Here is a 288358-nt window from a genome sequence, read left to right on the forward strand (position 1 = left end):
CAATTTGGGATTGAGATAAATACCCCTTTTTAATTTTTGTGAATTCTTCGCACACAACTTGTAAAATGAATAGGTGGAGAGAGAAAACCCTGCAAGATTGAAATAATATTGTTTATGAACTTAATTAAAAGGTATTAGAGATTTCTCTTGCAGGATTTATGCACTCTGCATAGAAGTGTAATTCTAAATCTATGCAGGAAAATCTGACAAACTTGTTGGAATAAAAAGGAAGTCCCTTTACTAAATACTCAATTAATAATATATGTAAGACAGGAATGGGGAAACTGTGCCCCCCCATAGTGGCAGGGGCTGATGGGAGATGGAGCCCAATAACATCTGGAGGGCCACATATTCCCCATTCTGATCAAAAGTTATTTAGGCAGCTATCCTACAGAAACTATTCAGATACCTGAAGATCACAGAAAATGGTCTAAGTCTTACTGCATTGGCAGAGAGGAAGGGAATGATTCACTGTGATTAAAAGCTAGACCTGTCAATCAAATCAGAAAATACCCCAAACTATCTACTCCTCCCCGCTTAGTATTTCCATAGCCATATTGGTTTGAGATGAGAAATGTGAAAGGGGATATAATGAAAGCTATGCATTTAACTTAAGGGACATTTTCCCCTACCCTCAGCAACATGAAATACTACCCTAATACACCTCATTTATTTTGGGTACACACAGAGCTGAAGCACACTCGTACTATATGTTATGCATTCCTGTACACCCCACTGTTCATATAGATAAATTAAATGAACTCAACCAACCCAACAAAATCAAAACAGATTTTTGTACATAGATCACCTGTTTCTCATATCCTCCATTCATGCCAATGGGGGCTTCAGGATGAAATGTCATGCATTTAGCATCTGGAGACGCTTTGTGTTTTCCTAACACCATACACAGGATGAGCACTTTCCAATACAAAACTTGTTTGTAGAATAGAAGTAAAGAAAAGAATGTACAATTAGGCATTTCCCATTTCCCCGTCAACCTTGAGTGTTGATCAGATCTGTCAGTTGGTTCTGTTTGTGCAGTAATTAGAGGTAAGGCACAGAATTTGCAGCCAGCCTGTGAAAAGCAAAATATGCAGATGGGGCAGTGCATTGATTTCACTTTTTATTTATGCATTCCCAAGATCATATAGTCACATTTCCCCCCCCCCACACACACATATTGACAAGAGAGATATGTTGCCTTAAACCCACTTCAACAACCATGTACTACTTATAGTCAAGTGCTCATCACAGAATGGGGAAGGAAAGGATAGGTGTCACCCTTTTGAGTATGTTATTATGAGTGGAGCAGTTTTAATTTGCACTGGTGTGTGCCAAGGAATGATAGTTATCATATGCATTAATCTGGAGGGGAAAGGCATCAACTTGTGTATTTGGCATTTGATACAGGCCTGGTGATTGACATCTGTAGTCTGACATATTTCCTGTAGACTCTGCATCTGCACTTTCTTACTCATATGGGAAGGGGGGGAGATATATTTTGCATTACAAATCATTTGGGTTGAAAGCTTCAGAGTTATTTAACATTACTTCACATCATATTTCCATTAAGATGCAGCTGGTCCTTGTCAGTGTTCTCTATTCAGACATATGTAAGTACTAGAGCAACAAAGAGGAAAATAGCTTTTTATAAAAGTCATCTCTCTTTAAAGCAACTGTGTCAGTTCCTTGGGCCAGCTCTTTTCCTGGTGTAAGAACCATTCTTTTCCTATGGAGATTATTACAGGAATGAAATTGAACCACATCCTTTTCTACACACAGCCCAAAAAATATTTTACTGAAAATGCATAGTAACTGCACTCATAGGCTCACAGCAGTGAATCCAATTTATGACAAACTTACTGTAGGGTATAATTGAAATGAAGCATTATACTCCCCCATACTTTGCTTTATTATGGTGGTGCCTGTAATCTAGACTAATCACGATCGGGTGGGGTGGATATAATTCTTAGAGCTAGGGAGGCATTAACTGAAACAGTGCTGCCTCATTTCCATTTTCCTGAAAGGATAGTTGGCCTGAGTTCCCAGTTTCTGAAGCCATAATGAAAGAGAACACTTTCAGTCATTTAAGAGATAATGTATTACTTAGGATACATTCAGATATGGGGATTGTTATGTTAGCTTTCCTGGTTACAATGCTAGCTCTTCTATCCCATAATCTAACATTCCTTTTACATTGCATTACCGGTTGTGTTACAGAACTGGGCCTTTCAGAGCAATGTACCACCATGTCACACTAAATTTTCAATTGTGGGAAATAAGTGTATGCTGGAATACTCCCCTAAATGTTGCCACAATCTTCCAGGTTTAACAAAGTTGCATTTATTTATTTTTTACTGAAAGCAAATAACATGGAAATGAGCACTAAACTTGCACTAAATTCTGCTAGTTTTCCAGAAATGGCTTTTATGTTGTGTGAAAGATCACATAAAACATGGAAATTATCAGGTATGGAAATGTTGGGACAGCAGAATAAAGTGCTATCTGAATGCAGCCTGAGTGTACCCAAACGTCACAGTTAAATGTAACAAATTGTTAGTGTCTAATAGGTCTGCCACAGGGGTGGAGAACCTGTGGCCTTCCAGTTATTGCAGAACTGTAACTCCCATCTTCCTTAACCACTGGTCATGCTGGCTAGGGCTGATGAAAGTTAGGCAGTATCTGGAGGGCCATAGTTTCCACATCTCTGGCTTACCAGAACACATTCTACTGCCCCCTTTACACTCAACTGCTTGCCACCTTTTGTCCTTCCTGGTTGCTAATGTCCACATCGATTAGTTGTCAAGCTTTTTCTCACCAACTGCAGTATTTTACAGCTGTTATCACTGCAAATCACTATGCAGGTGCCATCCTACATGTTTATTTTCTCAGCAAATGAGATCAGAGTTCACTTTAAATTAGAAGACACTCAGATGGATACTGAAGAGGAAATTTGTAAAGCAGTGCCTGTTTCTGGGAAGCCTCCATTCATTTGCAGATTCAGTAAAGCATAATATTTGATTCAACAGCCTCTGTTCAGAGATTTCCCAATTTGGACTTAAATTTTAAACTAACCTTAATTGTTATTTTGCTTCTGGGTTGTATTTTATTGCTATATATATATAATAGTTTATAAATCTAACTGTAGGGGGATTTGCATGTCTTTTCCCCTATTCGTACCCAATTGTTGAAGCAGCCCAGGGAAGATCGGCAGTTTCTCCTTCCCAGCTTTACTTCAGGCGTTTGCTTCAGAGAGTGAGAGATGCCCAGAATCAGGTCTCCCTTTCCATACTGTGCAACCAACTGAGTACATTGCTTTTGTTATAATTTTTTGTAGAAGAAGAAGAAGAAGAGTTTGGATTTGATACTCCGCCTTTCACTCCCTTTAAGGAGTCTCCAAGCGGCTAACATTCTCCTTTCCCTTCCTCCCCCACAACAAACACTCTGTGAGGTGAGTGGGGCTGAGAGACTTCACAGAAGTGTGACTGGCCCAAGGTCACCCAGCAGCTGCATGTGGAGGAGCGGAGACTCGAACCCGGTTTCCCAGATTACGAGACTACCGCTCTTAACCACTACACCACACTGGTAGTTCAAACAACTTCACAAGTTTTGTGGAAATGGCAAACTTAATAAATTTACACTACTCCTATATTTACACTACTCCTATATTTATTGAATTTATATATCACCCTATATCTGGGGGTCTCAGGGTGGTTCACAAAATAAAATACCTAATAAAAATGAAACAACAACCCAATAGCCACCACCCCCAACACATTTTAAAAGGGCATAGGATGTAAATCGGATCAACCAAAGGCCTGTTTAAAAAGGAACATTTTTGCCTGGTGCCTAAAGGTGTATAATGAAGGCGCCAGGTGAACTTCCCTGGGGAGAGCATTCCACAGATGGAAAGCCACTACAGAGAATGGGAAGCCTTTCTCATGTAACCACCCTCTGGACCTCTCAAGGAGGGGGCACATGAAGAAGGGCCTCAGAAGATGATCTCAGGGTCCGGGTAGGTTCATATGGAAAGAGGCGGTCCTTGAGGTATTACGGTCCTGAGCATAAAGGATATAAAGAATAATTTTGTTTCTTCCAAATGAAAAAGAACCCAAACTCATACAAATTCGGTATTCTTCAAAAACCTTTTCCTCCTTTCCTACAACTTTGCTTCAAAAGCCACAACAAATTATTGGATATCCACTAAGCCATGGCACAAACACATTATTTGGATTCATGTAGTCCTATTGCGGGTTGGGACGCGGGTGGTGCTGTGGGTTAAAGCCTCAGTGCCTAGGACTTGCCGATCGAAAGGTCGGCGGTTCAAATCCCCGCGGCGGGGTGCGCTCCTGTCGCTCAGTCCCAGTGCCTGCCAACCTAGCAGTTCGAAAGCACCCCCGGGTGCAAGTAGATAAAAAGGGACTGCTTACCAGCGGGAAGGTAAACGGCATTCCGTGTGCTGCGCTGGCTCGCCAGATGCAGCTTGTCACGCTGGCCACGTGACCCGGAAGTGTCTGCAGACAGCGCTGGCTCCCGGCCTATAGAGAGAGATGAGCGCACAACCATAGAGTCTGGCAAGACTGGCCCGTACAGGCAGGGGTACCTTTACCTTTAGTCCTCTTGCAACTACTCCAGACTGTATTCTTCTAGCTTCCTACTCTTATTGATTATATTACTATTTTCTTCCTAGTGGATTTCAAACATATATACAGCTGATAGCTGAGAGTGCTAGTTTGGAGACTGGTGCACAAGACACTTGCCCTCCCCTCCAATTATACAGATTCTCTGGAGATTTTCAGTAAAATATTATTTCATTATCACTCAAATTACATCTTTACTTTTATTGAAAATAATCTTGTAGCAGGTGAGATTTTGATGTAAGCCAGCATTTTCTCAATGGACTGATGCTTACAGGCAAAGTTCAGTTTAAAGTACTGTACATTGGAAAATGTAAAATTCCATCTCTGTGGCGTGACATCAAGCAAGGGGATGTCATATTGCATATATTAGTAACAAAATTTTGAACAAAATAGTCCCATTTGTCTTGAAGGATCTTTGGCAAGTCTTTTTAAAAATGTATTTGTTCTCTGTGTATAGCATTTGTCGCCCACTTTTTGACAGATAATTTCAAGGTAGATCACAAGCTTACAAATTCAGTAAAAACCACAAATGATAAGAATAGTGGATAAAAACAGCAGATAATGCATTGAGCTAGCAAATAAAAGCTCAGATAAAAAAATCATGCCATTAAAAAAAATATCTAATGCCATTACAGTACAAAAAAAACAGAGTGGATGTCTCTGACAAGGATACCAAGAAAGTCATTAGGTAAGCATGTCTGGAAGGGAGTTTCACAATTTGGTCACTACCAAGACCTCTCTCTGATACCTGCTCATGTCACATCTAAGGATCAGAGCAACCAGAAAAAAGCCTTTGACAAATACCTTAATTGGCAGGCAGGTTCTTGTGGGAAAAGACAGCTGTGTAGACACCTCATTCCCAGGCCACTTAGGGCTTTCAAGGTCAAGACAAACTGGCACTTTGAATTGACTCAGGAAATAAATTGGCAGCCAGGTAAGATGTTTTCACACTGGTTTGCTATACCAGTTGCAGTTTTGGAAAACTTTTCAAAGGCAGCCCTATGTACATAACACCAGAGCAATATGTGCATTTGACTAGAGTAATATGACTAGAATATTAATTGTTCCCAGTTAATAATTGTGGCCCAATCATCTCTGGGCACAGCTGGCACACAATCCAAAGTTGGTAAAAGACAGTATGAGCTGCAGACTCATAGCTGCATGTCCAGTTGCAACACTGGGTTCTTGCTGAGATCCATATAAACAAGAGCCATAATAAGGAAGTTAAGCACTGGTCTTGCTAGCCAGGGATGTTGGGAGTTGTAGTCCAAAGACTACTGGAGACCCAAGGTTGGGAAACACTGGTCTAAAGGATCCTCTCAATATCAGTTTGGAAGCTGGGGATGCACTTTAGATCCCTATTTCTCTACTCCAGCCATGGCTGTGATACAATATTTCATATTAAGGCAAGAAATGAGTGCCTTCTCAATTACACGGAGAAAAGGTTCCCAGTGACATATGCAAAAACCCAGAACTAGACTTTGAATAAGCTGAACATCAAGTTGAGAAAGAGAAAAAACATGCAACTTCATGGTAAGTATCTACATTGGCTTCATATTAAGACTCAAACCTAGAGCAGAACTTAGAACTAGAGTTTCCCTTCCCACTATTCCACCAAATGATGAGCAAGCAAATCGCAAAATGTTCCACTAGAAGTCTTTCCAGTTCAAGCCTGATTTAAATGAATAGTGCTCTCCCATTTATCTCAATGGATCAGGAAAACCTCCAATAGATTATGCCATTTAACATTAAGTCAGACAATAATGCTGCCTTCCTTTATGAAGTTACTTACACTTGTGGATTTTTTTTACTGTTCATCTCGAAAAAAAGATGTTCGCTTACTCCTTTCTCCCCCACCTCACTCACTCTCTCTGTTTTAAATGCACATAGTAGTAGAAGCTCTTGCTCATATTTGCTGGTAAGTCAATCTTTCTTCCAGACATCAAGAGATGACCTCTTAAGACCTAAAGATTTATCAAGTCAGCAGTTTATTCCCTTAGGCCACTATCTCCAGCCTCTTCCTCTTCCAGTCACGTCTACTGAAGGACTTTGCAAGCCCCCATGAGGAAATGGACTAATCTACTTCTTTCTGAAGAACAAGAATGACACCTTTACTGACTGCACTTAGTCTGTGAGATCAAAAAGCTAATAAAGGGAGAAGACTTCATCTATTTGTGAGAGATTCTCAGTAATGTTAACATTATAATGGACACTGAGTTAGCATGCTGTCACCAGGTGAGAGAGTGTTGTTGTCTAACACCAGACATAAATGAAAATGAATTATTACTAGGGCATGATGTGCAAGACAGAAAGACAGACAGCAATACAAGGAATGGAATGTCATTAATTTTAACCTTAAAGATGTTTCTTAATTTAAATTTAAAAGTCAGAATGGTTTGATAAAAACACATCAACATTTTCAACTGTATCTTAAATATGTTTTATAGTTTTGCTGTTAACAAATGCATACCTCCCTTCCTCCTCACAATCCATCATATTATTATTGTGATTATTATTATTGTTATGTGTTTATTCATACCCCGTCTTCTTCCCTGACAGAGATCAAATGAAATCTGAAATAATAAATGTAATTATTTTTGTATAGATGACAGGTTTAAGAAAAAAAAGGTCTGTCTTTGCTTATTCCACTCCTACTTGGACTCTCTTCATCAGACCCTAGATGTGGATGTGTTTAACATTTCACTCACCGGGAAAAGGGACCCAGCTGTGTCCCACCTGGACCAGATACTTTTCCCCAGAAGTAAGTGCTGCATGAAGCAGAACACTTATAAAATCCACTGTCCTGTCAGACTTTAGGCAGGGTCTATGGAAATGCCTGCTGATGCCCCAGCCTGACAGGACAGATAAACAGCATGGTGGGAACTGCTCTGATGGTGTTTCCTGCTTGGCAGGGGGTTGGACTCGATGGCCCTTGTGGTCTCTTCCAACTCTATGATTCTAACTACACTGCCAAGGAAGAGAAAAATACTGGCTTGGGAGAAGCAGACACTACTAGTGGATATGTTAAAAGTTTTCCTAAGCTGAGCTTAGAAATGAACTTCAGGAGTTCTTTAAAGTGTACTCAAGCAAGACACAAGTTTTTAAAAATCCAGAATTCTTGTCCTGCTCAAGAGAAGAGTTCTCTAGTCATTGCCATCCAACCTGGACTTTCCAGTCAGTTCCCCACCACCCAACATACACTCTGCCTGTCCTTACCGGTCAGCATTGCAAAACTTAGATCACAAAAGGAGAAACTTCTTTACATAGTGCAAACTATGGAATTTGCTTCCAATTGATAACCATCAATTTGGATGGCTTTAAAAGAGAAATTAATGGAGCGTGCCCTGGTCCATGGGGTCACGAAGAGTCAGACTAAACGGCTAAACAACAACAAGGCTATCTACTGATGACTAGTATATTATGTTCTACCTCCCGTGTTGAAGGTGGTAAGCCTCTGAATATCATTTGATGAAATATACTTTATCTTAGCCTGAAGTTTGAGAAGCAGAGAAAAAATCTGCATGGAACTCACACATGGGGAGGGGGCTGTTGAATTCAGCTTCTCCTTGCAGGATTCCCACAGGCATCTTGTGAGAATAGGATGCTGGAGTCTATAGATGCATGCTCTTGATCCAACATAGCTTTGTATGTTCTTGATATCTAAAGCAAATATGGATGTCCTTGGAAGTCAAAATATGCACCAAAAAAACTTGGTATTGCTCAAACCAAGAGCAATGCTAGAGTTTGATGGACTCTAATGCACTGGGCTCAGATTGAGCCAATGCGCAACAGCGAAAAGAGGAAGCTCAATGCTGTGCACAGAGAATATATACAACCAAGGCTGTCAATCAAATTGGCAACATCAAACTCTCCCCAGCAACCAGAGGAGACCAATCACACCGTGGCCATCCAAACCAACTCGCCCAGCAACAGAGGGATGTCTGGTTAACCTGTGCTCTCCATGAAGAAGAGCACGCTTTGCGGGATTCCCACAGGTATCTTGTGAGAATAAGATGCTGGACTGTATAGATACATGCTCTTGAGCCAACATAGATTTGTATGTTCTTGATATCTAAAGCAAATATGGATGTCCTTGGAAGACAAAACATGCACCAAAAACCTTGGTATTGCTCAAACTAAAAACCCATGATTAATTTGTAGCTTATTCAAATAGTATTTTGAGCAGGAGAAATAAACATGTATTTTTGCATCCATTCTAGATAAGCTTCCCAAACCAAGTACTGAGTAAAAAGTTTGTCATAAATCTTTTATACGCTTTGTTACAAGTCACATATTTTAGCTTAACCATCTGACCTGGACATCTGTTATCTGCTCTTACATTCTGGACCTTGAAATCTTTCTCCTTTCTAATGGATCCCTGAGATGTGTTTTACAATGTACAAGGAGCATTAAAGTAAACAGCAGATGTTGCTTAGTATTGGGCTGCATGACTTCCATTGTCCAAGGCTGCAAATCTTCCTTTTATTCCTCACAGAACATAAGGATGTTTCTGTAATCTGATGTGTAAAGTAAGTAAACTATCTAAAGAGATGGCAAGGGCTTGCAGATGCCTGATAACAAAGCCATGCATCCATTTTTTTCTTTCACACAAAATCAAGTTACCTTTCCTTACGTTCTGCAGAACCATGAGCCTCAAAAAGCAGTGCACTTGCACTATGGGGAGCATTCAGGTAGCAGATTGGACAAGGACAACCTGTGTCATCTTCAGATTCATGCAAATATGCAAGAACACATCTTGTTCCAGCATAAATTTCTACAGGGACTAAAAGTAAAGGGCATGGCCATACTCATCATATGTTTGGAAATATGACTAGCAGCAGTCACAACTAAGAAGAGTGCTTGGGCCAATAAATCATTTATGGCACAAATCCCCATACACTAAAGTAAGACAGAACCTAAGCACAACTTTTGTGCGAGTTCTGAGAACCCAGGCAGTTTACACCTCCTATAAAGATCGCATTTTATCGTTTAATCCTTTTGTAAACCACTTTGAGGGGTTTTTTTAAAAAAAAATCAAGTGGTGTATAAATTTTATGAAATAAATAAATAAACAGAAAATATTAGGAAATTTATTTGACATGAAAATCAATTATATGTCACGTAGGAAACTCAGTGTACACTGAATATACACTGTGCCTTCCACGTAATATATTTTCCCCAATTGAGATGTGATGTATTTTCATGCTAAACAAATTTTTGATAGCTTTTCATGTACAGATGAAGACACCTTTGTTGGATGTACAAACATAAAGCCAGGTTCTCATCACACTTTATGCTCATCATTCTTGTCCTAGGTACAAGGTTTAAAATTTGATATGGTAATCAGAAAATTCAAGGTAATTTAAACTGAAGGGACATTCTTGTTCAAATGTGTAAACTCAATTTTGCAGCTATTGTGTGTTATGATATATGTAAGAGGTATAGGTTGGTTGCTCGAGAACAATCAGGCAATATGCTTCAATAGTCTGTTTTAAAGCTTTCTTATCAGTGATTAAAACCTTTGGAATGCAGAGCACCTCTATTCTGTGTCATGCTCATTCACTGGCAGAATCTGAGAGTGGGCAGTCCTTAAACCTTCCCCAGCACAGTAGTTTCTTGATGCCCAGTCTGCGCCTCCCCTCTCTGTGTGGAAGCCTTCTGCGCAAGGAAGGCATGGGTAACGGAGGACCTCTCTCCTCCCCGCTTTGCTCAGGCAAGGTGTCCTGGCACCGCCTCGCCGCCTCCGAGCCCTGCATCTCCTCTCCACTAGAGGTGTGGCTACTCTCCTCCACTGAGGAGGTGCTGCTCCCACGATCTTTGGGGGCTCTCTGTAATCCATCCGGCTTTTCCCCTTTGCCCCTGAGCCGATGGCAGTTCCCTGACAATACAGGTATGTATGAAGAATCTTTTGAAAATCAAACTTTGCTACAGAGAGCCAGTGTGGTGTAGTGGTTAGAGTATTGCAAGAGTACTGGGAAGACCCAGGTTCAAATCCTCTCTCAGATCTCTGCTTTTCAGCCCAACCTAACTAACAGGGTTGTTTTGAGTATGAAATAATAATAATAATAATAATAATAATAATAATAATAATAAATTTTATTTATACCCCGCCCTCCCCAGCCAAAGCTGGGCTCAGGGCGGCTAACAACAGTCAAAACAATCCAACATTCTAAAAACTTTTCACCATAAAATCAATCAAAACAAATTAATGGCAACCAGCAAGCAAGACCCTGTGCAGATTGCCAGAAGAGGGGGTCAGGCTGCGCCCTGACCAAAGGCCTGGTGGAACAGCTCTGTCTTACAGGCCCTGCGGAAAGATGTCAAGTCCTGCAGGGCCCTAGTCTCTTGTGACAGAGCGTTCCACCAGATTGGTGCCACAGCCGAGAAAGCTCTGGCTCTAGTTGAGGCCAGCCTAACCTCTCTGAGGCCTGGGACCTTCAGGATGTTTTTATTTGCAGACCGTAGGTTTCTCTGTGGGGCATACCAGGAGAGGCGGTCCCGTAGGTACGAGGGTCCTAGGCCGTATAGGGCTTTAAAGGTTAAAACCAGCACCTTAAACCTGATCCTGTACTCCACTGGGAGCCAGTGCAGCTGGTATAGTACCGGATGAATGTGATCTCGCAGTGACGACCCCATAAGGAGTCTCGCTGCGGCATTCTGCACCCGCTGGAGTTTCTGGGTCAGTCTCAAGGGCAGCCCCACATAGAGCGAGTTACAATAATCCAGTCTGGAGGTGACCGTCACATGGATCACAGTGGCTAGGTCAGGGCGAGAGAGATAAGGAGCCAACTGCTTAGCTTGGCAGAGATGAAAAAATGCCGCCTTTGTTATAGCTGTAATCTGCGCCTCCATAGAGAGGGAGGTATCGAAGATTACACCCAAACTCTTAACGGACGATGCTGGCACTAGTTGCACCCCCGCAAGAGATGGGAGTTGCCCCCTCAATCCCATATCGCCCTGTCACAGCCAGAGGACCTCTGTCTTCGAAGGATTTAACTTCAACCGGCTCCCACGTAACCATCCAGCCACAGCTTCCAGGCATCTGGTCAGTGTGTCTGGGGCCAAGTCAGGATGGCCATCCATCAACAGATAGAGTTGGGTGTCATCAGCATACTGATGGCAACCCAGCCCAAAACTTCGGACAAGCTGGGCGAGGGGGCGGATAAAGATGTTAAAAAGCATCGGAGAGAGAATCGCACCCTGAGGCACTCCACACACCAGGGAGTGGCGCGATGACAATTCCCCCCCAAGTGCCACCCTCTGTCCCCGACCAGAGAGAAACAAAATATACTTATCATGTGCTCTTTGAGGGAAAGGTGGGATATAATGCAATCAATAAATAAATGCTTAATAACCAATTAGAAATCCATACAGTATTATCCTCATTTAATTCAGTTTTACAGCCAGTACTTGCCCACTGCATGGATAGCAGTTTTTCTCATTAGGCATTATCTTTTGCACTTGCCATGCATATCACTCGGCACATTCTGAATGCCTTAAGAAGCCAGTTTTGAAAAGCACAAATAGCTTCCATAGTCAATTACTCTAGAAGAAATATCAGATATGTTTACTTATTCTTTGTCCATATTACAAGAAACTGGCATGGACAATTATTAAGATTTGTGTTTGTTAATTATCTCATTGACACTATTATATGATTAATTAATCTGTACACCTATTTGTTTTGTTGATGTTTGGTGGGAAAATTTGATTTTCCTGAATGCATTGCCATATTTTCAGTTGTACAGTTTTTATGAAGACATATGTCTTCATTTTCTGCCCTAATAATTAAAAAGCTATTAAAATGACCATCAGAACAGGAAGTCTCCCTGGGACACATTTATGCAAACTAGCATGTCAGAGCTGCCAAGTTTATTAAATTCTGGCAGGATCAGGATTCATGAAACATCACTTGTCTCAAAGGTCTAAGGGCTTCTGTTTTGCTCCTGTTGTAGCTTCAAATTAGATTTCACGACTTTAGGTAGCTGCTTCGTGTTGTACAATCTACATTTAGATTGCGGCTGAGTTGAAATCATTCCGAATGCAGCACACAGCACAGCCGGACTACTGAAATCTATTCCCCATGCCTCAAGAAAGAGGACAATTATTTTCTCATTCTGGTGTGAAGCAAATACATAGAAATATGGGGCAGAGGATTCTGTTTCTTAAATTATATTCACATGGTTTTTTGTGATCATATTTTTTTATTCATTAGCACACCAGACTGGAAAATGAATATATATGCTTCTCATTTCTTTCCTTTTGATTGCTAACAGACATTTTTTTTTGTAAAGCTAAATCTCTTTGCTTATGCTTTCTATCTAGCTTGGCAAACGCTCCTGGGGCATTTGCATCGGATAACAGATAAAACTTCAGAGCTTCTCTTCCCAATTCCAAATTGCCAGTAAAAATGTTCTGTTCCAAAATGATGTACTCGTGAAACAACAGAAACACAAAAAGCATTCTGGTCAGATGGGCAGTTTTCCTGAGAGGGGGCTTTCCATTGTTCTAACACTAATCTGTGACACACAAAAAATGCCTTGTCAGACTCTTATTGAATTTAAGAAGCTTTGGGTGAAGTTTATATCGATTTGGAATAAGGCAACTGACAACATTGCAATAAATTTTTACTACTTAGCACTGATCAATATGGATTTTTTTCAGCCTTTCTGTAGAAAATTGCTTTCTAGTGCTCCAGATCGGGTCAAGCTGCTAAGTTAATTATATATCATGTAACAGGTTGCACAGTTTATCTAGTTCTAACATCTAGCAGATGCAATTCTTAACACAGATGTCAGCATCCTATTTCCTTTCCATCCACACATAAATTGCATGTTTCAAATATAATTATTGGGGGAAAGTTCCGTGTCTCACTAACTGTGCATTGAGGATACTGTTTACAAAGATAAACCATCTATGTGAGAGGCCACAAAGGGAAGAACCTAAATCCGGGGAATGTTCACATCAGTACCTCTGAATGATTGCCATTTTCGGTCAGACCCTCATCTGCTTTGAATCCCTCAACCGCAGTCAGAATCTTAACCCTTGCGTTCAGTCAGTTATCCAACAGAACACACCAGATAAATGTCTATGTGAATGTTGCCAGCGTCTATTGTGAGAATATTGTCAAATATGACCAATGCCTACTGATACAACTGGAAATCATATTTTGCTTGAGAAATAGTGATTTTGACAAGTTCATAGCAGTTCCCTCAACACAAAGAAAGCTTTCCTCAATGTTGAATTAAAATCCAAACCTGAGGAGGTACTTAAGCCTTCCTGCTGCCAACCCTCCAACCCACTTACTTTTCTTCTGCTCCAGTGGTGATGGGAATATGAAGGAGGGGGTCTTTCCCTGCCTTCCCTTATCTGACACCTTGCATGCTACTATAGCATCAGAAAATGCCTTTCCACTGCTGTCAGAGCAGCAACAATGTCAAGTCAGCATGAGAGAGATGGAGAGGAAAGCTCCTGAGAAGACAGGTAAGGGGGGGTAGTCATCAATAAGAGGCAGTGAGAGATCACAGCCAACTAATCTTAGGCCACCAAAAAGGATGATGTATATCAAACTCTATTTTAAATGATTGTTTTCCCCTTTCCAAGGCCTAGGCCACTCCTAAATAAAATTTGGAATAGGTATAATTTATGACATCTTAATTTAAACACCCATAAGTTCTGTCAGCTTCCTATAATTATAATTGGTCTGTAATTTAGTAGATCCCCCCACTGACTAGTTGTTAAAATACAATAAAAAGATCATGTTTGTAATTGGTAGTCAAATAATAAATCCAAAAATTATTAAGTATATACAAATTGGCAAGTATTCTATGTCTACATTTTGCATGCAGGTTTTTAATTGGCCACTTTACAAATAATAGTCCTTTTTATCTAACTAGCTTATCACATTAATGTATTTAAATCCCATTAGCTATAAAGGAAATTATATATGTAAATCTTCCAAATACACAATAGAAAAACACCTACTCAATGATGGTTGTTAAAACAGCAAATATATGTCAAGGACTGAATCTCGGAATTAAAAATCAGATCATGATCAGCTGTGACAGAGGGATCCACTGTTACAGATGGAGACTGAGCTGCTGTACAAGGTGGAAGTAATGAACATGCAGAATCCACATCCTTGTCTAAGCCAAATATGAGTCTGAACCACAGAAAAATCAAAGCAGCAGAAATATCTATGATAAATCACTGACCCAGTAAACTCAAGACACCATAATATAATGACTGCTCCCATCCAGGAATAGCATATGATGCTTTCAGAAAATTAATATTTTAAATAATAATGTTTTAGGAAAGGGATATGCGTAATGCCTTGTGTTGATGACCAACTCAATGGGAAAACCCAAAAATCCATATTCATTTCTGACAACATCAGACAAATAAACAAAAATATGATTTCTTATTGACCTACAAAAATAGTTTGTATTAAGATTCCCTGGCCTATCCACTCCGTCTCTGGTTGGTATCCTGTTCTTATATGTTCTATGTTTTCGACACCACATGCCACAGAAATTATACCTTATTGCTTACTGACAAAAGTATTATATGCACTGCTGTGTGTCTCACCTTTGAATCTGACAATGGGTAGTAATTGACTGGGATGTCAACATCGAGAGATGTTTTAGAAGAGAACTGTTAAACTAAGTATATATAAAAACTCACACCCTCTGGTAAGGGAACATTGACAGGAACACAGGAATTGCCTCATTGGCATAGACAGGCAAGTCCCTCTAGTCCAGAATTCCTGATTCGCAAACAGCTAGTGATAATGGTGGAGGTTTGGTGAGCATGTGTCACATATAGCAACATACCGTAAGTACATCACAATAGCAATTACAAAATACTTTTCTCATAATCAGTACAGTAAGCTCTTGATGATACAAATTAATTTGTTTAGAGGTATGTGGTTTAGTGAACTGTGAGTTAGATTCATAGGTGTTCTTCAGAGAAAGACACTTCCTCCAGCACAGGAAGGCTTCTGTGAATGGAGAAATTGCCTTCTTTCCCATAAAGAAACCTGACCGGGATCAAACCTTATTACATTACAGAAAAAATAGCCTCTTAAAATTCTCCACCAGGAATGGTTACCAGGGCAGATCAGAGAGATTGCTCCTCTGGCTGTTCAATGCAGAAGTCACTGGCAGCAAGTGAGAGGGAAAGTGGGAGGCAGCAGGCAGGTCAGTATGGTGTGGGTGCAATGGCAGGAGCATCAGATTGGCTCCACTAGTGTGTGACTCCACCCACTGTCTTACCACTCCTCCTCTTGCTTACCAGCAGTGATCTCAATGTTGGGAAGCCAGTTGAGTAACACTGTCCCACCCAGGTCCACCCCACAGACTATGGTTGTCCACTCTATTTGTGGGCAGTGAAATAGGTGGCTAGCTTACTGAATAGACTTTATACAGTGATTTGCCATATATTCTGGAAAGGGGAGGATGGGGGGGGGGATTCATCAGAACAATTCTCAAAAAATTACCTTTCGGGGGGGGGGATTCAACTCAGTTAATACTGAATCTTGCTGGTGAACAATTGAAGAAATTAACTAAGAGAAGGGGACTGGGAGCACTAGGATTAAAACCAGCTGCTTCCTGAAGTAATGTTTAAATTAAATTAAACAATATTACTCTGTACCTTGTTAATGAGTGACAAAATGGAGAAGGGGCATTTCATTGAATATTCTCTAGAGGATCTGAAATTTCCCAGCAATTTAGGTGCAGTGAAAACAATGCTCAGGTTTTACCATAAAAAAACTTTTCTAACATGTTTTAGGTCAGCTCTACTTGTCTCTGGAATTGTAATGAAGGGTTGAATTAACTTTCATAACAATACCTTTAAGATTTTTTCATTGTCCACAACTGCCAAAGTGGGACTAAACTTTGAACAACAACAAAAAGAAATGTTTTGCCATCCTAGAGGCCTTTGCAAGGAAGAAATATGGATAGAAATATGAAGTGTTATCCAACAAATATGTCCCATCAGTGCAAGGATTTCCACCTGCACTATGAAACTCTCATACCTTCCTTTCTTACATGCTCCCTGAATCTCTTCAAGGGATTTCCCAAACCCTCCAGAGCAGATTGGAGAGGGTATGGGGCTTGTGCAGGAGGTAGGGCAGGTTACCTCAACCTCGGCCCTCCAGATGTTTTTGGTCTACAACTGCCATGATCCGTAGCTAGCTGGACCAGTGGTCAGGGATGATGGAAATTGTAGTCTCAAAATATCTGGAGGGCCGAGGTTGAGGAAGCCTGGGGTAGGGGGTGAGTTTCATTGCACAAGCATAGATTATTGCACTGATAGGACATTTTAGTTGGGTATTACCTTAAGTAAGTACTTTTTTTTAAAAAAAAAAAGCCAGTTGCATTACCCTGTGGGTGCTAAACAACTAACATGGGTAGTTTGAAATTTGAATGTGGCTCACATATTCCATTATCCTAAAATCAAATTTAGGATTTTGAGTGTTTCTTGAAAGCATCTGTTGCCTGCAAATGAAAGATGGAACATCATTTCCTGCTAGGAATCATGGAATCACTCATTTTCCACGGTCTGCAAAAATGGGGCATTTGGAAATACTGAGTAGGTTTTATATTAATCAGTAGGTAGTTCTGGAGGAGACGAGGATGGCTTAACAATATGTAGCATCTAGATTAAAGGAAGCATGAATGAGCAGGATTGAGAGTTATTCAACTTCACTATATCTGTGTACCCACTTAACTTTGTTCTGTACCACTCACAGAATGCATCTGAATTAATAATGAAAATACATTGTAGATGCCAATACTCTATGTTCCTTATTCAGCAATGTATTTGGCAATTCATTAATTAAGCCTGATGCATTAGGCTTTTCAGTAAAGGGCTATGTTTCTCAAAACACCTCATTGTTACTAAGCGTCTAAACTGTTGACAGACACCAATGGAATGGTACAATGCACTTCTTTCTTAGATATTAGTCTACTTTCTTCTCTCTTTTTTGAAATTTGACATATCAAGTATAGCATGCAATAGCATGCCTTCATTTTTCAACCAAGAGAATGCGTACAGCAGTTTTTTTATTCATAATTAATACGTGCACACAGATTCCCATTACGCTTCATGCATTGAACACATTCATGAGAACACCTTCTTGGTTTGTTAATAGACTAATTAAAAGTGCTCCAACCTAGTAGACAGGGAAATGTGTGGATAATCATAATGTGCATTTTGGTACACCTACCCATCCACAGTGAGATGCTAACTGAACTAGCTCCATGCATTATATGATGAAAATGAAATAAACATGCACAAGGATGGACAAATCTCTCAGTGTTGGTTTCTCTCCGTTTCTCTCTTTTTCCTCTCTGGAGTTCAGTTGTTTCCCATTTCCATATCAGTTTCTAAACCACTCTTTTAAAAAAGTTAGCATGAAAATTCATATACATTTTAAAGTGCACTTCCTCGACCATATACACTTTTGCAAGCAATTTCTCTGTATTTAATGCATTTTGGGGTGGTATTTTCACTATTACAGTCGTACCTTGGTTTTCGAACAGAATGCGTTCCAGAAGTCCATTCGACTTCTGAAACGTTCAGAAACCAAGGCGCAGCTTCCAATTGGCTGCAGGAGCATGCTGCAGCCAATCGAAAGCTGCAGAAGCCACACCGGTCGTTCGTCTTCCAAGGCAAAGTTCGCAGACCGGAACACCTACTGTATTGGCCTGAATATAAGCCTCACTTTCCCCCCAAATTCTGACCGTGAAAAGTTAAAGTGCAGCTTAAATTCATGACCTTACAAAAATTAACTTTTACGATATCGCTGCTGAAACAGACATATGGTAAAATGGAGCAGGTTTTTCCTGTGGAAAATTTCCTGAGGAATTTTAAGGAAGCGGCTTATATTCGGGTGTTGCCTTTTTTTCTCTCCCCCCCCCCCCCGAATTTTAAAGGTGCAGCTTATATTGAATTACAGTGGTGCCTCGCAAGAAGAAATTAATTCATTCTGCGAGTTTTTTCGTTCTACGAGTTTTTTTCGTCTTGCAAAGCACCAATGTATATTGACGGTTTCCCATAGGAATGCATTGGCGGATTAAAAAAAAAGGCGCAAGACGTTTCGTCTTGCGAAGCAAGCCCATAGGGAAATCCGTCTTGCGAAGCAACTCAGAAAACAAAAAACTCTTTCGTCTTGCGAATTTTTCGTCTTCCAAGGCATTCGTCTTGCGAGGTACCACTGTATATTGAATTATGAATTATAAAGGTGTGCCTTATATTCGGGCCTGTACTATACTTCTGGGTTTGCGGTGTTCAAGTTCCAAGTCATTTGTGAACTAAGCTGTTCAAAAACGAAGGTACAATTGCATACACATTTTTTTAGCACGCTTTCCTCTAAAATATGCTTTTTGGTTGGAGAACTACATCACAAAATTGAAAGAAGTGTGTGATTTGAAGGATAGTATATTGCTTTGGGAAGTGTGAATCTGGTAGGTTTGCCTTAAAATGTACACACAACTAGGATTCTTCCTGTGACTAGCTGCCAGTGACTACAAAAGGACCAGTAGCTTTTAGTTTGTACATGCACCACTTAAATTGGGTTTCTGTTTGTGGTCCACTGTAATTTTTCTCATGTATTTATGTAATTTGTCACATCTGCACATAGCAAGTACTGCAAATTACAACAAATGTCTTTCTGGAAATTGTTAAATAAACCATTTTAAATGTGCCATAATGAAAATAAAATATATTGTCTGCAATTTTACTGGGGATACATTATAGCTCTCTCTAATTAAGCCAAGACTTCATTATAGTGCTTCTCATTATCATTTGCAGTATTTTATTATAATTATCTATGTTAGGTATAAGGAATTAAATTAATGTTTTTAATAACACCTTTAACCTAAGCTGATGTACTTCTGCATGACAAACAGTGTAATAACCACACTCAAATGCACACTTTAATTGGCCGTTGCATTAATTCTTTTGTAGTAAAATTATTTCTAGAACAGATTTGCTTTTTGCTCTTCATGTACTGCAATTATATTCCTTGTATAGTTCACAAGTTATAGTAGCACAGTCTTCAATTACTATGCTGCAGTAATTTTCTTTCAAAGCATCACAGGCAGAAGATTTATTGTAGGGCATGTAAAAAAGTCTGATACTTCTGTGCAAGTGTTCATGGGAGCAATCTGCTCGGCTTAATCAGAACTTTACTTTGAAGCAAGACCTAACATATTACACCACAATTTGAGGAAAAGAATGGACCCATTGAAACAAAGAAGCTTGATTTATTGAAACCCACTGATTTCAATGGGTCCTTTCTGAGCATCATGATCTTTTTCTTAAATATTTACCAGCCTGGTGGATCAGGCTGGATCTTGATTTCAGTAAGGCTTTTCGCAAAGCCCCCCACAATGTTATTGCAGAGAAGCTGTTTAAAGGTGGCCTGCATGAGGTAAATGTTAGATGAATTTGTAGCTGGTTGACTGACGATACCCTGGGGGGAAAGTGACAAGGGTGATGCTGCAGGGTTCTGTCCTGGGCCCGTTGTTGTTCAACATCTGTATAAATGATTTGGATAAAGGAACTGAGGGGATGCTCTTCAAATTTGCAGATGAGACCAAACTGGGAGAGGCAGCTAATGCCGCAGAATCAGGATTTAACATGACCATAACAGATTTGAGAACTGGGCCAAAACTAACAAAATGAATTTCCATAGGGACAAAAGTAAAGTTCTGTACTTAGGCAGGAAGAACCAGCTGCACTAATATAAGATGGGGAATACCTAGCTTGCCAGTAGTAAATGTGAAAAGGTCCACAATCTTAACATGAGTCAACAGTGTGTGCAGCAGCAGCAGCAAAGAAAAAAAAAAAGAAAAAAAAAGGCTAATGCTCTTCTAAGACAACAGAAATCTTGTGTCCTAATCAAGGGAAGTAATAGTCCCACTCTATTTTGCCTTGGTCAGGCCACATCTGCAGAACTGTGTCCAGTTCAGGGCCCCACATTTTCAGAAGGATATTGACCAGCTACAATGTGTGCAGAGGATTATAATCACACAGCCCACCATCAGTAGAATAAAACTAACCTTTCTCACAACAGTTCAGGAGTTTATTCAGAAATTAGCTTTCATTATCAGGAATGGTTGAAGGAGTTGTGTATGTTGAACCTGGAAAGGGGGAGACTGAGAGGAGATCTGATAGCCATCTTCAAATATCTAAAGGGCTGACGAATGGAAGATGGAGCAAGCTTGTTTTCTGAGATTCTGACTAAGCATCAGGGAAAACTTTATGACAGTAAGAGCTGCTTGACAGTGGAACAGCATCCCTCAGAAGGTGGTGGATTCTCCATCAATGGAGATTTTTAACCAGAGGTTGGACAGCCATCTGTCATAGTTTCTTTAGATGAGATTCCTACATTGCAAGGGGTTAGACTAGATGACCCTTGGGATCCCATGCAACTCTAAAATTTTATGATTCTATGATTCTATTTGCAGGGCAATTTGCAGTTCCCCAACCCTGATTTATAACACATAGTTCTATGTAAAAACAGTGGTTGATGTAATACGAGGAAGACACGATAACTAGAATAGTCTTACTTACTTATTTAAATGGTGCAACTGTGTGTGGATTCATGAAGCTTGTAAATGACTGAAATAAACTGGACAAGTCACCACTTAAGTTATGCTTATGGAATCTTTGCTGAAAGATACCAGTGAGCCTTTTCCCAGCATGGTAAAGAGTTACTTTTTATTCTCCCCTTATAACCTGCAAAAATGATTGTGAATGGTAGCATTAACCTGTGCTTCAAAAGTTCTAGCGGTCTTGGTGCCTTTGGAATTAAAATGAGGATGTAGAGGAAGTCAAGGTCATTCATTCACATTGGGTCCAGTTATCTCAGCTCCCTGCATTGAAAGGTTTTCCGTTATTAGACACACACACACACAGAGAGAGAGAGAGAGAGAGAGAGAGAGAGAACAGCTAATGTTGATCAAACATTCATTATGTTTGCCTGGATCTTCTTGACAAATGAATCCTACTTAGAAATACTTTTAATATTTTATTTTATTTACGTATTTTATTTTTTATTTCTGCACATAAGTGACTTGTGTCTTCTTAGCTCTTTGGCTTGCAAAGTATTTGCAAAGGAATTTATGCAAAACTCTAATTTATTTATCATGCTTATTTTGCCTCCCCGCCCCCCAGGAAGCCCAGGATAGCAAACAACAAAACAGCAAATACAACACATTATTTTAAAAACATTTGACATTTAAAGTCATTTATGACATGGCCCTGCACACAAAAAGGAAATAATACATTCTGAGCATGGGGAGAGAAAAGGCCTAAATCTAGTTAGTTATTTATTAAGGTATTTCTTCAATGGCTGGCATCCTCACTGATGATTATTTACTCAGAAACATGAAAAGGGCTGCATTGTCAAAGTATTCCACTCAGTCACTTTACTAATTTTGTATGCTCTCTTGTTTCCCTGGCTAAAAGTAGCTGTCCAAGCAGTCACCTTAATAGTCTATGTGGAATTACCACAGAGCAGCCTGAATATTTAAATTTGTCCAGCATTCTCTCCAGGCATTTATGCCATAGCTCTCCATAGCCTCCATGTGTCAAGTCATTTAAGCAGATATTGGATGGTTTTGATCTCACAGTTTCCTGTGGGGCTTTATAACTTAATACTGGAATGTAATTATGGAATCCAACAAGCCTGGAACCATCCCCTTAACCTTGTCAGCCTAAGAAAATTGTGGGCACAGTGCTTTTAATGGCCTTTATCACCAATGAATTACTCTCTTGCTTGAGGGTTTTTGGGGAAAAGGCAGCTATCTTGACCTGTCTTGCTCCTCTTTTATTTCTGGACAACATGACTTCTTTTGATAGGCAGCAAAATGTAACTTGTTGGTGTCCAGTTAAATATGATCTGCTATTTCTAGGTTTAGGGGATGGGATGACACAACCATTGAGGGAGGCTTGGTGGATGTGTTCACAAAACTACTGACACAAATCTGTACTCATCATGCTTTTATTAATGCTTGTAGAATGTGCTCACAAGGCAGTATTGTAGTCAGTCAGGATTTTTAATTTAAAATGGATCTAGCCCTTTGCAAATTTAATGTCTATTTAACGCCATTGGAGGTTTTTAGCTCTGTCTTACTGAATATTATTTTCTTAACTTATGTTTTCGTATTTTCATATTCTCTTGCAATAGTTTTTCTCTGGGATTGGGCTGTGCCCTTAGTATGTTTTGCTGTGTATATTTGCAGCATCAGGCTAAAAATCTTCTAAAGTCATATATTCTTTATTTAGAACCATCTTTAGCATTTCTATCTGAGTTTAAAAAAAAACAAAAAACAAATATGCTGTTCTTCTGTTTATGAAAATAGCAGAATATATGACACAAATGACATCTGCATCCAGGCGTATCATTTCACAAGACACAGGATATATTTATGCATATACTATGAACCCTGGGTGAAGTCATCTCCACCTCCCACATCACAGCAGCTGGTGGTCTGTCACCTTACTGATGCCTACAGAACCCAGTCAGTGACCCCCAAAAGACAGACAAAGCAAGTTCAGGCAAGTGTAGAATGACATTGCATTTCTCCTTCTACCGATGAACATCTTTTTCAAAGGCAATTGAGTGTTGCCTTCCTGGAACTGAATATTTGCAGTAACTGCTGGGACAGAACTTTCACCAAGTGAGGCCTGCCAAAAATGTTGCACTGTAGAGTGCTTTCTGTTTAGGATTCCAGCCAGCTAGCCATGTGCTCCACCAGATTGCCTGAACATGCTCAGTTCCCATTAGGCCTTTGGGGTGAAGGTTTAGTCCTTGATCTTTTCCCTTCAAATTTCAGATTCTCCTCAGCATGATAACATTTTCCTATTCTTTTCACAACTCTGTTTTGGTTACAATTCTGTTGGCACTTCACATCTGAGGTCACTGTTAGAGGGAACAACAAGCAGCAGAGCCAACTAGGGTCTAGCGCAGATTATATTATATCAAGAGGAACCCTTGAGACCACAAACACTCAAAAATAATACCAAATGGTGTCCGAAGATGTCCTGTTTCCTCTGTGAGCTAACACCAGTTATTATGGAAAGTCTGTACTGCAGCCCTATTGATGACAGTACAAAATGGACCAGGTTTTAAGCCACTAGCTGAGTTGTGCTTAACAGGCAATCTTGGTGAAAACTTGAGAAGACCAGTTAGAGGGCTTTTCTTTTCTTTTTTTAGTGTGAGGAACCTTATACCAAATTAGATTGGACCTAATACATGGTTCTGCCCCTGACACATAATTAGGAGCTCTTGTATTTGGAAAATGTATCCATAATTAAATCAGCATGTCTATAACTTGTGTCTACATTAATTCTTTGCATTGGACAAATAGATCATCCATGTTGGAAAATGATAGACTATTCCTTTATCCTTATTTTTAATATACCTATAATCACTACATGTTCATCACATACATAAAAAGAAGTATGTATATCAACATATTCTGTTTCTTTCAGATCATATTTCAGTCTATTAGAGGCACACCACAGTTTCTCAAAGCAAAAATGGTGTTATTAGCAATAGTAATAGCATACTAGTAGTTTAAGGAATCTAATTTGCAACCATCATTATTTATGATAGAGCTTTCCTGTGGTCAAAAAAATGACTGATTGTGTTTCCTGAAGGAATACAGCCACTAAGGAAAACATAAATTCTCTTCTAGCAATTTCTGAGCAATTTATAAACTTTGTGATGTGGCGCAAATTTTTTAAAAGACAAAACTTACTATATATTTTAGGATTAAACTTCAGTGGCTTCAAAGCAAATCTAGTCTAAAAGCACCACTGAAAGATAAAAGTACTTCATGGTTGTATGCTTTAAGGCATTTTCCCATCAACCTACAGTACAATCCCCCAGAGTGCTTATGTGCGAATAACTGACAAAATTGCAGTATGCCTGGGGTTTATAAGCATAGTATAATCCAATATTTGTTCAATAGTAGGTCCACATGGTGTTCCAGACAGGCCATAATGATCCAACTGAACGTGCTGTAGGAAGGGATAGCTCACTCAGTAACAGATATAGCCTTAGAGAAATACAGAATAGTCAAGCATTCCTGGCTTACCTACACAGTTCAAAACTGCATCACCTTGGGGGGGAAATGTGAGTGTGATGAGGCTTTTAAGACCCATCTTTATCCCTCTCTGACCCCACCAGCACTGGAGTCCAGCAGTAGCAATGTTAGCATCATAATATCTTAGAGCATTATTCTCAGTATAAAAACTGCCCCCTATCCAGAGAGCCTCACATGCACCAGAGTGCTGCATGAGAGAAATATCCCATCCGAAAAGCTGGTGAGCACTTGTTGGTTTAGCTTACTGTTTCTTGGGAAACAAACACAATCACTTCTTTTCCTTCACAAAGCTAATCAGAGATGTCTAAGTACTTATGATTAATCATTTTACATGTGGGTGTTTCTATATACCATTTGCTGTAGGATACATGTGCTGTTACTGCCATGAAGCACCCATTCCCATGTGCAGGATCATACTGTAAAGCAGAATATATGCATGGAAGCAGGTTTCTAGGCTCTGGGTGAATACTCTTGCTGGAGTGAAGGAATCACACAGAAGAAAAAACAAAGATGACAGTTTATGTTCCTAAAGGATTGGGTGAGGCAAGGTGAAGCAAGCAAATACAATGATAATAGAATCATGGAACTGTCCATCATCTAGTCCAACCCCCTGCAATGCAAGGATCTCAACTAGATCATATGTCAGATGGCCATACAACCTATGCTTAAAAACCTCCAAGGAAGCTTCTGTCTGTCCACAGGGCCCTTACCTGCTCTCCAAGAATTCTCAAAGATTATACACAGAAGCTCTGAGATTACATCCACAAGCTTCCAGGTCTGCCGCGGGCAATGGCGGACAGCGGAGATCGCTAGCACTGAGCAGTGAGGAGATGGGAAGGCAGTGAGGGCAACACACCTTCTCTTTAAAAATCTGAGGGTTTTAGTTCAGGTTCTGGATGGTCCAGCGGTGTTAGTAGACATTCTCACAGAGTTGCATGTCGAGGTCCCCAAGCCACCCCCCAAATAACTCACAACGCACACTTAATTTTTGTTTAAGGTTTTTGGCATAATTTTGGCCATAACTTTATTTAAATACAAAACCGTGAGTGGTTGTTTAGGCATTGGTTAAGACTACCTGTCCCCCTGCCTGGGGACAGAACTGACTTCCGGACACCACCGAAAGACAGTGCAGGGGAAAGCAAGTCGGGGAGAAATGGAGCTGAGTCACAGACTCTCAATTCTCATCCGCATGCTCCCCGAAGGTTTGCCGGCCCTAGTCCCATTCCAGGGATTGGACGAAAAGATGGCAAGCCCCAGGATTCCTTTAACGGAATTCCCTTTCCGCAGCAACCATGGAGGGGCAGGCCCAGCCTATCCTAACCCCTCCTCCACCAATTTATAACCAATGCCTAACCACAACCTTACAAGTTGTGACGATTTGCTATGCAGTAGGCAAAAACCAAATGGCCCAGCCAATCAGCCAGATGGACAAAATTCCTACCAGGCCCCTGCTCAAAGGCAGACGACCCCATGACAGGCATAGCAAGGTCAATGCAACAACCCCTTACTCAAGGGCGGGTGGGCGGGTGATCTGTTGCACGCAGCAAAGAGAAAGCTCCAGGCTGTGTGCAGAGTATTTAAACATTTTACCCCCCCCCCCACCAAAATTGCAACATAACTTTTACCCCAGCAACCCAGTGAACCAATCACTGCCCCAGGCCATCCTTAGAGACCCTGCCTGGTAACAGAGGGGTGGTTCAGCAGACCCCACCGCAACACGTGCTCTCCATGAAGGAGAACACGCTTTCCCAAAGCTCCAGGGAGAACCAGGGAGGCTCCAAGATTGAGCACAGACACACGGCACGATTGAGACCCCACAGCAAGAAGCCTTGAGATCCGTCATTAAAGCGGCAACTTCCCTAAAATAAAAGGGTTTGGGACCAATCTGGAAAAGGTACAAGGACTTACATTTTTAAATTCCTGTTTATGATTTAATTGGATCCACACTAGGAAGGAAAAAGGTGGTGCCCCCGGACACGGGCACTCAACTGCATGGAAGGTAATCTGCAGAGGAAATAAAAGAACAAATAACTACTAATGTGTTTAAATATTTGCACACCAGTAAATGAACTGAGTTAAGGCCATGAATTGGAGATCTGGATGTGCTGTTTTTATTTTCACCTTTATGATTATTTCCAGTAAGTTTGCTTAGCTGCAAAAGCATTTAAATTAAACTTGAACTCTAGAAAGAAGGAGGGAAAGCAGAATCAGGTTCTTGTGAAGACTTTTTCTCTTTTTTCTCTCTCTTTTATTTTTCTTTTGTCTCTGGGAGTTAAAAGACGTAGACACTGAAAGAGTGGGCTTTATAGTTTTAATTTCCCTGAATTGCCTGGGATTAATTCTAAAAACCTTGAAAACAACTATTTTTATTGGGTCTAACAGTAAGCAAATAAAACTTTTGAAGCTTTCCTTTTTTCTTTTTTTCTTGTGGATGTATTTGGCTTATTTATCCTTTTTTTTAGACCTGTATGGGACTGAACTATATGGTTTTGTGGCTATTATTAAAGTGTGGATTAACTGGAGGGCAGATAATTTAAATTAAAAGAGTTTAAGGATGTACCAGGAATCTTAACAAAATGATTATAATATCATCATTTGAATGAAATATTTAAAAAGGAAATGAAGCAGGGGTTTGGGGAACAACTATCACACTTAGAGACCTGTTAAATTGTGGTGTTACAGTGATTTCTAAAATGTACAAGATGTTATTCGAATGGCAGACAAAGGATGAACAAGTGAAATCTTCATTATTCATAATATAGGAATGGAAGCATGGGAACAATTATGGAATATGGATATAAACATGTTATGGTTTAAGAGAAAATTATATGAAAAGGCTATATCAGGGGTCAGCAAACTTTTTCAGCAGGGGGTCGGTCCACTGTCCCTCAGACCTTGTGGGGGGCCGGACTATATTTTTGGGGAGGAAATGAATGAATTCATATGCCCCACAAATAATCCAGAGATGCATTTTAAATAAAAGTACACATTAAGGTAAAGGTAAAGGTACCCCTGCCCATACGGGCCAGTCTTGACAGACTCTAGGGTTGTGCGCCCATCTCACTCAAGAGGCCGGGGGCCAGCGCTGTCCGCAGACACTTCCGGGTCACGTGGCCAGCGTGACATCGCTGCTCTGGCGAGCCAGAGCCACACACGGAACGCTGTTTACCTTCCCGCTAGTAAGCGGTCCCTATTTATCTACTTGCACCCGGGAGTGCTTTCGAACTGCTAGGTTGGCAGGCGCTGGGACCGAACAGCGGGAGCGCACCCCGCCGCAGGGATTCGAACCGCCGACCTTTCGATCAGCAAGCCCTAGGTGCTGAGGCTTTTACCCACAGCGCCACCCGCGTCCCATAAAAGTACACATTATACTAATGTAAAAACACCAGGCAGGCCCCACAAATAACCCAGAGATGCATTTAAAATAAAAGAACACATTCTACTCATGTAAAAACACACTGATTCCTGGACCGTCTGCAGGCCGGATTTAGAAGGTGATTTGGTCGGATCCGGCCCCAGGGCCTTAGTCTGCCTACCCATGGGCTATATAAATGGTACATAACACCTAGTAGATAGGCAAAAATGTATAAACCAAAGTCAAATAAGTGCTAGAAATGTAAAGAAAAATAAGGCACCTTTTTCGCATGTGGTCTTGTAATAAGGCTAAAGTTTGACTCAAAGCAGGTTACAGTAAATGCATCATAACACAAACTAAAATGCTTAACTTCTGAATGAAACAACGGCACAAGATAAATGACCCTCTGACCTAGAGCCTTCCTAGTCATCTCATTCCCCAAAATGTGTACACGAGCTGGAACCCAACAAAACAAAAAGACCCATTAGTTGCAATTCTGAATTCTAATGCCGCAATGCTGTACATTTGTCTGTGGCAGCTGGCATTAAGGGATAAGACTCTCTAGGGTTCAGGTTTGGATAGTCTGTGGCAGTTTGTGAAGACCATGAGCCTCTACGAAAGGCTTTACTTGATACATGACCACACTGTTTGCCAGTATGTAGGAGTAATACAACCAATGCACATATTATTCAATTAAATATTTCACTTTTGTCAGATTTAGAATGCTTCATTCAGATTCAAGGGTCCTTTAAGGGATGCAAGAGACCCCAGTTTGTTTTGTAGTGTGAACAATTCTTGGAAATTGCATGGAGTTCTTCATTGCTTTCACTTTGTACCAGTTGTAATTTGTTAATGTTTTGTGATGGTTTAGTATGGGATGCTTGAGGATTTCACTTCTGTGAATTCGTGATATGACCTGACCTGATCCGCACATCCCACGCTCAAGTGTGGATCTGAAAGCAACTATCAATTAGATAGTTCACTCCTCTGAACATTGAGACACACTCCTTGACTCAAAAATATGTGTCAACATGCATTTAAAATGTGTATTATGAGAGGAAATAGTGTAACATTATGTATTCAAACACATCTTTTAAGTCACATTTCTGTGTGGATTATAGCTGGCTAATAAGTAAGGAAACAGATTTGAATGAGTGAACAGATGTGAAAGTGACCCAGATGGGATATAGACTGATCTGTCCATCCCAAGGTTAGACTCAGCACTTGCTCAACACAGAGTGTGTGGCCTTTTTGTGATTAGTTCATCTAGTGTGAATGGAAGAAAAAGAATGAATTTGTCTCCATGTATGCTATAGCAATTATCTCTGTCATCTTCAGTGACTCTCTATCTAAATGGAATCTAAATAGAGCAAGTGAACTATTCCACACAGCTGCCTCAATGTTAGCATGACTGTATTGACCTCAGCTACAGGCTGCAGGAAGGCATACAAGTCACATTTTTACTAGCTTCCTCACAATATAAAAAGATTTTCTTTTTCTCATAATAGAGAGGTCATTTATCCAGCTACTGCAACTATTATTGCATTTTCTGAGCATGAGTGAGGGGGGGAATAACTGTTAGCATTATTAAAAATACACCAAAAAGAGAAACAAAAATCAATATTGTATTTAAGGGAACACGCAGCAATATTTCAAGTAATTATTTTTCCTATAATGCAGCTGTCATCTGAAAAAATGTACATTTGTTAATTTATAATTCTCCTTTTGCCTTCTTACAAATTATGGTTTTTGCTTTTTTTTCTTTATTTTAATTATTTCAAATCAAATCTATTTTTATTTTTATTTTATTTTCCTACAAAATATAAAAAACATTTTTTGTTCCATCTCAAGCCTAAGGCCTATGTTACATACACACAGAAAGATAGAAGGGTTGGTTGGTTAAATTGCTGTAATGAATCCCCCCTCTCCCATACACTGGGTATCAAATAAATGAACACGGTAATACGAACACTTGCACAAAGGGGCGTAGCTGGCTCCTCCGATACCCTGTGCAGCGGGGGCTGGGTGACCCAACCATGGGGCAGAGCAACCCACCCACAGGGCCGCTGCCACGATCCTTGCTCAGGAGCTGCTGCCATGATCCTCGTGCGGGGCTGGGGGAGTACCTACCGCCCACCAGGGGTGCAACTGTACACTGCCGGGGTGCAAGCGCCCACGGTCAGGGGGTGAAAGTGCCGCCTGCCAGGCGTATTTGTGCAATCGCACATGGATTTTCGCAGTGATGATTGCGCTGATCGAGAAAATATGCCTGCCGGGGGCGTGCGAGCGCCACAATTGTGATCCACCCAGGGGGGTTGTCACCCTCCTTAGGCATGACACCACTCCCCACGCCTTATTCACTTTCACTTATTCACAGGTGGTGCCTTATTCACTTTCCCCTTTTGATCAATTTTTGCCTGCTCTCAAAAGTTGATGGGCAAAATTACACCTCAGTACATCACCACAGAATTTACTCAGATGTAAATTCCTAGGAGATGCAAGGTGAACCCATGGCTCTCCAAGTGCGGTTGGGTTACATCAGCCCCAGGCTAATCAGGAATCATCATGGGTGAAGCAGGTTGTAATCCAGCAACATCTGGAGGGTCATCACACCTGTTCTAGGACATATCACATACATATAAGGTAATTTACCCCAAAATTTCAGGCACTTGCCATTTATACTTTTCATTCTAGACACAAAATGATGAAGAGGGAAATCTGTGTTAAGGTGTTGAATAGAACCATTATCTCTTATTTTGTTTCAAATGACTACTTGATCTGAATGTTGTTGTTTTTAAACATCTTCTAGTCTGGAACATTATAGGAGAGCACCCCATGTGCTTGTTTTGGCTTATGCAGTCAAACCTATAAAAGGGGATTCTTACTGCTCTCTCTCACCAAGTAGGTGGTGGCTACAGTGTATTTTGGAAGAAGTTAAGGGAGTATGGCCTTAGTGGACAGGCTGGGATATTTACCTCAGTGACTTCTAGTGGCCAGAGGCCTGTCAGGGGTCCCTGAAACTTCACAACTCTATGGAAATGCAATGTTGCATCTCTTACTAGATCTTATGCTACACCCAAAACAGAAAGCTCACTGGACATACTTACATGGATCCTATAGCCTAGCCCCTGCATGATTTCTTCCATATATTCCCAGCAAATCTGGCTTCTGTGCTTTCCTGTGCTACTATAACAGCAGTCTTATAACAGCACTCTCTTTCATTCTCATGCTCTCTCTCACACCTCTTGTCACTTCTGGTGCTCCCTATTATAATTTTACATATATAATAACTCGCTCTCCATGACACATAGGATTAATTAATTGGACCCATTACTAATTAGAAAGGCTTGAATGTGGACTGATATAGGACTAAGATAATCCTTAAGGGCTCTTCACCCTCAAACTTCCTCCACCTTCTGAAGTAAGGTGAAAAGTAACCCAAGAAAATGTATTTTTCATGGGGCCCTGCTATAGAAGGCTCTCCCCAGGAATGTTGCCTGCTGTTGACCCTGATGCCTTTCTAGTTCAGATGAAGACCTTTTTAATTCACTCAGTCCTTTTAGCTTCAATTTGTAGAATTATTTTAATCTGCAGTTTTATTTGCTTAATCCGGGATTGTGCTGGTGCTCCTCATGTAATAATTTATTTTGATGTTTTAAGTGGGAACTGTTCTGAAAGCCTTTTGGTTAAAGATCAGAGAAACAAATTCACATTCGCATGGAACCAAGCCCTTTTTGGCAATTAGAAGCAATGGGTCCATAGGAGACCAAAGGCTTTATTTTTCTTAGAAAGTTCTGAAAAAATTATAAGAAGAATTGTTTGAAGAAATTCAGAAATGGAGAGATGAATATTTGATAGAGGAAAAAGAGCCTAAGCTCCAAAGCTAGAATGTGAATGGGACTGCGTAGCCAGGGACTGGATTATTGTTTGGAATAAACTAATTCATTTTTTGCTTTCCTTTTTTTTCTGTAGATACTTACTTTAAAGTACATAATTATCTGAGTTGTTCCTCTTGCTTTCCCCTTGGAAAGCAAGGGTTTTTTTCCCTATTCTATTAAGTTTCCCATTGGCTTTTGAACAATAATCCTGCAGGAAACCTGTGGTCAAGTAAACTGGAAGCACTGTGCTATTTTGAGACCCTGACATTCTCCCCCTTTCACGCTGCTACATTTTGAACCGAGATCCCATTGTTCTGTCCACAACAAGGGGTTGCTAGTGAGGAAAGCAGAGTTAAATCTAATACATTAAAAAACTGTATGTACACACACCCTTATTAGGGACCCCTGATACTCTTTTGAGAAAGGAACACAGAATCTCTAGAATCAGCTTCCATTTTGACATGTTTCAGCAAAGCTACTCTTTAAACATTTAGCAATGTATGTTACTCAAAGGTTTGTCAGCAAAGTCTGTTTAGTTAAAGTAATTAGTTAATGACATGTTTAAGTAAGGCTAAGCACTAAATCAATTTCAATGATGAGTAGCAATTATCATTATGTCCACATCAGCAATGCTTTAATGAACTCTTATTATTCTGTGCAGCTATACAACTTGTTCTTTGTCCAACACATTTTATTAAATCCTTGATTCAACCTTCTGATCCTCAATGTTATAAATCTTTGAGTAGTCTATGATAGAAGCTGAGCTAGAAAGTTAATTAGTGTAGACATTTAAAACACTGAATACAGTAGCTCAGCTCAGAATTAGAAAAAAATCAGAGATGAAGTTCTGAAAAAAAGATACCCTTTGTTTTACACTTCATTATATATATATAAAAAACCTAGATGGAGCTTTTATTCAATTTGAACATTCACTGGCAATGTTAAGATAGTAGCACTATTAGATTGAATAAATGTGGAGCTCAAAGAATTAAATACAGACTAAGCTGAAAGAACCAAGGTCAATTTAGAATTAATGTAAAAAGGCACCACAAAAGGAAGGAAAGTTGAAAACACCCGATTCAGCCAACTATTGTTTAGTCAGTTTTGCAATGAACTTTTTTGTGATACATAGATCATGTGTGCAAGTTAGAAAGATGGAAAAATTCACAGTATGATTTGCCTTGGATCCCCCACAACCATAGGGACAACCCTGGGTACAAAATATGATGGCTAACCCTCCGATCTCTATACAAGGTACTTGTATACAATCTGTGGCTCACATTATAACCTATGAAATCCTCCCCAAAATGGACGTATTTGATTTGTCTTCTTTCTAATGCGCCATCAACCATTAACATAGGGTGGCTAACATTTTGGAAATATTGAATATTGGCTAACTCTCTTGAGAACTGTATGCTAATGTTGGTCAAAATGGCCAGTGATCACTTCCACATGCCCAAGGTTCATGTGTAGCTTCACAGGTAATCTGGTCACACCACAAATAGCAATAGGTGTATGAGGGTTTTGGAAATTCAAAGATTTCAACTTTCCACTGACTGGAGCACCTTTATGGCCACATAGATAAGGCTCCCATTCCTAGTGCAGGCAGGCACAATTCTTTTACAGTGCCTTTGAATCTAGAACTTACATAAAGGTGACCTCTGGATATCATCTAAGACAAAGCAAATAATATTCCAAAACTACTTCTTTCTGCTTCAGTACAGAACAGATACAATATTCACACCTGCACTCAGAGACATTACTATCTGATCCAGAGTATATGCTGTGCACAGGTATGGGAATATCAAATTTGAAAGTAATCATAAAAGGAAACAATATTAAATTCTATGGCTTAAATACATAAGCCATAGTGGTTATTCATTTCACCTATAGCAAGACTTCAACTGAAGACATTTCTGAATTTATGTGTGAAAAGAACTTACACAACTTCATATTTCTTTATTAATTACTTATTTATTTGTTCTATCAGTATCTCCTAGAGCAGAAAGCAGTTGAATATGCGCAGAGCTCCCATGTGATCAAGACTTTCCCTTCACTTTTGTGTTCACTGTCCCTGGTACTGAAATAGATGGGGGAAAACCTTTGTTCACACTGTGCATGTATGCAACTGAGCTTTCAGTAACCTCTGGTTATTTACAGCATAATAACAAATTTAATGTACTGTCTGATGAGCTGCTCTCTCTATATATATTTAGAAGAGTCACAATGAAAAACACATAGGGAAAACAATACACAGAGGCTTGTAAGGCAAGGACTAGAAACATTTAGTATGGAACAGTGGAGTTTTCCCTTAAAACAAAGACAACAGATTTGCCTATGAGGTCCAAGAAACACACCTGGTCAATGTTGGCTGTGGTCAATATGGCAAAACAGAAACAATTTAATGGGAAAAGGGAACTCCCCCTTGCCCCTTTTTCCATCGAAAATATAAATTATATTTTTTTAAAAAAAGATTTAATGCATTGTGTTTCTAAGTATTAAAGCAATTTTAGATATTCCGGGGGGTGGGGTGGGGGAGAATTTCTGCATTTGACAAAAGAAACCTGCACAAACAATAGGCAAAAAGAAGACAGGGAAACCCAAACAGAGTGAGGTTGATTCAATGAATTTAAGCTATTCCCTCCCATTTTCCTTTCTAAATGTTTGTCTGTGATCAAATCCTCCACTATTATTGCATTACAGTCTCTCTTTACTCCTTTCCTTGCCAAAATGGCCCTAGGCTGTGGTCTCCCAGGTAGTTTTAATATCCTTTTGTAAGCCCTCCTTGAATGATTATGGTAAGTCTTGCTTGCAGCAGTTTTTGTTCCCCCTAGCATCTTTTCCACCTACCTCTCTGTGCTATTCTTTTGTTTTCAAACACTGCTTTATTCCTTTCCCTACAGCCTACCAGACGGTGGTAATATCCTTTTTTTAAAAAAAAGACAGCAGGAGTGGGTTGCTATTCCTCCATGTATTGTCAGTGATACAGTATGTTTTTCAAACCTTCCAGCATCAGTAATTTTGTGAAAAACTGTCAGGGCAAAACTGAAAACAAATAATAAGTGTAATCATTTCTGAGACAGCTTGGTGGCTGATATTCACAAGAACAATCTTCATGAATATAACCGATAATCCTGCTGTCCTACCAACCATGTCAACAAAACAGAGATAGATTCTTAAATTTCTGATCATCCAAACCTTCATTAGCTGTCAAAAGCCTAGTGAAAACAACAAACTGCATATGCATCAAAGTCATACGAGTATAACAGAATAGATGTGCTGGTTTTGTTTCCTTGATTTCAGTTGCATTAATTCATTTTTGTTGGGCAAAAAGAGAGAAAAGCACGTTTGTGCTTCCCTGCCTTCAAATCTATGGGTGGGTGTACCTAAATAGCTCAGGACTGCAATACCTCAAGGACCGCTACTCCCGATATAAACAGACCGGACTCTGTAATCATCATCTGAGGCCCTTCTTCACGTGCATCCTCCGTAAAAGGTCCAGAGAGTGGCAACACGAGAACCGGCCTTTTCTGCAGAAGCTCCCCATTTGTGGAATGCACTCCCCCAGGGAGTTTCATCTCGCACCTTCATAATGCATCTTTAGGCACCAGGCAAAAATGTTCCTCTTCATCCTTTGTGGGAGTGGGTTGATTTTTTTAAAAAAACTATTCATTTTGTGCTTTTATCCTGAATTTCTATCTTGTGAACTGCCCTGCAACCTGTGGGTGAAGGGCGGAAAATAATCATCATCATCTGTTCCTTTACCTTAAACTGGAAGCAAGGGCTATGTCTTAATGGCAGCCATTAGTACTCTAGATGCCAGATTCAACTATGATGAACACAGATACACCCAGAGATCTCTGGAGCAGTTGTTTTTTGAAAAAAATATCTTAGTGGGAGAAAAATGAAGAACAAATGAATATATCAATTCTGGTTTCAGTGTATAGCCTAGGCATTGGGGTGGGGAAATCTGTGGCCCTCCAGATGCCACTGAACTATAGCTATCACCATCCCTGACCATTGAACATGCTGGTTGGAACTAATGGGAGGCCAACAACATGGGGAGCCATGTTGCAATAAGCATATCTACAGGTAAAGACACATAACAGAATTTGCATTTGGATGTTGTCTACCAGTTAATGAAATGAGGGGTTCATGTGAAAATGCAAATGCATCTGCAAGCACTTGCCTATTACTGCTGACATAATTTGGAAAATGTTTAAGCTTTCCATGCAATGGTGCCCCATCCGTGGAATTTGTCCCCACCTGTCATCAATTCTTTTGTCCTTGTGATCCCAAAGTGTATGTGTTTGCCTTGACATATTCAGTGTTTTAGTGGGACACGGGTGGCGCTGTGATCTAAACTACTGAGCCTCTTGAGCAGTTCAAATCCACAGAATGGGGTGAGCTGTTGTCGCTTTGTCCCAGCTCCTGCCAACCTAGCAGTTCAAAAGCATACCAGTGTAAGTAGATAAATGGGTACTGCTTCAGCAGGAAGCTAAACAGCATTTCTGTGTGCTCTGGCTTCTGTCACAGTGTTCTGTTGAGCCAGAAGCAGTTTGGTCATGCTGGCCACATGACCCAGAAAGCTGTCTGATGACAAACGCCCTTGGCCTGAAAGGGCAGATGAGCACCACACCCCATAGTCAAATTTGACTGGACATCCAGGGGTCCTTTACCTTTTTACCTTTACCTTTTCCATTAACTGTGGTAGGGAGCCTGCTCTGTGATTTTACTTCTTATTTTGTATGATTTATGGCTGTTTTGTGTAATTTTATTTGATTTGTATCTTGAACCCTGACCTGGGATCCTAAAATGAAGGGCAGGCTAAATTGCTCATCATAATAAAGAAATATATAACGAGAGAAATAAACCTAGTAGCACTTATGTTAACTGAAAGAATAAAATATTTCTTTTTCCAATATAACGGAATCACTCATGAACTAAACATAAGAACTATATAATAAAGCCACAAAGCCAAGAGCACTTTAGCTAATTATAAACTATTCATACAGAAGAGTGACTTCCACTGCAGGTGAAAGACAGCCATCCTTGGAACAGAGCACAGTGGTGCACTTAACAATACTAAGCAGCATTCTGCAAGCGTTTTTGGCAAAGGAAGTTAAAAACACTTTATCCAATCAAAACATCAAAGGAGATTGGGGAACTGGAGCTCAGCCAGAGTACCAGAATGCTTTCCGCTTTGTGAAATTAATTTGGAATCTTAAAACACTACAGCCATTTACTACTCTTATGAATAGCGTATTTGCTTCTTCCAAATGCGCAGTTTTAAGTTTTGCAGTAAGATTCATGATAGCGTTTTATGTCTACTGCTGTGGTTTTATGACAAATCTGAGTTATAAGTTTGCCAACATGCCATGCCACAAAGTTCTGGTTGCAAAAGCAGTCACTAACATTTGAAAGATTATGTGCAAATTTAAGACTGCCTTTACTGAGGAGAAAGTTGACACTTTTAACCAATTGAAGAAGAAAAAAGATTGTTACAAATGTTGGTATGAAGTGCTCTAAATAAAAGATAGCTTTGACACTTAGACCAGACAGATTTAATAAAGACACATTTCACAACCACGTTTCAAGGGCAACTGTGGTTAAAATAAAGAGGCTTTCTTTTCTTTTCTTTTTTTACAATAACAGCTGTAAAGGAATACAATACTCAATTTTTATGAAAATAAAATAATTGTACATCATGTAAACACATTTCTTTGGGGGTATGTATTGTAATGGGAATATGGGTTTGTCTTTAAAGTCAAGGATCTAGAAGATAAAAGAGTTAATGTGAACATTATAATTGAATATAATTAGATTTAATAAAAGGGCTGTTTGGTAGAACTGTATTATTGGATTCAACTGAAAAGCTAAAAAATTTTTTATGTGATATCAATGTCATTTAGTAGTCTCTTTCTTTTCTTTTCTTCCTGAAATAGTAGTTCACACTGTTATCACCTCAAAATATAAGTGTTGGAATTCTGCTGATACTCCATGTTTTAAATTATGGCAGTAATATCTGTGGACAGCTGTATCCTGTGATCTAATCAGTTTTAATACAAAATTGACTATTATATAAATTTCTCTAAAACACACATAGAGTGAAACCTGACAATCTCACCCATTTATTCTGGAAGGAGACAGGCAGGGTGCATTAAGGAAGCAATTAAAGAAATGCTTCCTTCACCAGAGCCAAAGAATACGATGCTGTAAACTCAATAACTTTAATCAGGCCAAGAAGCAGGGCTGCCACTTTGTTTAAATAGAATACAATTCAATTAATCCAACAATATGTCAAGAATGTATAAATTTAAATGGCATGCACTATGTGGGGGAATTGTGCCCTTCAAGGAATAAAGCCATTGTTTAAGTTCCATTTCTTTTAAGTTTCTTATCTTATAGAAATTCAAAAAGGCTATTCCGTTCAACTTAACTGACTGGAGAGTTAGGAAAAAGTTGAACCACTTTTGAACATCACCAGTGATGTTGTGTTTAATTTTGAAGTGCAGGAGCTTATCATAATGGCTTCCAGACCCACATACCAATACAGTCCATAACTGCAGTCCCAAAAAGAGCTGGAAAAGGCATCAGCTGGCAAAGGTTGATTTGTGCAACAAGGCCCCAGCGCACCCCTAATAAAATAATAAAAACACATTGACACAGGATTTTAGTTTAAGGTTAATGGGCAAAATTTAGGCCACAACTTTATTGATTACAGCAATGTGAGTGGTATTGGCTTAGGCATTGGCAATAACTATATCTGACTCCTGCCCGCCTTGCAGGAAATCTAGAAGGGCAAACCACCAACAGAGGGAGCTCCATCAATGGCGGCCAACTGAAGCTCACCCGCAGGGTCCTGGCATAGCCCTAGCCCCACAAGCAGACTTTGGACAAAATTCAGACCCGCAGATTCCTTTAACAGAATACCCTTGTACCTGGAGGGGCAGGTGATGGCCACACCTCACCTCCCCCACATCTCACAAAGCCAATGCCTAACTGCCAAACCTTACAAAGTTGTGACAATTGCTAAGAGGTAGGTGAAAATGGACAGTGCCAATCTGCCAAATGGAAAAAATCCTACCTAGCCCCTGTTCCAAAACAGGCGACCAGCCGAAGTCCAGAGCAAGGCCAAAGCAGACACCTAAAACACTAGGGGGGGGGTGTTCGGCAGCGCGAAGCCAGGTAAAGCCCCAGCAATACGCCACTGGCTTTTAACGGCCCACACGATCACTCCACAACACTCTGATTGGCCAATATGCCGTGGCGCTACTGTGGGGCACCACGAGGCTTGAGCTCATCCCCACCCCACCCCATGGATGGGGGGGGGGCCTTGGGCCCATGCACAGCACAGACCCTCAATTAGGAGGATCCAACTTAGCAGTTAGCATGTTGGACTTCTCAGCTGAGGAGATATGGGTTCACATCTCTGATAATAATAATAATAATAATTTATTATTTGTACCCCGACAATCTGGCTGTAGCTGACTTTGTCAGCCTAGTCTATCTAACAAAAGGGCTATGTGCAAGGCCAGAGCTTTCCTTCAACCAGCAGCAGCTTACAATACTGGCAAGACTGCTCCCGAAGATTATGTCATTACTCCTGCTGTGAAAAATGTAACAGAGCTGTGTTTCCCTGAATTCCTGCTCCACTACACCACTTCAAGATGACCAAATTTACCCCAGATTGACAGACTATGTCAAGATGGCACAAAAACAAGAAGAGAAAGACCTGTGTACATTATTTTTCAAATAACATTAACATAAATTCATTCCACTGAATTTCAACATAATTGCAAGGTACAGCATAAATGACAGTTTTACATTAATGCCTGCAGATGTGATTTTTTAGTAACTCATTTGCAAATCAGAAAGAAAAGGCTTAGAGAGGGAAAAGCTGAAGTATTTTTCCCTGGTACTTTTAATTGAGTCAGATTAGATGGTAATGTAATAGGCTATTCCTGGACACCTTCTCTAATAAATCCCTTCTATTATAAACCACAGCGCTGTGAAAATTGCTGCACTCCTTTCTGAAAGAAAATAAGAGAAGAAAAACCACATGAACAGAGAGAGGTATCTTTATCCCACATACTTTCCAGAGTATATGAAAATCTTGGTTGCTCTTTCAACACTTTTATACTTATACACCACAATTCAGTTCCTTTTCAGACTCAGTATATCTTTCTTCACTTTCTGATATTTTGTATTATTTGGGTTTTATACTTGGACCCCAGTCTTCCTATAGAAAGCACACATGTACTTCTCACACCTCCTTATCTTCATCATACACTCCCACACAACCAACTTTGCCCTATACAATTTCTTCATTGTTGTATTACATTAGTCTACCAAGCTTCTTTTCCATTCCCTGCACTAGTCTTTTTATTCATGGATTACCCTAATATGAATATCCTTCAGCTCTGAATAAATTTCTCCTTTATGCCATAATCCTACATACAGCAGCAATGTGCCAGAGACTGTTCAAATATGGGATTCAATTGTGGTGGGACTTTCTCAACTGCATGACTTTTGGTGGCTTTTCAGAGAACTGCTTGGCTCTCCAACATTTTAAGCCATGGTCTTTCCCATCTCAGATTCTTTTAACTGGAGATGCCAGGAAATGAATTTGTGACCTGATTGAATCACTCACTCCTTGTTTCCACAACAGGGAAACCGGAAGCCTGGGTGATTTGTTGTTTTAAGCAAAGAAACATCATGCCAACCTCACCAGTTTGTGCTATTAAGTCTGGAAGACAGTACAATAACCTGCCTGGTCAAGAGTTATCTAGGACTGTCAAAAAGGAGGTAGGACAGAGGGAGAGGAAGTATCACATGTTACCTAGGCTGCCTCCTCCCCCTCCTGGGTAGAGGCAGATCCTCTGTGCAACAGATGGGCTTGTATCATTGACCGCAGAGAATATGTTGGCTCAACTTATTCTTTGGCTGTATCATCTCATACCCATGGCTCCTAATCTGTTTGGCGCTACTGCCAATGTGGTTCCCATTGTAGACCAGAACAGAGAGGGGGGCAGGGGCCAATTGGCATGGGCCTACAATTTTGAGGGGGCCTACTCACAGTTCCCTTGCTAGAGGCAAAGGGGAAGGGGCCCTTTGGTAAAGATTATTAAAATGGGACCTACATTTCCCATCTGGCCTGGGCCTATTACCAGCTATGCACAACTCTGGCTGCAGGATGGAGAGAGCAAGGGAACACAAGATGGAGGCAGAGATGGCACGAGCCTAATAATGAATAGGGCAGGAAGGGAGGAGGTGTCAAGGGGGGGCTACTACTGTGCTCCGCTTGCTTTCTCTCTTCCCCCTTAAACCTAGGCTTGCCATATATCAGGAAAATTCCTGACAGTCCTGGTATTCAGGTGCAAAAATGGTGTCAGGGAGGAATTTTGCCAAATCAGCAAAATGCCAGAGAAAACCCAGAAGTATGACAACGCGATGGGAAAGGCAGTGGAAACAGCTCCAAAATCTTAAATCAGTATGGGGTCTTATATGGCAACCCTATTTAAACCGGGACTACCCAGTTGTGTTTGCCTCCCAAACACAGAGGTCTTTCTTTCCCCCATGCCTTCCTGTCTGCATATTAAACCCTAAACTCTAATTACACATTAGTGCTAGCCCCTGAATTGCTTCGGGGCCCAGATCCAGGTCAGGTTGGCCCCAGTCAGATCAGGGCTAATTCCAAGTAATAGATTAGGCCCCGACTCAGATCTGGAGGCTGTGCACAGCCCTATTTCTTACATGAGGATTTCTTCCACACGCCCAACATATTTGGGAAATGCAGAAACAAGAGAATTTCATTTCCACTTCTCTACCTCCTATTTTTTTAAAAAACAACATCAGGGAGATAAAGAGGTGGAGAAAGGGTACATAACAATACGGGCAGTGAAATCAGTATGTGATCAGGATATTAGACTACTTTTTAGAGAAAGAAAAACAATTGTGAAGATAACCAACCCTGGACTTAAGTGTCTATGTGCATAATTGATTCCAGGTGCTTTTCCAGGCACACAAAATTATAACGTAAGTAAGGTAAGGAAACGTTTCACTGCACCATAACTTGAAATTGTTTCTCAATAGAATGGGAAGGTGTATTTTAGGGAGGATCTGTGTGTGCCTTAAATTCAGGTTTATGGGCCAATTTTCCATAGAAAACTATCATGTCTTTTATATGAAAGGTCAAATTTCTTCTCACAAACATTTTAAATTCTTTTCCCCCCTTCCAACAACAATACGCTTGCTATCATTATTTTGCCAGATTCCCATTCATTCATCTTGATGGATGCCAAGAGCTTTTGGAAGTCAGAAATCTCACTCTTATACTCTACATTTTAGCTTATTCCTAGACATCTAATAAATGCCAAGTTAATTCTGGCAGTTTGGGGCTACTATTTTTAATAAGCTCTATCACGTTAGTTGGCATGGAACTTGGTTATATACAAACACATTGTGTCTCCCTGCTATTTTCTATTTTTAGAAAATCTGTTATATTAAAGTAACTATAAATTTTAAAAACTGATTACCAAATATTTCAGGACTGGTTGAGTCTATTAAGTTACCTACTCTTAAATCTAATAAATGTTCTTAGATTTCCCAATGAATGATCTGCCATAAGAAAAGTCTCTCACGTTAGTGATCACCAGCAGTATTCATTTTTACCTAGCATTCATATTTGTATACCTGATATACTGAATTCTAAATGTCACCTCTGTGTATGGGAGACATGGGTCTCTGAAATCTGACATACTAACACAATAGCAAATTACTTATTAAGAAAGGAATCTGACCTTCTTACCCCATTGTAGCACACACGTACCTCAGCTTTTCCCTGTAAACTAGCCTTCCCCAACCTGGAGCAGTCCAGATATTTTGGACTAGAATTCCCATTGTCATGGGAGGCTTGATCATGATGGCTTGGACTTGGATGAGTTGTATTCCCAAACACCTAGAGGGCACCTGGTTGTGGAAGGCTTCTATAAACCCTAGTGTGAACACCAGACAATGCAAAACAACAATTTGCTAAGCGGTAACATTCCATAGTATGCATGCAATTCCATGATAAACTATCATTTGTCATCTGTATTGTCCTGCCAAGTAGTAAGGGTGTTCTTATTCTTGCTAGTCTTTTGCTTCACCTTCAGAAAAGTAGTGAGGTTTTTTTCACTGTTTGGCATGCAAGTAATTTTAATCACAACATAATAAGTTACTACTTAGCAAATTGTCACCCATATTCAATCTACAGCAGGTGACTACCACTAATGACAGATTCATGACTTGGAACATCCAATCTAATACCCCAAGAGAAAAATGCAAGTCAGCCTTCATACGGACTTTTGATAGGCCATGGCAAAGACTGTCAAATCAAGAAACAGCACATTTAGATACATGATGGGCTGCCATGTTTAGAAATCAAAGCCAGTGGATATGGGCCCTTAGGCACGTCAGTAAAGCAGATGAGGGCAAGGATGCAATCGGGGCTGTATGATAGAGGGAGGAAGCAGAACAAAAAGAAGAGCTTTGAGAAGAAGCAATAAGGTGGCTTGTCTAATTAGTATGGAGAGAGCTTGAGAATAACATATGTTCCCCATTCCATTCCTTAATTATTCTGTGAAACATTCTGTACTGTGTTCTATGCGTTCTGAATTCTAGTTTAATTAAGATGTTCTAATGTTAGTCCTGGAGTTCGGTCATGAGCTGCTAGACAGTGCCTTCCATTTCTTCAGTTCATTTGCATCTTTTCCCCTTCTGCATTACCAATGCAAATGTGTGCATTGATAAAACACCTGGGAGGAAAAGCAATCTCCATGTGTATAATTCCATCAAGATTATATTTTGTTCGATGTTCTACTGAAGTGCATGTCTGCTACTGCTCATTGGTGAAATGTCACACACATATCTTGATAAAGCCTTACGTGCAATTACCCAAGGATTGCTCATTGGCAGTATTTAATCAATGCACATATGCACATATTTAATTTAGGAGGGCTAAGGAAAGACATGAAGGGACAGAAAAAGCTGGTAAACTCTGCATGCAGTATGCCTTGTACAGGTGTGTATGTTTTGTTTAATGGAAGCTGCTCAGTGCAATGGCTTTATGAAATATGATAAGCGAATTTGGAAACTGCAAAACCTAGGGGGGGAAATTAGATGAGGAATATTTTAGAAGCATACATAGAGAAAAGACATTGACCTGTTAATTCCAAAATGTATCTATCCATCAGCCTAATGACAATCAATGCTTTATTCAATTGACAGAGATCACAAGTTGAAAAACAACTATGTCATGACACTCTAGTAGCTTTTATTTATCATACAATGGAGCTGCAACACAGAAGCAAGATTCAAAATATTCTTGACAGGTTGGTACACTGAGCTGAAACCAACAAGATGAAATTCAACAGAAATAAGTATAAAGTCCTCCATTAAGGTACAGTACCAACAATCAAAGGCACTGGATGGGAGATATCTGGCTTGACAGCAGGACATATGAAAAGGATGTAGGTGTCTTAGTTGATCATAAATTGAGCATGAGCCAGCAGTGCAATGCAGTTGCTAAAGAAGTCAATGCAATCTCAGAATGCATTAACAGGAACACAGTCTCCAGACCATCAGAAGTAAAAGTTCCAGTTTATTCTGCACTGGTCAGATTGCCTCTAGAGCAGAAGTTCCCAGTTGGTGGTCCATGAACCCCAGGAGTTCCTTGTAACCCACTCAGGGGATCCATGGCACCATTCACATAATCAAAACTACCATAGAAATATCAACAATTCTAAAAGTAGGTGGTCCATAGCTTTGCTTTTGCAAAACAGATGGTCTACAGTATTTAGAACCACTGTTCTAGAATATTGTGATGTATTCTAGGTACCACATTTTAACAAAGACACTGACCAACTGGAGGGGAACCAGGATTGTGAGATGTGTGGAAACCAAGTCCTGTAAGGCACATAGTTAGAAGAACTGGGCATGTTTTACCTGGAGAAGAGAGGTTAACGAAAGACAAGACAGTAGTCTTCACATATACTAAAAAGGTTGTCATGTAGAAGATGGAGCAGAAAAAATGTTTGGATAATTGAAAGGGTGCAGTTTTGAAGTAACCACAGGGAGAATTTGCCTAACAATAGAACTGATTGCTTCAGAAAGTGATGGGCCTTCCTTTCCTGGAGATATTCAAGCAGGGGCTAGTCCATCATTTGTCAAGGGTAGTGTAGTTGCATCCTGACTTGCAGAACCTGTATGGGACAGGGGCTGGACTAGATGACCTACAAGATCTTTTCCAACTCTATATTTTATTATTGGCCATAAATTTCACAACACATGGCCAATTACTCATACAAATGGGCAACGAGATTTACCAAAAATACAAGTCATACAGACCAGCTAAGTAAAGCAATGTAGGCTTCCAGTACAAATACCTATAGCTGTGGAATGACTGTCTTTCTCTATCTGTGAATCTCTCCAGTATTATTTTGATCCTAGCCACTACAGAGATTCACTGATGCTTAACACATAGCAATAAAATTTGAATGCATGTTTTACGCTTTTATTTATTCATTCATTTGTTTAAAATGAATTACTACATACAAAACTACAGTTTCATTATTATTGAAGGAGGGTTTCTCAAAAAAAAGTGGAACTGCAAACAATTACCATCCAGAGCATATATCATACATTTTGCATGTTATAAATTACAGGAGAAATAGCAGACTTACAGTAAAGAAGTAAATACCACGGAGCTGACTTCCTAGTAAATATATTTAGGATTGCAATCTCACAGGAATTAAATATCTGAATTTACTATTTCTCTATTTAGACAGCACTCATTTGCATAATTGGATGGGTACTTTTGTGCTTAGTTTGGTTGCCTGCAGGCTAGCTGGCTTATTATGAAGAAAGGTGCCACTAATTTGTTTATTAATTTCCAATTAAATTTTGTATTGTGTGCATGGTGATTCTCTACTGAGTTGTAAACTGAGTTGTTTTTTTGTCTAAGTTATGTTGTGTTCATAACAGCACTCGTGCAATTAGCAGAACTATTACCACTGCAGTAATTAGGATACTGTTCTGAAGATTGGTATAAAATAAAATTGATTTTGTTTAGATGTGAGTACAGTTGGGTATAATAATCCCATATTCTTCCCATGATACCCATCACTATACATTGCATATTCTGTAATAGTATTTTTCAAGTGTCTTTTATGACCATGCAAGGTAGAACATGGAGGGTGGGAGTAGAGAACACACAAATTCTTTAGAATGGAGAGGTTTGCACATATAGGATACAGAATACAGTATGTGCGTGTGTGTGCAGTGCCAGATTTAGGGAAATGAAGGTGGTTCCCCTGAACTGGGCGCAGAGCTGAGGGGGCACAAAATAACTACCACTGCTACTACAACAATAATAACAGCAGCAACTGCATTTATCTGGCTACCTACTGAGAAAATCCATAAAAGTAACTATACCCAAATAAATTATTGTGAAAATAAGAAATAATTTTTTTTGGGGGGGGCACCAAATTTTGTCTTCGTTCATGGGGTCAATTTACCAAAGTCTGCCCTTGATGTGGGTGTGAACTACTATTCCTTCCCCACACATTACTTATATTATGTACCCTCCAATATGCTGGGCAGTGAAAAAATTCACCTCATAACCAGAAATAATTAAAAATCAGGAATGGGAAACAAGCAGGAAAAAAGAAAAGGGATGATGAGAATAATTAATTATCACACACACACCTAAGAGTTGTGCCAAAAATGATTCTGGCAATGAAAGCCTTTGGATTTATGTCCATATGGAAGATATTAATGGACTCCTACCACACTCTGGAAGCAATTTCGGATTGATACTGATTAGTAATTTTTAATGTACTACAATTTCAAAATGTCATTCAGGGGAAGAAGAGATGTGTGATAAATTTATTCTGTGAACTGCCCAGAGACCTGCGGGTATAGGACAGTATATAAATAAAATAAAATAAAATAAAAGTTCTGATATGAATCCTCAGTAGGGCAAAAACAAGGGATACAAAACCTACTCTTCAGCCTGTATTAAAACAACATATATAATTTTGCAGCATCATTTCCTGGAATTATTGTAAAGCAGGGTTAGTTTTGGTGGATTTTTCCATTTTTTACATGAATTTTATATCAGTGCAACTCCTTTGATTTTAATAGAAAATGTGTTTTTTTAGCTTTTAGTTTAATGGAGAAATGGATTTTCTATTTACATAATGTAAAATAGCCCTTAAACGTCATTATGGTTAGATATGCAAACTATTGTTTTCAAAAACAGTTGTATCATTTGTATTATGAAGGTTTTGGGGGTCTATTATTTGGTTCAGCCCTCTTTTAATAATGACACTTCAAGAAGCTGTAATCTGGATCATTTCTGAATACCAGTTACCGGGAATCCCAAGTTGCTAGGAGAGTGCATTTGCTTTTGCAGATTTCCCACAGCCATTTGCTTGACCATTGGGAGAACAGTATGCCAAGAAAAAGATTCCCATTGGATATACCCATATACTGTCCACACATTGCCTATTTGGTGTTGAAAAGGAACTTCCACTCAAGAAAGACTGACCAGCTAATACACCATCTAATGAAATACACTTACTGTCTGGATGACAGCCATTGTAGTACAATTTAAAATATTATAATGTTGGCATTGTTGAAATTATATGTTATTATTTGTATTGTTGCATTATGTTTTGAAATGAATCAGTGGTACTAGAAGAAGAAGAAGAAGAGTTTGGATTTGATATCCCGCCTTTCACTCCCCTTCAGGAGTCTCAAAGCGGCTAACAATCTCCTTTCCCTTCCTCCCCCACAACAAACACTCTGTGAGGTGAGCGAGGCTGAGAGACTTCAAAGAAGTGTGACTGGCCCAAGGTCACCCAGCAGCTGCATGTGGAGGAGCGGAGACGCGAACCCGGTTCCCCAGATTACGAGACTACCGCTCTTAACCACTACACCACACTGGCTCTCTAGGACCTGGGAGACCAATAAAAGAGAGAGAGGAACAAACCAACAGCAGATGATCACAGCCTAAAATAGTCTTAAGGTAAAATGTTGCAATTTAAAAGGTCTGTGAGGAAACCTATTTGCCAGGTATCAAAACTACATTAAAGTAGGCACCAGGCAAGCCTTCCTGAGGAGGACATTCCACAAGTAAGGAGCCACTCCTGAAAGAAACAGGAGTTGCAATCCAATTATGCAAATGTGAAGCAGCCAGTCCCGTAAAATAAGCTTCAATTATGCCTCCTCTTCGTCTACTTTGGCAATCACTCGTAGCCGAGTAAGATTGTCTTCCATGAACACGGTCTGAACAGTGAGTCTGTAACTAGCTGTGGAAGCCAATTTTGGATCAACACGTCCTTCCACAGCGGGGAAATAGGTTTCCAGGCAGAGTGGATCACGGTGAGGGTTTGCCAAACATGCCTTCCTCTTAGCAAGTTTCTTCTTTTCTTCCTGAGTTTGAGCATCTTCAAAGTCCGTAACACCTTTGGTAAAGGCTGTTCTCCAACTGGGGCGCTCTCAGGACTGTTGTCAGGGATGATCCTCCACAGGGAGAATTGTCAGGGAGGCTTCAGGAAGGAGCTTCTGTTGCTTATTTAGACAAGATGACTGGTCAATTGCAACTTGTATTTTGCAGGCCAGGAACTCACACATGCAGCTCAACTTGCCAGACCAATCTGAAGAATCATGTATGTAGCACCCATTTTCTCATTCAGTTAGGAATATGCGCAAGGTGCTTTCTGGATCCTGCTTCTTTCTACATGTGACATCTACTTGTGTTGATAAAAATATATTTGGTTATGTCTGTAAGGTTGCAAGGAAAACTGGTGTGGCAAGACTCACAAAAACATTGTGTCCCACCAGAAGATGGGGCCAAGCATTCTGCATGAGTCACATTCTGACAGTTTTTGAGAAAGGGCCATCCATGAAACCAGCTTTAACCAGAATACGATTTCCCCTTGATAAGCCTCATCAGCCAACTAGATTGTGTTAGGACCATTTATAGCTCAGAGCCTGCAGCTTTAACAACAGCACACTGATTAATTGTTGATGTGAGTTACGCAACTACTTGAGGGTGGTTGTAAAGCTAATTGGGAAATTTAGAGTCATCATAATTTTCCATCAGATCATTGTAAAAATAGATAGGAATTTATATTACATTTAAATTAAGGTTAAGAAAAGAATAAACATTTTGCTACAATACACGCTGTCCAATAAGCTTCGTTATTCAGTAACTAGTAGGGAATTGGTAATTAGAAATTTATTCTGCACTGAAAACATGAGCAATACAACTAATCCAATAAGCTTTTTAAAAAAAGAGTCAGGAAAAGCGAATGGAAGAATTGTGTTCTCTGCTGCATTTTCCTATGCAAACAGCCTGTTGAAATCCAAACAATTGCCCCATTATTTATGATGAAGACACGTCTGCATTTATGAAGTAGATGAATATGCAGAACCAAAAGTGTGACCCAAGAAACGTGCCGTACGTTTCCTCCAGCTAATGAAGTGACAACAGTCTTCACCTTTCGTGCCCCAGGATATTTCAAAGTCTACCTACTGATACAGGAGGAATTAGCTGGTCATGCATGAGCAATGCTGCTTCTATTGATAGGCTTTCCATTGTACAGCTGGACAAAGTATAATTAGCATTACATAAAAGAGATATGTTGATACTTTAAAGTCACTGCCGCATCCAAGAACATTCCGCCACATGATGCGCTCCTATAAGCCTCCTTCTCATTTGGAGAAAGAATAGCTGTCGTCAAACCTATTGATCTTCTTTTCTTTAATGTAATGATTGCATCTGATTGCTTTAGGCTGAACTCTGAGCATATTGTGTTACTTAAAGCACTAGGAAAGGAACACACAAGGAATAATCTTAACCTTTTGTATAAGAATATTACATTTTCCCCATATGCCCATGGAATGATTCAATAAATGCTGCATGTTCCAAATTACATTTTGGCAATCCCTGTAAATGATAGAACTAAAAAAAAAAAAGACCTTTTATTTTAGATGAAAAAGGGTTTCTATTGTGACTTTCTGAGGAAATCTAGAGTCAATTTCCAGTTGTAAATGACTGCTTTTTACTGAAACTATGGCAGTTTAAAACAGATGAAGATCCAAGCTCATGTATGTGTGACTTTGCCCACTCCTGGAGCAAGATTGCAAATATGGGCAGTTTCAGAGAGGTACGTTTACTGCCAATCCCCCTGCCCCCATTTGCCATATTATCTTGGTTTGGCTATGAACACCTTTAATCTTATTTTGCCCAGGCAGGTGCATTATGTGACCCATGAGAGCAGCAAAATAAGCAGATTGTACAATGGTGATGGAATAAAATCAGGCCAAATCTTTATTGGCAGCAGCAGGAAGGGCAAGGGTTGGCACTGGGTCCAAGGATCAGTTCATCATTCCTCAAGCCCCATGTTGATGGAATGGATCTGCTGGGTTTGGATTGCTCCAAACCTGTATGACAAGAGTCAGCCAGTGTTGAACTTTGCCATGGTGCAAGCCAAGCAAGCAGGGTCGCACTGGGGGACCAGGGCACAGATTCCAACCAGGCAGATATCAAACCCAGGCTTGGGTTTGCTGTGGTCAATCCTCCCCTCAGGCACCTTCTGGGGACCCCTCTATACTATGTTGATCCTGACCAGTGCCATTTCCACCCTCATAAAACAATGTTCTTCTGCCTAACAAAGGAAAGCAATGATTTCACTGAGGGAAAGGCAGGAAAAAAAACCCAACCAAGTGCCAATCAGGTTTGGGGGGGGGTCATTTCTGGCCCTGTCAACCAATGACCCAAAAAGAAAACAAAAAAGAAAAAGAAGAAGAGAAAAAATTACAAGGACCTCCAATTTTCTGTCCATCCATAACATAAAAGAAAATATTCAATATATTCACTCTAAAATTACATCCAACTAACCTCCTTTCTATTGGGCAATATTTTCCCACTCTCCCAACCCAAATGTCTCAGATTAATTCATTTTCCTTTTTACACCTGAAGTCAAAAGGGGGTTCTCTAATTATTGTTATTAATAAATATCAGAAATAGTTTTTCTTTAAATAAACATATCAACTTTGTCTCCAAAAACTTCAACAATCATTCCTCCATGTTAAACAATAAATCCTTCCATCTTTGACCACACAAGGATTTCTCCACTGTCATCATATAGTAAAATAATATTCCACAATTCTTTTCTTATAATGTATTCATTGATATGTAACCAGTTCCACATCTTCTGTTCCTATTGCCTGCTTTTGGCAAAGCGTGTTCTCACTAAAGGAGAGCACGTGTTGCGGATGGGGCCAGACAAAGCACCCCTGGGTTACCAGGCAGGCTAGTTTCAAAGGGTTAGAACTTGATTGGTGATTGGTGTTACTGGGGTAAATTTGATGTTGCAAATTTAGGGGTGGGATCAGAGCTTATTTAAGCAAGGTGCACAGCATATTCCTTTCTCTTTCGCTGTGGGCACCGGATCACCCGCCCGCCCTCCCTTGATTGGGCTTGCGCTTTGACCTTGCTATGCCTGTCACGGGGTCGCCTGCATTGGTGCGGGGGCCTGGTAGGAATTTACCTTTTGGCTGATTAGTGTGTGCCAATTGGGTTTTGCCTACTGCGTAGCAAATCGTCACAACTTGTAAGGTTGGCGGTTAGGCATTGGTTAAAATTTGGTTGGTGGAGGGGTGTGGATTGGCTGTGCCTACCCCTCCAATGCTGCTGCTGCACGGGAATTCCGTTAAATGAATTCAGGGGCTTACCATCCCCCTCGTCCAAACCCTTGGTGCAGGGTGCGGGCCGCGTAAGCTCCTGGGAGCAGGCAGGGAGATACTGAGGGTCTGTGGCGCAGCTCCAGTTATCTCTGGGTCCTGTTCCTCCACACTGGCTCCCGCTGGAATCCGGGAGTCAGTGCTGTCCCCAAGGCAGGGGGGACAGCTAGTCATAACCAATGCCTTAGCAACCACTCACAATTTGTATGATAACAAAGTTGTGGCCAAAATTATGCCAAAAACCTTAAACAAAAATGATGTGTGAAGTGTGAGTTATTGGGTTAGGGTGTTTTGGGGGACCTCAGCACGCAATAGGATTTAAAAAGTGTTGCTGAGTTGTAGACTGTTTCCTTAAATAAAGAGTTAACTTCCCTGACAACGGACTCTTCCTCTTTGTGCTGACCTGCATCTGACTCCAGCCCTGACACACACACATGCTACTTGGACATTTATTCCCATTCCATTCAGAAAATCTTTTCTCTGGAGCAAAGGAAGCACACACCCTCCTTTTTAAAGTTTAAAACAAGCCCCAGCACTGGTTGAGGAAGGTGCCCACCAGGCCTGAGCACGCATGGATACCCCTACTGTGCCTTCTGTCCCCACACCAGAGTTTTCCATCTGAAAAAAACACTACACACATACAAAAACTGGCATGCATCAGGGTCAGGCCTGATGATCTAAGCTAAGATTTTAAAACTTACTCTAATTGCATGTAGTTTTGATTGACCTGTGTGGTAAGACTAGCAAACTGGAATAGTAATTAAAGCAACATAAATGACATCAACTGGGAGCCTGAACTGCCATACTAAATAATGTATGCCAACTTTTAATTTATAGTTAATGAACTAATCTCTCCCTTTCCACCCATTAATATTTCATGCAACTTTAATCAGAATTCAAGTACAAACAAAGCACTACATAAAACTATGCACTTATATCAAAGGTATATTTTGCCATTTCAAACATGTAAATCACTTATTTGCTATTACACACTAATTCAACTTAGACACATAAGGCTTTTCTACATCACTGTGCAAACAATGAGAACAACCAATTTTCCCAAGCCTTTAAGGACATTTATTGGATTCTCTCCACAGGGAGACAGGATAACTACAAGGGCGACTTCACGTTAAGGAAAATTATAGCCATTCAAGCTTATTCTCCCCCATTCCACAGACTTGGTGTTCATCTATGCATAAAGAATTTCTCTTTGTAGGCCCCTTCAGACATTTTGTATTTTCAATCAATAAACATGTGAGGGATGGCTGTTGAGACAAGCACATTAGCTTCAACCCTGCCCCACTTCTGGTCATCTTTACCAGTGCTCTTCTGTAGTCCTGTAGTTGTGGAGACTCTCCATGTTTTAGAACTCTGATTTTCCTGGACCCTAAAATATGCAGAGATCCTCAAAGCTACAGGAGGCACCCAACTTCAGTCACCACCCTCCAACTTGTGGATGATAATGTGGGAGAAGATAGTGATTCCTCTCACATATTTACTGAATGCTAGAGATGAGGCAGAAATTCAGTTTGGTTTTCACTTTCTGAAACAATACATGAAGCAAAAAGCAGCTATACTTTGAAATTTGCATTTCTTCAACATTTCCAATGCTGTTCTCCAACCAAAAAAATATGTACGAATATATATTCATTTTAGAAATGTGTTCCTTCAGGAATGAAAAAACAGCACCACATTCCATGAGGAGACTGTCTTCTGCCGCCAAGCATGCTATTGGCATTTATAAACATTTGATAGTAACAGTAGTAATAAGTATATAGAATGCGGCAAAGTACACAGGAGCTGGAGCCAAAGTTTCATCATTGTGTGCTACTCTTCCATTTTGAATATCACCCTAAATTATGGTGTGTTGGAAGAGGGTGCACATTTTCTCCCATATATTTCAAATTAAAGCCAAGGTGGTGGGGGGGAATGCTTTGTTTATCCATCTGTCCCTTGAATAGCTCTTACAGTTAATGGGATCTATTTGCTCTTCTGTTTTCAGCTAATTAACTTACTCTTTCCAAATTGTTTGTTCTTTTTCCCTAAAAACATGAATAACATTCTCTTTTCCAAAAGAAATACAAATACATAATACAAAGAGGGGTGATCTTGTTATAATGCCAGGTTAGATGCACATCTGGCAATTCTCTCTAATCAATTTACAGAGAACATAATGGTTCCAAGAACAATTAATTGATTGATGTTGCCTTCCTGATGAAATACCGTTTTGTTTCTTCCGTTGATGAGGTACAGAATAAGATGAAGATCCTGGTGAGAAGAACGCACACCAGTGTTTCAACCACATTGTCAAGTTCACATATTTAGTTGAAAGATTCATATAATGTCATTTAACAGAGCTTTCAGGGCCATTTACAAAAATAAAATACATACATTGAAAAGCCTGGGAATTTTAGAGCTGTTTCTCACACATTGCTTTCTCTACATGGATGTATTAAAAGACACAAAATGTGTATAATATCGGGAGCAAAGATTGGACATCTGCTTTACTGCATGCATAGATTTTGCTCACATTGGTATTTTGCCATATACAGTATGTGCAAGATGAATACGTGTGCCTTATCATGCACAGTGCATGCATATTTTCCACTTGTATACTCCTGCATGGTGGTTATACCTATTAAGGAAAGTGCATGTGTAAGGAAACTTTAGGGATTATATATTTAAAGAAAGTTTGGTTCTTAGAAAAAAAATAGTTATCCTTTTGTCCAACACTCCTTGAATATGAACATTCCAAAAGACACTGTCACAACATTAACATGTAACTATCAATGGCATTAAAACCATCAATGGTACTGTGCAATATTTTAAGTTGATGGTTTTAATTGTACTGTGTGCCACACTGAGGAAGAATAATAATTAAAAAGTCAAATAAAATAAATAAATAGAAGATGAAGTTGCATGATCAATATAGTACAGTTGTTCCTGTTCATATTCACGCACAATGGAAACAGAAATGCTTTCCCATTGAACAATCCATTTCCATTTGTCTCTGTTCAAGGTTGAAGTAACCATGTTGGTCTTTCCTATCCAGTTGTTGTCTGAACAAGAGAAAAGGCAAGGATCATTTAGAATCATGACTAACCTCCCCCCCACTCACGATTACACCAATCACACAATCCTGCTTGCATGGTTGCCATACATGTTTATAAGGTCAATTATTCCCAACAATTACTCACTAAAAATCGTCAACCAAGGCGATAAGAGAACCAACCAAGGCCATTCAGAACATTCTCGAAGAAAGGTAGAATATAACCATGGAAGGGATCCAAGAAGGTAAGAAATCCATCTCTGGACCTACTTTCCTACTCCACGAGAAAAAGCTTCTGCCCAAACAAAGTATGGTGTTTCTGAGAAACTATCTCAGTAATTAATTCTTCCTCGGCATGTGAATTCAGGCAGGCTCTTTATTCTCTTCAACATTCAAACAGTGTACTCAGGAAGGCTGACACAACCAAAATGATCCAGCTATCTTTATGTCTGAATGTTGTGTAGTGACACAGAAACAATTAGATTGGCAGAGACAGAGAGAACCCAACAAATCCCATGGTATCCTAGCTTGTACTTGTAACTAGATATAATTTTGTTAAATTTATTATAAATATTGTGGTGGAACATAGTGCTTCAAAATGTAAATTGCATAAGGATTTTTTAAAATCCAGAAACTTTCAATATCTCAAGTTAAATAAAGAAAAGTATACATTATGGTTTTAAAATATGTGTTAGGAGTTAATTAATCTTACCCTGGTGGTACATAAATCCAAAACCACACCACACAATAAATAAAATACATCCTGTGGTTAAACATCCAACATCAATGAAAACTGTGTTGATTTGCATAGAGCTAATAACCAAAAATTACATCCAATTCTCTTGCACAATATATGGGTCCCATTTGCCTGAACAAGTCATACAACCCTGCCTTCAACAATTACATGGTTCAGTAATGATTGCTACTCACAGTGCAATCCTATACTGTTCATCTGCTCAGGAATAACCTCAACTGGGATCTGGACAACAAGGGAGATTAGCCGTGCGGCTGCTTAACTCCACCAAGGCACGCCCCCTAGCCACCAGGATTGGCTGGCCGGGGTCCATGATGCAGCCAAGGGATCTCCACTGACATGGGGGCTAAGCCCAGCCCCCACTGGGTGCGAGAGGCCACATGGTCTGACCACAAAACCCCCCCATGAGGGAGTGGACTTGCAGCCTAAATAAGAATAAAGAGTACATTAGAGCTGGAATGAGAGAAATTCTCAAAGAAATTCTAACATACATTTCCTAATAATGTATCTTTTTAAAATTACATTCTCTGAAACCATTTTTTTCAACATTCCAAATTCCGGGTGCTATTGGGTTTTAGGACTGTGCTGTGCTATCTTTTGGGTGAATTGAACTGTTGTAGGAAATTTGTGTACATCACTACTGAAGTACATCCATTAATGCTCTCCTCTGTACCAAGGTAACATTTGGACATACCTATGAAAATCTAAAACTACAAGAAAGATTGCTGAAGGCAACTTCTTGCAAAGGGAATATGATTTTATCACAAATATATCAATCATGTCTTGTTTTGCATTTGGGAATATTTTTGTGATAGTTCACTTGAATGATGTGAAGGCACAACCAAATAGAATAAAAATTAAACCTTGCACACAATGTCACAAATGAAAATTGAATCACTGTAGACATCCATAATATAAAAGTGCATAAATATAGCAGTTCTTTGGTTCACCCTCATTTAGCAGTGAGACAAGGGATTTTTCACATAACCTGAAGCTATACATTAAGTCTTTCTTTCGTGAGAAACCAATGCATGCAGAAATGTGTAACAGGTCATAGAAAGAGATGCACCCACCACCATCTACCCATTTCAGCACTATAATATCAGTACTGTATATGTCACTTTAAATGCTAGAAGCCTGATAACAAAAATTTGCTTGGCTGATTCAAATCAATATATAAAACTCAAACTTCTTCATCTTTTTTCCTCCTCCTGGTCATATGCACCTCTTCATTTTGCCCACTCAGTAAAGGTTAAGCTGAAAGCTAAAATGGTTACATTTTTTGCAGTAAAAGTTGCACTTTCACCCTTTGCTTGTACTGTCATCATTGTTAACCTATGTATAGCACAGATTCAACTCAGGTAGGGCGTTTGAGGTTTTATAACAGTTCTATCTTCTCTGAGGATCCCAACAACAGCCTATTTCCCTTACATGCTCACTGTACTGTTAAGCAGGAAGTCTTCAACTGACCCATGGCTGATGTTCCATGCTGGTATGGGATATGATACTTCCTTCATTATTACGAGTTCTGAGAAGGAGCTGTCTAGAGGTATGCTAAACAGGCTTGGTATATCTTCAAAGCAAAGCCAACTTTGGGGGATTGAAAAAATAAAAAATGATGTCAGACAATGGTTGCTACTCTAAGTTGGGCCATCAAGGTAAAGTGTGTAATCACAGCATTTTGACATTGAACTAGTTTCACTTAGGGTGGGTGGATGCCATTGTCACTCTAGGTTACCTACCTCCCTAGTAAAGTGTCAGTGAAGAGTGATTTGCTTTTCAATGTCTTTCTTCGGGCATTGGAGGCCTGCATGAGACATCAAATGATGTTAAGATACTTTCTTAGGGTTTCTTTGGTGGTAAAAAAAGCAGGGGTATAGGACTCCTGGATGGTTAAGTCCAGTCAAAGGCAACTATGGGGTGAGGCGCTTATCTAGATTCAGGCCAAAGGAACCGGTGTTTGTTCACAGACAGCTTTCTGGGTCATGCGGCCAACAAGACTAAATAGCAGTGGTGGCAGCTGAGCAAGAATATTTTTGTGATAGTTCACTTGAATGATGTGAAGGCACAACCAAATAGAATCATGGAACTGTATAGTTAGAAGGACCCAAGAGCAGGACACAGTTCTCCAGGTCTGACCAAGGCAGAATCGAGTGAAACTATTACTTCCTTTGATATGGACACTATACAGTGGTACCTCGGGTTAAGTACTTAATTCGTTCCGGATGTTCTTAACCTGAAGCACCACTTTAGCTAAAGGGGCCTCCTGCTGCCGCCGCGCTGCTGGAGCACAATTTCTGTTCTCATCCTGAAGCAAAGTTCTTAACCTGAGGTACTATTTCTGGGTTAGCGGAGTCTGTAACCTGAAGCGTATGTAACCTGAAGCGTATGTAACCCAAGGTACCACTGTACTTCTGTTGATGCAACCTGGAAGTAGTATGATGTAGCTCACCAACTCCTGGATCAATCCAAATTTCATTCCCATCCCCCACCCCACCAGAAAATGGAGGGCTGAAATTTCACTACAAGTCTGTGATACCTTAGAACATTCAAACAAATGATCTCAACATACGTCCTCCCCCAAATCACCCTATAGTGCTTTACCACATCAGTCCCCATATCGGCTATTCATCTGAACCCACTCACAAGTGTTCATTGAGAAAAGGACATGCTGAATAAAATAGAAGGACAAACTGAACTAAATAAAAATAGCACAAAGGACAAAAATGCACAGATGGAGACAAGCCAAACAGATCTACTAGAGTACTTTATATTTCACCTTGGTTAATGGCCTCCTTGTAAATGACTTGAAAGTTTTGCTGCCTAATAGTATTAGAAAAATACTGTTGAAAAATACAAAGTAAATAAAATCTATATTTCTTTCAATAAAAATACAGGGTTATGTATACTCTATCCTAATAACATGATTTATTAAAACACTCTTGCATGTACTGCTCACATTTGGCATTTAGCTGTATCACTGTCCATTAGGGACAACAATACAATTTAAGGACATATTCAGATTCTCAAGGACAATTCTGAGATAATTTAAACAGCTTATATATGCTTTGTTGTATTACCAGGCATTGCTTTGTGTGAAAACAGCAACAACAAAGTGAAGAATGATTTGTACTTTTAAGACATCAAGATACACTTGCTGAAGAGACACAAACAACTTATAGGACTTTATAGGATTGTAAATGTTGACCAACTCTATATTATACTGGTTAGTAGTATAATGTTGTAGGTATTTCCACATAGCAGCTGAAGAGCTACTTATAAATGTATTGTTGCAATAATCACTAAACCATTAGGCCTAAACAGATTGGATTCTTGCTGAGACCAGAAGCAGAGCCATTACTACATGACAGTTATCATGACTTAGCCATATCAAGGTGATAAAATTTATAACCTTTGCAACATACACATGAAGATTCTACATGCAGATTGTGGCCAAACTTACCAAGCAGATGGCTAGACACTGAAATCTTCATATGGCATAACACTCCAAGATAAATGGTGCTGTTTACAAATCATTTTATTTATTTTAGCCTGTGACAATGACATGGCAACATTAGATGCTCTTCAGAAGACTCAATCTCTGGTAAAGAACTGCTATGGGACAAATCAGCAGGCAAAGGAAGAAACGGCAATGCTTAGAAAATATGTTGTGTGCAGAGCATAATGGAATACCTTCTGCAATCCCATGAGGGATTAGAGCTGCAATCCCATGAGGAAGCACACGGTCACATGGCACTTGGAAGTTTGCTCAGACCACCATAGCCCATGGTACTCTTCCCAGATCACATTTCCTCCATAACAGCATTCCCTCTCCCCCGTCACAACCCAAGTCAAATACTACTCTCCAGGCTTTGTAGGGGAACTACAATGAAGATCAAGTAGATGCCTAATAAGTGTTCTTCTGTGGATACTGGCTCTATTGCTGCCATGTTGAGGAGATGAAGGACACATTCCCCCACAATCAAGTGTTTGGAGGGTGAGGTGGAGATCGATGAACCAATGTTGAGGGTGTCTGGTGAATTCTATGCAGTAACCATAGGAGATGGAAAAGAGGACCCATTCATCCATTGTTGAGTGCTGTCAAGTATGTATGAATGCTTGTAGGCGACCCCCCCCCCCACTTGAACGCTGATGGAGTCATTGGTGGTTTTGAGTTTGGTGTGGGGGCTTGGAGGTGTTGAACTTGTCTCCCTGATGTCCCTTTGGAGGAAAAAGGAATCCCAGTTTGTTCCAGATTTGTTTTAGCCTGTATTTATTTGGGGTGCCTTCTGTCTGTAGAGACAAAAGGACTTATTTGTCTGATGCAGGGTATAAAACCTGTTCCTCCCACTGGGTGACAATAACTTTCCTTTTCTCTTTAAATTCAATAAGAATGTATTTGAGTGCTTTCCCCCCAAAGAGCATCAATCCTTAGAAAGACACTGTAGAGAAGTTGATTTTAGAAGCAGTCTTTGCTTCTCACTGTTTAAGCCATAAGGTTCAGCTTGCTATGACACCTGCAGCCATGGAGCATGCTGAAAACTTTGATGCGTCCTTCGTGGAGTCTACCATAAAAGCTGCCACACTACATATCTTGAGTAAGGTGTGGTAGATGCAGCAGGATCCTGTTCTGGAGTAGTGAAAAGATTCTTCACCTTTGCATGAGATCCTTTTAAATGTCAGAAAGAAAGAAGCTTCATGTGTGCATCTTATTTTATTTTTTACTTTATGCTGTCCAAGATTGTGAGAAATAGCATATGGAAAATGGGGGTATTATAGTGGTTTTTAGCAACGCATTGGTGCATAATAGCTTTTTATAACAGTATGTTCCATTATAAATATAAGATAAGGAGTGAAGTCACAACACTATCCCCACTTATCTAAGAATACATCCCATGGAACTCAGTTAGGTTGGCTTCTGAGTAGACATGTATGAGGTTGCACTAAAAGTACAGTTCATAATTAATAAAAAATAATAGCCCAAAATGCATCATTCGTTTTGAGAAATGTAAAAAAGCATTTTACTGTCAATTAAAATATTAAAATAACATCAGAGAACTGATGATAAAGCTTGCTAAGTTGGCTTTCTGGCTTTCTTGTCTATCACGGGACTATTTTTGGTAACCTAAGCAATGACTAAATTCATAATTTGTACCCATTAAATTAATTAGTGTATTCTAATTACCTGAGGGTTAGAAGGCTGCATTTGTCAGAGATGACAAAAGTAATGTGTCCCGAATTCCTTTTGTTTTAGCCTTATTTATATTCTAATCAAAAGCAAAAAAACCAAAATGTTAATAAATTATTACTCATCTAGGTATTTGGAGGTGATGTGAATGATAATATGAAGGAGAAATAAGTTTCAGTTGACAGAATAAACACAGTCACTCATCATAAAGACTTCAATGGAACTGTGCCAAATTTCATTAAGTGGAGAACAATCTTTAGGTCTATATGCAAACACGCAGCACACAGAGAAGAATGTTTTCAGAAAATGGCATGAAAGTGCTCTGCAGAACGGGTCTAAATCATATTAATAAATAGTGGTATGGAGGCGCATATTTCCTGAGGAGCACTTTGAAAATCAGTCTCCTGAGAATAAATGGATGGCAAAGACAATTGAATATAGATGAAGATGATGGATTTGAAGAGGGGAAAGAGCAGAGAATAAAAACACGTGTCATTTTGTGGGCAAGGTTGTAGATGCCATCCATAGATTGTTCCTAACAGAAAGAAAAAAGGCAAATATCTCAATTTACCAAGACAACTTTGACAAGATTTTAATAGACAAGCCTATGATGGAAATAACATATGAGGAATAAAAGGGGTAAGAGGCGATGGTGTAAGCATCATAAATTAAAAATATTAGTGCTTCCCAAATGAAATGTGGGAGTTGGAGTCAGCCAGGTGAAACATGAGGAATGCACACAGTACAAATATACTGACATGAAAGAGAATTCTAATTATTACATGGGAGCAGTAGTGCAAAGGGAAATGATTGACTAGTTATATTGTGTCTATTGGAAGCCTATAAACAGAAGTTTCATCTAAAGCTGAAGAACACAATTCTCAAGAATCAAAGCCTAGTTTTATTCACTTACACTGAACTGAATTATGCAAACTGAAGAACTGTATTAAACCCTTTAACTTACATGAGCATCTCTTGTGAATGAATATGAATATATATGAAAACATTAATCAGAGTAGTGAATGTCTGTTCTCTTGTTTCTTTTCAAGCTGTATGGCTCTAAAGTGAGTTGCATCTTTTACTGCCAGAGCTATTGTGCACTGGAATGCCTAAATATGAGATATCTGGCAACACAGTTCCATAATTATATACAAAAGTAGGGAACATCTATAATCCAGACACAAAACAAGTCATTGAAAGCAGATGGAAAAGTCAACATAAGGCAAAACAGCTGGATGAGTCGTTGCATATTCTGAGTAATTTCTTAAAATGTTTAAAGAATAAAGTGATAAGGAATAAAAATAAGCATCTTTTCCCTTAAGAAAAAGAAAAGCTCTCTCATATTATTATCAAAACATCCAGAAACTACTGTTGTGCTTCTAAACCAGTTTTTGAACGCTATGAGTTTAGAGGAGGTGAAAATTAATCCAGAGAAAGCATGGTAAGTAATCGCAGTGGTCTGAAAGGTGTGGTTCTCCCTGTGATAGACAGAGTGGTGAATCCCCTTTGTGATCAGGATAGGAACATAGGTTGTTTGCTGATCTCATTTGTTTCTGGGTGGATAAGTACTATTAGTGGCTAAGGCTACAAACTCACTCCGGCAGCACATAAACTAAAATTGGAATGATACAGAGAAGAATAGCACGGCTCCTGTACAAGGATGACACACAAATTCATGAAGAGTTCCATATTTTTATCCTACTTCTCCTGGGCTTTTGGCTAATTAAGCAATCTATGGCCTTTTTAAACAGTGGGTTTTGTTCATTACAATTGGTTTTGTTTGTTACTATGTTGTGTATTTTTGTCGGTAGCAGAAAAAATGATCCATTCTAATGTTTTTATCTGAGGTCTCATGGAAAAAGCAAAATATCTCACTGAATACATCCACATTTTAGAGGAAATTCTGCCTCAGTAAGGTAGGACTGAAACAAAAGATTAACATTTAATACGTTATGCTACTTCCAAATTTGTGGTCTTTATATTTGACTTTCATTTCTTACTTACCTATGAATGCACATTATATAACAGGAACAAAGCACATTCCAGATTTATGCTCACATATAAGGAAATAATGGTGTTTACATAGCTTTTTGTTTACTGTCCTTTGTGTAGTCATTTACATTCAGTTGATTTAGAGAGAATACTAAATTATTTACAGTGCTGGGTTCATAAAGAATCACAATAATCCTACATTGGGTCATGACTTCTCTAACTAATCAGTCTGATCATTGTTTTATGCTGTACAGCTCCATTATGAAAGGACAGTTCCTCTTAAGCTACATTACATTATGAATTCTATTGCATGATTAATTATACAGAGCATTTACAATGTTGGGGAAATTAATTACACTACATGTATTAAATACAATACAGAATTTGATGGCATCCCACTTAACAATTTAGAGGAAACTCACTCAAACTAGAGATGAGTATTCAGTACCTTTGACGAGAATTAGAAATAGTTTCAGATTACTCTGAACTCAGCTTTGATGAAATCAGGAGATACATTTCTTTTAATTTCCTTTGTTAGCTGGCTAAAATCAAAGCAGAAACCTTCTTTCAACTGCTGCTATATGTATGAAACTATCAGCACTCACTAGTTTATTTTCAGTATTTTTATACTGTCCTTTAATGATTTTTTTCAGGATAATTTACAATAAAATAATTATTGTCCCACATAAGGACAAATAGTTTATGTTACCATTTCTGCTCTCAGAAAAAGCTTAAACATTCTTCCATAAATGTTATAGAACTATACATACATGTTGAAATGTACATGTAACATTTACTTCATAAAAAGCTTCTTTTTTCCAATAAAAAAATTAAAAATGCCCGGTGTGAGACCCTAGCATAAGGGCAAAGGATTAAAGTCCCCTACTCTCCATGCTATGCTCCCATTTCACATCAGGGCCCCATACTGACATTTGGGAGCTGGGAAACCTTGCATTCATGGCAAGCTACAATGTCACATATAGTTTGGCCCTAACCTTATACATGAGGTCAGGAAACATAGATGTATGTCTACACTCTGGTTCTTGATGAAGCTTTGTAAGGGTTACTCACGGTCCCTATTTGTCTATGTAAAACCATCAGACTGACTGGGAGAAAGGTGGAATAACAGGGTTGGACAGTCACATGTTTCATTCACGTAGAGTGACTGTAGGACTTGTGGGGAAGCTGAGTACCCTGCTCAAGCTGGCACCTGTTATGTACTAAGCTTGGACCCTAGAACAATAGGCAGGTAGGATCCTAGAATGCAACAACTGATTGGCTTGCTGGACAAGACCAATCAGGCTCCAGGAGGAAGTTAATCAGCCTATTCAGCTGGTAGGATTGTAGAATGCAACAACTGATTGGCCTGCAGGAGAAGACCAGTCAGGCTTCAGGAGGGAATCAGAATCAGCAAATCAGACTGGACTCATTGTGTAAATAATGTATATAAAAGCCTGAGGTTTGCTGGGGGGGGGGGGGGAGGAGGAGGATTCAATCACTGTTTTACAAGCTGCAATAAAGAGCATGAAATCACTGCAGGACTCCACTATATTTCAGCACCTTTTTCTTCTCTTACAGCCCAGTACGTTTTGGACATCCCATAGAGAAAACACACTGAAATTAATAAACTTACGCTAGTCATGGCCATTAATCTCAATGTGTTCACTCTGAGTAGGATTAGCATTGGGTAAAACCCAATATTTCAAATCTTCCATTTTCACACAGCACACAACAGATATTTTGCCATGACTGAGCTTACCTGTATCACAGTTGCACTGTGTTTCTATAAAAGCAATCTGAAGGATTTCACTCTAACAGCCAAATTAGTTTATGTGTGATAACAAGGGGTAGAATGGCATGCTAAATGTAAGAAAATGTGTGATTTTTTAACACTATTCTGAGACAAATAGCTCATTTAATTTCACATAACTATAGATAATAAATCTGCAGAATTTGAACAAATGGGGCACAATCCAAATAGACTTAAACTGCTTTAAGCCCCATTGATTTCAGTGGGGAAATAAAACACACATTTAAATCTCTACTGTAATGAGATTTAAATTGTTTAACTTTGGCTGGATCATGCCCTTAGGTTTTTTCACAACTTTTAATCTAACAGGCTGCTTATGAATGAGCAATAAATTGGCAACTGTTATATTGGAGTAGCAGGGTATGTTTTACCCACTCTTGAGTTATTTTGTTTGGTTTAAAATTAAAACAGATTTCCTGCCATTGTATTCAGAAAGAAAGAGAATCACAGAGGTAGAAAGTAGGGACCCCAGGAGTTGAACAGGCCCAGAATATATTTAATTCTTTTTTACAGGCAGGTACTGGTATCTACTCCATGCTTATTTACAGTAGCTTATTTTTCACACTCATTATTTATTTTGTTGTTCCTGCTAGGGAACTGATATTTCTGCAGATGAAATTACATGTTTTTTTTCTTGAAAATGCTATCTTGTCCTGTGTGTCATTTTCCTACAGATTGGAATACCAGTCTATCACTGGAAATAAAAAGGCAGCCAATCAAGCATCTTATTGATCAGACGTACAGAGAGCAAATTGAAGTCCCACAGTGTGACACCAAACTCTTTCAAAGTTCTGACAACTCATTTTCATACGCCTTCATCCATCCTATGGTAATCTGACCTTCTCTTGGATTCATATTATCATCTCCACTGGCTCTCTAGCTGTGATGTTGCATTTCACTGTCTTCCTATTCCTTGGGGGCTCTTTCTTTTCTAATTATCACAATAAGCAGATTTGGCCTTCTTTCTCTCAGCTTGATCACTTTTTCATGCATGATACCATCTGCCTAATAGGCTTTTCTATCCAAGACTGTTATCATTGATTCTGCCATTACATCCCTAGAGATCTTAATCCATGTTTTCTCATCATTAAAGAAATCCTGTCTCATTTATAGCTTATTTGAGCAACAAGTTTTCCCCCAGTGTCACCAGAAATATATTTTCACATTGTACAATGGCTCATGTATGAAGTTACCATTGGATATTAACATTGAATACATTCACTCCTTGGCTAAAATACCTTGCTGTATTAGTGATTATCCCAGCCATAAACCAAAAGAAGGGAAATTCCTATACCCTTCATTTGGCAATGTAAGTAGAGGGGAATGTAACAGACTTGACACAAGTTCAACATTACAGAATTCGTTGGGGTTTTTTGTTTTGTTTTTGCCAATTTTATTCACCACAATTTGAAATTTTACTGCAATGATGCATGAAACATATGGAGCTATACCAAACAAGGTAACTGCAGTGGCTACAATTTTGTATAAAGCTCTAAACAGTAATATTTCACACAGAGAGAGACAATGACTTAGATCAAAACTAAATGAATTCCATTTTTATATTATGCTACAGTCCTATACACACCAAACCTGACAGTAAACTCCACTGACCTCACTAGGACTTGCTTCCGAGTGCGCATGTATAGGACTTCAATGGGAACTAAGTTCAACATTATTCTAGACTTTACCCACAGCCCATAAACTCACTTGGGTAAGTGAGTTTCTATCTCCTTCTGAAACTGCAGCTTTTGAAGTCCAAATAACAGATGTACTGCAAGACTGGGTCTTTCCCCCCTCCTTCACCACTATCCACCTTCATCTTTTAGGTGCTATTTCAGTACCTTTAAAAAGTTCAGGAAACTGATAGTTGTGGTTCACACAATGAATTCCACTGAATGATTCAGTTTGGCTTTTTCATTATTTCTTCCCGGTTCTCATTATGGTCACTCCAAAGAAGCAATAAAGCAAAGGTTGAGAACTTCAGGAATCACATTCCACTTTTGCAGCCAGATCCCTTGCTTTACAGAAGAACTGCAATTTAGATTCTCTGTTTCCATGATTACTACAATCAAGTACATATCCTGTATTTCTCTGGGCTAGCTGAAGGCAGGGTCAACTTCCAAATATGTGCATAACATATGCTGCTGCTGCTCCATTCCCCACAATGTTGTTTCAAGTAATATACACTTAATGTTAATGAGCTTAATACAAGTTAATGATGATGGTAAATTTAGAATGAAATCTATAGCTCTACAGTAGCTTCTCTTTTCCTAATGTGAAGACCAGTAAATCTTCATTAATTTTTTTTCTGCTAGCTACATTCACCATATTTATCCCCTTTGTCATTATCATTATTATCACTTCATTGGATATTTATATACCGTAGATTCCTCAGACAACCCACCAGGAATTCCATTATGCAGAAGCTGGAGTGCTTTGGTGTTCGCCCTCATGTTCTTTATTGGGGTAATGTCTGACTGAAGTGTATTTCACTAGCTCAATATCTATTATTTGTAAATTAGTTAAGGTGCCTGTGAGAAGCATAGCTTCACTTAGCCCTGACTTGGAAGGGGCTGTTAATCTTGAGGAAAGTTGTACCATGAACAAGACAGCCAGAAAATTATAGCTCAGCAATTTTCTAGCTTTGGAAGGCTGGTTGTTTTAATGGGCATGAAATTCATGGCCAAGCCAAACGTCTGGCTTGTAGCTGACTCAGTATTTTTAAAACCTCGATTCATTGAGGAAATGTCTTTGAGGGTGCCATTTCAGATGTGAAGGAGGGACAAGATTCACAGCAAGGTTCAGAGGCCCCAGGTTTAAATTACAGAGAGAAGGTGGATTTTTTAAAAGAGTGTTTGATGCAGTTACTTTTTATAATCAAGACAGGAACAAACAGTCATACACACACACATTGTCTCATACAGACACATACAGTTTGTGCCTTTGGTATGCATAAATAATAATCAGTCTCATGAAATAGTAATCACGCTGTGTGTTTGTATTTTTATCTTGTATTTTTATGTTGTGGACCGTCCTGAGATCTATGGATGAAGGGCAGTATGCAAACAACAACAACAACAACAGAGAATCAGAGCAGGCCAGAATTATGGGTGTTCCAGAAGAATAACTACATGTAGTCTGAAAGATTGTGCCGGGTCTTCCTCCTGACTGGCCTAAATGACACTCTTGAATGTCTGCTCTAAATATCCTAAAAAGACACTGAAATGTATAAGAGGGTGAAGTTGGAGCCAAGCAAAGCTGTAAAATGAAGAGATATAAAGTAATACACTTGCAAGGATTTTATTTATTTTTAAGATAATCAAAAGATCTTGTGGATGTGACAGGGCAGAATAATCAGACAGCAAGGAAATGAGAATTCATCACTGAGCATATGTGGGAAGTCCCAGCATTTAAAAAAATCACAAAGCCTGTGTTTCCATGGCAACTATTTAGCCTTCATTCATATCTTAATAAGCAGGAATCTATAAATCTTTATCTGATTCATAGTCAGCTGGGCACATTATTGTCCTGGATGACTTTTTTTTTTAAGAACATTTCCGCTACAAATATGACTTGTGCATTATGCATCATCCAACTGTTCTTATGTGGGAGTCTGTTGCTGCCCATTTAAGGAGTTGGGCTTTGGAGTTGTAGCATTAATTAACTCGACTGGCTCATCAGATTTTGAGCTGAGTTAAGCATTGTTACATTACAAGTCAAGAAGAGCTCTGCTGGGAAACTGTAGTTCTCCCCTTAATTTTGCCTCTAGCTGTGCTAATTTATGACTTATGTCATTCATTACAATTACATCGCATAGCAAGAATATTTTGCTTTGAAATCTTTCAAGGAAACGGATATGGCAAGTATACCGGATGCCTCAAAACTAATGCAGGCATTCAGCCCATGAGAACACCAAAAAGGCTGCTTCTTTCATATGGATTCAATGTTGGTCTTTTCACCAATCACTTACAACTAAGTATGTCTGTTTGCCCCATCCCCATCTTCATATCAACCCTTAAAGGTAAAGGTAAAGGTACCCCTGCCCGTATGGGCCAGTCGTGTCCGACTCTAGGGTTGTGCGCCCATCTCACTTAAGAGGCCGGGGGCCAGCGCTGTCCGGAGACACTTCCGGGTCACATGGCCAGTGTGACGAAGCTGCTCTGGCGAGCCAGCACCAGCGCAGCACATGGAAACGCCGTATACCTTCCCGCTATAAAGCGGTACCTATTTATCTACTTGCACTTAAGAGTGCTTTCGAACTGCTAGGTGGGCAGGAGCTGGGACCGAACGACGGGAGCTCACCCCGCCGCGGGGATTCGAACCGCCGACCATACGATCGGCAAGTCCTAGGCACTGAGGTTTTACCCACAGCGCAACCCTTACAGAATAATTGTCAGGGGACACTTGAGGGTGTTTCTTAAGTGAAATGAATTTCTATTTAATATCTGATCCACTATTTAGAAACTTAACCTCAGAATGTTCAGAAAAACTTAAATCTCTGCAGAAAGTATGTCTACAGAATTGATACTTGGATGTTAATTTGACTGGCACTGCTGTTTTTTAAACTGATGTATTGTAAAGTTTTGGACTTTCCATTTGTTTGAAGAACACTACATAAAAGATTTAATTAAATAAATAGTTCATTTTTACTATCAGTTTTTCAGGGCAAAGCTTAGGTTCTATGGTATGTGGAGCTTCAGGGTTTGTGGGGCTCCTGCTGCCATCACCTGGAGTACCACAAGTTCTGTACTGCTGGTCAAAACTGATAGGAAAATTTCTAAACTTGTATGATCTAAGGCCTAAATCCAGAAATCTTCTGTCCCTATATAGTCAATCATAGTAGTGCAACTCAGCTGCCACAATGTGCCATTGCCACCTCAGTGATGGTAGCTACACTGTCCATCAGATACAATTGTGTCTTAGTTTTATTAGTATATTGTCTTAAGAATAAACTGTTATGAGTGTATTTTAACATTTTAATTATGTCTGATAAGTGCAGTAAAGAAGAACTTCAAAACTTGCAGAGATCTGGAGATACCAGCTGTGCTACCTAATTTCTTCATAGAATGCTGCATATTATTATCCCTTTGATCTGATGAAGGTGTTCAACTACCACTAGTGTGTGATGAGCTTCATCACGCTAAAATGGTACATAGGCAGTGTTGCCATAGAAATGGAACGGCACCACAGAGAGAGCCATATAATCATGAGTGCATCTAGAATGTTGTCACACATAACTATGCATGAGAAAGTGGCATGCTGGGATTGCTTCTAAAATTATGCTGGGATTGCTTCTAAAATTGCTATCCATGATGTCTGGCAGTATATACAGTGGCTGTTTTCAAAAGCCAGTACAAAGAGGAAACAAAAGAAAATCTTCACAGAGAATAAGAAGAGAGGATGAGTGAGGGTTAGAGAAACAAATACACTGCAGGTAAATATAAAAAATTAACCAGAATAGACAAGTAATTAGGTGAATGAGCTCTGGAAGAAACTTGAAAGACAAGGAGGAATGATATGGGAATGAACTGAAATAAGATTTTGGTTAAGCAATGGAAGAAACTCAAGGACAGAAAATTTAGAGCAATGAAGAAAATAAAATGGTGTTGAAAACAAAGGAATTTTTTTAAAAAACACAGTGCCAAATAGGAAACAGAGAAAAAATATATGAAGGTACAATGGAAGAGTTATTAATAACCATGGAGGTATTCAAGAGATTAGATAGCTACCTATTCCAAGCGATGAATCCTCTTTTCCTCCATATGTTCATCAAAACAAATGTCTTATTTATTAAGCTGGGAAATTCAATCCTTATATATTAATTTTAACTGAAATTTCTGCATTGATTTACACGAGATGAGGCACTCACAAGTGTAGATGAAGTTTAAGTTTTCCTAGTATTCCTAAATGAGCAGTTCTCCTCATTACCTAGCATCTTTCTGAGAAAGCCACGGTAATGAATTTTGAGGCTTAGCTACATTCTTTGTGTACAGTATGTGAGAGAAGTCTCTTTTTATGACTTTGTCAGCATGAGGGAGTCCCAGCATTGAATGGGACTGGTTAAGTTGTCTCAGTGTTTCAGCTATTTAGATTGTACAAACATCTGCGGTACATATTCAAACTAGCAAATTTTATCTTAGAATCCAGGTTTTTAAATATTTATAATCTCCCATTCCCACTCCCTATAATGTAGCAGGACTGAAAATTCTGAATAGCAGAGGTGGAGTAAGCATCCAGTAATGTGCCTTTCAATGCATTTTAGCTTCTCTCAATCTTGAAGAAACAGATTCTCTCTTAAGATTTTTCAGATTGTTGGATATGCATGAAATAATGTGCTCCAGGCTATGATGGGGGATTTGCTCCCAGATAAACAGGTATTTGAGTTTTGAAAAGTAAAACCAGGGTTTTTTTTCTGACTGTACTCATGGGTACACAGCACAGGCACCTTTTTTCTAGAAGAAAAGCAAAACAGGCAGCAGGGTGAACAAGGAGGGCAAAACTTAAATTTTGGGACTGCTGAGTAGTTTGAGGCCACTCACAGACAGCAGAAGAAAAACATATTGTCATATGTTCATAAACAACTATAACTGAGGATAAGGGGGGAAATATTCCTACATGCTCAGGTGCACAGAAGAAGGTATTGTAAAAGAAGCTATTGTGAGCATTAGGAAGCTGCTTTCTGCTACATCAGCCCAACAAGCAATGGTTCCCCACTGTTTCAGAAACAGGATGGTATGGTACAATTTTGGTATGAGAGAGTTCAGTGCTCTGTTATGATGCTTGGTTGTCAGATGCCTGGGATGCAGCGCAGAAGAAACTTGGACAGGTGGGTTTGGTTAAAAAGGTTTTCCATCTCTGTTAGTGCATTACATTGCAAGTCTTTTTTCTTTTTCCCCCCGCAACAGCTAGGCCAAGAAGGCCTTTTGCTTATCTTTAACATGACAAGCATAACAGTGATAATGCCCAAGGTATGCGAAACCTTTGTCTGGTAGATCTCAGGTTCACAATCTCTTTCAGTATGGCACATTTCAGCAAAGCATTCAATTCAGTTCTTTGCCAAGGTGATTAATTGAGAATGTAGATGATAATGGATTCTATCCCCGTGCATTGGTTGTTGTTTTTTAGTCTTTCATTGACATCCTTAATGGAATGTAATTATAACATTCTCATGATGACAAACATATCAACAAAAATAAAATGCAGCCACTAATGGAAATGAAAAAAGTGCTTGCAGCATAAATTATGACATTTAACTTAATTGCAGTATTTAATTAGCATCCAAAAATATTACAAGATTGTTTTCATTAATAAGCTTCAGAACTGCTCAGCTGGGTACTAAGATTTGTTTATTTACTTATCTGTTAGACTGTTTCTTAGAAGGCACTGTCAGACTGGGTTTCCTGGATGAATGGGACACCTCATTCAAAAGGGCAACAAGGATCAGCCAGGTGGAAACAGGCAGAAAATATTGATTAGCACTCTTCAACCAGCTACAAATTCATCTAACAACAGCATCATCTAGTCCACATTTTACCAGTTTGCCAGGAAGGAGAAGAATGTGGGATCTTGTTGCAGGCCTTGCTGAAACCAAAATACAGTACACTAAATCTACAGCATTCCCTTGATCTGCATTCCCCTGATCTACCTAGTCAATACTCACAAAAGCAGATAAGGTTAGACTGGAATCACTTGCTCTTGAGAAACTCAAGCTCTCTTTGTGCTCACTGCCTTTTTATCTGTAAGTGCATATAAATGAATGGTCTGTTCTTCAACTTTTCCAGGCATCAAAAGCAAGTTGGTTGATTGATTGGTAGGTCTCTGGATTCTCCCCAACCTTTGTGAATATGAGGACTTTTGCCCACCTCTTGGTACCACGTCTTTGCCTTGGGCTGCAGCTCCTTCACTTCATCATTTGATCATTTTTGCCACATTGAGTACAGTTTTTCTTGTGGGACAAGACTGGGTCAAAGTAGGTTCTGACTTCTCTTCATCACCTGCCAACATTTCACTATCTTATGCTCTCAGTGGAGAGGAGCTATGCCTTCAACAACAGCCAAAAAGATCATTGTTTTGATGTTTTTACCATCTCTTCTATATTACTATACATCTCCCTTTTAAATGTGAACTTATCAGAAAGTTCTTTATGCAACTTTCCCAGTTTCTTTAAAAGTCTCCCATTTTCATTGAGCATTGCAATGACTTCCAATGAGCCTTCAAAATCTCATTTTTAGAAATCCACATCTATCCTGAAGTCCCTTCCCCTTGAGTATATTGGAGCAGCATGCCTTTATACTTGTTGAAATTAGCTTTCCCAAGGTCCAGGACGCAAGTCAGACCACATTCAGGTTTTTCTTTCCTCATTATCACAAATCCTATGAGAACATGGTCGCTTATTTATTATTATGATTATTATTAAAATAAAGTAGCCAATGTTTTCATTTTGTCAGCTAGTTCTTTCTTGATTTTTCTCCACCCTAAAATTATGAAAACCACCATACTCACAATCACACAACTTTGCCACCTGCAAATGGAGCAGCAAAATTAGGGAGGCCATTTTGGCTGAACATTAAAATGAAGGGTATCCAACCATTAATTCTGCTAGTAAGTGTGCTGCTAAGAAGTGGGCAAACACAGGAAACCGGATCTTCCTAGTGAGAGAAATCATTATCTCCACTTGCCCCCACAAGCCAAATTTGACAGATGGACAAGACCTCCCACCTCTCAATTATCTGATGTCACAATGCCATCAGATGACCTGTTTGTTTCCCCCCCTGCATGATTTGAAATCAAACTGAGCAGACAAAAGAGTGTGCTCAGGACTGAGGAAGCTCTAAGTGCTGCACTACCCAAGAATCAGCTGGTGGTTAGCACTGGGGAAGCCCTGTCCACAGCACTTTCCAAGCAGCAGAAATCCACTCATAGTTGATGCAAAGAACCTTTCATCCAAGTGCCAACATTACCAGCCCCACACCTACACAGGCATAGGTCAAGGGGGTGTGGCCAGGCCAAAGTGGGGTCATAGGCAAAATGGGGAAGTCCTGCAGGGCTAATTTAGGCCAGTGGGCTGGAGCTTCCTCACCCTCACCCTAGGGTCTGAGTGATTTAACTAAGAAATGGGACAAAAATTCTGCTGGGGGAAATGCAGGAAAAAAATGAGAGGATACTATAAAAATGAGAGATGTAAAATTTCCTTTCCAAATCATTTGAGAAAAGAGGCCAGAGCTGATTATTTCACAATGCAGATGCAATTTCAGAAAGCAAGCCCATTACTTAAAATACATCTTCACTTGTAGCATTTAATTGTGGGTGCTTGAAAATCAATTTGCCTATTCTAAAGGTGAATATTATTTAAAGTGTACATTACCCATAACTTCATGCAGGCAATCTAATGTTTAGAGGCTTGCTTGCTTGCCTGCCTGGATGGATGCCCTATTCTTCATTATGAAGCTACCCAGTGCAACTGTGATTTTCTCAGAGTGGTGGCTGTTTAAATGGCAGAAGAATTAAAATGATGTATAATCTATTCATTTTAATGGTTAGTTATCACTAGAAATGCTTGTGAGCTGAATGGGAATTGCTTCCTCCACCCCATACATCCACTTCAGCATAAATGGAAACATAACAGTTTTGATTTGTAAGAGGACTCCCTGATATTTATTTATTCCTCTGCCACTGTCTAATTCATAGCCCTGTTTCCCTCATATAATATAAGTAAATTGAGTAAAAGCTTGCCAGGCGACCCTTAGTTGTACTATTATAAATTATGTAAAGTATATAATAGCTCTGCAAAAGATAAAGGCAGATAACAGCTAATTATATAGGTGGAAACATTTAGAATAGTTTCCCATATTTGCAATTCCATTGTGTTCTGTCTTATAAAGTGGCAAACTCATGGAATGGATGGCAAAACAGTGGTATTTCGGCCTTTAATTGTGAGTGCTTGAAAATAATAATAATAATAATAATAATAATAATAATAATAATAATAATAAATTTATTTATATCCCGCCCTCCCCAGCCGAAGCCGGGCTCAGGGCGGCTAACAACAATAAAACAGTACAAACAACACTTTAAAATCAATCATTATAAAATTAATTAATTCAAGCCACTGGCAACCATTGGGCCAGAGCTCTGCGAAGATTGCCAATGGAGGGAGTCAGGCTGTGCCCTGGCCAAAGGCCTGGTGGAACAGTTCTGTCTTGCAGGCCCTGCGGAAAGATGTTAAGTCCCGCAGGGCCCTGGTCTCTTGTGACAGAGTGTTCCACCAGATCGGAGCCACGGCCGAAAAAGCCCTGGCTCTAGTTGAGGCCAGCCTAACTTCTCTGTGGCCTGGGACTTTCAAGATGTTTTTATTTGAAGACCGTAAGTTTCTTTGTGGGGCATACCAGGAGAGGCGGTCCCGTAGGTACGAGGGTCCTAGGCCGTATAGGGCTTTAAAGGTTAAAACCAGCACCTTAAACCTGATCCTGTACTCCACCGGGAGCCAGTGCAGCTGGTATAGCACCGGGTGAATGTGATCTCGCAGCGAAGACCCCGTAAGGAGTCTCGCTGCAGCATTCTGCACCCGCTGGAGTTTCTGGGTCAGTCTCAAGGGCAGCCCCACGTAGAGCGAGTTACAATAATCCAGTCTGGAGGTGACCGTCGCGTGGATCACAGTGGCTAGGTTAGGGCGAGAGAGGTAAGGAGCCAACTGTTTAGCTTGGCGGAGATGGAGAAATGCCGCCTTTGTTGTAGCTGCAATCTGCGCCTCCATGGAAAGGGAGGTGTCGAAGATTACACCCAAACTCTTAACGGACGGTGCTGGCACTAATTGCGCCCCCACAAGAGATGGGAGTTGCCCCCCCAATCCCATATCGTCCCGTCCCAGCCACAGGACCTCTGTCTTCGAAGGATTTAACTTCAACCGGCTCCCACGTAGCCATCCAGCCACAGCTTCCAGACATCTGGTCAGTGTGTCTGGGGCCGAGTCAGTATGGCCATCCATCAACAGATAAAGTTGGGTGTCATCAGCATACTGATGGCAACCCAGCCCAAAACTCCGGACAAGCTGGGCGAGGGGGCGCATAAAGATGTTGAAAAGCATCGGGGAGAGTATCGCACCCTGAGGTACTCCACACACCAAGGAGTGGCGCGGTGACAATTCCCCCCTAAGCGCCACCCTCTGTCCCCGACCAGAGAGAAACGAGCGCAGCCATTGAAGGGCTGTGCCCTGAATCCCCACGTCGGCAAGGCGGTTCAGAAGTTCGTGATCGACCATGTCAAAAGCTGCTGACAGATCTAGAAGAATCAGCAGCCCCGACCCACCTCGATCCAGCTGTCTACGAAGATCATCTGTTAGGGCAACCAGAGCCGTCTCGGTCCCATGACCAGCGCGGAAGCCGGACTGGAATGGGTCGAGAGCCGATGTTTCATCCAGAAACCCACCAAGCTGTTCAGCAACCGCTCTCTCAATCACCTTACCCAGGAACCGAAGATTCGAAACTGGGCGGTAATTGGATAGATCTAAAGGATCTAATGATGTTTTCTTTAAGAGCGGGCGCACCACTGCCTCCTTCAATTCTCCTGGGAATGTCCCCATGCCAAGGGACAAATTGATGATATCCCCCAGGAGGGCCCGCACCTCGTCTGGACACGCTCTAATCAGCCAAGACGGGCACCGGTCGAGAGGACAGGTGGTGGGCTTTCCAGCTCGGAGGAGTCTATCCACATCGGCTGGGGATATCCGGTTGAAGTGGTCCAATACTGGACCCGAGGACAGTCGAGGGGCCTCCAGTTCCTTTATTGTATCCAAATTGGCAGGGAGGTCATGGCGGAGCAACAAGACCTTCTCCGCAAAAAAGCTCGCAAATGCCTCACAGCTGTGTGTCAAATTGTTATTTAAATTTGGCTGTCCCTCAAGGGACGTTAAAGACCTGATTATCCTAAATAATTGCGCCGGGCGAGAGCTAGCGGATGCAATGGAGGCCGAGAAGTAAGACTTCTTAGCAGCCTTCACCGCCATCTCGTAGGTTTTCATAAAAGCCCTATAAGATGTTCTTGAGGCTCCGTCACGGGCACCCCGCCATACTCGTTCTAGCCGTCTGAGGTCCCGCTTCATTTTCCGGAGCTCCTCGGTAAACCAGGGAGCCCGGTTTCTGCGGAGTCGCAGAGGGCACTTAGGTGCGATCTCATCGATGGCTGCCCGGAGCTGGGTATTCCAGCCCTCAACAAGCTCAGTCAATGAGTCACCAGGGGGAGCAAGGTCCCGCAAGGCTTGGCGGAATCTATCAGGGTCCATCAGCCTCTGCGGGCAAGCCCAAATCGGCTCGCCACCTAAGCAGGGTGGGGGTGGAAAGTCAATCCTGGCTTTCAGAGCGTAGTGATCAGACCATGGTACCTTCATCAAAGGAGACATGATCACATCTATACCTACGCCAAAGATCAAATCCAGCGTGTGGCCTGCTTGATGTGTGGGGCCGAAACAAACTGGGAGAGCCCTAGTGTCGCCATGGAAGACACCAGGTCCAGAGCCTGTGAGGAGGGAGTGGCATCGGCATGGGTGTTGAAGTCCCTCAATACCAATAGGTTAGGGAACTCCAAGGCCCAGCCGGCCACCGCCTCCAATAGGCCTGACAGGGTGGCTACTGGTGCGCTAGGTGGCCGGTACACCAGCCAGACAGCCAAGCTCTCCTCGGAGCCCCACACTAGGCCAACACATTCAATGCCGGGGATCGATGGCGATGGTAGAGCCCTGAAAGGACAATCTTCCCGGATTAATAATGCCACCCCTCCCCCCCCCCGGCCCACAGTCCGCGACTGGTGGAGGACGGAGAAACCCGGGGGCGCCATCTCTCGCAAGGTAACTGTTGCCCCTTCGCGCACCCAGATCTCCGTCACACAAGCCAGGTCGACCCCCTGCGAGATAAAGAAATCTCGCAGGGTGGCGGTTTTGTTGCCTATAGACCTGGCATTGCACAACACCAGTGACGGAGGTGAATAATCCTTGCTCACCCTACCCTCGTCCCTCGGGATGAGGCGCAGATTGGAAGGGGTATGAGCATATCCATATCTCGATCCCCTTCGCCTATAATATCTGCCCCCACCGCCATACCTCCCTCGCCCCTCCACGGTAGGAATCCCAAGCCTCATAGTAGCCTCCATTGATGGCAATTTTAAAGATATACTTATCTTTAAGGTGAAAATTATTTAAAATGCGGCTTTTTCTCACTGGTAAGCTTGAAAAGTTTGAAACTAAGCTGTTGATGCAAATGCCGCAAACTGAATCCAGAGACCAGTGTACCTGCAACTGTGAGTGACCTAGCTTAAATCATCCTCCAAATGAAATCAATCTCACTGGTTGACTTCTAAAAGGCAGAGTAGAAGAAAAGTTGCCTTCTAAAAGACATCCAGAAAATTAGTTTCTCTGAGGCCATCATAAGAGACCTGGACAGGCTCTTGGCACTCAGTCTAAACGAATGTCTAAAGCAATTTTATCTTGTATAAACACTTCTGATCCGCAGTGTAGACAGGCTTGACTGGAAACACTTTCAATAGATAAGCAAGATTTTAAAACACATAAATAAAAGAAACAAAGAGTCATTCTGAAGCTAAATAGAATGGATGCATGAAAAAAAAGGTTGAAGTTACTTCTTTTAGAACAGAATAGGCAACATGCAATACCACAGGTTGCTTGCAGTTAGAGGCCCTTTATACTTTGAAAGTAGTATCTTAAGTTTAATGGAAGCAAAGCATAGCCATCGTGTCTAGTAGCCACTGATAGCCCTCTCTTCCATGAATTTATCCGGTCCTCTTTTAAAATCTATGGCCTTTTAAAGGGGAAGCGTTATTGTTTTTGTTTGTTATTATGGTATGTATTTTTGAATTTTTATATTGTAAACTGCCCAGTGATCTGAAGGGCGGTATGAACATTTAATCTAATAATGATGATAATGATAATGATAACTGAGCTATCTGAGGGGGGCGGGGTTTTAAATGGTTTCCATTGTCATTCCAACTTGATTCCAAACTTGACATTTTGCTCATTTGCATTTTTGCAGTGAAACTCAGTTTATCTCGGCTTTTGCAGTACGGGAACTCAATGCCCCCCAAATCAGCATTTTGTGCATGCATGCTTTCACAGTCATTTTAGCTAATGTAGTACATGAGATGCCAGGTTCTCCCACACTCCTCTAAAATGCACACCATTGCATCTTGTGTGTACCTATGTCTTGCTTATTTCTCCAAATCTGTCTTTGAGGAAAAGCACTCTGCACATGCCCAGTGGTCCTAAGCTGATTTCTTTTTAAAAACAACAACAGAATAACGTTGATTGCTACATGGAAAAGTTAACCCCACATTCTCAGAGTCTATCCTAACTTATTTTCTATTTGTCAAAATTCTTACTTAAAATGAGAGCACCACAAAATAGCTATTCAATTCAGGCTTACCATTTTGAACTTTTGAGAGGCAATTCTGGAATGGCTGCAATATATACAGGGGACTGCATGCATCTAAGCTAAATAAAGAGGTCACCTATAATTTTATCTTTACATTTGTCTAAAAGTACAAATTAAATATATATTTAATTTATTTTAATGCATTTTTATTTACCAATTACATGATAAATTGCTCGATTAAAAGAAGGAGAGAGATGTGAACGTAAAAGAAACAGCAGCTGATGAGCCCTAGGAAGTTGCCACAGGAGGTTGTGGTAGTTGATGGCTTTCAGAAGAACAAAGAGATTGTGTGGGACTTTTTTTAAAAAAATCAGTCTTTCTAAAAACCTGGACCTGAGCCATAAGAGTGCTTGGTCTGCAAATACCAGGTTTAAAAATCAATCCCCTGCTTCACAGGAAGCCAATGTACTTTTGCTCAAAATTAGAACAACATGAAAAAGTGTCTTGGAGTCATTAACCATCTGACTGCTTGTGCTTTTCTATCTTGTCCTTCTCTTCCTCATTGGGGGGTGCAGTTCAAAGCAGCCACCCAAAGGTTAACGCATTTTCAGTCGTGTATCTGTACTACATGAATGCACTTCAGGGTCAGTGATAGAAGATTCATGTATTACAATAGGCTATGCAAGCCGGAATTCTACTATTGCCTGCTTCAAAATTGAGAATGAGCCAAGACAAAGTAAAAAGCAATTGAAAAATACTGGTAATAAAATACCACCGTGGAGAAAAATAGACTTAGGAGAAAGATACTGCTCTGATCTAGATAAGGAGTGGAAATGAATAGAACTATCATTACAGAGAATAATTTTTAAATAGCCTCTTAAGAATGATTATATCCACTCTGCAGTATTCATGAAGCAGTTCTGCCAAAAATATATTTATGAAGCCTTTCTCTGTGATTATTCTATTCATGACTTGATATTCCTTTCTTTTTTTAAGGGATATGTAATTCAAAAGAGAGCATCTGGGTCTCTGTTCCACCTCTGAAATATTCTTTTAAAAATATATTGTATTAATTTTTGTGCTATTAAGTCACTGGGGTTACTTTTAAAAATGTTCAGCACTTCTCAAAAGGAGAATATTAAAAATATATTTTAAAGAGATATGGTTTGTCCACACAATTTAAGGACCATATATTTCTTTCAAAGAAAATACCACTGAATTTAAGCCCAAAATATTTTTTTAGAGCTGAGCCCCAATGGAACAGGGGGCGATCGATTTCTTTTAACATTATTTCAATGAAAGCTTGCTGCAGCCTAGTAGAATGTAGAACTAAAAGTTGTAAGAAGGGTAAAATCTTTATTAATGTAGTTGCTTCTTCAGTCCCAAGCAGCAGCAAAAGACAGATACTTTTAAAGAATTTCTGGTCCATTTGAGTGATACATACAAACATACATACATACAATGTTGTTGGCATCAGTCTGTCTCGAGAGACAATGGAGTGCACCTCTGGGGGTGAGGTCAAACAGCTGGAAAATCACAGCGCCTGCTGGAACACAAGTCCAGGAAGTATGTATGTAAGTCCTGGGCTGCCCACAGCAGACCTGTGTTCTGAAGGAAAGCAGTTCATCCAACTCATTCAGTACCATCTCCAGTGACTCAGTGAAAGAGAGAGTATTTGAATTGTAGCCTGGATGTCAATTAAATATATCTTCAACGTCTATCAGTGGGTGGTAAAAGAGACAAGGCCAAAGTATTCCAAGTCTCATGGAGAGGCCAGCGGGTTCACAGAGTAGCATATATTTAAGCTGTCGATTTTAAATCACCAGCTGCTGCTGCTGACATAGTCCACAAAGAAATCCAGCTTCCCAGGTTTACTCTGGACGTGAGCTCCTGCACCCTGCTGTTGTAACCCCAGTTCTTGATTGAACTAAACAGTGGACCTTCACTGACACCCTGAAGCAGTACACTTGACATCCCACTTTCTGTAGTTGTCATGAATGCAACTCTGGGATCAGAGGAGGAAAGCACAGAGACCAACGCAATGGTTTTCCTTAAAAATTAAAATTAAAAAATCACCTCCTCGAGCACTCTCAATCACACAACACATGCTCTGCGGGGATATAGTTAACAAAGATTAACTGATTCAAGGGCCAGTGTGGCAGCACAGAATGAGGGATGGGGTTGGGTGTGCTCACACCATGCCAAGGTCCAGCTATTTTGCCCATCTCCCTCTGGGTAACCGGTAGCAGCACATTAGAAGCCAGGAAAACAACACAGCCTCACCCGTGCCACCTCACCAGACACTACAGCATGTACCACACAGCTGATCCTATCACTGAGCGGCATGAGGCAACCCCCTCAGGCAGCTAATTGAGTACCATGAAAGAGCACTATTTCACTTTATCAACATATTTAAACTGCCAGGAAAGAGGAAAGGCACTTGTGGGGCTTTCTGCCTTAGATGTCAAAGTAGCATAGCTGGCTGTGGGTGCTGTATTTTGACTGCAGGGAGGGAGCAGGGGCATCATCTTGTGCTCTGCTTCAGAAAGCCAGAAGTCTTGGTCTGAAAGAGATCTGGGACTGGATCTCCCAATATTTGAAGCAGCTGTGGGCCGTAATGATTTGATTAGTGGGACGTGTGTGTGTGTGTGTGTGTGTGTAAGTATCAGATAAGCATTTCACCCTTTCACCAACTAAATTATTACTGAAGCACATCTCCCTATCAGAGGGAGTGATCTCCATATAATCACAAGTGGGGAAGTTAGGAGATAAGCCTCGTCTTCCCATCCTGTGTTCCGGTAATTTACTAAGGAAATTACCTTTTATTAACTAAGGAAAAACAAGGTGCAAATGTCTACTTTGGCCCTTTGCTATCCAGAAAGAATGTTACAAATATTTGGCATACAGACTGATGCATATTTAAAAGTAATTATTTTAATATTACTTTAGAAGTTGAAGCTTGCTAACAAGACCACGTATTACTATTCAGTCGGTGAATGGATTGTATTTCAAATTACTTTGAGGGAATACTATGTAGGCATAAAGATACTCCTGTATCCCACTTGCCCTCAGAAAGCTGCAGGTTAATCACTACTGATTTACTAAAGCAAAACTACCCCTCTGGAAATTGTTACCAAAGCAAATGCAATTTTATAGCATCTATCATGAATACTAAAGTGGAGCATGAAAAGATGCCAAGATCTCTTTTGAGACCATAGTAATAACTTAGGGGTGGGGAAAATAGTCTTAGGCTTTGGTCCTAAAGATATTTGCCTTCAACTAAGTTCATCAAAAGCAGTGGGATTTACCGTACTTTTGAAAAATCATGTTCAGAATCAAGCTATGTATAGTCAAGATTAGACAATGTACATTAATGATCCTTACAATCATGATAAAGAATGGCAAAAGGCTGGAATTTAATTCATAGTCACTTATATGTCAAACAGGGATTCTATTATATGTTTGCATTCATGTTTGACCTGATCTGTGGTATAATGGAACATATTGTGTTTGGGTTCATGTGGTGTCAATGTATGTATGTATAATTACAGCCTTTGTAAATATACACATTCCTGAACACTACAGTAGAGGAGCTCCTTGCCATGCTATCTGCCTAGTTAAATGTAGTTAACACTAGCATGAGGTGGAACCCACAACATGGGTTCTTTTTCCATATTTATTTGCTTATGAAAACATATTTATATACCACTGTATCATTAAAAAACCACAGCAGTTTACCACAATGCAAAAACATAAAACCAAATAATAAAATAATAAAAAGTAAAAAAAAAGTGATTCATTCATCTCCCAGTATTCTTTCTGCAGAAGATCCAGCTCCTAGTTCCATCTCCTACAAACTTCCTCATTTTTTACTAAGAATCCAGGAATCCAGGTTACAGTTTTGGGCTTGAGACTCCAGCATTCTTGAGTCTCTTTCTCCTTCACACACGCAGAAAATCAGATGACAAGCAGAAATTTTGTGGTTCAGGGAGACTGGGACAAAATGCAATTTTGTGTTCTTAGATTTTTTTTAATCTCAGGCAATTCTGTATAATTTGGTTAGCAAAAGTCATCATATATAAGAAGCTATTTAGTGCATCACAAGACATACAATAGATGGGGTGAATCTCAGAAGGGTAGCCAAAATGAACCCATTTCAGTGTGGCACATTGTTTAAGATTGCACCTTAAAGGTGAACAAATGAGTTGTGGCATGAACAGAGGAAGCTACCATAAACCAAGTCAGACCATTTAATTGGTCCATCTATCTCAGTATTGTCTATGCTTACTGGCGGCCGCTCTCCGGGGCTTTCAGACAGGAGCCTTTCCCAGTACCTGGGGAGAAGCTGGGGGTTGAAATTAGGACTTTTCACATTCAAAGCATGTGAGCTATGAGCCCTAAGAAGCAGGTTGTAGCTTTAGAAAAAGCTTGTGCCACTATACATTTGTTGCTCGATAAAGTGCCATGGGACTCTTTGTTAGTTTTGATATATACATACCCTAATGAGTCCTGACCTAATCTTTTGAGTTTGACATTGAAGAAGTTACTCTTGGGATCGTATGCTAATGTTACAATATTGGCAATGGCATGAGGACAGAATTAGTGCCCTTGAGCAGAGCTCCGACCCCATCCTTGACCCTGGCAGATGAGCAACAGCTGGGACATGGTCTGGTGGCTACCAAAGTATAACTGCCAACGTATAACTGGGCCATGCAAAGACTGTTAACCATGCTCTTTCATGGGGCAGTGGTTATGAAAACCCTTTCCAAGGTAATCAGTATTAAGAGTGGAATAAGTAGGACCCAGTGTTCCAGGGGCCTCTTAGCTCAGGGATGGAAACCTGTGGATATTGTTGAGCTACTACTACCATTATCCTCAACAGGTACAGGCTGGTCTGATGAGAGCTGGTGTCCAACAACACCTGGAGGGCTCTGGGTTCCCCAACTGCAGCATTAGCTGCTTCTTCCCGGGCTTCCAGGCACAGAAATGGGCTTAAGCTTCGATATCATGATTCACTGTTATTGTTGCTTTAGCCAGTGCCAATCTGGCTCAGTCACTGAGACTGCACTAAACTGGGTGGGTTTCATTAATTAAAAGTAGAGAATCAAATATAATGTTCCCCCTTGATGTTGATCATACTAGAAAGGTAAGCTAATGCACAGGAAAGGCAAAAAATAATAATGCAATGGTAACAGTGCTTGTTATAGAATATTAAATAATGTAATGGATATAAATGCATAATTGATAACTTGGAATAGATTCCCATCTCTGTTTATGTTAATTATTTCATTTGAGAGTTATGAAGTATGGAAATATTTATACAGTTTCCATGTTTTAAAAACCTATTTATGCATTTACTGTCGTATACTGTTAAATATACAAAGTCTTATTTTTTTTATACAGCCATTCACTGCTGAGGGGATCACGTTCTGACACCTTACTGTGATAGTAAGATTTCTAAAATATGGATGTGTTTCAGCATACAAATTTTCATTTTAATCCCTCTGCATATTTAGAGGAACAGCTGAAGTAAGGGTGACTAGCCTGGTGGAACTACTGAAAACATTGTTAGTGTCTTCCACTTCTAACTGAAGCAGGCTCTCAAGTAGTGAAAGGATAAGGCTACAATCCTAGACACTGTTAACAGGAAGGAAATCTCACTAAACTAAAGCCCTCTTGCTAGATTCACACCATGTGCTGGGTGTTGCCTTCCATGAGGTAGCCTGCTTCTACTCATGTAGGCTCCCCTACATGGTGAACCTGATTTTCTGGGTTAGCGTGCTTGTCCTCTCATGCATAAGATTAAAGTGGGTATGCTACAGGATGAACTTATGAACACATGTGAAATTGACCCAGACTGGAAATAGACTGAGCCATCAAGCCTTAGTGACAGGCCCTTTGTCCTATTAGGTTCATTTTTTCACACCTTTGGTTTACATCTCTCTGTGAAAATGGACTCATAGGTTGACAATCTATAAAATGGGACTAATAGCAGCCTCTCTCACACAAGAGTATTCTGAAGCTGAATGAAGGGTACTTTTGGCATTTTTGATGCTATATGCATTATTAATAAAATAATGTAAATAACAAATTGTCATTGTGTTTTCAGTTCAGTTATTCTGAGTATGAGAGGATCAGACAGTTACGCTTATTTATAATGCGTGAAGTTGAATATTTACATATTTAACCTATAACTAAAAATGTAGTATTTTTTGCTCCTATAATAAATCTGATAATTGAATTTTCAGTAGAATAACTGTAGCCTCTTGAGAACACTACATACAGCCAAAGGGCTTCTGATAAGAGCATTTAAATTGATTATCCATTAAACACTAGCTCAAATAGGTTATCTAACAAATATAATCAACACAGTCTCCTTTCTTTACAGATTTAACTACACTGGTTTTCAACTAGTCTTTATTTTCTTTCTAGAAATACTTTTCCACTCAAACTAATTTCCTACAAAATAAATGGACAGATTCTATTCCAGTATATTAAAAATAAATTACTACATTCACCACAAAGACACATATTCCCAAGCAGATCTGTGTAGATAATGGAGAATAAAACCAGCATTGCAACATAGATTTTTTTATTATGTTTTTCTTTAAATATGCTAACTAGGGATCAGTTTAATCCATCAGAACAAACACTTATATAATTCATGAGAACATAATAAACACATGAAGCAATGGGGCTACTGCTAAGTATGCATCTTTACCACTCAAAATTAACAAAGTGGGTGGCAATCTGGTATATAATATTCTTCCTCTTTTTCTACATTTTGAAGCACCATGTATATTTTTTGCCTTTCGTGGATCTCCCTTAAATTAAAATGCTCATCTAACATCAAGTGCAACCCATTTGCTAACTGTGCCAAGATATTATAGTACAGCAGGAAGTGCATTTCAAATGCAAGGGAATGCATTTAATTAACTCGGTCTAGATTGATGATGTAGCAAGCCACTGTTTGTTTCTGTTCTCACAATAGATCTCACGAAACCATCAGAGGGCCAGCTCCAGCTATTCGTCACCATTCACTGGCATCATCGTGGCAGAAGAGCTGAACAGAAGCAGACCCATATCAGGCTGTGCAGAGGAATGGGATGAAATATTAATCACTCCAGCTCTGCATGTTAAATGCAACTCAAAAAGTAAGTCCAAAAAAACTTCTTTTTTAAGTGTCTGTGCGAGTGAGACACTATAATAGCAATAGAGAGGGACGCTAAAGCAAAATGTTGCACAGCCTCCAACCACAATTTTTAAAGCCTGTCATAGACTAAACAGTATCATGGTCACAGCAGGATACACTAATATTAACAGTAACTACTCTCCTAAAGGGCAAAGGGAGCCGAACAGCAGTAGTGCAGAAGCAGTGTTTGAACAGAACCGTTTATCAACATTTCAAAAAGTGACTCAAAGCAGAAGGACCTGAACTGCGGTTAATTTGGAGTTATTAATCTTTCTGATGTGCACCTTGAAAAGCTTTGAGTGTAATATATGTCTTGAGCGGTTTACTGTCAAGTGTTTCTGCAGTCCAGCCCTCTGCATGTTTTCAGGCAAAAACTCCAGGAGGATCACAGAGTGTTAAGAACCAAATAAAAGCCAATCTCAACTCCTTGGTCTCTGGGGATGAAGAGTGGGGATGAAGCATACCTTGCTTGAATCCAGAACATTGTGGACCCCACAGTATTGCACAATATTATGTTCAAATAACATTGTTTTGCCTATTGTAAAGTTGGTTTGTTTTTTCATTAAAAGACATAAAAGAAGAAGGGAGGACAAGGCCTCATGAATATGAATTGACACATTTAAGGAGCACAGTTCATAGAGAGAAAGGGGGAAGTAAATCTGTTTGAAATCAATACCATCAACACTCTGTAACTTTAAAACTAATTATATGTTGCAATTATATTGATTATGGAACAATTATGGATCGCAGAATTTGCTAGACTAAAGCAAATCCAAAACAGCATCTTGGAAAAAAACACTAAGTGTCTTAAAATAAAATAATAAACCTGACAGCCAGTGAGCTCATTGTTTGGATTTGTTGCTACGTACTTGTAATGCATAGTTCAGGGGCAACCAATGTGGTGCATATTGTCAGGAGCCAAGCTGCCACCTTGATAACACAGCACGCAAGTTGTAATTAGCTTGAAGATTTATTGCAATACAAACACTCAGCCTCAGACACCTATCCATACGTCCGTGACTTATGAATCAGTTGACCCTTCTGAGGACTGATTCCGCATACAGCAGAATATCCGGAACCTATGCCCTTTCCATTTCCGGCTTTGTTTTCTATCTAAGACCTGTCCCATACATCTGCTCCTTGGATGACTTAACTCCCCTTCCAGTGTGGAACTGCTTTCCCTCCCGCATTCTGACATGGCCTGTGTCATTTGAGAGAGTCGTTTGCTCTCTAGCATACTCTCTGCATTCCTGTCACTTGAGAGAGTCGATTGCTGTCTAGCACACCCTCTGCATTCCTTTCATTCTCACAGGGAGTTGATAAACTACCGTTTGCAGCTGTCTGGGAAGAATGTGAGCCTCTCTCTTGTTGGCTGCTTCCCAACTCCTCTGGAGCTCTTATACCTTGGGCAGAAGTGTTCATGACACATATTGTTGGACTCCAGCTCCTATCAGCATCAGCCACCATGGATAATGGTCCTAAACCTCCACTGTCTTGCAGTTATACTCTTTTGTGAGAAAGTCTTTGGGAGTAAACCCCAAGCTAAAATATGTACCTGCTGCCTTGTGGGACTTCTTCGGGAGAAGAAAACGCTAAGCCCTACACAAATCTGGAGTGGAGTCCCTAAGATTGCTCGGTGGCATATTTATTTGTTCATTTATTTATTGTGCTTATTAAATTTGTGTACTGCCCTTCATCCATAGATAACAGGGCAGTTCACAACATCTTATATGCTTCCTTCCAGCAACTGCTGCAGCCAAGCGGGTGCAAGGGCTTGAGACCCATCAGCTACCCTTACCTGGTATAGCCAGCCAGCCAAAGCCGTTTCCTGGGGTGTGGCTGCTGTTACATGCTGACACCTTCTAGGAACCATTGGTGAGAGCTGAGTCCAGGGTGGGAACTAAAGGTGAACAAACTACCCAAGAAGGAGCATGATGGTTCCTCCGCCAGAGCTACTACGCCTACCCTAACACCTCCCACACACACTTCTGCAACTATATAAGCATATACAAAATGATAAGGAAGGGCACCTCTGACTCCTTCATCAACTGCATAGAGATTCCTGCATATCAGGGGTTGGACTAGATGACTCTCGAAATCCCTTTCAACACTACAATTCTATGATTCTTTTATATGGATACCTGAAACCTGTGGGAGCACATTTCTGTTTCAGAGAGTTCTTGATGTTGGCAGTAGGGTAGCAGCCTGAGTTCTTTCTCTCTTTCTCTCTCACTTTTAATTAACATCCCTGCCCCCCCCCCATCATCAACTCAAACTTTTGGATCAGCCCTAACTTTATACGTATAGGTATTGGGTTGTATCCAACACTATCATTCCACTTGCGCAACAGACTTCTTCTTGCACAATGGGAATCTCCCTTCATCTCCTCTCACCTGCGGCTTCCCCAGAGCAAATTTTGAGGTCACAAGAGGAATAAAAAGGTAGAAGCAGTACTGTTACACAAACAGAACCCCATGCTCCCAGTGTTAGATACGGCCCATTCATCACATCTTGAAATCAGCACAGTAAGTTAGGGGAGAAAGCAAGTCAATTCAAACTCCATGCCAAACAAAAAATAATCTCATTACAAGTTAATATATCATGTGTTTTCTTATTTTCTACAATATGGTGCTCCAAGCTAGATTTCAGAATTAATAGAACATTTTCAGAATAAAAGCAATGGCCAAATACCATCTGAGGCACGTGACTGCACTTCCTAGGAAGTTTCTGAGAACAAAGAAGTGCTTTCTTTCATCAGACTACAAATCCACATACAATAGTGGGCTGATTATGAAATTTCATTGCATCTCATGATAGATTGATCTCTGTGCCAAATACAGGAGGAAAAGCACTTACAGGAAAGGACAAGATATCACCTAGGATCAGTAAAAAAAAATCTTTACAATCCTCTGTATTTTTAAATTGAAACTCTTCTTTAAGTAGTGCAATGAGAGCCCCTTGACATTTAACCTCCACCCTAGCTGTCAGTATTAAAAACACTTTAATATATAAACCTGTTACTTGATGTTTGCACATGCCTGCCTTAGTTTTCTATTTGACATGCCGTTTACCACTATTTAACATTTTACTGCATTCCCATGTTGTTTTGTGTTTTAGGTTTTAATTGCTATGTAGAATAGCTGGGCAGTTAAGACAAGAATAAAGTACTGTATGCCATTGTGAAGTATAATTTCTTTAGCTGTTTGTTTGCCCAGCATTTCTGAAAACATAACACAGTTATACTTAGATGAAAAAGACAAAGCAGTGCCTTAATGTTTTACAGTATAGATTTATGCATATGACCAGTCACTCCAATATTCCTACAAAGACTAGATTATAGATTCCATAGCTCTTCAACTTCTCCTTCAGCTACTAGAGATAACGGTCCCTAGGCTGTGAACATTTGGATCAGCAATCATTTCTTATTTTCTCTTTAAAGTTTTCGTTCTCTTTATTTTCATGTTTAACCCTCATCCAACTTTGTAGAATAATACATTCCAGGTGCACTTTTCATTGTGCAGTTTACACATAGGTAGATCTACAGGGTAGTCCCTCTAGTACATTGTATGGGAAACAATTTGTGACAGTATCCCTAAATTGTAACCAGTACCAATTAGCATTTTCCTTCAGAAAAGAGCAATAAAGTGTTAGCAGGTTGGCACGCGGGGACATCATGTTATGTGAGGACATTTCACTAACCAAGGACAGTTTTCTTGTAGGTTTCTTGAGGTTAGAAACACACACACGGGGGGGGGGGAGATTAATGTTAGCAATCATTAGTTCTTAGTTGCCATGAGGTTTTTTCTATACATTTTAAAATCTTTTTAGAATATTTTATTTTAAAAGATAGTTTTTGTTGTTTGCAATTGAAAATTCAAAAATAGTTCATTAAAGGAACAGAAATGAGGGCATTTTCATGCAGTTTTTCAGAGACATTTGTTTTTTAACTTTTCTATAACTGTTCATCTGTGAGAATTTTATCAATTTTTATTGATTTTAGCATGTAACAAATATATTCACCTTTATACAATCTGAAAAACACCACACAGAATGTTTTTGGGGTATATTTTCTACCACAATGAAAAGTTCCAATGTAGAATGTAGAAACCAGACAATATTTGTGCCTGTGGTGACAGATGAAGTGTGCTTGGCAGTTTCTAGACACCCAGAGCCATAAAACACTTATTTAGAGAAGGTAAAATTTTGGGGGACAGGAATCATTTGCCCTTGCTCCTGCATATCGAGCAAACAACACCATTTTCTCTTAATAAAAACCATATACCCAAACACATTTCAGTGCATCAAAATTAAATATGTGTATAGAAATCTCAGGAATCCTTGTGTACACACACCACAATTATTTAAGCTGTATGTACACAAACCAGTCTGAATTGTGTAAGTAAACAGAGAGAATAATCCTCAAAGTAAAAAATGCAACATTATAATCACAATATCAACAAAGTTTTTGCTTCTGGCACCATTCATCGCATCAAATTACAAGCCTTGCCAATCTTACTTTTAAACAGATATGGTACATTCCAAATGGACAGTGCTAATACTGAGTTAGATAAAAGCTCTGTGTTGCCATAAGATAACATATGCCTGTGGGGCACTGCCCTATGAATCTTTATGACTTGACTAACTCAAGGAATGCATTCAATATAATTTTAGTATTACAGTCAATAGCGTCGGAATACCATTAAATATCAGATCACGATAAGAAAAAGATGAAATTCTTCAGCAGTTTTTAGCTAGGGATATACTGTATATATATATATATGTGTGTGTGTGTGTGTGTGTGTGTGTGTTTTCTCATTCTTTCTTTAACTTCATACTCTTACAGCTGTAGACTACTGTGATATCTGCTTTTAAAATGACATGATAAAAAAAGGAAACATATTTAGCAAAAAACTATAGCTGTATAGTCAGTAGGACCACTGGAAATGATATAAAATTAGTGTTTTCTCTTACTGTGCCAAATTCTCTCTTTCAAACCACCTTTCAGTTTGCTTATTCAGTTGTGTACATGTTGTGACAAAGTCATGGACATACTGCAACATATAACAGCAGCATATCTTGTTGAAAATTTAACATTTTGAATGCCCTATCTCAGTTGGTAGAGCATGAGGCTCTTAATCTCAGGGTCATGGATTCGAGCCCCATGTTGGGCAAAGGTTTCCTGCATTGCAGGGGGTTGGACTAGATGACCCTTGTGGTCCCTGATTCTGATGTCAAAATAATGTGGCTTGGAAAATAATACCACACGCACTGTGACATGCATGTGTATTTTTACATTTGTTAAGCATATCTCCTGTGGGTTTTTAACATACAAGAATTTTGTAAAATGTGAAGGTGAAATTGAAAAGGAATAAGGGCACCAGCTACAACAGTGAAGGACAACTACAATGTTATTGGTGGTTGTAGGCTACACACTAGAAGCAACATGAAACTCAATAGTGGCACTTGAACCAGGAACTGAGAAGCCAGGTATGTCTGGCACCAACCTTAGCCATAGAACTGAAGCACTTAAGCAGCTTTGTTTGAATGAAGTCAGTTTGCCTTCCAGTCAAGCAGTTGACTAGACTACTATATCCAAAATACATGAACAGATGTTGACTCCACTCTATCTTTGGCTAAGAGTTAGCATGTAAGCATTTATTGTGCATGGTTTTCATTCCGTAAACTGGAGTGAATTAGTATTGCAGCATGCAGGGACTGTACTGTAACCCTGTTTTGTGCACCAAAACTCCCTAGCCTTCCAACATGAATATTAGTTCTGGAAGGGGACCCTCTACTAGCTTTTGTTTAATTTTTGGCATCACTGTGGTGCACAGGGGGAGGGGAAGCTCCTCATTCATTATGATCCTAATCCTGCTCCTCTTCCTTTGCTTTTTAAAGAATGAAAATGTGCACATGCAATGTTTACATGCACACAATGTCTCATGTAGAAGAGGTGAACAAGTTTTGGTGACCAGCACAATTGCTGTAACCTCCGCCCGTTATAACCCTCTATTACATAACCATATGCACATCCCATGTTCTCTCATCATTCACTTACCGAGATGAAATGTATAAAAGCTACACTTACTATTGCACTTACCCACATAAAAGCAATCATGTGGCCTTTTTATCAGACTGTCAAAACATATCTGGGCTATAATTTGACACCTTGTTTCCTTCTTTTGTAATCTTAGAAAAATGAAAACTCTGCCCGAAGTAATTTTCAGGAGTACCAAGACAGGTAGAAGTACATAGAGATACTAAAGTTTATCTCAGTTCGTAAAATTTCTATTATTTACAATGATTACCCATTCATGGCACATTCAAAACTTCCATTATCAGCAAAGGGAATTTAGAAAAGAAGGTCAACCTATGAGGGTCTCAGCTGAAGTTTTAGCCAATGCAGCGTGATTGTACTGATTGGAAGCACTAAACCCTAATCTGTAGACTATGATTCACTGATTGCAAAATGTCATAGCACATAACAAATTATAGCTGTGCATTCCCAGGGATATATATATTGGCTATAAAACAGTGGAAGGCTGGGTTTTGGCATACAAGGACTTAGCCTGGAAGCAATTCTTCTTAATTCAGTTTTTTAATATGCACACAGCACATACTTTTCACAGGCACATCAAACCACTCTCATCAAAACTAATGAGCCTAAATTCGCTATTTCTTTCTTTTTTTAGAAAAAGGTAACATTCCTGAAGTACATAGCTTTGATATACATGTTACATACATTTTATTACGGTAATTACTCCTAATTTTCTCAGTTACATCAAAGTATTAATTCTGTTTAGCAGAGAAACATAAGCCAAGAGCCAAGGAAGTTAAACCTGGCTGTTTGAGCCTAGTTAGATTTGACAGGCTGAAATTTTGTGTCTGGCTATGCTGCTTCTATCCTTGTAACTTCCATAGAACCTATCTTGATTGAAGCCACATTATGTATATTTTTGAAAAATCTGGAAGTTCAAGCACCTGAATTATCAAGGAAGCTTGCCTTGCATGTTTTGGAGCCAAAATGAAGATAGTGCCCCAGTAGGATAGCAGTAAATTACACTGGAAAGCAGTGTAGTATAGGGAATTCTTAAAAGCTGGGAGCTTGTTATATTACTGCTAAAATTGCATGACCGTGAATTAGGACAATGGAGTCCAATATCCTGACTGATATTTATTTTTAACTTTTGTCACCATGAGCTTAAAAGCAACAAAAAAAGGTGGAGGTGCAAACTAAGCACTCTTAAACTATTTGACAACTGTGAATAAGGATTAATGCAATAAGCCTTTGGGGGAAAGATTTAGTTTATATTCTCTCTTCCCTGCTAGATGTCAGAAAATGTGGAGTTTTTCTTGCCTTTGCAGTGGGCACCAGACTTTCCAGCTATCCTAGGACACAGGCTATAGCTGAGCAGAAGATTCCCTTTTGATTTTCAGTTTTTTCTCTGCTCCATGTACTTGAATGGCCAAAAGTAATGCAAGCAGGCATTGGCTCTAATCCATTATCTACAACAATGTGGGAAAGTCCTAGCTGGGAAGGGAGGATATGCTTATTTAGCTCCCATGCATATGTCAAGGTGGGGGGGGGGGTGAGGGCAAAATTGTGAGACATTTGCACCAAAAATGTTGGTGCATTTTCAGGAGGATTCTTTAAAAAGTGCAAACTGATGTGTAAATGTGGAGAACTGAACTTGAGATGACCTAAATCAACAGTTTCTCCCATCCCTGCTTTTCATAGCTCATTCCTCTACCTCACCTGGTATCATTGCCGCGTTGAATAAGCCTCTTGATTCCGCATCATGTTATATGGAAAGAAATAATGGCAATGGTTGCTAATATTTATTGCTCAGCTGGGGTTTAATTTCTCTACCAGCACAGCTGCACACATGGCATTACTCCAATTACTCAGTCCTTTTACCACTGTGCCAGCGCAACTGCTCATATGCTCCAGCCATATTGCATGCAGGTCTTCAGGTGAGTAAAACCTTGACCCTTTCCCTCAGATATTTTGTATTTTCTCAATACTTGTGGGTCTTAATTTGCTTCCTTCTTTACAGCTTTTTTATGAACCCCATCTGGATAGTGTGATGGATCTTAGATGGAGTATAAATTCAGCTACCCACATGATATATTCCTGAATCCATGGCATGACATAGCTTTCTAACAGAAAAGCAACTTCAGCAAGGAAATTGAGTTCTCAGCAATATCTTGAAAATTAACATAGCAGATGCTTGACTTGAATAGTGCTTTTGTCTGAAAAACAGAAAGTGGGGCCACAAAAAATAGCTACATTTCCTGTTTATGTTTAGTTTAACCTTGGTAATGGCCCATTTCAAAGGTTGCATGAATACTTCAGCTATGTTGATAATAAAATAGAGCTTTGATTCTCCTCCCCCACCTTGCATTTAGATCAAACATATACCCATATTTTTCTGTAATTTACAGTGTAGTGTTGTCAAGGAAGAAAGTTATAACCCCAGGCATACCATATGTAGTTAGCAAGTTCCAAAAAGGGGAGGGGGGTAGCAGTCAACAAGGGATGGGAGGGAACACCAGATCTGTCTCCTAGACTCAAACTGCTCTCAGATGCATCTGCTTATCATTTTTATTGCAAAGGCAATGCAGTGCCAAAACAATATGGACTTATATATTAGTGTTCTTGCAAATTTCCCGTTCTGTTGTTTTCCACTGAACTGCAACTTATGACAGCTAAGCTTGCCAAAAGCAGTGTTTCTATATTGTATACCACCCTTCAGTCTTCTAAAACATATAGCCAATCTTTAGAAATATTTTGTCTTGAATGTATTATTTGGAGCTAATGTTCCTCAGGATTTTGCTTCCTACGGCATACAGTAATTACAGGATCCAATACATTTCTTTTCTACAACTGAACAGAACAAAGAGGAATTCTGCACATTTATACCAGAAGACAATACTCCCATCAGTTCACAGTTGCTTAGGTGTGGTATGTTATTCTCCCAAGTACAGTACATTTTAGTGTCCTTAGGAGAAACTAAGCCTTACAAACTTGCATCTAGTGTGTAGGGCATGGATTGGCAACCTTTTGGGGTCTGTAGATGCATTTGCAAACCAACTGCTGTAGGCACCGCATAACCGCTGCAACCACTTACACGAACATACGCTGCTCCTGCACACATACTCAAACATGCCCACATGCTCTCCCGTGTGCAAGCAGGTGGGGGGAGTGGACTGAAGATCCAGGGGCTTTTGCTGCAATAGAGGAATTCCACAAGCAGAAGGGAGAAAGAGGTGATTTTGACTGATCTTCCCCTTGTCTTCCCTTCCTTCAATCCTCTGGAGAATTTTTTTTGGAAAGTGCAAGGGATTGCGGGGGAATTAGTAAAAGTTGTCTCTCCCTCTTCTGTCTGTGTGCATGCAGGGAATGTTCCCACTAACAGGTTCCAAAGTCTGGATCCAATTCAATGTTCCCAGTTCACCAATGTATCTTCCAACTGCCACTGCTGTGGTTGGTAGCAGAAACTCACAGTCCACTCTTTAGCTATGCTCTCCTTCAACAACAAGCTTTAATGACAGAACTGCTTATTTCAAGGTTTTCTAACCATTCTCTCTCTCTATGTATATATATATATATAGAGAGAGAGAGAGAGAGAGAGACCCAGCCTGGAGCCACTTGGCAATGAATGGTGAGATATAAAATTACATAAAATAAGTGAATGCTCTGGGCATGCTGGGTGGTGCTAATGGGAGTTGGGCAATACCTGGATAGTATCTGGATACAGATGACATAGGTTAACAACACTACTCTCCAAAAACTTTTAGGGAACTAGTGACTGACAGTGTTTTATTATCTAATAAATGCACAGATGCTCTAGAAATAAATTCTTCACCCATATTGTATCAGTAATGATGAAATATTCCTGGTATCCTCAAATTTGTATTCTTATTATCAAGTTCAAGCTCAGGTGTTTTATAATTCTCTTGCACATTTCACATATAGCACACTTTATGATTTTAACTTAGCAACTATGTGAGGAAGATTAGGCTGAGAAGAGTTACAGGCAACTCCTCATGCCATCCCAGTTCTGTTTCTAATTGCACTTAGCAAAGTGAACTACACCCCACCCACACCCCAAATAGTCAATTATTTAAGTCAGTTATGAACCAAAAACTGTTGTGGTCACATACTCACTGAGAGCATGTTGGGCTTATCTCCTTCCCTAAGTCTTCCTCTGAGCCACACACACCCTCTCCTTTCCTCCAGCTCTCCTTTTTAAAGGATGACAGAGGTCTAGTGTAGCAGAGAGAGGTAAAGACAACTTATTTCACAGCAGGAAAGGTGATACATTCTTGCTATTTGCCAGTCTTTTGCATGCCATGGAGGGATAAAACCTCCAAATAAGGAGGAAAAAGTAGATTGCATTAGTTTATAGCAGTGGGGAACTAAGCAGCAGTGGCATTCTCATAGCAGCAGTATTTGCATTTGCTAGGGTGAGGGGGAGGCTCGGCACTACAATGATGAAGCCCAGAGAGCTTTAGACCCTAAAAAACAGATCACAGGTGTCAAAGGTCAGGGTAAAGAGCAGTAGCAGTTGGTAGGGTGGCAGAAGTGGGGCAGCATGGGCAGGGCACCCTTGTTCCCCTGGCTTCCCAACACCAAGCATCACTGCTGGTAAACAAGAAGGAGAGGGGGAGGTGTGTGGCAGCAAGATGTGGAACTAATACAACACCCATTGCCTTGGCCCTACTCAGTAACAGGCAGTGACGCTCAGCACTGGGCAGCAAGGTGATTAGTGCTGCCCTCCCTGTGCCTCCCTGCCAACTGCTACTGGTAAAGAGAAGTGTTTTCACCATGCATACAATGAGGGAGCCAGGTGCACCTCTACAGCGAGAGAATTCCATGACTTAGAGACTGTCACATAGAATCAGGGTGTTATGTAGCCAATGTGCCGCCTGGCAATATCTCTAGTGACAAGCAAAGCCAACTGAGAGTACAAATATTTGAGCATACTGATATAAGGGGTATTTTAAGCAAAATGTGTCAAGCTACTAAATTTTATCATAATAAATTATCTGCCAGCACCTGCTCCGGTTGTCTCCTCTTCTGTTTCTTGTACATGTAAGCAAAATGTATTACCTTACCTGGATTGATTGATGAATGGCTTTTATGTATTTTATATTTAAAGGTAAAGGTAAAGGTACCCCTGCCCGTACGGGCCAGTCTTGACAGACTCTAGGGTTGTGCGCCCATCTCACTCAAAGAGGCCAAGGGCCAGCACTGTCCGAAGACACTTCCGGGTCACGTGGCCAGCATGACATCGCTGCTCTGGCGAGCCAGAGCCGCACACGGAAACGCCGTTTACCTTCCCGCTAGTAAGCGGTCCCTATTTATCTACTTGCACCCAGGGGTGCTTTCGAACTGCTAGGTTGGCAGGCGCTGGGACCGAACAGCGGGAGCGCACCCCGCCGCGGGGATTCGAACCGCCAACCTTTTGATCGGCAAGCCCTAGGCGCTGAGGCTTTAAACCACAGCGCCACCCGCGTCCCATGTATTTTATATTTAGTGTAATGCTAATGTGTTTTTTATATATATTGTTCTGGGAGCCGCTGCAAAAGTATTTCAAAGTGGATTAGAAGTAAGCACATACACACACAGTATGGGGCCATCTCTCAGTGAAAGAGAACATTAAACAAATTTCTAGATTCAATCCATGGCATCTTCAAGGATCTCCTTTAAAAGGATCTCAGGTTGCAGAAATGATAATACGGGGTTACACAGACAAGGGCTCTAACCTGGTATAAGGCTGTTTCCTATAACTAAACAAGAGTCCCTCAACATCATTCCTGTGAGTTAATATACATGTAAGCATGTTAAGTGTGAAATGTAACTTAACAAATGAAACTGCTTTTCTCAGGACAAATTAATGTCCCTTCAAATTAAAGGTAGGTAGCCGTGTTGGTCTGCCATAGCCGAAACAAAATTAAAAAATTCCTTCCAGTAGCACCTTAGAGACCAACTAAGTTAGTTATTGGTATGAACTTTCGTGTGCATGCACACGAAAGTGCACACCAATAACTAACTACTGGAAGGAATTTTTTTATTTTCCTTCAAATTAAGTCCCTTTCCGGGGACCTAAAAAGCATTCTGAATTAATAGCTTCTGTTTTATCAAGATTTTCTTTGTTTGCATCTGACGTACACTATATTTATATTTATGAAAGAATGGAATCGTTGTGTGATCCATTGTTCAATCAGTGTTTTGTCCACAGTGATCCCTACCCAATGCAAGGCAGAAAAACATCACAAAAATCTATTTCCCATTTCTGCCAGGATTCTGGTGCCTAAAATTGCCACTTGAAAAATTGAACTTGAACTTCTACAATCAATTAATCAATGACAGAAAAGCTCCAAGGTCTGGAGTGTTAAAAATGATGGTGACAACAATCTCCATTTTCTCTTTATTAAGACAAATATTCTTAGAATTCCCCCCATATTATTCTAAATTGATAATGCAAGTGTGAGTGAAATGACATTTTAGTAGCTCCCCTTGTCCAATCTTTGGATCCTATTTAAATCTCATTCTGTCAGATGAGTATAATTTCTTTGCATTTCTAGTTGTCATCATCACGGTAGCATTCTGTATATTATCATTACAGCTGATCCATTTTCTTTGAAAAATAGCCAATTTTCAACTTATCTTGGGGAGACCATTATTATAAGCCTCACTGGCATCTAAGCAGGAGTTGAATTAGATTATTTGTGACTTGCATCAGAAAAATCTAGTTCCTGGATTCCATTGCTAATCACTTCCAATTTATCATAACTTGTAGATATAGCATAAAATGCTGGAAAATGTCTTGCTGCAAATACCCAATACTGCTGCATAAATAGATGGTTACAGTACAACACCTTTAATAACAAAACATTCAGGTCACCATTTCTACTGTTTGGATGCTTGTGCACTTGGATCTTTCCAAGGTATTTTTTCTGGTATGAGAGCCTGAAGTTGTGGGTGAGATTGCATTTTAGACTATATGAGGGGTATGGCTGAAGTGAAAATGATCAGTGTTTCTGGCTCCCCTCTCCTGATGCAATGGTCAAAGTGGAACAGTTAGAGTTCAAGCATGTATTTTCTTTTCCAGAGGCCATCTGGAACTCATAAATCATATCCTACATGAGATCTGTGATTTTTACCCATTTCAGATATTACATAAAAACAGTAAATTAGAAGTTTGAGTCACATCACTTCTAATGCAATTTTAAAGTTTCCTCTATATGCTAAAATCTACCAACTTTATGCAGAGAATCCCAGGATTTATAAGTGGGGGAAAGCATGCTCAATGCTGACCACTATCTGTAAAGAGAACACTTTATGCATGGGCTTTATCTAGCCCAGGAATTGTGTTTCTAATCCTGCAGCCCTTTGAAAGACATTTCTCCACTTTGGAATTCCTTGGGGTAATAAAAAGGTTGCATATCTAAAAGTCAGTTCATGTTTCCTATAGCTTTATCATAGCAGGAAGCAGTAATGCTAAATTTGAGATACTGTGTACTTCACTTGCCCAGGCAAGCACATTATGTGACCCATGAGAGCAGCAAAATAAGCAGACTGTACAACAGTGATGGGATAAGATCAGGCCAAATCTTTTTTGGCAGCAGCAGGCAGGGCAAGGGTTGGCATGGCTTTGGGTCCCAGGATCAGTTCATCATTCCACAATTGATGGAATGGATCCGCTGGGTTTGGATTGCTCCAAACCTGTATGACGGGAGTTGGCCAGTGTTGAACCTTGCTGTGGTAGATGCCAAGCAAGCAAGGTCTCACTGGGGGACGAGGGTGCAGATTCCAACCAGGCAGATACCAAACCCACACTTGGATTTGCCATGGTCAATCTTCCCCTCAGGCTCCTTATGGCCCCCCCTATACTATGCTGATCCTGACCAATGCCATTTCCACCCTCTTACATGCATTGTTCTGCCACCTAACAAAGGAATGTCATAATTTCACTGAGGGAAAGGCGGAAAAAATCCCAACCAAGTGCCAACCAGGTTGAGAGGGGGTTGGGAATCATTTCCGGCCCTGTCAACCAACGACCCAAAATTGCTCAGTGAAGGCTCTAACCCAAGGGTAGGCAGGTGGGAAGCTGTCAAAACAGAATGGCTGTGAGCTCCCAGGGAAGCAACTTTATATAGGCTTTCCCCTCCCCTCTTCAGCAAGGGCTCATGGGACAGCTTTTTCCCATGAGCCCATCACACAGAGAAGATTCTGAGCAAAACCTTGCCCAGTATTTTGCTGCAATCTATGGGCCACAGTGCCATGGGGCAAAAAGCATCCCGTGCTTATTGGGCACAGAACGGGGCTTAAAAGGAACATTGTGATACCAGGGCGGGGCCAGCACCAGAGTGCAGGAGGCCTTTGGCACAGTGCCACTGATAGGCCCACCACACAGCTATAGCTGCATTATTTTTTCTGCTGCTGTCTCCACAGTGGCAGCATCAGAACTGACTACCCTCCCTGGAAGTATTTTAGTAGTGGGCAGGTGGTGGTTACCTTTTTAAAAAATGGGAACCAACTCAGCTTCCATTCATGGTAACTGCCCATCATCTTAATTTACCAAAAGTACAATGCCCTGGTCTATATATCTATGAAGTGCTTAGCTTTTATCAAACTATCCACAGATCAATATCCCCAGGCAATGCATTTGGGGTAAATTAAGATGGAAAGTAAGGGGCGTGGGTGGTCTAAACCACAGAGCCTAGGGCTTGCCAATCAGAAGATCGGCAGTTCGAATCCCCGCAACAGGGTGAGCTCCCGTTGTTCGGTCCCAGCTCCTACCAACCTAGCAGTTCGAAAGCACGTCAAAGTGCGAGTAGATAAATAGGTACCGGTCTGGCAGGAAGGTAAACGGCGTTTCCGTGCGCTGCTATAGAGCAAGATGAGTGTCGCAACCCCAGAGTCATCCACGACTGGACCTAACGGTCAGGGGTCTCTTTACCTTTACCTTTTAAGATAGAAAGTAGCCACTGTGGATGGCAGCCAAGATTCTTTATGATTCTAAAGCATCACTGACACTGGTCTATTGCTAAAACAGCCATCTAGGAACCAGGCAAAGAAGAAAATATATTGGGGTATTCCTGATCTTGAAGCCCAATACAACACAGAGTCACGGATCTGTGCCTTCTGCAAGATTTGAGCTCTTCCTTTAAAATCCTATACCAGCTACTGTAAGCAACAGAAACCTCTCACCCATTCTTTGGTCCATGGTTCAGCAAAGCATAAGGCTGATCCATGAGATTGTTGAGGAGTAAAGAGAGTGGTTCCATTAGAACCTGTGAGCTACCCAACCATTGTACCCCTGTTTATTTCCTACAAGTTCCTATCTGATTAGTATTCTGTTTGCTAAATATAAACTTGAAAGGACATGATCCTAGCAAAAAATGATTAACTGGTTATCCATATATTTCCTGTAGCTACCTTGGAGGAAAAAATTTATTGTCTATGTGGAACCCAGTCCTATCTTACAGGAGGAACGCTGGAATGCAGGATTAGTGTGATGATCTTTACATTAAGTGTTAGGAGGTCAGGACAGTCATACAATCTATAGGATATGCTTCAGATAAAGAGTAGAGTAGGGTTAAGACAGTTCATAATGGGGATATCTTCTTATATCAAGTTATGCCAACTGCACTGGTGGCATGATTTACAGGAATGAACCATTTAAGAAATCCAGATTGACTCCTTCCGGGAGATTCTGGAGAGCCGCTGCCTATCTGCATAGAAACTTCTGAGCTACAATGGTCTATCTTTGTATAAATCAGTTTCCTAAGTAGATCTACCGTATTTTTCGCCCTATAGGACGCACCGTCCCATAAGGCGCACCTAGTTTTTTGGGGGGGAAATAAAGGGAAAAAACTATTCCCCCCCCCCCAGGCGCGGGGTTGGGGAAGCTCGAGCTTCCCTCGACTCCAGCCCCCAAACAGGCAGCTCTCTGCAAGCCGTGGGAGCCCAGCGCTGGCTCCCACTGCTTGCGGAGAGGTCCGCGAAGCCTGGACGCGCTGAGCTCAGCGCGCGCAGGCTTCAGCATGCAGGCAGCTCTCCGCAAGCAGCGGGAGCGCTCCCGCTGCTTGCGGAGAGGTCCGCGAAGCCTGCATTCGCCCCATAGGACGCACACACATTTCCCCTTCATTTTTGGAGGGGAAAAAGTGCGTCCTATAGGGCGAAAAATACGGTATCTTTTTGGTGTTATATGAAGAGTTTGGATTTGATATCCCGCTTTATCACTACCCAAAGGAGTCTCAAAGTGGCTAACATTCTCCTTTCCCTTCCTCCCCCACAACAAACACTCTGTGAGGTGAGTGGGGCTGAGAGACTTCAAAGAAGTGTGACTAGCCCAAGGTCACCCAGCAGCTGCATGTGGAGGAGCGGAGACGCGAACCTGGTTCCCCAGATTACGAATCTACCACTCTTAACCACTGCACCACACTGGCTGGCAAAGAAGATAAAAAGGTTGCAGACTGCTGGGTTCAAGAGCAGACTCAAAACATCCCTCCTGTTTGATGGGGAGCCACTGATGAGCATTCTTTGAATGCAGTTGTCCAACCAGCTATGAATCCACTGGGTGGTATTTTCATCTAACTTGTATTAACCAGTTGGACAACCAAAATACCATTAGGAATTTGGACAAACACTTTGCTGAAATCATATTAGAATCCCTTCAATTCACTAAGATGTGAACTGATTCTAACAAAGGGAAAGCATTGGCAGGATATATTTTTGGCAGAACTATGTGGGTCTACTAATCACTGGAAGAAAAATTGAAAAAAAAATAATTACACCATATACTGCAGACAATATAGCTATCTCAAATGCAAACAGATGCCCTGCCTCCCACACAGCCATCTTGCACCTATGATTTATTGGATCATTGTGAGAGAAAATCACATGTATTAGAACTAAAGTACCCCAACTCCCAAAAGGGGACAAGGTTTTTGCAACTATTATATTAAAACTCAAAACATCCAAAAGCCTAGTAACCTTGGGGAGAAGACAAGCAGCAGTGGCAGGACCTTCCTACTGGCAATAGGATACGAACTGTCTGTTTCAGAATTCCCAGCATGAAATTGATGCTGTGTGCATTATTTCTGTGCTTCTCCCTAGCAGAAATAATGTGCATAGCTGGTAGTTCCTGTTCCATACTAACTCATAAAGTGTATTTTTTTCCTCCCCAAGGATGGAAATGGAACTTGCAGGGCCCTTCTGGCCTCAATGCTGCTTGCAAACATTCACATAGGTATACTAGTTTTTGTAAGTGTTCATGTTTGAGTGCACACAACATCCCTAAATTGGGAGTTCTGAATCATCTGCTCTTGCTTAGCGGCAGTATCTTTATAAACCTCCCATTTTTGTTCTCTGAGCTTTATAAAGACAGTAGCATATGTGCAATTTGTGGCAGGGGGAGGACTGTTTGCTAAGTCTTCAGGAATGCTGATGCAATGGTGTGCACAATCACAACAAGGTTCCTTTTTGAGCTGTGCATCAGCAATGTGCACATGCACTTCTGTTGATCAGTAAGTTAGACAGGACAAAAAGACACAGGAGAACAGAAGGAATGGAAAGATTAGTTGCATTGATTTACATGGTTTGATTTTCCGAAGCATGGAGATGTCATGAAGCCAACTGCCATTGTGCAACTTCAGTCTGTTTACTGTGTGATATCAGATTGGCTGAATAAATCCATGTTATCTTATCTGCAGAACTTGCTGTCAGCCATGGAAGCTAAAAACAGATGTGCAGAAAAAGACAGAAAAGGCTGTAACATGAACTTTGGGGTTTTGGATTTTTTAATCAACTAGGTAACTTATTCTGCCAAAAAAAAAAGGGGGGGGGGAGAAAGCCTCATTAAACTTGGGGATGCTAATATTTTGTAATGGAGAATATGAATTTTCTTTGCACCAAGCTCTGTGAGGAAAGGTACCTGGCAATATAAATCCATGAAGCATTCTGTTTGCTTAAATAACAATGGAACTATTATCTTACCATCATTGCTGCTGCTGTGGATTTATCAAGTATTCATGATCCGTTCTGTGATATAGTGTAGTGACATTGTGTCCAGGGACAGGGGCAAATCCTGCATGTTGAGCAAGCCATACAAGCAGACAAATAAATACTATGTTGTTTTTAAAGAAAGCACCTGACATTTCTGCATGAGAAATAGTTTCTTAGGAAAGGTTATTTTAATTAGTTTTGCCTAATAAATGGTCTCTAGTCCCACAAGGAAAACCTTGTAATCCTGATAATAGCAAATACAGATTTAAAAAATGGATGTAGACTATCAAACAATAGATCATGAAAACATATCCTCAGAATGGCATCTGGAATCTGGGATTCAGGCCAGGAAGTAAAAGCATTCGGGTTATGAATTAATGCAGTTCCAAGATCAAAAGATCAAAGAGTTTCCTCAATCTACCATGCAGAAAACATTTGATTTATAATTGTTTGTCTTGTTTCTGACTTCCTAAAGGAAAAGATTGTTAGCCAGGAACCTCTTCAGAAGTTTTAGCAGCAGCCTTTGGGCTTCCAGATGAATTATTAAGACATTGTTACCATACGTGCATTAATTCCTGAACTTTCCAGGCTTTTCAGCTTTCGTATGCCCATTTTACATAAAGAAATTCTCTAGATAAGCCTGTTCCAGAATCTCCTATAAAAGGAGCCCTGCTGAATCTGACAAAAAGCCTATCTAGTTCAGCATCTTGTTTCTCAGAGTGACCAATCAGATGGAAGTGGGAAACTTGCAAGCAGGGTTGGGCACAATGGCCCTCTCCTGCTGTGGTTCCCCAGTGACTTGTACTCAGAGTCATGCTGCCTTGATACCTCAAGTAATATATATGCATCATGATGAGTAGCCACTGACTCATCATAGACACTCCTTTCAACACATAAAAACACCTTAATAGATAAGTACAATTCCTACAGATAATAAAGTTTCTGTTCCTATCTTTTGCCTGTTCAGTGAAGCAAACTCCAAAGGTGCTGTCTCATTTCTGCACAAACCTCTCAATTCATGTTCCTGGAATAAGAAAACTTCATTTGTAATGAAACGGGACAAAGAAATGGAGGAAGCAGAGAATCAGAAGATAATGACATTATTAAACCCTCTCTTTTTTCCATCGGGGACAAGATGCCTATCAAACTGAGGTAAATATGCATTATATTGACCAAAAATGTCCTCATAAATGTTGGAAGAGATGTGGCAACAAGGGAACATATCTACCTACTCAGTGGTATTACCCAAAGGCTGTATTATCTAACATGGTGCCCTCCAGATATTTTGGACCTTCTCTCCCATTGGCCATGCTGGCTTGGAATTTTTGAAGTTGTAGTCAAAACACCTGGAAGGTAGAAAGCTGGGGATGACTGCCCTAAGATCATCTGATTCAGGGCAGGGTTGCTTGGCCACATAAAGTCCATTATAACATGTGGGGAACAAACTGCTTAATCATGAGTAGGCTGATCAGTAATCAGCCTGAATGGACAGCAAGTGGGTAATGGTGGGACTGGTAAGGTGTTGCAAAAGCTCTTCTCTTCATGGAAATAAGAGATTTGAAGAAAAGAGGGGTTGCCTCTTGCCATAGGATAAAGAAACTGGCAGGGAGTGGTTGGCTGGGTAACTTATCCTCTCACTGCTACACTACTTCCTATGATGAGCAGGGCTTCTCTAATCTGACAGGGAAACAGAAAAGAAAGCAAGGAGTAGCAGCAGCCCTAAACTCTGAGGAATCTGGGTCCCCAGGATTATCTGTGACACAGAGTATATAATCCCCTTGAACCCGTTTGTAGTTCTGTTGGATTACTTAGAGAAAGAGAATATTTCTCTTAAATGAGATAAATACACATTTGTGTGTTTTTACTCACAATATTCATAAAATAAATATTTTATATGTACTTTAATGTGCTTTCTATGTGCTTTAAACTCTTTTTTTTTTTTTTTTACATTTTTAAACCAAGAAATGCATGACAACATTCAGAAAAGTGCAAAAAGCAAATGATGACTCTTTCTAATCTGCATAACAGTTCTGGAAGTACAAATTAGGTTGCTTCAATTAAAAATATAGGCTAATGGAATCCTAACTGGATTTCCCCCTTAAAGATACCTGTTCTGTGCACACAGATAAAGCATACCATTTATGTTATCCTAATTTATATTTCTAGCACCAGTAGGAAGCCACCTATGCTCCCCACCCTGTGATTTTTAACTTCCCTGTTGTTTACTGTCTCTGAGCCATTAAAAGATGCCTGCTCACAGACAAAGAATAAGAGTAAGCCCAGTAGCTGAGCTGCCTTTGGTTTCTTCCAGCTACCTTGGGGAGGCAAGTACAATTTGTTCCTTGCATAGGGCAGCCTGCTGTGACACACCCTGTGACACCCCTATGTCCTAAACATTTATCCAACCAATAAATGCTGCCTTTCCACAGCCACTGGCAAGAATCCAAATCTCTGCTTCACATGACCTGGAACAAACACTCATCGTTAACAGGCTATGCTGTGACAATCATTCCCTATGCTACAGCTGTTGCAGCCAGACTCGGTGTCACTGGAGCAGAGAAAAACTTCATGAAAAATAATATGGTTGTTGGTCACATACAACAGTAGGGATTCAGAGACTGAAAGGAACAAAATATCCTGTCAGCATAGCTGAAAGGGAGACTGAGTGCGATTTAAGCATATCTGTTCCCTTGTTGTTGTCCTCTCTTTTCTGCCCAAGAAATCATTGCACACAAATTATATTGAGATGTACTACGCACTTGCCTCCTACATAATCAACTGTCCATTCAACAGAACAAGTGATAGAAAGCCAAAGCTCACAAGGACATCACTGTCTCAGCTGCAGGGGTCCTAATAATCAATGGCGCCTGACTCTTCAGGAGACCGTCTGAGGCAGTTCTGCCCTCTGATGGAAGTAAGATAGAAGTAGTCAAACTCTTGGGGAGGGGGGATAATGGCATAGCTCAGTTTATCCTTTCCCTCAAGTTTTGGAATCATCAGGTTCATGTCTGTTATCCCCTTCTGCCTGCTCTTATCAAACTCATTGGTGTAGATCTGAGATTCATAGAATTATAGTATTGAAGAGTTGTAAGGTACCTCAAGAGTGATCTAGTCCACATCTAATCCTGCCCACAGCCATCCCTGAATGGGCTCAAACCACCAACCTTCTGGTTAACAAACAGACACAATGACCCATTCAATGTTTCCTTGAATATGAAGTCTTAAGGTGTTTCCCCTACAACAAAGCAAGGATTATTTCTCAACATTTTTGGACCACTGGGCACATTTGGATTTTTAGGAAGTTGTGTGGATGCCAGTCACAAAATGGCTGCCATACCCATATGGCATAACATAAAATGGATGCTATACCTGAAAGAGCAGAAAAAGAGAGAGATAGCCACAACAACGGTGTGAATGTGACAGCTAAATTGGCCACAACTGCACTCACTCACAGAGAAAAGCTCCTCTCTTCAGAATCCTAGCAACTCATAAAATGTGGGCATGTTTAATAGGGTGGGGGTCCAAACTAGAGAGCCAGTAAAAGCAGGAATATTTGCATAGGAGGTAGTGATGGGCATACTGGTATCTGTGGGTGCCATCTTGCTGAGCCCTAAGATAAAATAATCCTTCAAAAAGGCAAGAGAGAAGCAATTTTTCCTCGAAAATGTGGTGCTATACAAAAACCACATAAAAGAAACTGACTACCTGAATACAGTCATAAAACAAGGGCTTAGAATGGGATGCTCTAACTGCTGCCTCAGCTCCACCAAACTAACTGTGACAGTTCCCCAGCTTGTTCGGCAGATTCAGTCACTCAATGCCGTAAGGTGTCACTGTGAAAAAGATCTCATATCTTACATGCATTTCTGTCTTTTATTTATTAATATAAGAATGCTTTTCCAAATGACATAGAAAAAAATATATAAGATCAATAGCCTGTTTAGATCTCTCCCTTCCACTCCTTTTTATTTTATGTAAAAAGTGAGTGCTTCATTTTTGTAGTTCAGATATATTTTCTTTTTGATCTCCAGCGCCTGTCTTGGGGACAGCAATCGAATATTGTATACCCGTGGATCTACTACTATATTTAAATAAGCTGCTGTTTACAAGAAGGCAGTAAAACAGAAGGAAAACAATGTTAATAACTGTCCAAATATTAGGTTCTGTATTAAATCTCCAGTTATTAGAGCATGCGGTGGAAAGAGAGTCGTTTGAGTGCTGAGTGTTAAGCAGTTCATGGCATGCTATAAATTTCCTATGCGTGCATGTTATATAGCGCTGCACAAATCATACTTTGGAAGTCAGTTTCATTTGTGCCATGTCTGCTGTAATAGACCAAAAACAATTCAAGCATGCTTAGTTTCCATTTTCAGGGGGCTCAGGGATCATTCAGTCGAAGGAAGAGAAGCTTCTAATAGCATTTGAAATATAGCATTAAGAAACGTCACAAGCAACAGTTCAGCTAGCAGGGCAGTTTATAAAATTCCTGCTCCCTCAGCACTATGGAGGATTTCTTCTTTCTTTTTTCCTTCATTGCCTTAATTACATACTGAATGTTCCAAATATGCTATTTCAAGTACCAACCTGCCTTTAAAATATAGCCACAGAACAAACTACTTTATACCAGTTACTGAAACAATTAGCTTAACTTATGGTTACCAGATTTTTTTCAATGAATCCGGTGATACTTTTTTTTTTTGTTTTTTTTTGAAGCTGAATAGCAACAGGGAGTCAGTAGTGTAGATGGTGAGGCAAAAGGCCCTGAGCCCAAGCACACATGCATATTGTCTAAAGGTGCAAAGCCCTTCTTTAGCACTGTGTGAAACATAAATACACAGTTTTTAAAAAACGGGGCAACAGCGTGCCGCCTGCCCATGACTCCTGAACCTTCCCCAATCTCCTGCCCCCTTCCCCCTTTGTTTTGACAGATTGGGGGAGGCTCGGGAGTCATGGGCGGGTGGCTGTTGCCCAGGAGGGACACAAGGAATGCGGTTTCTCTGCCAGGCAAGGTGCAAAGCCCTTCTTTCGCACCCTGTGAAACATAAATGCGTAGAGTTTTCTAAAAAACTGAGCAACGGCTGCCCGCCTGAGCCTCCCGAGCCTCCCCAATCTGTCAAAACAAAGGGGGCAGGAAATCTGTAACACCGGACGTCCTCAGTTCCCCTTTGGCAGTGGCGGTGGCAGCAAGCAGCTCCTGAAGCCAGCCAGAGCCAATTGCGCTCCGGGCTGCTGAGGCTGCCGCTGCCACGTTTCCTGGGGACAGATTTGCAAATCTTGGGACTGTCCCCGGGAACCGGGGACGTCTGGTAGCCCTAGCTTAACTAGTTCTGTATTGTTTGTAATGGTTCACACTAACTCTCTATGGCCTTTATAGCCCTAACTAGAAGAACCCAGAGAGAACCTGGAACCTTCTGCATGCATAGAATCTGCACTAGCAGTGAGCTGAGTCCCCTCCCCTAAAAATGCTACCCTTCAGAATAAACAATTCAATGGGTTTTTATGAAGAAAATAACTTCCCAGCCTGTCTCACTCTCTCCGCTACTCCAATTACATTGTCTTTTTTTTTAGGCGAAAGTTCTTGTCATTCAAAAAAAGGGGGGAGGCAAAAAAAACTGCACAAAATAGCTTATCTGCTAAAATGAGATGTGGCAGTAATAATGTAAAGAAATGTCTCTGTAGAGGTTTTATTGCTTCGCCAATAATTAAATGCCTTCAGGCCATTAATGTATGGTTTTAATAAATTTAACTTTCACTTTTAAAAAGGATCAGTCTATAGTGCAGAAATTTCTTCTTGTTTGCACACTTTCTGTTGTGGGTGAACATATCAGACAACAGTGATTCTTCAAACAGCTCTTGTTTATTCACAGGCCAGAACAGAACTGAACTGAAGGGTTCAGCCAGCCTGCTTATATAGAGCTCCACTACAATGCAACAGTAACCACTTTCTGTAACTATCCAATCACTGAACGTCACTTTCAATCCCTTATTTGCATATGTGGACCTGAGTGAAACCTATCTACAGTATCCCCCTGCTGGCCCAGGGTGAGAACTTCAGTACACAACACTTTCATAATTGCATTATAGATTAAAAATACAGAGTGAATCAACAAAGATACCTTTGCACACTGAGGACACTGATAACACATTTATTTGATAAGAGACCAGTTGATGCTCTCTGAATGTTTAGGACATGGAGGTGTTTTTATATGGAACAACACTAACACCCAAGTCTGAATCCTCAGCATTTAACAGGGCAGAAAACTACATTTAGAAACATTTTGGTAATATATTTAAAATCAGAGTAGGATAAAACTCATTACCTGCTGCTGCAGTAAAAAAGAAAAAGAAAAATCTATTTTAAAAAAAGCTTTAAATACATTTAAGTCAGATTTCAATTTTTAAGTTTTAAACGGGAGGGGAAAATCTCTCAACATTTTCCACTATCCTTTGTAGCATCAATATATAATTTCACTATTAGAATTCCTATTAGAATCTTGTTGGTTTCTACAAGAGTCTGAACATTTGAGAACCCTAGTACTACCAAGAACCTTAGTATAATACTGTACTTTTTATATACCAAAAAGCTTCATTGCAGTATATCCGATATTATAATATTTCCTATAATAACAGCTGCAGCATTTTAAATGACACAAAAGGATTCTAACATTATGAATAAAAAGTGCACATTCCCCCACAGCTAAGAATATTGTAAAATACTAGGAACATCATAGTCACAGTTCAATAAAACTTGGTTTTAAAAATATGGGGACAACATAACAAGTACCCAGAGTCATAGTTACAACAGTAGCTCAGCTAATCCTTTAATTTGTAGGATTGTCTTGATGGTTTCATGATTAAACTTAAGTCTTGTAAATCTTAGTAGGCATTGGCTAGGGAACAAATTCACATGCAGTGCTATGGTTGCTGGTGGCGCTGTCAAGCATTTTCAAGGAGATCATGGAAATCAAATAATCACCCCCTGTCTTCAAAAGTTTTAAATAAATGTTTTCAATAAAAATAAACCTAAATAAGTAAGTTATACTGGCTGCATTAATAAGCTCTATGCCATTGAGTTTGGGTTGCTGTGCTGATGTTATTGCTTCCTTAACATAATGGTGAAGCTTTCGAACAGTGGTGTTTGCTTATCTCATAGAAAATGTTATCCAAGATAACAGCCAATTCATGACATCTGTATTTGTTTTCCAACTGTTTAGGGAAGCGATCTTCCTTGAACAGAGGTTTCCTGAAATGTCAGATACTTTTACTGTGCTATATAAATAACCATTTTAGAAAGTTTACCTGACCTGAACCTTTTTCCATTTGCTTACCTGGCCACAAAGCCAACTTCCTTGGTGCTATTGCCCTATTGATATTTAATTTTGCATGAAGCTGAACCTGCATTTTCAGGAGTTAAGTAGCTTGTATGCTTGAAGAGCAATCCCATTCAAAGTGAAAGTCCTGCTGGTAGCTTGTCCTGTAATCTTCTTCACTCAAAGGAAAAATTGTGAACTAACCAGCTGATTTACCTAATTTATCTCTAACTTACTCTGCTGGATTTAATGATATAAAATCCCTACATGTTTTACTTTACTCATGTGAAGTAATTCATCTCATAATTGACTGAACTCACAAGTCAGTGAATAAGACCAATCAGCTTTCAAGATTCATAAGTCTGTGCTGTTTGGATGATTAGTGAACAATTTGAGTGACATAGTTTTCAGCCACCGCATCCACATAAATGGTAATAAGGATCTACAGCTATATCTGGTATAGATATAGTATTCTAAAAATATGTATCTTCAAGAACATCAGGGTGCACTGCATGGGACCTGATTTAATATGGGAACGTGCACATTATCTGTATTCTAACACACAAGGTTCCTTCATGTGCTACAAAATTCTGTCTGAAAAAACCTATACCATTTATGAATTACTGTGCGGAATTTCATTATACAGCACACACACGTTTTCCAGTATACATGCACCTACCAGGATATTTAGAGGCACAGGGTGGGATTCATACAGCCATGTCACTTAATGATGTATTCTGGGAACAGGATAAATGTTCAAGTAAAAATGAATCCCATATAAAATACAGAACAAATGGAGGTCTAGATTTTATACGAAGTTTTAATTTCACAATAGATGGCATTTGAGAGCAATTACGTTGGACTACAACCTTTATGGATCATCCATATTGAAAATAAAGCAGAGGCACTCATTGGATCTCTTGTAGTGATTTCCAGGGGTTATTTGACTGTATTAGGGTTAACATCTGCCTAAACATGGTACGCAATGGCTGACAGATGACAGGTAGCAATTGTCCAAGCAAGGCTTTTGAATTGCATGTCTTCGAATATAAACTGCTCCGCTTGGTTGCATTGAGTGACAGTTCTCCATGTCTACAGGGCTGTGAAAAATTCTTCACTTCATAAGCATTTTGGAAAGTGATTTCTGACACATAAACTTTTGGCAGCAATTTTCAAGGGGGTCATCTAACATGACTGATATAGTAGTTAGTGTGATGCTGGCATAGCACATTTAACAGTTGCTGAACTCTGAATATAATACAGTGGGATCCTAATTGCAGCATCGTATGTGAGGAAAGGGGAGATGCTTGTGATGCTTGACACATCCTTTATCACGGTGACAAAGGAAGGGACACTGCAGCTGGTTATATCAGGATATGGTACGTTGCTATTGCATGGATTCCTTTTACACCTAAGATATTCACCGTGATTAACATGAGTGAAGTGAAGGGAGGGGAGAGGCTCATGACCCCAAGATACCTAACAATGATTATTCAAGTTATGACCTTACTTAGCCAAAACACTTGAGGGTATTCATGCCTCATATATGAACAAACTGATGCTTTCAGGCTTCCTTTGGGGTGGGGAGTGTAGTGTGCACATGGACTGCCCTGCCATGTGAGAGCAGATGCCACCAGTTCACACAACCCCGTTGTTTTTATTCTAGCTAGATAACCCTTCCCACAGCCCTACAAAGTTAGGAAATGTTGGGAAATGACATAAGTTTTTTAACATGTCAGATGTATTCTGCCATAAATGATTGATTACTTAATACTATCATGTGTTAATATACTCCAGTCTCATGCTTGCATTTTTATAACTTCATTTTATTTTAGTATCGGTGCTACCAAATTCTGCAGGCACCATCAATTCAATTTATTCACAATGTTTGACAAACTTTTATCCACTGTATAAAAAGAGTGTTTCCTTTTCAACTAAATTAAATATCATAGTCACGAACCTTTTCCCACTGTAGTTTACCATGTAAAATGTTTGCTTTAGGACCTTGCTCTGAAAAGTAATCTGTTTGCTTTATCTTAATCTCATGCCTTCTGAGTCCAGGAAAGTAGTAATTAAACACTGTCTGATAGTCTCTTGTGGGATATGGAATTAATAACACAATAGTCCATGCAACCATTTTCTATACTTGCCAGGACTGTTCATCCCCATTTTATTCAAAACATCTGGGATGGAGAGAGAAAATAAGGATATCATTCATTTCCTCATTTTTAAGAACATTTTGCTTGGAAACCAGTGAAGAAAATACATTTCCAGCTGAATCATCATCATCATCATTAGTGCTAGCTCTTATTTCAAATAGTTTTATTTCTTATTCACTGATGTTTTCATATTAGTATTTTTGGCAAACCAAAACAAAAATGCAGGGAGGTTGACAATTTTTACAATACTTAAGCAGGCTCTGTGGTGCCAAAATGTTTGCTGGAAGCAGGAATTGGGACCTCAGGATGCATGCCCTCTAGAAAACCAGTTCTTTCAGTGGTGAAGGGAAGGTCAACCTATCACCATTGCATCCGTGCTTGTAAAATTATGGTATACAAAATATATTAGCAAAACACTACTGAAGGGAAGTATGTGGAGATATTCCCCCTCCAAAGAACGATTCAACTTGGATGCCTGTTCCCGCCTCTCAGGATCCTCCAAAGGAATAAGTCGGTTTACCTCTTAAAAGGTTCTTCATCCAGTGGTTTCTAGGGACAGGCTCACCATGCATGCTCCCTCAAGAATGTTGGGTGAGGGCTTCCCTATCCAAGCAATAGTATTTCACACAGGAATGGACTCATCTGATTAAAGGAAAGAATGGGGAACATTCTAACCAAGTCATATCCTCAATCACCTTATTAGATTGAATCATGAGTACACTTCAAAATCTAAGAGCTGCATCGTTGCCTCCTCTATTCCTGCAAGCTGTGTTTTGGTCTTTTAGAACAATGTTAATCCAGCTGCCCAGAACCTTTGCTGCCATGTACTTTGAATGCATACAGTAAATTCCCCAGGAAATTACTGGACTTGATGGTTTTCTCCACAGGAAGAAAAAGTCAGCCCCTATGTATTTTATTGTTCATTTATATCTATCTCTTCCTCCCAAAGGAGCCCAGGGCAGCAACAAGCAATGAAACAATAAAAAGATCTTTAAAACATGTTAAAAACCATTTCGTTATAGCCAGGGCTTCTTTCCAGCCAGAACTCACAGGAACTCAATTTGGGAACTTCTCAGGTGGGTGCCACTGCCATTATAGGAGAATGGAGACATTTGTGGTGAGTTCTGGCACCTTTTTTCTAGAAAAATAGCAGTGAATACAGCATTCCTATTTACAATTCCAGTTTACAGTATGTATGTAAACACATACGTACATACAGTACTTAACTTTTGATGCAGTGTATGTCAGTTTATACTCATGCACCTAAGGACAAAATTACTATGAGAAGTGGCTATAATTCAAGGTAATTCAAATGTTCAATAAATTCATAAAAGAAATCCATAAAAGTTGGGGCTTATATGTTGGGAAGTACTTCTATGTCAAAATCTCTCTTTGCGCTTACAAAGCTGGCATGTCAGGAAGAAAGCTTATTTGGCATGCCTTTCACGTGACTGGTCACTTTTGTATGCAAAAGGAATTGTTAATGCAAAGACACTTTCGAACAGATGATTCTCCCTAGTACATGCCTGAAGTAGTAGAGTCCCCAGAGGCTTGTACTGCTGTGCCTACTCAATGCCTGAATCATCCCAGAGTGACTGCATCAGGCTACACAGAAGCACTAGTCTAGCTATCAAGGATTACTGCTCACAGTGACTAGCTGTTGACAGCCTCTCCCTATCACAAATGGAATTAGAATGCATGGCAACTGAAATTACTTCATTCTGCTAGGACTTGGTGGTTGTAGATCCCTGAACCAAATATATTGTCTATAGCCTGTGTTTTGTGATAAATGGGCATCTAGAGTGGTGAGGAAGGCCACTATAGTTATGATGCTGCCACGTGGGAGGAGAAGGGGTAAGGAGGGTTTTTTTGTTTTTTGTTTTGTTTTTGAGGTATAAAGCCCTGGCCTTCCCTGTCGCTACATTTCTCAATGAAGGCCCACTGTCAGGGAACTGCCATCGGCAGCACCGGAGGTGCCAAGGCTCTCTGAGGTAAAGGGAGACGTAACACCTGAAGAAGGAACCAGTAGGGGGCGAACAGGAATGTCAAGGGAAGGAGAGTCGGAGGAATGGCTCAGAGATGCTTCCAGTGAAAATAGTGGGGATGTCTCAGAACCTCCTATAGGGACACCCGTTCTTCGCCGGAAACTGTCACGTAGAGAGGCCAGAAGACGTGTTTCCGTTAAGGAGCTTTTATGTTGGAAACGTTTCCGAAAGCAACCACTTTCGGATTCTGCTAGCGACTGACGCAGCCATGCTGGAGGGGCTCCGTCACAGGCAGAGGTTTGAGAAGCTGTTCAAACTCTGAGGGATTGCAATTTACACACAAGCAGCTCTTCATCCCATCACAGCAATCCGAAAGTCATCGACAGCTAGCTTGTGCCAGGGAGAGGCATCATGAGCGAACCAGCAGGAACCGGAGGGGCAGCTGGAGGAGGTCCAAGCCTGGAGGAAAGGTATAGGACGTTGGAAATCCAGCTTGCCTTGCAGACGGCGAGGCTGGAAGAAAGGAGGGCTCAGGATGCAGAGAGGGGGAGGGAGAAAGCCACCCCACTCAACAGAAAGATGCCAGGATTGGTGCAGAAATTTGGGGGGGACCCCAGGAACTACCATGCCTTTAGGACAGAGATGCAATATGCTCTCAATCTGCAATTTGATGACTTCCCTGATGAGGAATCGCGAGTGGCTTTTGTAATTAGCCATCTCGAATCAGGGGCGAAGGACTGGGTTAGACCCTTGATGGCAGCAAATAATGAGATCCTAAAGGACGCGATGAAGTTTTTTCGTGCCATGGACCTGATGTTTTCCAGTGACATTGAGCAGGGAGGGGTGCGAAGGCAGTTAATGGCTTGCAAACAGGGAAACAGGACTGTCCGTGAGTACTGGACTGAGTTCACTATGTTGATTCATCGATTGGGGTGGGACTTGTCTTCTGAGCCCGTTCAAATGCTTTTCGAAGAAGGTCTGTCTTCGTCCTTGAAAGATGAACTTTCCCGGAACCCCAGAGCAGAGTCTATGGACCAGCTGACTAAAGCCGCGCTAGCCATAGGAGCGCGCCAGGAAGCGAGGGCTTTGGAGAAGCGGGAGGGGAAAGGAGAACGTTGGAGGGAGCTCCGCATTCCAGACATTCCAGAGCAGCCTTTCCCGCCGGCAGAGCCGATGGAAGTGGGAACAGCGCGTGCGCGCACAGTTTCAAACATCGGTGAAGGGCGGAAGAAGGAGGGAAAGGGCGGGAAGAAATGCTATCTCTGCCAACAGCCAGGACACTTTGCCAGAGTCTGTCCACGGAGAAAGGAATGGCAAGGCATGGCAGGAGCTGTTGGGGGAGAGGAGGAGGAAAGCACGGAGCAAGTAAAAGCCAACGCCTGGCTGCCTTCGGGGCACAGCAGCCAGGCTCAAAAGCAGTGAGAGTGCCCGCACCAGAACCTCCCAGACCTGCTCTAGTGATAGAGGTGTTGCTAGAGCTGCCAAACGGACACCCCCTACAGATCAAGGCCCTGCTGGATTCAGGCAGCTCCTGTAATTTCATGAGTAAGGAGTTCGCAGCTGAGCACCAGATACAAACCCTCCCCTTAAGTAAACCCCTGCAGGTAACTACGATTGACGGCAGAGAGCTGTTGGGAGGAGAAGTGAACCAACAGACAGTCCCTATGATAATGAGGGTGGCAAGGCACACCGAAAGGATAGCGTTTAATGTGGCCACCTTGGGAGGAGCTCCCATCATTTTGGGGATGAGCTGGCTGGCACTACACGATCCTCTAGTGGGCTGGCACCAGAGGGTGGTCTCCTTTGGGTCAGCGCATTGCCTGGAACACTGCAAGCAGGGGAAGGATCCAGGGGGAGCCAAGCTCACCTTAGCTGGGATGGAGGTAATGAAGCAAGGGGAGGTGCCTCCGCAATATGCAGATCTGAGCAACGTATTTAGCGAAAGGGAAGCGGACAAACTGCCGCCGCATAGACCCTTTGACTGTCAAATCAACCTACTCCCTGGGGCTCAACTCCCAGTGGGCAAGCTGTACGCCATGTCAGACAGGGAGATGCAGGAGCTGAGGGAGTTCATTGACAAAAACCTGAAGAGGGGTTTCATCAGAGAGTCCCGAGCGGTGGGGGGCAGCCCAGTGTTTTTTGTGGACAAAAAAAACACAGATAAGCCGAGACTTGTAGTGGATTTCAGGGCCCTAAACGCCGTGTCGGAACCCCTGGCCTTTCCTATGCCCCGAATTGATGACATTCTGACCAGGGTGAGGAAGGGGAAGATTTTTACAAAACTGGACCTGCGGGGGGCGTATAATCTGATACGAATAAGGAAGGGGGATGAATGGAAGACCACCATGTTCACCCCTTTGGGAGCATTTGAATACCTCGTAATGCCCTTCGGTCTCCAAGCCGGCTCCGCATGTTTTCAAAGTTTTATCAACCACGTCCTGGGGCCGTTGCTCTACAAGAATTGTGTGGCCTTTTTGGATGACGTGTTGGTGTATTCGGAAAATGAAGAGCAGCATGTGAGGGACGTGAGAGAAGTGTTGGGGCGGCTGCAAGCCAATCAGCTGTGGGTGAAGCTGGAGAAGTGCCAGTTTCATGCCAAGGAGGTGGAATTCCTGGGGTACCGCCTGTCAGACCAAGGATTGGCCATGGATCCAGGCAAGGTCCAGGCGGTGCTGGAATGGAAGACACCGAAAACCAAGAAGGATGTGCAAAGATTCCTGGGGTTTGGGAACTTTTATCGGAAGTTCATCAAGAATTTTGCACACTTGACGGCGCCCATCACCGACTGCCTCAGTAGCAAGAAGAAATTTGTTTGGACGGCGGAGGCGGAGAGAGCTTTTGAAGAATTGAAAAGGGCTTTCGCTTCGGAAGAACAACTTCTGCATGTGGACCTACAGAAGCCCATGAGAGTGGAGACAGACGCGTCAGACAGAGCGGTGGGGGCTGTGCTTCTTCAGCCGGGAAGAAATACGTCGGAGTGGAGACCGTGTGCCTTTTTCTCGAGGAAGCTGAATAAGTCCGAGCGGAACTACACGGTGTATGACAGGGAACTACTTGCCATTCACGAAGCGTTCCGGAGGTGGAGACATTTATTGATTGGGGCACAACACAAGGTGCAAGTGTGCACCGACCACAAGAATTTGGAGTATTGGAGAACAGCTCGAGTACTCAACCAACGACAAGTGAGATGGGCACAGGAATTTTCCAAATTCCACTTCGAGATTTGTTATGTACCAGGCCCAGAGAACGTCAGGGCGGACGCTCTCTCACGCAAACCAGAGTACTTGGAAGGGGAGGGGGCAAGCGAAGAAAGACATGTCATTCCTGAGGACCGCTGGGTGTGTGGGGCGGCGCTGGTGGGGAGACGAGAGCTGGTAGAAGAAACGGAAACTGACGAATATGCCCAAAATAAGCTCAGAGGCCTCAGGGGAGAGGGTGAGAGCCCGGAGGGTTTTGAAGAAAGAAATGGGGCATTGTATTACAAAGGGGCACTGTATATACCAGAAGGTGAATTGAGAGGGAGGGTACTCAAGCAGTTGCATGATAGTCCCACGGCGGGACATTTTGGACAACACAAGACCATGTGGATGGTCACCAGGGAGTTTTGGTGGCCCAAGGTGAGGGAAGATGTAAAGGAGTATGTAAGAGGGTGTGACCAATGCCAGAGGGCCAAGGGGGAAAGAAGGGCGCCGGCAGGGCTATTGGAACCACTACCCACGCCAGAACGGCCTTGGGAGGCGGTATCAATAGATTTTATGACGGATCTGCCCAAATCCAAAGGGAAGACGGCCATCATGGTAGTAGTGGACCTGTTAACTAAGATGTGCCACTTTGTAGCATGTTCACATGCAGTCACAGCGGAAGAAACAGCGAAGTTGTTTGTAGAACACATCTTCCGGCTGCATGGCGCCCCCTTGAGGGTTGTCTCGGACCGCGGGAAACAATTTACTTCCAGGTTCTGGAGGAAGCTCATGAGCTTGCTGCACGTGGAGGTCAATTTTTCGACGGCCCGGCATCCTGAAACCAACGGGCAGGCGGAAAGAGCAAATGGCATCCTCCAACAATATCTGAGGTGTTATGTCAATGACAGAGGGAATGATTGGGTCGAAAAGCTGGCGCTGGCAGAATTTGCCTACAACAATGCGGAGCATGTGTCCACAGGGATGAGCCCCTTTTTGGCCAATTACGGGTGTCACCCCAGGGCATTCCCGGGGGAGGGAGGCGAGAGATGGAGCGTCCCAGCGGCCGAACATTTTGTAGAAGAGATGGAAGCGATCCATCGTCAGCTTCAGCTCAACTTAGAAAGGGCCAAGGCTCAATATAAGAAGCAGGCAGACAAGAACAGGAGGGAAGGTGAAACCATAAGGGTGGGGGATCAGGTGTGGTTGTCCACCCAAGGGTTGCCGTTCAAAGGGGGTTGTAGGAAGTTAAGACCCAAGAGATTGGGACCCTTTGAGGTCATTCAGCAGGTCAACCCAGTGGCTTTCAAACTCCGGTTACCCAACCACATGAAATTGCATCCAGTGTTCCACAGGTCATTACTGTCACCGTACAAGGGGGGAGGTGAAGGGGAGCACACCAGGGGACCAGTCTTGGAAGAGAGGGAGAGCAGTAACCATGTAGCGGAAATCCTCGATTCCAGGTGGAAGGGCAATCAGGTGGAGTATTTAGTGGCGTGGGAAGGGGAACCGGAGTCAGAAAACACTTGGGTGACAGCAGAGGAGGTCAATGACGAGGTTTTAACAGAAACGTTCCACCAAAGATTCCCGAGGAAACCACAGCCGGCAGCAAGGTTTAGGAGGGAGTATTTCGGCACCACAGACGAGGAAGAGGAACTGGAAGGATTCGCGGAGTCGGAGTTGGAAGAAGGAACGGACTCAGACGACGAGGAGTACCGAGAGACTAGGAACCGCAACAAGTGGAGAAAGGTGTTCGAAACCTCAGACGATGAGGAAGGTTCATTCCGGGGTTTTACCCCCTCCCAAACTGTAGGGGAGGAGACGGGAGAGGGTGAAGGGGGCCCTGGAGGGGAGGTGGATGTCAGGGAACTGCCATCGGCAGCACCGGAGGTGCCAAGGCTCTCTGAGGTAAAGGGAGACGTAACACCTGAAGAAGGAACCAGTAGGGGGCGAACAGGAATGTCAAGGGAAGGAGAGTCGGAGGAATGGCTCAGAGATGCTTCCAGTGAAAATAGTGGGGATGTCTCAGAACCTCCTATAGGGACACCCGTTCTTCGCCGGAAACTGTCACGTAGAGAGGCCAGAAGACGTGTTTCCGTTAAGGAGCTTTTATGTTGGAAACGTTTCCGAAAGCAACCACTTTCGGATTCTGCTAGCGACTGACGCAGCCATGCTGGAGGGGCTCCGTCACAGGCAGAGGTTTGAGAAGCTGTTCAAACTCTGAGGGATTGCAATTTACACACAAGCAGCTCTTCATCCCATCACACCCACAAAGCACTACTTTTTCCATACCACATGAACCACTTGTCCTGCAGTTGTTGTAGGATGCATGTAGGTAATGGAGGTTTTTCTTTTGTTATCATCCACCACTAGTTTTTCATTCTTTGCCTTCCATGTATCAGTTTTCCCCTGCTGACTTAAAACCACAACATAGTTTTTTCCCCTCCTTTAACTGAACTTTGAAATGGCTGCAAGGCAGATCCATGTCTTATGCAAGCCCTAGTGAACTTCAGAGCAGACATCTGAGAGCTCAATCAATGAACAGTGCCGGAATGCAGACCTTGCTTGCATCAGCCTCCAGATACCATTCACTCCTTTTTGAACTCACAAAAGATCTGTTTATTGTCTGGCTGCCAGTTTATTGCTTTTCCTTTAAAAACTAGAGGTAGCTCTCAGCTATAGCTGAATTCAAACACCTTCTCAACAGACTTTGGCATACAGAGACACATACCTATGTGCATTACTTATGACTAGGGATGGTAAAGACTTTTCCAAAAACAATGAGATTTTTTCACTGAATTTCACCCAAAGTGATATTCAAAGGCAAATCTAGGGGATTTTTGTTGGCCAAAACTTCTGTGGAATTTCAAGACTTTCGAAATTCCTCCAGGAATATGAAGGGTAGTGGGTGCATTCTTAAGTTAATGCTAAATTTTATGTAAATAAGGCGGATAAAACTGCTTAGCTGATGGAATATTATTAGTTACCAGGCTATGTGAATGCGGCAGGGAGAAAGGACAAGAGGCTAAGTGGTTCCGGCCAGGTAGGTGTGAGTGATTAAAGATGTCAGAAGCAAAGGGTGCTTTATAGTGTATTCTTGAGAAAAGCGACTATGCAAAGTTCAAAACTTGAGTAGACAATATAATGCCCTCCAGATGTTCATCCTTGGCTAACATGGCCAAGGGTTAGGAATAATGGGAATTGTAGTCTATAGAATCTGGAAGGTGTCATGTTGACTGCCCCTGATTTTAAAACATTAATGAAGGGATGAAGCTTTAGAAAAACATACAGAAACAGTTGGCTAGGATGTCATTCTCTCTCAAAGACTATGAACTGCATATAAGGATAACTGACATACTTAGGCTGTATGGCAGAGTTATCACTACCCCAGGAGCATTGCTGACAATGAGCTGGGAAGCTAAAGTAGCCACTGAAAAACAGGATTTTAGTGACATCTCTGTGTATTTACTGACTTTTTTAATAAAAAAAGGTCCCAAACAGGTATATTATATGTTATATAATACATAAAATGATTACATTTTATGTATTATATAACATATAATATACCTGTTTACCTTCACATTTATGTAGTGAATGAAAGGTAGTCAAGGACAAGACCATCTTGTCCCTTTGAGGAAACAAGCATATGAGAGACATGCCTTCTGCACATGTTATTACAACAGATCCTTTGTTGTCAAACTAGGGTCGGATTAGTGCCAGAAAATCTAAATCCAAACCTAATTTCTGGCAGGGCCTATAGGATCAAATGTGCCTCCTTGGCATTGATCCTCTGTGTGAAACCCTCAAAAGGGCAGTGAATGACAGCCAAACTTATTATCAGCTCCAGCAAGTGAAGGTCACTGAGTGCAACATCTGCCTTGCTGGGACTTGCCTGCTTATTCATGCACAACTTTCCACTCATCCCGGGGTCACAAAAACTCACTGAAAGACCAAGTTGCCACTCAAACCGGCTGCTTCTACAGATATTGAAGCAAATTGTTTTTCTGCCCGTTTGCTTTGAATTTTGGCAAAGCATGCTGACTGCAGAGGTCATAGTCCACCCTGAGGACGTGATTATGTGCAAGTTATCAAGGACCAGAAGTGTGCACTGTGTGACTATTTCAGTAGTTCAGGCAGATTCATTTCGATGAGCAAAATGACTTGTAGAGTAGCTTTCCTATCAAACAATGTTTGCCCTGTACAGAATAAAAGAACCAGCTATTCAGCTGTTATAAATCACCTAAGCTCCACAGACAACTTTGGCTGATGATCTGAAGCTTATAGGCTTACAGAAACAAAGCTTTAAAAGTATAAGGTCACACAATCAAATCAGTAATTGCTACAGCAAATCATCCATGCCAGTACTAACCTATGGTTTCATTCCACTTCAAAATGTGGTATAAGCATTACTCATATCGTTAGTAACCATGAAGCTTTGCATAATGTAAGAAATTCAGTCAATATAATTACTAAAAGAAGTGTATGTGTTGGTTGACATACTACAGATCTAGAGGTTGAAAATGTGCCTTTTCAGCTCACTCATGCTACACAAAAAAATTATGCAGTGTTTCTGCAAAAGAATATGGAAAGAGGTAAACTTTTCCCTTGGGTGCCTGCATGAAATAACTGTGATGTTATCTAGTTTCATGCAACAGGCTTATGAACAAAACAAATTATTTTCAACTCCAGACATCCAGGAAGCATCACCAAATGATTGTGTTATCCTGCAAATAAATGAATTTTTGCAGTGTTCTGTAAAATCATCTCTATGCATGAGGTGTTGAAGTGCATTAATCTTTTTTTTCTTTTCTGTAGGTTCTTCCTATTAGTAGGACTGATGGAGTGTTTTGATAGCACTAATTGTCGATGTTCACAATACTGGTCAAACTCATATGTTAATCTTACAAAAGTTGAGTTTTGAAAAGTGAAATATTTGTCACTTTAAATTTCCTAGTTACGTAAATCCAAATTTGCCAGTGCATTTTCTTACTGTTAGCATTTATTTCCCATCTGTTTTCCCTTTTCCTCATATTTTGTGGTGCTATGCAGAGAGCAATAATTTCCTTGAGGAGTAAAATTGATGGCAAGTAAATATTAATTTGCAAATCTCTCTCTCTCTGCATTATATATTATATCGATAACTCAGCCTGTGCATCAGTAATCACAAGTTGGGTATATATCATAAGCTGGAAGGTAATATTTAACAGGCACGTTTATATCCCAATTCAGTGGGACTTTATCAAAATAATGTGTTTGCTTTTCTTATCAAATAAAATATTTCTGGCTGCCAAGGGATATCTCTGCAGCATCAGGTCCTGTAAGGTTTTGAAACTAAACACATACACAATGTATGTCTGTGCATATCTATTCAAAAATAGTCCTAGTGAGTTCAATAGGAATTACTCTCAAGGAATTGCACATAGGAATGTAGCCTATGTATATGAAATTTTAGTGACACAGCTAAAATTCTTTGACTTTATAGAGAATCATATGTAATTACTAACATACTAACTTAGATATCGAGTTGATATCTAGCCATTTTAAGCTTTCATAAAAATCCAAGGTGATGCAACAGCTGAAGGTGCATGCAGATGAAGATTACTTACGGCATGTTCTCTATAAAAAAAGTAACCTCCTTCATAAGCCTTTCACTGTTTGAAACTGTCTTTGCCTATATATATATGACAGATTTATTCTCCAACTGAGCTCTTCAATCTCTAACTGCAGCATGTTAGCAATCCTTTTCTGTTGCCATCAGTTTCCAGCTGTTACCATAAAAACATGAGTGTTCGTGTTGCCTCAAAATGTCCTTGAAGCATTTGCTTCCTCTCCATCTTGTGTTCAGCAGTACCCTCCTGTAACTCACTAGGTACCAAATGTTGTTGGCACCCTGGGATCATCCATCCTCAATATATGGCCAGCCCAGCATATCTTTTACTATGATGAGCATGATATCAGTTGTAGTTGGCTGGCTGTACTTCAAGGCATCATTATTAGAAGCTCTCCTGCCACTGCGTGAAGGATATCGGGCTCATGGGGTCAGAGAGGAAACTCGTGTAGGAGCTGAATATGACCTTGCTAGCAGGCTGAGCCCAACAGCTATACAGACTTTTAATCTAATTCAAAGCCTGTGCAGCACATTCTAGTCAAGCATGATTATAACTTAAAATATGCAACATTTTGTTTGCTTTTATGTTCTAAATACTTGATGGCTGAGAACAGGAGAAATTGTGCATCAGTACAGGTAGGTTGAATGCTCCTGTAACAAGTCCAACCCTACTATTGGGCATTGCAAATCTTCTGTCTCAGGCACTTAGATCTGAGTATCAAAAAGGGCAAAAACTATTAGATTTTGTCTGCTTTGGATTTTTTTTAAGAGAAGAGGCCAGTTCCACACACACACACACACACAAATCCCTAATTCAAACAGGAGTTTAAAGTCACATCTAGTTTGCACACCAGAGATGCTTTATGAGTCTAAGCAAGTTTGTCCTCATGTCATGGATGTGGAACATCCACACACTCATGGAACTGAATACAGCATCAGACAGATTGTCAGCCAATTGTCAGTTGTATTTAAGGAAATATTTGTCCAGAGTTTTCTTTGTCCGTAGCTTGTCTCTTTTTAGGCAACAGGAAATTGGGTGTTGCTCTTAATTAGTCCCTGATTCCCTCCAGGAAGCAACAACACACACAAGCTGCATCTAGAGATTCTACCATATTGTTACACTGCCAATGTAATTCCTTTGGACAATCCTATGTAGTTCCATAATTTTTTATTTCATGAGAAATATGTGCCCCTTCCAATGCTACACACTCATATTTTATTAAAAATGAAACTTAAAACAATACAAAGCCTAAATACACTATTAGGAAAAAGAACAAGCTACTTTCCACAGTTGTTATTGTTTTTTCCTCCAGCAGGCTTGTGTGAAGCACAAGTCCATGTCAAAACATGGGCATGATCAAGCCAATATTAAGCAATTTTAAATCCACTGGGCTCAGGAAAAGATAAATCAGTATGTGCTCAGCTTACTTGTTGAAATCAGCACCCCTTAACAAGACCCTCCTAAATATTTCTATGCAAAAATAACTACTATGTAGTTTACTGCACTGAATAGGTATGGAACCAGTGCTTTTTCTGGTGCTACTCAAGGCTACACAGTACCGGCACCTTCCCGCCCCCCAAAAAACATTAAATGTGTGGCACTTACTATAACAACTACATAATATCTTTAAAAAAAAAAGCAAACGCAAAAAAGAGAGCACTGCATAGAACTGAATCCAAAAAGTGTTCTCTTACTGACTTTCTGACTTCAAGATGGTCATTCAACTTTCTCTTTCTCAAATGTTTATCAACTGAACAATAACACCTTGTGTTTATTTAAATCGAAAAACCACAAATAATGATTTTAACATGTTTTGTTAATCTTATGCTACACAAAAAGTATCATTTTGATTTTCACATCCTTTCATTTCACAGCAGAACTGTGTTGATTAACATCGTATACAGTGGTACCTCGGGTTACAAACGTTTCAGGTTACGGACTCCACTAACCCAGAAATAGTACCTCAGGTTAAGAACTTTACCTCAGGATGAGAACAGAAATCACATGGCTGCACTGCGGTGGCAGTGGGAGGCCCCATTAGCTAAAGTGGTACCTCAGGTTAAGAACAGTTTCAGGTTAAGAACAGACCTCCAGAACGAATTAAGTTCTTAACCCGAGGTACCACTGTATAGAACAAATGAGATGTGTGCACTTGGTGTGAAAGTGCAAATAAATAAAGTGACTTATGGGCAGAGTCATCCCTAACTAACCATGTTTCTTATTTTTGTGCAGTTCATGAGGTTAAATAATGTATATTTTATTATTATTAATATGGATAACAACTTTTGAAGAAAATGAAAGGGACTTCACATTGTACAACCTGCTAATAATTACCAGTAATATAATTAAATTTGTGCTTAATGCTTATCTAAATGAGCTCATTACTCATTATAGAGATTTAAAATAATCTAGAGACTTCAAATATTCAACTTTCATTGTATTTCTGATATTGATCTAAGAGACTGTGTCTACTGCATTCATTACACTATGTCTACATAGTATTGCTTAGTAGATCACTTGTTTCAAAGCAATTATTATGCAAATACAAAGATTTTTTTTTTCTTGATGTGCCTTGGAGACAGAGGGGCTATTTTGGTTTAAATAATAATTCTGAAATCATTTATAGTACTAATCAATGCAAATGTGTAGAAAGTAAAATCTTGAGGTTTTTCCTTTACCTCAGAATTACACAATACATAGTAGCTAAACCACCATTACAAAAAATAATAATTGTCTTGTAACTGAGTAATATTACAATTGAAAAGTTCACTTTTAAGTGTCCTAGACATGGGTTAAAGTCACTGTTTCGATACACAGAATAATATGTGCCTGATCCACATATCAACAGGATATGTCAGAGAATGAGACTCTTAATCTTAGGGTTGTGGGTTCAAGCCCCACTTCGAGTGAAAGATTCCTGCATTGCAAGAGGTTGGACTAGATGATCCTTGCAGTCCCTTCCAACTCTACAATTCTATGATTCCATGGTATTTAGGGAAGACTTAAAACCAGAAAGAACAGCACAGAGCTGAAATAATGATGCCAAGACCATGCCTTTTGTCTTTTTGGAGATAGCAGAACTGTGCCATATCATGCCATGATCTTCAGAAATTGTGAAGCTGCAAACAATGCAAAGGAAAAGCTGGGTCCACAGATCACACCTTCCACAGGAGTCAGTTTGCAGCATATGTTCAAGTCATGCTCCACATAGCACCACATTTCACAAAACACACACATCTACCTAATATACCAAGTGAGAAGGATACAGTTATTCCCTGAACACACTTGTGAGTGTGTTTATTTTTCCAGACTCCACTACATGCCTCTGAAGGTGTGTGGACAATTGGAAGACAATGACAGTATCTGGAAAAAGATTAAGCTATTTTTAAAAATAAGTTGACCCAACAAACCTGCCTAAGCCACTAATACCAGTTCTTCAGTTTGTGGCTGGTGTAAATGTTTATTGAATGTTTTATTGAAATATTTTATTATTGTAACTTTGATGGTTGTGAACTGCTTTGGTATTCGGTGAATGAAAAGCAGTATACAAATGCTTTCATAATAATAATAATTCCGTTATAATAATAATAATACCCTCAAATAACACATTGCATCTCAGTTTTTGCACAACTGTGTTGCATAAATGACGTCTTTTTTTATTGAAGGCAGTCCATTTCTGAAAGCACAATCTTATCCTATTGAAGTTGAGGAATCTTGCCATGACCAGACACTATAAGACTGGAGCCAGTGTTTTGCAGGAGATACATAATCCATTGGGATGGAGGGAAATTGGCTGGCTTGATGAAGAAAGAGATTATAAATAGCAGCTTAGTTATCTGGGACAACAGGTAAAGGGAAATGCTGTTTATGTGTTACTTGTAGTTTTGTGGGTTTTTTCTTAAAATATTCAAAATGTAGGTATGCCTTGTTGAACCATTTCAGAACTGTATGGGAACGTTACAACTTTGCTTTTGTAAATATGATCACAAGGTGGCGGGGGCGAGGATGAAGGAAACATCTCATTTTGCTTGTGTTGCTAGTGGCTATTTGATTCTGATCTGTCAGGCATTAACAACCCCAGAAGATGAGCTCTATTCATTTGCAATTCAAAAATGTCGCAATAATGGCATCACTCTGTAAGAAATACAGTTTATTATAATAAACAATCTGTCCTACAATGCCTGTATGCTTTGATAGTTTGGGGGCTTTTGATGAATAAATTCTTGTGCTTGAGAAAAAATTCCAATTCTGATAAATCATTAATGATTTACAGGAATTTCTCAGCTGAATCTGTTTATAGAACCTCACACATTGCAGCTGCAGTGATAGAAAATCATATTTTCATTTAGTGTGTGAAATGAAAAACGTACTTTACCTAAAAGCATCTATGCTTTGGCATAGTTCACAGAAAAATATAGTCATGCAGATGAGGTGTTTATTAGGGTTAGATACATGAGAAAGCAAAAACATAATAGCTGCTTACTTATATATTTGGATTCATTTACTTAAATGTTTTCATTTACTGATATATAATTTACTTTTCATGACACATCCCCCCAAAATGTAAATTATATAAAGGCACATCATATTTCCTATCAGAAATACAGATTCAACAGCTGCAACCCTATATATGTCTATTCAGAATTAAAGGACCAGTGAAGTTCACTCCTGAGTAAGTGTGTAGAATTCCATGCTTCAGACTGCAAGTAAGTTTCACTGAACTTTATATACCCTTTGAGTAAATAAGTTCACTATTAGGATACAAGTCTGGACCAAATTAGACATGACATGAACTCCTGTGCTTCTTTCCCCAATAGTCTGGTGTTTGTGAATTGGTTTTACTGAAAATCAAGAGTGAAAAAGATGTGGGGTCAGGCAGAAGATTAGAATAGGGAGGGCGGTTTTTGAGTGGACTATGGTGGGAAGTACAAAGGTTAAGAAGCTTACATCCACCTGCCCTACTACCACTGGCAGTCTGCAGAGGCTGCTTTTGTTTTGTTTTGTTTAAAAAAAAAACCAGCAGGAGATGAAACTTCATTGCAATGCCTGGCTTGGTCTTTTGTCTTTTCCATTTCTACAGTAGACAGCACAACTTAGATTATGCACCTTGTATAGACGCAAACACAACCTGCTGAGGTTAATTGAAAATGCATAGAAAAGCTTCCTCTGCTTGCTAGCACTGTTGATGATGCTTCTAATGGCCAAGTTCTTATTATGCTACCTCTTCATATCTGACATGATCAGAATATACAGTACTTTGGCTATATACACATCAATCTGCTGGAATATTTTCACAGGCAGAATATGACTGAATGACTGTATATAAACACCTCATACAATAGATCAATCTCATGACATGACAAGGCCCTCAGACTGGTTCATGGCATATCCTCAAGCAACACATAGCACCATCTCCAATAAATGTACAATAATATATAACATTAACACGTTATTATTACAATTTAAAACTTTAAAATAATCAACGGCATTGAGAGGAGGGAGACAGAGCAGTTTTCACTAGTTTCTTGCACATTAAGGCTGCAATTCTAGTATAGAAACATACTGATATTCTAACAGAAAGTTGTAACATCCCGATTATCAGTATGTGAGAACCGGAAAGTGGCCAAACTTGTAATACTAATTCTTTAAAAGGGACCTTTGTGAGGAGGGGGAGTCTGAGAAATTGTATGCTTGACATCTTTTCCAGGTGGAAAGCATTATTAAATATAAAAGTACAAAGCTTGTAGAAAAATAAGTCTGCAAAGGTTAGAAAATAAACACCAGACTTTTAGAAGAGTTTGCTGAATCAGGCCAGTGGCCCATCTTGTCCAACACCCTGTTCTCTCATTGGCCAACCAGTTGCCTATGAGAAGCCCACAAGCAGGAACTGAGCACAACAGCAGTCTCCCTTCCTGCAGTTTCCAGCAACTGGTAGCTCATTTGGCAGAGCATGAGACTCTTAATCTCAGGGTCATGGGTTTGAGCTCTGAATGCTGAAACCTTTCCTCATGGGGAGTTGCTTCACCTCCATGATCATTTTGGTTGCCCTTATCTGAACTCCACAACATCATTTTTTGAGGTGAGGCAATGAGACCTGTACTCCAAGTATGGTTACATAATTGATTTATATACTAGTGTTATGATGTCGGCAATTAGAGGCAGATTTAAGGGAGCACAACCACTTTGGTTGCACTGGGTACAAAGCCTTGGGGGTGCCACACAGGGCACCACATCTATGATACGGAATGGAAGGCAAGAGGTGGGAGCCAGTTCAGAACCCTTGAGCATTATATTTATATAATTAAGATTTTTACTCTGACATGCATCACTTTATATTTGTTTACACCAAATTGTATTTGTTCTTGTAGCACCCATTCACTCCATTTAGAAAGACCCCTTCCTGTTACTTAATAAGTTACCAATCCACATGAGGACCTCTCCTCTTATCTCATGACTGTTAAGCTTACTCAGGGGAGCTGCTTTGTCAAAAGCTTTTTGCATTGTTCATGGTGATAAAAACAAAAATGGATTGCAAGGGATTGCTGCTAAAGGATCTTTCCAAATTGGGTGAATGGGCATTAAAATGGAAAATGCAGTTCCACATAAGTGGAGTTAAGTTATACATTTGGGATTTTAAAAACCCTTACTTAACATATAGAGTAAGGGGTCTGAACTGGAGATGACTGGCCACAAAAGAGGTCCTTAATAGTTGGCAGTTATACATGTCCTAGTTAAAATCAGAAGTTCACGTCAATGTAAAACTGCCTTTAAAGACAGTTGGTACAGAAAAGTTCTGTCTAGTTGCTTGTGGGGTCCAGTTGATAGAAAAAAACAACACATATTTTCTATCAGTTGTATTTGTTTACCAGGAAGATCCCAGGCGCAATTAAAATTGCTAGTGATTACCTTTGAAGCTCTAAACAGTTTAGGGCAAAGCTGTTTGAAGGCTGATCTGCACTTGTATGAGCCTAAAATTGGCTGTGCTCACAGGCCCACCGCCACTACAAATTACTAGAGGGTAATACTGCAGTTACTAGCTCAGCAGGAATCATATGATGTATGAGACCTGTAAGTTTCATCCTTCTGACATTGAGTCATTAGTCTGAACAATCTGAACAGCCAAATATGCCATTCCCCCATTTTGTGGGTTGCATCCAGATGGACAGCCTCAACATGAACAAGTTCTGAAGATGTTGATCTCACTGCTTGCATTTCTCCCCTTAAGATCCCACCCCCTGTTAATACAGTAGTCCTTTAAAGGACCGAAATGCAGAATTGCTAAATAGGAATAATCTTCATAATCCTAGAGTGGAGTATAATAGATCACTTTTCAGCTATCATTCTAACTGCATGTAGCCCATTTGTAAAAGATGGACAGTTCCTTGCAAAATAGGGCATGAATGCCAGAAATCAAAATCACTTGCTAATGTGTAATGCTCCAATCCTTTCTACATACAGAATTTCTTTTTCAGCGATGTATTATTAAGAGCAATTGATTTATGAATTGTGGGGATGCAGTTTTCTGCAACATGTAAGACACATCTTCCATTCTTTATTTAAAGTCATATTCACATGAAATAGGAAGCGCTGTTAGGAAACTTATAAAGATATAGAAAATAATTAGCAATCCTGGTAAGAATAAAATAAAGGGATAATTTAAGTTTGGGGGGGATATTCTCACTTTTTGTGGAGGTAAACAGCTCTCCATGGAATACATTATAAACTCCAGTATCATAGAGCTACCGAGACATCATTTTTCCTGCTTGAATGAAGATATAAGATGCATAATATATGTAATTTTGTCTCGAATAAACTGGTTCATAGAATTCCCTCCTCTGCATTTTCATTGCTTTCAGTTTTCCAAATTTGCAGTGTTGTCTCTTGTCAGTTTTTTATTCCTTATCATAAGCCCCATAACAAGGCTGAATGTCTAACCTTTCTTTCTTTTACTTACATCAAATGAACCACAGAGGATGCTTATTAAAGATTCTGGTCATTGCCCCACTGTGCAAAGGCTATCTCTCTGCTTTCTAATAAGGAGGAGGTTCAATTTTGGGTGGGGAGGGGGGGGCAGGCTCAGCTTCCCTGATAGATAGCTAATGCTTTTTTTAAATATTTCATTTTGTCAGTCCAGGTTTACTTTTATAAAATGAGAATAAAACTGTACACAGGAATTTTATTATTAATATTACACAGGTATAATGGAACAGGGGAAAGAACTTGCACTCCCTTCCTTCCACAACTGCTAGTCTGGACAGGCCATTCTTGCCAGAAGCTATCAAACAGACTGCTATGTCGCAGGCCCCCAACACAGGAGTGATTTCTGAGATGTCTAGGCAGATAATAAGGAAGGGGGACAAAGCGAGAATCTAGTCTGCCTTGCTCTTCCCCAAGTCTAATGCAGGTTGTGCTGCTCTGTCAGACTGTTGTAAATAAAAAATATGCCCTTTTCCCTTATGGGGTATCCAAGAGCCCATATAGAGTCCTTACATAGGTTCCCTATTGGTAGGAGAAAATAACACAGGCCAACCAGAGAATATTGAGAAGCAAAGCAGCTAGTAAGCTTGGTCTTTATTAATCTGTTGCAACAGGGTGCTCCGCTCACACGCAGGAGAGGAAGAGGACCCCCAAAAATGCTGTGCAAGGGCTTATAAAGACTTTTGAAATTCCCATCCTCTAGATCAAGACCACCCCCAGAAACATTATGCGTTCATCACAGAAGGGGTGTAACCTAAGACCACCCCTCAGATACATCCCAGAAAAGGCGGTCTGAAACAGAACATTTGCATGTTGTTTTTCTCCTGTCCCAGTTTATCTCCTGTCTGGCAAGTTACTTGATTGGATTGCCTGGGGAGCCTGGCCATTCTTTTGTAGTGGTAAAATACTTATTTCCTGGGCCAGGTCACAGGCTCACACCTTAATCATATCTTAAATGTGTCCTTAATACAGGATTTGTGAGGAAAGAGACAATGGGGAGACTTTTCTAGTTTGACCTTGCAGAGAAAGCATTTGGTCAGTTTAGGGATCAAAATGGTTCCAGGTTGGCCTTCCTGTGTTGATCTATGTATGTGCGGTTATGAACATTGCCATAAAATTCCTATCACAAGACCCACACATGTAGCATGATACCAAAATAAAAAATAATAAAGCAAATTTATAACAGACCACTTTGTAGCTTAGAGCCACTGAAGTAGTGCAAAAGCAAGGTGGTGGGTGGGAAAATACCACATCTAAAACTACTTCAGCAAACTCTGAAAAAATATTTACAATTTACACAGATTCACAGTTGTTCCATAAGTGACTGGGTCACATGCCAAGGAAAGCCTTCTTAAACAGAAATGTCTTCAGTAGGTGCCTAGACATTATGACACTGCCTAATTCTGGCATTGATTCTAGAGAACTGGCACTACAATGCTAGAATCCTGGTTTCTAGTATAAGCTAAGCACAGCATTGGAGCTTAAGGTATTCTGAGCCGTGCCCTATCTGAGGAGTGCAGTTGCCAGGCATGGATATATGGGCAAGCTCATCCCTGTAGATACCCTGGTCCCAGGTTGTTTAGGGTTTTAAATGCTAAAAGCAAAACTTGGAACTTCCTCAGTTCAGTGGACTGCTTAAGTTTGTTTTACTCTATTATCAACTCAGTGTACGTTATTTTTTAAAATACCGTATTTTTTGCTCTATAAGACTCACTTCTTCCCTTCTTAAAAGTAAGGGGAAATGTGTGTGCGTCTTATGGAGCGAATGCAGGTTGTGCAGCTATCCCAGGAACCAGAACAGCAAGAGGGATTGCTGCTTTCACTGCACAGTGATCCCTCTTGCTGTTCTGGCTTCTGAGATTCAGAATATTTTTTTGATTGATTTCCTCCTCCAAAAACTAGGTGCGTCTTATAGAGCGGAAAATACGGTAATAACCCTCAAAATATAAGCAATAATTTCAATCTAGTTAATCATGCTATTTTTCTTTTCTTTTCTTTTCTTTTTCTTTTTTTTGGCAATGGAGAAGGTTACATTCATGGAATAACTATATTTTAATTTTCTGTCAACGTTATTATCCCAAGACAGTGAAGCCATGTAATTAAATTAGCTGTGACTCTGCAACTCATTTTCAGATTTTTAAAAAAGCATATGGTACCTTTCATGGAACATTTAATAAGACTATTCATTAAAAAAAATGAATTAAGCATGTGTTGAATTAAGCATCTAGTACTACATTAGTCTATTTATTTATGATACAGGATGTCAAATTCCCAGTTATACCAAATAGCACAGAGAAAGGTAGTGTTAGGTGAACAAAGTGTTCAGTAGATCCAATTCCTTGATTTGCCCATTGAACAGCGGTTTGACTGATTCCACTTCTTTTCCGTACTTCTAAATACATTCCAGGAATCCAATGAGGTTTTAATGTGCCTATCATTTGACAATTTTTGAATTGTGAACTGAAAGGACAACAGAGATAAGTTAGTCTGTTCTGACTAGGGCCGGCATTGTACTCTTCAGAGTGGTTTGTGCAGGGCTGGGCGGATGTGAGGTTTGTGGGGCGAAGGAAATGGTTGATTATGTTATATAGGATTGTTTGCATCACACAGAAGACAGAGAGCCTCTCCGTCATAGGTTTAGTGTTTTGGGTCTTAGAAGTTTGTCTGCGGGTACTGCCGTTCAGGACAAAAATCTCTGGGGCTCAGTATTTATGGTAAGTTTGTGAAAGTCACGAGCCTCTATGAAAGGCTATGAATGAAGTGTGATCATATTGTTGCCAGTAGGTGGCAGTAATAGGGCCTTTCCTTGGCCTTGCTACTCCATTACATCCCAAAAAGTTTTAACCCTGCCATTGTGCATAATGCTTTGTAAAAAATAATAATAATAAAGAGAGAGCAGGACAGGGGACATCCCTTGGGAATTCCTTTTTAATTGTTTTTTAATTGTTTTCTATTTTAAAAGACGCACCCAGAAACAGGACAAAACCTGTCGGTTGACACTGCAAAAAGGACATAAAAAGGATCAAGACAGTTCCATGCACCCCGAAGCGCCAGACGGAACTACTGAAATGATCACGCTGCTTGTTCATCTTTTAAAATGGAAAGTCTAATCTACTTGTTACAGAGTCTCACCTGGCACCTACTTTAATATCTTTGTGGAGCCAGTGAATACTTTCCTTTTCTCCCCAGACATTTGATTGTGAGCATCTCTGCTATCTTTGTGGGTGTTCTGGCTGGCTAATTTCTTAGTGATTACAATCATTTGAATGTAGTTGAGAGGAGACTAGATTTCTGCCCGCTGCTTTTAGAATTAATCTGTTATCACTTTTAATGTTGTTGTTTTTCTTTTCTATATTCTGCATTGCGATGAATTTTTTATATCATTATTTAGAGCTGTTTCCAGTTAAAATCTTGAGGAGGAAAATGGCTGCCACACAAGTCAACTGGGTTAACAATTGTTCCCAACTAGAATGGCCCTGGGAACTAGCCTAGATCAGTGCTGCATTTAGGGCTGTACTGTATAAGTGTTTCTCCTGCTCAGGGCACCAAGCCAAGGGAGGGCAAAACTATTATGTAGTGCACTTGAGAGCATTTGCAGAAGTTAAGGGAGGTAAATTTTGTCCTTCCTCAGGGCTCTGTATTACGCAAGTCCACCCTTGTCCTATATCAGGGGTGTCCAACCAGTAGATCATGATCTGGTAGAGCGTGGGATCCGTATCATGTACAAAAAGTTACGGGGCGGAAGCTTTAAAACTCTGTGCAACTATCTCCAAAAAAATGCTCAACAACTCTGGGCAATCCATCTACCCCACGCATGCTCATCCTGCCTCCAATGACAATGGGTAGATCACAGTCACTTTTTTTATACTGGGAGTAGATGTCAGTCTCCTGGGAGTTGTAGAATCTGAAGAAGCGTGCATGCACACGAAAGCTCATACCAATAACAAACTTAGTTGGTCTCTAAGGTGCTACAAGGGGACGCGGGTGGTGCTGTGGGTTAAACCACTGAGCTTACGACTTGCTGATCAGAAGGTCGGTGGTTCGAATCCACAGGATGGGGTGAGCTCCTGTTCCTCAGTTCCTGCTCCTGCCCACCTAGCAGTTTGAAAGCGCGTCAAAGTGCAAGTAGATAAATTGGTACCGCTCCGGTGGGAAGGTAAACGGCATTTCCGTGGGCTGCTCTGGTTCGCCAGAAGCGACTTAGTCATGCTGGCCACATGACCTGGAAGCTGTACGCAGGATCCCTCGGCCAATAAAGCGAGATGAGCTCCGCAACCCCAGAGTCGGCCACGATGGTCAGGGGTCCCTTTACCTTTAAGGTGCTAGTGGAAGGAATTTTTTTTTTTATCTTGGGAGTTGGACATGCCTGTCCCACATCAGGACTCAGCATCATTCCCATGGACCATTCTGTTACAAATTAAAAGGGAATGATACCAAGCAGCTGTGGGCCACCTAAAAAAATTCTACCAAACTCAGTGGGACTTACTTCTGAGCAGGCATGTGCAGTATTATTAAACATTCAAAAGAATTTGAGCTGAAAACCCTTATTCTTCTTTCTTCTTTATTTATTTCTGTTTTTTGACAAAGGGATCTCTCCTCCCTCCACATTCTTGGGATTCTACAAACCAAGAGATGGATCATAAGGAAAAGATGCAATGTGGGTAGGGAGGGAGAATTTACTACTTATTACAACTGAAATTTGAGAGTAAATACTGAGAAGAGACACACCAATGTGTGAAAGGGGCTATTTGTGACTAAAAAGGGTTAAAACTCTGCATGTAGAATTTTCTTACATGCTTTAGTATATTCCAAGGTTTAATTTGTTTATTGCCCAATTTGTGTAAAAATAGGAGAAAATAAATAACATTATATTAGAAGGTACACAGCACATTTAATAATTTAGTATGTAAAGTGTGCAGGCACAGGAAATATAGTGCATTTGGTTAAAATCTGCTGTCTCTAGGTCAATGCAACCCACACAAGAGGATAGATTTTTGTCTTTGTCTTTTCCGCAGTCTTGGAGTTGTGCCTAATAAGAAAAACATGAGATTGTCCTTGCAGTTTCTGCAGGCTGTTTTTCAAAGGGTCAGTCAATGAAGCTGGCATGGCTTTGAAGGATTAAACCATCTGCAGATGCAGAGGAGTTTCTTTAGAGCATTAGTTCTTGTAATTTATTGAACAAAATGAGCCTGAGCTCTTAAGGGACGAGAGCTAGAGAGAAATTGTTAACAACTGAAGAGATATATGTACCAAGAAAATTTATATAGTCAGTTCAAATATTATTATTTATTAAATTAGTATACCCCCCTTCATCTGTAGATGTTAGGGTGGTCCAGGGCATAAAAAATACAAGATAAAAACACAAAATGCCTAATAAAACAATAACCAAAGCAAAACAAAACCATAACCCCCCAAACACATTTAAAACGATATATATCATGAAGTGTCAGGATGGTGTTTAGGGTGGAGTCTCAGGCCTTTACCCTACATACCTTTCGCTTCTCCACCCAAAACACTCACTTCACAATTTCTCACCCATTTCCATTCAGCATCTTTGCCCTTTAGCTCTCCCAGCCTTTTGTAGACTTTTAGCTTTAGCTAGTGTTGTACAGAAGCCATTGAGTTGATCCCCTGGCTTCCTCACTGCCAACATAGCTTCTCCATCATTCTGAGCCTAGAGAGGAACCAACTTGCTTCCGCACACCCAGTCCTGAACTGAACTTGCTCAAGTGAAGTAACAATTGGCTCTTGCCAGATATAGAAGTAGTGAACAATTTACTTGCTTCTCCAACATATTTGAGGGTAGCGCTATATCAGGAAATCCAAAGACTTATCCATAAGACAATTTCTTCTGTTGCCATGGTTCAAATAAAGGATGCTACAATAACACAAAACAGAGTAGCTATGGGAACAGGTCCATATGAAATGGTGCCTCCTTCTGGAATCACTGTGTACGTGGTTCACTCTTGCTGTTGTATGCTTATTTTCCCTCCCCAGTTAGGTAACCTATCAGGCAGCCTTTGATCAGAGTCTCCATCATTTTATGACCCAGGGCCCAGATTTTAGGTGTTTCATCACTGAAAGCAGGTTCAAAAAGCTGAAACAAATCTGTAGGCCATCGTTCAGGCAGTTGACACTACCCAAAAAACAAAAAAACCCAGAACACAAATAATTTTTTGGAAATTCAGAGTTCTATGGAAAAAAGCAACACCTTGAATAAGGGTCATGAGCTTTATGAAGGCAAAGAGAGGGATTAAACTGCCTTTAAATGAATGTAAAACAATGCACACCAGGATCAACAATAACATACAGACTAACAAACTGTGACCTTTCCATAAACTAAAGGGAATGCTGATATGATTAGATTAGGTGCAGCATTATCATAGAGCATGTGGGAGGAAACAAGCCTAAATGCCTGGTGTTTTAAAGCTCACAATTGCTTTGAAAATGGAAAAATTCACACTGATGGGAAAGAAAGGTATGACAAACTGTGCATGGGCCATTTCCGAAATGAGTGATATGTATTTGAAGGATTTGAAAGATTATATATATTTGAAAGAGACAATTATATCCATCTGAAAGATTTGAAAGACAGAAGTAGACTGTGGAACTGATACTGTACACACACTATTGTTTACTCAGCATCCAGTACGCTCCCACCAATGGTTTGGGAAGTAATGTACACAATCCATATCTATCCTCCATCTATTCTGTTGTTTCTTACAGAATACAGTGGTACTTCCGGTTGCGTACGGGATCTGTTCCAGAGCTCCGGTCGAATCCCGAGGTTTCTGCAACCAGAGGGACCGCTTCTGCACATGCATGTGTGGTAGAAGACAGCTTCCGTGCATGTGCGCGTGGCAGTAGAGTCCTTCTGCGCATGCACGCGTGGCAAAACCCAGAAAAATACTTCCGGGTTTGCCACGTACGCATCCCGAAGGATATGTAACCAGAGGTGAACATAAGAAGAGGTACCACTGTACTACATTTCGATGGGATTTCTCACCAAATTACCATATTTTTTGCTCTATAAGACTCACTTTTTCCCTCCTAAAAAGTAAGGCGAAATGTGTGTGCATCTTATGGAGCGAATGCAGGCTGCACAGCTATCCCAGAAGCCAGAACAGCAAGAGGGATTGCTGCTTTCACTGCGCAGAGATCCCTCTTGCTGTTCTGGCTTCTGAGATTCAGAATTATTTTTTTCTCGTTTTCCTCCTCCAAAAACTAAGTGCGTCTTGTGGTCTGGTGCGTCTTATAGAGCGAAAAATACGGTAGCTTCAATTCAATAAAAATAATGTTCTGGCTGCTTTTTCTATGTATACAGCCTGAGACAATGTATAAAAATTCTGAAAATAAAGTGAGGAAATCCACCCACCCACCTTTATGGGGTGGCTATAATTCTTCCTAAGTCTAATGCCATAAACAAGAATGCTTTTATTAGCTTCTTCAACTAGGCCTTTGCTGATTTGATTCCTCTTTTTTTGGCCCACTTCCCAGCCTGATGTATCTTTGTCTCTGCCTTGCTTCAGCTAATTACTTACGTTTGATGGCTACCTCTGCAGGTCCCATTACTTATTGCCACTTGTGAACAGTTGTAGTAAAGGTGTTTGTCACTTACCCCAAGGTCATTCTAGCCCTGTTTTAATTTGGTTGTATTCCCTACCTAGTAATATTGATGATAATATAGTAGGAAGCATTTTCAGCTCACACTGACCCCATAAGAACAAGCACCATGTATTTGCCTTAGGATACTTCTGCTGAGTAAGCCTTTAGAACATGGCAGTGTTATCCTGGAATGTTAACTGTAAGTCATCACAGCTGGCTAGGGAGCAATATAAAGATTCCGTTGATTCAGTCACTTCTAGAGGGGGGAAATTTATGTGCTGGTTTTTTCTTCCTTGAAATATGTCCTGCTTATTCATCTTAACTATATATTTCAATGAATATGTGGAATTCATGCCTATTTTCACAACACACAGTATTAGCCTGCATTCCATAAAAGCATTCCCATTCTTTTCACTTTTCCTGCTCTTTTATAAATTTCATTCCCATTTTCCCATTCCCAACACTATTACTTCTGCATAACTGCCTACCAGGATACTTTATTTGGACTGATCCTTTACAGGAAATCTCCCTTTTATTTATCTATATGCAATTATGACTACTTGAGCAAGACACTTTTGGGGGGGAAGGATCATATGCTTAAAAAAATATTCATAAGGACAAATAAACAGTTTCAATATGCAACTGGTGCTATGCTGCAAGAGACATCTAGCCAAATGGACATAAGTTTTGTCCCTCTATTATCTTTCTACCTTTCTTTGTCTTAGGCTGCAGGTTGATCTAAAAAGCACAATGACATTTCCATATCTGCCCCCTCTGTGTGCATAGAGTAGATGAGCCATATAATAAATGACAGCACAATCAGCTGTTTCAGGTCAAGACAGTGTGGTAAAGGCTAACTCCCCAGCCCCATTCCATCAGCTGGATGGTGCTTCTGTTGGTTTTCTGAATGGTGCTATGTAACCGTAACTCTAGCAACCGAGTTGGATGAGTTGCAAATGCAGCATTCATTTACTTATGTAGTTGTTACTTTATGTAGTCCTCCCAGCTAAGAATACATGCATGGAAGCCTGCTTCTGTCTTTCACAGGTGTATGCCCCCTGGTGAGATCAGGACATCTGTCTGGAATAAATGAATAACCAAACCGCTGCCTTTTTACAACGGATAGCTATTGCCAACAGCTCTCGTTGCTGAGCCTGAATGTGATTATTAGAAATGTTCCTGCAGTTGCAGTTTTGTACTTGCTCTCTTTGACCTGCCTTGTCAATTATGGATATACCACCTTTCTTTCTCTTGACTGAATGTTTGTTCAGCTATATAGCAGCGTTTTTAATTAACTTTCTTTTTGTGCAGTGTTATACTTATGTGCGCTTTAATATCATTGTTTTAACGGATCTTAATAATGTATATATTGTTGTAACCTGCACTGGGTGAAGGGTGGGTAAGAAATCTAATAAATAATAACATGCAACTGAAAAAGAATATTGATGCAATCATATAGACAATCTGATCAAGACAGTTTTTTGCAGTGTTTCACCGACACTTTTAAGTGCGGATCAAACATGCATATTGGTTTAAACATAGTACATAAAGGAATCTAGATGCAATTGTATGCATGAGCAAATAAACATTACTTCTTTCCCTGTGTTTCATCAGTGCAAATGTAATAAGTGAAAGCTGTAGCAAACTGTGCATGCACAGTACTCTGTATAAAGTTTGGAAATAATAAACCACTTTTCAGGGTTTGTTTGGTTTTAAAACCAATCAAGCAGTGTATAAATGATACGGAAAAAATAACAGAACAGAACAATGGATTATTTCTAGTGTAACACTTTGATCTTGAAAGGAAGACCAATAATTCAGAACTGCAAAATCTGAGAGAAATTCAGATGAGGAAAATTTTGGTAGCAGCCCTCTCACCAGCCTAAATGGGAATTGATAAACCTATTGTGGTTCTTGTTTGCCTCTAATACTGTGAAAAGGAGAGGGTTGTCAACACCTGGCAGGCCACAATATATGGCTGGATTGTATTCAACTGGAAGGGTCCCAAGTTATGCTGTGTGTGTGTGTGTGTGTGTGTGAGAGAGAGAGAGAGAGAGAGAGAGAGAGAGCTCCCATTCTCCCCACTTCCCTCTGTGGGTGGTGTATGTGCTTCATCTGTGTGTGAGAGACTGTTATAAACAGAAGTATAATTAGAGGGAGCTGCTACATAAATGAGTGGACATAAGAAAGGGCCAATTTCCCTCTAAAGCTCAATAAGCATACAATTAGCACAGTGACATAAGATACTCTCCACGGGATATATAAATACATATTGTGAAGCATGTGCAAGGTATGTTCTGAACAGAACTTGCAGATGAATACAAGAGACAGGCTGATGACACCACCTTTAAAGAGCACACAAAAGGCAAATGCAGTATTTCACAGCTAAAAGGAGGAATAAACATAATGCTATGGACATAAATGACTAAATTGAGATGGAGAAATAAATTAAATTAAATTGAAAGGAGCTCGCAAAAGTATCAAGCCAGCCCACAGCTTGAAGGCCCCTATTTCTGTTTTTTATTAGTGTATTTCTCTGGCAGAACAGGGTCATGCTGAAATTTAAATGGTTATGTAAATCAATATGCAAATTAGTTGTAACCTCCAGGCATCTGGAAAGTTGCCAGGGCTGTTTCAGATCCAAAGTGTTTGGGATAACACAGCTTTGTGATTGTAAATTCTCATGCAAATTGCATAAATTGTAACTGTGTGTAAATGTAAAGCTATGGGTTTATTGAAGGTATGTCACCTGAGGACCTATTATTGGAATTGCAGCAGTGGTGTCATTTGCTGAGAATTTTCTTCTTCTTCTTCTAGATGGCTCCCTATAGCTTCTTCAGCCTAGCAGGGGATTATCTCAATTCATGTTCTAGGAAGAGCTCAGCAAGGAAATGTCAGAGTTATCCTGTGTTTCTGGATGAGCCAGATGTGAACCAAATACAGATGTGCAAATACTATTTTACCTTATTTATTTGCAAGAGTATTTCTAAACCACCAAGTCATTTGAAAAGTATATCATGGCAAGGTGCAATATTATTAATACATTACATTATAAAATCATAAGAGAGAGAACAAAAAGAACAAGAGAATGAAATCAATTCTCTAAAAAAGCTTGGCAAAACAGAAATGTCTAGAAATGCTTGGTGAAATGGAGAAATATCAGAATTGTGTGTATCTGGTTTGCATGCAAATTGCACACCAAAGTAACACACTAAAATTAGTTTGCACAAACTAACCAAAAACGAGATAACTGTAGGACAGCCAGGAAGGCTTCTTCAGATGACCAAAGTGATCTGGCCAATGTATAAGACACAAGGTAGTCATTCAGGGAAACTGGTTCTAGGCTATTTAGGGTTGTATAAAGTAACAGTAATACCTTGAACTTAGCTCAATAATGTAGTGTCTGCCAGTACAGAGTTTTACTTTAGAATCACTGCACCTATTAAGATCTCATTAGCTAGTCAATTTCGTTCTGTTATAACATTGACAAAATGGATGAGTCACACAGAATTTCCTCAGTGTTGTTTACAGGGCAAAGTAGTGTAATTGTTTTATCCTTCATTAATGGAGAATCAAGTATTTCAGGGTATATTAAGGCAAGGTTTTTGGCGTTTGAGATTTATTCCTTTCACATTTCCTCTTGTAAATGCAGCCTAGTACTTAAATGCTTGCAGAAAGAACAGAAAATGTTAAGAGGTACAGATGATGTGGGGAAGGGATTGACAAGCTGTTTGCCATGTTGTAATGATGCAGCAGATGAGTGGATACACACTCAACTATGCACCTCATTTAAATTGAATCCTTTTTCCAAAGGACCATGTGATAATGGCTAAATGTTCTTAAGGACGCAACAACCAGTGCCAGTGAAAATATATCTAACTAAAGTATGCATTTTAGGACTTAAGTTACTGTTAGACAGTTTAGATAAGAAAGCATATCAGTCTGACGCAAAGTATTGTGCAATAAACTATCATCAAATTAGATTACTTTGCACTTCTCACTTTTGCAATTATTAACAAAAAAAATTGTTTATGATTATTCCCTTTAAGTCTGAAACAGTATAATTTACATGAGGGTCCTTATGGAAAGCAGGTTGTTTTAAGCTTCCATTCTGCAAATTCAGAAGCAACTGAAACACCAGCAGGGTCAAAAGGGTGCTTAGGGTGATTTGGAACAGAGAGGTTGAACAATGAATCCCTCATGCCAGAGAACTATGAAAACTGGAGTTCTGTGAGTGTAATAGTTGTCTCCTAAAAGCTCTAAGCACCCTTAACAGTTCCCAGTATTATTTGGGGGAAGCCATGACCGTTTAAAGTGTTATAATACTGGTTTAAATGTATAGCACAGGTAAGGCCAAAGTTTGCACACTCAAAGCATCCAAGTTATCCTTTATCCTCAGTCTTCTATGCAAACTGAACTTTCCGCAGATCAATAGCAATTTAAATGTCATCCTTCCCTGTAAAAGCATTTCGCTTGCATGCCTGTTTGTCTCACAAACCAAATTATTCTTAAAATGAGTCTGGAAAAGCAATCACACTTGTCCCTTTGGAATTAAAATGCTACAAACAGAAAAGAAAACTCTGTCTTTAAACTGTGAAACTGTTCAGATTAAAGAGATCTCACCTCTTACAGTTTGATGTTGATTTATTGAGACATGGCTTACAATTTAATTCCATGGCAAAATGAACTCTTAATAACGGATGCTATAGGCAGACTGAGGGGAAGAATGTTATGCAGTGAGACCGACCAGAAAGTTACTCCTGGTGGTGGTGCAAGTACTACATACATTCATAAAACAAATATATGTTCAGTATTATATCGTACTTTTCTTACAGAAGACTTTCTCATAATTTACCTGCAAAGGCAAGTGTGAATGTAAGTGAAAATGATATATCTGGAATTCCTAAAATGGCCGTGCTGGTTGGCGCAGGTGGATGTTGTACTTAAAAGCTTATGGAGGGCACCAGGTTGATGGAGGGTGAACTAGATCAAGCTATCTATCTATGCACTGAAATTCCAGCTGATTCCCTGCCCCAGTCTGGAGTAATGGGTCTATAAAGTGCAAAAGAGACATGTTGGTGTGGATGTTAACCCCCTCTCAACCCTGGCCTCTTTCTCTCCTTCAACTCCTCTCTCAGCTGTTTTCTTGCAGCAAAGCGAAGTATGAAAAGCTAGATGGGGTATGAGGAAATTACTTGGTTAAACTAGACAGTGGAGTTGAGTTCAGCATTCACCCACCTACATACTACTTTCAAAATTAAATTACACAGCGAGGAAGGGGGAAAAGAGGATGTACAAAAACTTGTGGCTGGGACAGAAGTGCTTTTAGAGACATGGTGTTATGTATAGTTTGGCACCAGGTATAAGAAAAGGCAAGGAAAATGGCAGGCTGGGGAGCAGACAGGGCTGCTTACTGAGGGAAATGGTGAACCCCTGACTAATCATTGTTTCTCTACATTAGTGTGTCTATCCCAAAATCTGCCACCCAAGATCAATGATCTGGGCTGTTAACCCGATTTTTGGCTACATCTGCACAGTAGCTATGTGGCACATACATAGAGCTGTGTGGCACAACAGCAGGCATTGCTTTCCATGTTCTGCAGTTTGGGGTTTGGGGATCTCTAGGACCACTTCAATGAACAACAAACGTAGGGCATATCACAAATTAAGAGGTGACACCAAAGTCATAATAAATAAGTCCAGCATGTGTTATGCATCAGTTATGCTATTTGCATCTGATATACATTACAGAATTTACAGATGACTTGCTGCAAGAGATGCACATAAAATATTAATTAACAGCTGTCCATACTGTATTCAAAGCAAACTTTTATCAGTTAAAATAAGCCTCTAACCTTTACAACAGTCTACATTTTCTTTAATATATTTTGTCAGTAATTCAGCTGTTGAAAGCACAGTATGAGTATATCAAACAAACCAAGGATACAATCCTGTACACATTGATGTCCAACTGAATTCAGTCCTCAAGTGAGACTATTGGATGAAAGAATACTCCAAACTACATACCTGTTCCTTCAAGGGAGGGCAACTCGTAACAGGCCAACTCTCCAATTTCTAGACCCCCCACCCCTAATCCACCTTAATCTTGTCAAGATTCAGCTTCAGGTTATTGACCCTGATCCACCCCATCACTCCCTTCAGAAACTGATCCAGATCCATTGCCTCTTTGACTAAAAGGAAGTAAGGATGGAGGAGGAATCCATTTTAAACTGATTTATACAGGGAATTTGGAAATTCAGCTGAACTTTGCCCAGACCAGGCCACTTCTTGAATCAAACGCCCATGTATGCGCAATGCCTCTCAGGCATTGTTGAGTGTTTTTTTAAAAGCCCAACTAATTTATAATATACACACACGTAGTACATACAGTACAGAACTTGTGTAAAAGGCTAACTTCCTATTGAGACCAATAAATGAGATGGGAATTAGAAAAAATCTGTGTAGATAGGTCATCCTGCCAAATTATTTGTTTTTATTCATATTCTAAATATCATTAAAAAAAGTAAATCTATATCAAAATTAAGTATAAAACATAGGCAGCAAAATGGATGAACAGCTATAACAATACAACAAGACCACCAATTAAGGGAAAAGTCACTGATTACATTCCTCAATTACAGTAAAACATCATAAGAAGCTCACTTACTATTGAGAAAATCTGAATATTTGCAAATGAAGCCCTGTGCAACAACAACAACAAAAGTGGGGGAGGAAAGGGAGGAGGTTGTTTTTAATAATTGTCCTTCGAAAGAGACAGCCTGTATGTCATTCCTTTAAATAAGCTTATGTTGGCAATAAAATCAAGAAATAGAAACCTAAATGGTAGTGTAAAGCCTAAGGGAATATCCAGTTCACTTGAGAAGCAATAAAAGGCCTTTCCTTTGTAAGACTAAGATTAAACATTTGTGTATTTCTGTAAAATAGCCGGCAGTCTTGCACAAAACAAATACTTTGGAGTACATAAGAATTCTCTGTTGTAATGTACATTTCTTTAACTCTAAAATAATTCACTCAGTCAGTGAGGCAAAAGTCGGAGATTGCCTTGTTTTTTAGTGTTAAACAGATAATCAATAGTTCAGTGTAATAAAATTAAGTGTTTTGAGTTTATTAAACTTCGGAGACAACTACAGAGTAGATAGAAAGTACAATATCGTTAAAAGACAGCATAAACTATGCAACCTTGTGTTTGTTCTGAGCCCTGTTCGACTCCTCTGTAATTAGAGAGGGGAGTATTGTTATTGAAGAATAGGCAGAAGCGCTAAGTTATCCTCTGCAGTATCCAAGACTCTGGACTTGGTCAAAGAAACCAAAATGACTTCTGCAATTCACTTAGACCTAGACACTGAAGATCTCTGATGCAGTGGGGGGGGAGGTTGATGAAAGCACCACCCTTCCAATAGATGGGATTATATAGCCTCAATGATGGTGTCAGCAGGTCCTTATATATTGTTTTTCCTTGCAGATCCTCTGGTGCAGTACTATTTCCCCCCCAATAGATTTTTTCATTCTTATTGTGTCAATTTGCAAAATTTTATAGAATAAATTAAAGGAATATACAGAACTTGAGATATGGAATGGACAATTTCAAGTTACGTTTCCAGGCAATTTGAATTGTTTCTGAATGGAACATTAAATTCTGAACTTTTTACTTCATTCTAAATCTATTATCCATCAATTGGGGGGGGGGGTATTAGCATTTTGGCTTCAAGGAATTTGGCCTTAGCTAAGTGAAATCCACAATGATTTTTATTTCTTCATATTATTATAAGTAATAATATTATTTATTATATTTCTATATTGCCCTACATCCGAGGATCACAGGACAGCTTACAATATTTTAAAAAAATACATAATAGAATAACAAACAAAACAAAAACCCCAATAATAATATTGGGCAACTGTTTTCTATTAAACTATTAAAAAACTATGTTTTGCTATGTTTGGGCAAGCTGAGATAGATCTGTATCTGTTGGGTTATATATGCCTTTCAAAATGTTTGACTGGTACTGTCACGTTAGTCAAGAATATGTATTGGCATTTCTAAATGTAATGGTATTGGAATCAGCTATTATATTAAGTACATTTTAAAGCTGCACTTTAGCTAAGTACATGTGTCATTCTCAATAGCATAACAACTTAATCTAAATAAATATATATCCTATACTACAATCAAAGTGGATCAGCCCTAGAAATGCTAGTGTGTGTGGTGTTTTGAGGAATTGATTTTAACTGCTGTATAATTGCATTCAGTACATTTTAGCAGTTACTTTACTAATCTGACTTGGAACTATTTGCTAACTAGATACACTAAACTGGAAGTTTTGGATACAGGGCAATCTAATCATCATGAGAATATTTTCCACGTCAGATATGTTATCTTTAAGCAATTGCTGTATAGGAAGATTAATACCACATTTTATCAGCATATGATATCACAGAGGGAATACATTTTGGTAGAAATGAAGCACTGTTGGATATCTACCTAAATTAGACAGAAGATTTAAAGGGAGCCTAAAGGCTATTTTCAACACTAAAACCTCATTTTATGTGTTTCAGTTTAGAAATAACACCCAACCACCTGAATGAATCATAGGAAAGTTAATTGTGTTTTCTGTCTCCCTTCACACAGGCAAATACTGTCTTTCCTTTCATAGCAAAGCATAGTTTGCTGGTAAATCTAAGCTGGGCAAACTATTGTTTATGCAAACCAAAAAATGCTTAAAAACCCAAGTTGGAAACTATAGTTCAATTGTGGTCTACAGTTCCAATTTTGAAGCAAGCAATGATTCGCGCAAAGTATGGCTTGCCTGGTTCAGTTGTAATCTACGCTTTCCACAAAAGAGGAAGTAAGACAGAAAACAAGGGGTAGATGAAGAAAGGAAAGGGCTTGTGAAATAAAATCTTAGGACCATATACTGTTATTTAGCATGATAACCAAGTGTGGGCTCAGAATGCTTAATTGAACCTTGAAATATTGGAAGCATTACAAATATTAAAACACACCAACGTCACTCCACAGCCTAATTTCCCATCTATTTGCCTCTGCATTGGGTTAAGGGTAGACTGACAGACACTGCTGTTCTCCTGAAATGAATATTCAGGCATTTGTGGAGTAGGTACACAAGCTTTTATGTAGCATGAGATTGCACATCTCCACTATTCCACTGTGTCAACACCTGGAAAAAATGGCAGCACCAGAAAAGAATTTCAGTGTATACTCCCAACCTGAAAATGTGAGGTGGTAAGTAAGGCTTGAAAATTATCTCTGCCCTTGATCATTCTTAGCTGATCTTTAAAGAATCATCCTTAAGTAATTACATATGACATGTGCCATTCTTAAATAACACAGTCTTGCAATGATTTGCAACACTTGTCTCTCACTGTCTTATATCAGTATGACTGTGCCAAGGGTGCTCCAGTCTTCAGGGGTCCCTTGGCAACATGTCCCCCACCTATGCCTCCACCTATACCAGTGGGTTCAGCTGACAGTAGCATTTCAATCAGTGCTGGGCAGGAGCCACCTTTTAATTTACCACAGTGCACCAGAATGACACTATATCCACCAGACTCAGCCACCAGATATCAGTGCTGGTGAACCCTGCCAAGTTTGCAGCCCTTGAGTTGCTCATAGGTGATGTCTGACACTGGTTTTGGCCTGGACCTTTTTCCCATTAAAAAGACAATGGAAATGGGATTGTCCTAAATTGAGGGTCCTGGTTGCACTCGGGACCCTTAAGCCACCCCCAAGGTGTATGTTGTTGCTAGGCATGGCCCAAGCCTTGTCTGTTGGGCCCTGGGATCGCGCTTGGCTGTTTGGACGAAATGGGGCAAGTGGGTGTGATCCCAGGGACCTATAAATGCAGCAGCGTGATGGGGATGGGGCACTTGCTTTGTGCTGCCGAACACCCTCCCTCCCTCCCTATTTTAGGTGCTGCTGTTTGGCCTTGCTTTGGATTGGGTCGTCTGCTTTGGAGCAGGGGCTGGGTAGGAATTTTTCCATTTGGTGGATTGGCTTGGCCACTTGGTTTTCACCTACCCCCTTAGCAATCATCACAACTTTGTAAGGTTTGGGGTTAGGCATTGGTTTATATAAATATGCTGGAGGGGAGGTGTGGTCATCACCTGCCCCTCCAGAAATAGGGTATTCCAGTAAAGGAATCTGGGGGTCCTGGATCTTGTCCGAAGTCTGCTTGAGGGACTAGGGCCATGCTAGGACCACAGGAACCCTGAGGTGAGCTTCAATCGATCTTCACCTATGTTGCTCCCTCGTTTGGTGTTTACCCTTTCAGACTGCCAGCCAGAGAGGCAGGAGTCATTTATAGTCCCTGACCATTGCCTAGGCCAATACCGCTCAATTTGTTTTGTAATCAATAAAGCTGTGGCCAAATTTTGCCCCAAACTTAAACTAAAATTATGTGTCCATTTGAAGTTATTTACAGTGGTACCTTGGGTTACATACGCTTCAGGTTACAGACTCCGCTAACCCAGAAATAGTAACTCGGGTTAAGGACTTTGCTTCAGGATGAGAACAGAAATCGTGCTCCAGAGGTGCTGTGGCAGCAGGAGGCCCCATTAGCTAAAGTGGTGCTTCAGGTTAAGAACAGTTTCAGGTTAAGAGCAGACCCCCGGAACGAATTAAGTACAGTACTTAACCCGAGGTACCACTGTACTGGAAAAGGGCTTGGGGGGCCTCGGGCGCAATTTATGGAGTGATCATTCTAGACATTGACGATAAGGAGCATAAAGGGCATGATGAATTATAGCTCAGTGGCAGAGCGTTTGCTTTGCATGCTGAAGGCACCAGGTTCAACCCCTGGCAACTCCACTTAAAACAGGGGTGGGGAATTCAGACATCATTGCCAATGGCTAGGGCTTCTTATGGTAGCCCAACAATATCAGGAATGTCAAATGTTTCCCATCCCAACATAAAGGAGCTCAGGCAGCTAGGCTGGGAAAGATCTCTTACTCTTGAAGAGCCATTGCCAATACAGGTCTTATATGGATCAGTGTTCTGATTCTGTATAAGGCAGCTTCATGTGCTCATTATACCACATCACAAAGATTTTGCTGACAATGTCAAAACTCTCTTTTTTCCCTTGAACATTATTCTGCAAGTGTTTTAGGGAAAGGAAGCCTGTTCGCATCATTAAGTTATAGTTTACTAGAAGAACATGGTTTGTATGCAACAGGTACCATGTTCAATCTCCATGATCATTAGTGTGCTTTGAAGTTTCCTTCTTTGTTTCATCAGTGCCCTTGTGTTGTGTGCGTGTTCCCTTTTGATTGCTTGTACTTTTAACTTAATTTTGAAATAGAATTGTATGGGGTTTTTTTAAAAAAAAATGTCACAGAAGACTATTGCTTAAGCACCTTGGAGAGCTGCTGCCAGTCTGAGTAGATAGCACTGAGCTAAATGGCCCTGTGACCTGACACAGCATAATGCAATTTCACATATTCATACAGATATTAAGCAATGTGGAAAGATTTGGGTGCAAAATTTTCAATGTGCAAGCTTGAACTTCCAGCTTACAATGCAACTGTGTCAAACACTGATTTGTAAAATTAAAGAGCAGCTTTTAAGATAAAATGTTAGGGCTACAAACCTACATCCAGAAGTTTCAGCATATGCCAGAAGGAGCCTACACTAGTGACTAATGATGGAGGTGAACATCTAGGTTGCACTTTATATTAAAGTTCTGCTTATAAATAGTTTATAAAGGGCCTAGAAAAGATTAATAGCTGTTATAAGCATGTAACAGCTATGACCACTGTGTGTTATTGAGTTATAGGCAGTTGTAAGCACATCAGTACAGTATGTTATAAATCAAAGTGTGAACAACCTGTTGGAGTCTGTAACAATCTATAATTGATTCATTCTAATATTCATGAATTAATTCTTTATAAGCTGTTTATAGTATTCATACATCCTTTATAAGCTGCTTAAACATGGAGCATCATTATGAAATGTGATAGGCCATTATATAACACTGAAGGCATCAGTTCTGCAATATATCTGAAGCAAAATCTTCTATTAAAATTTTATGTACCTTGACTTATATTGGCATCAAAACAATGTCACAGCATGGAGGGCCTTTGTACAGTGTGGAATTTCATTTTTAACTAAGGAAACAAAGCCTGATTATCTTAATGTCTGTTAAAATACCATATTCCTAGAATTTAACTAGAACACTGTATCAATCACAGTTTCCTAGAAAATTCTAACATGAAAAATATATTCACGCCTTTATGGGGCCTGGAATATTGAGTGGATTCGTGTTGGATTAATTTGTATACCAATTAGTTGAATTGTGGCGCTGAGCGGTGATCAATACCAGCCAGATGCAGCTACAATTCTGTTATAGACATAGTGATATATTATTATAGTTTGTCTTATTCTCTCACATGTATTTCTGGGCCCAGGCTCAGTAAGCCTGGGGCCACTGGGGGGGCAGGGAATAGGAGGCATGAAATGACATGACAACAGCTTCGGATCGAAATGGCCACAACATTGTTGATTACAGATATCACTAGACTTTGGCACAGGCACTGGGTATGTATTCTGGATCAGCTAGCCCAATTGCTGGCTGATTATTCCATCAGGGTTGATTCTGGATTAAGAATCTCCTTATCATGCAAATCAAATAGGGCGATCCTACCAGGTAACCATCTGGGGAATTCTATGGCCTCCCCCTGGACCCCTTTACTGAGACCTTGAAATTTGTACCTAGATAAGGGGTGGGTCTAGTTTAAACTATGAGGAAAGCAAAAACCCCAGACAGGTGCAGATTCCTCCCTGGCTCCAAATATGGCAACCAATTTATTCCACAGCAAAGTCATACACAGGCACTGCCACAGGGAAGGTGAATGGGGCTCCCAACACAAGTTTAAATTCTGTAGAGGCAGATCCAAGTTAAGACTCGCTTCACTTGATCCATCCCCAAAGCCCAATTCAATTTTAGATTTCAGCAGGAAATCCTGTTGACCCCTGCGACCAGCTGAGGCCGATGACGGAGTCACCAGGCTGCATGGAAAGGAACTCTTGACACTGCCCAGCTCTCCCACAATTGCCTCTGTCACCAAAAGTGGTCAGCTGTCTTTATATGACATTGCTATGAGTACAAGCCTGAGAGTGTGAGGAAAATGTAAACTAATAGGGGCATGGAGAAAACTTTACAGGGGAACCTAATTGTGTGATCTGAAAACTCTTTTAAGTATATGTTGATCTAATTAAAGGATGTTTTAATGCAGGAATATAACTTCAAAATGGCATTTTACTTTTCATCTTTCAAAGAACAGCAGAACTGAAAAATTAATATACAAAAGAGGCATATCTGTGCTTGCTTGTACACTTCCTTTTTATAACTACAAACTGTGTACTCTAGATCAGGCTTCTCCTACCTGGTGCTCTCCAGATGTTAGAACTACAAGTTTCATCAGCATGGCTGATGGTCAGGGATGATGGGAGTAGTTCAAAACACCTGGAGGCTGGTCTAGTTGCACTCTAGATCTATATATATATTTATAAATAGTATTTTGTGTGTATTCTAGATATATTTCTGGATTTTGTAGTGATTCCAAATATTTCTCTCTCCATCATTCCCTCTAATAATTGGAGAGATGCATAAATCCCTACTTTGCTGTTACAGATATAGACCAATTTCCCTTACCCTCATGCCCACCTATCCTTTTTACATTTCACATTGTTTTTGCACTGCTCATCACACTTAAATTTAGGCACCACCATTATACTTTTAGTGTTTTTTGTTAAGTATATAGCCTGGCATACTCCTTTTTTTGCTTGAAGATTTGTTCTTCTTCTTTTCTAGCTAGTTTCCTAGATGTGGTGACATAAATCTGGATAGAATATATGTTAAAGTGCTCTGACCAGGGAGTATCTTCTATATTTCTATATTGCCTTGTAGAATAGGAATAGACTTGGAAGAGTATTTTTGTAGGACACACTTACCAGGCAATCCAATGGTTCCCAGTGTCTCATTATTTTTCAGAGTACATACCATATTTCGGTGCAACAAAACACAACTTTTTAATTATAAGAAAGAAATAACAAGTCACCTTCAGGAAAACAGACATAATCCCTCGGGGCCACAATGTCATACGTATCACAGACAGGAAAAGCATATTGGATCCATTTGTGCGCACACTCTATAAAGTTAAGATTGTTTCTTATACGCTCTTTTGCAAATGTTCACTTTTGTTATTGTTATGAATAATTCAAGTGATAGGATCTCCCCTCCCTGCTTTCCCAGGAGAGGTTATTGTACACTACAGCCCCTTAGACACGGTTGTTAGGAATTGTTTCCTGATATTTCACTGCCTACTTACATTGCTTTATATAGGCTTAATGTATACTGAGTGCATAAAATCCATTATCTCAGGGCTGTTATTTTTGTCACCATCCCACCTTCTTCAAGTCACCTCCATGTGTTATTTGATTCCCTTCTATTTCACTTCAATCCTTACAGCCTCATTTACAGAAATTAATGCAGAGACTATGTATGTATTTTAAAAAGCTGTTCTACAGAACAAATAATTTCTTGTGAGCTTGATAAGGCTGTTGCTAGCAAACTTGCATCTACTTAGAGTAACATGAAACTCTTCTTTAGATTTTAAACTCTGCATTCAGCCATACCTCTTGTACTTTTCTTTAATTAATTGCAGCCACTGGGAGAGGGGAAGGATTGTTATTGGGGAACAAGGATTATGCCTTTCTTTCACAGCCGAAACCTTCTCCATGAAAATCACTCGCCTTTATGGTGTTAAGGCTTAAAAAGAAAAAGAAAAAAAGTTCCCACTGGCGTCAATAGAAACTTTTTAACTTGTTTGCATGTGAGAACCTGATTTTAGCAGAATCACAGGTGGACAGTGAAGGGGTAAACTTCCTCTCCCTGTGCACTATGATCCACCAAACATGACTGTAACTAATTAAAGAAAAACAAGAAACAGCTGCATACCACGCATTAAGCATAACATGCCATAGCAGATGGTGTGATGGGCAGAGATGCTTACCTGACCTCCTGGCAGGTGAATTGCTGCAATTTACCAGAAGGGGGTAGGATTAAGCCTGACATTGGCCAGTCAGGCTTGTGCTGAAGGAGTACAAGCCTGACTCAGCCGATGCACTTGCACTGTGACCACCTCATCACCATTCCAGGTAAGCAGCAGCGACTCACCTGTGAGAGGTCAAATAAGCAACGCCAACCCACCATGTTGTCTGCAAATGGTCATGTGTAGTTTCGGCCTTATTCTGATTGATATGGTTAGCTGCAGCTGACTGAATGGCACTGTACCCTTATAATGAGAAATGGGGGCAGTAGGTTCTATGGCTGATCATTAGAAAATGCTCCATTGGATTGAATTGAAACTTGGCAGGTTAAGAAAGGAAAGTTTGAGGGTGCTCCATGCTGAATTTGGAGTAGAAAGGATATGAAACGACTTATTTTGAATGAGTTAAGCGTGAATGAGTTTTGACACATACTGTGTATTTCCTCTGCCCCAATTGGACTTGCTGGAGTGCTTGTAACATGGAATGGTAGCTTCAGAAGCATGATAGTTCTGTTGCACATGTTTATTCCAGTGAACAGACAAATATGGGACTTCGACTCGACACTCTCCCACCAACAGGTAACTAGCTCCAATAGTGTGGTGAAGCTGAAACTAACCATATGCCATAGTCACATCTGTTAAGGATGTAGCAATTAACAGCTGCAACTTCCAAACATTTTGGAGGTCAGGTAAAGATTGAAAACCCTTAACACAACATGTTACACCAATAAATAAATTGTTAACTGAATAACTCTTATTTTTGATGATTTAAGAGACAAATTCATATAAGATATGCCTATCAATTACTATTGTCCAAGGATTCTATTTTAAGTGCTACTCAGAGTAGACCCACTGAAATTCATGTACCCATGTTAATCATGTCCACTAAAATCAATGGGTTTACTCTGAGTGTGAATAATATTGGATATAATCAATTATACAGTGGTACCTCGGGTTAAGTATTTAATTCGTTCCGGAGGTCCGTACTTAACCTGAAACTGTTCTTAACCTGAAGCACCACTTTAGTTAATAGGGCCTCCCGCTGCTGCCGTGCCACCAGAGCACAATTTCTGTTCTCAACCTGAAGCAAAGTTCTTAACCTGAAGCACTATTTCTGGGTTAGCGGAGTCTGTAACCTGAAGCGTATGTAACCTGAAGCGTATGTAACCTGAGTTTTATAAAATCTCCAGATTCAGGGGCAATACGCCTCTAAACATCCATTGCTGTGAAAGAATGAGAGGGGTCTTGACTTCATATCTTACTTCTGGGCTTCCTGGGAGAATCTGGTTGGCAACTGGTGAAAACGTGGTGCTGGATTTGGATTTGGTCTGCTCCAGCAGTCATCTTATGCTTTTATCACTTCAGCTAATAGTTTCTCTGTTGCTGCATTGACTAGTCATTCAGGACTCACAACAAGGTCATGCCATCAAATAAAGTGGGTACTGGTGGAACCATAATCTTTTAATTTTATATAGGAATCTTTTAATATAAAAATAAAATATGAAAATTGATGAACAGGTAGATGAAATTTAGGAGAAAATAGGAAAAAGCGAGGGGCAAAAGATGGGCATTTAATATTTTTTTTAAAAATGTGGGTAATATGATATGGGTATGAAGTCTACTTAAGTGCTCTCCCCTACAGTGTTGTTTTGAGAATAGAGAGAAAAGTGCTTTTTTACATTTTAAAATTCCTTCTTCATTGGAGTAAGCCTTACTGTTTTGAAGTCTGAAAAATAGCTCCTTGGACCACAGGTACTATTTCACAATATAAAAACAATTTAAAACTATGATGTAGGGGTTAGAGTGTTGGACTAGGACTTGGGAGACCAGGGTTCAAATTCCTACTCAGCTATTAAGCTCACTTGGTGACCTTGGGACAGCTACTGTCTCTCAGTCTAATCTACCTCAAAGGGGTGTTAATGAGGATAAAATGGCTTCTTGGGGGGTAAAGGTGGTATATAAATGAAATAAACAAATATTAATTTATATGAAGCACTTGCAGGAAAGAATCAGTGCAGCACTTTTTAAGCATCGGTCCAAATATATTTTAGATTCCCTTGACCTAGCTCCAAGATAATGGATAAGTAGCTTAACCACTTGCCTTAAGTATTTTACAAGTAGAAATGTTCCTCTTTTTTTTGTCTATGTGTGTATTATGTCTGACATGCTTCAGAATAATTTAGAGAAATGCAGTACCCAAAAGAGCAGTTGTCGCACATTTCAACGGATTTCCCAACTCTAGTTGAAAGCAGCTGCTGAGGGACTTTCAGAGGACTCAAGGAAATGACTACCATGTCAAGAATCTGGCACTCTACGCTCCACCTCACACCCCTCTCCTGAAATCCATGTGTTCAGGCTCATGTCTACATGTCTAACAGGAAATTATCTTAAAATCAAATTATCCAATGATGTGTATAAATTCCGCAAAGAAATCAAATGCATGCATGTTTACAGGCAAACAAAAATTCCTCATGAAATGTAGTTTCAGGGAGTTAAATGTAAGTGGTGTTGTGTGTGTGTGTGTGTGTGTGTGTAGTTTCAGTTTACATAGATAATAAACAGAAACATGATCTTGTTTCTTTTACAGCAATTTTAAAACATTCTTTATAAAATCTTCTGCCAAAGATTTAAAGCTTAAATATTAAATGGCAGCCAGATGCTGGAATGATTGGTTCTGTTTTATTGTTTTGCATTTTCACTATTTATCTCTTTTTTAAAACGTACCTACTTGAGCATTTATTTCTGAATATTTATGTTACTCATGGCATTTTTAAGTGTATTTTCTCTAGACACTGTTCATTACCATAGATTTTTCAGAAACTACTGATCTCTATTTCTGAGGTAAACATAAACTATGAAATCTATAAAGAATCTTAAAAATTAAATTCTCACTATACTGCATAGCAGAATGCCTGCTTTTTATTTGACAATAATATATATCTTTACATGTTAGGAGGCATTTTCATAGATTCTATTTTTACCATTGGACAATACTAAGAATGCTACTTTTATCACATTTGGTTTTCATATAAATACCTCGATGATTCTTGAAGTCTCCTCAAAAAATAATTGTCAGTTGATGAAGAATGTTCATTAATTAATTCCCTTAAGATCCCCTGCTGCATATCATCCAGAACTGATGGCTTGTATAGATTGAGTCTTCTCTTGTATTTTTGCCAGCATTTTAATGCCAGCTCTGTCAACAAGGACTTTGTGCCCTATTTTTCCCCTTCTCCCTTTCTTTTTACAAGGAACAATTCAAATATAGCTCAGTGGCTATAGAATCTATGCAAAATAACCCTGTAAGCAAGGACATTGGCACAGGGTGGGCAGACTCTATGATAAAGTAGGATGAAACAGCTGTTTGTGCCTTCAGCATTTTATGGGTTTTAAAGCATGTTTTAAAGCCTTATTTTTCACTGTGAACTAGAAAATAAAGAGAGCTGTGCAATTTTTAATGCAAGCAATGTTCTTTATGCAAGCTTACTACAAACACTCTGCCACTTCATTCACAAATATTTTTCCATTGCACTTTATGAAAAGTTGCAAATTGGCAGTATTTGTGCACAAGTCTGCAAAACATTTCTAGGTGTGAGTTAAGCAATGTGGACAACAAATAGTACTGTGACACAAAAAATACTTTCAAAATCATTATGGAGTGGTGCCTCCAGACAGTCGCTATTTTGAGAGATAAATTCAATAAAATACAGGAACTTTAGGTTTGCACAGTTAAACCAGATTAAAGGGCTCTGTTGCCCCAACACTTTTTCAAAAAAGAACCGGAATTCTGAAATTTCAAAAGTGATGGGGAAATGCATTGAAAAGTGTGTGATGGATGATGACTAACAGAAACATGCATAAGCACTCTGCAAACAAATCAGAGCAAATAACCAATGAGAACAAGTTATAAGCTAATATCCTTATCAGCTTTGTGAATGCAATGAACAGCTCATCTGTAGATGCCTATGGAGTATTGTGTGCTTCATCAGGTACATGATATATTATCCTGAGTCACAGAGTAACTTCAGTAGTTTCACCGGTTCATTCGGTAACTATCCTCTCACCAAGAACCTGAGCCTAGACCATTCTATGCAACAGGTTTAGTTTCTGGACACTAATGGATAGATAAACATCTTATGTGTTCACAGACCTTAGACAAACATTCAGAACTTAAACATTTACATTATTGTTTTATCTTTTTTGCAAACTGTTTTCAGTTGTTTTTCTACAATCAAGTGATATATAAATTGTCTGAAATAAATAAATATCCACCAAGCCGGACTGGTACCAAGGAATAATCTACTACAGTACAGATCTAGAAGAGTAAATGACAGGACCACCAATTGTCACTTTACAGCCCCCAATTACCTTAAAACAATTCAAATGCGCTACTGTGGGGTGGGGGGGGGGGCTTCAGCCTGGGTGGTGCCTTGAGTACCTTCCAGTTCTTGGGATCCTGCACCCAGTGAGAGTTCAAAGCTAATAGAAGATTCTATTTGGGCTGAACTACTTGGGCAAGTTTCTTTGTGCGACGGTAACCTTAGCCAGCCACTAAAATGTCCTCATCAGCCCCCCCAAACCAATGAACTAGGTTGCAAAATCTACAACTAAGTGATGATGCCCTCCAGGTTAATAGGTCTCCACACCACCACATAGTTGCTAGGTAAGAGAGCAATAGCCAGAGTAGTGTGGATGAGCTGAGCTGGAAGCAGGCTTGAAGCTGGAGACACAAAGGCATACTTGCTCTCTGCTGGATCCAAAGCTATGACTGGTGGAGAAACAAGATCTATTGGAGTGTTAATGCTATGAGCTCCTCCATATTATGCTCAGGTTATATATGTGTGTAAATAAAACCTATATCTTTAAAGACACCACTGTCTCTGCTGACCTTCATTCCATGAAACCCTGAGTAAGTGCCTGAAACCCCTGGAGACTCTCACCAGTCAGAGATTGGGCTGGCATGTAGCAGTATCATTAAGGCTCCACAGTCTGTCCTGTGCAATGGGACTTCTCTCACACATGATAGTACTTGCTTCCAGACAGATCCCCAGCCTAAAACAGTTACTTACTATCAACCACAGGCCACACAGCACAGATAGTGACACAGGGACTAGATTCTACAGCAGATCCGGATACTGTATCTACCCTGTATCCATGTCTACTCTGGCTACTCTACTCAATAATCAATAATGTCATCCACAATGTATGGGGCTCAGTCATCTGTTTATCTTCCAGTGTGATATTTGCCATTATCTGCCAGCAATCCCCTTTTGCATTCTACATAATCCAAAAGATGTGTCTCTATGCAGTAAAAGGTTGCACAAATCTAACTTTAGAAATGGAAAGGAATGAAGGAATGTAGGAAGGAAGGAAGGAAGGAAGGATTTCAACCTCTCAAGACATTCTGTAAGGGATCTTAGAACTGCCATCACTGGACAGAGGAAGAAATAAAATTATTATTTTTTAATCACACTACTTTTGAAATCCTTCCTGAGAGTAAGCTCCATTGAATTGTGATTAATTCTGAGAAGGCATGCATAGGATTGCACTTTCCATGTATCAATTGGCTCATCAATGCCAGAATGTATGTGTTATCAATAAGAACGTGTGTGTGTGTGTGAGAGAGAGAGAGAGAGAAAAAAAATGTTAGTAATTATTATATTATAAAAGAATAATATAATTATTATTCTAATGCAATTATCACTGCACTTTCTGCGTTTTGTTTCCTTCTAGCCTCAGTGTTTCTGATCCTCCAACCATGTGTATGTTTGTATACGTGCGCGCAACTCAGGATAACATTTCATGCACCTGATAAAGTGGACTGTGGTCCATAAAAGCTTGTGCCATAACAACTTTGTTAGTCTTTAGAGTGCCACAAGACCTTATATTGTTTTTCCTGCAACAGATGGACATGCTTACCACTCCGGCAAAAGTAATATGGAGGCATCTTATATTTTCCTTACAACTTTATATGTTTGTAAATGTTGTGTGACATGTCCATAGCCTGTGAGACATAAATCACAATTGAAGAATGATGTTATGAGGTTGGTTTTAGCCCACTTATTATCGCTTTTATTGATCCCTTTAGTGAAAGGTAAAATGAGAGACGTGGAACTTCTTCCAAGCCATCTCTTTCCCTCTCTTCCCAGTGACATGTAGTTTATCACGATGTGTGATGTGATTTCCGCCTGCTGTACTTCCTGCCTTGACCAGCCAGTGATCTGAAATAGGAAAATGTTCAGCATGATAACATCACATAATGTGTGTACGATAAACTATCCATTACTAGGAAGACTGGGAAAGAGATATAGAGCAGCAGCAGCTCTGTTGCTCTTTTAATGTGTAGTTCTGATGCCCTAAGTGCTCTTGTTAAAAGAGTGAGCACAACTGCAGGAACAAACTTATCACAGTGGCAAAGATCCAGCACTCATAATATACTGTTAGACATGGTTTGATGGATTTATTGTTCCCAATTGATATGATTTTATAATCAATGCTGGCCCAAAACATTTTTCTCCCTGAAGCAGAGAGCAAAGGATCGCTGCCCCACCCCTTTTGTTTGGGCAAGAAGCACTTCAAAAAAAGTCTGGCTGTACCAGTTTCTGCCTTGTCTAGCCTCACTCCTACCCTGCATGGTGCTGCCTGAAGCAGGTCACTTCCCCCTGATGCATAGCAGAAGCGGCCCTATGCTATGTTTAGATGTTATGCAGTTCTGTTTTAAGAGACCCTTCACAGATTGTATAAGCAGAGAATGTTCTGCATTTGTGCAAAATCTCACCTTTCATCTGTTTTTAAATGTGATGATGGCCAGGGAAGTGTCATTGCTTTCTTTTCCAACTGAAGAGAAAGAAAAGGTTGAGCTTGAGTAAAGAGAGTTACAGAGGTCGGGGCAAAAGCTGAAGGACAGGAGGAGGGAAATAGCTCGCAGCTGGAAGGAATCTGCATGCAAAAACTGAGTTTTAACAGAAAATTCCAGAAGATTGCAAATACTGAAGTATTTCAAAATGGGTTAATTAGTCTATTGAACGGTGCCAGAAATATATTAAATTCTGGGGCTTCAGAATGAAATGCGCATGTGGTAAGGAATATAGTATATGGAGGTAAGGCGTGCGTATAGAACCTGAAGATACTCCTTTTCTGTGCATACAGCACTGGACAACTCATTGGTTGTACCTCTAACACCTGTTTGGTGGGGATTGATTCCAGGAACCCCTTTCCCCCTTCCCATAATGGGAATCAGCACTGCATATTCGGTGGGGTCCCTGGATCAGTGCTTGTTAGCCGCCCTGAGCCCGGCCTTGGCTAGGGAGGGCGGGGTATAAATAAATATTATTATTATTATTATTATTATTATTATTATTATTATTAATGTTACTTTAGGGAATTCAATATAGTTGCCATGAACTCACAACTGCTTGAAAAGAGCCCTTGTAATAGTGTCCGAACAAAGATCCCCATTGGTGGTCTTAAGAAAGAGGTTTGGCATAGGGACATGCTTCCAAGCTTACTTTACACAATCAAACACAGTCGTTCTCTTTCACACACACTTACCCACATACATAAACAAACAGTAACTCATAATCATACACAGACCCAGAGATCAGCCCACACTACACAGTATAGAAGGTCACAGCCATACCCTGGCCTTAGTAAATGAGCAATAACATGCTTGTATTTATCCATGTATTTATATTATTCATTGTATTTATACCACTTAATTTCAGTATGGCTTCTAAGTGGTTGTGGTTACACACACGAAAGAGCAGCAGTACATAGCACAATATCCAGTTTATTAGGCTTATCATCACATCAAATGTCCTATGCACATTTACTTGAGAGAAAGCACCACAAATCTTAGTAGTGCTGGCTTCTGATTATGTAGGTTCCACTTGTAAAACAAATCGATCTTCAGCCAGTTAAAATGCAACCTGCAGCTTTTAATTATAAATGCAAACAATGCTGCAAAGAAGTGTTATCAATGGAACTGCTAGCATGAAGTAGGAGCCTCAACAGTGGAAAAGAAAAACATGTTCAGCATTTGCTACTAGCTGTAGCCATAATGTATGGACAGGGGTTGATAAGAGATTGAGCAGCTGCATGGTATTCTGCATGATCCTTGACACAAGACACTTCTAAGATTATTTTCAATTAAGCACAGCTCTTTGCTGTAAACATCAGTTCACCATTAAGTATCAAACTTTTTGTCTTTATATGATTTTTAAAGATCGGACAGGCTATCCTTCTTCCTATTCTCTATGTTACTGGATTCACAGTGTTGTCTTTGCTTTCATTACATATATTTTTATTATTGGAGGAAATGGTTTCACAATGAATCCAAAACACAGTACAAATCAATCATATATATGCACACATTAATGTTTGCACAGCCTCCACTAGTTTCAATAGGGAATGTAAAAGAGAACTTCCCACTGGATTTTTTCGTTAAGGTGTTAGAGATAAATTTAAAACTAGGTTCAGGGACTTGAGTTGGTTTTCTTTTTCAATGTTTAATGATTTATTTGCTCTGCTTGAATCAAGCTATTATCCATGCAGTGATAATTGATCAAGCAATTGCGTTTTAATTGTCTTAACAGAATGACTCAGTGATTCATTCCTCTTTGTTTTGTTTCACTAGAAAGTCATAATCTTTGCTCAGATGGTTAACTGCCCACCCACTTTGTCTATTAAACCAATCTGCCAGCTTTGGTTTATTAATCCCTATTGAACAGTCTAATGTGACAGTTCCCCTATACTTGGCTGCTGTCTACTTCTACTACACTAAATCTGTACATTTTCAAACATATCTAAGGCTTTATAGTTTCATGAAAAATGACAATATAATTTCTTTCCAACTGGCCACACTATTTTGCTTTTACAGTGATGAGTACAGTGTTGTATCTGATTAGCAATCAGTGACTGGAGATAAAATTTAGCAGACATCATTTTTACAATAGAGGTAATCAATACAAATGAAATATTATCATTTTTTCTACCATTACTAATCTTACCACATATGTAGCAGGCAGTTAATGAAAACTCAAATCTTGGAAATAATATTAAAATTCCATTGTAAGGTTCAAAATGAACAGAAAATTTGATTTATGAAGAAAACTTCTTTGGTCAGAGATTTTGAATACCAACCTTCCCAATATCTAAATTGTTTTATTCCATAATCCATTTTATCTTACTAGCCCATTAACAATGCAATCCTATGCATGTCTACTCAGAAGTGTTCCACACTAGGTTCAATGGAGCTTAATCCCAGGTTAAGTGTGTATATGGCAGGGATGAGCTTTCAGTCTGAGGGTCACTTTCCCTTCTGGGCATCCTTCAAAGGGTCAAATGTCAGTGGTGGGCAGGGCCAGAGTCATAAGTGGGCAAGCAATGAATATGAATTTTACCTTTATTTAGTAAGTTGATCTCTGTCTACACACACAAACCTACCTCTCCATGCTTCACCCAGGAAAGCAAGAAGCATTATCAGAGTTCAAGGACACATTCAAGAGGCAAGAATACTCAAGAAAGCTGCAAAGCAGGACTTACATAGGCTGGGAAGAGGAAATGTGACCTGGATCCCAAGGGCCAGATAGAGAGATCTAAAGAGCTGCATTTGGCTCTCAAGGTCGCCCCATCCCTGGTGTATGGGACTGAGCCCATACTGCAGTCCTTTCAGTATTCAATACAATGGGAATAATGAGCATATTCCACATAAATTCGCTGTTCTGTAGGGTTTTTTTGTTTTTGTCTTACTAGGACCATAGCTGAAACCCAGAATGTACCAGTCACCATACAGCAACTTCTAGTATGGCTGTATCATGTAGGGCGTGTTGAATTTTTAAACTTTCAAATCCCAAAAATGAGGCGGCTGGCCGTGGTGAGCAGAGAACTTCATGACAACGCCACCCAGCGCACCACTCTGCAGGTACAGCTTGATAAACTGTGCAAATAGCAGTTCACCAGGAACTCTAAAAAGAGAATTATTTACACCTGGCAGTTGCTCAGGCAAGGGACCATGACACTCAGTTCCACTCCAAAAAGGTTGAATTGGTAACATCCTTGTGTGGAAAACAAAGCCTCGAGAAAGATTTTCAAGAGTCAGAGTAACAAAACATCTCTCTCAAGAAAAGGATGAGTGATCCCAAAAGACATTGGGGAGAACAGATATGGAAAACAAAATGAAAACTCAAAAGGAACAAAATGACATTTCTAAAGAACCTTCATGATGATGAGCTAAAGAACAAGAAGCAAAATTACAAGAGCAGGATACAGTTTCACCATCACCAGGAATTTGAGAGTAAACTGTTCAATGCTTTCAAAGAGCTCAGAAAGGAACAAGAACAACAGGTTCAGGAGTATGAATATCAGGTGGAACAAAACTACAATGCCAAAATGGAAAACATTCAGCTTTCTGTGGCAAAGCAGAATGATATTGCTAATTCTGCTCAGAAAGAACTTGAACAAAGAAAATTATGAGTTAATTCTCTGATGTCACAAAACGCTACATTGGAAGCCAGGAAGGGAGATCTGGAGACTAGAATAAGGGAGCTGGAGAACACCATTGTCCATGGACAAGACTTATCAAAGTGATGCATAGCTGAAAAGGGAAATTGTAGAAATGCAGTGGCATATCCCTTGCAGATGACCATAGTGCATAGCACTGCACTGCTATTCATAGCAGTGACCAGAGGAGAAATAACCATAGGGAGGAGCACTGAGAGAATATACACCATGGCTCATCTGCACACAACCAGGTGCCTTCCTCTGCCCCAGCTACAACAAAACATTGTTGAATGGTTTCTTTAAATATTAAGGTTCATTATTGTTTCACAAGATGTGTATCTCTTTAAAGGCCAGAGCAAATAACATGACCTAGTTTTACAGCTGTGAAGCAGAATGGCAGGTGCTGTTAGGTTGTGGTAATTAAGTTGTGTCAGCAACTGGGTATGGTATATAGGGAGCAGCATGTAGCTCTCTCAGTACCCTGGTGAATGGGTCATACTTATTGATATAATGTAATTTAGGGTAAAAGGAGTTTTTATTTTTGTTATTAAAAACAAAGCAAAGGTTACTTTTGTGTTTCTTGAATATGTGGTCTCCCTAGTACGCCTTCTGCAGGGCAACTAATGTCAAAAATAACCAACAAACATGTTTCTGGTGAAAAAAAGGAAGTGGACACTTGCAAAACAGCAAGCCCACAATACACATTTCAGCATACTTCATCTTCAGGAAATATTCCCATAGATAGAAGATATAGACAATGAAGTAAAATTAATCAAAATTAAAAACAAGTCTGTTCAGGACCAGTCACTAAGTGGTTGACCGGTAAGAAGGCAGCATAGAAACCAGTCTGACATAATGTACCCACTTTTTTACTCAATTTACCCTTAAGGTTGGTCAACTAGTTACAATCTAGGGTCTTGCAGAAAGTTTAAGCCCAGGTTCTGGTGTGCTTGTTTGGAAATCCCTGAAGTCTTAGGGAGTTGGAGAGAACATTAGGATTATGCTCCTTGACTCTATTGGAAAACAAACTGCAGGTGGAAAGGTGACTTATGTAGAGAGAGGAAAGGGAGAAATGGAGGCTGATACTGGGAAGGGGGATAGATCATCATAGTTGGCAAAATGAAAGTCAGAGCTACCCATGGGCATTTATGTTAGGGGGCAGGCTTCATGTTAGGAGGGAGCAGAACCACAGATAGTTACCGTAAGTATTTTTATTGATTTACTTGCTTGGGGGGCAGTTGCCTCCCCTGCCCCCCTTGGCTATGCCCATGAAGCTACCCCACAATATTGTCAAGAGAAGATGGTGACCATCTGTAGAACCTTCTTGCAACCAAAATGGTACTCTACCATCTTCCAGGAACTCTTTAGGATGCATAAGCTTGAGGCATGAAAGCCTTATTGGACCTAAGAATATATCACCTCAGATGGTGTAAGTTGCATTGTGTCACAATGCGTCTCACCTTGAGCAGAGGTAATCAAACTAGAAGACTGTGCCTTCACACTCCTTGATGAAACAAAACTACTCATGAGGCCTGAAAATGCAAATCACAAAGGACTCCCATAGGTATAGTGTTAGGATATTGATGGATGGCAGATTATATCTCCTGAACACTTATCATCTTGATGTAGTTTTTCAAAGTCTTAGGAGACCCTTAGTTTTCCAGCCTGCAGTGAAATTCTGTAACATCATTCAGTGCTGGGCAGTATTGTTGAACTGAATGGCAAGACCCTGCTTAATGAGGAGGCTTCTAAAAACCTTCTAATTCCACCTAAAATGGCCTGCTCTAAAGAGACAGCCAGCAGAGGTCTCTGTCTACTGAGCAAAGCACACACACACTCCACCCCTCCACTTGAAAAATGGTTAAATTTTGTTCTCACGGCAGGGTGCTGGGGTACTTTAGTCCTCCTTGATAGTTTGGTAAACAACACAACATGTACACATAATTAAGGGAGGAGAACCTTTAATTCATTAACACCTAGTAGTAAAGTAGTGCTATCACTTTAATTTTGTTGTGGCATGGCTGCAATGCAGTCTGTTAGTCTGATTTATGAAAGCTGTCTGTATGGGAAGATATTGGGCTTGTGATGGACATTCAAAAGACAGTAGTGGGGAGTGGAGATGCTAAGATCTTTCTTCACCCTATCTATCATCCCAAGCCAGTTCAAAGTCTTCAGTAGAATGCAGAATAATTCTGCCTTGCTCAGACCACACCTGGTCTGTGTCCAGTTCTGGGAACCACAATTTAAGAAGGATATTTACAAGCTGGAAGATGTGCAGAATAGAGCAACCTAAGGCTGTGGAAACCAAGCTTTATGAGGAATGGTTGAAGGAGCCGGGTGTGTTTAGCCTGGAAAAGAGGAGACTGAAAGGAAATATAATTTAAAGGGCTGCCACATGGAAGATGGAACAAGCTTGTTTTCTCTTGCTCTGGGGGGTAGGACTCAAACCAATGGCTTCAAGTTACAAGAAAGGAGATTCTTACACATCAGGAAGAGCCTTCTGACAGTAAGAGCTGTTTGACAGTGGAGCAGACTCCGTCAGGAGGTTGTGGACTCCTCCTTCATTGGAAGTTTTTAAGCAGGGAGTGGAAGGCCATCTGCCATGGATGCTTTAGTTGAGATTCCTGCTTGCAGGAGGTTGGACTAGATGATCCTTGGGGTCCCTTCCAACTCTATGATTCTAACAGAAATTCCAGGTGTGTTTGTGAACAAGAACACTTTTCTGAAGTGCACATTTATCATAGCTAGATGGGTTGCATTTTAAAGCTCAGGGTTTGGTTAGGGCTTCGGCATTCTGTTAAAAATAAGGATGTACCTGTTGCTACAACTCTGTGTTACAACAGGTTTATTTTAATATGCTATTTCCCCTGCAAGGATTTATTTCAGATGGGTTTCTTCATCACCAAATATTTTAAAATAGTTATTTAATCTTAAATACTATTAATACCACTCTTCGCCTCCAGTGTGTTAGCAGACCTAAATATATAATTTTGGTACTTACCAATATTCAGAATGTTGTATAGGAATAAGCTGGCTTTGAAATTTATGTGGGGCTCTATTTAATAGAGGGGGTGATCTGCTGAACCACTTGCTTTATATTAAATACAGTTAATGATTGTTTTGGCAGGCCATAATATTATACTCTCTCTTATTTCAAAGAAATGAAGCAACCAAAAGAGTTGGGTGGGCATCCTTATGCAAGTTTTATCATGCTGTATTTCAGCAAACTGTAGACCTCTCCACTTCTGTGTGACAAGATTTCTTAATTAAAAAAGCAAAATATAATAATATAATATCTAAACACAGAAGTTTTAAACAACCCCAATGTTATTAAGCCATCAGTAATATAAAACTATTCCTGCCCAATACAGAAAGTGTACTTTCACAATGCAGCAGAAGCACATCTGAGAGTGCATAGGAATAATGCAAAGGCCACTGGAAATAGGTAAGTCTTCAAAGCTTTTTGAAAGGACTACAGACCTCATGAATCCCAACCAGCAGGCCCAATGGTCAAGGATGACAAATGTTGTAACACAAAACATCAGGAGGGCAGCAGGTTGGAGAAGGCTGCAATGCAGTTCTGTATTGCTGTTTGTTGCAAGGCAGCTGGGCTGTATAGTCTTTGGAGTCCAGGAATGCCTGGGATTTGCCAGAGCTGAGAGAAATCATCACAGTGCTGCAGGGTTCCGAAGAGTTGTGGACTGGGTCCTTCGCCTTTTACTGCACTGAAGCCAGGATAGAATTTTAAAATGCTATAAAACTGCAGTTGTAAATACTCACTCTCTCTCTCTCTCTCTCTCTCTCTCTCTCTCTCTCTCACACACACACACACAGTGTCTGTCTTCAGTTGGATTTATCACTAAGATATTTTAAACTGATACTTTTCTTCCACTAACTTCATATTCTTATTGATACTGTGCAATGTTTTACATGTTAAAGATCCAAAGATGGGTTTCAAATCTTACCATTTATCAAGTCTAACTCATATTATGAAATCAGTGAACTAAAATGAAAATATAAAGTAAACCTAGTAATGAATGGCACATGATTATTTATGGCTGCTAAATTATGCATTATAAATTACTCTTTAACTTGTAGGCTAGTAATCACTTCACTTATTCATTTCGATAAATAATCCTATGAGATAAGTCAGGCTAGTCAAACATGAGGCACCCATACATTACACAGATGCCAGCTATGTACTGTAACCCTCACATGCTTTATAAACCTTCTGCTTTTGCAATATTTGGAAGTCTGGAAAAAGCTAGAGAATTATCAACCACCATGCAAACAGCAATATGTGGACTTGACTTTGCCAGGCCCAAATTATATGACTGCATACCACAGATAGGATACTGGAAACTAGATTATAAGGGCTTTTTGCGCTTTATGCATGGCCCAGGCATATCAGTGTTCATCCAGTGTTTACTTTGGTAAATGCAACATGAAAGGAGGAGATGACTATTTCCAAACACTTGAGGTCATGCAATGAAAACATGCTGATAAGCTGAGATTTCTCTCAGTTGCCTATCCATGACATATATGCATCTCCCCTTCACACTTTATTAATAATATCTAACTTGGACATTGAAATCAATGGGCAGAGTAATGGGTTTACTCTGTGCACAACTAACACAGCAGAGCACTCTGTTAAACATGGCAAACAGCAGTAATCTGCTGTTTAAGAGAGTTTCCTTTAGCAGAGAACTTTCAGACTCATTCATTTGCTTCATCCCAACAGTAATCAGCAAGAGAAAAAATGTGTTGCCCTCCAGACATATTTGGACTTTTGTTTCTATCAGTCCCAACCAACATGGCCAGTGTTCAGTGACAATAGCACCTGTAATCCAAAACATCTGGAGGGCACCAGTTGGCCACCGCGCTTTTATTACAATAGTTAGTCCTGTGAAAAAATGAAGGGAAAGGGCATTTTTAAAAAACAACAACAACAACAACAACAACAACACTTGTCCAAGTTAAAATAGTGAGTCATTGCCAGAGCAGGGTTTTTTAATAGCCGCGTTTTCTAGACCAAGACTTATTTCAATTAGATTATCAGCTTGAAATGATCGTTTGCTTCCAGAGGGGTAGTCATGTTAGTCTGTTGCAGCTCAAAAACAGCAAAGATTTTTGTGGCACCTTAAAGACGAACTGATGTACTGTGGTACCTCAAGTTACAAATGCCTCAGGTTACAAACTCTGCTAACCTGGAAGAGTTACCTTGAGTTGAGAACTTTGCCCCAGGATGAGAACGGAAATAGTGTGCCGGCAGCGCAGCAGCAACAGGAGGCCCCATTAGCGAAAGCACGCCTCTAATTAAGAACAGTTTCAGGTTAAGAAGGGACCTCCGGAACAAATTTAGTTCGTAACTAGAGGTACCACTGTAATATACATTTCCATGTGATAATTTTTCAAACCAAACCAAGGAATCTGTTATAACTTAACACACAGTAACAATATTAGCTTAAGAACAACTGGACAGTCATTTTATCTAGCAGCTATGTTATTATTTGCACAGGAGTGTTTAGGCATTTAATCTGTGGGTGCTTCCCACATTCCTTTTGCTTTTCATCACCCAGAAAACTTCACATGACCTAAAGTGAAGCAAACCCTAATGAGAAGGCATTTGAAACGAGTTCTTCTAATTAATACTTCAGTTTGGTAATGAGTCAATTTGGGAAATGACTGCTTTCTGCAAGAGGAAAATTTGGGTGTATTAGGAAAAACGAGTGCACCAACTGTTATACAAAACAGCACAGTGGCAAATGGAATCATGCATTAAGGTTACTGACTCCATCACAAAGCTACAATTCTTAGCAACATGCCAAGCCCTGCAGCAGCAGCAGCAGCAGCAGCAGGCTTCAGTAACGCTGCATTTGAAGCTCTACCATCACCTTCTGACAGCGGTGCTGTGTGAGAGCACTTAAACTGTATTGTTGAGGGCAAAGTGGGAGCAACACTACTGATCATCTTTTTACACTTCCTGACATTTTTGGCCAAGACTAGGAGAAATGTGTGGGAGCACCAGGTAGAAGTAATTTTTCCAACCAGGGAAAAGAGAACTGGAGCCCGGCTGCTGTTCTTTCTTTGCCAGGGACCGGATCCCATAAAACTGTTACTCCACTGGTGCAAGCCAGCTGTCATTGCTTCAATGGTCTCTTTCTGGCAGTTTGGTACCTCCAGAAGCTTTGCTTTGAAGAAGAAGAAAAAGGAAGTCCTCTCGCTCAGAATCACTAGAGCTCAGTTTTAAATGTGCTTAAGGCTCGGGGGAGCCAAGGAGTAATTTGGAGAGTGAATCCAAGCTCTTTGCATAAACCCTCCGCTACCCATCTGAGCATTCTTCGCAAAAGTTGTTAGTTTTAGCCTCTCACCCCTTTCCCCGCAACAATCCAGCACAAGGCAGCTGAAAACGGGAAAGGTGTGCACTGCCTTCTCCGGCATCTCTGCTGAATGTGGGTTTTATTCTGTTAAACCTCAGCAACACGTACCACCACAGCAGAGGTAACGAATCAGTTCCAGGAGGGTTGCCCCCCTCCTTCGCCTCTCGTCTCCCCCTCCTCCCATTCATGCCTCCTCCAAAGCCGCTTGCAAATTGCTGCTTTGTAGTTTCCCTGCGATGGAGCAGTAGGACCCAGGGGCCTGCCTCAGCCACCAATAGAAGCTCATACTTGGATCTATTTGTATGCAATGCCTTCTGCTCTGCGCATTAATGGTAATACAGATAACGGGTCTGAAAGAATTATCTTCTGAAGAAGGATTTGGTTTTCCGGAGTCCTGATACTGGGGAAGAGATCCAGTTTCATCCCTCTTTTCGAGTGAAAAGTCCTCTTGAATAGCTTGCCTGCTTGAACTCAACAGAAGGTCTCTGTATATGTTAAGGAAAGTTGCAAGGATTCTTTGAATCATGGAGCTGCTAGTTTTCTGACATCTTCCTTATCTCAGAGGGGTAAGTGCCTCAAGTTAACCAACCGATGGATTTTTACCCGTCCACAAGTGTCATGTTTTCTTTCCTTTTTTAAAAAAAAGGGGGGGGCGAGGGAGGGAAGCGATGCTGTATTGCAGTAATTCTGGATTTGAAACGGACAGGGTTCGTTTTAGGTGGTGGATCTCTTTAGAGTGTTTCTTTTCTTTTTCTTTTAAAAAAGCAACTGGCAGAGCGATTAAAAGATGAAATCCCAGTGCCAATCTAACAAGTTTCTCTGATGCTCCCTTTATTGTCTGCTAAAGTTCTCGGATTACGAAGGTTAGGACTGCTACCAGGGCTAAGGAAGAAGTTGGAAAGCATCCCGGGCATGGGTTCAAAGGCACACGCTCTCTCTCTCTAAAGAGCAATTTTCACGTTGCATGGAGCAGCACAGCAAAAAAGGGGGAGCCGTCCCTCCCCCACCCCCCCACCCCGCGTCTTGATTTATAGACTCAGTTGGGCTTGGAAAAGCAACTTTACAGAGTGGTTATTTTTTTCTCCAGTAAAGCTTCTTTGGTGGTGCAGGCAGGGACTTCCTGCTGCTGCTGCTGTTTCGGAAGTGGGGTCTCGCTGTAGTACTTTGCAAATGCAGTTTTGAGTGTATGTGTCTCCGTCCCCTTCTACCTTCCCTTGGCTTCCTCTTCACGGCGAGGGGGAGTGAGAATACCGTGCATACTGAATGCCCTGCAAACTCTCCTCTCCCCGGCACTATATGCAGTTTGCGAAGGAAAGAAATTAACCCTTTAAGAACGTTTCACCTAACAGAAGACTCGTTCCTCCTCCCTTTCCTTCATAACCCTGGATTTTGTTTAAGAGTCAACCCCCTACACCCCCATGGTAGCTGGGGGAAGCATATTGCAGGTGGGGGAGCCGTGCAGCGTCTGCATTATGGATGAAAGGCTCCCTACTGCCGCTGCTGCGAGTAACTTCCCCCTCCTCCCTCTCCCTCTCTGCGAAGGACAGGGCGGCTACGGGGCGTGGAGTAGGACTGCGCCGAGAGGCGCTCTGCTGCGGCCGCCTCCGCCTAACACAATGGAAAGAGCCCCCTATAGGCTGGCGCCTGGCTACTGGATGGAAAGTGTGTGCGAGGCAGAGAGAGAGAGAGAGAGATTGGGGAGCTCGCCTGGTGGGCTGCTGCTGCTGCTGCCGCAGCTGCTTGTGCTTGTGCTGCTGCTGCAGTCAGTTGCCGCAGCCGTCAGTGCACGGTCTCTTCTGCCCGCTCACACACTCCCCCCCTCCCCCCCGCTGCGGCCACGACCTCTTTATTATTCGGGGGACGCAGGGAAAGAAATAGTTATATTGGTGGGACTCAGAGAATGAGGGGGCTGGGTGGGGGCAGAGGCAGAGAGACACTCTGACTGACGCGCTCTCGAAAGGCAAAGGAATGTGTGTGGCCACCGAGGGCTTGCCCTTTTCAGCCTCCTTCCCGCCTCGTCCGCAATCCTCGTGTGGGGAGAGAAAGGTAAATACCCTGGCGCCCGCTTCGTTTTTTCCTCGCGTGCTCCCCTCCCGCTCCTCCCAGGTAAGCGTCCGTTTCCCCTGCTTGCGAGGGCTGCGGAGAACCGCTGAGGCGATGCAGCCCACGTTGCCTAAGGCTGCAGTTCGAACCGCGCTTTCCTTTGAGTTAAATCCCACTGAACGCTGTGGGGCTTCCTTCAGTGTAAGCAGGGTTGTGCTGTAGAACTATGTAATCCTATACATGGATTTTTAAAATAATAATGATAAATAATTTAATTATTACATTTATATACTGCCCTTCCATCAAGAGATATCAGGGTGGTTCACAGGATAAAACACAAGGTAAAAAGCACAATAGTTAAAAACAACTGGAGAAGGCTGCCTGTTGGTTCAATAAATGCATACTCTCCAACTTTTTATGCCACCAAAGAGGGACACCCCCCCACACACCCCATGCCACTACTGAACCCTGCCACCAGCTCCCTCCTGCCCCCCCCCCAGCTTCTTACCTTTGTTGGCTCTTTTTCTGCCACCATTGTTGCCTCAGCCGCCACCAGAAAGGTCAGTGCTGCCGTGGGGTCCACCAAGTCACTGCCACTGTGAGGCCTGCCAGGTTGCCCATGAGTAGAGTCCAAGCGTGCATGTGTAACAAAGCTACCGAAGGCATTTTGCTGCCTGTGGTGGGTCAGCGCCAAACCCACCCAACTCAATGTTCATGCTGCTCAAGGCTGGTGAAGTTATCCTGACGCCTGAGGTGGAAAATCCAACAAGTGCCTCTCACCCTCTGCCAGTAAGAGTTCAATAGGGATAATAAACCAGATAACTGCTGTCGGGGTTACATTCCAGACCCCCACACTCATAAGTGAAATAGTATAGAAAGTGGGGGACACCATCTGCAAAGTCTCCAAACACCTGTTTTCTGCTGTCTGGCTTCTCCCCCTTTGGCTCCACACAACTCTCTTCAAGTAGAGTTGAAGCTCTGGTGCTGACAGGAGGCTGTGAGAAAGTGGTTATGATGGTGCTACCTCTCATTGTCCTAAGCCACAGGCTACCTGGCGGCATCCCACTGGTATACATGATTCCACATCTTACGGTGTAGTCCATTAAGCCAACAGGTCCAAAGTCCGGTCAGGCCAGGCTCCTGCCTCTGCAGCTGATCTAGGCCACCTGGAGGTCAGTCCCACACAAACACAGTCCCAAAGAGCTCCCTGGGGCATCCAAGCCATGGTCCACCCAAGGTGGGAAGTTGAGCAGACACATCACCTCAGCTCTGCATGCTGATTGCAGCATCTGGGCTTGATGAGGCATGTGAGCCTCACCTGTTCCAAACCTACTCCAGCTGAGGAATCACACACTTCTTCCCAGAGCTAGCAAGGCCCACCTGACCAGCTAATGAGCTGGACTATGGGCCCTTGCCTGTCTCAGGGTCCTGGAGCACCCTGCCTGCTGCTTCCTACACCTCAGAGCCTGCCGTGTGAGACAGGTCCTTGTGCACTGGACCCTGATCCCCTCAACATCCTCCTTCACTGTGAGTACTTTCCACACAACCTCTCCTCCATCCCCAGCTTGCCCCCCTGTGTCTCAGTTACCCCTCACCAGGATCCTCTTCCTCCTTTTCCTCCTCCCTCTAGTCCTGCCAGTTCATGACACTTGTGTCAGTTGTTAGGCAGGGAGGTTCAGCAGCCCACACAAAGCCCTACTGTGCCTCAGGTCTCTTTCAGGTTTCTTCTCTGTCACTCATGTCCTCTTTGGGCTCTGGGAAGGGTCTGCACCTGAGTCACCAGGACTCTCCAGCTCTCTCCCACCATTTCCTGGAATGATTCTATTTATTTAATAATTTCCCAGCACCGTGCATATACACAGTTGCATGCAACCAGAACACACGTAAGGGTGTGCGCATGCCTGCATTTGTATATGATAATAACAGCATTTTTAGAAAAGAATTCAAACAAGCTCTGTGTCATGGAAAGTGATCAGAATTCATAAACATGGTTTCAGAAATAGGATTTCAATGTTACTTTTATAGCAGGGAGCTGAATTGTTTCTGAGAAAGTGAACTCATTGACATGTGTAGCCATTACTATTTTGTGGACTCACACATATTTGTGAGCTGTGAATGTTGAAAACATGGATGTTAAGAAGCTGCCTTATGCTGTGTCATGTTCTGGGTCTTGTTTTCTGTTGTCTGCTCTGACTGCTAGAAGCTCTCTGGGGTCTCAGGTGGATATTTAGTTAGGGATGACGCTTAGATGGCACCTGGAACCTTGTGTATGAAAAACATATGTTGTACAACTGAGCCTAGCTTCCCTGAATCAAAAACACACACATTTTCCAGAAGGGGGTTAGTTCACTCAATTATGCCAAAGTATCTTATGGTTTAAAAATGCTCTATCCATTTTCATTACTATTATTAGTCAATTCATTTAATTAAAATGGTTCCACAGGAAGCATTCATTGTGGCTGCTTTGTACAGTTCATGTAGACTAATATGTTGCAGAATAATGCACTTGCAATAAACCAGCTGCTAACAGATAATTTTTCAAAAGATGTTGATAATGATGTGTACTTGAATGTGTCAAGACGTTAGTAGGTACCACAAAACACCACACACATGAAGAAGCGGTTTTAGAACATGAGGAAAATACTGGAAAGTGTCTGCTAATACTTTATTTAAAGCAAGTATGATATATTTTGTTGCATTGATTTGGTGTATCCTGATGCTTCTGCATTGCTTGTGTTTAAAGAACGGACAGCAGCAATGTTAATTTTTGAACTGGTCTCACATTAGTATAATCTCACTGAATTCAGTGAATGCTTGTAAGTGTATCCTGGAATCACTCAAAGGAATTCACCCTGCCCTCATCTGGTTGGGTTTCCCCAGCCACTCTGGGCAGCTTCCAACAGAATATTAAAATACAATAGTCTATTAAACATTAAAAGCTTCCCTAAACAGGGCTGCCTTCAGATGTCTTCTAAAAGCCTGGTAGTTGTTTTTCTCTTTGACATCTGGTGGGAGGGCGTTCCACAGGGCGGGTGCTACTGCCGAGAAGGCCCTCTGCCTGGTTCCCTGTAACTTGGCTTCTCACAGTGAGGGAACCGCCAGAAGGCCCTCGGCGCTGGACCTCAGTGTCTGGGCAGAACGATGGGGGTGGAGATGCTCCTTCAGGTATACTGGACCGAGGCCGTCTAGGGATTTAAAGGTCAGCACCAACACTTTGAATTGTGCTGCTACAAAAAACTTGGTAAGCAGTGTTGGAAAGTGGGTTGGGGTTGGGTTCAGACTTCAAAAATATATTTCTCATGTAGCCTGCGATACAGATCTCCTAGTCTCTGGATTGGATTCAGTAAAGGCATCATTCTTCTTGCTTCTCCTGGTTCAGTCAGCCTCCTGTGGCTGCCACCCCAGAGTGACACTTGCACCACTCTGCCAGCACATACCTCCCACTTCCCAAATATGCCAACATACAGGCGGCTTGCCAGTGATATCGCTACTAGAAGAGCCCAGCAGAAGGGCCCAAAATGGGGCATTCCAGGGATGTGACTGAACCAGACCGGGATCCATTAGCCATCAAGTTGCTCTCACAGCTGGTGCTGGCTGGTACCAGACATGACCTGAACCTAATTGCTGCACCAGACTGAAGCTGGCACAAGGATCAGGCCCAATCTGCCTGCTCCCACCTTCCACTGCTGCTGCCATGAGTGGCCAAGCTGTAGATAGAGCAGTAGCTCCACTATTTCACAGAGCCTTGGCAGTGGCAGCAAGCAACATGAATTGTTCTGTCAGTTTCCAGCAAAAGGAAATCAAATGTTTACTGCATCTGCACAAGCTTCTGGAACTTCTGAGGAGGTTGCAGAATGTAAACTGCTAATGAACTCAAGTGGGAGTTCATCCTTTGTAAGCCACAGTGTGAACAAGGGGCCGTTGGTGTTAGAATAGACAGGTGTTGATAATGTCTTCTCACTGGGGCTAGAGTTTCTGCTCAAGAAAGGTAAAGGTTAAGCCCACTGGAAGGAGAGTGGATTTTAACCAAAAAACAACTTGTGGGGACCATCGGCTGGGTGAGGACTGCAGGGCCTGCTCCCTTCCAGGGCCTTCTCCAACTGGCCCAGGGGGCGTGGCCCAGGCCCTCTCTCCCGGCTATAAAGGGACTCCTGCTGCAGGAAAGCCTCGGACCATCGGCTGGGTGAGGACTGCAGGGCCTGCTCCCTTCCAGGGCCTTCTCCAACTGGCCCAGGGGGCGTGGCCCAGGCCCTCTCTCCCGGCTATAAAGGGACTCCTGCTGCAGGAAAGCCTCGGACCATCGGCTGGGTGAGGACTGCAGGGCCTGCTCCCTTCCAGGGCCTTCTCCAACTGGCCCAGGGGGCGTGGCCCAGGCCCTCTCTCCCGGCTATAAAGGGACTCCTGCTGCAGGAAAGCCTCGGACTATCGGCTGGGTGAGGACTGCAGGGCCTGCTCCCTTCCAGGGCCTTCTCCAACTGGCCCAGGGGGCGTGGCCCAGACCCTTACTTGGAACAAACTTTTGGGAAAGTGTGGGAAGTTTTCTGCCATTGCTTCCCTGTTCCAGGTGGTCAATGTGCGTTAAAATGTCCTCAAGCAGTCGGTGGCAATTTAAATTTTTATTCCTTTTTTTCTTTTTTCCTTTGTTGGGGGTGGGTGGGTGGGATGGATAGTTGGTTGGGGATTAATTTTAGTACAGTTGTTCTGTTCCTTTTGTTGTTGTTTTATTGGTTCTGTATAGTTTGTGTTTTGTTTTTAAGGGGTGGGATCAGGGCTGCCTGGGAGTGGCTCCCCAGCCAACACAATGGCTGGGACAAGTTTCACAGGGGGGAAAGCACTGGGACATCCGATCTCGGTGATCATGGGCAGGAGGCGGAGTTACGCTAAGACCAGACCATGTCATTACCGAGGAGGCAGGTTTAGTCGTTGTTTGAAGACTATCCCTGCCTCCGGGTCTGGCCTTGACCGGATGGATACTGGAATCAACAGGGGAAACCCACATGACCTGAAAGTGTTGCTGTGCAATGCCAGGTCAATGATGAATAAAACCACTGCCATCCACGACTTGATTGTGGATGGAGGATTTGACCTGGCATGTGTGACAGAGACCTGGTTGGAGGAAGCAAATGGGCCTGTCCTTGCCGCTGCTTGCCCACCAGGTTTCTCTTACGCACAGCAACCCAGGTCATGTGGGCGGGGAGGGGGGGTTGCAGTGATTTTTAGGAAGTCACTAGCTTGCACCGGGCGTCCTACTGGGAAGATCCAGCTCTCTGAGTGCATGTTCTGGAAGTTGGGCAATAGGGGCAGTACAGGATTCCTTTTGGTGTACCGACCTCCCCGCTGCACCAAGGATTCCCTGTCCGAGCTGCTTCAGGTCGTGGCGGATTTTCTCCTGGAGACACCTAGTTTGGTTGTCCTAGGGGATTTTAACATCCATGCCGACACGACCTTACAAGGGGCTGCTCGGGACTTCGTGGAAAGCATGGCCTCCATGGGGCTGTCCCTGAATAAGTTTGGCCCAACTCATAGTCATGGACATGCCTTAGACCTGGTGTTCACCTCTAGTGACGTGGGTGATCTGACACTAAGTAAAAGTGAAACAAAAGAAGTGCCATGGTCAGATCACTTCCTGGTGCAACTGGACTTCTCCGCGACCCTTCCCCTCTGCAGGGAGGTGGGACCAATTCGGATGGTCCGCCCCCGCCACTTAATGGATCCAAATGGTTTCCAGAGAGTGGTAGGGGATGCTTTAGCCCATGTTGATGGCCTTTCAGCTGATTCCCTGGTGGCCCGCTGGAATGCGGAGTTAACCAGGGCTATCAACTGTCTGGCTCCGAAGCGCCCTCTCCGATTGCATGGAGCCCGAACAGCCCCGTGGTTTTCTTCGGAGCTGAGGGCGATGAAACAATCGTTGAGACGGTTAGAGCGTCGGTGGCAGAAAACTCACTCCGAATCTGACCGGACACAGGTTAGAGCTCAACGTCGAGCCTACCAAGTGGCGATAGCGACGGCGAAGAGGACTTTCTTCACCGCCTCTATTGCATCTGCAGAAAATAGTAGCAGGAGACTCTTTCAGGTGGTTCGCAATTTAACGGAACCACCTTTACCACCGGGGCCTTGTAAAGACCCCAAGATCTCCTGCAACGATTTTGCAAAGTTTTTTGCAGATAAAATCACTCATATTCGGAAGGAGCTAGACACCACCGTGGGAGCAGGGCCGGGGCGGGAGAGTGCTAGAGCTCTGTCTGGTCAAGTTGCATGGAATCAATTTCAATCCGTTACCCCCGAGGATGTGGACAGGCTGCTTGGACGCGTGAAACCAACCACCTGTCTCCTTGATCCTTGCCCATCCTGGCTAATAAAAGCAAGCCGGGAAGGGCTGGGCGATGGGCTCTGCGGGGTGGTGAATGCTTCCCTCTGTGAGGGAACATTCCCAGATCCGCTGAAAGAGGCGGTCATTAAACCGCTTCTTAAAAAACCATCTTTAGACCCGGCCAGTATGGCCAACTATCGCCCAGTCTCAAATCTTCCATTCTTGGGCAAGGTGATTGAGCGCGTGGTTGCTGAACAACTCCAGGCACGCCTGGAGGATGCGGACCATTTGGATCCCTTCCAATCGGGATTCAGGCCTCACCATGGGACTGAAACTGCCTTGGTCGCGCTGGTTGATGATCTCCGGCGAGCTAGGGACAAAGGTGAGAGTTGTTTCCTGGTTCTGCTGGATCTCTCAGCGGCCTTTGATACAATCGACCATAACATCCTTCTGGACCGTCTAGAGGGGCTGGGAGCTGGGGGCACTGTTATACAGTGGTTTCACTCCTTCCTCCTGGACCGTGTTCAGAAAGTGGTGGTGGGGGATGAGTGTTCAGACCCCTGGGCCCTCACTTGTGGGGTGCCTCAGGGTTCCGTCCTCTCCCCCATGCTTTTTAACATCTATATGAAGCCGCTGGGAGAGATCATCAGGGGGTTTGGACTGGGTGTCCATCAATATGCAGATGATACCCAGCTCTACCTCTCTTTCAAATCAGAACCAGTGAAGGCGGTGAAGGTCCTGTGTGAGTGCCTGGAGGCGGTTGGAGGATGGATGGTGGCTAATGGATTGAAGTTGAATCCTGACAAGACAGAAGTACTGTTTTTGGGGGACAGGAGGCGGGCTGGTGTGGAGGACTCCCTGGTCCTGAATAGGGTAACTGTGCCCCTGAAGGACCAGGTGCGCAGCCTGGGAGTCATTTTGGACTCACAGCTGTCCATGGAGGCACAGGTCAATTCTGTATCCAGGGCAGCTGTCTACCAACTCCACCTGGTACGCAGGCTGAGACCCTACCTGCCCGCGGACTGTCTCGCCAGAGTGGTGCATGCTCTGGTTATCTCCCGCTTGGACTACTGCAATGCGCTCTACGTGGGGCTACCTTTGAAGGTGACTCGGAAACTACAACTAATCCAGAATGCGGCAGCTAGACTGGTGACTGGGGGCGGCCGCCGAGACCACATAACACCGGTCTTGAAAGACCTACACTGGCTCCCAGTACGTTTCCGAGCACAATTCAAAGTGTTGGTGTTGACCTTTAAAGCCCTAAACGGCCTCGGCCCAGTATACCTGAAGGAGCGTCTCCACCCCCATCGTTCTGCCCGGACACTGAGGTCCAGCTCCGAGGGCCTCCTGGCGGTTCCCTCATTGCGAGAAGCAAAGCTACAGGGAACCAGGCAGAGGGCCTTCTCGGTAGTGGCGCCCGCCCTGTGGAACGCCCTCCCAGCAGATGTCAAAGCGATAAATAACTACCTGACATTCAGAAGACATCTGAAGGCAGCCCTGTTCAGGGAAGTTTTTAATCTGTGATATTTTACTGTATTTTTTGTTTCTATGGAAGCCGCCCAGAGTGGCTGGGGAAACCCAGCCAGATGGGCGGGGTACAAATAATAAATTATTATTATATTATTATTATTATCTATTCAACCATTGTGTTGTTCATAGTGTAGTTGGTTTTTATCACAAGTCCCTCCCTCCCCCCGCTAATAGAACACATTTCTCTTAGTGCTGATATGTTTAGTTTAGTCGTTTAGTCGTGTCCGACTCTTCGTGACCCCATGGACCAGAGCACGCCAGGCACTCCTGTCTTCCACGGCCTCCCGCAGTTTGGTCAGACTCGTGTTTGTAGCTTCGAGAACACTGTCCAGCCATCTCGTCCTCTGTCGTCCCCTTCTCCTTGTGCCCTCAATCTTTCCCAACATCAGGGTCTTTTCCAGGGAGTCTTCTCTTCTCATGAGGTGGCCAAAGTATTGGAGCCTCAGCTTCACGATCTGTCCTTCCAGTGAGCACTCAGGGCTGATTTCCTTAAGAATGGATGCGTTTGATCTTCTTGCAATCCATGGGACTCTCAAGAGTCTCCTCCAGCACCATAATTCAAAAGCATCAATTCTTCGACGGTCAGCCTTCTTTATGGTCCAGCTCTCACTTCCATACATCACTACTGGGAAAACCATGGCTTTAACTATACGGACCTTTGTTGGCAAGGTGATGTCTCTGCTTCTTAAGATGCTGTCTAGGTTTGCCATCACCTTTCTCCCAAGGAGCAGGCGTCTCTTAATTTCGTGACTGCTGTCACCATCTGCAGTGATCATGGAGCCCAAGAAAGTAAAATCTCTTACTGCCTCTAGTGCTGATATACTAGAGGTTATTCTGAGAAAATTGATTGCATCTTGCCTTACAGTCTTGGATAGTTGCTTCTAGAAATTTCATATGAGTGCTATATAGCATAACAGAACCCTGTGGGTTTTTTATAACACAAGCAGCCAAACAGAGATCCACCAATGCTTCCCTTGTGGTCTATGGTATCAAAAGCTGCTGAAAAATTGAGTTGGGTCAACAGGGTGGCTCTTGACCTTTCTTTTTCTGATAAAGTTCATCAGTCAGGACAACCAAAGCTGTTTCATTGCCAAAATACAGCTTGGAAGTCAAATTGAAATTAGTCTACATAATTAGTTCCATCCAGGCCCTTCTGCAGCTGAGCAGCAAGCACTCTCTCAATCCTGTTTCCCATTCCTTATTGGTCTTATTTGTTGTATATTATAATATTTGCTTTAAATCGTAAGCCATTATTTTAAGCAGTAATTCAAGTTATCCAAATAATTATACCAAAAGGTTGTTTTCATTATATGAATTGCATTCCACAGTTCATCTAAAATTCTGATTTGAAATAGTTTCAAACCTTGAGGAAACTATTTTCGAAGTGAACTTCATTTTCAGAATGCAGGTTTTGAAACAGTTGGTGGCCTTTCCCCACCCTTCACTGGGGAGACTTGGTGCAGTGGCATAGCGTGGGTTGTCAGCACCCAGGGCAAGGCAAGTAATTTGCGCCCCCTAACCCGTGGATTTGCGCCCCCTAACCTGTGGATTTGCGCCCCCTAACCCCCAGATGTTGCGCCCGGTGCGGCCGGCACCCCCCACCCTACACCACTGACTTGGTGCATATAATACTGGAAGGGGAAGGCAGCTGAGGCTTTGAGCTTCACACCAGGAAACTGTTCAGCTGTTTAAGTTCTGCCTGTATGTAACCCAGTTATTTTCCAAGAACTTGATGTCTGTTAAAAAGAAAAGGAAAAGGTTACCAGCCTTAGCAGACCTAACTTTGTCACAGAATTGCAGTTGCACCTCTATGAAGGGGCAGGGGCAAGCTTAGGTATGTTTTAAACATAGTGCTTTTTTCAATAAAATTAACTTCCAAAGGCCTTCATCTCCTTCTCCAATACTTAAATTATGTATCACCCAAATTAGTAAGCGGTCACCATGATTGTTGACACAGCCAGCCAAAACAAAGTGGGTTTATCTGAAAAATAGCAACCACCTATATGGTGGGGACTCTGCAGGTCTCTGTTCCTGGGAGGAACAGCTTTCAGCTGAAAGTATCTAGGTGGAAATGCACAGATTGGTTGAGTGCAAAAATGTCACACTTAGCAGCCTTTCTGACTAGTTCACTGGCAATTACCCTAAAGTCTGCAGTGTGCTTGCAAGGGGAAAAGAGGAAAGGTCACCTATAGGCTGCACTCGTCCCACTTCATTCTCATTATCTATGGCTCCTAAAGCTTCCATAGGAATACCAGAAGGTAAGACTTCAAATCTCACTGAACAGCAATGTTGCAGTACATTCTGAGTTGGCAGGCTTATGCTGGCAGGGAAGAAGTGAGTGGTGGAGGAAGAATGCTCTGTGTTTTTATGTTGTTTTCTCAGCTGCCATTAAAAAATAAATAAATCCTCCCCATTGGAAACAATAGGAAGGGAATGGAGCCATACCCATTCCAAAGTATGGCTAAATTCACTCTCCCTGGTTTGGGTTTGGGTTAGAGGGCCAGGACAGCTTTGGACCCAAGCCACTTGTATGCTGTGACATGCTCCCTTTGGGGTTCAGCCAACATTAGTTGGGGCAGTGTTTCAGAGCAGCCAGCTGTGGTAGAGAGGATGCTTTTAAGTCATGAATCTGATCTTGCCTATGGTCCTTGGAATGTCCTCCCAGGGATCTTAGGACTAAACCCTAAAATAAGTTCTGAAGTCCTATTCCAAATATCTCCACAACCATGAATTCACTGGGTTTAAGCATATGATTTTCTGTCTTAGCATACAAGAGGTAAACTGTACTACTGTCACATTGATGTTTTAGGGAGACTGTGCAGGTATATAAAGTTCAAAATGTAAGTGTGAAAATATTTGATTATATTAAATGTGCTACCTAAAGTAAAAAAAGAAAGAAGCCAAGAGCATGTTTAGCAGTTGTAGGATTGTACACTAGTTTCAAAAAGGCCCTGGTGATTTTTTAAAAAAGGACACAAATTTATGTAATTAGAACTGGAAGAACAGTTGTGAAATCATCATGTTATCTATACTGACGTAAATGAAAAATCTTTGACTAAATTATTCCACTTTTCCAAATTTGGAACATGAATAAATGTGGCAGTCAATTACTTTGGCAGCATTTCCTAGTCTGTACCAGAGGTGTTATTGATTGGTTTCAATTAATGTATGCCAGCAAGTAAATTAACATAGCACCTGAGGCATAATTCTCTAGTGGATCATGTACACTGACTTTTCACCATTCCTGCTGTTTTGACTCCTGTTGAGAATATTGCTAGGAGGTATTGTGTTTTTAGTCTGGACGTGAACATTACCCATGGCTGTAATGACAGGTCATTTGCAGCAAACCCATGTTTCACTGCAGACTTGTCTCTTTAAGTGACAACTTATCAATGGCAATTCAATTAGTCTTAAAGAGTCTGAGATACATTTTACTTTCTATGGTGCCAACTTTATTTTTGCATTTCTAATTCCACTGTAATTTGGATTGTTCTACATACACAAACACACATACATTTTCATGTATACCAAGAAAAAAGTAAATAGTACATTATTATAATGCAAATACTATATTTAATTTATTTGCTCTTGATTTGTCCCTTAATCATGTGATCCATTGTGAAACGTTGAAGGGATAGCTTAACGGCATGAATTTTCTTTAAGCATTGGTATGATTTACAACTACAAGCTCCTTTAGCACTCTTGGGTACAGCTCATCAGGCCCTGGAGATTTGAATTCAAGTAGCTAGGTGTTCCCTTACTAACTCTCTTCCTATCTTGGGCTACAACTTCCTCCTTGCATTGTTTATTCTGATATCCAGGTTCACCACTGCTTTCCTTTTGGGTGATGACAGAGGCAAAGTAGGTGTTGAGCAGTTGTGCATTGTCTTTGTCACCCAATAGCATTTCTCTTATCTTCTCCACACTACATGCTTTTTTCCCCTCTAGCTTCGAACATAGCAAAAAAAACCCCAATATTTGTCTAGCAATGGAGAGTGCCAAGGAAGGCACCACCAAAATTCCAAAGCCAGGGGGTCACTGCTGAAAAGGTGCTTTCCTCAGTATCTACCTGTGTGTGTGTTTGCATTTGCCCTTTCTCTAGCCAAGCATTTAAACTTGGTATGTAGTGTTCTAAAATCCTTCCAACACTTTTATTTATTGTGATGTTAGGCACTGGTAAAGAATTGGTGTAGTATTTGGGACAAGATGATGAAGCGTTGTTCTTTGCTACAATAAGCGACCACCCATAATTTTACTCTCCCTACCTTATCATGACAGGTAACTTTGACTGAAAGCATTGCCCTAAAAGGATTGAGTCAGCACTGCAAGAACCAATATAGCAGTGTGTATTGTGACAGGGTGAAAATCTCTGCATGGATGTGCTGATGCTCATGATATTTCAGATGGAAAATATGTCATTTTAGATGTATCTTCTCTTCCATCCCTCTTTTCCAAGAACCAGTCTCATTGATTGGTTTAAAGTTGTAGGACTAACTTCAAATGGTGATAAAGGCACATGTTCCACATGCAGAAGGTCCCAGGTTCAATACTTGGCATCTCCAGACATGGGAATGTCCCCTGCTTGAAATCTACTTTCTGTATTTCTTGCTGTTTTTCTACTTTCCTTAAAATAAGTAAGTGAAATTATTAGAAGTTACTAGAGTGGCCACCAGATACTTTTCCAGTTTTGATTTCTAGATAGAATGAGCAGTATTTTAGTTAAGCCAAATTTAGCAACAAGCAAATCAGATAGAAACTGGAAATTGTGTATTGATTTCACCCCCACCCTTAATTCTGCTCAGTTCCATTCATTCTCTTGGCTGCTGGTTTTATGAAATATCCAAGGAAGTTAATTGTAAGCTTCATCTTGGTGTTCAGGCAACAGATTAAACCCCCCATTTCCAAATGGGTTTTAAATCAATTGTGCTTTTTTAGCTGCGGCATTTTAGATTTTATTCATTTTTCTCCATTTTTAAGATTTTATTGTGAACTGCTGAGACAGGGCTGCTGTGAGCAGTATATAATTAGTAAATATATGCCACATATGTGAGTCTACCTGTCAGAAAATATGCATTGATTTTTGCATTTTGGCAAGGTATGCTGTCAAAATGGAGGAACAAATTTTGGAACTGCTAGAAGTATAGGTTTTAGCTTAACTCTATTATTCATCCAAGACTAATGCTTCTTACTGTGAAGTTCTAAGCATGTCTACACAGAAATAAGCCCCACTGCGTATAATCTAATATATAACTACATGCATAGGACTGTTGCCCAAATGTAGCTTTTAGTTGCTCTGTCAAGAACTGTTGAAGATTTATATCCTACATTTTTTTATATAAAATGTATGTGTTGGTTTTTTTAAAAAACTGAATTATGGTTTTCTGAACTTAGTTTTAAACTATGCTGTGTCTTTAGAAACATTACAACATGTTTAAAATCATATCCAGATCATAACTGCCATTATGGGAAAATTATTATCCCTAAAGAATTTCTTCCACAGTAGAAAGAAATGATGAACCAAACACAGCAAGAAAAGAAAAAAAAATACTGACTGCAATCGTGACTGATGTATGATTACATAGCTTTAATGGGACAAATGGCAAGAAAAATGACAAAGTGTAGTGACATCCCATTTGTGTCTGCTTCAAATAATACCTGGGTACGCTAATGTTATGTTTTATGGTTATTTATCCCCTGACACTATTTAACACCACCCACCACCAATTTTCAAGACAAATGTGTTAAAAGCATTTTTATTTCCCTGCTATGAAAATGTGCTTTTTATAAATTTAGTTCCCAGGTCAATGGGAAGAAACTAAGATTTTGTAGCTTTTGAAAGGCGCATATTATTTACAGAGTTTAAAATGTCATAAAGCAGCTTGAAGCACTATAGGGAATCTTCAGTAATTGGAAAAATGTTTTCATACTAATGTTTGGATTGCTGGAATGTGGGCTATTGGTACATTTGGTGATAATAAACATGTATTTGCTTAAGTATTATTTCAGCATTGGCTTTTTAAAAAGGTACTTTGGTCAGTGTGCATAATGACATTTTAATGCACTTAAGGCATAGGCATCCTCCCTAATTACAGCTTATAGTTTGAACAGAATGTTAAGAGAGCAACTAGGTTTCAAGAAAATATGAGGAAAAGGTGGAACAGATTCAGTATAGTTCTGTCTGCTGAAGCCAAACTATCACTAGCATCATTTCTGAGAAATTGATTCATTCTGAATTTTTACCTTGGTGTATGACAACATAAATGGAGTCACTTCTAAACCCGTAGCTGCTTTACTATGGACTACAGATTGTTTTCTTTTATATCTTTGAGTTAAGATTTGTTAGAATGAACTCTGGCAAAGTTATAGTGTTGAATTTCAGACTAATTAAAAGTTCATCTAAACTAAACAGTCTTCATGACATGATGGAAAGTAAAAAGTTAAAGAGCCAGACATATCTCCTGTCAATGAAAGTTCCATATCTGGGATGTGGCCACAAAAAAAAGGTATTTTCATGCATCCTAGCTAAGCTTGTATCAGCTTGTGGTGGCACAAGTTCCTCTTCATCATGTCAGGTTCATAATTGGTGTCTAATTATGTTATAATGATAAATCACAAGACCATCATAAACTTATTACTAGGAAGTCAAATAATATAGATGTCATTCTTCTAGGAGCATTTTTTTTATTTGTATGGTTTTTATCAAAGTATGACGGATACTTACTATATGAGGTTAGACTGTTTAGCTTGGGAAACCCAAGTGCAAATTTCTACTTGCTGTAAGATTTACCTTGACAAAAATTGCTGTATCTAATTATAATGAGGCTTTTTGTGTGTGTGTGTTTTTAAGAGAAAATGTTCAGAGAAGCTGTGCTGGCCAGACAATAAAACTAGTGATTGAATCAAACAACATAAGCCTAGTTAATACATCTGACATCTTCAACTGCAACCTAATGCTAATATGGGTTCTGTGGTGTGAAGGAGGTGGACAGAGAAAAGTATTTCCCCCTCTCTTAAAATACTAGGAGTTTGGTTTTCCCCATGAAATTGATTGGCAGTAGATTCAGGACAGATAACATAAAGTACGGTATTTCCTCACACAATGCATGATTTATTAATTCTGATAATGCCACATAATGTGTATTACCCAAATTAATAATAGGTCTATTAGTAAAGAGCGCTATGTGTAGAGCTGTTTTGCTCCCCATTTGCAATGCCATTTGTAGAGGCTAAATTGGGGAGGAGCCCAATTTTTGAAGGGGCTGTGAAAATTTCAACATTGTTTAGGTGAAAAAAATCACAGCCTTCCTATCCATTCATCTAAACAAATGTTGCTGGATTCCAACCTCCATCATCCCTGACCACTGGCCATGCTGACTGGGACTGATAGTAGAAACATTTGCAGGGATCATCTTAGCTACCTTGATAAAGTGTTTCTATTCTGCACACAACATCTCAGTGCTGTTTGCACACATTCTATGGAAAGTGCAGTTAGAGCAAGTCAGCAAGTACAAGTGGAACAGTCATTAATACCAGACTAGCTGGCTAGGTGGATACCGTATTTTTCGCTCTATAAGACGCACCAGACCACAAGACGCACCTAGTTTTTGGAGGAGGAAAACAAGAAAAAAAATATTCTGAATCTCAGAAGCCAGAACAGGAAGAGGGATCGCTGCGCAGTGAAAGCAGCGATCCCTCTTGCTGTTCTGGCTTCTGGGATAGCTGCGCAGCCTGCATTCGCTCCATAAGACACACACACATTTCCCCTTACTTTTTAGGAGGGAAAAAGTGAGTCTTATAGTGCAAAAAATACAGTAATTAGCAAGCTAGCTAGTCAATATGTTGCTTCCCATAAGCCCCGTTTCCAACACAGACACATTGAGATCCCATAATTCTCAGACTTCTTAAAGATTTCTGCCATTTTCAAAGACCACTTCTGGACTGTCACTATTCGGCAGGTGGGATTCAATCACATATTGACAAATTCAGGCTGGACAATTAAAGTACATTTGGCACTCTTGTTGAACAAACCTATTCCCCTCCCTACAAAAAACTTAGATGGGAGCATGTACTGCAGTTGGAAGCAACATCATCTAAGCAATTAAATCAGAATAAATGTTCAATAAACAGATTGTCTGGAAGCAACTAAACGGAACAGTGAAATATAGAAGCATGTCTGTTTATCTTTAAAACCCTATGTTTTGGAAAGCCATACAATTTAAAAATCATTACAGAAGACAAAGTTAACACTTTTTTAGATTGCTCGTTAGCCATCAATGATCATTTAATCAATACTGGCCAAATGGAAGTGACATCAAAACTGCATAGCTAGTAATGTAGGTGGAGTATTGATATTTAAACAAATGCTTTAAAACAACGTGATTACTCTTCTAGATTGTATAGTAAGAATACCTGTGTGATTGAACTTTTTAAAAAGTAAACTGATGAAATGTTTCAGATATATTATAGAAAAATAGGACTGAGGGATTTGTTATCTGGCTCAGGTACGTGTTACCTGAGACAAAGTAATGCTCAAGTATTTCATTCAGGTGTGGGGAATTTAGGTTCACATTCCTGCTTGGCTATGCAGTTCACTGGATTGCCTTGAGCAAATAACTTTCTCCTAGTCCAACATATCCCATGGTGTTAGAGGGGTAGACAGAACCACGACAGAACCACGAGACCGGTGTGAAACACTTATTACAACTACAGTGGTACCTCGCAAGACGAATGCCTCGGAAGACGAAAAACTCGCAAGACAAAAGAGTTTTTCATTTTCTGAGGTGCTTCGCAAGACGGATTTCCCTAAGGGCTTGCTTCGCTAGACGAAACGGCCCTGCCTCTCGTGTCATGGCGACGCGCACTGCACGCATGCATGCTCGCTTCCCCGCTCCTCCGGCTCCCTCCCACCTTCCCGCTGACGGTTGGTGCCTCGCGCCGCTGCCCACCCCCCTCGCGCGCTCCCCTCAGAGAGCTGTTGCTGCCAGCGCCTCTCTCTCCCTGGTGGCGGTTCCGCCGAGTCGCGCTCCTGAGCCCCGCCGCCCTCCAGCAGCCGCGTCGCACGGTGGCCACAATGCCCGGGTGAGTCTGAGGTACCGGCTGCGGCAGCTGTCCTGCTTCTCCCTGCCCCTCCCCGCCGTTGTCAGTGTTTAAATGCAGTGGTGCTTCGCAAGACGAAAAAACTCGTAGAATGAAAAAACTCGTGGAATGAATTAATTTCATCTTGCGAGGCACCGCTGTATACAAAAACAACAAACACAAAGCATGTGGGTGTTCTCTCTCTGCAGGCAAATTCAAACTGCAACTTTTCCTCCTTTTGTACTCATCACCAGCTGTACCTAATCAGCCTAGAAAACCACACCCAGAACTCACAGAAAAGGTTCTTAAAGTTACAATCATCTTTTTTGTTTCTTTGCAGAATGACTCCTAACACATGGTTTATTGTAAGACTTAAAACATTTAAAACTCATTGGTAGATGGGGAAAGGAATAACAATAATAATAATAATTTATACCCCACCCATCTGGCTGGGTTTCCCCAGCCACTCTGGACGGCTTCCAACCGAATATTAAAAATAGAACATCAAACATTAAAAATGTCCCTAAACAGTTGTCTTTTAAAAGTAAAATAGTTGCTTATTACCTTGACATCTGGTGGGAGGGCGTTCCATAGGGCAGGTGCCATTACCTAGAAGGCCCTCTGCTTGGTTGCCTGTAACCTCACTTCTCGCAGCGAGGGAACCGCCAGAAGGCCCTCAGCGCTGGACCTCAGTGTCCTGGCTGGACGATGGGGAGAGATGCTCCTTTAGGTATACAGGACCGAGGCCGTTTAGGGCTTTAAAGGTCAGCACCAACACTTTGAATTGTGCTCAGAAACGTACTGGGAGCCAATGAAGATCTTTCAGGACTGGTGTGTTATATGGTCTCAGCGGCCACTCCCAGTCACCAATATAGCTGCCGCATTCTGGGTTAATTGCAGTTTTCGCGTCTCCTTCAAAGGTAGCCCCACGTAGAGCGCATTGCAGTAGTCCGAGTGAGAGATAACCAGATCATGCACCACTCTGGCAAGACAGTCTGCGAACAGGTAGGGTCTCAGCCTGCGTACCAGATGGAGCTGGTAGACACCTGTCCTGGACACAGAATTGACCTGCACCTCCATGGACAGCTGTGAGTCCAAAATAACTCCCAGGCTGCACACTTGGTCCTTCAGAGGCACAGTTATCCCATTCAGGATCAGGGAGTCCTCCACACCAGCCCGCCCCCTGTCCCCCAAGACCAGTTCTTCTGTCTTGTCAGGATTCAACCTCAATCCGTTAGCCGCCATCCATCCTCCAACTGCTTCCAGACACTCACACAGGAAGAGATAATGCAGGTGTTTGTTCTAAATTATGGAAACATATGGCAGTTTTGTTTTTTGTTTTTGAGTATGTTACTCTTAATTGCTTTTGTGTAGCCATACTTAGGAATAAGAAATATAGGTAACTACATTGGGTCCTTGAGGGTGTTTCATCTCAAGGACTGTTGAATCTGAGTGGGTTCTGGGGAGTTTCTGGTTAACGTAGCTGGTGTTCTGTCAATGTAGCCTAAAGAATCTGCATCACGAGTAGACAACATCAGCACCCTGGTAAATTTTTAGGATGTGGGTGATTGACAGACCCTTGGTTCCCCAGGCACCTGGGAGCAATGAATCAGATGGAGTGATGGCTTGGGCATAACTGGCTCAAAACTCAAACTGCATCTTATTGAATGCAGGTGTGATGTTTTATAGCTTAAGTAGCAGTAGTGTTGGCAACAGAAAATGCTTCTCTGCCACTTCTGCAGCTTCACAGTACTAACCATAGGAGTTACAAGCAACTCAGGACCTTTTGTAGCTTAGCCACCAGGGCATGTTCAAGAATCCTCTGAAATCTTGGAAGAATCTTTCTCATCCCCTGTGACAAAATTGTTTGTTACAGAACAGGCAAAATAGTAGGTGGCCAGGGAGTCAATATATATGCTTAGTCAACTTGAATGAGAAATATACTCCACAGATTACAGAGGAGCTAACACACACACACCCCTACCTCATAACAACCTGTACACTCAAAGCTTTGAACCTTTATAATGCATGATATTAGAGCATGAAAACTAAATCGGCACTCAAACTTATACTTCCTTAGGACAAGGTTCCAGAACAGGTACACTACAATCCCAAAGGCTCTATTTCTGGTCAACTGCCTGCTCAACTTTTTTGAGGTGGAGAACTAAGAGAGGGACTTGTGGCATACCTAGTAATGAAGCAGGTTTATGTGAGAGAAGATGGTCATTAAGGTACCTGGGTCCCAAGATATTTAGGGCTTCAAAAGTTAGCACCTGGGTTTCCATTTTTGCTCAGAAAACTTTTTTGCCCCCAATTACAGGATGAGTGTGTGTAGAATTTTCAGAGGGTGATAGCACAGGGAGAGGAAATGGTTAATTATTCTCTTCCCAGCTGTCCCGCCCCCCTTGTGTTGCAATTAGGATTTTTAAAAAGGGTCCCTTCCCATGAATGGGACCTTTCCCCCTAAACCTAATTGCCTCCAAGGGGAGCTTTTATTGGTGTGGGTGTGTGTTGCAGTAACTCTCCTCTCCCTTGTGTTCTCACATTCAGACACTGAAAATTGTGTGTTTCACCACATGGCATTTAGGCATAGAAAAAATCACATTCAGATGAATGAGACCTTTTTTCTAAGCTTAATTGCCATGTAGGAGGGCAGAGAAGGGGAAAAGAGTGGGGGAAGAGCAGGACACAGAGAAATATGTAGATAAAAATGAGAGAGAAGGAGAGAGGTGAAAAAAGAAATGCAGTATAATCTAATTGTTATAGAAGAATTAAATTGCATTATATTTATGTGCAAACAGAAAACCAATAATAGGAAACCATGTCATAATTATGATGGCAGAATTGTACAGGGTTTAAGGAGTTACATAAAAACTAGTAAGGTATGTTTTACTATTACCATACTAGAAAGCCTAAATTTAAAATTGTTTGACCAAAGCTGTAAATACAACACCAAAGATTTCAGACCACAATTACAATGATGACAAAACCACCATGCTGTTTTGTTCCGATTCTCAGTCCTAAAACCATCAAATCTTCCTGTGATAGATTAGCCCCCTTAAGGGCTGAAAGATATATATACACATTGGTTCCATCCATTTCTTTTTAGATGTGGTTCCATTGTGTATAACGCATAGCAACAGCTCAGCCTCATTTATTTGCCATTTCTATCTTGATCAAAGCCAATCATGATCAAATTTCAACAAAAGCAGTAATCCATCAATTTTATTAGCTAGAAGCATTCACTATGTTTCTCTTTTGTTTTGGTGAGGAGCAGGATATGAAGCCCACTGAGATATGAGTCTCATCAAAGGCTGACATAGACAAACTGCAGCTTCATATTTTCCATATAATATGCCCTGTCACAGATGAACAAGTAAACAAGACATCTACACATTTTCCACAGAGGAGTATCAAGAATACAAAAGCAAAGGAACAAAACACTACATATGTTGCTTTCTGTTAACAATAGGTTTGCAAGTCTCATTCTCCTGTTCTAATCAACAAACAGACATTCACGTTGTGGTATGGGAGTGGGCAATGTCACATCAACTTCTACAAATGATAGACTACGTGCAATTTCAGGTGAAGATTGCTTTGTGGTATGCATGTGTTCATCACTTCTGATGCACACTACTGCACATCCAGTATAGAATGTGGAAGACAGTGTATATGTTTTGCTCAACATGACTTTTTCTTTCCAAAATATATGAAAGTTTGGAAATACGAAGGCTGAGCCAATGTTTCGTGTCCTTCAGTTTTCATTTCATTTCATTTCAAAACATGTGTATTCAAAAGTCATCCCATTCTATGCCAAATTATTAGATGCACATAAAGCTGTCTTGTACTGGTCCCTTTAGGGACACGGGTGGCGCTGTGGGTTAAACCACAGAGCCTAGGACTTGCCGATCAGAAGGTTGGCGGTTTGAATCCCCGCGACGGGGTGAGCTCCCGTTGCACGGTCCCAGCTCCTGCCAACCTAGCAGTTCGAAAGCACGTCAAAGTGCAAGTAGATAAATAGGTACCACCCCGGTGGGAAGGTAAACGGCATTTCTGTGCGCTGCTCTGGTTTGCCAGAAGCGGCTTAGTCATGCTGGCCACATGACTCAGAAGCTGTACGCCAGCTCTCAATAAAGCGAGATGAGCGCCGCAACCCCAGAGTCGGTCATGACTGGACCTAATAGTCAGGGGTCTCTTTACCTTTACCTTTACTGTTCCCTTTAACCATTATTGCCTACTCCAACTGACAGCAACTCTGCAGAATCTCCAGCCTTTCAAGCAAAGGTCTTTCCCATTACCTACAATTGAACCTGTGACAGTCTATATGCAAAGCATGTCCTCTACCAACTAAGCTATGGGACCCCTCCCCCACCATGCAATCCTTTTCAAAATTGCATTTTATGCTCTAAATGCTTCAAGCCTGGTAATTTGTTAGAGCTATAGGAATATCTTCTATATTTTTTCCAATCTTGTATATAATTAAAGCATTACTGAAGCTTCATGTTGAATTAAGGCATCGTTGATATTCAGGGAAAGATTATGACCGTAGCTTCTGGATGTCTGATAGTCAGGGATTATTCCTGCAACCCATTTAAGTTTCAAACTTACTCTGTTTTAGTTTTAAGGTGTGAAGACTCTCTCTTTGATTGGTTTCATATAAAAATACCAATGCACCTTTTACCCCAGTTAACTATAATATGCCTGGAAAAGCCTAGTGAGTGTTGTAAATCAACTGAGCACCAAATCAGGTTCTGCTGATTGCTTACTTAGTGATAATACATCCTTATGAAATTCCAATGACTCAAAAGTGCAATGTGAAGTTTGAAGTACATGATTAAACAAATTAGGAAGCTGAAGATATGAAGTTTTATTGTACAGAGGCAATGTTAGTATTACATGCATTTTTTATAAAGCGCATAGACAGCTCAATCCTAGGTTTGTTTGTTTAGAACAAAATCTAATTTTGTGCAATGGAATTTACTTCCAAGTGTGTGCATAGTATTCTTTCGCATTAGGCTGTGATCCTAAGCACATTTAGTGTAAGTACTTAATTCTAACAGAACTCTGGGGCATTTAGTTCCAAGTTAGTATGCTTAGGATTGGACTGAAAACATGTAAAGTCATTTAATATTTAAATACTTTTTTTAAAAAAAAAATCATCTTGTTGCATGAAAGAGAACCAGAAACCTGAAGGCTCAGATAAGCTCAACAGTTAACATTCCCACCCATTTTGAATGCACAACAAAATGACAGAGGCCGATTTAGGGCAGCACAACTGGATACTGAGCCTAGGGGGTAACCCAGGGCATTGCAGCTATGATGTAGTGAATTGAGCAGAACGGAAGCGAGAGATGGGGGCCCTAACTTTTGGCCTTACATAGGGTGTGCTGAAATTTGAAATAGCAAGGTCCACCCCTAAAACTAATTTTGATTTAATAAACTTTTTTTAAAAATGGTTTTAAAAAATTTCAGTGCTGTTCTCAATAGGGTTACACACACACACACACACACACACACACACACACACATACACACAATTTATGCTGTGAGCTGCCTTGGGTTCTGTGCTGGGAGAATGGAGTTAGACTAATGCTAGCTAGTGGTAGATATTAACCATTTAATTTGGGCATTCTTGAGCAAGTATTTCTTTCACTTGCTGTATTTATGGCATGTGCCATTTGGGGAGTCGTTGAATAATAGTTTATAACTATTGCTACTTCTACTCAGCTTTCCCTTGGTTGCAACACACACTGTTCCTTGATATTTGATACATTTTAGAAGGCAGTATTTTCAGGATGATTTGAGTACTGTATATGCTGCACAACTGCCTATGTGCTGTATGCCAGGAAGGAATGTTTTTCTCTAACTGTCGTTGAAATGAGATACATCAAATAGAAGATGGAGATTTTAAAACAGAAGTTATTGTGACTGTGATTTCTTTTTCTGAATATTTCATATTCCCTCTCATTCCTCAGTCCTTCATTCAAATAGTTTTATCAGATCTTACAAATTGTTTATAGCGCCTAAAGAATTCGTGAAACAGTTTATAATCCACTGGAGAAGTTGAGGATGTCATATACTGATTTGCGTTACCCCAGATTTGCGTTATGTTTGACAATTTAAGGGAACAAAGATTTGCCAATAGGCCACATAATGCATCATTAACCAGAACACCCATATTTGGGAGCACATTAGATTTACTGAAGCACTACACAGAACATTTGCACTAAAGATAATAGCCATTGATTAAAAACTGACACTATGATCATTAGTTCTGGTTTTTAATTTGCTCTCAGGCACTCGGGACTTTATGCACCTGAAGAGAGAAAGCTGAGAAAAACTTTGATGAGCACTCATTCTTTTCCTATTATTCTATTTATGTCATACAATCCATGGGTCATCTCCTGACCACCTATTTTCCAAACTTGTTCCAAATTATTTAACCCCTTCTACATTGGCATGGTACAGTAAGTTGTCCTTGCCAAGGTATGTTGTTTTTAATGTTTGGTCTTAAAAATGCATTTCTTTACATTGTAAGTGAGGAAGAAGTGGGATAAGCTGAATTTTCTTCTCGCTGTTTCTCTCCTCCTAAGTTAATTTAGAATGTTCTACTACACTACATTTACTTTGCCTGCTACTAACATATCCTCCAGGGCTAGACAAGTCCCAGGAACTGAACCTCTTCAGTTTTTACTGCTTCTTGTTTATAATATCACATTTTGGGGGGAAATTGTTCTGAAACAACTTTAGAGTGATATTAGTTGGGGTCAATGTTTTGAATGCTCAAAATCTAGTTCTGTTTAGACACAAAACTATTCTCAAAACACCCATCTTACCATCTTTCTTTCTAAATTCCTGCTACACTGATTGCACATAAATGCAAGAAAGGTATGGCTTTTCTTATTATTTTACTGTTTTGAAAATTAAATTATGCAGTACCTTATTTCTATATGAAATTATAAGCCCGGGAATCTTGCATGTTGTAAAGCAAAAGAAACTTAACTGGCTATAATCTTATTTCATGGTTCAACAAGGAAACATCCTGATGCAACATCAGCAAACTAGTTTGTAAGTGGAAGTCAGTGGTCCAGCTGAGTGAAGCTAGATAATAGTTTGTCGACTATCTGGTTATCACTTGGGATATTAAGCATGCATTGCTGAAAGTGATGAAGCATTGTCTGACTAATTTGCAGGTCACCTTTCAGTAGTGTAATCTGTATAGATACTTCTCTTTCTTTACTGCTAAACTGCTGTCAAGTTTCTTGGGAAGCACAAGGAGGAGGAGAAAGATAATGTACGAAAGGAAGAGTGGGAAACTATCAGGTTTTACGCAACAAACCATTTTGTTACCAGGTATTCACCATTGCAATTTCCCCCTGATGTATTTTGTCCTTCTGAAAAGAACCGTTTTAATGCAGCTTATGACGCTGTCTTTTAATGGATCCTGGCACCCCAAATGTATTCTGAGTATATTTGTAAACCAAACTAATTTAACTAAAGTTTTTCCCCCCTTCAGTCACAGCCCATACCACTGCAGGCTGGTGCTAGCCATTCATCAGCGTTGGAAAGGGTTGAGGAAAGAGCTGCCAAAATGATAAAGATGATGGAGCAACTCCCCTTTGAGGAAAGCCTGGGGCATTTTAGAGGAAAGACAAGGAAGCTGTTGCCTGATAGAAGTTTATAAAAATTACGCATGGCATGCAGAAAGTGAATAGACAAAATTTCTTCTTTCAGAGCATGATAACTTGCAGATATTCAGTGAAACTGAATGTTGAAAGATTCAGGACAGATAAAAGGAAGTATTTCATGCCGTTCATTGTTAAACTATGGAATTCACTCTCGCAGGAGGCAGTGATGGCTACCAACTTTGATGGCTTTAAAAGATGAGACAAATTCATGCAGCATAAGGCTATAAATGGCTACTAGCCATGATGTCTATGCTACGCTTCTGAATACCAGTTGCTAAAAACTGCAGGAGAGTGGAATGCTCTTTTGCTCATTTCCTGCTTGTGGGTTTCCCACATTAATCTGGTGGATGCCTGTGAGAATAGGATGCTGGACTAGATAGGCCATTGTGTGGATCCAGCAGACTCTTAGGTTCTTACATCATGGTGCATGCTTGTAGTACCATCAGCATACATGTGTGAACATTGGCTGTGCTCACATATCATGATAAGTCATGCATGTGGTAATATCATACATGTGATACCATCAGCACCCATCTGCCAACATTGGTTGTGTTCACACATCCCAATAAACCAGAATAACCATAGAGTTGCTAATTATCTTGAAAAATGGATAAGTAAATTAAAAGGGGTGTCCACAAGTATATTTTGGTGCTATCTGTGCTGAATGAAATCAGCAAGTGCTTTACTATTTTAGCAAAGGTGATATGTATCTAATTACTCTTGTTCATCACTCACATTAAGTTCAAAGGACTTTATCTGAGAACCATAATGGCCATCAAAATCAACAGATGTGATCCATTATAATAAAGGATTTGGCACAAACTTAGTATTTGGAAGTACATTTGTACTGAAGAGAAGTTATAGTCTGCCTTCTGGAGACCATCATTCTAAACTTAATTAGCACCTATGTCCTAGCAAAGTTGGCTTTATACTTCATGAATGGGCAAAATTCCTATGAAACAGATGGACATGCGTGCTGGTATATTAGAGAGCCAAAATTTGCATTCTGTTTGAATATCATCAACCGGAATTCCCTTTAGGCATGTATGAATTTGCAAAACAGAAAATCTTCTGAGTGATGAGCAAGAGCTGCTTTAAGTTTCTGTCTCCAAATTAGGTGAAGATAAGGAAGAATGCAAACAGCAGATATTTGGTGCCTTAGTGTTATGTTATGCCAGTGAAAATAACATTTTAGTAATACAATCAAATTATTTTACAGAATCTTAGTTTTCTTCACTATATCTGTATAAACAGAGAGTTTTAGTCTTTTGTTGCAGAAGCTTTTGTATTCCTGCTCAACGAAACATTGAGGGGAAAGGAAATGACAAATAACACCTCATAAATAAGAAATGAAACCTGTAAATATGTTTTATGATTATTCTGCACCATTTTAACATGCACGTAAGTTAATCCAAAGTAGCATCTCTTCCTTTGTTCAAACAGTTAGTTGGTGAGGTGTAAGCACAATAAAATCTAAAGTATCCAAGAGAGGATGCTCTTATCCTCTCGCCAGTTGCAAATGCAGGCTGTAAATATAAACTAGAATAGTCTTTACCAATTGACAAGGGGTGCATTATTCCAAGTCGCTGTGTATTATGTGTGAAGAGTGCCGCAGCTGTGTCATTGGTGAGGTTAAAAGGTGTTAGCGCTTGCATCTTTTAAATGAACATAGTAAATGAAAGTGAACAATTAAGTAAGAAATTTGGCTTAGTATCTGTGCATGCTGTGTTTTATTGTGGTGTTGCCAGCTTCTCTGAATGAAAATATAAGAGCAAATTAAACAGCTTTATGAACTCGCAGGAGGAGCAGTTGTTCTAGTGGCTTTCATACAAATGTCTAATTAATTCTTGAAGTAACCCAAATTGTCCTTTTGTGATCAGTGAATGGGAATTTGCAAAAGAATCTGTGCAGATGAAACTAAGTGAAATGGGACATGAGATTTAATGATTTAGCTGGCAGTTCGCAGTTGCTGGGACCAGGAAATTTTAGTTAGTTTTCTCATTAATATTACATTAGTAAGTTAATGAAACATTTGGGTGAATATATTATAAGTAATAGAGGCATTAATGTTATTTTTGAACACTCAATTATGCTAATTGGCATCTGTTATTTTGTCTCCAAATATAACCCTCAGTTGAGAAAAAACAAAAATAAACAACTAAAGATGGACATTCATTTAGTAAAACTTTAAATTTATAGTGTGACTTTTTAGTTGTTTGTTTAAGAAAAACACATTTCCAGAATGCTCTATAGTCTTTCTTAAATAATAGAATAATGAGCAGCTGCATATCTAGAGATCAACTGGTACTCAGAGGTTGGCAAGATGAAAGGACCTACTGATGGCATCTTGCTGTGTGTGTCCCCAAACCTGGAGCTGGTGCAGATGAGGTGAACATCAGAGGAGGTGGAGACAGAGGCATACCTAGGATCTCTTGTACCTCTGGCAATGTGCTGTAGCAGTGCCTCCACCTTGAGAGAAAAATCACTTTACTGCAGTGGCCACATTAGAAAGCAATACATTTTATTTACCCAAGTATTTGAAGCAGCCAGGGTGAAGGTGAGGCAAGGAGGAAAGGCCAAAAATTGTTTCCATGCCTTTGTGCCACGGTGCAAGAAGGGCAGGAAGCTTCTCCAGTATTTGATCTTGCCATAACAGCAGCACTGTGTCGCCACACATGTATTTTTGGTGCCTGGGCCTGTACCTTCAGTGGTTTCGCAAATTCCTAGGTGTGCCTCAGGGTGGATATAGGAAAAGGGGGTAAGAACATAAGAAGAGCTTTACTGGATCGAATTTAAGGTCCATCTAGTCCAGCATTCTATTCTCACGCATGTGATTCTAAGCAACTGCCTCTGAGAGAGGGGAAAGAACACAGTCATTATGGCTACCAGCCATAGTTCTTTATTAAAACTAAATTCTATACAATTTCAGATGACGTATATACAATGCTACACATGTTCTTTAAAAACTACAATTATGACTATAATTATTTGTCCACCTTCCTGTGGGTGGATCATAATGAACTTCAAATTCATTAAATAAATTCATTAAATGAAATTCAGTAAATATATATAAATTGTGATCCATTTGGGGAGGGCTTTGCCTTGAAGTGTGGCATATAATTTTCAGTTAAAAGTAGGAAAAATGCAGCCTATATAATATATGTTGATTTTATATTAATTTCTGTCTTGGAAACTTTATTTTAAAAATTAAAGTAAAGCACTTTTATCTTATTATTTTAAAACCTGCGGCTTCAAAACTTGTGGGACAGGGTTAGCAGAGTGATCCAGAGCACGTATTCTACCAGAACATATGCAAAACAAATTATTGTTTCTCCCCCCCCCCCATGAAGAATATACATTGGGCTAGATGATCCTAGTGTTCACTTCCAGCTCTACTTTTCTATGATTCTATGACAGTGCAGTCTTAACCTTGTCTTATCAGACGTCTTGTTGAATTCAATTGAGTTTACTTCCAGGCAAATGGGATTAGGATTGTAACCTAACTAGGAAAATAAATAATGTACAATGAAACTCTTACTATGTAACTGCATAGTATATACACTGCTGTTGTCCTTCAATGCCTGCTTAACACAAAAACCATGAAGATGAAACAGAACATTGTATATTGCAAATGTAATCTTGCTGCTGATTTTTCCTCGATTCTCAATCAGATGCATGCATTTCTAAAACGCCTGTTGCTCTGAGTTTGTGTTGCTGTTCCTTCTTCTTTGCAAGCTACAGGGAGCATGATCTTTTCATTCCTTTCAGTGGCCAATCGGGTGCATAGGAAGGGGGTGTGTGGGGGCGGGTCATCCCAGGAGGGGGTGACAAAATCCCGCCTCGGCAGATAACCACATGCCGCATCATGCCGCATCACCCCCCGGGCCCCCCACATGTTTCATCACCTCCCTGGGCAGACTGCTGCATGACGATCACCCCGCCCCCTGGGAGGATCACCCTGCCTCCGGGTGCACAGCATGTGCACCACTCCGGGTGCTGGAGCAGCTAGCTCTGCCGCTGTGGTCAATGTGCAGCCTTTGAAAGCAGCAAATATCTCTGTAAGTTCCTTGGTTTGGTTTTATTACTGATATATTAATTTTTCAAGGAGAGGAGGGCTGGCAAGCAACTCCTGTGACCTCTATATGGGTGTGGGAAAACTTGGCCTTTTTGTGTGTGTACAGGCAAAAAGGAGGAAAGGAGAAAAGAGGCTTGTGTGGAGAGGCAGGACTGCCTTTTGTGGGGAAGCCAATGTTTCCAGCGTTCTTATGCTCTCTATAATTATTACTAGCATTTTTAGTGTGTGATTTGGATACTTCTAAAACCATTTTGTGGATTTTTTTGTTTTTGTTTTGCAATCAAGCAGTATATAAATTTTGTGAAATAAATAAATACTCTATCACGTTGCTTACTTTTTAAATATAAGTCTCAATGTCTGTGTTTTCCTTTGGATGCTGTAACATGTTTATTAGCATTCTTTATCCATTTGACTTTTTCTTTGATTCATGCTTGTTTCAGAATTTAAGGATCTGAAAATATAATATGGAATTATGCAAAATAATTGATTCCCATTAAGGATAACAGCAAGAAATTATTATAGTTTATTATGATGATGAAAACAAAACATGTAGCGGTATTTTGAAGTTGTGTTAATTTTTATTCTGAGCTCAGGATTCAACCTTTGGTGATTGGTTGGACAAGGGAGCTGGAGAGGCCTAGTGATGACAGAGTCTTGTAGTATGTTAGTATAGACTAGTAAATGTATTAAGTTGCATACATCAACCCATTTCTTCAGAGGCATGAAGCATTATCCTGACTTGCAGCTACACACACACACACACACACACACACAAACACACACAAACACTTGGAAAGAATCATTAGAACAGCAAGATCATAAAAGTGTCATAGTGATTGTGTTAATTTACAATGGCTAAGAACAAAACAGTAGTTGATGATACAGAAAATCTTAGCTTTGGTAATCCAATTATTTGTGCATGTGTGGGGCTGTTGCAGTCTTCCAGCCCCTTTGTGGGGAGATACAACAGCCTTGACCTGTGTAGTTAAGGTACGGTGGCTGATCAAGAGTGAAAGGAATTTTGAGTTAAGCAAATTCTTGCTGATATAAAACCCATTAAGATTACAGTGCCTGTACCAGTGGAGTACTGGAATAACCAGTGCCTGTACCAGTGGAGTACTGGAATAACTTGTGAAACTTGCTGCTACAGTATTTGGAACTGATTGCATGGTCTGAAAGGTTCACCTCAACCCCACTACCATTTTGGCTTTTTGTTCTTCCCTAGCTCCTTTATCTCTGTTCTCATCCTGAAGCAAAGTTCTTAACCCGAGGTACTATTTCTGGGTTAGCAGAGTCTGTAACCTGAAGCATATGTAACCTGAAGTGTATGTAACCCAAGGTACCACTGTACAATATATGAGAGTTAAATGAATTGCTCCTGGTCTGGGAAGTTCTATACCTGCATACCAGGGAATAGGTTTGGTGCCATGTATATAAAAGAGACATTTGTGAAGATAAAAAATATTTGCACGTTTCGTCACAGAACTGATGCAATCTCACATATATAATGGTTAATTATGCTTACGAGGTATGACTTTGCTATTGTTACTAACGCAGTGATATTCATTTGGCTCAGAATCTGCGCTGTGATTATTTAAGTAGGTATAGGATTGGTGTTTATGCTGTGTTAAATTTTATACTGTCAGCTAATTAAGGCAAAACCTGTATTCTTTACAGGCATGTAAGGGTGGAAAACAACTGCTCTGCTGTTTTGTTATGTTGTGTACTGCTTTATTGTATTCGCACAATAATTGTATTTGTCGTTGAATAAATGTGTTACCATCATAACTGGTTTCAGAACACCTTAGAACAATTTATACCTGCCAGGAGCAACACCTCAACACCTTCCATGTGCACTGTGTCAGGAAGATTTTGAGCATCACATAGCAGGACAGAGTCTCAAACACAGATGTGCTTTCCCAAGCCCACATTCCCAGTGTGTTCACACTCCTGTCTCAGCAACGTCTATGATGGCTTGGTCATGTTCACAGAATGGAAGATGGCAGGATCCCCAAGGGGAGCTGGGTGCCTTCATCTGCCCAGCTGCAACAAAACATGTCTCCCCTGTTACAGGTGCTGTAACTTTTCAGTGGTTTGACTTTAAGGGGCATTCTTCAATTGTCTCCTGAGACAGATGAATGCCAGCAAAAGCATATGTATATCCTATAAACAGTGCTCTCTATTTTTAGAGGGAGGAAAGTGTCGGTACTAACTATGAAGTTGCTACAGTAAGTGCCATATTTTTAACATTAAAAAGGTGCCAATATTGTATACCCTTGAATACCCTCAGATAAAAAAGCACTGCCTATAAGTGAATTCTATATGGATACTAAACACCCACACACGTGTCTAAAACAGCATTCAGTAGATGTTTTCCCATAATCTTTCTCATTCCCTTAAATAAGAGAGAGTTCATTACCATCAAAGAAAGCAGTTAATGATTAGAAGAATGTTTCTACAACTGCATACTGTGTTATTTACAAAAATCTACATGAATATTGTTGCTTTAAAATGTTATGACAATCAGCTGTCATTAACAGGCTGTTTCCTGTTTCCTATCCTATACTCAGCAGGCCTTAGTGAGAGCCAACCTTATCATGATAAATACCATTGTGAAAGATACCATTTGTATTCGCTGTGTGAATGCCATGAAACTATACGGAAGACACTATATTACTGTTTGTTTTGTTTGAAAACCAAAACCACTTTTTAAGCTACCTCCTTATCCACATAACTTTATTTTATTTCCTCATTGCTTATACTGTTATTTTTCTTGCTCTTTTCAGTAAATATTTTTTAAATGCAACCAGAATAATATATTTCTGGCAGTTTATGCAATCATTCAGTCATGAGCAGGTGAAAATTACCACACCTTTGAACTGACTACCTCAAGATGTATTGCAGATTCTTGACACTTTAACAAAGTTGCCTAAATTGCTGCCACTTCTGTGTCAAAATCCTTCTATATAATCTTCTAGATTCCGACAATGTACAGTGTTATAGAAAAGACATAAAGGATAGAATGAATTGTTTAAGGTCATAGGGATCAATCTTTCCTAGCTTATGTTTCATTGCAGTCAATTGGATCATCTCTATGAATAGAATTGGCCCAAATCCTGCACAAAGTTTTATAGAAACGCTAAATTCTCTATAATAGCAGTCTTGAAATGGAGGTAATTGTTTCATGTCAGATTCACAAAGACAGATGTATGTAGGGGACTGGAATGGAGCTGTGTTCTTTAATATCATTGACTTTAGTTTAGGCAGCCTATGTCAAATAGCTCCTTAATGGCTTTAGTTTCTTTCACTACTCTTCTTCAATATTATTTCCGTGGGTCTTTTGCTCATGTCTGTACTCTCTAAGGCTGTGACTGACAGCTTTTTAAAGCTGGCTATGCTTGTCACAGCTGCCTGTCAGCTGCACATCACTCTTTTTCTATACCTTTTACCCATTCGTTTTGGTGTTCATTTCAGAACATCACCACAGAAGCAGCTGTAAAGTCTGTGGCTGCAAGACCTACTGGAAGCTATTAGAAATGAGAAGAAAGCTCCAGTAAAAATGCAAGGTGTAGTGTGCACACACAACAGCAGTGTTTGCTGAGCCTCTTCCATGGCACAGTTTGTTGGTATTGTAATCATGCTTAAGTCCTAATGAATATGCTTGGGTATTACTAGCAATACGCCTCTTGACAAAATAGCCTCTCAGGCAGAATGGAGACTGGCAAACATAGCAATTATAATGTAATCAGATATATCCCAAAGTAGCTCCGCTGCATGGCAAATGTGAGATTTGAGAGAAGATTTCATTATGCAAACAACCATGATATTATGCACATCAAAGACAAAGCTTGCTTCTCCAAATTAATTCCTAATATACATGGGTGCAGCTCTTGGCGTTAGTGGAATTGTTTTTGCTTGTGCCAATATAGAGCAGAGACCAGAAGATCTGCAAAAGAGTATTTTCTTAAATAAAATTGGTAGGAATAAATTGAAATCTGGGTCACCAAAGGCAACACCAGCCAGGTCTTTTGATTCGAGTACAATTGTTATAGTCCAAAATTGAACTCTGAACTATATTCTATGGCCTCTGCAATCTAGATCATGCTCAATTATTTCAACCTCTGCATTTTGAATTGTGCATCTTTATTGTAAGAATGTAAATTAGTATTTTTTAATACTATAAAAAGGGGGCTGTAACTTAACTTTCAGAAGCTCATGCCTGAAAAATGATCTGTGACTAATTGGGCTGTTCCCTTTGCTGCCTCCTGAATTTGAAATTAAATCTTTCAGAGCTGTTCATTTATATTCAGAATGCAGAAGGTTTCCAGAAAATTTCAATCATATTATGACGTCTGTGAAATAGCATCCATGGTTATTTTGTAGAAATTTGCCATACACATTTTCAGACTGAATTATTTAGATCATAATAAAGATTAGATAGTTATATTGATCATACTTTTTCACTTAATCTTTATCACAACCATAATACTGTATTTTAGAAGGTTAATATGGCCACCCTATTACAACAGCTGGGATATTTCCAATTTGAATTCAGTGAGATATGGGATGTATATAAGCATGCATATAACTTGTAAAATGTCTAGCTTTTTGGAGTGAAATTATAATGGCCTTTCTGTATTCAGCATTGCTCTAACTTGCAAGTAATGTAAACTCCTAAGGCACAGATAACGGAACCCCTGTATTGCTTCAGCCAGATAATTTGGCCTAACATTGACTAGGATTTATAAACCAAACTACAATTTTTAGTAGCACCAGAATACTCTTCTTGTTTTCAAAAAATACTTGGTGATCTGCAATCTATATTAATTACTGCTGATATGGTATTTCTAGATGAGGACAAATTCAATGCAAAGGTTCTCCAGGTTTGATATATCTACCATCTAATACAACTAAATGTAGGAAATAGGGTTGCCATATTTTGAAGAGCAAAAAAGAAGACAGCCAAAGCCACTGCCAGCCTGAAAGAGGTGTGCGTGGCCGCCGCCTGTGTGCCTCTTTCTCCAGTTCGGGCTGGCAGTGGTTGTGGCATGCAGAGCAGCATGTGCCACCTGAGCCTGAGCCCAAGCTGCCCAAGCCAAAAAACCAGAAATAAATAAATAACCCCCCAATTTTTTTTTTGAAAACCAAACATTCCCTTTAAAATTTAAAAATCCCCCAAGATGGGCATGTTGGCCTCCCAAAAGAGGACATGTCTAGGATTTTCCAGACGTATGGCAAAACTATAGGAAATAAAGATCAGCAAGGTAGCAAAAAAAATCTAGTCAAACATCTTTCCCTCCTAAGGCTATCAAGAAGACCACATCCAGGAGAACTGGCCAGTATTGGATGATCCCTCACCTTTTTTCGCATAGAAGTCTGTAGGGGGTTAATGGTGCATCAATGCTAGGCTCAAAACTATAGAAGGCCAATCATGACTTGGTGAATCATTAATTACTATACAATCTGCCATTACAATGGATATTATTAATCAGCCTGTTCTCTATTTTCCTGTGTTTGCAATTTCTTTGCCAGACATAATAGGTCCTCGTGGTCTACTATCTTTGCAAATGAGACCTATTCAATTGTAATGCTAGTAACGAAGAACAGTTCCATCTAGCATTCACTGATTGCACTATGGCAGAATTTCATTCACAACCCACAAATGATCACACAAATGATACAGTCCACATCTAGATTTATTCATTCAGTATTCTTACTGTATTATCCAGTGTTTGGAAGGGGAACACCCCTCCCATGCAACCCTTTTGCCCCCCTGCTTTGCAAACAGGGACAAATAAGAAAAACTAAAAGCACTTGGATGAGGCGGCCACCTAATGCTACTTTGCTATTTTCCTTCACTAGCTTTAACTCTAATCATTTAAATCAGTTTTAGTTTAGTCTGACTTGGCTACAGGCCATAACAAATAAATTGAAATAATTAAATACTTGCCTTTCAATAGCATGCAGAGTGATGCAGACATTTTTATCATGAAGTAAAAACAGCTTGATACAAAACAAAAACAAGTTTATCCCTAGTTAAAAGAACCCAGTAGGAAATGGCAAAAGGCAAGAGGAGATATTGTACTGGAAGGGATAGATGGCAGCTCTGTCAGCAGGGGGAAATGTAGCCAAAATTTCCTGAACATATTCACTTCAGTTTACTGAGTGGGACTGATTTCAACAGTGAACTTTTCCATTCAGACTTCACAAATGACTGGCAAGTGTTCTGAGCACTCCATGTGTAAAGCGAGGAACTGTAACATTTCTGTCAAGAATTAAAAAGCCATTCTCAAAAGGCAACCTCTTCAAAAAAGGCAGCCCACTGATAGTGGGCAGCTGCTGCTGTACCTCTGCTGTTCTACACAACAGGGAGCATGTTAGTAAAAGCTTCGTACAGTGTAGAGTAAAATGGGTTCTCCATCTCTTCCTTGGCATACTTTGTAGTTCTATAATCACTGCCGCCACTTTGTACTGGATATTTGCAAATCATTTATGCAGAAAAATTGAAGTACAAGTAAGTGGGAAATCTTGTTCAGTGTTAGTTGTTCTGCTTTTTGCTCTTTTCCCCCAGACGAAACATATCATTGTCATGGTTTAGAAAATAGTTTATGAAGCTGATTTTTTTTTATAGCTTTTGCAAGAGTGAAAACATTTTTGTGCAGTTTATGTTGTATTTTAAGGATATATAATTTTGGCTAAGGATATACAACACATTATGGACTCAGCTATACAGCTGCAAATAAAACGTTTTAAGTGCAATATACAGTGCAACACTAGATGGCAAGGGTGAGCCTTATGGAGAATTCAATGTATTTTTAAAAACGCTTTTAAAAAAGCATTTTCAGAACGGTTTTTATGTGTGTAGATTCCACCATTGTTACTTAAAGTCATTTCAAGACTGTACTGAATTATATTCCCCTGCATTGTTGAATCCTGTTGTAATTTTAAGTGCAAAGCCACATTGGGTGCTACAATGAGCCAAAAGGTGGAATATAAATCTTTTAAACAAATAAATTTTAGGTATTTCACCTTTCCATAGCTCACATGGTTGCTAAGGATGTGTAGGCTTCTTCTATACTTTCTCTGCCTAGGGATGTCATTTGTTCCTGGAATTCCAATGACTTTCTCCAGGAAGAGTTAATGGTACTTCTCGTCAACCAACAGTAATACTATAAATCTCAGAGAAAAGAACATTATTGATCAGAAGACTGGGGATTTAAATGAAATTCTTGAATTGCACATGGAATTGCCTTCTTCTAATTCCTGAATCCAGCATGGGTTCAGTTCCTGGAATAGCCAGACTAACTTCCTGGTGATGTAATGGCCCTCAGAGTATGGGCAATTAAGGTAACAAAGGAAGTGGCTCTGTGCCAGATAACAAATGAGTGCTCCTCCTCAACTTGCAGGTAGTTAGAAAGAAAAAGGTCAGAGTTTAGATTTGGTGCTGTGAGGTAGAAGCTGAATGCAAGGTGCAGGCTGAAACCTGTGAGACAGAACCATGCCTGATCTCTGCTTGAGTCCAACGCTGTTGTTGTGGGAGAAGCAAGACCCACTTGTGGTGTTAATGCTGTGAGCCGCTCCATTGTAGGATCAGTCTTGGGATTTTTTGTGGTGTTTTGCATTCCTTGGGGGGGTCACCCCCCGATAAATTAGATGCTGTTAATTTCTTCGATTTCTGTAAATATTATTTGACTCAGTGTAACTTCTTTCTGAGTCTTTTGTGCATTCTTCAACCTCCTTGTTTTTCCTTTTTCACTACTATTTCTCTGGAACATCTTTTTGTTATTTTAACTCCATCTAAGACCGCTATCTTAGTTCTTTTCCTTACTTCTTTTTGCTTTTATTTTGGCTCAGGAAAATGATTTTTATTTTATTTTGAAGACAATTTAATTCATGTTGAGATTTATGTGTGTTTTTTGAAGTTAATCCACTTTATTGTTTTGTTGCTTTTAAAATAAGCAGTAAGAGTTTAATTTTAGTTTTGGTGTGTGCTGATCTGTCACTTCACACTGTGGTGATGGCTCTCATATGGTACCCCTATGTCATATGGACAGAAGAGCTGTCCTTAAGAAAATATTTCTCATGCTTTGCACTTTTTTATAAATAGATGACACCATTTGCCTGTCCATTTTGGCATTTTTATGAGTTGAACCAGTCTGTCTATGAGACTTACAAAAGCCAACGATAAATCTTCGTGCAATACTGTCTGTGGTTGGGCAGCTAAAAGGCATATCCTAGACTGTTTCCTAATGTCAGATGAATCCCCAGAGTCCTGCACTCTTGTCATATTATTTTCTGCAAATGTTGACACAAATGAAGTGAAGCATTCATTTATATTCATATGCACATGATTATGATAATGGAACAGTTGATGGTAATATTAGTATGTTAACTTCAGTATAAATAATATATACTTTTTATGATAGATTATTTTAAATGTTGGTTTCCAAAATTGCAATTGCAATTTATTTGTCAGGATGAAATAGAATCTGAATAGTTACACATTAAATTGCATGCTAGCTGGTGTTTTAAGATATCTGTGTATGCATGCAAATGAAATGTGTGCATAATACAGTACTGAGAGAACAGAGCAAAGGGTAGCAGCCATTCTCTCCAACTACTTCTCATTCCTACACTGCACTCAAAGGAACATCAGAATTGCTTCATAGAAAACTGTCAGATAACCATAGCAAATTACAATTATTTCATTAATTATAATGTAGTTTGTGGAATTTTAGTAGTTCAGATATATATCCCATGAACAATTATTCTTCTTGTTAGTTGTATGTGTGGCACCCCCCCCCCCCAAATATAGTGGTTTTTAGTCTCCTCTCATCACATACAAATTACATTTCATAGCAGGTCTTGCATATTGAATCCAGTATATGCAAACGCAGATAAAGTCTTTAGAAATATCAGCACAGAATATACAAATGAACTGAATTGCATAGTTTGTTTCAATTTGAGAAAGAGAAGCAGTGTTAATCCACACCATCTCTTACTAGACATTATGTATCTTGGTTAAACTTTTCATTACATATTAAGCTTAAAGAGATCCCGTTTGTTTCAAAATACCTTTTGACCATAATTGAAGTTATTTCCAGAGACCTAGGTTTCTTTTGAGGAAGGTGAATAGGTAGATGAATGTGAGAGTCAATGCTTGTTGTGATCATCATTTATTCCCCATATTATGCATGTGTCCCCTTCCACAAATAGTCCTGGTTTTGACAGTAAAGAAACATTATTGCACCCAGTTAATTTGGAACAAAGCCCAGGCTATGCTCTTTACATTTTTTCACTTGCTTAAAATATCTGAATTTGATTTTACTTTTTAGTGAACCCATACTGCCACAGTGATTTCCAGCACCAATGATGTAAGCTTTCGATATTGAGATCCAATATCCAAGACGTAGTTCAGCAGCAAAGTATGTCTTTTTCATGCAGAAGGTACCCGTTTAATCAGTGGAATGTATATCCAGTTACAAGATCTTGCTGACTGAGTGGGAAATGACTACCTCCTGGAAACCCTGGAAAGTCCCATTTCACTACTGGTAAACCTTGCATTGATGGCACAAGTCAGAATACCTCCCAAAATGCATAAGATGGTTCCTTATAGATGTGCCATGCAAACTCATGCATATCAACTTTGAAGTAAGTCCCACTATGTACAATGAGCTTACCAGCTAGTGAGACTGATTAGGATTGCTGCCTTGGGTATATGTTCTAAACTGAGAACACCTGGGGGGGGGGGGGAGAGAATCATCCCAGGTGTTAAATACAATAGAGATTATCAGTCAGGATCTTGATGCTGTTAGGCAAAACTAATGCAATATTATTGATGAAATAAGAAATTATTGCCTGTCTACACAGAAGCTGCTGCATATCTGAGAAACTTCATATTTTTATGTATTTTTCTAGAAAGCAAACCAGCTGTTATGAACCTGGTCATGTAACAGGAGTTAATAATTGCCTTTCCTTCAGTATTCTGAAATTAAAAACTTCATTAAAGTTAAAATTACAACTGTTAAGTTAGCTGAACGTGTAAGTGGATGATATGTAGATCATTTAGCTGCCATAAATTTAATCCATCATTTTTTTAAAGTGACAATCATGCTTATCTAAATGTAAATATTCACAGTACATTTCAGCTGTACAGAAGATGAACAGCCCTCTTGGGATAGATCCACTTATGCAGCAAAGACTTTCACAGCCTTAGCTGCCCTGCCCTGATTAAGAAGCTGTTTTTCTGAAATGAAGGGATGAGATGCAGCTTCTGATATTCTCGAACAAATGAGTCTTTTAGACAAGGAACTAAGGAGCCCTGACTTAATGGCTTGTATTTGGGGTGGGGGGGGATACTTTGGGGTTTTTTGCAGGGGTAGGGGTGGAATCCTGACCTAAATTTTAGACTGCTGACCCAAAGATTGTTACTTGAGAATCGGCTTCAATAACTTCATCAGGGCTTCCTGCTAAGTAGAAATTCCTAGACTTATGCTGGCAATGACTTACAGTGCATGCCTAGGGATGCCTGCTAACTCAAAAGTAAGTCCTATTGTTTTATAAAAGAGTCTAATCTCTCCTTATGGAACATTGTCCCACAGGCTGAATCTACATCTGAACATAGTAATCTTAGACACTCTGCCATATGAAGGGCAATCTCCAAGTCACTTCCATCCCCTTTTTATAGGAACACAGAAAGTTGCCATTTACGGAATCAGTCTATCTAGCTCAGTATTCTCCACACTGGCTGGAAGCAGCTCTCTAGGGTTTCATACAGTTGTCTTTTCCTAGATTGAACCTGGGCCCTTCTGTGTTGTTAGCAGATGTTCTGCCTGTGAGCTATGGCTCTTCTGCCATGTAGAGGAATTTGGTTAGTCCAATTTGGTGTGTCAAAAAATACCTAAACATTTTGTAATGTCCAGTATTCATTGCAAATATGCTAGTGTTTCCCCGATGCCTTCTTCACAACATCTTTTTGTTTCTTTGTTCTGCTGCCCTTGCCTACCCTTGATCTTACTGCCCTATAATCAAAATTGTTGTGGAAACCTATTTGATTTAGCCAGTGGTACCATAATGCTATGTCTAATGTGATAATAGCTTAGTCTCCACATGCTACGCTAAACCTGGCTTAGTGCTAATGTGTGAATGCAGTCACCTGGAATGTTGTTGTTGTTGTTTAGTTGTTTAGTCGTGTCTGACTTCGTGACCCCATGGACCAGAGCACGCCAGGCACTCCTGTCTTCCACTGCCTCCTGCAGTTTGGTCAAACTCATGTTGGTAGCTTCGAGAACAATGTCGAACCCTCTCGTCCTCTGTCATCGCCTTCTCCTTGTGCCCTCAATCTTTCCCAACATCAGGGTCTTATCCAGGGAGTCTTCTCTTCTCACGAGGTGGCCAAAGTATTGGAGCCTCAGCTTCAGGATCTGTCCTTCCAGTGAGCACACAGGGCTGAGTTCCTTCAGAATGGATAGGTTTGATCCATGGGACTCTCAAGAGCACCATAATTTAAAAGCATCAATTCTTCAGCGATCAGCCTTCTTTATGGTCCAGCTCTCACTTCCATACATCACTACTGGAAAAACCATAGCTTTAACTATATGGACCTTTGTCGGCAAGGTGATGTCTCTGCTTTTTAAGATGCTGTCTAGGTTTGTCATTGCTTTTCTCCCAAGAAGCAGGCATCTTTTAATTACATGACTGCTGTCACCATCTGCAGTGATCATGGAGCCCAAGAAAGTAAAATCTCTCACTGCCTCCATTTCTTCCTCTTCTGTTTACCATGTGATGGGACCAGTGGCCATGATCTTAGGTTTTTTTATGTTGAGCTTCAGACCGTATTTTGCGCGCTCCTCTTTCACCCTCATTGAGAGGTTCTTTAATTCCTCCTCACTTTCTGCATCAAGGTTGTGTCATCTGCATATCTGAGGTTGTAACTGTAGCTTCTTGTCCCACATAGAGATTTCTCAGGAGACATTTCCTTAAGAATTTGCCATCGTTTGCTGTGGTCGACACAGTCAAAGGCTTTTGCATAGTCAATGAAGCAGAAGTAGATGTCTTTCTGGAACTCACTAGCTTTCTCCATAATCCAGCGCATGTTTGCAATTTGGTCTCTGGTTCCTCTGCCTCTTCTAAATCCAGCTTGCACTTCTGGGAGTTCTCAGTCCACATACTGCTTAAGCCTGCCTTGTAGAATTTTAAGCATAACCTTGCTAGCGTGTGAAATGAGTGCAATTGTGTGGTAGTTGGAGCATTCTTTGGCACTGCCCTTCTTTGGGATGTAGACTGATCTTCTCCAATCCTCTGGCCACTGCTGAGTTTTCCAAACTTGCAGGCATATTGAGTGTAGCACCTTAACAGCATCACCTGGAATACAGGACCTTTTTCAACTACCACTGCTTTTTAGTCTTATATTTACAATGTGTTTATTCCCTGTTAGTGGGGGTGTGGGTGGCTGGGTGGGGTGTTGGAGTATACTGGAAAAACACACACACCCCTCCACAAATTTAATCTACACATATATCCAAACCATTATCCCTGACTAATGGTATGCTATGATAAAGATTCTTTGGATTGAATGATTGCTTATTTCTGTGCCCAGACACGACTGGCACTATCCACAGTCTTCACCCTCCTTGTACCCAAGCAAACTAACAAAGCTTACTAATTTCACTCACAATATAATTTCATGGTATTTTTCAAAACTTTATTAGAGAATGTGTGTGCCTGCCTGCATATGTTTGAAGAAAGCTTAATATAGATGTCATATAATATTTATGTTCTTCAAGGTTTTGTGAGTTTTCCTTTAGTAGAGATAAAGTAAACAAGATTTAAGAGATAAAATCATTTCTGTTTGTGTTGCTGCACCATAAAAAAGCCCTAAATATAATGCTGCTACAAATTTCAACCAAATGATGCTATATATCTACTCATAAAATGAATAGCAAAATGTGGAATGGAATAAATGTTAAACTGAGGTATACATAAAATCAGGCAATTTATAGAGCAAACATATCAACAAAGCTCATAACATTGTTTGAGGGATAAAAATAAGTAATGGTTTGACAAATGTGGATATAAAGTCAGCATAAAATAAATATGTGTGTTCTGAATAGATAAATCCTTACTTACGATATACTGACCACAACAAAGACCTTTCTCTAGGACAGTAATTATTGTATATATATGAAAGAGTTGGAAGGACCTTCAGAAATAAATTGTTCTGCTTGATGAGGAGGAAAAGCTTGGATCTAAACTATTCAAGGTAGATGTTTATTCTAGGACTGGAAATTGCACATTATTATTCAGAGTTATTTCAGTGAGTGCTTTAGTCCATTTCTTAGGGCATCCAAAACAGCAGCCATGTGGCCAATATTTTTATTTATTTACAATACCCTTCACCAAGTGGTCCCAATAATCGGTTGAGTTGTGTCTTCATGCGGCTGTTTTCAGTGGCAAGCATTCTCAGTTGCTTGTCATGGTAAGTCAACACGAAGCACAATTTAGGCAAATAGAAGCATCCGAATTAAATCTGACCACAAAACCAAACTTATGGCCAATCCCACCTTGGATTTTTGAGGAATTGGGAGCAGGTCTCAGTAGTGATGGTAACAATAAAGGACTAGTAAGAAGTGGGTCCTAAGACCCTTAAAATACAATCTGAACAAAATTGGTGAAGCAGCCAAGAGTTTATTTAGTACAATATGTTCTTGCAAGAGCGGGTGTCCAAAGTAGGCTTTGGCAAAGCATGAGCTTATATTCCCTATATTCGAAGGACAATTCCCTCCCTTGCCTCCCCACTGGCTGGGTACTACAAAGTTTACAGCACATCATGACTGCCTAATTTCCCTTCTAACATCCCCACCTCTGTTTACATCTCCTACTGCCCTTATTTCACCGCCCTTACCCTTATTTATTATTTCCCTTATTTGGTCTATGTTCCTTTTTGCAGCCAAGTGAAAAAACCACATCCTGACCACCAGCTATAAACATCTCCCATTATCAGATATGAGTTGATCTGGACTCCCGACGTTTGTCTAATTGTTACATTTGTGGTTTATGTGAAAAAGCAACATTGACATTTCTCACACAGCCAAACATTATTCCTATTCAAACAAAATACAGAAACATCTCTCTGCCATGGTATGCTATGCAATTACAACTCCCTAGCCCCACATCCAAAAATAGTGTTGGAGTCAAAGTTTATGTTATGTCCCTTACATTTAAGTATTAAATACTTATATCAAAGGACTAAAGTGTGATTTGTTTTCAGAGAGAGAGGAATTGGTTGTGGTTTTTGTTTTAGGATCAACAAATAACTAAAAAGATTTTGAAACTAACATTTGCCATTGGAGCAAACAGAATTTCACAAGATTTTGCAGGAATGCTACAGAGTAAGACTGAAAAACTGTTTGAATTTAAACAAAATAGAACATTATATTTAATCTTCAGTTAAAGTGAATTAAAGAAAGCATTCCCTTTATCTTCTAATTACTTCTGCATTTTATTTTACCACATTTTATACAATAAATAAAATCAAGCATGGGCATTCACAGCTAGATCTCAATATAAGCTCAATATAATTAGGTACATTGCTCTTCAGAATCAGATATGAAACATAGGATACTAAGATATTGCTGCAGGCATGCCTACTTAAGTTATAGAAGAAAACAGCAAGTCTACTGTAAATGACTTGACAGGGTGAAAATCACAGAGAAAAAACAGTCAAGTCTCAAGTCTTGCATGCAGAGAATAAACAATTACATTCCTGCTATCTTTCCTTTTGTCATGATGAGTAAGAAAGGACTAAAATCACCTTGGAAGACCTTTGAAGGTATTGGAAAGATATTGTGTGATGGAACTATTATAAATAGACACAAACAATATCTAAGCTCTCTGAAACCTCTGTGACCACAGAGTTAGAGTAGCATTATAAAGCAAGATGTCACTGATTTTTGCTAAGAATGACTTTGACAGCAGTTGTTGTTTTTTTAAAAAAAATTAATGACAAATTATGAGTCTCCCCTTAATTTAGTAGCTATATAGTGGCTAAAAGCTTTTGTAGGATCTGTGTTTCTTTGTTGTGCATCTAGGCTTTATATAATGCATGTTTAGTTTATTCTTGTTAATAGTATTTTACAAGAAAAAATGAAGTAATCTGGTGAATCCATTTTTACATAATCCTAGCCCCAGCATATAAAGGTGGTAATAATATGGACATCCAAGATAAGATAGCCTTTAAAATACACACTTATTTTATACCTTCTAAATGTTAATCTGTTGTGCATTCCATCTATAATGTGTTCTGTCCTAATTTTTGAGGCAAGTCTGAATCTCATCCCCAAATTCAGCCCACAGGCATGTGCCATAAGTAGGCATGCATCTATTGGTTTCCACAGGAAGTATGCTGATTAATGGCAGCTGATGTGATGTCCCACAGTGTAGTGGATTCCTCCCCCCACTTTCTTGGAATTAAATTATGTCCTCACTTCAAACATTGTAAAGTATGTAATACATATGTTGCCCATGGTCATTGAGAGATGACAACTTGGAAGGATAAAGAATATTGTCGCCTATGTTTGGGCAGGTAAGGCGTTGGGGATTAGGATTAATAAATTGAAACTGTGGCAGAAAGGGAAATTGCTTTCTCATATCTTTGTAAATATAATATAGCATGTTAGATGAAGCATAGCCAGAATGGGATGTTTGACTACTCTAATATATGGATGCTTTTCATTAGATGTTCAGCTAGTACCCCCTGTTCCTTAGTTACAAGATGAGCCACTGTTTGATTTCAGTTCTGTTCATTTAAAAATCAGTCATAACCTTCCCTATGGCCCAAACAGCTATCAGTTTCAGTCAGCTGCATTTGTTCTGGGAGAATAGATTTTACATTCCCTTCAAAGCATTAGTAAAGATTAAGAATGGTGTTATTGTTGAGCTTTAAACAAAGCAAAGTGGGCTCTTGGACCTGCTGACTCCTCTTGTGGTGAGAGACGCAAGTAATGTTCTACAGACCTATTGTGCAAAAAGGGTTCTTCATTTCTGAAGTAAGGTGTAAACCAATGTAACAAATTACTCTCCAGGAAGGTAGGAAGGAAGACAATTTCCTATTGCCTTTTGAAGTTTGAGATTTTGAATACATGTAAGTCATAGCTTGCACTTCAGCTGTGTGTTAAAGTTATGAGCATTCTTCTGTTGGAAGGACTCCGTTCTGTTTGCCAATTGCACAGCCACAACAGATAAAGGGTGCTGGATCAATTTTTTTTACAAACTTTGTGAGGAGGGAGTTTATAAAGAAAATGGAAGTTGAAGCTTGAGTTGGTCTATTTACAGGTTTGTGAGTGTGTAAAGGTGTAAGATTGTGGGGCAGGTCTGATTCTGCCTGCTTTGGATTTGGCCCTGCCACAACTGATAGCAGTGGCAAACAACACGTGCACTTTACTAAATACAAAGTTAAATAAATATTAAATTGATAAATATAGGATTTGTGTATCACTTATTCTTCTTTGGAAACAGAAGCAGCCAACTTGAAATTTCAAAACCTGTGTAGAAATTTACTTGAGGGAAATTTTGAAATAAATGGAACTTATATTATGGTGGAATCAAGTTGTTAGTTTGGTAGTGGCACATGTCTTAGTTCAGAATGTTGCCTCTGAGTCTCCTTCCCCCAAGGCTGCATCTGAACCCTGATACTCTGTTGATAAGATACTCCTTTAACTGTTTCTGCGAAAGACCCCTTCTTTGGTCATAAAGGTAAAGGTAAAGGGACCCCTGACCATTAGGTCCACAGTCGCGGACGACTCTTGGGTTGCGGTGCTCATCTTGCTTTCCTGGCCGAGGGAGCCGGCGTACAGCTTCCGGGTCATGTGGCCAGCATGACTAAGCCACTTCTGGTGAACCAGAGCAGCGCACAGAAACGCCGTTTACCTTCCCCCTGGAGCAGTACCTATTTATCTACTTGCACTTTGGCATGCTTTTGAAATACTAGGTTGGCAGGAGCTGGAACCGAGCTCAGGAGCTCACTCCGTCGCGGGGATTCGAACCACCGACCTTCTGATCAGCAAGCCCTAGGCTCTGTGGTTTAACGCACAGCGCCACCCGCGTCCCTACTTTGGTCATAGTCAGCAATAATAATGACATAGGGAGTTTTTCCAAGCCCAAGAGCCAAGCATTACTGGTTCTGTATGCCTGCAGCCATCCTGGTCTAAATCACTATTCCCACCTCTTGATCTCTTGCTCTTCCTGCAACAGCAGTGTCACCAATAAAGGAAACACCGAGGAAGTAGGGGACTAGGAGTTTGGGAACCTCCCTCAAGTCTCTCAGAATGAAAATATGAATCTGTCCCTGCTATCAGCCCAACACCAGTCACAAAATGGAAGTAGGTGGCAAGGCATCCTTGCTCATTTAGATTGTGGGATGGATAAGAACTCTTGTGGTATATACTTCCTACTTCCTTAGTAGCAGTGCTGAAGTTCTCCTTTTCCTTTGCATGGGAGTGACACAAACATCAGATGTGACAGAGAACCAGCAAGGAATGAAATCAAAAGGGATTATTGCTATGGCAGGCTGCTCAAGAGCATTTGTGTCTTTAAATTAATTGATGTTCCCATGGCAATGGCATGTTCCACATCCTAAGAAGACATTTTTATTGGCTCCTAGACGTGTATGGGAACTTATATTTTAAGGGTGCTATACACAAATATAAATTTATTTCTTCTGACATTTCTCCTTTCATCAGGGAACCCTTTGACATGATTTGGTCAAATATTTTACAAGTTGATACACATTATTTACTTAGCTATTTGAACATTTATTATCTAGTAACTTGGTTGCCCAAATCCATATACCATTCTTTAGCAGGAAAAAAAAAAAAGATTGAGGAATGTGGTTGTGTTAATGAGAATGAAATGGGCCATTTATCCTGACTCTTTGTTTTCTTTTAGACAGCTTTTCACTTATCAGTTTTTGCCCTCTCATCTCATAATTACTTAATTTTTCTCAATAATCTCTTCTGGGAGACATTTTCAAAAGGCTTTGAAGTATAAATAAATAGTTCTCAGTTGCCTTTACTTCAAAGCATTCTTTCATAGTGAGACAAGATTTCCCTTGCTGAAAACATAGAGTTAGCTCTATTAAACCATCTGGATGTTCAGTTTATTCTAATTTTAAGTTAATATTTTTGCTAATTAACGGTGCATATTTAGCTCATTGGTGTATTTGTGGATCTCCCTAAAAAGCATATTTGTACAAGGGTGTAATGATTTTTACTCCCATCCGTGTCATTTGTAAAGTAGCTCACATTTCATTCTAAATATGTTGGGAGCAGAAGTGCATGATCAAGCAGCTGAGATTAAGCATATATTGATTGAAATTATTATTTCAGACTGCAAGTGAGGCTAGAATATTTGAATGCTTCCCTGTATTATTTTAAATATAACATAGTCTCCTTATGTATACAAAGTATCTAAAACACTGTAGATAGTGCTAATATTTTAACTCTGACATATACATAAATATAGACTTCCGTACTCAGTCATGGGACAGAGTTGCAGGTACATGGACTTCCATGATTTGTATCCCCTCAAAATCATTACAATATATCTGGCTGACTTTGGTTTGAAGAGAGAAGCAGCGTGAGTGGGTAGAGGAATAGCTGGTTCAGCTTTTTCCTTCCCTGTCATTTGTCCTCTTAAAAAAATACCCCCCTCCTGCTGTCCTCTAAAACACTTTGGTTCAGACCTACTATTAGGCAAGGAGCAGACAGCTGATTTTGAGTACAGTATTAGGAAAGGTCAACAAATGGTTACTTTGTTGTTGTTGTTGTTGTTGTTTGTATTTTTGCACACAAGTAGAGGTGCCTGTGGGATATTCTGGCTCATATGCGGTGAGTTGGTTATTATCCACAGTGCTGCTGAGAGGTGGGGACAGATTACTGGTATATGGCATTCCAGACTCTGCCCTATCCTTAACAACAGCAAAAACCTCTTAAGTCCATAGGCCTCCTGAAACCAAAACATACAGGCAAATTTCTATGCAATTTCTGTGAGATAAACCAGTGGGGCTACGCTTGGTTTTTTGTTTTTGGTGTTTTTAGCCAATCAGCAAAATTGATAAGTTAACCTATAGTACAATTACATGCATGTCTACTCAGACTTAGCCTCTTGTGGTAGAGCATCTACTACGTAATTTAAAGTGGGTTCAGGATTGCAGTAATCAGGTCAGATTAAGATTGGGAGAAGCATTAGAGTTGTAGTAAAGTGAATTTAAGTGTGAAACTGCTTATGCTCAGAATATTTTTGTTGCTGTTGTTTATCATTTATAAAAATTTAAAAATATATTAAGTTGTCCCAATTATTGTTGTTTTTACTCTAACATGTTGTTATTCCTCATGAGATCTTTACATGGTTGCTAAAAGTTGGTGTCAAAACAGGCAAAATTTAGGGTGAGATGGCAATCAAATGTAAGTATGTATGTGATTAAATAAATTCTAGGGGGGAGCTTTGAAGAATGTATGATTATTACTCACCATTCTTCTTTAGCATAATAGATTCATACAAATGAGTCTTACTAAGTCATTTCAAGCTAGAAAATTGATCACGAGATCCTTTAAAATGAATAGCATTTTATAATCAGAATGAAATAAAACAAAGGAAATTCAGTTGTTTACAGGTGTGTCATTCTGTGGGCTATAATAAAAAGGGCTTTGTGGGAGTGGATTGGTATTTGATAATGTTACACATACGTCAGATCTGGATCCATTTCATTCTGGGTTCAGGAACAGTTTGGGGACTGAATTAGCTTTGGTTGCCCTGATAGGTGATTGTTTCTAAATCAGGACATGAAAGTGCATCTCTACTTCTGATTCTTAATCTGTCACTGGCTTTTGGTACTACTGACTGTGGTGCCCTCCCGGACTGTGTCTGTGAAATGGGCACTGTTTTACAGGGATTTGACTCCTACCCACAGGGTTGTTTTCAGAGAGTAACACTGGGAGACTGTGCTTTGGATTCATGGCCCTTGTGCTAAGATGTGCAACAGGGTGTGACATTGTTCCCAATGCTGCTCAACATCTATATAAATATATATGTATGTATATGAAGCCATTGGGTGCAGTTATTAGGGGACTGGGGGCAATGTATCATGATTATGCAGATTTATTTCTCTGCAAGATCTGACTCAGGAGAGATTGTGCATGATGTGGACTGTTTGGGTATAGTAGTGAACTGGATGAGGGCCAATAAACTGAGCTTGAACCCTAGGAAGACAGAGGCACTATGTGTGGGTGGTTCCAGGATTCAGGAGACTAGCAAGTTGCCTGTTCTGGGTGGGATTGCGCTTCCTCTGAAAGGACATGTTCAGAGTTTGAGGGTGCTCCTGGATCCATCCTTGTCACTTTGGAGGTTCAGGTAGCTTTAGTGGCTAGGACTGCCTTTTACCAGGTATGGTTGCTTGGTATGACCATTCTTGATGAGGTCTGACCATCATGATTCATGTCAACATTTGATTATTGTCATGTGCTCTATATGACATGAGTCTTGGGGCTGGCCTGCAGGCTCCAGCTGGTACAAAATTCTGTGACTAGACTGCTGATTAGGACTATCTCCAGCACACAATTCCTTGCACTGGCTGTCTATATGCTACCAGGCCACATTCAGTGTTCTTTTACTAATTTACAAGCCCTTAAAAACGTGGTTCCAGGCTACCTTAAGACCATATGATTCCTTATATCTCTGCCTAATCACTGAGGTTTTAAGGAAATCACATGCCCCCTCCATCTGCTCCAGAGGGTTGAGGGGAAACTCAGAACAGATTTTGGAGGCACATGGGGGAAGGAGAGGGAAATATTCTTTGTTAGAAACAACCCAGTATGTGTGTGTGTGTTTACTTGCTCACATCTTATGCAAATCCCACGATGGGTGAGAACTTCCATGGGTTTCTTTTGGAAGTTACTGGAAACTGAGGGTATATTTTTGTAATATTTTGTTTATTTGCATCTATTCAAGGTAGAGAAATTGTCTTATTATTGTTATTATTATTTATTACATTTCTTATCACCCTTCTTTCGAAGATCACAGGGCAGTTTACAATATAAAAACGCAGAAACACATACCATAATAACAAACAATAACAGTAATGTCCCCCCCCCCCCCAGTTTAAAGGGGCATAGATTGTTTAATTAGCCAGAGGCCTGGGAGAAGAGGAATGTACTTGCCTGGCACCTAAAGACATGTAACAAAGATTGCAGTGAGTAAAGACTTTTAATGAGAGTTATATAAATGGTGTTTCTTTAAGAAATACACTAAAGTGATGTGCTTTGCAACTGTGTTTTGGACATAAAAGTTAGCTAAAGGGTATGGAGGTTTAGATATGGTATGGGATGTCAAGGAAGGCAGGGAAGATTCAAGTGGGAAAATGGGGTTTACTTTACAGTTGGGATATAAAGAGAAAATACCATGGAGACAAGTTGAAGTATGGTAATAACAGAAATTAATAGCTGTATCTGCAAGTTCAACATAGCTATTTAATCTTAGTTGATATCTAAATAGTTCATTAAACATTCTTCATTCAGTGTTAATAAATGGAAATGTTAGACATGCTAAAGGCGATTTCAGCTAAGGATTGACTCAGCATTTTTTTTGAATTCAACACATGTCTGCTACTAATCGCAAAATTGCTTCCTGTGCAAGAAAAGCAAAGGGAAAATGCTATTTCATTTTATTTATTCCTTAAATAAAATTCTGCAATGGCTGAGCACCATAAATAATAAGAGAATACTTAGTTTTCTCAACCATCTTAATTTGATATGCCATAGTACCATGGTATAGCATCTGTTTTGCATGCAGAAGGACCCAGGTTTAGTTCCCAGCATCTCCAGCTACAACTGGAAGAGACGTCTGCCTGCAAATCTGAAGAACCACTGAGTAGTGGAGACAATACTCAGCTAGATGGACAAACAATCTGACTCGATATAAGGCAACTTATACAAGCCCTGTATAGACAAAATAGGCTCAGCCATAGTCGTGCATCCTTAGGTTACATACAGACTAGGCTACTTCAATGCATTCTATGTAAAACTACCTTTGAAGATGACTCAGAACTGATAGAGAAAGCAGTTGCTTGCATGTTTGTTTGGGCCAGATAGTTGGAACATATTACATGAATACTATACCAGTTGCTTTGGGAACTGGTGTGTTTCTGGACCCAGTTCAAAGTGTTGGTTTTGACACTGGAAGTCTTAAACAATGTGTGGACAGGGTGTTAGTAGGACATCCTTAAACCGGTCTGTTTTCAGATTGGCATTGGAACCTCTACTGATTGGCTCACCTTTAAGAGAATTTAAACTGGTGGACATTATGAAGGGCATCTTCCTTATTGTACTCTCTCCCAAATGAGGTATGGTTGGCCTCTTCAGCTATAGCCTTCAAAAAGATCTCAAAAGCCCACCTGTTTCAAATGACTTTTAACTAATATGGGGTGGTGGTGGTGTTTTTTTTACAAGATTCTATTTTATTATTTTACTCCTGTTGCTTTGGAAATGGTTTTATACTAGTATATATTAATGTGTTGTGGGTTTGCTTGCTTTTTGAATTGTGAAAGTTTTGCTAGAGTATTGCATAGGGTATTGTGTGTTTTGTTTTGTGGATCTTCAGGGTAATATATATATGAAACATAATAATACTCCTGTTCACATTTCACACACTAAGAGTCTAGCAGAAGCAGAGATACCAACTATCAATTGTTTCCTCAACAAAATTACCTTGTAGTATTCTCAGAGTGCTAGTCTCTGAACATACTGCCGCACAGTGCTTTATTTATTCATTAACAGGAGGAGCTCCTTTGGAAGGAAGGTTGGGATAGTAATTTAATAAATAAAGTAAAATAAAAACAGCACTAAAGTGGTGGTGGTGGGGGGGAGCATTCTTTGTTCCACTCCTATATGAAAGACAACATTTTATTTCTGATCCCAGGGATGTCGGAAATGCTTGTAGTAGCCTCAGAGTTCATTTCCTGAGAAACTCTGCTGTGTTCCTTAGCTGAACAGTAGTTCCCAATTAGCGGTCCGGGGACCCCTAGGGAGCCGTGGAACGCACCCAGGAGGTCCATGGCCCCAACCCTTGCCTTCTCCCAAACAAATTTTTGTCAGTTTTGCATGGTAATATCACAAATTATATGGCCTGTTTTAGCGCTATATGATTTTTCAATATATTGGCCAAAATTGGTTATGAAAGCACACTGTGGTAATGATTTTGACCCGGCAATATGAAGCAATATATCACTCCTCGCTTGAGGGAAAGCAGGGCAGCTGATTTCAAGACACTGCTAATATCATACGATAATCTCAGCCGAAAATGCTGCTGATCTGAGCTGCCTTCCCTCATGCTGACGGAGAACAGGACAGCTGATCACCCTCACTTCAAGGCACTGTGGCACTACCTTTCCCTGGCACTGAGGCAGAGCAGCTTTTCTCAACAGAAAAGCAGTAGCAGCCACAGTGGATGTGCATCTTCACTGGCTGCCACCGCTGGCTGCCCCACTGACAGTGGCTTGATGACCCTCCATCCCCCATCCCCTCTCACTCAAACCATGTGATGGAGGGGACTCTGCTTCTCCCCACCCCATCCAATCTCCACAACTGCTCCTTCCCTCATCCTGTCTAATCTCCTATTTCAGACATCATGATATAGCAGAATATCATGATGTTTAGCTGATATATCACAATGTTGAAAACCAGATATCGCCCAGCCCTAGTCTGTTTTTTAGTTTACCTAAAATCCTTTGGCTTGGCTTTTGAAAAACAGGGGGTCCTCATTAGTTAGCTAATTGGGAACCACTGGTCTAGTACAATTCTGAGCAGTTGATAGCCACACACACAAATTAGATTTGTGAAAAATAATCTGATGTTTACAATTTGTAGCAACTGTAACAACTTATTTTACCAAGAACGTTTCAAATGTATTGTGCTGTTTATGCATTTTTTGTTTTGTTTTTGCTGATTCTGAATCTTTGTTTGACTTTGCTATACCACATATACAATCCAATTTACATTTTTCTTGTCATCTACAGAAGACTCATAAATATACTGTATAGCTTATTCTTAAGTTATGGAAAAGTAAACCCCAAAACACTGCCAAGTACAAAGTAAATAAAGTATGGAAAAGAATATGTTGATGTAGTTGACTTAATTTATATGCAAATGTGTGCAATTCTGTTGTAGATTAGTGTTGCTAATTACAAAATGTCAGCATTTCAAGTTAGGGTACTGTATTCTAAAAAGGAGAAATTTTCACATGGAAATTTAAATTTCAGAGAGTGTCAGATCCTCCCATCTGTGTCATAGAGAAATGTTTTTGTCTCAACTCCTTCATTCTGATGGTAAGGTCTTAATTTTCTTGACAATTTCGAATCACACTCCCCCTACTCCCACCCCCCGAAAGGCTGTGCCTATTAGGGCAGGAAATATTTCATTGGTTAGGAGTTGTAAAATGGGATCCTAATCCTAAACCTTCTTCAATTAAGACTACTGATGTACTCTTATTGGATGAAATCAAATATTTTTCACCACCCTGCACACACACACACACACACACACACAGTGTTCTGGATTATTGGGGAACCCCCGGAGCAGATTTGGGTGGATGTGGGGGATTGCAGGGAAGAGAAATAGAAGTCCCATTGTACAAATGGAAGTGTGCTCACACAATGTTGGAATACTTGAATGATAACAATGAACCCAGGGATTGAGAGATAAATACATTTTTGGAAACCCTGGCTGTGGCTTCTACAGTGATGCAAGATTGCAGAAAGGAGGCAGATTAATAACATAGGTCCAGGTGTGCTCATCCCTTTTGCTTGTAAGCCCCCTCCCTCACACTACCCTCTGCCACTCGATGAAGTTTCCATGTCACAGTATCCTGTTTGAAGGATAAACTTCTGAAGGACAAATTACAGGTGAAGGATGGAGAAAATGGCGGGCCTGTCCACTACATTTCCTCTGCAAATCCCACATACCACCAGAAACTATCAAGTGGTGAGACAGTAAATTAGGTTTTGAAAGTCCAAACTCACCCTTAGGTCATGCTCGTGACTAAAGGCGAAAACAAAAGGAATGCTTGATTGTATGTACTGTAGCTGCCTTAGTAAGAAGCTTTGATCGGGAAAAATTCCCGGGACAATTTCCAACTAACTTGTTCTGTCAGCACAAGGAGATCTGCTTGTGTGGTGAAACCTTTATCTCCTTTACCTGCATGTGCATCATGCACTCCCCACATATGTTCCAGAATATTGGGGGATATTTCCCCAGAACAGATTTAGGGGGTGCACAGGGGGAGGAATGAGGGAAAGATCTGTTGCACATGTGAAAATCCTTGCATTGACGGAACAAGGCAGTTGGATATCTCTGCCCCCAATTCTGAAATAATGTAGGGGTCCAGAACAGCATTAATGAGCTTCTCAAACTTTAAGATGGTCCAACTTTTTTTGGCATTATTTTTTTTTACTGCGCCCTCTCCTCTGCTTTTGGATTCTTCCTCCAGCCATTTTAAAATATAAAATGACAACAACAATAACAACAATATTAATATAGTTCACTGAAGTCTAAAGCTGCTATGGCTGACTGAGGGCTGTGGACCTAATGGTGTCACAAAGGGCCTAGTGAGTGCAGACATTAAATCTGGAAAAGGATCATTTGGGGCATTGCATCACATCACAGGACTGAGAGAGAGAGAGAGAGAGAGAGACCACTAGCATCTATCAGATCTAGACATTTGTAAAAAATGATATTGAGAATGTTGTTCTATAGCACGAAAAAAGCCTAAGGAAAATAGAAATTGATGGGTTTATACAGTTTAATACATTAACCTTTCACTTGTCATAAAGGCGTCATGGAAATCTTTGCCATTTTTCTGTGTGTATGTATGATGCTAAATGCCTTCAGCTGACTTAAAAGAAAAATAAATTCAGTGATATATTGTACGGACATCAAACCTTTTTAGTACATTATAAGTTTGGATGATTTTTTTAAAAATGAAAGCTACTTTCCTGGAAAGCATATTTGCTATTCTAATCTTTAGTCCTTCAGGGTGCAGAGATCTCCAAGTTAGCTAGCTGTCTGTTTATTATAGATGCACCTTTTATGTGACCTGAATTCATGATGCTGCCTTTACCCTACTAAGAATTATTATGCAGTAGTTCTTTATTGGAGAAAGTCCCCCCACCCATGATATGAACATCTACAACAAAAAGGTCTCTACACAGTACAACGTCTTTTTCTTTACAGCAAGTTGGACATGTTTGATAGCAACCTACTAGTTTTCGGGAAGGTTTTTTTAAAGTGTTAAAACTTTATGGAAGAATACAGAGCTTCTCAAATTTCAACTGAATTTTAATGCAAAGTATCTGGACCATAAGGATTCTAATTTTCCCTTTTAAAGCAACATAAGGATGGTGTGGGGTCATTGGCTAGGCAGAGTCTCAAGTGCTAGAGAGAGAGGCCTGGAGGGTTTTGAGTTTGAAGTTCCCACACCCCTGATGTAGAAACATTTGTTGCTTTGAAACACATTAGCATTTTCTTTTGCCAACAGTATTTACATATTTTTTATATTTAAAAAAACTGCATTCATGTTTCCTTCTAGCTATACTTTTGTAACAGAGCCTCTGCTTTGTTTCCTACCTAACTCCAACAACAGGTTTCTTCAAAGCTCTCTGTAGATATTCAACTTGCTCAGTAGATTTCAGAGAAAAATGTTTTGTCTGACAGTGATCTACAACTCGTTAGACATGATAACAGAATGTTCAAGGTTCACATCTTTAAAGTCTTTGTAACTCTCTTCTCTGTGGATAACAAGCATTTTCTTCTCTTTATGGATACCTTAAGATTCTTGAGGCTAAAAAGTGTGTAATATTAAAAAGAAAGAGATGACGCATGACATGTACACTTTTTAAAACTTTACATCCTTAGTACAGCGTGCTGTTTCTTCAAAGTCCAGAAAATCTTTCCTTGCTATTATTACTTCCACCTATCATCATCATCACCACCATCTTCTTCTTTATCATTAATTCGTATGCTGCCTTTGCATAGTGAAAACCATGCTCAAGGCAGCTTACATGAAAATATTTTCATAACTGAACAATTTCCACATAAATCATTACAAGAACTAGAAATTAAAAAACAAAAAAATGAATATAGATAACAGCAGCAAAACCCTGAAAACAATACTGCTACTCAAGAGTTTGTTCAGCAGCCTCTGCTTTTGTAGCTGGAGTCAGTCAGGCCCCTCCCAGGCAATACAACCTCTGGGATTTTTAGATTTGTACAAGAGTTGCATTGGTACAAATATGATTTCCCTTCTTTACTATAGTGTTTCATTTACACAGGAGGCTATAAAAAAAAAGAATGGGAACCAACACTGTTTGCATCAATTTCAGTTATTTTTTAAGAGTGCAGTGCAACACACCTGTGGGAAAATAGACATTTTTCTGTAACAATGACTGTAGAGGCATCCACTGCACTCATTACTACTACTTTAAGCTCCCATTACTACTAAAAACCTTTCCCAACATGGTTCCCTCCAGATGTTTTGGACCCCAACTCCCATATGCCTTAGCCAGCATGGCCAGGTGTTAAGGATGATGGGAGTTGCAGTTCAACACATCTGGAGAGCACCATGTTGGGGATAGCAGACTTAAAACATGCACATAAGAGCTGGGAATCTCAGTCTTGTTCTGCCTGCTCTGTGTCTGTTCTTGCACTGCTGTATTAACCTTTGATCTCTTAAGTAAAAAGGTTTTGAGCAACATGAGAGTTCTCTTTTTCAAAGAAGACATGACCATGTGAAGGCTGCCCCAAATTCAACTGGGAGGATAGGGAGCATGAAACTGGGTTTCTTTTGTGTGGATGAATTTCACAGTCATTTTCTGGTTTTGTTTTCTCTAGGTATGTTCCACGCATCTTGTCAGTTAAGTGAAATAGTTCCCTGTCTATCAGTGGCCACTTACCCAGTCCAAGGGTGAGTGGCGCTGGTAAACCAGTGTGGTGGCTCCTTCCCCACAGAGCCACACCATGTTTGTTTTGGCTGTTGGCCCCTTCCCTTGGCCCCACAATGCTCGCTGGCTTCCCGCCAGGCCCTGGTTTAAATTTGCACTTGCTGTCTGGTGACGGTTTAGGCCTTGGGTGTTATCCTATAGTCTAACATTTGAGGAAGGGGTGAAGTGGTTACTCACCCTCTCCTAGCAGCGGCGATATCAGAGTATCCCGTTAGAGGGGTCTTGAGGGAAGTCTCTGTAGATAAAGCCAGAAGTGTGTGGTTGGAGGGCCATAGAGCTTCCCTCGGCGACTTGGGGGAGGCATTTCTGTAAACCCACATTTTGCAATGGTCCCATTTCCCCCCTTAACTGACCCTGTCATGCCTCAGACCCCCAGCAGGGAGCTGAGAGGGATATACGCCCAGCACCTATGCCAATGTTACCTGCAGTTGAATTAAATAAAGTTGTGGCCAACTTTAATCCCAACATCATTGTTATGTCCTTTTATTCACCCTTGATCACCTGGCTCCTGGGGAAGGGAGTGCTATGACTGGGTATGCTCTGGGATACATTTTAATTTCTAGAAGTCTCCTGTTAGGTCCAGCTGTGTGGCTCTGAAATAGCTTGGCTGGTAATTAGCTACTTATCAGATTGTTTCTGAAAAGGGATAAAGCAGTTGTCTGACACAATTATCTTTGAAAATTGAATCCCCCCTTTTGGTCCTACTGAGAAGATTGAGAGGCATTGTGAAAATTTTAAGCTAAATAAATGGCTTTTAAAAATGTTTGCAGTTTTAGGTCTTCAAAATGTGGAGTCAATGTGTGTGTGTGTGTATTTTCACTGCTATGATTTCTTCATGGTTATATTGGTATAGTAAATAAATCTATTGCGGGGGGGGGGGGGGAGTTTCCATATCCATGGGGCTTTAGAAAGATGTACTTGAATTTTTTTCTTCCTCTGGAAAACATGGTCTTTGTTTTAACACTGAAGATTTTTATGTAACATACTGGTGACTGATAGACTATCTTTCAAGTTCATACTAAATACTATTAATTTTTTTGTTAAGCAAATAAACTACACAAATTTGGAGAAGTATACTTCAAAATTTTTGAAAATCCAAAATCTTCCCTCAGGACAAAATCAACTGAAGTTGTATTTCCCCTTCAAACAAATATAAGCTTTGGATAAAATCTGCCAACATTTGCTTTTTCTGAATGAAGCATTTCAGGGCACATAGCTAGATTTTGTTATAGAGTGAACTATAGATACTAAATGTTTTAATCTTGTTAACTTTTCTCACAAGTAGTTACAATTTTGATACAGTGTTATTGGACTGCATGACTTTTTAAGATAACTGTTAGCATTCATTTGAAGATTAATGGGACAGAAACAGTTACATTACTGAATCCTTTATCACAGTGCCTGTTTAGATGTTGCTGTTGCTATGTGCAGGTTGCAGGAAAGCCTTTTTCTCATGCTGACATTGCATGCTAGAAGCATAAGATTTACACATTCTTTAGCACTAGTGCCATGCAATATGGGGGGGGCATATTATGCACAGTCTGCGTGTATAGAAATGTTAATCATAAATATGCCTTGTATTTTGGCTTAATAACATCTCACCTGATCCAGTGACTTACGCATGATACCCTTCTTCCTGCTCTGTAAGGTAGTCACTCATTCAATTAAAACTTTAAATGTGTCAAGACACTTTATGAAATGCATTCATCTATAACTAGTTGTCTATATTTTATATACTTAAAGGACCACTAAAGGTTCTCTGTACCTGTGATTCCCACCATCACAGCAAGGAAACTCAGTGCTGTTTCCTGTGCACGATTTGTCTGATTCTTTTTCACTTAAGAGATGTGTCTGGAAACATACATTTAACAGAAACAGTTACTAAATACACATTTTCTAAAAACAGTTGATAGAATGGAGACCTTGGGTTTTTTTATTTTGTACAAAGTTCATGTGTCTAAGATCTTCTAGTGATGGCATTGCTGGGAGGGCTGCATGTATGGGCATTATTATATAGAGTGTAAAACAGAAAATAGGGCTTGCCTAAAATTTCACAAATTGTTTTAAAAAATGAGACAATGGAAATGAAATGGTATTTAAACAACTTGTGAAGCCTTGATTAGCAAAGGGCTAAGATAATTCTGAAGAGGTGTATAAAGGACAAATAGGTAGAAAAATCAAATGTCAGCAGGGAAGACAATGCAGTGATAAGGCTAGCAAATGTAAAAGGTGGAGATGGACTTTAGGAGCAGGGGTTGGTGGTTTAGTAAGAAGAACAGTGAAGGGAAATAAAGGAAGACAGGAAAAGAGGTGTGGGGACAAGAGTATAACTACACTTACAACTTTAGAAGCAGTAATTTATAGTAGATATGATGATGGTATACAAGCCTGTGAATAAAGTGGAATGAAACTGAGAAGGTATAACACAGTCACAGAAGGATGCAGAAGTTCATGCTAGCAGCAGAACTAAGAATCAATGAAAGTTAGAAGTAGAAGGACCAGACAGTAAAATGTAATAGTAATAATGTCAAAATAGAAAGGCTACGAATAATAAAAGAGTAACTTTTGGTTAAACCCTGTATTCTATTGTAACTTTCCTTCAGTGGGTTGCAGTCAGATTTGGAATTACATTTAAGTCTGCTTGAAACCTTCCTTGTTTTGACGTGTGTTCTCTGGTAACAGTTTTCTGTAACAGTAGGGATTAATCTAATTAAAATGTGTTACCTACTTTCTGTCTTTAATGATGTCCCAAAGGCAAATAAAATGAAACATAAATAGGTATAAACTTGGGTCCCAGTGGTAGTGAGACTGTTTCTTGCCCAATAAAAGCAAAAATTGAAAGTATAGCCCAATAGGGATTAGAATGCTTCTTCTCCCTAGAACTGTCTCAAAATAACTATGGGCCACATCCTCTCCTAGTATTAAAAGCTATAATAACATTGATTTCTGTGGAGTTTTACAATGCAGCTCAAAGAACTGCTGAATTTTCTTTTGTGTCTATATAGCAAAGTGTGCAAACAGTGCTTCATATCCCTGAACAAATACAAATCATGGGAACACTTACTTCTTGCTGCTTTTTAGAATAAATCTAGTTTATCCCAGACAAGCTTAAAGGATTATAGTTAAAGAAGTGTAGTACAACTGTTCATTTCAGTGATCTATGGCTTGATCAGCAGTACTGTAAAGGAAGAGTATGTCCAACAGTAGTATCACTTCAAGGACGAATTACCAGCTGTCATGTGGACCACCAATTTTCATCAACTTGCTGAAATAAAATGATTGAAAATCATGAAAACCTGAGTTCTATCAGACACTAGCATTCATGAACATTGCATGTCATGTGTTAAAGATTGTCTGTCATTTTTGCCCTTTTGAGTCCTTGTCAGTACTTACATTAAGATATAGTTCATTTGGTGACTTACCAAGTGTATATGAGAGTGAAGACTGACATAAGGATCACAGTGCTGCAAGCCTGCCTTAAGAACTATCAATTGAGCACACCAGTAAAATCGAGCCCATAGGCTTCTCAGCCTATTCCTTTGATTGTCCACTGCGGCCTTTTTCTCTTCTGGGGGTTAATAAAGTGTCTTGAAGCTGGGAAGGTGCCAGTTTCAGTGTCAAGAACTTGACTACAGGGACACTTGGTGTTGTGTCTGACACTGGATAAGCAGAGTTCTGCTCATGTGATGGGACTTCCTCTCTTTCCCTCGCATGCCTGCTCCTCAACTGCTCTGGAGAGTCCTCCTTCAGAGCTTATTTTAAGGGTGCACGGGGGCTGGAGTGGAGGTGAAAGAAGAAGTTTCATTGTGCATGCATGTCATGTGAGTAGTGCTGCAGCACTAGATAAATCCCTTTGTTTTCTTACCTAGCCAGTGGTGATGGTGGCAGTGGTGGATGGAAGGAAGGAGCCATGGAGAACTGTGACTGATTGGCTGCAACTACTCTCAGGGTGAAAAGAGATGTACTAAAATAAATGAAGGAGGGCTTGCAGCGGGGCTGAACAAATCATAGCGAACATATTTATTTTCGTTCATAACCCCCACCCCGGCTTTCAGTGGAGTTGCCCTATTCAAACCTGGAGTTTCTATTATCCCAGCAGTTTATTTTGAAAATAAATACACCAACATCATTAAAGCAAGGCCCATCTTAGACAATTAGCACTGACATTATAGTCAGTCATGGTGTTGGGCTGTTTGCATGGTAAATTAACATCTCAAACCATATAGATTTAGGTTTTCTCATACCGCATTGTGGCAGGACAGAAAAAGAAAGTAAATTTTCTCCCAAAATTAGTCATAAATCTGCCTGTCTTCTTTGGCCTCTGATACTCTGTTGGGTAAGGGGAAGCCAATTGGCTCTTTGCTTACACAAAGTCATTCTGAATGATGAGAGCACAGTATCCAGACATTCTTCTGACCTGCAGTACCAGGTGACTCATTACATTGAAGAAACAGAGTGCAGCTTCAAGGATCCCCACCCTTGCCCAGTGGATCCTGGCGTAGTATAATACAGTATATTAAAAAAAGATATTAAGACAAAAAGTGTGCAGCAATATCATTTCTGTTTGCTTTGGTTTCATTACTTATATAGTAGTTTCTTATGCAGATAACATCCAAGTTAAGGGAAGCAGGAAACACCAAAAATTGATTAAATCTTTCCCCTATATTAACTGCAGTGCTTCTCTTCCCCTTGGGGTTTGTGCACTTTTAATTTGGCATTGATTTCTTAATGATTGCAGCCACAGGAGAGGAACTTGTGTTTCTTTTATATGCCCCATGGATAGCGCCTCCAGCTTAAATCTCTTTAATACTTCAGAAGAAACTTTTGAGGAATAAAATGTAGTTTAAGCTTGTAGATTCTGAAAGTTCTTGCTATATTGTTTTTTATTCATTGTCATCTGATGTACAGCCAGTGGGTGAAAATTCTCCTCCCGCAGTCATGATTGTTAGAAGATAGGATAGTCAAGCAACCACTGTTGCTAAGTAACTGGACTTGTACTATTGATTACTGTCCTCATTGTATTGCCTAGATGGAAGAAAACAGCTAACATAAGTGTTCAGAACCCAACTTTTTATCAAGGATGCATTTTGGAATTTGTGAATAGAGCAAATAAATATCAGGAAGACACCAATTTTCTCTCAAAGGTTCAGAAGTCCACTCTTGTTTATATATTCAAGATTAATGGGGCCGGGGGGAAGGCCACCAAACCAATACAACCCCATGGAATTTTAAGTGCATTTGTTTTTGTTATATTTTCATACAGCATGGAAACTATGGTAAAAATTTCTTGTGGTTCCTTTAAGACTAACTCATGGATATCTGATGAGGTTATGTCATAATAAATTTGTCAGGCTGCATTCAGAATTGCATTAGTTTTACGGATTATAATGGTAGTTCTGTCCTGATTGTTTACGTTCCTTTCACACTCCAGCACCATGTTGCACTAAATTTCATTCATACTAGTGTGAAACAAATATTAAAAAATAGGATCATTTCCTCTGCTAAACAGCTGTTGAGGAGAGAGGGTGATGGGGGAGGGGAGAAGAAGGCTCCTAAGCCTTTTGGAAATCTACTTGCAAATGGGTTCCTGGGGTGAGGGTATTGAGGATCCTTAAGCAGCCTTACTAAAGGAAAGTCAATTGCATAGCATCTTCCACACCCTGTAGGGCCTTGCCATTGGTGTCCAAGACCAGGGTTCCAGGCTTGCAAACTTTTTCTTTGTGCAACCAAATAACATGGAAACGAGCACTAAACTTTTACATCATGTGAAAGCTCAAATATAATGTGAAAATTAGCAGGGAAATGTCAGGAAAATGGAATGAACTGACATGTCTATGCAGCATCAGCCATTAAGATGCCACAAGGCTCTTTGTTGTTCTTGCTGCAAACAGATTAACGTGACTATCCCTCTGGAAACAGCAAAGTTTATTATGCTATATTATCAATATTGATTGTTATAATATCAACACCAGTCAAATACTTATTTCTCCCTTCTGCCAACAAAAGGATTAGTGTTCATTTGTCTGCCTAGCTAGTATATAGACTTAATATTGTGTACAATGATCAGTCATTATATATGGCTCTGCTGCAAGAGGAATAATCCCTTGAAGGAATCAGACCAGTGTACATTTGGGTTGCTTTCTGGTACATTGCAGAACGGTAACATGCCATATATGCTTTGAAGACTCCTCAACAAATTCAGCTGGTCTCCTCAGTCACCGTTCCTGCCACCCTCCACAAATTGGAAGGCAAACTTGAGGAGCCTCTTGAAGTCATGTAGGCTCCATGCATATTTTAGAACCCTGATCTCCCGCCTCATCCCTGCTTTCAACAGAAACACATACCCAATAAGAGTTTGCGCTGGAACAATTATTTTTTACTATTAGAAGGTTAGAGTAATACTGAGAGAACTTCTGGGTTAGTGCTCTGTTGTTGTTTCTAAACTATATGCCACAAAGGCCATTATACAATCTGAAACAAATGGGATCCTCCTTAATGAGGGTCCTGGTTGGGCACGGGCCCCTGAGACACCCCCCCACTGGGTTGTAGGCGGGGTGTGTGGCCCAGGCCTTGTCTGTATGGTCCCACAATCATGCCAGGCCGTTTGAGCCAATCTGATCCAGGTGGCATGATTGGGGGGGGGCTATAAAAGTGGCAGCACGACGTGGCTGAGGCACTTGACTTGCTTCGCGCTGCCAAGCACCCGCCCTCCCATCCTTATTTGTTGGTGTTGCTGCTTTGGCCTTGCTTTGGATGTTCGTTGGTTGCCTGTTTTGGAACAGGGGCCAGGTAGGAATTTTTCCATTTGGCAAAATGGCACTGGCCACTTGGTTTGCACCTACCCCCTTAGTAACTTTGTAAGGTTTGGCAGTTAGGCATTGGCTTAGTGAGGTGTGTGGGAGGGGAGGTGCGCCATCACCTGCTCCTCCATGAATAAGGATATTCTGGTAAAGGAATCTGGGGGTCCTGGATCTCTTCTGAAGTCCACTTGAGGGGCTAGGGCCAAGACAGGACCATAGGAACCTAGGGTGAGCTTCGATTGGTTTTCATCGATGTTGCTCCCTCGTTTGGTGTTTACTCTTCCAGACTACCTGCCAGAGAAGCAGGAGTCAGTTGCCAATGCCTAAGCCAATACCACTCACTTTGCTGTAATCAATAAAGTTGTGGCCTAAATTTTGCCCAAAAACCTAAACCTGAATTACGTGTCGGGGTGAAGTTATTTACTTAGGGATGGGCTTGGGAGCCTCGGAAGACAATAGTGATTTGAGATCTCCAGAACTCCAAATATCCAACACATTTCTGGCCACCTCTGTAGACATAAGTGCTTGTGAAGGAGACTAAAAATACTGTATCTGGTAAATTGTTGTATCTCTAATATGTTATTTTGTGACAATAATACAACTACATATTGTTGAAGGTTGATGATATTTTTGTTAAAATAAATAGGGAAATAATTCAGTTTTGGGAACTTGAACTGATAATTGGTGATAAATCATCCTAGCTATAATTCTTGCAATGTGCCAAAGGGGTTAGAGGACAGAACTCAGTTTATTTTCCTAAACTTGAGTGGACTGAAGTTTCTAAGTGGGGAAGATCACCGCTTAGAAGTTTTGAATAGTAAGCATTATATAAATACCTGAAATAAATATATCTAAGAATGTATCATTTTTTTGAATATAAGGTTTGAAATAAATACAAACCCCCAAAGCTTTGGCACAAATATGGTAGGATTCAGATTTTGTTGTGTTTTAATTACTGTATTTTATAGTTCATTTATGTGAATGTCCCCATGAGGTCTGCATCAGAACAGTGCTAGTCAGTTTGGGTTAAAAGGTGCAAAGAAGCAGACAAGAGGAGAAGGGCAAGAAGTTGGATGTATTTCAATGTAGGTTGCCATGGCAGCAACACCTAAATATCACAGAAGCTGAAAACCTGAAAGAGGAGGAAAGAGATGTAGCACTGATTACTGTTGCATTATTTTCATATATTTTACATACCTAAAATTATATACCAATTATATACCAAGACACTCATTGCCTTGAGTGTCTTCTTAATAAACTTAATAACTGAATTACCATTCTCAACCTTTTATTCTATATATAGAATTGTTTTTACATATGGAAATGTTTTTAATTGTATGTACAGCCATACCTCATGTTACGTTTGCTTCACGATACGTTTTTTCAGGTTGCTTCCCGCGGCGACCCAGAAGTACCGGAAAGGGTTACTTCTGGGTTTCACCACTCGTGCATGTGCAGACACGCAAAATGACATCACGTGCATGCACAGACGCGGGTTGCGTTCTTTTCATGTTGTGAACGGGCCTCCAGAATGGAACCCGTTCGCAACCAGGGGTACCACTGTATAAAACTATTTTATATATGGAATTGTTTTTCTTTTGTTTTCACATATGGAATTATTTTAATTGTTGGTGTTTTTACTGTAAAATTGCTAGAGATTGTTTAAGGAAAGCGATTCACATAAAGAAAGTGATTCGCAAATGGAATCTAACAAACAAATACAACATTTCTTAAATGAGAAACCTTAGCCAGCAGTCGACTTAGTCTCTTAGCACAAGATTTTGCTGTTTGTATGTGTGGCTATTCTAGAGATTAATTCAGCACAGATTTTGTTTAATATCTTATGAATTGTTTGACAATGTAAACAGTTGTCCAATTTTCCTTGTTACAGATAACATTTCTAAAAGTGTTGTTGGGCTGGTGTAATGCAAGAACAGAAGCAACATGAAATGGAAACGTTATTCTTTTACTGTCGTGGTAGCTGTACTCAGCCTGTCTCGGGTCCATCAGTTACTGGGTCAGCTTATTCCAGGTAGGATTTGTTTTATACAAAACATTTATACCACAGAATGTGATTTGTCAGTGTGAATGTACATGTGTGTGAGAGAGACTACAAAATCTGAATGCTCTTATGTTTTATTATTGCAGGCACTAAATGGCTTCTTTGGGTTTTTCAATTTTACACACACACACACACTACCTAAAAAGTGAATTAAGAATAATCCTTGAATAACAAGGAACAGTACCAAACTATAGAAAATAAATGGCTAAAATAAAAATAAATTATTAAGAATGATGTGTCTCTTCGAACCATATAGTCCAGAGCACTGATGAATTCTAGGACAATATAGTTCTAGAGATGGTATGCTAATTTTATATCTGCAGTAGGAATGAAAATCAAAGTTCAGTAGACCGAATGGAGCAGAATCCAGTTTGCTAATAAATTGTACCTTGTGCCGGAGCCTCCCTTTGAAATTTGTTAAATGTGCTCAGATATCTGCACTGATTGCCATTCTGCTACCAGGCCAAGTTCAAAATGATACTATTAGTTTACCAAGCTCTTAACATATTGGGACCAGTTTACCTATAGATCACCTTATCTCACGTGTTGAACTGGCAGTACTGCAGGTTTCACATAATACTGGTTCTGTATTAGTAAGAACTCAATTGTTAAATAGAGATAGATGATAGATAGATAGATAGATAGATAGATAGATAGATAGATAGATGATAGATAGATAGATAGATAGATAGATAGATAGATAGATAGATATAGATAGTGGCCTTCATGCCAGCAACAGAAATGCTCTGAGAGACTGAAGTGTTGTCCCACCAGTTTCTGAATACTGCTGTTTCTATATCAAATTTGTGTCCGGAAAGACTGTTGAAAAGGAAGGGCATTGCTAGGAAGTGATGTTGTATATTACCTTTGAGGATCTCCAGATGATAAATCTGATATTATTCACTAGGGTGTTATAAACAAGTATGGAGACACAGAGTTGGCACTGACATTTCCTGCAGAGCTAGTCCATCTTTCTGTCGTGTTTCTGGATAAACCAGTTTAGTTTAGATTAGCCAGTTTAGTTTAGTTTGTGTGTAAATGCCAATAGGCTAGTCCCATGAGGCTTGTTAGAGAGAAACACTAAGATGGTAGTCAATTTTAGTTTGGAGATGTAGATGACAACAAGCAGTTTGCTGCTGCTTTCTCTTCAGAGTCTGTCTGTGTACTGGTCTGTCTTCAGTGTGTTGAATGGCTGCAGCTTTAAGAATACCAATGTAAATTCTTCCTATATGAGTTCCTGTCTAACAAGTTGAACAGAATGCAGTTATATTGTGGGATATGGCTATAGAATATAGAATATGGTGTATGTGTGCGCGTGTGCGCGCGCGCATTTTGGATGCAAAGGGGGTTGTGTTGATTATGTCTATGGCAATAGTGGACAGCTTGGTGAAGCTGTGCTGCTCATCTGATGTCCCTCAGCACAGAAAGGGTTGGGAGAACCCTCAGAAAAAGATTTAGGGGGAAAGGGCATGGGGAGAGAACATTCTATTGCACAGGTGAAAGTCTTTATGCTAACAGAACTGCTTTGTTCAATGTCATCTAATCTGCCAGCTGAGAATATCATCTTTAAGTTGCCACAATATACTCTGCTGTTTTTGCTACAGCATCTTTCATGTGTCAGTAGAGCTAGTAGGAGTTAGGAAGTTAATGAACTACTTACAAGGTATTCTCAAAATTGTAAATAATGTGCTAAAGCAAGCTTTGAATTCAAAGAATCATACAGCCTAAGTATTATATTGTCCTGTTTTTATTTCATTATACAAATATCTCTAAGAATAAAAAGGAGTATATGGATGATCTTGCATGTTTATATATCATGTGGGTTGTATTACTAACCTGAGTTGGCATATATTGACTCTCAAAACACAATGAAGCAAATCTAGCCAAAGATTTTGGCAATCCTTTTGGGATCACATCAAATAAAAAAAGATTTTTCTGTGTTGTGTTTTAAAGCTTGAATGCTTCATAAAGAAAACTTATATGTATAATTTAAACTGCAATAAATAGAAAAGCCAAGTACAACTTAAATGCAAATTACTATGGCTTCAAATGTTATACCTTCCCTATGACATCAGGATTTTTCAGTTTGTTTACTCCCAAAATTGTTTGAGGCCTTCCTTGGTGTTGCTTAAAAACCAAGATTTAACTGAAAAGAGTGAAGGCAAACAAAAGAATCCACACCAAATGGGTTTGTGTTTCAAGGGATCTTGAGAAAACAAAACATGTTAAAAACTCCCTTGGTATTTGGGAGATAATAGAGCAACCTTGCTTTCAGTCAGCATGATAGGTGAGAACACAACCCACACAACTGTCTGTCTTGGGCTAGAGGTGGGCCCTCTCCTTCTGGGGTTCACAGACTCAATTGAATAAGGAAAAGTCCGGGAGGCCTTTCAGTCTCCCCCAGCAACAAGGGACGTATTATATTTTGATGTAGGTAGTGGACATTTTGTGCAGGTAATGGACATTTTGTTCTTATGTATATTGGTATGCTACTGTATCTATATTAAGTATGCAATCCATATTCTCTTAGAGACAAATGGAAACACTCCTGTTGCTTCCCTTATGGTCACACATCTACTGTTGTCATCAATCCTAGGAATATATTAGGATGTTGCTTCTATATTATAAACAATGTTGCCACAAAGGTTTGTCAACACATTAGATGCTGCAGTAATAGCTAGTTGGCAACTACATCAGGAGAACGTTTAAAAATTTAATAGGTGGTGCTGGGTTCAATTTTCATTAAGACTGCAGTATTAAGTGATGATAGGTTTGGAGACCTTTATATCTGATATCTTATACCTGGTATCTTTATTCTGTTAGGATTTTAACATTATCTATGGATATGATTTCTGGATTTGAATTGGTTTAAAATAGATAAGGAGAAACTAGAACTGACTAATTATAAGGCAAGCTTAAATTATGATATTAATCTCTCAACATTTTAGTTCAGTTACTGTAACAGATTTTATCCATTTAGCATAGGCCAGTCAGGAAAACAGGAAAAATAATAGCAAAGCTTTTACAGCAAAAAGATAACAACCTGCATACTCACTGGTTAGTAAATGTTTACCTGAATAAAATTGCCCTTCATTGTTGCCCTGCTGAAAGTTACTTAGACTTAGACAAACTCTTTGAAATAACTTCTACATGTCTAGGTTTGAAATAACTTCTACATGTCTAGACACTGCAGGGGGGTAATGGGGAAATTCCTTGTGGAATCCATATTATGCACACATTCAGAAGTTTGCTAAGCACTCAGTGGATGCTGGCTTTTCATAATGTACAGATGTCTAGTTGAAATGTCTGTAAAAAGTTCCCAGCACAATAAGAATTCACATTTAATACTAAAACTTATATGAGACAGCACAATGTGGGAATTTTATCTCAGCTCTTATGGGTTGTGAAGAATATGAATAGCTAAATGAGAAACTATTTAACTAATTGCACTGTAGATACTTGCATTAAATTCTGAAATACTAGATACACACACACACACACACACACACACACACACACACTTTTTATATTGCTCACAGTAGACCTAACCAAATATACTCCATCATAGTTTAATAATCATCATTATTTAATTTGGTATGGCTGCTTCTCATATTTGACTTGTTTATATCCTATTCTATCACGATACTGTGTAATAGCTGAGCAAACCAGCTCAACCAAACATCATGTTATCGTATCAGTTCATGTCTGTTTGCTGCAAATTAAGCTATACAATCATTGTGTATATCTTTTGTAAACATTGCAACATAATTATGAAGAATTCCTCCCGTCCTGATTTATTCACTGATTGTAGTCTTACGCTTCACCTGTATACTTGGAATAAAGTTCCATTGATGATAAATCTATAGAATTTAATATGTGTGATTTGAACTGCAGTTCTGTTTGGAAAATGTAGCATCTTCAAACAATTTCTTTATATGGCAGGAACAGGGTTGTCAGTCATCACACGTCTTTTTCTCCTCACTTTTTATTTTGATTGACACAGAGAAAGGGTCTAAGCGCGTTGAATGTTGCAGTTTCCCTAGCTCTAACAGTTGACCTTTGTTTATTCTTTGCCTTTTTTGTGAGAATAACAAAGGTCTGGAAATCCTATCAACCAAAATGTCATGGCCCAAAGAGGGTAGATATTAAGAGTGAGGGGGGGAGAATAAGAAATGACTCCACACGTTTTGCCTTTTAGATGCTGTCACTATGTATGCTGCCAGGTCTTAATAAAGAAAAGATTGCCAGCTGCACTTCAATTCAAGGTCTCTTTATTAGCCCCAGTTTATCCAGCATGAGGTTTTATTTAATTGTCTGAATAGATGGTGACAAACCAAGAGGCACAGTCAGCTGCATGATACTTAATGAAGAAATCCGTATTTCTAATCTAGCTGTAGAGCACACAACTCTCCTGCTTTGATGAACTGGCCTTTTGTGATGAACCTGACTGGAAAGCCACATGTGCTACACTGACTATCTAATTAAGTCATCAGAATGCATTGGAGCAAACGGAGTGGTTCACATGGACTCGTATAAATAATTTCAGTTCCTCTATTACCTGGCTAATAGAAAGTGGCACTGTTCCAGATTATGACTGATAGGGGTTAGATGGTACAGCTGCGGCAATTATGCTAGCAGGTAGATATCTCTGAAACACTTTTCTTCTTTGTCCACAAGCATTGTGGAGCCACTTTGTTCTACTCATTTGTATTTTATGGTGATGTGTTGTTATACCCCCTTTATTCCACCGGTGCTGCCACTTATTCCCCTATCCCTCCAATACTTTTGCCATGAACATGCCCTTTCTCAATCTACTTTGCTAACCTACTTCTTCATGGTTATTCTTCAGCTATTCATACACTTCTTGAAGAATGCAACAAAAGGTTGCTGTGTAGCTTTTTTATAGCAGTACTACGGGTGTGTCTAGCAGCAGTGACTGAAAATGTTCTGGAGTGAATCTCTTTCAAGCTGAATAGCCAGTTTGGCATGCTAACCTTATTCGATTGTGGTTCAATAGCAAAAATAAAATTAAAAAGCATTTTCCATGCATTTATTATAAAGTAGTTAATATTTATTCTAATAGTGCTTCTCAGTCTTAATACCTATATGCTTCAAATGTAATTGACAGAAAATCATATACCATGTATAAATACAGGAAATTAGAGCATAGAGGAAATGGGAAACGGTAATAAGGAGAGAACAAAGATAATGATATATTGATCCTGGTTTGACATGTGGAGGGTTTTTTTTGTTTTTTGTTTTTGGTGGAGGCAGAATACAATGTTGGGTTGGACCTCCTTTCCTCTTTTTCTTTATGCATACAGAAGCTGCCAACACTATCTTTAGTTCATTTGCATAATTCTCCAATTAGCTACCCAAGGAACTGTGCAGAATTAGGGTTATGAGGCACATTATTGGGGTGGAAACTCAGCATATTTAGGGACCCAATAAGCAAAATGAATCTGTGCTGTTTTTTCCAACAGGACTATTCTGAATTGTAATTAAAATGGCATGAGAAATATAGGAACTTGTCACTTTGTAGATCACTCATGCTTAAGGTTACTACCATTGTTTCATATGCGATATATTGACATTAGGGAGTATAGTACATTTTTACTGGTGTTTCCTAATACTTATTCTCTATAGTCATTTTTACATCCATGAATTGCACACAGAATGTATAGTGTAAACTTGGTCTCCTTTCCTTAACATCCATCCATTCATGGACTCTATACTTGCAGATACAGCATATGCACAGATGGTATGTCTATCTCAGGGGTCAGCAAACTTTTTCAGCAGGGGGCCAGTCCACTGTCCCTCAGACCTGTGCAGGGCTGGACTATTTTTGGGGGGGAGAAAAATGAATGAATTCCTATGCCCCACAAATAACCCAGAGATGCATTTTAAATAAAAGGACACCTCTACTCATGTAAAAACATGCTGATTCCTGGACCATCTGTGGGCCGGATCCAGCCCCTGGGCCTTAGTTTGCCTACCCATGGTCGATCTCTATGTGCACTTGGGCATTGCTAAAAACAGGACACCTGATTATGTGGAGAGGACCAAGGTGGAATCTATACGCATATAAAACTGTTCTGAAAAAGGCTTTTAAAGCGTTTTTTAAAATATATTGAATTTTCCATTAGGCTCACCATTGCTATCTAGTGTCATATTGTATGTTGCACTTAAAAAGTTTTATTTGCAGCTATATAGCTTTGTCCCAACTCTCGGAAAACGAACCAATCAATGTGGAGGTTGTGGGAAGGAACAAATTAATCACACTTTCTTTCCTCCACATGTTCATTCTTTGCAAAAGTTTTGTGTAAACCTGAAATAAATTTGTATTCATCTTAATTATATATATATCCATTGGCTAGAATTTTTATTTGAAGCTGAATCTAAGCTAAAGAACCTTAGGTAAAGGACCCCTGACCATTAGGTCCAGTCGTGACCAACTCTGGGGTTGTGGCGCTCATCTTGCTTTATTGGCCGAGGGAGCTGACGTACAGCTTCCAGGTCATGTGGCCAGCATGACTAAGCCGCTTCTGGCGAACCAGAGCAGCACACGGAAACGCCGTTTACCTTCCCGCTGGAGCGGTACCTATTTATCTACTTGCACTTTGACATGGTTTCGAACTGCTAGGTTGGCAGGAGCAGGGACCGAGTAACGGGAGGTTACCCCGTCGCGGGGATTTGAACTGCCGACCTTCTGATCGGCAAGTCCTAGGCTCTGTGGTTTAACCCACAGCGCCACCCGCGTCCCTTCCAAAGAACCTTACATTTGGCTAAATTACAGATTGTGTTTTTGGGGTGATAGCATAACTAGAAAAGTATTCTAGGGTTAGGTTCTTTGTATTAATTTTATAGGAGAGAAAAATGCTATTTATATATTGTTTTGTAATTCCACACTAATTGAACAGACAGCAGTAGTTGATTATACTCTATTATTTTGGTCTATAGAAGAGCCACAAATCTTCAGTCTTAAAGTAACAATTCACAGTGTTTGGTGGAAGCTGGTGAAGATCCTCCTTGAACTCCCTCTCCCATAACATCCATCACGAGGGGAGAAATTTATGTGAAGAAGTAGGATTAATCCATACACAGGAGTAATATCTGGCCACCTTGATCAATTGCATGCATCCAGAATCTAAAATAGATGAACAGTCCTTCTTAGTGAATTGGAATTGCATACATATTGGCCAGTTGATTCCTTTCGTACACTGACACCTGCCCTGCTCCTCTATAAGTAATATCGATTGAGGCTGATAGTGTAACCCCGCCCACCAGATCATATATGCGAAGATCATATATGCATATAATCATTTCTTGTGTACATAGAATCTTGCTACATTGGGGCAATTCTATTTCTAAAAAGACATGATACAGTTAAACATCATTCTTAATTATCGCTATTTATTTCGGAAATCAGATATTTAATGGCAGTAATATCTATTTTTTAAAGTCCAACTTGACTGTAATATTTTTCTCCCTAGGTGCTGTAAGAAATCAAAGGGAACACCTATTTTTCTTTAATTAGTTTTTTGCTTAAGGCATTGTTGCAGGCATCAGTGAAGATGAAAGACTCCCTCAAGGCTGCTGCAAAACCCCTCCGGTTAACCATTTACAACTAGGCTTCCATTTTTAGGCAATCAAATTCTTTCATTATATTTAATGGTTGCCTTGTCTTTTTGAATAGTATCCATAGACCAAATTTTTATGTTATTTACATCTTGTGTGGTGGGTTTTAAACAAGAACATGGGAAAATGAGAGCTATGCCTGCTTCATTTTGAAAGACATGTTATAAGACTTCCAAGGTTACGATTTTAATATCAGGGAAGAGATTAGCCAGTTAGAAGTCTGGAATACTCTCCTGTTAGTGTAAAGATCACCATTTTTGCCTGCCAGTATAATTGTATTCTTAAGAAAAAATATGTTTAATGGGGCAAGGGATATCTGATTGGTACAGAAGATAATATAACTACTGTCATGCATAATCTGAATTCAGAATATTTTCTATGTAGAAGATGTTTAGCACTTAGATTTTAAAAAAAGTGACTGAAAGTAAAACATAAGTTTACTTTTGATGACTGTTTGTAGACATTTACCTAAAAATGGAAGTATATGGGATTTTGGGACTGTTCAATTCTTTGTATCACATCACATTTCCAAAAATTTAAGTCCACAGCACCAGTATAGGCCATATCCCCTCTCAGGGACTTAAATAGACAGAGGGACAGACAGAGGGAAATGCCATTATTGAGAAGCTTATTACTTTTGCAAATATATGTACAGAAGATGAACTAAATACATTAAATGAATAAATGAATACGAGATTACAAATAGATACAATCTGTGCATATGGTTTCAGAAGACATCTTTACTTCCACTGAGAAACTAGATTTTTTTGTGATTAATTGCAGTTTACTACCCTGTGGTATCACAAAGCAATAAATAAATAAACACGCCTTCTCAGGAGAATCTCGGATCTTCATATGGAGTGCATGTAACAGGTGAGGCAGGAAATACACCATTTCAGGGAGGTGATCCTGCAATATATTCTTTAATTAAAGCCTTACAAACTGATCAACAGCCATGTTAGATGCAGATGTACCTGCAGTCATTCTAACTCAGTTTGTGTCTTGCAAAGAAACAGCTGAAATCCCCTCATTGTGGGGGCTTTTATGTGACTAAAAACAGAACAAAAACCTAAGTCATTCATTCAATTGTAGGTCTGACTTCAAGATCGGATTCAAAATATTTAACCTTTGCATTACTGCATTTCCTCTGGTCAATAAGTGTCATAGTCACCTTGCAAGAAACAATGGAAAGCCTTCAGTCAGCATTTGCAAGGCATTCTTTTTAGATAGGATAATAGAAGTTTGGCATTAGAAGCAAATGTGTACCGAAATAAAGGAGCATCTCGTCAGTTGTGAAAAGTATAGTCATTTATTATACAGTACATGTCACCATGATGTACTCAAACAGTTTCTAGAAATAGATAAGGTCACAATTTCAAAATATTTGAAAGATGCACCTGATAAGGCCTTTTACATACTGTACAAGGAAATGAGGTGTCGTTAAGAACAAACCCTTGAAGGATGATCATATTTTCTACATAGAGGGATAGGCAGGATGGGATTACTTTTTTCATATATATCAACAAAAGGCCCAACCTCTAGACATCTTTTGCTTTCTGTTAAAATGCTATGCAGGTTTTCAATGAAGCTTTTGACAGGCACACAAACAACTCCTTTTTTTCAGTGAGGCCTGCCAAAAAAGGGCAATACTATCCACCGTGGAGGTCTCTCACTCCAAACCAGTGTGGGAAAACAGAAAGCCTCTGTCTGGTTACCCCAGGGGTACATTCTATTGCTTTCTCGTGTTGTTACCATTCTCAGAAAGCAAACCATTTCCATCCTTTGTTTTAATGGAGATTGTTTATCATGCTTATTACATTTTAATCCTTTTCTTCCTACAAAGATCTCAGGGTGGTGTCCACCTTGCATGTCTGGCAGCTGTTGGTGGGAGTTACAAACGGAGGGTAATGGTACAGTCATACCGCAGGTTAAAGTCACTTCAGGTTGAACGTTTTCAGGTTGCGTCCCGCGGAATGGGTCACTTCCGGGTTTCGCCGCTCGCGCATGCGCAGACGCTCATAATGACGTCATGAGCAGATGCGGCGAATCATGACCCACGCACACGCAGACGCGGGTTGCGTTCTGCTCGTGATGCGAACGGGGCTCTGGAACGGATCCCGTTCGCATCCAGAGGTACCACAGTAGTTGCAATTGCAGGAGAGCACCAGAATGGAGAAAGCTTCCCTGGTCTGATACTAACTAACCACCAAACCACACCAACACATATCCAGATCTGATTGACTTTATAGGACAACTGAATGTTCGCAATGTGAACATTTGTAATCTGGCATTACTTACTGAAGTGTGGGGGTAGGGAAGACTAAGCAGGATACCAAATTAGAAGTGGCTGTGTGTCTGCAGATAGGTGGGGAAGAAATCAAAGAACAAAGACGTAGCGTTTTGTCAGTGAGCATTCCACAGCCCTCTGAAGCTCACATTTTGCTGTGAAAATCTGGCACAGTCCTAGAAAATTCTTTCCTTTTGTTGGGAAAATGTTTAGATATATAAATGGGCCCATGTATCTTTATTTGAGTGTTTGTCTTACCTTTTTAGTGGATTTCAGTCCTGCTGTTCATCATCTAGAGCACACATATACTGTTATGGCCCCTGTGTGGCATATTCCACATTATATTACATATTTAAGGAGTGTCCATAACACATTTTGTGTGTGATCCTAAGTGTAACATTTACAAGAAAATATCAGCAATATTTATCATGTAAGTTCCATGTGGCAGGGCACCAGGATTTCCTCCCTGCCTTTTGTACATATTAGTAAATGCCAGAATGTTTAAAGTAGTAGTTGTTTTTCTTTATTGCATTTGTATCCCACCTTTTTCTTCAATGAGCTCAAGGTGGCATACATGGTTGTCCGCCTCTTCATTTAATGACAGCAACCCTGTGAGGCGGAGAGGCAGTGACCGGCAGAAGGTCATCCAGTGAGATTCATGGCGGATGGGGATGGGATTTGAACCTTGGCCTCCCATATTCTAGTCACTATATGGTCTATATTTTATTGTTATATCATTTATAGATTTAGATAATGCAAATTAGTAGATGTGTGACAAAAATACAGCAGATAACATGCTCTTCCACTAGTGAAGGGCTGTTTTACATCTTGCACTATAGCCTTATGTAAGAATAATGGCATTAAGTCCAAATATGTTATTTTGCTAATGTAAGGGCTTCTGCCACCTCGTATACAAGCAGTGCAATGGGAACTCTTGTAGAACCAGGGCTGTCTTACCCATAGGCGCTAGGAGTGCGGGGACACCTGGGCACAGGCTCTCAGGGGTGCCAAGCAGAGACCGGGGCCGAGAGTTGAGTCCGGGGAAGAGCCCACCCATCGGTTGGAGCGCCGTGGCGGGCTCTTCTGCTGTGGCCCGGCTCTGTGCCGTGAGTTTGGGGATGACCGAGCCAGCGAGACGCTGAGACGGCCGGGACCTGGGCACCTGGGACTGCCACGTATGCTTAAGACAGCCCTGTGTAGAACACAGCTTTTGTAAATACTGCATGAACTCTTGTTCAGGAATTTGCAGAGTAGCATTAGCTGCTATATTTTTTCAGGATTTATTGAATCCAATCAATGGAATTCTTAATTTAAATGATTAAAAGCCCTAGGGAGGAAAATGCAAGTTTGATAATTCAATACAATGTCAAACCCTTTCTCACAACAAGTATGATCACTGCAATGACATTTGTAAATGGGCATTTGAGATGTGTATGATGTGAGGTTAATTTGGCTTATGCAGATAAAACATGTCATTCCAACATGTGGTTTACATGTGGTCATGTCAACATTGTAGCTTACGGGGAAAACTTCAGATAAAAAAAGCAATGAAAATGTTTGAATAATTAGAGGCAATATAAAATAAAGTATAATTGAATCAATTTAAATTTAAATTGCAAGGGAAGCTATGAGATATTATAAATTACATCCTTTTAATTCCATAAACATGAAAAGGCAGTAAAACATATTAACCAGATTTGCAAAATTAATTATTTCTGCATTTGGCAACATTGGTAGGTTCATGGTTATAGTCACTGACATTCAGCTCACACAGTAGGTTTTTGTTTCTATCCCTTGAGATCATCCTTTATTCCCTCTACTAAACTTTAAAAGGTTGATATATTCTCACAGAAATTCCCTGGGATGCCAGGCTGATTTCTCCCATGGATTATCAAAGGCCTGAGATCTTTTATAAAACCCACATTTGCAGAAAGATTGCCCTAGAGTGGCTCATTAAAGCGAAGTGATGCTCACAAATCTAATACCTTTCAATATGTTATTTTTATAAACATTTCATTCCATCTGGATATATAAGTTAGCTCTAAGTAAGGTCAGAATCTTTACAAGTTATTGCCACTCATAAATTGATAAAATATTCTGCAAGATATCTCAAAATGTTGATAATCAATTTTTATTGCTTATATCTTTTAAAACATATGAATTATGGAGACACTTATTACAATTTTATGATATTACATGATATTTGAGAAACTGTTTATTAAATAACTGCTGCATGATTTTGTTTCATGATATTAAAAGCCTGCCATATAGGCAAAATGCCCTTACTAATTTTCAAATAAAAATTTTGTGAGTCAAGAGCTAAGACTGAATAGCATTTGTTCAGTTATAGGGGGGTCCTATTTTAAAAGATAAATTTGAAGTATTTACTTAATAATGGACCTTCAATAAAAAGGTGTGTGTGTGTAGATCTAGGAGTGGTTACGCCCCCTCCAAAATATAAATGCATGTCATTATATCGTATTCCATTCACACCTGGTAACTGATGCCTCAGGATTTGAAGGGAGGCCAGTGTCATCATTTAAAGTGACACTTCTTCTTTACAATATTTACAACTTATTTTGGAAAGCCAACCCATGCCTAGGCTTAAATGTTTTTTCTGACCCATTCTCTCTCTGGGCTTGGATTTGCTGCAAAGGCAGACAGGAATCTGGTAGATATGATGGAGATATGTACAACTGTAGAGAGTTTTGCAGAGGGCCATGTAGGGCAGTAGGAAATATCACTTGCCTGTTTGGGCAGAGGTGGCCTGAGTGCTGGCTTATGCTGGTCCTGGATTGAATTGAACAAAGTGGCAGTATGGCACAGTGCTTGGATGAGAAATGACTGAGCCAAGTGGGGTTGAGATGGAGTCAAATCAGTAGCTTTCCATTGGTGGCATCACTGACACTTTCTGGAAGGGGCAAGGAGCTGGTGAGATTGGCTCCACTGCTGTGCTGCACAGTCTCAATCTGGTGCTGTGCCACGCAGCTCTTCCATCTCCTCTTTGCTTCTCCCTCTCTTTCCAGTAAGTAGCTGCACTGTCAATGCTGGGAGCTTGTTGCTTTGACTTCGCCCCACTAAATGTGCCAGTCCTGTGATAATCCACTCAAGAGACTTGGGCTTGCGTTTGGTTCAACATCCAATGCGGAATTTGGAAGATAAATATTTCTTGCTCATTTCTGCTAAAACACACTTTTGTCCATTTTATCAGAGCTACCCATAATTTCAGTATGTCATGAACATCAGAAATCAAGTGATAAAGACTTCCATCGTTTATGAGAAGTATTGGAGTAATCCTTGTGCTCATGCGATGTGCTTGAGGACTGAATGGAAACTACAATCACTTCAGAATATGATGGCCTGAATTTTAACTGAATCTGACTTCAAGCAATATGTCTCAAATTTTACCCCAGGCAGAGAAGAGTTTGGGAGACTGCTAAGTTTTCCTCTGCTGTTGAAGTGAACTTGAATGAATCTTCAGTTTGCCTGATCATTTTGTATTTAAAAAATCATTAACTTGTGCAACTGAAATTGTTAAAATACCAGTCTGGATTTAAATTTGTCAACCCTTCAAGCCTTTAAATAACCATAGCTGATATTTTCCTTTAAGAACAATTCAAATTATGTTCAGACACAAACTCTATTGCAGGCATAGGCAACCTCAGCCCTCCAGATGTTTTGGGACTACAATTCCCATCATCCCTGACCACTGGTCCTGTTAGCTAGGGATCATGGGAGTTGTAGGCCAAAAACATCTGGAGGGCCGAGGTTGCCTATGCCTGCTGTATTGGTTAAAACCATAAGTTAAGTAATAAGAAAAGGGTCTTTTTACTAACTAAATCAGAAAGTGTGACAAAAGTAGGACATGCCATATTTGTATAACAACACTATTAATAAATTATCTTAATCTAAATACTATACAGAATACTTCTCATGAATCAGTTGCAATTGTGCCTGCTGTGAAATTAATTTGGCATGTCATTGCTGCTTTCACTGCTCTCACATGGTAAAAAAATCTTTTTAAAAAAATTCTTCCCCTTTGCTTCTTCTGTTTAAGAAGATTCTTAAGTAATATGTAACCTAGGTGCTCAAAAGCTATTCATAGCATCTACTTGATGCAATTTCAGTTGAATTATTGAGATGTATTTATACTTTTGTTACAAATACTTTTGTTACAAATGTTAATGATCTTGCTGTGACAATAAGCATTTCTTTTGAAAATAATGTAGTGGTATAAAAATTCCATAAAGATTGATGATTGACAGGATGATCGTACATGTTTTGCTTATCGAGGAATAAGACCCACTAAATTAAGTTGGTTTAGGAGTGCAGCATTAAACACTAAAAACCAAGATACTGTAAAACTGAAAAATTAATTTCTCTCAGTAGTGGCCTTGGCTATTTGCTTGGACATGGAAAGAACAGAAGTATCTGTAGCCATTACCACAAACTTTGTGTTGTTCCTTTTGAAATCCCATAAATCAGATCCAGGCACTCCTAGATAAGATTGATTTTCTGGTTCCTTTTAAACTAAGGTTTAGGCCTGGTTTGAGTGTTGAGACTGTCTTATATGATTGACAGCATTTGTCTAAAGAGAAACAGGAGAGTATCACCATGTTGAACTGGCCATGATGTTCTACTGGATTAGATGAGCCTTTGTTCTGATCCAGCAGGGCTCATTTTATGTTTTAATGTTTTTAGTCTCCTTGATCTCTTGGGCTTTGGATACCATCACTCATTATATCCTACTGAAATGGTTGTCTAAGCTGAGTGGGTGGTACTGCTTTGTCTCTGTTGCACAGAATATCTTATATCAACTTAACCTGGTGGTCCAGCTGTGGCCTTGTTTAGACACAGATAGCCTGGCTTCAGTGGTCTGTCTTGGTTTGTTTACTGCATTGTGTTATATATGTTGGGCTGCCTTTGAAGATGGTTTGGAAAGCACATCTAGTGCAAAACTCAGTGGCTAGATTATCAGTTGGAACCAAGCAGTCTGAACACACAACACCATTTCTGGCCCAGCTGCACTGTCTGCCAGTTTGTTGCTGTGCTCAAAGAGTTGATTTTAATCTATAAAGCCTTACACAGCTCCATACAAGCCTACTCAGACCCTAAGATCATAATCAGAGACTTTCCTCTGTGTTTTTCTCCCAGAAGAAGACAAGAGGTTGGCAATAAGATAATGGTATTTTTCAGAGCCAACCTTCTCGTTTTTTGAATTCCCTTCCCAGCGAAGTTCACCTGGTACCAACACTGGCACTGGTATACATTTAACATGTATTTGAATGTTAAAATTGTTGTAGTTCTTGATACTGTTTTAACTGGAAACCTTGGTGATGATACTTGTGTAATGCAGAGAAAGGTTATTTTTGGTTATTGATTATTAGCGAATTATCACTTTTGTAACGTGGTACCTCAGGTTACATACGCTTCAGGTTACAGATGCTTCAGGTTACAGACTCCGCTAACCCTGAAATAGTACCTTGGGTTAAGAACTTTGCTTCAGGATAAGAACAGAAATCGTGCTCTGGCGGCGCGGCAGCAGCGGGAGGCCCCATTAGCTAAAGTGGTGCTTCAGGTTAAGAACAGTTTCAGGTTAAGAACGGACCTCTGGAATGAATTAAGTTCTTAACCTGAGGTACCACTGTGTAGTGTTAATGATTTTAAATGTTGCATTTGTTGGAACAACATTTGTATTGTTATGTCACTTTGATATTCCTTGATAGAAAGTGACTAATTTTATTGAAAGAATGAAAGTTAAATGTACACAAATAGATAAAATCATATTGTAAAATAATTAATTTCTTTTCAAGTTACCTTACAACAGTAAATAGGGTCTTGGTTATAAACTTTAATGGAACCTGCTATTTGTCAGCCTGGCTAGGGCAGATGGGAGTTGAAGACCAACATCTGGAACTCACCATGTTGGCTTCTCCTGGTATCACTTCACCAAATTTTGATGCAGATGTCATTTGCAGTATACATCATTTTTTAAAATCTCTTGCTAAAGTATTCCAAAACATTCTCTTAAAGATCCTGTGCTTGTTATAGCTTGGGTTAACTCATATTTAGACAATGCACAGATGGAATGATAAAACAAAATGGGTGATTGACATAGAACATTTCTCCTTTAAGAATCTGGCAAGCCATTCTGAGGAAGAAGGAATATGATATATGTTGACATAACTCTTAGTTTCCCTTTGAATAAATATCCAAAATCCTTAATGTAACACTACTAACACCTGGTGCCAATCATTCTCAGGCTCATTAATTCTGACAATGTTATTTCATTTTATGTACTTGATGTACATAAAAAAATTCTATTTGCTCTGCAATCATTTCTAGACAAGAATTATATTTCAGAACATGCACATTTGACTTCATTGGGTAAAAGCTTTCTCAGCAGGTTTATGTGAACAGAATCAACCAAGGATTTGTGTTCTTTAAATAGTATATGTCACTAGTAAAAAGTTAATTGATTCTATTGTTTGCTCTTATGCGTGTGGTGCTGAATGCGTGTGGTGTAGTGGTTAAGAGCGGTAGACTCCTAATCTGGGGAACCGGGTTCGCATCTCCGCTCCTCCACATGCAGCTGCTGGGTGACCTTGGGCCAGTCACACTTCTTTGAAGTCTCTCAGCCCCACTCACCTCACAGAGTGTTTGTTGTGGGGGAGGAAGGGAAAGGAGAATGTTAGCCGCTTTGGGACTCCTTAAAGGGAGTGAAAGGCGGGATATCAAATCCAAACTCTTCTTCTTCTTCTTTCTATCTAACCAGAATTTAATGTGAAATTTGGGGGCAGCTTGCTACAGTAAAGAGGAAAAATAAATATACCATGATAATTAGGAACTTTCTCCATGGTTGGTATATACAGTGGTACCTTGGGTTACATACGCTTCAGGTTACATACGCTTCAGGTTACATACGCTTCAGGTTATATACGCTTCAGGTTACATACGCTTCAGGTTACATACGCTTCAGGTTACAGACTTTGCTAACCCAGAAATATTACCTTGGGTTAAGAACTTTGCTTCAGGATGAGAAAAGAAATCGTGCTCTGGCGGCGCGGCGGCAGCGGGAGGCCCCATTAGCTAAAGTGGTGCTTCAGGTAACCTGAAGCATATGTAACCCGAGGTACCACTGTATATAGTTCACATTGTTCAAGGATGGCTCTTAATTATGTAGATTCCAAAACTAAAACTTAAAATAGGAATATTATCTGAAATACTTTTTAATATCAGAGCATGAAAGTAATAATATAAAACTACTCACATACTGTTCAATTGAGACTTTTTTGCATATGCGTAATTCACTGGTTGTAGTACTAAGTGACGACTTCTGTGGTAAGGTAAAGGTAAAGAACCCCTGGACGGTTTAGTCCAGTCAAAGGCAACTATGGGGTGCGGTGCTCATTTCGCTTCAGGCCGAGGGAGCCAACGTTTGTCCACAGACAGCTTTCCGGGTCATGTGGATGGCATGACTAAACCACTTCTGGCGCAATGGAACACCGTGACAGAAGCCAGAGCTCACGGAAATGCTGTTTACCTTCCTGCCAAAGCGATACCTATTTATCAACTTGCACCAGCTTGCTTTTGAACTGCTAGGTTGGCAGAAGCTGGGACAGAGCAGCAGAAGCTCATCCCTTCATGGGGATTTGAACCGCTGACCTTCTGATCAGCAAGCCCAAGAGGCTCAGTGGTTTAGACCACAGCGCCACCTGCTCCCTCTTCTGTACCACTTCTGTGGTACAGATTAATTGCAACAGAATTTTTCATATCATCCAACAGATCAGATAAAATACTTTTTTAACACTGACAATTGACACAAGACTAGGTATGAAACTAGTCTCAAATGCTTCAAACCCAGTCTTCTTTTGGCAGAGCTGAAATATTAAGGCCGCAATCTTTAGCCCTCTGCACATGTGCACTGTGAATTTAAAATACGATGGTAGTGTACCACAGATGAAAGCCCTCATGAGTTTCCAACCAGCATATGGAGTTCAGTACAAGAATAGGCTGCCCCATTGACTACAATGTCAGGATTGCTATGCTTTTAGAAAATACATTGAATATTTAGGTTAGAATGCACAAATGCTTGGAAGCGTAAATGGTATCTTCAATATATACATTTAGCTTTTCATGTATGCTTCAAATTTGTCTTTATTATGTTTAACCAGTCATCCATATATGGCTACTTCAAGAGTGTATTATTGCAATGCACTCTATGTGGTGCTTCCCTTGTCCTTGATTCCTTAGTGCATAATGCTACAGCATGTCTGCTGACAGGAGTGAGAACCTGCCAACCTAGAACGCCTGTGCTCAGGGACCTACACCAGTTACCAATCTACTACAGGACAAAGTTAAAGGTCTTACTGTTGGTCCGTAAAGCCCTAACAACTTGGGACCAGTTTCCTGTGATATTGCTTTACCCCATATGCCTAACTGACCGCTTTGATGTGCGAAACTGGCGCTCTTACAGGTGCCACATAATACTTTGTAAGAAATCTGTCTTGTAGAGTGGCAGCACGCACAACTCCCTTTCTACTGATATCTAGCAGATCCCTTCACTCTACTCTTTTTGGCGCCTGGTGTTAATACAAGCCTACCCAGACATGTAGTGCATTTAATCTGTTTTTAATTTATTTCTTATTTTAATTATTATTTGAATGTTTTAAGCAGTTGTTTTAAACTGTAGCCTTATTAGACTTTTCGGGGGGGGGGGTTGGATCCCGTTTCAAACTGACTGCACAGAAACCCATTCCGTCAAAACTTGTTATTGTTTTTATTGTTTTATTCTTTTTATAAATTGCTTTGAATGCTTTTTAAAAAATAATAATCTAGCAGTATATAAATTATATGAAATAATAAATAAATAAATAATGCAGAAAGCTTTGTGGACTATACCATGAATTCCTGTTATGGAGCTATATAAATGCAGTAACCAAGTAAGTAAGTAAGTAAGTAAGTAAGTAAGTAAGTAAGTAAATAAACGAACAAACTCTTTGTTCTGCATAGATGGTATGTGTGCATAACACTACTAAATCAGACATTTCTTTACATTGGAAATTTGAAGCTCTCAGCAAGCTGAAACAAATAGTTTTACTGGAAAGGGATAAATGTTTTATGCTGCTAAAAACCAAGTAAAAAGCACAACTATAATTAAGAAAATAACTTAAAATTGTTCATCGGTGGTAGGTAAAGGACTGCAGGCATGCTAGCCTCTTTTGCCTACAAACCAGTGAAAACAAGCAAAAACTACAAAACTGAGAAAGATGGATTGTTGTAGTTATCTGTATTGGCCACATGTGTTGAGCTTCTGATGCCTGGGAGATAAGGCACAGGACCACTTTTCACCTAGCAGGCATTAATCCTTGTCATACAAGCATAATGTTTGTGCTTCTCCGCAAAATGTTACCCAGCAGTTCTTGGGATTGCATTTCTGTGCCAGGAAAAGCAGTATCTCAGAACTTTTAATGATGTGCCTGGCATAAATCTTAGTGTAGCTTTATTCCTTGCTGTGGCTCATTCCTCATCCTTAAATAACTATGTAAAATTCTGGATTTCTCCTATTTCTACTTTGTTCATTATGTTTTAGCTGGGTCTCCCAAAATGTTACGTGAGGATAGTATTATGCCAGCAAAGAGTTTCTGTCACATTTCTGTTTCTCCTCCTCTTCCACCTCCTCCTCCTCCTCCTTTTACTACTGCTATTACTTGCATTTCACAGCAGATCCCAGGGCAGATTACAACATTTTAAAATTCAGATTAAAAAGTAATAATTATAATTAAAACTAATTAAAAGTCAATTAAATTAATTAAAATTAAAAATGAATTAAATTAAATTAAATTACAGCCACAGGAAAAGGGTGGATCCTGAAAACACATGTCTTAGGTGTCTATCCAAAAGGGGCTATAACTGTTGAGAATGTTGGATCCATGAGTATCCCAAGCTTCAAACCTGCTACTTCCAGGAAAGTGCAATCCCATCCACAACCACCTGGACTTTGAAGACACAACACCTGCGTCTTTTTAGTTTTAGTCACTGTAATGTATTTATTGCATTTATATCCCCACTTTTTTTCTCCAAGAAGCTCAAGGTGACGTACATGGTTCTGGCTCTCTTCATTTAATCCCCACAACAGCCCTGTGAGGTAGGTTAGGCTGACTGGCCCAAAGTCACCCAAAGAGATTCATGACTGAATTGGGATTCAAACTCTGGTCTCCCAGGTGTAACCACTACATCACAAGGGATCAAATGTGGACATGTGAATATGAATGGCGTCTTATTTTCAGATGGTCAAAGCACACACATATTTGGGTGCAGTAACTGGTCCTCATTCCAATATTAACCAGCTTCATAAAATGTTCTAGAATAGAAAGAAACAAAAAACAAATGACCAAAATAAATATGGAGTTAGCAGGATGATCACAGTGGGGCACTAAATGCACCTGCAGAAGACATTCATATTAAGGTTTATATTCAAATGCATAATTCACATGTGCTACATAAACCCTCCTTGGTTCTTATGTCTACGAATGACAGTATTATAAATAAAGATGGGTCCAGACATTGCATAGTTAGGATGCAATTTATTTTGAAGAAAAGAGTGTACTTGACACATGTACCGTAGCATGATATGCCTGACTTTTGAGGTCTACTATTTATACATTTTAATGGAACTGAGAGGATTTCCTAATCGGCTGAAATAGCCATAGCTTACAGCTAATATGATAGAATTTAGAGAGTATGCATCTTGGGATCATAGATTCCTTTTAGAGCCTTAAGAGAGTGGGGCAGGTGTATAAAAGGGAAAGAAGCAGACCATGCCATTGAGGGGAAAGGAAGCATTTGATGTTTGAAACTTCCACATTCCTGAAAGCACAGCTGTAGTTTGACTTTTCAGAAAACTGGCAGTGCTGCCACAGGTGGGTGACTGGACTTAATCAGTACAAGAGGAACTCAGTTGTTCCTCCTGAAATCTCACCATCTAGCAAGAATAATGCTGTAAGTAAAGTTGTTTCTGTACCTAATACTGATTAATAGCATGACTTTACTTGGGAATAGGCCCTGGTGAAAGTCAGTTCCATCAAATGCCTGGGCCACATCTCTGTAAAAAGCAAGCATGAAAGGATAAAATGGTCCAGTTGGTGATCATTTGACACTTGTGCCAGGATCGGCTTGTCTTTCAAAAGCATTTAAACATCTTTTGTATGAAAGACATACACACACACACACCCTTCTGCTTGTCTGACAGCTCTATACATCATATTGATGTTAAATCCATCTGACACATTGCCCTTTACAGTCTTCAAAATGTTTTATTTCATCTTCCAGAAAACTACTCTTTTCATGTTCCCGAAAACTACTTTATAACAGTTTGATGACAATGATGATCTCCTATAATTGGTGGAAGTTGGGTTATTGTTATATATTATTATAATAATTGCTTATATAGTTAATGTGCTGTTCCTGGTTAGAATTCTACAACTTTAAGGGTTGAAAAGTCTGTTCTTTATTAATTCAGAAGAGCTTGTCCTGTCTATAAAAAATCATGCATGGAGAAATATACTTGTGATGGGAATATTCTGGCCAAATTTCAGGAAGATCCAATTGAACAGGATAATGTGGGGGCGGGGGAGCAGATAACCTTTTCCTTTCGTTTTTCCCTTGTTTGGATTCATTTCAGCATTTTTCTTCTGCCTGCATCTCTTTCTGCCTCCCTCCCTCCCTCCCTTCACCTTCCTTCTTCTGGCCATTCGCACATGGAGGAGAAAGGGGAGGCAGTGGAGACACAGGGAAGGCTTCCCCCTGCGGCTCCCCTCACCTTTGCCAGCCAAGGAAAGAGTAATTTTGGCTGCATGTATATGTGCAACCGTTGGAACTGAAGCCCTTTATATGATGCAATGCGACTCTAGTCCATTGTGTACAGACAAGTCTCTAAGGTTCTCATTTAAAAATAAATATTAAATTGTGGTGCCCATAGTTACACGTTGCAGAAGGTGCTCTTTGACACTGCCTGTACCTGGCATTGTTTTTCCAGTCCACCCTCTAACCTGGTACTTTTCATGTTCCACTCTCCCCCTCTCTTTTCTATTTCTTTGGAAGGTAATTAAAATGGCATATCATATCTCGGGTGGCAGTGGCAATGCACTCATTTAGTTGCTTGCTTGCCTGCTTCCCTGCTTGCTTATCTGTCTTATGTGGTATGTATTAATTATGTGTATGTAGCAAGTGTTTGGGAAAGGTGTACCTTTTACATTTCTATCTGGACATAGTCTAGCTGAAAGTCTAAGGCAAACAGTAGTTTATAATTTGTAGGTAAAAAAGGTAAAAGGTCCAGTCAAAGGCGATTATGGGGTTGTGGCGCTCATCTCACTTTCAGACCGAGGGAGCTGGCGTTTGTCCACAGACAGCTTCCTGGGTCATGTGACCAGCATGACTAAACCACATCTGGTGCAACGGAACACCGTGACGGAAACTAGAGTGCATGGAAACACAGTTTACCTTCCTGCCGCAGCAGTACCGATCTACTCGCACTGGCATGCTTTCAAACTGTTTGGTTGGCAGGAGCTGTGACAGAGTAATGGGAGCTCATCCTGTCCCGGGGATTTGAACCGCCGACCTTTTGATCAGCTAGCCCAAGAGCTTCAGTCGTTTAGACCACAGTGCCATCCGCATCTTTGCTTACCCTTTTATCTTTTTTTAATTTATAAGTAAGCAAAACATGCAACACTGTCATTCATTCGGGGGTTTTATTTTACAAAAGTATTTATGAGTTAAGTGGCATGGAACTTTAGGCATTTGCTCTAGCTTTGCATTTCCCAAATTATAGGGGCAGAAACAAAAACTGAAAGTGCTTTAGAATTAATATGCTATAGGAATAATGGATTGCAGTGGTAAAAGTCATGGGCAATGTATCAAACTGTGTTTTTATTTAAGCATAATCCTAAAAACCCATTATCCAAAATTCTGGAACTATACCATAAGCTTTTAGGGAAGCCACAGTAACCCAGCAGGTTTGATTTTAGAAGTGGATATTGTAATGCAATTACTCTGAAACCAGTTTCTCTCATTCTATCTCATTGACTTTCCTCTAGGAAATTACTATTGGTTGCTTGAAGTGCAGACTTGCACGGACTTTAAGAATGAAGAAAATGCATTAGAATGCACAATCAATTGAAAGAAGTGGATAGCATCCACATTTTTGTATGTGTTGGATATCCTAGGGGCTTCAGGATGGTGTTGTGGACAAAGGAATGAAAAAGGAGAAAACTCCATGGAAATCAAAGAGTAGATTTCACATACAGGAACAGGCTTTGTTGCAGAGTACATTAATGTCATTGATTTGAGCATTCCTTAGGCAGTTAAGTAAGTGTTCGTAGATTTGTTAAATTTTCAGGCAGAAATGTTACATTCAGAAATTGCTAATCAAAAGGAGATGCAATCAGTATTTGAGTGTCAGTGTTATTCATCAGCTTCCTACCATATTAGGGATTCAGTATCTACACTTTTCAGGGGTACCAGTACTGATCTCAGAGTGGGAAGTGGATAAGATTCAACACAAGACACACTCTTGGATATTTTCAGGATTAAAATGCAACTAAATAAGTGTATTTTAACAAACGTACTACTATTTATGGTTGCTTCTTTATATCTTATACAGAAACATAGGTGCACTTGATGAATACTTGCATTTAATCCAACACATGACATACAGAGAGCTTGATTTCCACCCCAAATGTTTTTGTCTCCGTGTGTTTTGAAGATCTGTAACGCACAAGAAAGGCTGCAGTTTGGGGTGTGATGTTTAAATTGCACTTCAGTATCTAATAGAAATCAGTTAGTCAGAGGTCCAACCAGATGAATGATGAGGTGTGCTGTATTTAATCCTGACTCTACTGATGCACAAAGACACTTCAGCTGCAACCAGTCAGCTCTCTCTCCTTCTCTCTCTTAGACATACCTAGTAGACTGATGTCAGGAATTACAAAGTACATGAAATGCAATATGGATGTCAGAGTTGAGACTTCTTGCATTTTAACATCATAATAAGTTGTCTGCCATATGCTCAATGCAAAGTAGATGGGGAAGGGGTACAGTAAAAGAAGACTTGAGTAGAAGATGGAACAAATAGCTGAGTCTTCTACAAATTTAGCCAAAATCAAAGGAGCTGTTGGACCTTATGAAAAAGCTATTTCGCTCACAGGGTAACTGGCCGTTCCAAATTCTAAGCAGGATTCTTGCTGCACAAAGTAAACTAACAGCAGTATGATTCAGAGTTTTTTTACAAACAACAATGAATCAGCAATTTTCTCTTTCAACCAAGAGAAAAGGAATGAGTGCCATTGGTTCATGTCAAGCCTAGCTCTGAAGTTGTGAAGCAACCTAAGATGTGGATATTATGAGTATTTTAAATCTACTACCCAATTTTGCACCCGTTAGGCTCTTTCAGCACAGTGTAGTCAAGAAAACGTTTCTTAGTTTATATGTTTAATGTGCAAAGTTGACAGTTTTTCCTCATTTAATCCCCAATTATGCTCCATATAGTAGGCTAGACTGTGAGATTCAATGGAGTGAGCATTATGACAATGTAGGGATTTGAATCCATCAAAGCTAATATTCTTTTCAATGTTGGGCACTATCTGCCATGCAAACAATTGGTAATAGGTTAGATTTAATGCAGTACAGCTGGTTTATGCATCCAGTTGCACTGTCCTATTGTCAGCTATGAAAAAGGAGAAAAGCTCTATGGATTCAACTCATAGCCATTTCCTGTTAAGAGCAGTACTAGGTGCTTTCTGCACATGCAGTGTCTGTGGCATAGGGAAGCTTTTTCCCCCCTTGTGATTTCACCTACTTCTCATTCCATTAAAATCTAATTGAAATTCTAAGTGATTTAAGCTGCAATACTATGCACACTTACCTGGAAGTAAACCTCATTGAACTGAATGAAACTTACTTCTGTATAGCTATTTTAGTCCATTCTGCATTTTATTTTATTTTTGCCAGACGTGGAGATTGTTCTGAAGAGCCATCTGGTGGCTAACTACAGTTGCAAAATACAGGTCAGTTTCTACTAGCCATGTCCATAAGAAAAGGCAACACCCAATAAATGCTGACAAACTTATCTTTTCCTTTTTGTTTCTCTTAATACTGCAGAATTTTAATATTTAATTCATTTACTGAGTCTTCCTTTTTAATGTGTAGTAAAGACAGTAAAAAAAATCACATCTTGAATTTGTTAGGCAGATCTGGCAAAGTACCATTATGCATATTTAATATCAGATTAATGTTTAATTGTTTAATTGGCTGTTTTGTTCTGTAGATTTGTTTTTATGTCACACTATTTTACAATTGATTATAATTAAAGTTAATTAAATGCAACCAACCCAATTCTAATTCTGTGCATGTCTGTTCAGAAGTAAGTCCCACTGAATTCAGTGGAATTTGCTTTAAGGAAAGTGTGTACAGTATAGGATTGCAGCCTTTTCTTTAACAATTGTTTTTGGATTGTCACCTAATCTATTTATGTTAACATTTCATATTCTCAGGTAAAATAAATATTCAATTGTATTATATCATTAATAATGTTCTTTAGATTGCCTTTAACTTCAACATACTAGTTTGTCCTACAACATACTGGTTACAGTGCTTCAACATCAAGAATTAGCAACATTCTTTAACTTCTAAGCTTATTAAAAAGCTTACAGAAAGTTCAAAAAGAAACTGATTTCCTACTTATCAATTCACTGCTTATTTTTCAGTTCACCAGAAAGCTTTGTAACAAATGATAGGAAATCAATTGGTAGCTGTCGCTTCTCTATTCTACACAGAGTTTGCTCAAGCATGGTGGCCATTTTAAGAATACAGAACTGGACCTTAAAATATAAAATTACTTTGTCTTTATTGATTTCAAACTCAAATTAACAAAACACTGCCGTAAGTGAAACATGATTATTAAGCAACAGCCTAAATAATTGTTCCTGTTTAAATCAGTGATCAAATTATAAGAGTTTTAAGGGCTTGGTTCAAGCAGAATGAAATATATGATGTCTGGTTGTTAACAAGCGATTAATGGCTGAAATACAGAAATGAAATGGTAGTTATTGTAGATTCCTGAACCCAGACCTAGATTGTGTCCCACATTTATGCAGGAATTATGTTCTGAGGTTCGTGAAATTGTGTAGAAGCAGCCATTGGAAAAGTCTGCAAATACCCTCTAAACCTCTGGCAACCTTTGAAACCCCTTTCTAAAAACCAGCAGTACTTATAAGACACCAAACTCCTCCACCACAATCATTCACAACCTCCTTCCTCAAACTACAACTCTCCACAGGCCTCAATGGTTGGTGCAAGGACTCTTGGGATTGCAATCACAAAGGCCCCTGAGATTGCTAGGTGCTGTTATGCGCCTCTTCTGGGGTGATTTTAGCAATTTTTAAATTCACTTCTGGGCTTGGTGCAATGTGTATATATGTACTCGCACACTTACGGAATGTGCATAAAAGGGGGTTGCCTTTACTATGTAATTATTACAGTGGTACCTCACATTAAGTACTTAATTCGTTCCGGAGGTCCATTCTTAACCTGAAACTGTTCTTAACCTGAAGCACCCCTTTAGCTAATGGGGCCTCCTGCTGCTGCTGCGCCGCTGGAGCACGATTTCTGTTCTCATCCTGAAGCAAAGTTCTTAACCCGAGGTAGTATTTCTGGGTTAGCGGAGTCTGTAACCTGAAGCGTATGTAACCTAAAGCGTATGTAACCCGAGCTACCACTGTAGTTCACTATGCTGAACTTCAGCAAATCTTCAGCTTTTTGTTTTCATCTATAATAGGCATAAGGCATTTACACATTTTGTCTAATAAATTCTTTGATTATGTATTTCTCAAAGTAGATTCTCATTGGTGTTCTTGGGCTTTTATAATAGTTTTTATTAGATAATTGACTAGAATTTTTCATAACTAAATGCAGCAGATGATTTTTTCCCAAAAGGTCACAAAACTTATAAGCCTGTTTTAAATCTATGACCTCATCCCAGAGTAAGAGATTTGCTCTTGACGCTGTCTTCTTTTATTGTCCACTTAATTAAAATTGACTACTGTCTGCATAGTATCTGCATACTATCTGCTTTTAAGCTATGCTCAACAATGCATGCAATAGTTACACATCCTTCAGCCCATTTGAAATAAATGGGAATTAATGCACTTTATTGGATTATTCCAATCATGATTTTTAATTAGATATGTAAATAAAGCTACTTGTTTAAAGACTCTCCTGCCCCCCCCCCCAACATATGCTCTTCTATGCTGTATCAACAGAAGTATAGAGTCCAAATCAAGGGAAGTAATAGAAGCGCTTAATTCTGTCTTGGTGAGACTCCATTTGGAGTACTGTGTCCAGTTCTGGGCACCACAGTTTAAGAAAGATGAGGACAAGCTAGAACATGTGCAGAGGACAATTGGCCAAGATTATAACCAAGTCTTATGAAGAATGACTGAGGTTTGGGGGTATGTTTAGCCTGGAGAATAGAGGTGCTATGATAGGTGTCTTCAAATATCTCAAAGGTTGTCACATGGAAGATAGAGCAAGTTTGTTTTCTGCTGCTCCAGCAGGTAGGGCCCGAACCAATGGAATCAAATTACAAGAATGGAGATTCAAAATATATATTAGGAAGAACTTCATGAGGTAACAGCTGTTCAACCATAGAATGGACTACCTCGGAAGATGGTGGACTCTCCTTCATTGGAGGGTTTTAAACAGAGGTTGGAAGGGCATCTGTTAAGAATTCTATAGCTGTGACTCCTGCATTGCAGGGGGTTGGACTCGATGACCCTTAGGGGTCCTTCCAACCCTACAGTTCTATGATCTTAATATATATATATAGAGAGAGATCACTTTCTGTACATTGACTGCATTCAAACGTAACCAAGAAATGGGAATTTGGGACTATCAATCTGAAAGAAGATCAAACCTATCCATTCTTAAGGAAATCAGCCCTGAGTGCTCACTGGAAGGACAGATCCTGAAGCTGAGGCTCCAATACTTTGGCCACCTCATGAGAAGAGAAGACTCCCTGGAAAAGACCCTGATGTTGGGAAAGATGGAGGGCACAAGGAGAAGGGGACAACAGAGGACGAGATGGTTGGACAGTGTTCTCAAAGCTACGAACAGGAGTTTGACCAAACTGCGGGAGGCAGTGGAGGACAGAAGTGCCTGGCGTGCTCTGGTGCATGGGGTCACGAAGAGTCAGACACAACTAAACGATTAAACAACAACAAAAGTTATATGGAGCCTAACCCGTTTTGTCCCAAATACACCCTTCTATTTCCCTACCATATAATTTCTGCTATTTACTCCTATTGGAAAAATGTGGAGTGAGTGCTGAATGTGAACTGAACTGTTCAGTTGGGTTCCATGACCTCTGATTATCCTGTGGAGTTGACAGAGATGCACTTTAGTCCTTTGCTCTGTCCCTGTCCATTATGAAGGGAATGTTGTTAGTATAAAATAAAGTAGTTCTTCAGGAAAGTGATGTGTGCTAGTGAACACATTAAGATTTTAAAATATTAGTTGCGCATTCATGTCAAAATTATTGTTTATGAGTTGATGAAGCACATGAGCTTTTGATAACTTTTGTCTTAAACACAGATTTTTGTCTCTGACAAAGCAATACAAGTCTTGCCTTGGATGTGAAATCAGCATGATTAGACTCAGTGCAAATTTCAGGCCTACTCCATGACAATAAATAAATGGAGGTGTCGAGTCTCATTTTGATCACCTTCAAAAATGACCTTGAAGGCATGCAAATGTGAAATCTACTCAATGGGGATTTTGTGGCAACCCTACGATTCAACTGTGAAATTAGAGTAGCTTGTCCTTAAATGGAAATTTCACACCTGCTGAACTAGTAGAGTCTGTTTGTAAGGACTGGAATCTGTGTAACACCATCTATCAAGCTGGTTATATGACATGTTAATATTGGAATTGCCTTGTTTATGTACTTATGCTTAAACCAGTTAATGACAGTACTCAATCAAATGTTGATTGTACTAAAGAAATAATAACTTATATAAAAACATGCTTTATTATGTATTTATTAATTAAAATTTTATCCAACCCCTGCCTCCGGAATTACCTTAGGGTGGCAAACATGCATACAACCAAACAGAAGAAAAACAATACTTTTTTTTAAAGCCATTCACACATTTTTTTTAAAAAGGGGAAAAAATATTGGTAGTATTTTTTCTGAAAGCCAGCTTCATTATTCAGTTTCATAACCAGACATATTAAAGACATCTAATTATATTGTTTGCATAGCCTCTGTAGTTTCCTCTAGAACACACAACAAAGTTCACATTCCCTGGTGTATATTAGAAGACCAATACACTGTCATTGTTACACTAAATATCCCAAAGAGCTTTGCAAAACAATCAATTTGAAATTGACAGTGTAGACACAAAGCGCCCATGCACTCACACACAGAGTGCTATTAATCGCATGCAGAACTGCTCCCCAGGAAGAAATGACAAAGGAATATTTTCCTTTTGTCTAAATGTCTAATTTCCTTAAATTCATGAATTTTTGTCCTGTGGAGCATTGGATCTACAAAGTGTTTGTTCATAAAAAGCCATTATCCAATATAAAATAAAGCACAAATCCCTTGCCAAATACTTATCTGATTTACTTTTTGACCCCCTCCCTCTGTTCCACTGTCCTCCCTCAGGCGCTCTTTTGTTGTCTTTCAGGGTATACACAACCTTTTTACAATCCACATATAAAATATCATCTTTCTTGCATGATGCTTCCTTGTTTCTGTAGGGGAGTCACAGAGACCTGCAGCCTTTAGCGTGTCACATCTACATCCATTTTAGCTCTACCTAGGCTCCATTTCTCATTCCTTCCACTGGCTGCCAGTTAACACTGAATTTGCATGTGAACTGGAGTTCATAGTACATCTGACAACAATCGGCATATATCCTGGTGTGGTGAGCATGGATAGCCAACATGTGGCACTTCTCTTTCTATAATGCATTGTGCAATTACTGTATTAAAGGAAATTGCTTCCTTTGAAGTTAGCATTTCAGTTCATCATCTGGACCAGTGACATACTGCTGGGTCTCTCTGGAAGCAGCTCACTCACTCACTGCTACATAATAAGATGACCCTGTATACATTTTTAAAAGTCTACCAGATTATATACTCCTGTGCACACAAATGTTTGACCATCTTCCTCCTTTGTATATAGTTCTTGTTTATATGTTGCCCAAGTTTTCACCTTCCTTTTCCTATTCCCCACTAAGCATGTCCCTGTCCCATGTACCTAACTATGTATGCTGGCATTTATTAGTATCAGTTCAACCTCTATCTTCTGTGTGACATTCCTCTTAATGTTTGTGATTTGCACTACTTTTGCCTGTCTCTCTGTTCACCTTCCTCCTCCTACCGTCCAGTGCAAATACCGTAAGTCCTACCTGGAGAGCTGAAAGCCTTTTGCCTATCTGCCCTACTCCTCTTTAGAACCCTTTTGTTACAGGAACATAGGGCAGCTTTAGAATCAGAATTGGAAACAGAAGAGTTACACCAAGTGTTGAGGGCTATTTTCCCACCCAGGTATTTTATATATATATATACAGATACATAGATGTATCAAAGCCTTTCTCTGTAATAAGTGAATCTCCTGGCCAAAGTATGGGAAAACACACTTTCTAGTGAACAGTTGCTTTGGATAAACCACTGGCCAGGACTATAGAGAGAGATACCCCATTGAGCATACTGTGTGAGCAAATAAAAGCATTTTAACAAACGTTGTGTAAATTGATAGCATTCAATAAACCAGCATGTCAAATGGTCCCAGTCAAGTGTGGCACAATACGGAACTTAAATCTGCTGCTTTTATGCTGTTAAATCCACTGCATAAAATCAGCATGGCTGAACTGCCCATGTATGTGAAGCTCCATTAAGATTAAATAAGGGAATGTGATTATTTAACGTTAATTTCTTTTCCTGCTGCGAAAGAATGGGTGTTGAGTGTAATCTGCATAGTTAGGCTGATTTAATAAAGAGAATAATAGCTTGTAAATTGAATTGCTTTGCATTAGAGAACAGTTAGGTCTAATTTAGCTGTAAAGGTGCATTGTCTAAATGCATTTATCAATGATAGCTGAAGGGAAACCAGGGGCAGTGAGATTTAAATACAATAATTTCCCCCTTCTTCTTTAAAAACAACACATATTTGTGTGGGTATGTATTGCTTAAGTTTGCAATTAATGCAGTCATAATTGCTTGAACATGTTTCGTGTGAACTTGAATATGTTTTATTATGCTTGGCCCTACTCACTCCTTTTTTAAGAGCACTAAACAGTACACTTGTATAGCAGCATTGTTGTTGTTTAGTCGTTTAGTCGTGTCCGACTCTTCGTGACCCCATGGACCAGAGCACGCCAGGCACTCCTGTCCTCCACTGCCTCCCGCAGTTTGGTCAGACTCATGTTTGTAGCTTCGAGAACATTGTCCAACCATCTCGTCCTCTGTCGTCCCCTTCTTCTTGTGCCCTCAATCTTTCCCAACATCAGGGTTTTTTCCAGGGAGTCTTCTCTTCTCATGAGGTGGCCAAAGTATTAGAGCCTCATCTTCATGATCTGTCCTTCCAGTGAGCACTCAGGGCTGATTTCCTTCAGAATGGATGCGTTTGATCTTCTTGCAGTCCATGGGACTCTCAAGAGTCTCCTCCAGCACCATAATTCAAAAGCGTCAATTCTTCAGCGATCAGCCTTCTTTATGGTCCAGCTCTCACTTCCATACATCACTACTGGGAAAACCATGTCTTTAACTATACAGACCTTTGTTGGCAAGGTGATGTCTCTGCTTTTTAAGATGCTGTCTAGGTTTGCCATCGCCTTTCTCCCAGCATTAAGGTAAAGGTATCCCTGCCCGTATGGGCCAGTCGTGTCCGACTCTAGGGTTGCGCGCTCATCTCGCTCAAGAGGCCGGGAGCCAGCGCTGTCCGGAGACACTTCCGGGTCACGTGGCCAGCGTGACTAAGTGGAATCTGGTGAGCCAGCACCAGCGCAGCACATGGAAACGCTGTTTACCTTCCCGCTATAATGCGGTACCTATTTATCTACTTGCACTTAGGGGTGCTTTCGAACTGCTAGGTGGGCAGGAGCTGGGACCAAACGACGGGAGCTCACCCCGCGGCGGGGATCCGAACTGCTGACCTTGTGATCAGCAAGTCCTAGGCACTGAGGTTTTACCCACAGCGCCACCCGCGTCCCACTTCTCCCAGCATTACTCAGGCCCAAACTAAAGATTGCATTCAGATGTAATCGTATCCTGATGGCTCCAGTGACAAAAGGAACATCATCTTTTTGTTAGCTGATTGGGAATTACAGCTAGCAGGGGGAGTGAGCACTTCTTTCTGCAAACAATTTTCCTGCCCCACTTAAGTTCAAGACAATAGTTCTGAGCCAAAAATTCCCTCCTTTCACGTCTCATTCTCAGGTTGAGTGTGTGTTTAGTGGAGGCATTTCAGTTACTTAGTGATCTTGCCAGAAAAGCTGTGATGGGATTGCACCTTTTAAACAAAGCTCTTCTTTCTTGAATACAAGTGTGCTATTTTTATTTTAGTAAGTTCTTCCAACCAGTATAATTTATTTCTCAGCTTCTGGCTTTTGTTTCCTAGCTTGTGTATTGCACATGACCCCACATCCTGTTTTTTTCTAATCACCTGTGTTGCAGAACTGAGCCATTTACACTTATTTTGAGACTCTTGCCTGTTTGATTTGTAAATGCATACCATTAGTTTACTCCTTGTTTGCTTCAACCAGGCAACCAGAAATCATACATGATATTTTCACTAACTGAAGCCAGGGTTCCAGAAGTTTGAATCAGTTATGCTTCTTCTTTTTTCTTTTTGCATGTCTACAGACTGTTCAATTTATTTCTGGCCCTGAAATAAACTTTGTGTAACAAAGTAAGTTCTTTAACATCATATTTCTATGCAATACGAAATCACTATTCTGTATGGGGATCTTGTCAGATTTATTATGCATGTAGTTATATGAGTCAGTTAATTGTTGAACAGTATAACGTAAAGGAAACATGCTTTTATTTTGCTATGCCCAACTTAGCATATTGTGTTAGGGTTCTATTACTAACCATGTGGGTGTCAATCTGTAGTTCTGCTTTTCTTGAAATCTCCTTTGGATAAGAAACCAATTTGTAGAAATGCTCAAAAGAAGGAAGAAAATGGAAGGATAAGGTACTCTGAAGACTAACTCAAGCAGATAGCTCATCAGACCAGAATAACAATTGCAATTGGTCTGGGATTGATTTTGCTACAAAGAATACTTTTCCATCATCATTTCATAGTGCCTGTATAAATAAGCCCACTAAACCTTCAGTGCAAACAAGCATACAGTCTCTAAGAAAATAAACTATTGAAAAATAAACAAATCTTAAATGTTTCCCCTTTTTGTACTCGCAAGGAACATAGCTGCCAGATCTCATTTGCATATAATTCTAAGCGAAACCATGGCAAAATGAACAAATGTACAAGCCACTACAGGGGTGATTGTGGCTTCTTTGGTCCTCCTTGCTCATTTTACTGCTGCACTGTACTGTGGTAAGATAAGCTGTGGTTTGCGCATCCTCAAAACCTGGGTTGTTTGTTTGTTCTATCTAGGCAAACCAAGCCTTTGTTACAGCTTGTAGCTCATCTAGAGGTGGTGTCAGCTGAAACCTGGCTTGTGGTTTAGCCAAGCCAAACCACGGATTAGCTTAGTGCATAGGCAAAGCGGCTGCGATTTTTCTGGGAACCCACACATTTGCTTATTCAGACGAACTAAGTGTTTGTAGTCTTACATGTGAACCAGGACTCATTCCAATGCAAATATTTTTTGTTACATTTATATTCCGCCTTTTCTCAAAGAAAAAAAAAAATCTAGCCCTTCCCAGTCCATTTTATCCAGTCCCTCTCAGTGACTGAGAGGATTCCCTAGTCCTTGCCCAGAACTCTAAGCACTATAGCACATTGGCGCAGACTACTACTAGACCATGCACTTTGGCCCCTATCTTTTAATTGCTTTCAAGATGGGTGGGGGTGGCAAAATAATAAATGTATTATATGGTTTTGTATTTAATTATGATAGATTTATTAATAACCATGAATACTAATTCACTATATAGGCAGTGAATTGGCATTCATGGATGTTAATAAATGTATCTAACTTATGTAATCTTCTTTACCTGAATACAAAAGAAATATCTTACAATCTTTGGAAATTGTATCAACGTAGTATCTATAGTTAATAAATCACACAATACCCGGACAGGTGGCCTACTTAATTAGGTTCCCAAAACAAAAACAAGGGGAAAGTATCATTTAAATTGTCAAAAGAATTTGACAGTCAGGCTTAGTTTCTGCTAATAAGGATGATAATAATAAGGCTGGAGGCATACTTAATCCATGAGCTCTTCTTGCAGAAGTGCTTTCAATAGTTTAATCGCTTCTGTGGCTGGTGCTGATGACATCCCTTAAAGAAGAAGAAGGGGGGCTCTGGCCCCAGAGTTATGACACCCGCCATCTGGCCTTTTTCTTGGACCTGCAATCATTTGGCAGATGCAGGACCAGTCAGCATACCTCTGTGGGGTGCAGTGGGATGACAAAGGTGCTTCCTTTTCTGCCTTACTTCACTGCATTTCTGAGATGCAGCATGCAGTCCAGAACAATACCCCATCTCTTCTGACAGGGGCGTTTTCTGGTGACCACAAGGGAGAGAGTGCAAAAGGGAGGCTCTGCCCACTTTTTGCTCTGTCCCTGTGCAGCACTGAATCCACCCCAGTTAAGTCAATTGTCCTCCAGAGGCAAAATATTCCATACCCATGGGCATTGCCAGTTTCCATTGAGTAAAGGTGTACACACCTGAGCAAACAAATATGGGGGTGCATAATGAGCACTTTTAGAGTAATGCATAAAATTTTATTTCCTGGCTTTTGACAAAAAATTGGCTTAAGACAATCAATGTAGAGTTTTATCACTGATGTCATGTAGCCTTGAGTATTTTTAAACATTAGCAAAAATGCCATAGTCCAGAACTGTTGGATACATTCCCCAGAGTTAAGTTGTGTGCAGGTCATGATGGCTGTATCTGTATCAGATGGCTGAACTGGTAAGCTGGGGTGGAGGTTGCCTCCAGCTTTGTGAGGTTCTGGAATAATTTGCTTCTTTGCCCCTGCATCCCTGGGCATAGCTGCAATATGACCACCGAGTAGTCCCATTTGCCCCAGAATGGCCTGGTGCAAATAATGCTATTTCATGTATAGTGCTATTCCCACTGAACCACTGTTAGATCTGTTCAGATTACCACTCTCCTGCCACTTTTGTGCTTGTTAAAATAAATAAAGGGAAGCAGGAAGCCCTCTGCTGGGTCACCTTAAATAATAAGCTTTCCTCAGCCCAAAAAATTGGGGGGAAATGGGACCACCAAAAAAGGTCCAAAAAGAAACTCGTAGATGGCATTTGCCCCCACCATTAAATCTGACAGCTGCTGAACTGATTTGAGTGAATGTGGGAAAGACACATCATACCAGAATTTGGTTTAAAGCAAGTACTATCATCCCATCCCCCATGCCTGCCCTTCACAGTAATATTTTTAAATCACTGAAGACCTGCTTCTCCTTCCCCACTGGAAGCATGTGCTGCTCATTCCAGGGCTTCCCTGTCAAACACACAATACAGATACCGTCCTTGCTCAAGGTTCATGTAACAAAGATGCAGAGATAGACCTGTCGAGTGGCTGCTTCTCTCTAAACCCATTATGGAAATCTCTTTCCTTGGAGATTTAGCAAATATGAACCTGAACATCCTTTGAAAGACTTGCAAGGCATGCTTGTTTGGGATGGATTGCAGGTCTTAAGGTAATCAAGCAGAGTCTCGGGATTTTAGGTGTCCTTGAGCAAATAGTAGTCTGTTTCACTGTATACCCAACTCAATTATTGCATGCTTATTTATTTATTACCCGCCTAAAGCTGTTGCAATTGAAACATTTACTAATAAGCCCCATTGAACATAGTGGAACTTCGGCCAGTGTGTTTTAATACATTTGTGCCACATGCCCTCAGATTGGGATGGACTGTACATGTGAACAAATAAATTACCTGAATGATTATAATTGAACAGGCGTTTTTCGTTATTTAACAAAATTTATATAATGTTTGAATGTAATTAGAACTAATAAGCAATTGGGAAAGAACCTCAGCATTAAAATTGCCAATACATATTGATTTCATCAATATAGTCCCAGAATATGAATATTGATAGAAAAATATGTAACTTCTCATTATAGTATTTGTCAGTACACAACGTACTTGGGACTTGCTTCTGTGTAAACATGCGTAAAAACTGGCTGCTAAAGTATATCCAAATTGTAACAGCTTCCATTCCATTGCTGGCACTCATGTGCGCAACTGCCATTGTGTGAAGTATCTCTGAGAAAAGCAAATATACTTTGAGGCTCACAGAAGAGAGTAAAGATTACACCCAAGAGGAACAGGTGTGTTCTGCTGTTCTGTGTTCAGGATCACAGTCTGCCGCATACCATACAGTCGGCCACATACCACACAGCATAGGCTGAAATAAATGTATGTCAGGATGCATTGTCAGGATATGGATTTGCTTGGAAATATGTGATTCATGTCCTTTCCTTATAAAGCCAACATACTATTTCTATTTACTAATTCTCTTATCACAGAAGTAGGTTTTTAAAAAATGGTATTTAAGAATATGCACATCCATGTATGTGGTGTAAAATGATTACAGGAATTTGCCTTTCTTGTGAAATCATACAGATATATCTTCTGTGTTCCATACCATTTAAATCCCAGATCTGAATATTATGGGTCTCATTCTAACTTCTAATGATAATGTTAATTTAACTCTTCATTACATTGATTGCACCGCCACTATTAAAATCCTGTCATTAGTTCCCATTAGTCTCTCTTGAACAAAGAAGGTATTTTGTAGTTTCCTGAAAGGGGGGGGGGGATGAGCTCATCTGACACACCAAAAGCTCACACACAAAAAGCCTAAATTTTGTTTAAAGTGCATGTGGCAGGGAAACCCTGCGTCTACAGTGAGGTAATTGATAATTTGTGAAACCTTTGTATGTGCTTGTGTGAAAAGCTTGCCAGATAGACAATCCCTTGGTGTATTGGAGTAGCATGGAGTACAGATGTAAGAGAGATCATGGTGTCACTCAGTAAGGAATCCTGTTGGTATGATTGACACATAAAGCAAGATTTTTTGCCATTCTGATATATTTTCATGTGGAGGGATACCTCAAAGGCGCACTGTTGGAATAATCCCTCCCTATTGTCATCTGTTAAGGGGATTTTTATTCTAATGAAAGCGATCTGCCTTGTGTGCAAATAAGTAGCCTTTTCTGTTTGATATGCACAGAAATTCAATCAGATGCTTAATTACATCTTAACATGAGTTCCAAACAGCTGGCTAATTCCCTTGTTTCTGATTAAAGAGATTACAAAAATAAAATTTAACATTGCATTTACATACCGCTCTAAAAGAAACATTTGCACATAAGTTTTAGTCATTTAGGAAATCCATGTCTGCTCAGCACTGGGAATCAAAGCTTTTAGCACTTGAATCACTGAGTGATGATATGGGGCTTTAGATGGAAATAGTTGGTTCATGGATCTAGCCATGGAAAATACTGACTGCTTTTTGATTGTTTAGCTAAAGACAGGGTCCTTGTTAATTTTTAAACAGTTATAACATCTACTACATTACATTTTAAAATATGTAATGATGGTAACAGTAATGGCAAGGAGTGCTTACTAATGTTCACACACTCCAGTATATCAGTCATTATGAGTAGCCCCTCCCGCCCCTATTATTAATGAGAAGTCTATCACATATTGAAGATTCCAACATACACTTTAAAGGTAATGCTTAAGCATATACTGTCACTTTATATAATATTTAGAGCACCATTCTTCAGGAGCAGAGTGACCACTGTCATATTGCACAGGAGAGAGTGTGGGAGGGTAGCACATGCATTTGATGCCTTGCCTATTTCATCATATTAGGGCACTTTGAACCCAACCATCTTAGATGATATACTGTATAATGCACTGGAAGGTGTGAAGTCCACAGATGTTTGGTAGCCAGAAACAACCTGTATGAGCTGAACTGTCAGGCTGTTGCAAACATTATTACTAGTGTTTGCATTTTTCTTTCATACAAATACAGTTAGCATTAAGGCATAATTTCACAATGTGCAATAGAACTATGTAATTTTTTTTAAAAAAGGCAAAAGATAATGTGAAAGGTAAAGTTAAAGGTAAAGGACCCCTGGACGGCTAAAGCCAGTCGAATCCGATAAAATAAATGTGATAAAATGTTACTAAGTCCACAAATACTACTACCCTCCTAGCTGAAGAATACTCATCATATTTCAGAAATCCACTGAAGTTATCATTCTCTGAGTACCTCCAAGCATTAGATAACAATCATTCTCAATAAGAGTTTATATAATGGAAGGTATGTAAAAAATAAATTGCAGCACGACTAGTCTAACAGTGTGGTTATGGTTGAGAAAACATTTCATTATAAGCTGCTGTCTTGATAGAATGAGTGAAATTAAAGATGCATAGAACCATTTGGGTCATCTGGTATATGCAGTTTGAAGCAATGTAACATTATACATGCAACATGGTATAGTCTGGTCGCTTAAAAAAATATCTTAAGTTTTAAAGGCAAATAAAGCCTCTAAGCACTTAAGCAAATTGTTTCAACAAATTTGGGTTTGATATGCTTATTGGTACTCATTGTAATAGACTATTATAAACTTCTGCCTAAGTTTTAAAACATTACCTGATGTACATCGTACTAAGCTGCTGTAGTAAATAGACCTATACCGTAATCCAGGGATAGCCAACATGGTTTCATCCAAATATTGTTAGAATAACTCTGAAATCTGACCATTAGCCATGCTGGCTTGGGCTGATGGAATTTGGAGTTCCAGCAACATCTGGAGGGCATCATGTTGGCCACCTCTGCAATAATCTCTTGCCGGTGGCAGACTTTGGGTTGTCAAATTTCAGCAGCATCCTATGCGACACTAAAGTTCAGCGCCCCCTGCCTCTCGTGCTCCGATCTACAGCTTTGATGTGGCACCTCCTGCAGCACAGCGCCTAGTGTGGCTGAACTGGTCACACTACCTTTAAAACACCTCTGGTCTTGCTGGCAGCCATACAGCTTTGATACTGTGTGAATGTCATAGTTCTTTATCTGTGGGCTGGCATCTCACATCTCACGTCATATTTAGTCACCATTTCAATGCCTAAATCTGTGGACAATAGAGCCACGAGGAGGAGGAGGAAAGAAATAAAATTTGGAATAGTCCACATGATAGTTATCACACGGTTTCTCAACATGTCTTCTATATTGCAGATTTGTTTATAGAGATTTTTGAAACAGATGTGCTCTGATGGTTTGGGATGTTTTCTGTACATACTTTTCAGCTGCAGGGTCTTTGTTTTTGTTATCCTTTTTATTTTTCATGTTGTAGCTTTGTATGTGATTTGATTTGGGTGTGTGTTATCCTAGCTTGCTTGGACGTAAAAAAAAAAAGTAATAGAAATGCAAAATGCAAATAATAGTACGGCTCTGAATGTATATTCATATGTGAGAGTGATATTGTAGCATAAGCAATTTTGCCTTTGAGTACACTTTGAGTATAGAACTTTGTTCCCACATTTTAATCAGAAATACCTGGTCTACCCTGAATTCAGCAAATTTTATATTGCAATTTCTCTGACTGGCTGAGCTGAAAAAACTCAACTGGTTTAATGTTTGTTTTCATTGAAATCAAAAACCAGTTCAGTTTTCTGTCAAATTCCCATTGACTTTTATCCTTCTGACTAATCATTCCTGTGCTGAGCCCTAAAGGGACAAACAAAATATGCAAAAAGAGGTATACTTTTCTCTGCAAAAAAGAAAAGCAGGAGATTACTGCTGGCTGGTCTGTTTGTATGTGTATGGTCAGTTGTTGCTAATAAATTATAGAGCAACTAACAGAGAGATCTGTCTGTGAATGAAACAGAAACAGTCCCCAGTGTTGTTTAGTCATCATTTGAATTATTTATTACATCTAGGCATATCGGAATAATTTGGGTTTGCAATGGAAGGCTTTCAAAATATCAGTCCTTGCCCTACTCTGCCATCTAGTGCTCACCAATCATACTTCAGTTTTTTTTCAAATGGAAGGCAAATGTAACTCTTGCTTTTAAAATCATTTATGGTAAGACTAATTTTGTGTTCAGTTATATTAGAATTTTAAATTCATAAGGCCTAAGGATAATGGTACCTTCAATATCTCTTCAACATTACATTTATTGTTGGTGCTGAATTATCTATTTCAACAAAAAATCATCAACAAATCATCTGAAAAGTTTGCATAGTCAGAAAACAGCACATTATTTTGTGTACTTAGACAGTCAGTCTTAATTTTCAAATTTGAAATGAAGCTATTAACAGAAAAATCCTGTTTCGCGTGCAAAATACATGGATAGGCGTATAAAATGTTAGACATCTGTTAGAACATATCCTGTAGCAAAACAAAGTTACATCTACTTCTACTGTCCCTCTGGCCTTAGATTGACTGCTAGAAAATGTTATTCAGAGGAAGCCCCTGTCTAATCACTCATACCCACCTTGAATTTAAGTAGATTCTCCAGGTAAGACTGCTCTCAGGAGGCTACCAATATGGATGTGCCCCCTGGCTATCTCATCAGCTATCTTTCAATGACACATATCCCGGCTTTGATCAAACTGTGCGCCCTCCCTTCCACCTTTCCTTCAGCTTCCCAGCTTCCTTTATGCTTCCATCATCTATCCACTTCAGATCCATAATTGGTGCTTTCTTTCTCACCATTCTCAAAGTTTTATGTCCAAATATCTTAAACTGCACTCACATTTCTTTCTTGCCTTTCTTTTGTTTCACATCCTTGAACAGATATTAATCCTATCACAATATTACCTGTATCTTGGTTTCGTACCAGTGCAAGGTATGTAGAGTTCTGTCAATTTTTCCTTTCCCTCCCTCCCTCCCTCCCTTCCTTCCTTCCTTCCTTCCTTCTTTTCTCTCTTTCTTTCTTTCTTTCTTTCTTTCTTTCTTTCTTTTTAACCCAGAGTAGTTGTTTTCTTTCTATTTTCTTTCCAGCTCAAAATTTTTCCTCAGGTTTTTCTTTCTCCTCTAGATGGAAAGATAAAATCATTTCCCCCAGGCATGTTTTGAGTTGTATAATGGAAAAGGAGGGATTAAGCAGCCTCTCTCCACACTCAGTTCTTTTGCTGCAACTTGCAGCAGGCTGCTTTGGAATTAAAACAGGAGAAGGAGGAGAAGATTGCACAGGAGCAATCAGCAGATCAGGGAGTTCCTCAAAAGATTAATCATAGTCTGTAAATGCCAAGTATTAGACCTAAAGAAAATAAAAAGGTAGAATTATAGAGTTGGGACAATGAGGATCATCTAGTCCAACCCCCTGCCATACAGGAATCTGCAGCTGTCCCATATGGGGGAGGAACCTGCAGCCTTGGCATTATCAGCACCACAATCTAACCAGTTGAGCAATTCAGGGAATGAATGTAGATTTTTCAGATTTTCCCCTAAAACACACCATGGAACAAAGTTCCAATGATTGTGGTAGGTGAAAGCTCTGGCTCCTAACTATCAATGGCAAAAATGGCAATGTCAGCTATGCCCCCCCCCAAAAAATTCCAAAGCTTGTAGATGAAATTGTAGCAATCTTACAACACAGTCCTGTACTTATCTGTTCAGAAAGAAGGTCCTGTATTTCACTTAACATTACTTGGAAAAGGTTTGTGACTTTCATCTGTTAATTTGTTTAGATTAATCTGTCTCAGGCTATAACAAATATTGATTTCATTAGCACACTGGACAGGATCCACAGCAGCTTTTGGAAGGGCCAAAGGTATGTGAATGACATGTGGGAATACTGAAACAACCAATCCCTTTGTTATATCTGACATAGGCTCCGACTCCTAGGGGCCAAGGCAGTTTCAGCCTCCCGGATGTATTCTTTGAGGAGGCTGGGCCCTGCTCCCTTACTCCTCAATGTCACGTCACTGCTGCTCCCCCCACCCCTAATGTAGAGAAGCTGGTACCTGTGATATAGTATGTCACAAATTATTTTGGGAATACATACATTTAATTTCAATATGCGCTTTGTCAGAGAGCACTTTTAAATGTGGTCTTTAAAATATGATTGTGGGAGTGGGGCTATAGATATTATTATTATGATTTTTATTATTATTATTATTAGTCAGTGGTATCACTAGTTGCCGTTTGCACCCCGAAAAGTCTGCAACTAGTGCGGCACTTCTGCGCAAGCGTGGAACGCAATAGAGCGCTTCTGCACATGCGCAAAGCGCACAGAACGTTTCTGTGCATGCACGGCAAAACCTGGAAGTATACACTTCTGAGTTTGCTGCATTCGCAAGCTGAAAAGACACAACATGAACCTAACGCAATACGAGGTACAACTGTATTATCATTATCATCATCACCACCATCATCATTTTAATTATTATTATGTATTTGGTGTTCTTGTTTTGTATTTTTATGTTATGAAGTACCCTGTGATCTTCAGATGAAGGGTGGCGTACAAATTTAACAAACAAACAAACATGCAGGAAATGTTGGACTTCCTTGCTTTCTCAGATAAATTATAAATTGGCACCTTAAAATATATGGCTGGTGAAATGTGTTTACATACATCATTTTATTTGTTATGACCATGCTCAAGGCGGTTTACAACAAGAAAAAATACATAACTACATACAAAAGTAGTCATAAACAATAAATAAAATACATGAAAAAATACAGAACCAAATTGAGAAATTTCCACACAAATCATAGGAAGATCTAAAAATAAAGATTCATTCTATCTATCTATCTATCTATCATCTATCTATCATCTATCTATCTATCTATCATCTATCTATCATCTATAAATCAAACACCTGTTCCGCAACAATACCCCAATCCAAGATCAGTTTAGCAGTGTCAGCTTTTGTAGTTGGAGTCAGTCGTCTCTGTCCTCCCAAGCCAAGTGGGAAAGGGCCTGCAAGGTAGGGAGGGAGTCTTCCAAGACTCACAGCCAATATTGTTTAGTAGTGGTCATGTGGAAAAGCTCAGCTAGACCCAGAATGCTTTCAGTTCTGTATTCAAATGCATTGGCTTTAAATAGAAAGAAAAACAGGGCATCAGCCTGGAGTGTCGGAAATATCAGGCTGTCTGATATGAAATAGGATAACAGACCACCTTATATCTCTCTGTGGTTCCTCAGCAACTACTATCCAGTTGTATACTGCCTCTGAACATGGAGGCTTTTTTTCTTCTTTTTTGCAATTATGGCTTGCAGCTACTAATAGAGTTCTCCATCAGGCTGCAGCAGGACAGAGCGGAAACAGGGCCACCCCATTAGGACACAGCAGTTTATTCAATTTCCCTGCCATTTCCCTGTTTATTTTTGCATTACATTTGAGCTTTTACATGTCATAAAAGCCACTTCCCTTAAATCTAGCAGAATAAAGCACAAGTTTAGCTCTCATTCCCATGTTATTTGCTTCCAGAAACAAATCCAGACTGCAGACACTGAAAATTGCAGGAGTTTTGTGTAGGGATGTATACTTTAGGGTCCTGCAGGGTATGGGTGATGCTCACCTTTCATTCAACCGTTGTTTAGGGGAGGGGGCACTGGGCAGGGGTGAAGCTCCGCAAGTGGCTTTCCTTTAGGTAGCAGAGGGTGGGATGGGAAGCAGAACCTTCTGTCTCTCTTTGAACAGTTTCCATTAAAGCTGGCCCTTATGAGAATTTGGTACCTTTACCTTTACCTTTACTAGGAAAATAATGCTCAAATTTATATTCAGGCAGGGTTTTTTATATAGGCAGACTATGTTATTTCATTGTGAATTTGGGTTGAAGAGAATTTTGGAAGAATCCCTGGTTGAGATTGCTGAGTTGTAAAGAGTACTCTGCCTGTGGTACTCCACGTGAAGTGCTGCTTCACCTTAGAACTGAAGAGAACGGAAGGGACCCTGAGGGTTATATAGTCTACCCGCCCCCCCTTGCAATTCAAGAATATGCAGGTGACCCTATATCATATGGACTGACCTGTGGCACTCAAAATTATCCCCAGTAGTAGTAAATTAGGTGATGTGCTGACCAGCATGACATGAAACTGAAACCTGCATATCTTGAGGAATTCCCAGTCCGTAAGCAAACTGGTGTATAAATTTAAAGAAAACTAAAAACCAGCTGAATGAATGCCCTGCATTCTTACTGCTTTCTGTGAGGCACAGAATAAATGGAAATATTGGGCTTCCTCAAATAAAAACAAACTCTTCCACAAACACCTTAAAGTTTCATAGAGGCAGAAGCCCTGACAGGTTACCCTGAAAAGGAGGAATTGCAGCCAGAGGATCCTATCAGGCTCATGCGCATGCGCATGCACACACCACTACCACCAGAGTAGCTTTGCATGTTTCAAGCCTGTGCTCTCTTCACAGCTAAAATACCTCTTGGGTGAGGTGATTAAGAAAGATAAGAGGAATAGTACTTATTTAGATTGTAATTAATTTCCCTGAAAGGACTCTTTAAGTTGCAAAGCAGGGAGGTTTCCTGAAACTTAAAGTATACTGGAATTTTTATAGTATATATAAATGAGTGTCAAGGAACATATATCTAACCATGTGCATCTCTTCCTCAGGGTTTTCTCTTTTTTTAAGAATAATTTTTTATTAAGCGACCAATCACGTCAAATCAAACCAAATTACATAACTTCCAAATTACACAGCCGAATTTTAAATTTTTGTTGGGGGTACCCATATTTCAAGTTCCGAAGGGATCCAATCAACTTCTTGCTTCTTACTGCTGTTTTAATGTCCACAAATCTAACCTTATGATGTTCACAGTACTATCCAGTCCTTTCTTATTATTTTTCCACATCTCTTGTTGTTATTTTCATATATTTTTCCTTTCTCTTTGTGACCTCTGATAGTCTCTGCAAGCTGGTTAGAACAGTTTGTAATCCTGCGTGGATATTAATTTTTTTTATCCAGTAGCCATATCCAGACGTTTTCCATATAACATCACTTCCATACATCAAAACAGTCTTAGCGTCATTAATCTTCACCAATCTGCCTCCTTTCTCAAAACCTCTGAGGAGATTCACTAGGAATGCAGTCTGAAAACAAGTCCGTTCTTCCTCCCGGCTATAAATCCATTGGCAAGATGGTGACTCTGAATTAATTGCTGCGCCATTCCCAAAAGCTCATATTGCTTCTCGGTCTCCATAAAGCATACTTTTGGTTAAAGTTTATCTCCACACAGACCTTAATCATCCTGCTTGGGTCAGTTCAACCGATGGTTCTAATGAGGAGGGGTTCTTGTAAATCACATAGAAGGAAAGTAAAAAAGGTCCCCCCCCATTCAGCCCCGTTGTCAACATACCCCGCCTTTGGTGTATCTTCATCGTAAAATATTCCTGTTTCTCCAGCCCATCGTCTTCTTTCGCAGAGGTCACTTAAATTAGCAGACTTCACTCCCCTTCTTCACTTGAAATATGTGCATTTGCTTCTTTTGTAATTAATTATTCCAAATTGCTGCAACTAGTGCGCGATCAGAGACAGCGTCCAGGAGAGCCGAGTCCACACGGGGGCATTCTGCCTAGGGCCCTCACCCCCTTCTTTTGAATTAGGGGGTGATTTATGGGCACAGCAGGCAAGGGCAGTGTTACCCATTTCCTTGGGGCAACAAGGGAGGCTGCCTACTCCCATAACAGCCTCTTAATTACCCCGTGTGGGTCGGAGAGATGGTATTGTCGGCCATCTTCCAATGCGCCCCCTAGTGGCCTCCTCTACCTCAGGTTTTTCGTGACCGCTCTTCAATTTTCTTAAACCCACTTCTGAATTGGTATTTTATACTCTGCAGAAAATACAAAATACGAACATTTTACATCAGTTCTGAATAGCCTGCTCATGTTTAACAACAAAGGATGGTAGTAATTATGGAGAGATTTTGCTCTAGCTTCTGTTGAAAAAGTTATGATTTAAAGAGGTATGTGCCTTTAGAACTGGCATGAGGAGAATTAGGGCTCTTCCACAGTTTTTTGCCCTGCACTTTCTAGGCACAGGTCTGCATTTTCTCCAGAAAACTCCACTCTTTAACGCTGAATTGGGACAAATGGTAAGTCAGGTTTTTCATGGATTTCTGTTTGCTCTGATTCAGCAGTAAATAGTGGGGTTTTGTGGGGGAAGCACCTACATGGAGCTTTAAAACATAGAACTGACCTTTAAACGGCCTCGGTCCTGTATACCTGAAGGACCGTCTCCACCCCCATCGTTCAGCCCGGACACTGAGATCCAGCGCCGAGGGCCTTCTGGCGGTTCCCTCATTGCGAGAAGTGAGGTTACAGGGAACCAGACAGACGGCCTTCTCGGTAGTGGCGCCCACCCTGTGGAACACCCTCCCTTCAGATGTGAAGGAAATACGCAGCTATCCTATCTTTAAAAGACATCTGAAGGCAGCCCTGTTTAGGGAAGTTTTTAATATTTAACGCTGTACTATTTTTAACACTTGATTGGGAGCCGCCCAGAGTGGCTGGGGAAACTCAGCCAGATGGGTGGGGTATAAATAATAAATTATTATTATTATTATAACTGTACAGTCATACTTCGCCTCCCAAAAGCCTTGGGAGTCGAACGTTCCGGCTCCCGAACAATTGAAAACTGGAAGTGACTGTTCCAGTTTTCGAATATTCTTTTAGAAGCCAAACGTCCAATGGGGCTTCCACGGCTTCTGATTGGCTGCAGAAGCTTCATGCAGCCAATTGGAAGCCGCTCTTTGGAAGTCAAACATTTTCAAATTTGAACGGACTTCCAGAATGGATTCTGTTTGACTTCTGAGGTACGACTGTACCTAGAAATATGGCACCAAATGAGGTCTACATGAGCCCACCATGTTAAGCCTCGGATATCTGTTAGGACTGTGCGCAGAAAAGAATACTAACCTTGGAACATACCTCACTGGCTTGGGATAACCTTGGCTTGGTGCCTCAGTCTAACGTCATGCTTCTCAGATCTAAGGCAGAAGTTTTCCCCACCTAATTTCCCAAAACTTTTTCCACTGGCTACATGGAGAAAATCACCCAGCACCTATCATTTATTTTTTATGGATTTGTATAAAGTTTGTAGTCATTGTACAGTTTATGAGCAGTCAAAGCCTGCCAAATTTCAGACAAGTAGGTACAGGGAATTTTGTGCTAGGCACCTTTAAAATCTGAGAGGGGATTTTTTGTTTTGTTTTAAAGGTTTGATGCCCTTCCCTGTGGTTTTGTGGACAATTTAAAAGCTGTTGTGCTAGCATAACTAGTTGGTTGAATACCACCTCACGTCTCTAAAGTTATTTACCGGTACATTGGTGTATGTGTCTTCTTCAGTAAGTCCTGGAGAGCAGACATAGGCAAACTCCAGCCCTCCAGATGTTTGGGACTACAATTCCCATCATCCCTGACCACTGGTGCTGTTAACTAGAGATGATGGGAATTGTAGTCCCAAGCACCTGGAGGGCCGGAGTTTGCCTATGCCTGCTGTAGAGTTTAGGTAAGGTTTACATGTATAGTACTGATACATACATATTGATTTGCCCTTCTTTTTGAAAGGATAACAAAAATGAAGAAGGATTTAGAAGAATAAAACAGGGAAAGGAAAGGAAAATAACAAGAAGAATAACTAGCCATGGCATTGATGGTGTAATGGGGTTGGTTACTACAAGGAAAGTAGTTGGTCTTCTATGTTGTGGCTGCACTGAGATTTTAAAAGAAATTCTGCGGGGTATTTTGAAATATAACTTCACTAGCTCTTTTCATATAACTTTTAATTCATGAGTTGTGAGAGCTAAGAGGGGTTTCACCAACTGATCTCTACCAGAGGACCTAGTAGCAACTTCCCTTTTTTTCAGTATAGTCCATTTGGTTAGGATAGCATAATGTAAATCCAGTACTTTTTTTCCAAAAAAAATGTTTAGGGATACTCTCATTTTGACTCAAGAAAACCACCATTTTATAATTCAAATCAGGAAAAATAAATACATCAAATGGACAAAAGTACAAAAATTCACAAAATATTTAGGGGTACCCCTGCATTCCCCCCAGAAAAAAGCACTGTATAAATCTATTACAGATGGTATTATATGGCTCTTTAGTCACATAATAAAAACTCTAATTTTGGGGGGGAGATAGCATGGCTTAAATATCAAGTGAATATATGCAGCATTTACAAATATTTCTTTCCCCTGGGTGTCAAAAGCATGTCAATGGCATTTCAGAATAATCCTCCAGTTCTAAAGGCACACAAACCTGGAGAATATATTACATGAGCAATCAACAGCTGCAGAATAACAAGTCAAGGTACTAAAAAAAAAAAAAAATCATGTGTTTTTATAACTTTTAAAAACTTTTCAGGAATCAGTCTATAGCCTATAGAATATACAATGATAATCTCATGTGACTTTACTGTAAAGCAAGCGCTGTGTATAGTAAGTATCACATCAGAGTATTGTAATATAACTACTTGTACTCAGAAGATTTATCTTTAAAAAGCTGGCTGCACTGCAACAATGAAATACAGTAATATGGGTGCCCCAAACCATTATGTCCTGGAGATGAAGATAGTTTACAACATGTGTGCTTCAGAAAGCATGCCAAATGTGTTCTAATTTACAAAATCTTCTTCCGTTGCATA

The 288358-nt window shown here is 40.1% G+C and overlaps 1 protein-coding gene and 3 long non-coding RNA genes across 6 annotated transcripts in view; 2 read left to right on the top strand and 2 right to left on the bottom strand.

Moving 5' to 3' along the window:
• Window positions 1-26733: 26733 nt before the first annotated feature.
• On the bottom strand, window positions 26734-154046 carry LOC310677039. 2 transcript variants are annotated; one of them, XR_014510884.1, is made up of 3 exons: window positions 54758-54803; window positions 38548-38637; window positions 26734-26770 (listed from the first exon to the last, which is right to left on the bottom strand). It is a non-coding gene; the product is annotated as an uncharacterized lncRNA (long non-coding RNA). The 2 variants fall into 2 exon arrangements; XR_014510885.1 differs by lacking the exons at window positions 38548-38637; window positions 54758-54803 and adding exons at window positions 146670-146703; window positions 153990-154046 and having other exon boundaries at window positions 26736-26770.
• Window positions 62609-68134, top strand: LOC310677048. The gene is made up of 2 exons (XR_014510896.1): window positions 62609-62703; window positions 65264-68134. It is a non-coding gene; the product is annotated as an uncharacterized lncRNA (long non-coding RNA).
• Window positions 78805-112277, bottom strand: LOC310677050. The gene is made up of 3 exons (XR_014510898.1): window positions 112168-112277; window positions 104170-104260; window positions 78805-78859 (listed from the first exon to the last, which is right to left on the bottom strand). It is a non-coding gene; the product is annotated as an uncharacterized lncRNA (long non-coding RNA).
• An 18203-nt stretch (window positions 154047-172249) lies between the features above and the next one.
• ROBO1 (roundabout guidance receptor 1) overlaps window positions 172250-288358 on the top strand; it is a 564053-nt gene continuing 447944 nt past the window's right edge. For both annotated transcript variants that reach the window (XM_083439173.1, XM_083439174.1), the window contains exons 1-2: window positions 172250-172532; window positions 239421-239561. In XM_083439173.1, coding sequence (XP_083295299.1) covers window positions 239474-239561 — 88 coding nt within the window. In that variant the 5' untranslated portion in view covers window positions 172250-172532; window positions 239421-239473. The remainder of the gene's footprint in view (window positions 172533-239420; window positions 239562-288358) is intronic.

This window comes from Podarcis tiliguerta, assembly GCF_965153285.1.
Source record: "Podarcis tiliguerta genome assembly, chromosome: 4".
Lineage (NCBI taxonomy): Eukaryota > Metazoa > Chordata > Lepidosauria > Squamata > Lacertidae > Podarcis > Podarcis tiliguerta.